General features: G+C 40.2%; 9 protein-coding genes across 21 annotated transcripts; 6 read left to right on the top strand and 3 right to left on the bottom strand.

The window, feature by feature from the left end:
* Positions 1 to 1,226: 1,226 nt before the first annotated feature.
* golph3b (golgi phosphoprotein 3b) lies at positions 1,227 to 6,654 on the bottom strand. Its single transcript, XM_003451474.5, has 5 exons — positions 6,150 to 6,654; positions 5,542 to 5,673; positions 5,169 to 5,283; positions 4,407 to 4,567; positions 1,227 to 3,658 (listed from the first exon to the last, which is right to left on the bottom strand). The coding sequence occupies exons 1-5, from the start codon at positions 6,357 to 6,359 to the stop codon at positions 3,395 to 3,397; spliced, it is 882 nt and encodes a 293-aa protein (XP_003451522.1). The 5' UTR covers positions 6,360 to 6,654; the 3' UTR covers positions 1,227 to 3,394.
* A 22,445-nt stretch (positions 6,655 to 29,099) lies between these two features.
* itga1 (integrin, alpha 1) lies at positions 29,100 to 85,989 on the top strand. The gene is made up of 30 exons (XM_005456230.4): positions 29,100 to 29,593; positions 55,420 to 55,540; positions 59,564 to 59,673; positions 64,146 to 64,234; positions 66,040 to 66,151; positions 67,878 to 68,005; positions 68,731 to 68,879; positions 69,208 to 69,358; positions 69,441 to 69,615; positions 70,303 to 70,376; positions 71,697 to 71,844; positions 73,368 to 73,513; positions 74,566 to 74,706; positions 74,801 to 75,052; positions 75,242 to 75,372; positions 76,096 to 76,271; positions 76,372 to 76,523; positions 78,598 to 78,705; positions 79,751 to 79,830; positions 80,191 to 80,314; positions 80,401 to 80,481; positions 80,587 to 80,663; positions 80,823 to 80,921; positions 82,091 to 82,193; positions 82,322 to 82,435; positions 82,515 to 82,616; positions 82,694 to 82,801; positions 82,984 to 83,082; positions 83,200 to 83,313; positions 83,966 to 85,989. Exons 1-30 carry the CDS (start codon positions 29,542 to 29,544, stop codon positions 84,020 to 84,022), a joined length of 3,573 nt encoding a protein of 1,190 aa, XP_005456287.1. The 5' UTR covers positions 29,100 to 29,541; the 3' UTR covers positions 84,023 to 85,989.
* A 1,561-nt stretch (positions 85,990 to 87,550) lies between these two features.
* On the top strand, positions 87,551 to 94,471 carry kcmf1 (potassium channel modulatory factor 1). 4 transcript variants are annotated; one of them, XM_003451473.5, is made up of 7 exons: positions 87,551 to 87,759; positions 89,338 to 89,505; positions 89,710 to 89,849; positions 90,586 to 90,687; positions 90,822 to 91,005; positions 91,946 to 92,240; positions 93,158 to 94,471. In XM_003451473.5, exons 1-7 carry the CDS (start codon positions 87,744 to 87,746, stop codon positions 93,420 to 93,422), a joined length of 1,170 nt encoding a protein of 389 aa, XP_003451521.1. In that variant the 5' UTR covers positions 87,551 to 87,743; the 3' UTR covers positions 93,423 to 94,471. The 4 variants fall into 4 exon arrangements, with proteins under 4 accessions (XP_003451521.1, XP_025765163.1, XP_025765160.1 ...); XM_025909378.1 differs by lacking the exon at positions 87,551 to 87,759 and adding an exon at positions 88,020 to 88,039; XM_025909375.1 differs by lacking the exon at positions 87,551 to 87,759 and adding an exon at positions 88,490 to 88,571.
* Positions 94,472 to 97,302: 2,831 nt separating this feature from the next.
* Positions 97,303 to 118,227, bottom strand: ntrk2b (neurotrophic tyrosine kinase, receptor, type 2b). 2 transcript variants are annotated; one of them, XM_005456226.3, is made up of 18 exons: positions 117,565 to 118,227; positions 114,595 to 114,669; positions 114,440 to 114,511; positions 114,267 to 114,335; positions 114,033 to 114,184; positions 113,729 to 113,865; positions 112,151 to 112,283; positions 111,392 to 111,700; positions 111,281 to 111,295; positions 111,142 to 111,144; positions 110,953 to 111,026; positions 110,725 to 110,824; positions 107,915 to 108,103; positions 107,276 to 107,406; positions 106,981 to 107,153; positions 104,426 to 104,666; positions 102,494 to 102,652; positions 97,303 to 100,205 (listed from the first exon to the last, which is right to left on the bottom strand). In XM_005456226.3, the coding sequence occupies exons 1-18, from the start codon at positions 117,759 to 117,761 to the stop codon at positions 100,020 to 100,022; spliced, it is 2,415 nt and encodes an 804-aa protein (XP_005456283.1). In that variant the 5' UTR covers positions 117,762 to 118,227; the 3' UTR covers positions 97,303 to 100,019. The 2 variants fall into 2 exon arrangements, with proteins under 2 accessions (XP_005456283.1, XP_003451571.2); XM_003451523.4 differs by having other exon boundaries at positions 110,992 to 111,026.
* Positions 118,228 to 120,725: 2,498 nt separating this feature from the next.
* On the top strand, positions 120,726 to 137,063 carry hnrpkl (heterogeneous nuclear ribonucleoprotein K, like). 6 transcript variants are annotated; one of them, XM_013275217.3, is made up of 16 exons: positions 120,728 to 120,919; positions 122,358 to 122,466; positions 123,131 to 123,228; positions 123,317 to 123,373; positions 124,518 to 124,561; positions 125,893 to 125,965; positions 128,780 to 128,893; positions 129,413 to 129,541; positions 129,661 to 129,965; positions 130,586 to 130,639; positions 130,820 to 130,856; positions 132,870 to 132,885; positions 134,185 to 134,217; positions 134,353 to 134,420; positions 134,505 to 134,674; positions 135,360 to 137,063. In XM_013275217.3, exons 2-16 carry the CDS (start codon positions 122,406 to 122,408, stop codon positions 135,388 to 135,390), a joined length of 1,290 nt encoding a protein of 429 aa, XP_013130671.1. In that variant the 5' UTR covers positions 120,728 to 120,919; positions 122,358 to 122,405; the 3' UTR covers positions 135,391 to 137,063. The 6 variants fall into 6 exon arrangements, 5 of the variants coding, with proteins under 5 accessions (XP_013130671.1, XP_013130672.1, XP_003451520.1 ...); XM_003451472.5 differs by having other exon boundaries at positions 120,731 to 120,919; positions 122,355 to 122,466; XM_013275216.3 differs by lacking the exon at positions 120,728 to 120,919 and adding an exon at positions 120,926 to 121,258 and having other exon boundaries at positions 122,355 to 122,466.
* Positions 137,064 to 137,232: 169 nt separating this feature from the next.
* On the top strand, positions 137,233 to 152,656 carry LOC100706405 (guanine nucleotide-binding protein G(q) subunit alpha). The gene is made up of 8 exons (XM_005456225.4): positions 137,233 to 137,585; positions 137,804 to 137,957; positions 143,152 to 143,336; positions 147,359 to 147,513; positions 147,833 to 147,961; positions 149,678 to 149,807; positions 150,333 to 150,486; positions 150,727 to 152,656. Exons 2-8 carry the CDS (start codon positions 137,822 to 137,824, stop codon positions 150,915 to 150,917), a joined length of 1,080 nt encoding a protein of 359 aa, XP_005456282.1. The 5' UTR covers positions 137,233 to 137,585; positions 137,804 to 137,821; the 3' UTR covers positions 150,918 to 152,656.
* A 3,500-nt stretch (positions 152,657 to 156,156) lies between these two features.
* On the top strand, positions 156,157 to 162,904 carry LOC100706143 (guanine nucleotide-binding protein subunit alpha-14). Its single transcript, XM_003451470.5, has 7 exons — positions 156,157 to 156,531; positions 158,902 to 159,086; positions 160,465 to 160,619; positions 160,787 to 160,915; positions 161,440 to 161,569; positions 161,669 to 161,822; positions 162,616 to 162,904. Exons 1-7 carry the CDS (start codon positions 156,402 to 156,404, stop codon positions 162,804 to 162,806), a joined length of 1,074 nt encoding a protein of 357 aa, XP_003451518.1. The 5' UTR covers positions 156,157 to 156,401; the 3' UTR covers positions 162,807 to 162,904.
* Positions 162,905 to 163,618: 714 nt separating this feature from the next.
* On the top strand, positions 163,619 to 179,189 carry prune2 (prune homolog 2 with BCH domain). Of its 4 annotated transcripts, XM_025909148.1 has the most exons (12): positions 164,169 to 164,327; positions 164,711 to 164,809; positions 167,572 to 167,638; positions 167,721 to 167,921; positions 168,221 to 168,397; positions 170,830 to 170,932; positions 176,634 to 176,765; positions 176,923 to 177,009; positions 177,311 to 177,409; positions 177,519 to 177,557; positions 178,029 to 178,079; positions 178,203 to 179,189. In XM_025909148.1, exons 3-12 carry the CDS (start codon positions 167,584 to 167,586, stop codon positions 178,234 to 178,236), a joined length of 978 nt encoding a protein of 325 aa, XP_025764933.1. In that variant the 5' UTR covers positions 164,169 to 164,327; positions 164,711 to 164,809; positions 167,572 to 167,583; the 3' UTR covers positions 178,237 to 179,189. The 4 variants fall into 4 exon arrangements, with proteins under 4 accessions (XP_003451570.2, XP_025764933.1, XP_025764934.1 ...); XM_003451522.3 differs by lacking the exons at positions 164,169 to 164,327; positions 164,711 to 164,809 and adding an exon at positions 163,619 to 163,700; XM_025909149.1 differs by lacking the exon at positions 164,711 to 164,809 and having other exon boundaries at positions 164,172 to 164,327; positions 178,206 to 179,189.
* Positions 179,190 to 179,822: 633 nt separating this feature from the next.
* Positions 179,823 to 213,981, bottom strand: pcsk5a (proprotein convertase subtilisin/kexin type 5a). Its single transcript, XM_025909304.1, has 35 exons — positions 213,610 to 213,981; positions 212,487 to 212,591; positions 210,397 to 210,567; positions 210,091 to 210,231; positions 209,736 to 209,803; positions 209,401 to 209,489; positions 209,108 to 209,280; positions 208,744 to 208,950; positions 205,687 to 205,787; positions 205,478 to 205,581; positions 204,993 to 205,113; positions 204,558 to 204,746; positions 202,244 to 202,380; positions 201,996 to 202,118; positions 201,674 to 201,776; positions 200,138 to 200,328; positions 199,850 to 199,934; positions 199,375 to 199,478; positions 199,110 to 199,248; positions 198,754 to 198,869; positions 198,404 to 198,506; positions 197,353 to 197,489; positions 196,686 to 196,886; positions 196,525 to 196,593; positions 196,319 to 196,361; positions 195,993 to 196,153; positions 194,544 to 194,744; positions 189,178 to 189,420; positions 186,875 to 187,111; positions 186,559 to 186,736; positions 185,799 to 186,016; positions 183,032 to 183,132; positions 182,445 to 182,643; positions 180,160 to 180,294; positions 179,823 to 180,106 (listed from the first exon to the last, which is right to left on the bottom strand). Exons 1-35 carry the CDS (start codon positions 213,616 to 213,618, stop codon positions 179,823 to 179,825), a joined length of 4,986 nt encoding a protein of 1,661 aa, XP_025765089.1. The 5' UTR covers positions 213,619 to 213,981.
* Between the last annotated feature and the right edge of the window lie 2,688 nt (positions 213,982 to 216,669).

The raw sequence follows: 216,669 nt of genomic DNA, 5'->3' as shown, positions 1-216,669 counted from the left end.
ACTCATAGCCACTGATCGATGGTCAGTGACCAATGGTGACGACAACTTGCATACCAACGATCATGAAACTGACCTCACAGGCCATTGTTAAGCAGTGGTGATAGTTTCGGTCATCATGCAAATGTGCGGTTTGTAAGGCTGGGGAAACCTGCAGTCAGCTGACACTGAAGAAGTCACCTGGATGAGTGAGAAAAACGCTACATCCACGGAGGATGTAGAATTTTCCTCCCTGGATGATCCACCTGGATGTAGACAATCAACTTTGGGATTTACTTGCCTGGATGATTGAGCACCTAGTAACACTATTAGGAACACCGGTGCTTTTCCTATTTTGAGAACACATTTACTGCGAAATACATCAATCTGACAAATTTCACATACACATTGTCAATATAGTACGAAATGGTGAAATTTCTGTTTAAAGCAGTGGTTCACAAACTTCTTCTGGCCTCAAAGCAAGTTGACTACCCACTTACTAAAAAATTTATATTTATTGTTAAAAACATAAATATAAAACGCATCCAAGTTTCATTGTATTTAAAGGTTAAACAGCATCAGGGAACTCATTTTTTTGTTACTTTCCCCCGAAACGATTCACCTTAGTTTCATTTCATGTTTTCACCTGCACATCCAAGAAATAATTTGCTTCCTGATAAGAGTTAGGCAAGAAGCCACTCCCATGTTTGTAATGGAAACTGTGTAGCTGAAGCGAAGAGTTCGCAAAGAATGATAAGGTAACATGATATCCCTGTAATCATTGCAACTGGAAGTTGTAAAAGAAGTTTAGTCTGATGGGAAATGCTGCAGCATCCTATTTCTTGGTTGGGATCACTAAAAAAAAAAAAACTGTTCCACAAAGGTAACAAATTGGTTCATGTTGGTTAATGAATTTCAGAGACTGATGTGTAGGTTTTAAGTTTAAAAAAGGAAAGAAACTGATCAACTTTTTTGGCATAAATATAATTTCTATGACCTATTATCAACTGTTACCTAGTGATTAGGCTAATATAATTAGAAGCACACTTCTAGCACTGGAAACAAGTACCAATTTTTTTTCTTTGATTACTGAACAAGTTGAAAAGGTTTATTTTCTCTGAAGAGATTCATCTACCAACTAGTATTAGAAGAATGCGAATCAGACGATCTACCTAAAGGATCAAAATCTTGATAAGAGCAAGCCTGCTTTTAACCAAACATTCTGAAAGAAAAACAGCAGCAAAACATTATAAATTCAGGCACTTAAAGGATCCTTAGTTTATTTTTTTGTGGTAATACAAAAAGCATACAGAATTATAGAGGATAGGAGAGAAGATCCCTTTCACTGAATTCAATTAGACCGTACACATAAAATGATTAATAATTACATAGAAGCCATTTTCTCCGTAGCTACATCCACAAACATCCCAGCCCTCCACCGATAACAAGCATGGTCTTGTTGCTGTAAACGTGTCTCAACAGTTCTTCATACCCACTGGTACTGTGCAGGTAGAAAAAAGGCAAAATAAAACAGGCGATGTAACTTCATACACAGACCACATTGATCAGACCAGAATGGTGTTTTTATAATCATAATTTCACAATGAAACAAGTTTTTCCCAGACCCGCGCCAAAGCGTGTTTGGAGTTCATTCCCTCTCCATTAGACGTTAAGATGTTTCAGTCATAAACAGGGATTCATCAAGACCCCATGTAACCTCGGCCATCATTTCCATGTATCAAACCATACAACATGCCCACAGGGGCTGATTAAACAGAACAAAAAGAGCATGTAATTATGAAATGACACTTAAGCTGAGATACATGGAAAGTCTTGACTTTCCATAACTGCACAACACATTTTCTCACTTACCTCTAAAAGTAACAACTGGAGTATAAATCACATGATCATGTCAGGACGATTTCTTCAGAGGAAATGCAAACAGGTTATGCCTGTAGATTAGTCATGTGTGGAAACTCCTACACAAGACTTGCCTCTGACTCTGTTTTGTTTTTGGTTTTTTATACTAACTACGATGACAAAAGGAAAGGAAATTCATCTTTGTCAATTTTCAGGGAAATGAAAATATTGTTAAACCTAAATAGTACTTCTATGTCTACATACCACTAGTTTTAAGTGAGAAAATATGTTTTTGTAGTAACTAAAATAGCTAACCACTTTGACTAACAATTCCTTAATATGTATAGGTAAACACTAATGATCACAGTAAGTGTCATGGAGGGTTTTTTTTAAATATCCAAATTCGATCACTACTCTTTTTTACCCCCTGCGTCTTTACATCTTGATTCACATTTAAAAATATAAGTAGCAGGAGCATTTTTTTAATCACCTAAGGAATTATTTTTTGTTTTTATATAATTTATATTTATAGAGCTGGATTGAGATTTTTTGTTGTCGTTTTTTTTCTCCTTTACCATAGTTTCTAAAGTTTATAATGATCAAATCCCTTCGTCACAAGTGGGTTACACAACCCGAGAAGATACCTATAAATACTAACCTACCTGCAGGCCTAGCAGCTGTGCAAAATAGTTAATTAATGGCAGGCTACTCCAAGCATCAACCAGCAACATAAACAGAAACGGAAGACTAGCTGCGTTCTCTAGACACAGAATGGACCCTTGAAAAACCAGCAAACTAATGAGAGCTTTGTTAGATTGCACATTTTAAATCTCTATGAGGGCCGAATGATCTCACACTCACTGATGAAGGAACTGAACTTGTGTTTAGCCCCTCTTTCCCCCTCAAGAGGCATTGAGGGGAAAGGAGGAAAGAAAAATTAAAGCAAGGACAAAATGAATCTGACACAGTCAGGTAGTCTGTAATAATGGTAACCCAGAGATGCGCTCTTAATTCAAGTGGAAACGAACAGGTGGAAGCGGGAGACCTGCGAGAGCAGAAAGAGCGTTGCTCATCCTTTGTCCTCGCATTAGCATGTGGCAGGGTATGGAGATCTTGAAGTGATGAAGAGATGACGTTTCCTCTGCGCTGAAGAGAAACTCGGCCCCAGTCAATATCTTCATATTCACCATGACTACTGTTGCCAGCTACTGCGCTCTCCGATGTCATCTAACGAATAGAAACCCACCTGTATGTAGTGTTGATGTTTGTATAAGTATATCCTTTGCAGTGGCAGATGATGTACCTCACTTGTGTGAAAGCAGCCAGTCGTTTTCCATTTTAGAGACTTAGCCCCATCACACTGTTAGCTTGGTGAAGCCCACCACCAATCAAGACTGTGTGTTAATATGGACTACCACCAAAATATCATCCAGAAGAGATGTCTAAACAAGCTCCCCAACCAAAATAGATTGTCTCATTAGAGTGAAGTCTGTCTCATTAAGTCCTTCAACCAATTAAATAATACAGACCACCTTTCAGTCCAACCACTCAGGTGCTTTCATTTAGTAAAGGCGGCCACCACGGCCCACATTAGTTCATTGACATTGGGCTTAGCGCTCTCTTTCTCGGGCTCCAGCTCTAGCAGAGTGTGAACTCTCTTCATGGCGAGGTCGTACTGTTCGTCTTGGAGCGGGGCGAAGGCATTCTCAAGAACGTCGGACGAGTGAGCCAGCAGAATCAGGGCCAGAACCCGCTTGTCCATGCGGTGGGGATCGTTGACCCACTTCTCCAAAACAGAGTCCTGAACCTTCTTGACAAGGCGCTGCAGGTAGTAACAGTAAATATTATAGAGTTTTATAGGTAGAATTAATGTGAATCAGATTCAATTAGATCGTTACATTATTCAGGCTCTAACTCAGAATCTGTACCACACCATACCTTTATTATACAGCACTTTAACATAAAACCAGAGTTCACACAGTGCTGCACATATACAAATATCATAAACAAACAACAACAACAAAATAAATAATTAAATAACTAAAATAAAAACATGTTTAGCAATACTTTAACCCCTTCAGCAGTCAGGCAGGAAGTTTGCTTTAGCCTCTCGAGGCCGGAAACAACACAGTTGGTTTTTTGCATAGGTTATGCTACAGCTAACTAATAAGCATATACCGCTGCAAGACTTCTTGTTTCTTGTCCTCCTATAGCTGCTTGTTTTAGTGCTAGACCAGAAGCAAGGTTGTTAACTATACAACCATAAAGTGAAAATGATTTGCCATCCAGTTCAAGTATGAAAGATATAAGAGGGGAATATTGCCCCTTTTGCACTGATACTTGTACAGTTTGTCAACTCTACTTCAACTGAATTGAGTGAAGAAAAAAAAAGTGCAAATATAGGTCAAACCTCTATCAAATTAAGTTGAGGGTGTGACTAACATGCTCATAAATAGCTGACAGTCCCTGCATGCAAACTAAAAAACACAAAACCCCCCACTAATGATATGCAAGGATGCGTGAATCAAAATTTTAATCATGATTGCAGAACAAAGTGAACATTTGCATACCTGTTTAATGGTACTGTTGGTAAGCGGATGTGTGGTCATATCAAAAAGCAAGAAGTTCTGCTTCTCTGTGGTGAGGACACCTTTCTCCACCAGGTTTTTGGCCAGACGTTCTCTGACATTTCGCAGCTGATAGTGCAGCTTGAGCGGATTCCAGGTCTCGCCTAGGTGAAAATATTGAGATCGGCTTTCAGACGCAACAAAATAAATGACGTGCGTGCCGAGGTCATTTTTTCCCTTTAAGGTTATTAGCTGAGAACAGGAGCCAAAAGTGCTTCCTGTGCTGCTTTTTTACTATAGGTATTATAAAAAAGGATGCACCCATTGTTACATTTTGCAGATTGTGACAGTGCATAAAATGTAAATGTATTTTAAAAATAAGTGTTTAAAGTGTAATAAATCTTCATTAGTACACAATCTTTTGATATTTATCCAGCTTTGATTTGGGACTACAGATAAACACTGGCTACTGCCATTGGTGAATGTCATCTCACACAACAAACACCAAGACTGACACCTACTGACAAACTGGTGCATCCCTAATTATCTGCTGTATTTCCAACTACTGCCATTTGGGGCACTACAAGGTGTTTTCAAAACAATTTTAAAAATCAATTAATCCTGCTACTGACAAATCTGACATTGCACAAAAGCAAGCAGTACTCCCCCGCCCCAACCTTTTAGTAACTTGTGTGACCTAAAAGGTGAAACAATAAGTAGATCACCACCAGGTTTGTCTAACAAATTCGGCAGCCCTTATCTCACCACTCAGTAGCTCTATCCAGCTCTGGACATTCTCTGGAGGCTGAGTTTCTTTAATGTGTTTCAAGGCCTCATCGAGCAGCACGTCTCCTGTTGGAGCGTCTGACTTGCAGATCACCTTGCCAGAGAAAGAGAAACACATTTTAACAATGAGGGCTACTGTCTGTGGAACTGTGATGTAGAGAGACATCCTGTGTGAGGAGGAATTACATTGGTAACTAGGTGTAAAGCTCCCGACAAAAGAATGCTTCCTTCTTCGTCAGAAGAAAAGCAAACAGTGTCAAGTGTCCACTACGTCAAAGCATTTAACAGGCCAAACTGGTCCTTTATCCACTACACACACTCAAACATCTGATTACACTATAATAGTTCTCACCTTTCTTGCCAGCAGGCTTTTCCTTCGCACACCGGACGCCTCCAGCTGTAACCTCCCTCTGAGAGCCAACTCTACAAGCATACAGCCTCGAAGGCCGGAAGAAATACAGTCGTTCCAGAAAGACGTGTAGCCCTGGGTGGAGAAGAAAAAAACACACTCGCTAACTTAGCTGACGTGTTGGAAGGAGCTGAAGCTCAGCGAGATGAAAAGGAAAGCGGTGACTCGCTGGCGTGTTGTCAAGTCAACGGTTGGAGAAACCCGAGCTAAAAAGCTAAAAAAAAAAAACCCGGATAATTGTTTTCACTCTCCACCACCCCCCATTTTTTCTGTAACCTTACGAGCCAACAACAAAACGCAGCGCAAAACATTTCGACATGACATCTGCTAGCAAGCTTAGCAACGACACACTGTGAATCAATACACTTCCAGATGTGCTACATGAACACAGCATTCCGGGAAACTTTTAACTAGTGCTTTAATAAACCCGAGTTAGTGTTGTTGACAACCACGACTGGTGACGCACAGTAAACTCTTACATTAGCTAATGTCAAGTGTAGCGACTAAGTTACTAGCCAGCCTGCTAAGCTGGACTGCAAAACAGCGCTCACCTCTCGGTCCTTGAGGCCCAAGAGCAAGACTTCCTCCATTAGCGTCAATCTGGTTTCCTTTGAGTCCCCTTTGTCTTCATCTTCCTCCTCCCCGCGGCGCGCTTCTTCCTCCTCACCGCCGGACTCCTTCTCCTTCTCGGCGGCGGCGCTGCGAATGGCCTCGGTCCGCCGCTGGACGAGGCCCGATGTTCTCTGCGTGAGAGTAGTCATAGCTGATGCCGAAAAACGATCAAATCCGAAGAAAGGCGCCGACTTCGACCAGCAAGAGAGCCACGCAGCATGTAACCTGAAGGTTAAAGGTGAAAATCGGAAAGCGGTGGACCGATCGAGCGAAGCCGACGGCTAACGTTCAGCTGGGCTCGAGATTCCTGCAGACTCTGCCCACTTCCGGATCCAACATGGTGGCAGGTGACGTAAAAACGTGGCCTGAAGTGATCCGCGGACGCCTCCGGCCTCGTGCTTTCAACAGAGCGCAGCGGGAAGTATGTGCTACATAACCTCTGAGCTGCCCCATGAACTGATTCCATTTAACGACAAAGTCTTTGAATTATTCAAAGGAAATCCTGTTTTATACAGCCCTAATTTAAACAAAAAGAAAGGATGTTCAGTAAAGCGTTTTAGGGAGAAACTCAAAATACTTTAAAGATGCAAACAATTAAATAAAATTTTTTAAAAAAATGGCTGTCTTAATCATTACATTATTTAATCTCTGTAATGACGAGTAAAGGAAACCAAATAACACATCATAAAGGTGGGCTCAGTCTAGGAAAAAAATGTAAAAAAAATAGCCAGAGCTGGTTATCAATGAACTTTTACTGTATGAATAATTAGCCTACTTCTATATTAGTGTTGTTGGTGAGGTTTAAAAATAAATAAATAAATAATGATAAAAAAATTGGCATTTACGATATATTCTCTTGTTATACACCACACTGTACACTTGATTATTGCACCTTCAATAGATCACTTAAAAAAAAGCTCTGACCTGGGAACAATTATATATGCTTAAATTAAAGTTTAATTTTATATACTTAATTAATTTATCTATTTCTTTACTTATTACCACAGCTGAGGTACTTTGATGAGTTAAATTATTTAAATATTTGATTAAGCAGTGTTGGTTACTGCAGCTTTTAATTGTAGCAAGACCCACGCTGATTTTTAAACTTTAATATGCAACATGTATTGCAATTTTCACTACACATTAGTATTATATTTAGGAAAAAAATGCAAACTATGAATTGGAGAATTTACTTTGCTCAAACGCTATATGATTTAATATAGATTCTCAACACAAGGTGGCAGGCTATGCGTGGGAAACGTGACAATACTGATCATGTCCTTCCTCTGCTGACCTCAACTTCTCTGTGTGTGATGATGAACACTGACTGTTTTTCTTTCACATGAAAACGCACTGATACTAAATTTAGACTATGTGCATGTTAAAAAAAATACCATACCAAAAATACCAAAAAAATACCATAAACTAGGTCAAGTTATTTCCTATTTTCTTACCTATGTTGGCATCTTTAAGCATGAGGGTGCTGAGTGCTGCCCTCAGCAGCTGTATGTTGGTTATTATTGTTGTTACTCATCACTGGGAGAGATGCATCTTGGATTATAACCTTGCTACACTCCCATTTACTGCAGATCACCGCCCTCCGTGATGTAAGAGCGGCTGGACTATCAGCTTTTTATGGCATGTATTGTGCCATATAGTGGGAAAGCCACATATGGAACTAATAATATAAATGAGCCGACATGCCCAAAATGTAAATGGAATGCAGACTTTATTCATGCTAGTTACACATGTGACTTCTCAGCTATGAGGTCAAGAAGATATCATACAAATGACAACAAACAGACATATCTACTAGTCTAACTCCATTAAATAAAAGCATCACATTTATGTACTCTTGTATATTTTTCTACCTCCAGAATCCAGTAAAAAAAAAAAGTGAGTTGGAGGACTTTTTATATGGAAACACAAAAAGTATTAAAAAAAGTCAAAAATCCACAGTGAAGATTTATACTGTAAGCTTAATGCCACTAAATTCACCTTCAGTAGCAATATCCTGAACTTACTCTTTTCTGTAGGATTTTGTCGGTCTCTCACATCACTGTGGAGGAATTTTGGCTGACTTTTCTTTACAAACGTGCTGCAGTTCATTGATGTTTGTGATCATTTGTTTATGGATAGTTCTTTAAGATCCCACCACAACAGTTCAGTCAGGCTGAGGTCTGAGCATTGACTGAACCGTTGCAACATCTTGATATGTTTTTTTCCAACCTTTTTGGTTGTGCATTCGTTGCTGTGCTTGGGATCACTGTCCTGTTGCATCACCCAGTTTCAGCCAAGCTTTAGAAGCCCTCATATTCGACTCGAGAATGCTTTGGTACTTGGTGGAGTTCATGGTTGACTCAATGGCTGCAAGGGGCTCAAGTCCTCTAGATGCAAAACAACCCCAAATCATCGCCACCAAACCACAGTGCTTGATGAGTTCTTCATACTGATAGGCTGTGTTTTGTTTTGACCAAGCCTGATGCTGTACATTATGAGCAAACATCTCCATTTTGGTCCAATCTGTCGAAATGATGTTGTTCAGAAGCAGCCTTTACACCTCAGCTGTGCTGTCAGGTTCTTTTTAGAGAGGCTTTTTCCTGGCAACCCTTGTACATAATCCATGCTAGTCTTTTTCTTTTTACATTGTCACAACTGGTAGCATTTAACATGCTAACTGAGGCCTGCGGAAACTGAGATGTAGCTCTTGTTTTTTTTGTTTTTTTACAGCATTTCTGAGCACTGTATGATCTGATCTTGGGGGGAATTTTACAGGGAAATCAACTACTGCAATAATTGATGGACTGTGTTAATGCATACCTGAATGCCACAGCATTCATTCATTCATGACTGGTACTTACATGATACTTATCTAATGATGATCAATTAATCATCAGTGATCAATTAATCAGGTTCACTGGACTGGATTCCCAACCTCTTTATTCCTATGGAAGGTTTAAGTGTATACTTAGTTTTTCACTGAACTTGTTACAGTCCAATGAAAACCTGCTTTATATGTTGGGAAAAGGTTTTAATTACTTTCCTTAAAATCCCCTGTTTCAGTTAAAAGGCTTTATAAACTGTTTGTACAAGTGCATATTAAGTTAAAAAATGCCTTCATATACTTTGTTGTTCAAAAAGGGTAATTTTGTATTTTTAAAAAGTAGCTTTAGAAGATGGACAAAACATGACTGAAAACATAATTCAAGTTCCTGAAAACAGGAAAGGTGTAAATATTTTTATAAAATTGATTGGGCCTGATTGGGTTAAGATGAGGTCATTTAAAAAAACACTCTTAAAAAGGCTCCCTTGGCTCTTATTTCATTAAGCAACGTGATTATTATCAGCAAGAGTTCCTGAAAGGTAATGAGGAAAGCAAGCAATTCACTGTCTGGGCTGCATATCTCATTAGGTTAGACGATTTATTCAGCCCATGTTGCGTCAAATTCTGGATAGCTCACCTACAATCAGTGACACCCAGGGTTATCAAGAAGTGGTTTGTAAATACAGTACTTGTGAATCACATTCAGCAACAACAACAGGAGACAAAGAACAAAATTATCAGCTGTTGATTACTGTGAGGAAATGAGGCCGCTGAGGAAACAACACTGAGTCAGGGAAGTTAAACCAAACATATAGAAAAAACATGTATTAATTAAAATAAGTAATAGAAGCAATATAAAACAAATCCCCCCCAAAAAAGGAGTCTGTGGTAGAGATAAAACGTGGGGTACATTTTTAAAGAATAGTTTGGAAATGGAAACACTCAAATATAAAAATGATTAATACACTACTGAGTAATGCAAATAATAAAGGAACTGCTTGGCTTGTGGATAGGAAGAGCTGGGCATCTAACATAAGCTACTTTTACATCTAATAAAAGCAAAAATGAATCAATTCCGACCAATAAAAAAAAATGACATGAAAAGCTGCTTCAGTAAAAGCACTAAAAAATAACTGTTTGACAGTAAATTGAAAGTCAGGTTCAGGTGTATACGCACTCACACCTGTTCAGCTATTCATTAAGCCGAATAAGGCAAATATTGAAACAGCCGATCACATTGCAGCCGCTAAATACATTTAGGAATTTAGACATTTTAAGTTACTCTGAATGTGGCATGGTTGTTAGTACCGAATTGGCTGGTCTCAGTATTTCAGAAGCTGTTGATCTTCTGGGATTTCCCCACAAAACCAAGTCTAGATTTTACAAACAAGATCTTCTCTGGTCAAAAATGTCTTGTTGATGCCAGAGATTAGAGGAGAATGGCCAGATTGCTTCAAGCTGATAGGAAAGCAACAACAACTCAAATAACCATTAGTTATAAGCATTCCTTAACACAGAATACTTTAAGCCTTGACGCAGAAGACCACTCCTGTCAGCTAACAACAACAAACCGATGCTACAGTTCACACAAGCTAACCACAATTTGACAACTTAAGATTGGAAAAATGTTGACTGGTCAGACGAGTTTCGACTTACGCTGCAACATTTTTGTGGTAAGGTGAGAATTTGATGCAAACAACATGACAACATGGATCTGACAGCAAAAGCAAATCTAAACCCAGTAGGTGAGGTGTAAGTAGTAGTGTGTCAGGTAGTGTGTAGGTTGCTCTATTTTTAATGCTCTGCTGAACTGTGCAGTGCGAGATTTCTATTTTAAAGTAAGCCAAAGCATTTGTTTCGTTGTTGTGGTATGAATGTGACATGGATATAGCAGCTGTGGACCTAGATAGCAGGATGTTAAAGGTAAACTCCGCTAGCAAATCTTGCTAACATGTGCAAGCTAACCTTTGCATTTTTACATTTTTTTACATTTTTATTTTAGAGTGTTGTTTCTTTTTTTACATTGTTAGCCTTTATTCATGTTTATTTATATCATTTATCTTCATTTATCTCATCAAAGCAATTAAACTTCTTTTAAAGAAAGTATTACAAGGAATGAGTGAAACGGGTGCAGCTTACATTAACTGATAAAAATTCAGGTTTTACATTTGTTTACCTCCAATATTTGAGTTCCATTTCTGTTTTTTTTAATAAATATATTTTGAATAAAGGAATATTATAGGCCAATTAATTAATTTAAGTATTAAGAATTTTACATTAGCAATAGCAGTGGAGGAAGTCAGATCTCTCACTGTAAAAGTGCCAGGCAATGTAAATATTCAAATCAACCCCTGTAGCAGAACGGCTTGTGTGAACAAACATGATTCAAATAAATGGTATATGTGCCTCAGTAATATATATTTTATTTTTTTTTAAAAAGCAGCGTACAGTTTTTGTCAAATGAATACTAGAGCATTCTTCTCTGAACTACAATGTAGTGGAGGAGAAATATAACAAAATGAAAATATACAGGCACAAGCAGCCAAAATACTTAAGTGGAGTGCATAAGCTCTGCGTTTGCATCATCCAACCTGAATAAAACATCTCTGCTTTGTTCACATTTTATTGCGTCTGCTAAGAGAATCATAACATGCCAGAATCAGCCTGCAAGTAACAAACTCTGCCCCCTTTCGTGACGCTGAAGTCTTAAGTATGGCCCTAAATTAGATTTCCCAGATGGTTGGAAATATGCTCTGTGTAAACAGCCACCCCTTCAACCATCACGGCCGAGATAGTCGTCAGATACTCTGACCATCTTAGTAGCATATTTGCACACAGTCCAAGATGACATGATAAACATCTAGCATTAGGTCTGGAAAAAGTCTGAAGTAGAACATATCTTCATGTTCAAGTCTGTGAACAGGTGTTGCTATTGAAAGCTACACATAAATCCACCAGCAGCACAAACACACGTTAAAAGACTCTAACAGAGTGTAATCTGATAGAAAAGATGGCTCCAATGGAAAATATTCTGGTCTTACATGATGACAAGAAGACAAGAAGCTAGCAGAGGTTAGAGGTGTATCTGCCAGGGAGAAAAAGCAGCATTTTTTACACATGTTAACATTAAACTTGACATAAGTTTTTCTTGACATATCAGCTCATTGCGTGCTGCCCCACTGACACTGTTAATAAACCTCTGGCTCTCGGTGAAGCCCACCAGAGATCGACGGTTTCAAATGGCCCAAATGAAACATCTGTATTTTTCACTTTGTACATTTGTGCTCCCTGATCTTGGAGTTCTGGCCCTGACAAGGAGCCTAAATCACTCCCAAAAGCGCTCAAGGAAGCCACACTCGGGCCCATATTGGAGCCATTTCCTGTCTCTGGAGTGGGCACACGGGTGACCCTTAGTGACCCTCATTCCCCCATATAAATGCACATGAGCGCTCTCACATATACACATGCGTGCACTCTTTAACAACAGCACCCCCACAGACTGTTGCAGTGTAGTAAGCGATTCATATAATATCTCAGTTGCCTGTTGTAATAAATACATCTCACTGGAGAGCAATGCCAGAGAAAATATAATTATATTTAATGGCTTGTGATATGCTGAACCCAGCCTGAGAGTGGCTTGAGATAAAACAGAGTCACAATTTTGGGATCTGACGCGAATGGCATGAAAATGAAGCTTCTATCATTTTTCTCACAGTTTGTTTCCATAAAAAAGAAACCAGATCAGACAAGAAGGCCACACTGTATGGAAGTAAATGGAGGGTAAAAGGTCAATTACCAAATTTCTTGCTAATTCTTCCCATTTTTGGGGGGGAGTCTGCTGTGAACTTGAACAGGGGGTGAAACAGAAGCTCGCTGCAAATCATTGCAATTGCAATCGCAGCACATCCCTAGCTCGGAGGCTAAGGTGAGTGAAATAAGGCTAAAGAAAACAAAAAAGAAATAATGAGATGAAAGAATAATGAGGCGCGTGAAAGAAAGCAGCAAAAACAATGTCAGTTTCAACATCTGTTCAAATTCCGCACAATTACAGGAAGCGCTACGCTTTTGCCCCATTCACAGTGACACGAATAATAAACATAACAATGAGGTAATCCATCTACAACTTATTATGCAGTTGACCAAAGAGCAACTTTACTCCAGTACAGAGGCTTGAATACATGTACTGAAAGCCTGTGTTATCACATCCACTCAGCTGAATCAAGTCATTTGTTGCAGAATCAGCCAGATACAGAAAGCGTAGCAGTGGACGGAAGAAACTACAGAAATGACAGCATCTATTTTTAAAGTCACGCAAAAACAAGTGTTTAAGGCGAAAGTGAGAAACCTGCAGAGGAGGATTACTCAGATCTGAAGCTTTATGGACAGTAAGCTCATTGTTTACCCTCAAAGTCCACAAATTTACTGTTTGAGTTCACTTTCTCATCTCTCGGGTAGTTTCTGTATTTAGATCCTGTTCCTGCACTGAGCTGCAGAGACAAGGATCTTGTTAATTTTTGATTAGCTGAATTAGACAAAAGCTGGAGTTAAGAGATACTTGTAAAACTACTACACCAGATCAAGAAGAAAAATCTTGGTGCATCTTACTGCTTGCTAATTTACATTTTCTAGCTGTAAAAAAAAAGTCCTTGTGGATTGTGGTCTGAAAGTGTTCTTTTTCTATTTAACCTCCATATTTTTGTGATCCTCCCTTTCCTCTGCTCGCCCTGCTGGATTTCTGCAGGAAGTCTTTAACAATAGGACCCCTCCAGAGATTCTGAAGCCCAGCTGTAAGAAACTCCACGCACACATACACACAGTGACGAGGCCCATGTGACTACCTTTATGTTTGCACGTATACACACATTTACACACAAAGAGTAACTCACAACCACTCATTTAGTTGAACATTAAATAGGAGCTCCTGCTGTTTGTGTGACGAAACAGCAGACTTTGACAGGAGATCCACATGACTCACTCTCCCACGTAATTAGCAGGAACAGCTGATGAATCAGCAGCACAGCTGACCTCATGCTTGACACTTTCATTTACTCCGCAGACGTGGGGCTAAGTAGTGGGTCAAGGTTGCCTCACCCAGTGGCAGAAAGTAAATATGAATGGCAGTTTCAGTTTTAAAGGAATTATGGTCCATTGGAGCATTTCCACTTTGTATCACTTAGATCGTCCTGTACTTGACTATATTTTAGAGGGACTATAAATGGCCTGTATTTGTATAGCGCTTTACTTAGTCCCTAAGGACCCCAAAGCGCTTTACACTACATTCAGTCATCCACCCATTCACACACTGGTGATGGCAAGCTACATTACAGCCACAGCTGCCCTGGCACTGACAGAGGCGAGGTTGCAGGACACTGGCGCCACCGGGCCCTCTGACCACCACCAGTAGGCAACAGGTGAAGTGTCTTGCCCAAGGACACAACGACCGAGACTGTCGGAGCCGGGGCTCGAACCAGCAACCTTCCAATTATAAGACGAACTGCCAACTCTTGAGCCACGATCGCCCTGACTATGGTCAGTTATGTTTACTTTCACAGCTCCAAATTGCTTTAAAGGTTAAGATTTTTCATGTTTTACATACAGTGCTGTGTAGAAGTCTTGAGGCACGCTGCAGTTCTTCATATTTTCCTAGAAAATGAAAAATAGGTGCTGCGAACATTTGCAGATAGACATGGAAGTACAGTTGTTCTGAAGGCAGGACTGTGATACAGTTTTCTGCCTCGCCACTAGAAGGATAGCCTGTATGTTTTATCGCTCTGGACATCCTCTGTTTGTCTATTTTCTCTAAGCTAAGTTATCGCTAAGCTAAGCTAAGCTAAGCTAAGTTCGCCTAGGCCAAACTGAGTTCGGTTTGAGTGGTGATTTATTATGTGTATTTGCCTTCTTTATTTAGCATCAAAGTGAGTGGGGCACAAGAGTTAAGTGATGGAAAGATGTTTATTTCCTTTGTTGCCAAATATGGTTCAGACTATAAGAAAAGGCCGCCAGCTTAGTAGTAGGGCCTATAAGACAAGTATGTGGCTGTAATATGTTATATAGTGAGTATTGTTGTCTATATTTGATTGTAATTTGTGTTCTGTTTGTTCCATTCTGTTTGTAGAACCACAGACACACACACACATACCCACGCCCACACTAAATCTGCCATTAAAGAGCTGAAGATCATCCCCTGGCCTCGTTATTTTCTGGAGGGTCATAGTGGCACTTGACCCGTGCACACCCTGCGATCACCACCGTAGAACTGAACCTCATATCAGAAATCATCACAACAACAGTATAATGTATAAGGCAAAATCAAAGTTTGTTCTATACTAACAAGCTTAAAAGTCCATATTTTAGCATGACCACCTTTATTCTTCAGCACAGCCTGAGCCCTCTTTGGCAAGCTTTTGTGTAATTTCTCTAAGTAGTCTTCAGGAATAGTTCTCCAAGGTTCTTGAAGGACATTTAAAGCTCCTCTTTATATATTGGCTGATTTTTTCCGATCTCTGTCAAAAAGATCCCACACTGCTTCAGTAATGCTGAGGTCCAGGCTCTGGTCAGGCCAGTCAATGACTGACAGTGTTCCACTCTGTGTTTTTGACACAGTGAAAGCATACCTGGTTTGGGATCATTGTCACACTGAAAATTAAGCTTTCCTGATGGTTTATTTGGTAGACCAAAATGTGAGGGTACATTTCTGTGTTCATAATTACATCAGTGTTGACAAGATCAGCAAATCTGACTGTATTTTAATGTGTTCCACCAATTTTGATGAGATCCTCAACACCACCAGCTGAAATGCAGCCCTAAACTATGACAGTCTCCACCCTGTTTTGGCTGTAGAAACTCACTGTACCAATCCTGAACCAATAATTTCAAATGTGGACTCATCACGCCATCAGACCTGTTGCTGCTGATTTTCAATCCAGTTCTTGTGTAATTTTGCATACTTCAGCCTTTTCTCTCTGTTTCCCTTCCCCGAGAATGGCTTCATGGCAGCCACACTTCCACTCAGACCATTTTTGATGAGGCAAAGAGTAGACTGATCAACTAGGGCCAGATGCATCTCTCAGGTCCTGTTTCAGGTCTTTACTCAATTTTTTTTACCCATTAAGGAGGACAAGACTTTCAGATACTGTTCATCTGCTGTAGATCCCCCCCCCCTTTGTTTAGTTTCCTCAAATTTTTTAATGACACACTACAGACCCAGATATTCCCAGATACATTTTCAACTGATAGCTCTTTAGGAATCACCTTGTTGTTGCAAAAAATAAAATTATGGCTGTCAAAGAGTTATCTTTGAAAGATCTGTGACAGATCAAAGTAAAAAACGAAAACAAATCTGGACGTAGCGTTTTCATTGGGAGAAACGTTTTGTCACCCATCCAAGTGACTTGTTCAGTCTGAGCTGACTGCAGGTTTCCCCAACCTTATAAACAGTACCTTTGCACAATAACTGAAACTAGCCCACTGAATGAACAATGGGCTGTGAGGCCAGTTCCTTGACCATTATTATGCAAATTGTCATGGCCATTGATCAACAACCACTGATCAGAGCTCAATGATCAAAGAGATCAATGGCCACGAGTACTATTTTCCACGTTTCTCCCACTGAAAACGCTACGTCCAGATGAACAGAATCAACCTTTTGGGAATTACTCACCTGGATGATTGAGCATGCATCAAGACAATTCTGTGTTGCTTTGGAAGGCTGCTAGTGACAGAGCGCCTAAAGATATGTAAGATTGGTCGTTTGCTAAGCTGCCTATTATGTTTAGACACTACACTGGTTCGTCCCATGGGTTTGTTTTGTACGCTTGAATGATTCAAAGGCCCGTTTCAGTTGATTAACAAACAGAAAAAAAATCATTCCTCTAAAAATGGTTATGAAGAAGGACAAAGCATAACTTTCAATGTTTTTCCTGGAAGACATCACAGAATGTGGAAAACGAAAATGAAATGAAATACCGCTTTACTTTTTGCACTGATGAGTACAACCTAGAAGTGTCTAAAGAGTTTCAAATGTGCTGGTTGACTGAAGTTTCAGCCAGTACCAGCTGATAATCCTGACCAGATGACTCCTCATGCAGTTTTCTAGTTGTGGTCAGAGACCAACCCCCAAAACATGAGATTTGTGGACGAAAAAGCCAAGCAAAAGTGAACATGATGAGGCGGCGTGGAGACCTTATGATCTTAATCATCATCTGGTTGCACAGTGGGAGGCTGAGTGTAGCAGGGTCAAACACATGAGCATGCCTGCTCGCACACACACACACACACACACACACACACACACACACACACACACACACACACACACACACTCGATTCCCTCTGGGCGCCCAGATTGAACCTGAGAAGATGTGGCTCCCTGAGGCCATGAACTGAAGCATTTGCACCCTTCTCAGCCTCTAAATCAATGTCCACCACAGGAAGCCTGTCAACATGACCAGAGCTGAATCTGTCAAAGTTAAACTTTTTCGTTGTTATGACACGAGCATTCACAAACAAAAAGTTCAACTACCGGTAAAGTTAAATCCAAACGGCTAAGACGACGACTCTTGTCACTTACGGTCGATCTCTTGCTCAGAGAGCAACAGAACATCTGTTTACTGTTTTTCTGTGTTTTATTTGTACTTATGATATCATGTTCCTAATGAGGGTGTGTTACGAATATTTTGCTGACAGAGCATTGAAATCTCTGACTCTAGCTGGAAAGCCTCTGGTTTTCATTGAGAGCAATGCAGTCACAGTGAGGAGCATGAGGTGCGGCAGTAGACCGGCTGGTGGCTTGAGGGTCGTTCTGGCCTGCTGTGAGCAGTCTGAGCAGAGATATTTCAGTAAACAGAAGCGAGGTGATGGGCCTTTCAGAAACTACACATAAGCCAAAACTAACTTGCTCTCATATGTAATGTATGTTCTGGCAACAATGTTCGAGCCAAATGTTTTCATTTGTAATCTTTTATACCAAATGAGCATAGTGGTATCGCTATTTACCAACAATTGATATCATATTTATGTCATGTTAATAACACATAATATGTTGTAGAGAGGCTGTTCTTGTACAGTGAGTTTGTAGAGTGATGAACAGAGACTCCCCCTTTGCCTCGTTTCTTTGGTGTTTTGAAAAAGGCAAAAAAACACAAAATGAATAAAACTGAAAATGAATTAGTCTAATACTGTGGTTAGTAATAGAAGGAGCAATCATTTAATTAAAGTGAATTCCTTCTGTGACAAATATTACTTAGAGAAAATTTTATACTGTGACAGGTGTAATCAGCACATGGGGTTAGGCTGAATAATTAGCAGACTGTTGACATGTGTGTGTGTCTGTGTGTGTGTGTTTGTGTACAGCGCCCTGTGATGGATCAAGTCTCAGACTAAATTGCTGTTTCAGTCCAACCATAATAACAGTCATTATAGTATTACACTGAAACCTAATGCAAATACCATAAACTTACTGCTTAGCAGCTACAACAGAAGAGCACGTTACCTAGCGACAGCGTTATTGCATTTACCGTACTCTGCTCTCCACACACACATCAATGCAACAACTGCAAACAACCAGTTTCAAATATTTATCTTCCTTATAGAGGGTGAAATTTATTCTATGTAAATAACAGTAAGCGTGGAACTAAATGAACATGTTAAAAGGTCATTTTTTATCTAGAGTTTTTCCTTATTTGTTTGCATGCATGTCATTCTATCTGTAAATGCAATAGCTCCAAAAGTTTTAAATGATATTTATTACTAAAAATGTAAACAAATGTATTAAATATACACAAAATTATGTCAACAGGGTAAATAACCTGAAATTTACACTTGTTTTTATTGCACACAGAAAAAAAGGAATATAGTGAGATGGCTTTACAGCTTCTTGTTGTAGAAGGTGTAGTAGCTGGTGTCTGCACCATGTGTTTATTATGTAGGTGCAGTATGATTGAAACTTACATTATACTTAGTTATAACTTACACATTACATTTAAAGGGTTTTAGTTGTTGAAAAGAAATCTTCTACGGTTGGGGTCAATATAACAGACACATTAGTGGTTCTTTGAAGAAATGTGTTCAAAGTTTAACTAAAACTAAAGCTAATTTACACTAACTGGACATTTCATTAGGTACACTTTGCTGGGTTGGACCGGGTTTTGCCCTCAGGGCTGAAAACATTCGTCAGAGGTTTTGGTCTACATTCACATGCTAGCAGTTGCTGCAGACTTGTCAGCTGCACATCCATGAAGCCCATTCCACCGCCTCCCAAAGGGAGCTCATTGGATTGGGATCTGCTGACTGTGGAGGCCATTTGAGAAGAGTGATCTCACTGTTATGTTCGAGAAACCAGTTTGAGATGAAATACTCAGTCTGGTCCATTTGGCACCAACAAATGCCACATTCAAACTCACCTAAACACCTAAAAAACCATGTTGACTGAAACTGAAGTAGCTCAAGTATCTTCCATTTTTGCAAAATGTCCTTTATCTTCTTGTCTTTTCTCTAAAACTTCTGTGGAACTTTTTTAATCATTTCAAGTTCATGAAGGTCTGTTTGTGGGTGGGCTGCACTGGGCTGATGTACAAAGCTGCTTTCTGCTCCTTAAAAATGTGGAGTTCATAGATCAGTCTTAACTCTAAAACACAACTGGATACATGCTGCTTGAATTACAGCCCTTCCACAACATGGTCTTGTGTTAAATTATGAACAGAAGTTTTGCCCCCACCCCCCCACCCTGCACACACACACACACCCCGGTTAGTCTTCTCCGTCTCCTCCCATGATTGCCATCCTGTCATGTCAGATGTAACGCCAAGAAGTGACGGCACTCTAAGCAGAATACGATATCCTCCAAATCACAATAGCTGTGCGACATGCCAGGAATGTGATGTCACATGCTTGAAGCAACTGTGCGTGCACACATGTGTAAATGCAGCCTGTTTGCATTCAGGTCAGTTTGCTGGAACAAAGGGGATTCCTAAACAGCACATCCTCACAGCAACACTGTGTGCTGCAGATTCTTTAAGGGGCCATCAGTGTGAAGCTGTCTTCAGGGACTGACTTTAGTCCTTTTATTTTTTTATTTTGTCTTGGAGCTCATCATCCTATAAACAATCCATTCCAGTGAGCGAAGCTCCCTCAAATTTCCTGTGTACTTACACTAAGGTCTGGGGACAAACTTTGACGGAAATCACATTCCTGTCATTGTTGGGCAGTTGCAGGAATAAAAACACACACAACAATATCACACAATGACTTCTTACTTTTGCCTCTACTTCTATAACAACACTCCAAGGATACGACAAAAAAACAAGGCTGACCCCACAAGCAGGCCAACAGCTCTGTGAGGCCTCCTGCTTTGAGCAAACGTCAGCATGATAGCATGCCAACGAAAGCAAAGTGCTATCACAACAGCAGCTTCAGCTTCAGCTTGTTTAACGTGTTCACAGTGTTGCACATTAAGTTAGTTGATTCTAAATTTGCTTTAGGTGTGATAGTGACTATAGGCCTGTGGGGGAATTCCTACACTAGTTTGCCAATCAGAGCTAGATTATAAGGGGCATCCTTAAGTTCGTCGGGGCTTTTTGAGATTACTGTTGGCACACATTTAGTGTTAGAGTCTGATCTGAGAGGCAGTGGGTAGCACCCCTGAGCACTCCTCAGTGTAGTAGTCCCCAGTTATTTGTACTGATTAGTTAATTTAGTTGGGCTGCCATTTTAACTAATAAACTATTGAAACTAAACTATCACACCTCTGCCTTGGAAGTAACGAGTCTGTTTGCTTTTACAATTAATGTGATTAAAAAACAAATGCTTTTTCCCCTAAATTAACCATTTTCAAAGGTAACACCACTGAGACTCATTTACAAGACAGACCCGTTTCATGAACTATTTTCTGTTTGTTTGCACTCACTAACCACAAACGGGATACCACAGTTCACAAGTCCAAAAAAGGATGCTAATGCATAGATAAGAACCAGACGTGACGCAGCCAGTGATGCATTCAAGAACAGCTGGACAATCCAGCATTTGACTGACTTGAAATATCTCTCAAACCTGTGTCTGAAAACTGTAGCGTATTGAGACGTGTCTGATGCGTAAACCACACATAACACATCACTTTGCCGCTAACCCTCTCAGCTCTGAGGGGGAATACTCAAAGGAAGCATCATCTTCGAGTCATAACGGTTTACACACAATTTTGGTTTTTAATCCATCCAGTTGCTCTTCATATGTGGTCCCAGCTAGCTAACAGTGCGAGTTTTATCACAAACTTTTTGCCAGTAGAAATGTCTTTATTAAAGTTACATGAAGTCAAGTTTAAATGGATTTCTAAAGCCTAACATTTTTTTGCATACAAATATGCTAAGGGATTCTCTGTCATTGTAAAGACGGCAGGGGTGTCCACTGAGCGTGTGTGTGTGTTTATTTGTGTAAGAGAGAGACAAAACCAGCAGTCAGGCGGTAACTGAAACTCCACAGCTCAGTGTTGACAGAGTCAGAAGGTTTTGACCTTGTCTGGACCTTCTGAAGAGTGACAGGAAGCTTCAGAAAATCAGCGAGAGAAGATAAAGCCCCACAACGCCGCAGACTTAAGAGAGATCTAATTGGTGCACACACACACGTCTGATTCTTATCAGGAACGATGCACAGGAAGGATGGCAGGTTTACTTTCAAATTAACACGCTAATTTAAACGTTTGTGAAGTTGTGAAGTCCAATAAGCTTTTAACTACTCTAGTTCATGTTGGCTGGTCACAGTAGAAAGGCAGCACAAACACAGTAAGAAAAAACAAAAGAAATGATAGTGAACAAGAATTCCTGAGGTGAGGTAACCTCTAAACTCAAGAAATTTCTATTTGCTCTCCTTAGTCTGGTTAATGTTAGAGTTCAAAAAGGAGTGAGAAGCTCCTCTCATTACAAAGGAATCAGTGAGGATGGATCTGCTTTCCTTCACGCTGAACTGTAACCAGACTGGCTATGTGCAAAGTCACGCTAAAGAGCAACAGAGCCAAAGGAGCTGTGAAGTCACATTGCAAAACAATGAGAAACTCCTCTTATCGTCCACGTTCAGTGCTTTCACTGTTTGTGGAAGATTAAAAAAAACTACAAGCAAGAAGTCATCGTCTACAGAAGTCAGCATGTCCTTATATAGCTGTGGACTGATGGGGCTGCTTCTGATGAATACGGTGTGTGGCCACAGATGCAAACTTTGAGATAATAGAGTTTTGCTCATTTTTAACATGTTTCTTCTCGTATCTTTCATTTATGTATGTTGTACTTACCCTGCAACAAGTGTCTAAAATGAGCTTTATATGAACTGCAGAGGTGGCAAAGTTACAGACTGTCTTTACTTAAGTAGAAGTACAGATACTTGTGTTAAAAACTCTCCAGTAAAAGCTGAAGTAGTGAAGCAACTTCTTAATTCTACTGAATGTGCTTAGTTTGAATCTGTTATGTAAAACAGATTCAGCAGGAGGGGGAAGCCTAAGCGCTGTGAAGTGGCTCAGCATGGGGAAAAGAATCATAGCTCACAATACTTTCTAATGTGAGCTTCAGCAGGTGTGCTTAGTGTACAGGCTGTGATCAGCTGACCTGCTGCTGTTTCTGGGCTTGTGGACTGTGGAATTCAACAAGATGTGCACAGTTTGACAAGCTCTCTCGGCTGATATCCATCCCCTACTCTGACACTACACTGTTTACTGTCTTCATGCTAGACAGTATACAGTTGGTATGAAGTTGGAATTCAGCAAATGAATCTAAGCATCATCAGCTTTAATGCAAAAGTATCTCTGTTACGCTAGATGTAACCTAAATGTGACCATGAGCACCACAGCCACTGTGCAGCAGTCCAACACAGAGCTTTACTGTGAATTTACCACAGTGATGCAAGTTAACCTGTTTATCTTCAATCCAAGGCTGCCTTGTAATTTCATGCAACATTTGAATAACACAAAGTTAGTGTAGCTTAGTTTGGTTTGCAGGATGTTTCACAAAATGAAAATACCCAATTTATCAAATCAGATCATATAACGATCCAATATGTGATTAAAATGATGACTTTACATGCAAGCTTTAAATCTGTTTCGTTGAAAAATGTGTTTTCATTTTTGCTCTGTTAAGTAGGGAGTAAAAGTAAAAAAATGTCAGAAAAATAAGGATCCGAGTAAAGTACAGATACCTGAAAATTCTACTTAAATGCAATAACAAAGTCTTTTTACTTTGTTACTTCCCACCTTTGGTGAACTGCAGCTTTCTTTTATGTTTTATGCAGGTTCAGGTTGGACTTACACACTGCATGAATACAAGAAAGTGAAGAAAGTTACCGCACTGGTCCGTATTAGTAAAACCTTTTCCGCAGTTCTTACACTAAACACGATGACAGCTTGAGAGAGAGTACATTTTTCAGTTAAATTAAAAAGTCCCGCCAACATACAAATATAACTCAGTAGTGTAGATAGAGTGAGATACCTTTGCTGCTATGTTAGCTTTCCAGCTAACAACAGGTGCACATCGATCAGTCACAGATGAGTTTGTTGTTGCTGATATCGATCCAGCATTCTGTCTTGCTGCTGCTGACCACGAGGAATGAAAGCAGCAAAGGGAATGTGAATGAGAGAGGGAGATGGGGTAACGGTGAAGATGCAAGGAGTAGAGATGGTGAAGGTGGATGAGTTTAAATACCTGGAGCCAACCATTCAAAGCAACGGACAGAAGGAGAGGAGGCGGAGCGGTGTCAGGGCTGATTTGTGACAGAAGGATAGCAGCAAGAGTGAAAGGGATGGTTTACAAGATGGTAGAGAGACCTGCTGTGATCTATGGTTTGGAGATGGTGATACTGACCAAAAGACACACGGCTGAGATGGGAAAGCAGATGTTAAGATGCTTTCATTGGGAGTGATGAAGATGGACAAGATTAGAAATGAAAAGATCTGAAAGACGGCTCAGGTTGAGCACTTTGGAGACGAAGTCAGAGAAGATTGAGATGATCTGGACATGTGCAGAGCAGAGTAAGTGGATATGTTGTGAAATGGAGCGAAAGGATGCTGAGTATGGAGCTGTCCCACCTCTGAGGTGTATGAAGGACATACAGGGAGACGGTGTGACAGGATGCTCAAGGTAGTATGACATGGAGGCAGATGAGATGCTGTGGCGAGGCCTAAAGGAAGCAGTCGAAAGAAAGAGAAGAAGAAGAAGCACGTTTAGTCGTAATCCATTTAACTGTTATTGGTGGTGGAGAATTAGAAGCAGGCAGTACATGGACAGAAACACCATAAAAATCTGAACTGAACTGTGGCTAGATTTTAAGTAAGCCTTTTTCAAAGGCAAAGTTGTTATCAGTTTTAGATTTCTTTATGCTAAAGGGCCAAATCATGGTTTCTTATACCACAAATCTAGTTAATGTTTGATATTTGTTGATGTTTTCAATCAAAAAAGGATTTATTGCACTAATTTTCCTTGTTGATCAGCTGCACTAGCTCGGCATGAAAGCACATGCAGCAAGGAAAATCAAATGTGGTTGCATGCACGAGCGGTTCAGGGGAAAGTCTGCTCCTGTATCTGTGCGCTGTTTCTTGTTGGGTTTATTAGACCCAACAAAAAAAGAACACTGACTTATTTTAAAGTTTAATAAATATGAATACAAATACACAACATTACCATACATAGCTTATGTTTACTGTGAGCTATCATCTGCTGTTACACACAAGCCATTTTCTTTGTATACATTAAAGATTCCTTAGATCCTCACTTTAAATGGCTTTCACTCGATGTAGTATTGCAGGTTCTTGCAGTTGGGATGAGGGGCTGCAGAGAAATATCGCCTGTCACACTTTATGAACCAAGTCAAAGTTTGATAGTTTTTCAGCTTCAGTAGCCGGGAATTACTGTCTGAAATACACAGTTTGTCTTCATTGCCTTCGCCACAAAAAGCATCTCGGACGACTGTCGTTGGAGAATATGAATGAATTTCAGAGTTTTCAGTTCAAAGAAAGTATTTCTCGGAAGTGAATAAAAAAATGCCTTCAATTTATTAGAGAGGCAGACAGCCTTATATCTCATACACGCTAATGCTCTCTTCCTGTCTTTATGTATACAGGCAGTTAAGGAGGGAGCGAGAGAAGCAAAACACATTAGAATAGACTTCCACGGCTAATAGGAGAATATAGTATGTCAGAACGAAAGGCAGGCGATGGAGGAGGGGGGAGGAAACCGCGCAGAGGTCAGAAATGAAAACATACATGCAGTCTATACATTGCTACAAGGAGAAAGAAAGGCATGTGACCAGAACAAGGCATGAAAGAGGATGAGGAAGAGAGGAGATGGGTGGGGAAGGGTCTGCTGTGGTGAGGAAGTGCATGAAAACTAATCAGAGTCTTCCTGGATCTCAGTGCGATGGCTGAAGACAGGAAGGACTTCTGTAAACTCTCTCATTGACTGGGAGCTGCTGAGATCCTGTTTGATGTCTTTCTATGAGAATAGCTGAAGTGTGTTTGCGCTACATTTGATGCTCACACGCGCCATGTAATCCCACATTATTCTCCACCTAGATTGTGTATGGAAGGATGTACTTTATGTTGAATAACTCATCCTGTATGCTGTTTGTGTATGAAAAGATTCAAAATATTTACACAGTGAAATTGAGAAAGATAACCGCGGTTCAGCTACTGAAGAAACTGACAGAAGTGTTAAAGTGTACACAGTCTGTACAGCACTGCAGTGGATTTTGAATTCAATTCAAAGGATAATTCACTAATTTTTAAGGAATTACATTTTTTATACACAGTCCCTCATTTTCAGAGACTTAAAAATAGTTGGATAATAACTGATACGCTGTTTTATGGCCAGATGGAGCCCGATCTCTTGTTGTTTCATGAAAAATAAGCAGATAAAAGATCTGGAGTTGATTCCAAGTGTTTAACTTGAAGATGTTGATGCAAGAGAAGGAGGTCATCATTAGGTTGAAAATTGAAAAATAAACCTATCAGATTGATTAAAATCAACAGTCTGGTTCATTCTGAAAAAGAAAGAAACCACTCTGTCAGCTCAGAAACGCACAAAGGAGAACCACACGAGACAACTGAAGTGCATGATCGCGGAATATTTTTTTCTGGTTAGGAAAAAAAAATCTCTAAATTTCTTGCCTAACCAAGTCAAAAACAGCTGGAAGTTTTCAGGTCTACAATCAAGAGACTTTCTTGAATGTAAATACAGAGGGTTTACAGCAAGTTGCAAACTACTGGTTACACTTAAGAACAGTAAGGTCAGATTAGACTTTGCTAGAAAACATCTCAAAGAGCTTGCATGTTTCTCTGGGCAGATGAAACCGAGATTAACTCGGCAGACTGGAGAAGCAGAGAAGCAGCTCGTGATCGGAGGCATACCAGATCGTCTGTCAAATAGATGCCTGTGCCGTGGTCATTATACTCTCTGCTTCATGGTGAAATGTTTAAGTCTCTTAAACTGTAGTTTGTAGAAGGTGTTATAGTAGATAATTATATTAAATGTGGCTGACTTGGGGGTTAAGTAAAACTGCAGTTCGCACACACTTATTACAAAATAATCAAAGGAAATATAGGAACACCCACGTGAGCCACCTTTGGAACGGTATGTACTTTATCACCATGTCAGTTGTTAGGATACCATGATGACAGCTGCTGAAGTGATCCTGCCGTTTGCTAAATTATCCTCGAATGGTTGGCTGTTGATGAACAGGTACTTATGTGTCAGCAGCAGTTGAAAGGGAAATAACTGTGGCTTATGAGGAATAATGATGTAGAATTTAAGAAGTGTAGAGTAACACGTAAAATTAGAGCGCAGTTGTCAGGAATTGATTCAGAGATTGTCCATCACAGTAGGGCGGCTATTATTTCAGACTTATGGCTCTGTAAGATACTGTGTTGACAGAGGAATTTTGCATTATATGGTAACATGGTAACTGTACACTTGTGTGGTTGGTTGTAGTCCAGGCTCTAACACTCTTCACCAACTGCCCCCTCATTATAATAATCCTTCCGTAACATGGGGATTTTTTCTCTCTCTCCAGCTGTTGACTGCTGGAATTGGCACCACTTTAAGACTGTGTGTGACACTTCTGTTGTTGTAACAAAATCAGTGACAATCAGTACTGAGATATGAGTGCTGAGGAACTGAGATCTAGACCAAACAAATCTGTGTTCTTTGTTTGTTTTTTCTTTGTCAACTAAACTATCCAAGCACTCACATGCGAGCCAAGGCAATGGGAAAATGCTTTTTTTTGTGCCAAGTTCTATCTATCTATCTATCTATCTATCTATCTATCTATCTATCTATCTATCTATCTATCTATCTATCTATCTATCTATCTCTATAGTGTCAGTTGGTTTATCGTGACATGCTTTCTGAGGCATTTTGCCTCTCAGCACTGAGGTCAACTATATATTGATTAGTTCATATCTTATAGCTGCAAGATATCGGAACAATCGCAGGCCTCAGATAAAAGCAGTCCATCTATGCTTTTTATTTGGCTCCATTTCAGGTTTGCAGGGGGGTTTGGAGCCTATCCCAGCTGTTCTAGGTTGAGAGCTGAATACACGAGTAGCCTGTCAAGACACAAATCAACCTAGCATGCCTGCTTTTGGAGGAAACCAGAGTACCCAGAGAGAACCCATGTCGAGGACAGGTGAGCACAGTGCTAACCACAGCCCCATCATGCTGACACATTAGATTAAAATCCCCTTAGATGCTGCTGTTATGTACATAAAAACAAAAGTTGAGCCGTTTAGAGACAACTTTTTATTTTACATAAACAAATCTAACATGTGGGTTGTCACTGATTAACGTTCTGTCAATATGATGTTGTGTAATACAGGCCTAAAATAATATTTACAATTCCATATAATGTGCTTTTTGCATATGCTAAAATTTTGTTTTACTGACATCTTTGGGTATGACTAACACAGATATTGGATGATCGTTTTTAAGCCCTATTTTCATATCTTCAATACAATAACCAAAGCTTCTAAGTCATCTAGGACACCGGCACAGTTCACAAAGGGCTGTGTGGTTGTGTAGTAAAAGTTTTCACTCTGCAATAAATTAGTGTTCATGTTTGCTACTTTTCACAATTTTGAATGTGTTCACAGACAGTTACTCACAAGTGCACTTTAACCCTAAAACCTAAAAAACTTTTTTGTTTAAAATATTTAGAGCCGTGTAAACAGGATACCGCGCCATGGCATCAGTGAACTCTTGTTTATTTCCTCTTCATAAATCATATTCATTCAACTTCGTTTCCATCTAGACTAGCTCTATACCCCACCAATGGCTCCCCACCCACAGTTTGACAACCCCTGATTTAGTGAAACCTGTAAAACGTTCCTTCCTCCACAGACAGACTGGCACAGCTTCATTTTTGTAAATCTTTTTCAATTTTTTCACATTTTAATATGACTTTGCTGTTGAAATCAGAAGGTCGAGCTGCCACACCGACCGAACCCTGTATGTTAAACTGAGTCTATTTTAGTCTTACTGTTGAGCTGTAGTCTCCAGACACCACTGTGCCGCTTTGACTGCTAAGATTTTCCCATGGGCTCCACATAGGTTATAAAGTCTTGTGCATGATTAAACTCCCACACCCACTTTCAGGGACTGAAACAATAATTCAGGCTTTGACTTTAGTCCCAGTAACTTAAGCTTCCCATGTGCGTTATTTAAGGTTTTAATTATGATGTGTCATGTTGAAGAGGAAATTCGTATGTTTTGCTTGTTTTTTGGTACGGGCTGGTGGAGGTTCTATAACAGCTGTACTAAGACAAAGAATCACAAAAAAGGTAGTCTACACTTTTTAAAAGCACAGTGAAGTAGAGAAGGAGCTTCAAATGTTGAAGCACCAAGCTGAAGCACTAAAAGACTTCACACATATTCATCTAAAAGCTCTTAGGCTAAATGCAGGATGGCTTTGTTTTAGCTCTGCTTGTGACTGACCTGCTGCCTGCCTGGCATGTCTATCCCTCATCCTTCTCTCCTCTACCTGTCCATTATTCTCCTCCATGGTTGTGTGTAACAGCGTGTCTTACAGATGGAGGGAGGGGCAGAGAGGGAATGAAACACACACAGTTGCGCTGCTTGTTGTGCGCGTCTCTGGGGAGCGCACCCGTTTGCCGTGGAGGCTCTGTGCACGCCACACTGACAGACTTGCGACTGATGTGCGGATTTTTGCAGATGCCTTCATCCCATCCCTGCTTTTTATGGTGTCGCTGCTCACGTTAACGGCCGAGCGACCCTCAGACCTCAGGAACCCTCACTCCGCTACACTGCCCACTTTTCCTCCCTGTTCGTCCCGCCCAACTCAGAAGTCTAGTTTGATTCAGGACTTTTAAGCTGCTGATGCACAGGAAATGCTTCGAGGACTCTTACAAGTCTGTTACAGTACAGTACAAGGCTGTTAGCGATTTTTTAAAAAAATTCTCTGATAAATCTTCTGTTTAAAAGTCCGTGGACTGAGACTGAGTGAAGCTACAAGGACACAGCTTCACACTAATGGCGCTCAGGATGTGGCAACATTTTATTTTGACAACAGAGGCAATTATTGGTAAGTAATGACCGCAGATAAAAGTAATGATTATTGGATCAAATAACAAGCACTTCTTCTACAGTACCGAAGCTCCCTCGGCGCATCCTTGCGCGCACGCCAGGCGGCACACGCTTGGATCCTCGCAGTATGCGTAATTGACGACCGAGCGACTAAACGCATCCATTAGAAGTGTCACTCACCTTGCCAACACGCCCATTAAAAAGTCGGCGTCCTGTCCTAATACGAACTTTCTGTATGTGCCCAGGTGAGATTTATTCTGAAGGAACAAGGGTGCTTCATAGACAGCCTGGTCTCAGAGGCACGCCACCCATGAGCTTATATAACAGAGACGTTGAACGGTCAGTCAAATTACTGCAGGGCGCTCTAATTAGATGCTGGCCATGCCAGAGTTTACGCTATCAGAAGTAGGCTGTGTTTCTGCAGTGCCATGTGTTTCTGCTGTTTCTGGTGCAGATCTTGTGAAATTGTGTCTCACCCTGTTTTAGAACAAACCCTCATAGGCAGTGATTAGGTCTGAAGTTCTTGCTTAAGTGAAATTGCTGCTGGCTTAGTAACGGAGCTAGGAGGTTGTGGGGTCGCTTTTGGTTCCTCTGGTGATGCTGCGCTCTCAAGTTCACCTCAAGAGCAGCAGAAGTGAATAAACTTCTAGGTCACGTCCAAGAAGTTTGAATATGACGGAAAGTACCGGTGATGTATCAGAGTTTGGAGGAGGGGAGGATAAGTGGGAGAAAGTGGAATAGAGACAACAGTGCATGTATCTGATTAATTCTCAGATTTCTACGCTTACATGTGATGCTGGCTTGTGATGGTCATTAGAGAATTGAGTTAGAGGTGGAGAGAAATGTGTGTGGCTGTGTGAGTGTCAAGGGGTCAGTTCAGTTGAAGCTCATAAGCCCATCCCATAACCATCCCATCATCAAGACTGAAGTCGTTTTTTTCTTTTTAATCCAGCCCTCTCTGTCTCTCTTTAGTGTCTTTAATCGGATTCCTGCAGTTTGTCAAACAGTGCTTTTATTTCTACATGTGCAAATTCAGGGTTATTGTGAATGAGGCTGGACGCTGTTGCTTAACTGATCTTGTTCCATCACGCTCAGCCCTGCTGGCCCAGCACTGTAGTGTGAGCGGCATGCGGTTCACACAGGGGTAAAAGCTGGTTTGAGTCCATAGTGTTGGGTTATGGTAGCTACCACTGCCTGCTTCAGAGGCCCACATGTGCTTGTTGTACTGGCAGCATTTAATCTATGTAAATTCCTAACGGCGATGGAGCTGCAGGTGGTTTGAGTTTGGTATTTCAGAGAAGTGGGGCATCTGGCTTCCATCAGTATGAGTTGACTGGAGTGACACAAACAGCAGGAACACAGTCACCTACTGGGCTGCGACTAATTATCATTTACGTTGTTCATTTTAATTCTTTGTACTTAATAATTTAGTCTTTAGCAAATGGGCTGCCATTTACACAAAGTACAGTTTAGGCAATGCCACAATCTCCAGGGTGACATTAACACATCACACACATTGTTTGTCTGGCCTTCTTACTGTAGCCCAAAAAGTAACAAATTCTCACACTGGAACCACATCGTGTTTATGGTTTCATCTGAATCAATGACTTTAATCATCAGTTACCATAGAAATAGTTTTTGGTTTTGCAATAATATTCACGATCTAAACATTTGACCTCTTCTTGAGGCTTTTTCTCTTTCCTCTTTTTTGTCTGTTGACCTTGTGACTCAAGCCAAAGCTCTTCTTTTTTTTCTTCTTTGAACTGCTCCTTTAATGCAGGGACTGCGGCAGCATCACGGCGCTCACACATGATAGGGTGCTTGTGAGCTGAGAGAAATAGCCAGAGGGTATTTTGGAGTTCATATGGTTGTGCTAAACAAAGTTGCCTTTTATGGCCTGTTATTTGATTACAAAGTAGTAAATTAGATGAACGCTGTTTCGAGACCTCTGTTTCGCTGCCCCGCAGAGATTACAAGGTGTTTTCTGTACGAGTTTATCACATTTCAGTGTCTTTTTACAGTATGTGTGCTGCAGAGATGGAAGGAGGAGCTGAAGGACGAGTCAAACACAAACTGGTTTTCGTGCTTCACAACTCTTTCAAGGAAATTTTTCTTTTCCTGAGCACATGGAATGCCGCAGTAGAACAGAGAGGGCAGTTAATTCATTGATGGCTGGATTGTCAGAGGATATACTGTAAAGTCTTAAGACATTACAACTCTGCAGTGAATTTATTAGCTTGGCGAGCCATAGCGGTGAACCCGGCCATCTCCGTCATTAGCAGTATATTCCCCCCCCCCAATACTGACTGTAATATTTGAATCTGAATTAGTGTGCTCCCTGGAGTCTGCAGCAATCAGCACTAATCTGACATAAACTGTCTGCTGGCATGGGCAGACAGATTTCCTGGAGTGGTGAGTGATTATGTTAGCTTATCGTCTACTTGTCTCTTCTTAGACCCAGTTTGAGCATCCTTATTTGTTGTTTTCACACACATGAATATATCTATAGACTGTGGGAATGCCTCTGCTGAACATGTTGGACGTGCAGCAGAAAATGACAGTTTTCACTTTTCACGTCTGGTGATTTTATTGTGGCAATGTCATAATCAGGCTGTCATGATAAAAATGTCCTCTTCCAGTGAGAAAGCAGAAACTATGTAGTCTGGTGAATTTGCTGTCATCATTTTCTTGGCAATCCAACCACCAAAACGCCACTTGAGGCGTTCAAGAAACTGAGGTTCACCATGGCCAGTACTTTATTTATTAACCATATCTTCAGTGCAAATATAGGATAAAAAACACATGACATGACCATCAGAACCAACAACCCCACCTGGTTGAAAAACTGTGTGGCCTCCTTCTGGCTCTAATTCCCTACACCTGCGCCCCTAATGCCTTCCTTAAATAGGGCCAATCTAAAACCTCTGGCAGCGTCCTATGCATATATAGGTTTTACTTCATTTGGTTTTTTTTCAGAAATTCATGGATGCCAGCAATGACAATATAAGACTCTCTTTTTTGAACTTAACGGTTGCATTTTGGCAATATAAAGACTATATATAAAAGATGGAAGAAGCCAGTGCAAAGGTGCCTTTTAAAAAAAGTTTATTTTGGTATCAAAAACAGTCAGAGAATGTTGCATATAATTAAGTTTTTGCTTGATGCATAAAGTTAAAAGATTTAAAGTTTTAAAAAGAGACGTTTCCATTTGATTACATTTTGTATGATGGATTATGCAGAAAAAGTAGAATTGGGCTGAAAGGTCTATCGCTTTATCACCTATTCAGGTTGTAAATTGTGTTTTTAAAAAGTAACTAAGTAACTAAGTAATTAATTACTTTTGAAAATAAGTAATCAGTAAAGTAACGGGATCACTTTTTGGGGGAAGTAATCAGTAATTAGTAACTGATTACTTTTTTCAAGTAACTTGACCAACACTGATTACAACATAATTAAAGGAAGAAAATCAATATTTTTATAGCTTTTTACTAAATTAGAATCAAAATCTATCGAATCCACCCTTGATGCTAAAAAATGGTTTAATCAGTGCAGCAGAAGAAGATGAAGTTATATCACAAAGTTCATGTGCTTTCTTGCATGAAAACAGCAGCTTCCTTTGTAGTTACAGAAATATGTCAAAGGAGAAGTCTTTGAGAAATGGTCTATTTACTCACATGTTTTTCTGCTAGGTTGTGGTTACACTGCTATAGCCCACATGTGGAGGATTTCACACGAAGATGACAGCATACTAACACCTACCTCATGGCTTCCACCTCTGACCTTGTGACAGTGTGCCTGCTATTCTGCTATTCTGCTACTCTCTGAGCACTGTGTTCTCAGACTAAAGGGCAGTCTTGGTGGTATTTGGTGACCAAAAAAAATTTGTTGTGGTCATTATTCAAGACAAGTTATTTAATATACATTACTCATTAATTTATAATGTTCTTTATTTAACTACTTGCTGGAGAAAGTAAGTACACTAATACACTACTCGTTCTCATCACTATATTAAATTACCTGACATGTACTTTCTCAGAGTTAAAAGTTAAAAATATAAACCTTAGGCTACAATCCCACAACACATAACTTTATCCTGATGAGGACATACATATGATCTTTCTTTCAGTATTTTCTGCAAGCCTGACTGCTCATCACGGCCTTTGTCGAAGTGCAGGCTCTGGCTGCTGGGCTGGGGTCAGCATACACTCAGCTCTGGGTTCTTGGCTAGCTTTGTGCTAGCATGCTGTCTGTGAAGTTGCTTGCAAAGAGCTTAAGTCGTGCTATCAATATGGACACAGTTTGTGCTTTATCATCTTGCTCTTGTCCTTTTGCGCCAGAAAAGTGAAAGCAATATCCATATCTCCACTTTACATCGCTCGACCATTTCCTCCTCCTCCTGCACACAAACTGAAAGTAGATGATCGTAAGATCAGTGCACTGGAAGAAAAAAGCATGTTTTTTTCTCTTTTTGTCTACCTGTCCTGCAAATAACCGAAGAAACTTTGTAACGCAAGTAACGGCAAAATTGTAACTCTGATGTGATTACTCCATTCAGCACAGTCATGCATTACATTACTGTATTACTGAAAAATGAAATGTGATTACAGTATTTTTGTTACTTTGCAATGTTGTTACATTGTAATGTGTTACACCCAACACTGCATAACATATAGGCAAGATTAGACTGCCACTGAAAGGTGACTTATACCGACAGGTAGTAAAAAAATGGACATAGCTACTGTGACATCAAGTCCTGCACTGAAGCCTCAAGTTCAGAGATTCTGCCATTGGCTAACGAGTTCTCAGTCACAAGTCATTATCCAATTATCATGTGGTTTATTAGTCAAACTTGCTTTTTCTTGACAGATGCGTAGGTTTTTTTGGGGGGGGGGGAATTTTTGCAAGATGCCGATGAGCATGTGGTTTTGTACCCCAGATAATCCTTTACACTGCATGACCATAATTTACAAAAAATACTTACTACTTATATTTATTCAATATGACCCAAATTCGTTGACTATAAAATAAAACTGTGAATAAACAGAAGTTAAATTGAATGCATTGTTTTCTGCATTGGCTAAGATACGTTGTTAGCCCTGTGACAGACTGGTGATCTTTCCTCTCGCCCTCTGGTAACTGGGATAGACTCCAGCCACTTCACTCTGATAAGTAAGGATAAGTGGAAGAGGATGGATGGCTTCATTTATATTTTCTAGTTTATACCAATGACACAAAGCACTTGTAATCGTGGGATAAAATAGCCTCAAATCAGTGTTCGCTTTCTGGATATTTTCCAGTGCTTTCAGCTGGATTTCACAGCCTTCATCAACGCTTGCAGTTTGGTAAGGGGGCGAGGTGGAGGCTGTAAACCAGTCTCAGCTCAAGAATAGTTTTCTTTCTCATCTGACGATTTCTTGATAATTCTGACCTTTGTGATGAAACCACCACATGCAGGCCTTTGTTTCCTGTTCTGTGAAAACAAATCTCATGCCAAATAAGGGGACGCCTCAGAGCCAGTTTTTATGACACAAAGCGGCTTTTTCTGTATTGGAACGATAGCTTAAATTTGATAGATTTTTGTTTTCTGTTAGTTGTTATTAAAGACGTCTAACAGAAAACACAGATATGGTGAAACTCTAGCTGGAGCTGAAGTTATGTTTATTCTTCCCAGTGGTTTGAGATTGTTAGTTACCTGCAGCTTCACACGATACAGCTGTGTGTCTCCAAAGTGACAGTGTTGTGTGTATTTACACTTGCAGTTAAGTCGAATTATGTCTAAGTAGCAGCCACTGAATAAGTGTTTTAACACATGTCATGTATAGCTCAAATGAAGCCTCTTTGATCGCAGCCGTTTGTTGTAGTGCTCCTTTTTCTTGTCTCGCGTTTCTTGCCTTGGTCGTTAAACAAAGGGGCCCATCTTCAGAACTACAATACACAAATCCCATGCAACTAGCCTGAATGTAAATCAGTTGCCTTCGGAGCTGGTGCAACAGTGTGTGCAACAGCTGAAATGTTTTCGTGCAACTTGCATTGAAATTAGTTTTCTCATGAGATGCTAACATTTTTTTGCAAACCTTCACACAGTGACATTGGTGCGAGTGACCTCACATGCCACTGCAGCAGCCACCATAGAGGAAGTGAAAACGTGTGGTTTGCCAACAGAAAATGTATGTGGCGTATCTCATGTTCAACAGTCAGATTCACAGTGTGAAAGCTGATTTGTGTGCTGAAAACTCAAATGAGAATGATGCATACGGCACAACATGGCTATATTTAGAGAAGAGGAAATTGTTAGTTAAGGTAGCCTTTAGCTCAAAGTACTGTTGCAACTGTGCTGTAGTATTTCAGCTGTTTACTGCAAACATTTAGAAAAAAAGATGTAATTGTTGCTGTGACAACCACTACTTAAACTTGGGTGAACTGCTAAACAAGTTCTCTTTCATTTGCACAGCTTTCAGTTGATACTCTTGCTGGAAATTTGGTGGATGTAATGCCAAACGTAGCATGCAAGAAATGCTTGGAAGCATGGAAGATCCATCATATGAGTAGAGAAAGACACACCGATCCAACTTCTTATCCGATTCTGATATACGTCCTGATACCTTATCCTTGAGTATTCCGTTACACACAATGCTGATGTGATGTGGTACTTTTGGTTGCTCCCTTATTTCTCAAGTGGTTGCCATGGTGAATGTTCTTCTTAGCACAGTTTTTGCCCTCGCTGACACAATCCTCCTGTTTGTCCTGGGACCAGCATTGCGAGTACACTAGCTTATGACCCCCTGAGGCTGGACTTATGTCTCTATTGGTCTCAAACCAAGGACACAGAGATCTTTTAAATCTGTTAACCATTTCATCACTGAGGCACACAGAGAACTGACATGATGTCTGTGTCAATTTACTAATGAATAAACTGTCTTCCTCTCGCTTGGAATCAAACAAAATTACAACAGATCTGCATCCACCAGAACATTTTCCAGAGAAAATTCTGAAGTAACGTTTTGGGCATTTATTACTTTCTTATCAAGAAGCATATACCCACAGACCTAAGGAATATACCACATTTCAGATTCCACTCAATAGCTCTGTGTGTGTGTTTTAAGTCTTATTTTATGTTTTTCACTGCTTAAGACATCGTGAAACCTACTCTGTGTTAAGCACGTTGAGTTTCCGTATAATCCTATATGAACTAAACTGACATTGCCATTAATTCTCCAAATGCATAGAACAGTAGATATTTGATAATTAAGTATGCCATCATAATCTGAAGTAAAGTCTAAAACAATGATTTATTAAATGGTCTGGTTCTTATATAGCGCTTTTCTACTCATCTGAGCACTCAAAGCGCTTTACACAACTTGTGCATTCACCCATTCGCACAAGCACATCTTTCTAAGTGCTTCATAGCTAACATTCACACACATTCATACTCCGACGGATGCATCGGAGAGCAATTTGGGGTTAGTATCTTGCCCAAGGATATTTGGCATATAGACTAGGGGAAGCCAGGAATCGAACCACCAACCTTCCGATCAGTGGATGACCTGCTCTACCACCTGAGCTACAGCCACCCCATATTAATTGCTTTTGTTTTTGGAATACTCTTCATGGACCTTTGTCTTTTTTCACGTGATTTGAAAGTGTTACGTAAGACTGATTTATAATAGAAAGATTGATTTATATATTATGTATGTGTTCAGGCTTTTTATATCAGTTTGTCAGGGACTGCAGTGACAGGAGCTATTTCCATGCCCTACGCTACAGAAAAAATGAGTCTGGCACAATCAGATTTTTGCATGTTTGCAGTAACCCATTTAAATAAAATAAAGTCAAATATATTAAATCAATACATCCAAGAGTATATATTTGCTAAATTGGTATTTGTTGTAAAACAACTCAGTGTGAGTGTAGTTACCGCACCGCTGATGTCATTTATCGTCAATACATTTTCTTCCTGTTTTGAGTCTCACTCGCAAAATGACAGTAGGGTGAAATAAATGTGCATGCATGCAAACATCTAGTGTGGAGTGGTGCTGACAAGAAACTGGTGAAAGAATAACTTGAGTTCCAAGAAGTTTTGCTACTGTGAGTGCAATGAAAGTACTATCAACTCGCCTCCTCCACACCATGTTAGCTCTCCAGCTAAAACCTGGTGCTGCACAGCTGTTGATGTGTGGTATTGTAAACAAAGAACAACAAAGAACTGAATTTAATAGATGGTGTCACTGTCGCTGATATTGATAGTATAGCATTCTGTAGTACTGTCTTATCCTAATAACAGATTGGTGCATCACTAGACTGCAGGGTAACCACATCTGAACTCAAAAAGGCCTATATGCAGCACAGTCCCTCCTCTGTGTCTCCTTCATCTCCCACATAATATATATGTCTTGCAGGTCTTTGTAGTAGTGATCTATGAATCATATATACAGCTTTTGATACAGATGATCCACTCAGGCATTCATAGTGTTAAGCTGCTTAGTTCTTCTTAAATTTAATGGAAGTAATCATACAGAGAATGGAAAAAAAAGAATAAAAAGGAGGAGGAGGTTTAAATCTTGTACCTCGCTCTGCGTCTGTTTCATAAAGGTGCAAGATCTGTGCGCATTTGACCTTCAGAACAACACAAATATGTGCATGTGGGAAAAAAATAGTCAACACCAACTACTGCATCAAAGATCAGATGAACCTACGCAAGCTTGGATCAATAGTGTCATGCATACGGTATCTGTTTTCCTGATGTATGATAGTCTTCTCTTTCATTTGCCTCACTTCTTGCAGGAAAGCCAGCTGCAGTGATGGGTGACATGTGTTTTGCTTGGAGGGTTTACCTTTTTAGGCTTGAGCATAAGAAGCTAAAAATGTAGGAAAAGAAAGCAAAATCTGACGTTAGTCCTAGAACAAAAAACTTTGATAATTTTGGTAATGGATCATGTAAGTTATTGTTCAAACAAATGCCTCAGGTTCTCACCTTTTAAGCAGATTTTTTTGGATTGACTGTGGAAAAAAAAATTTTTTTATTGCCATCTCCTTGATATTATCCACTATTTTCTGACAATGCAAAGCAACTACTGTATCCCCTCCAAATGCTCCGTAACCAAGTCCACATTAAAAACTAAGGAAGATTAACTTTTAGTGATTAACTGCAATTACTTAGAGTAAACTGTAAATGATTAAAGGTCATCATTTAATTCAGAAGCCTTCTTCTGGCATTTATTGTCAGTAACTCTACCACAGTGTCACATGAAGTTCATTTAGATGATGACAAACTCATGCATCCGGAGTGCGCGCAGAGTTTGCTGATGTCACAAAAAAAAAAAAAAAAAAAAAGCGAAGCTGGCAGGATGCTGCAGTTACTGGATAAACAAGACAAAGAAGCATATTTCTTGAAACACTGTGATGTCAAAGAAAAGTTCAAAGATGCTGCCCCGAGCCTGCAAAAGCACAAAGCCCACCCACATGTCTTAGTTTCATATACTGTTGCCTGAACAAGCGACAGATGTGTAACAGTTTTTCCTGGAACTGACTGCTGTCTGTGCAGCATATGGCACGCATGTGAGGTGGAGGTGGAAGATGCACAGAGTCAGGTAAAGCTGGTGTGTCTTCTAAAAGCAGTAATGGCGTTACTGGTTACTAATCAAAGAAGCATATCAGCTGCTGAAAGATGCATGGTGTGGGCACATCGTGGATAACAGGCATTCACAGAGCCGGTGGGTAGAAACATGAAATATGAAAAATGAAATTGGAAGAAATAAAAAAAAAGAACTATTTTTACCTTCAATGATTCACAGTAAACTAGCAACAGTCCATTTCCCCTAACAAACACTGTCTGACCACGTTGAAGCCACCCACTTTCTGCTTCACACAGAAAAGGACATTCATAGCAAGGGGGACATGTTTAAAGCTGGACTAGTCATTGCTGACACTGAAGGCCAGTGAAGTCCCAATTTTACCAAAATGTGCAAAACCGAAATATTTTTAGCATTTTTCTCATTACAGAAATAAGCTGAAATAACATTTATGAAGAATATTTGACTCATATATGCTCCACTGTCTTTACCAGCTAGCTGCTAATACTAACCACAGCCCTGGTTCGTGGTTCTGCACAGGGACTATGCAGTAGGATTTTAATGCTTTTTCACTGCAGGAACCTCCCTGTTATGTCCAGGAACAGGAGTGTGAGAGCATTTAAAGTGAACAAACGCGAACAATGACTCATAATCACTCAGTTCAAGCAGATTTGCGAATTTGTTAACACTAGATTCTCGATGCTGATAAACTTCGCACAAAACGATAATGAAAGAACTTGATGAAACACCCGGTGATGGGATAGCTCGAAATAAGCATCGTTTTGTTTTTTATTAGATGGATATCATCATGATCGTACTCATCATAATCATACACTGGAAAGCATGGTTGGGGCTTTCCCATCACCATCACCATGCCCGCAGTGAACTTCTTGGAGACGGAGGAAGACTGGGCTGAAACTGAAGCATGTAGCAGCGTCCGTGTTGTGACATACTGTTGCGTTCATATATTTTCATGCCTTTAACACATAGTCTTAATACTATGACTACGTGATAGTAATCTCAATTGTTTATACAGCAAACCTGTGACAGCAAAACGTAGCACTTTCTTTGTGTGCTTCACAATAACCTGTGATTTGTGATTTAACGTGGGCCAGATGAGCTAGCCCATCCCTGATGTTCTGGTTTATTGTTAATGATTAAATGAAAGATAATAATTGTGGTATGTAGGGTATGAACTCTATTTCATTCTGATGTGGGCCATGCCTGAAGCACAGCATGAGACACACTTTTCACTGTAAACGCATCAACCTGATTGCTAAAGCTTTTTAAAGTTTAAGTATTACTTCACGCTGTGACATTCGACAGACTTTCATATTGTTTTTCCTTTTTTCTTGCTGATGTGCGACGCTTTTGTCTAACTTGCAGACATTTTATTGTCAGTATCTTTGTCAATGGCATATTGGACAGATACAGTAGATTTCACACCTAATATTGACAATAGCAGGTGTTATTTTAACTGTCCTCGGGGTCCAAATATACTCAAGTGCAGTGTAGAAGGGATTGAGCACCCTAAAACTGAATCCCTGCTACGTGTGTGTTAATGGTGACTTGTGGTAAAACCCACCAGGGCTGGGTTTTACCACAGAAAATGACTCATTTCTGTCTGAGGTGCTGTGTCTGCCAGAGCTGCAGACGGAGAAGTGAGGAGGGAAATTAAAAAAAGCTTGGTGTCGCCATGGCAGTGCTTGTGCTAAACCTTTTCTGTCGTATGAAGTCATCTCCAGAAGTCAAATTGGTATTTCCTGTCTCGCTCCTGAAAGCTGGATACATATTGTGTCTGTGTTTAATTTTTTTTGCTTAACAGTTACAGTTTTCTGTGAGATGACTGACAGATTGTAGGGGTTATCTCTGTGAAGTGTTTTAAAAGGCTTGTTTTCCTATGAGTGTCCTAAAAGCCCAGAGATAAGAGCTGAAAAATGCCCCAAAGACACACGCGTCATGTCTTTTGGGTTCATAAATGAACGAGATACCCGTGAAGGTGCTACATCACAAATCGTGTCAGTTTACCAAGGTCTTAACCCCCACAGGAGGTCAAGCCACACACATGCATCAGCGGCTAGAAGCATTACGCATGTTTTTTCACACTTCATCATCGGTCCACACTTTTCCTCAGGCTGTTACAATTTTAGCATTCCCAGGAGCTTGCTTTTAACCCCTTTGAGTGGTTGGGGTTGTACTTACATAAAAATACATTCATAAAAAAAACAACTTCTTTCCAACATTTTTGTGAGCCATTCATTATTCCCAGGAATTTATACCTATCTACCTGCAGACAGCTTGTGCACGCCGAGGTATTTTCAGTCATGCGACCTTTGGCACTGCACAGTTGTTGTGAGGCATTAGGAGCAAAGTGGACAGGGGCAGAGGCAACGGGGCGGATTGGGAGGCAAAGGGGAAAGCTGTTGGTGAGACAATGCGGGGTCAGACGGGAGGTCCCGTCTCCGAGCATGTGCTGAAGGAGGACAGCACCTTATCTTCAGTTTGAGTGAAAACAAGCAGACAAGTTAGAAAGTTTAAGTTGGAGCCAAGGCTAAACGATTCCCCCTGTTTCCCACTCTTTATGTTACGCTAACTGTCTTTAGCTTCATATTAGGTGCTATCGGATTTCAGTGGACACCTACCTACACCAGAATCAGTCATTACAGTTAAAAACTCGATAACTTTTGCTAAAAAATGCTAAATCAAGTTGCATCATCAATTTCACTTCTCCTTTCTTTTTCTTGAGAAAATAAGCTGTATGAGTTTGTCTGAAAAATGCAGTCATGCGTGGTTTTCTTGAAATGTGAACTCTAACCGACAGTAAAGAAGAACTCTTTAGAGGCTTAAATGTAAACGTAATGTTTTGTGGAAGTGAATGAAAAATGTTAACACCTTGTTTTTTTTCTTCGTGTGTTATTTCAGTCACATATGAAGTGAGTTTTGCCTTACTGCACTGTGATAAGCAGGGGGTAGTAAGTCAGAATGGCTGTGATTTAATCATTTAGTCTTTTATTTTTGCCATATTTCCTTTTTGTCCTCATTATGTTGCACAAACATCTTCCAGGAGTGGGGCTCCTGGCTGTATGTTGTGCAAGTGAAAACACATACAGCATTCATTTAGGGAGGATCATGCATCTGGAGATAGTGTGAGATAGGTGGTGTGGTACCCTCTGCTTATTTTCCTCTGTCAGCATTATCTTTTGGCACTGAGTGACCACTACAAATGTGTTAGTGATTCAGCTCAAAAGCACAAAATGTTGGCTGTCAGCATTTTTTTTCTTCTCTTTTTTTTAGTCTTTTCCATGACTTTTTCTCTCTGTGTTGTGCCACATGTGACACTCTTACACTTGGACTCTGTTACAGAAACTTCTGTCAATCACCATACATACAGGCTTTTCCCCACTGCATTCTTTTCTTACACGGTTCCCTGACGGCGCCAACCTGTCAGTTGCTTGTTAAACCCATGTTGTTTTGGGTGTAGTTTGTGATATAGTTTTCTTTTTTTTTTTGTTAAACAGGATTTTGGTCTGCCTGTAGTCATTTCCTTGTTTTTGCCCATGTGAACTAATCAGGGGCCCTTAACTTCTTGCCAGAAGAAACACATAAGGAGTGCCCACAAACACACACACACACACACACACACACACACACACACACACACACACGCATACTTGTTGTGCCCCGAGTTTCTTAGTACCTGCTAAGTGCTGATAGCCTCAGATCTCAGCCTCTATATGTGTGTGTGTGTTTGCATCTGTGCACCAGGCCTGTTCAGCCCTTCACCCTCTTGTGTCTCTGCCAGCAGCAGGTTAGAGCTATCCATCATACAGATGGGGAGATGGAGATGGTGTCTGCTTGCAGCAATGTTTCATGTTAACCTCTGCAATAAGAGGCCAAAACAAATAGTCATGCTATCATGATGCTCATCACACACACAAATGTTTAATGGGATCTGACTAATCACATCTCTTCTTTAGAACAGATTGGTACCATATCAGAAGTTTGTGAGGCTCCTCTCAGATACAGTATATATGTGCAAAAAGTCTTAAGTCACTCCATTTCTTTATATTTTTCTTCTGAGCATTCTCAGATACATTTATTAAGCCACTTAACACTGACCTGTGAATCATTCAAGCATAAGAAGGAACATAACTTAAGTGATGAACTAGTGTTGTGTCTTCACATAATAGACAACCTATCGAAGAACCAATTTTAAATGGTATATTTGGGTACTTTTTTACTAGAACTACACGTAATGTGTTCCCATTTCTTTGGTTGAATTTACAAAAATAACACAGTCTGATAGAGTAGTATTTAAAGTACATAAAGTAGTATTTTTGCACCAACAAAGTGATTCCCAAAGAGGTATTAGCCAAAAACTCAGCATGATGTGCAGTTTGTCTTCAAGAAATCTGAGGACACTGCAAGTGGAAGACAAAAAAAACAACAGCAGATAAACTGTATCTGAAAGTCATATCCTTAAAAAAAAAAGAAGAAGAACTTCAGATGATCTATCTACTGTTCGCTATCCTGGCAAAATACAAAGAAATGACAGGAGGCTCAAGACTTTTGCATAGTACTGTAGTGTAAATGTAATAACTAATTTTCATTAGGTTTCACATTCATACTGTTGCATTCAATTCTAAAGATAACTTAAGTATCTGACAAAAAAGAAAAAAATTTAAAAAGCACTTGAGAAAGTTCCACACACGTTTGACCAATCATAGTGTGAAATGGATATATATCAACATTCATCCAGAAGTAATGAAATAATCAAATGGAAGGCTAATATAATTTAAAATGAAGTAAAGTTCTCTCCTGTATACTTCCTATCTGTCCGTATTATCACCAGACTTTTTGTGAGAAATCACTGATGGGGAGACGTTTTGTGACTTTTGTTTTCTTTGTAGTTACATCAAGTTAAACAGAGATGAACAATGATCATATGCGCACACACGCACACACATATATAGGTGTAAATATACATGTGTACATTTTGTACATACTTGCAGTGAATGATACTGTCACTTCTGGATCACTACTAATATAATTACATTACAGTAAAACTCACAATTCTCCTCCTCTTCCCTTCCTTATCTTATCTGCCGGTACCCCCCTCCCATCTGTGCACACTCTCCACCGAGGTTATCAACATCACAGCAAAACAGCATTTCATAGTAACCCTGTCAGTCAACATAACTTTCAATTAAAAGCTCTTTTGACTCAAAACATGATTCAGCAAACATAGACCTTTTAAAAACTGGCGCTGGTATGCTGAAAGTTTTTTGACTCAGCGTCACGTTGTCTGTTTTGGGGTGTATTTTGTGGATTTCTCAGCAAGCAGCAGCAGCAACTAAAAGATTATTATCAAAACCAAGATTTCACAAATTTCTTTTTGCTGACATCGTCTTTGAAGTTCTTTTTTTTTGTGAGCCTTCAAACCACATCTATGCTGATTTCCTGCTTGTTACTCAGAATCTTCATGTATTTATTGGGGAAAACAATAATTCTGGTAATACTGGAGCAATTCTGAGGTATCCTTCAATTTAGTTTGCCTTTCAGTAAGAAATCTGTAGTTTTCAGCACTACAAATGAAACTTATTAGCAAAGCTGGTCATAATTAATTTGAGTAATTTTTGTTTGACTTTATGTTTTTATGTGTGATATTTTATTTTTTTACATTTCATCAGTTTCGGGTTCATGTATTAGTATTCATAGTTTGTGTGTATGTCTTGGGAGGTATTTGTCTTTGCTGTTGAGCAGCCCTGACCATGAAGAAAGAAAAGATCAAGGGGAGATGTGTGACCCTCCATAAACACATCTGTGTGTGTGTGTGTGTGTGTGTGTGTGTGTGTGTGTGTGTGTGTCAGAAAGACAGAGTGTGTTGATAGGACTGGGACGCTCAGCTAAGACCATGGCGGCACTACTTAGATGTGCTAATTAGAGTAAACGCTAATTTCAAAATAATTATCCTGAGCAATAATAAAAATCAAGTAATTTAAAACACAATAACAAAGTTGCAGTGCTGTTTAATTTGTATGTTTATGCCATATTTATTTTTTATAATGTGTACTTTTTCTTTCAATCTTCATTCAGTGAGCCTTTATGTAATACAAAAACAAACTTAAACTAACGATTACGTCTATCTTCTGTTGTGATTCACAATAAACCAGCGTGTCAGCATATTTTTAAAGGACGTGTTTCTGAATTTCAGTGCTGCCTTGAGAATCACACAAACAGTATGTTAGTGGTTCACATTTAAAACCACTCTACGCTTTTCATGAAAATTACACTGCTCTGATGTAAATATGCAGCTAGTGCAGGGTGTGCATTGGCTCATCCCAATTCTGAAAATGGAAAATGTAGCCATTTTCAGGGAAATGTTCCAGTAGCTCATAAAAAGAAAATCTTCCAGTGCACATAGTGGATCAGCTGACAAAATAGTTTTGATATTGCTGCTGCCAGCAGTGGGAGACTTTTGTGAACAATGACACAGACATCCATGGTCACTTCCTACTTGGGTCTTTTCCGTCATTACTTCCTTTCAATCCTCCCAAACAAAGTACTAGCTAGTTCATCACAAATAAGCGACTTGTAACCTTGTTCTGAGCATGTAGGCCAAGGGTGGGCAATTCATTTTCCCAAATGGGTCGTGCCAATAACCTGAACTCAGTTCTGCACAATATTAATTGTCACTTTATAAACTGCAGCTAATAGGAGTAGATGTTACAATTAGGCTATGGCAATGTCCAGCAGGCATAATAGAAGAGAAATCTCCTCCGTCTCAGGTTTGCGAGAAAGGTGAAAATGCAAAGGAGAGTAGAAATGCGATGTAATCATCTCTGAGATGATTTATATCTGGATTTGTAATCTTCATCATGTTTGTTCATGTGAAGTTGGATCCAAAGAGGACCACCAAGCTATAATAATGTTGGTTTGAAAAACTCCAACTTTCTCATAAAAGCCTTCATCATGTTGCAAATAGGCCCTTGCATTGCAGTTTAGTTCATTCATTAGTGCAGTTACATCCCCAGCAAATACAAGACCTGTCTTCCATTCTGCATCTGAGAGCTCTCCTCAAAATTCTCAAATTTCTGTTCTCAGGTTCTTTACTCTTTGTAACACTTTGCCCAGGCTGAGGCACCTGACAGCTGTGTGGTAGCCTATGTCACCATGTTCAGTCTCATGCTCCTTCAAAAATACAACAATCTGTGATTCAGTGCTCCTAGCCTGATGAAGTTAGCTCCTTTAGTTACAACAACTGCACAATAGCTGATCCAAACAGAGTCAAAGGAACGAGTAAATAACCATACAAAACAAAGGTTAGAGAAATCTGTTTGTGTTGTGTGTCTAAAAGTGAAAACAGTATCGGCCAATGTATCAGAATATCAGATTTCTAAATTGTCAAATATCTGTATTGGTCTTAAAAATTCTGAATCTGTTGGGCTTTATATAGGGGAGCGATTAACACCAAAAATTGCAAACAATCTCAATGAAATTCATCAAATTAAAGAAATGAGTTGCACAGTTACTGCTGGTGAAGCAAAGTGGGTTGGTCCAAGATTAAACTATTCTCGACTTTGAGGTGAGCAATTGAAGGGACTTCCAGTGAGTGGGAAGGATGTCAGCTCACATATGACAGCATGGTGAATATGACTGATATTCCCCAAGAGAACTTGTTTTCTGAAAATGTGATAAAACAGCAAGCTTGAAACTACCACTGAATAGATTCTTACTTTTTCACCTATAAATGAAATGCATCAGCCCACTGAAATAGCAAGGCGAGAGCTAAGGGCACTTGATATTCCTGTACTACTGATAAAAAATTAAACATCATAAGTGGCTAATGGAGATCATTGTGTTGGTTTGTGGGTAAGTGGAACTTTAGGATGAATTAATTATTTAAAACACACTAATTATAGTACAAACAAAGAGCACTGAAATATTATAATTACATCTGTATGTTGTTTAAAATACCATGCATGCTATTTAAAATGAGTCTCTGTGTAGTTATTATTATGAATTAATCAGTGCATAAACTCAAAGCACTTTTAAGGAAATTGGTTCCTGCTTTACTACCATAAGTGACGCTCCCTTTTCGTTTTTCAGAGTTTCATTTGTTTTTACTGACTTTGCCAAATAAATCTGCTGTGATGTTGTAGCAGTGGGTGATATGCAATTTACCCCCAAGCTCAGGGGGGGTTATTATTTTCTCTCACCGTTTCCTTCATAACATGCATGATTGTTTTTGCATGTCTCTTACTGATTCTGGGGAGAGGTTGTTCTTTGACCTACGGGTGTGTGTATTTTTAGTTTGATGTAGCCAAGGAGCACTCTCTGTCCAGATGCTCCCTATATGGGAAAACTGTTGTGATCAGCAGATTTTGCAGACATTGTATGCTTATGTGGTCGGAGGGCAGGGGATATGGTTAGGAGAGTGTCAACCACCCCTGCATTACTGAGAGAGAAATTTGGGGAGGGGATGAAAGCTTTGACAACTGTCAGGGGGGATGATGTCATGTGTGGGTCTCAGCTTGTAAGCCTGGATGTTTTCCGCACCGGTGAAAAAAACACTAGCTCCTGGGAGTACATCTGGAAGTCTCACAAAGTGAAAGCTGACACCGTTGAGCTGACAGGTTCAGTCAGTGTTTTAAGGGGTGTAAACAGAGAGATGCTTAGATGGGAAATGGGAGGGGCAGACAGAGATAAATGGATTGAAGAAACAGTAGAGGAATGGATGATGTTTTTGAGGGGCAAAACACAGCAGAATGAATGAATTGAGGGAGAAGAGGAAGCAGATTAAATAGCAGCCAGGGTCGAGGGAGGTGATTTAGCCACGAGTGACTCGAGGAATGACATATGGTTTGTCACTTTGGTCCAGACTGGAATATTTCAACAAGTACTGGTTGAATTGTCATAATATTGTAGAGAGAAGATGAATCCCTGTGACTTCACTGATGTCAGGACTGCCACTTCTTCCACCAGTAGGGTTGTCTTTGTGGTTTTAGTGATATGAAATTTGCCCAGTACTTTTATTATAACCTAACACTTACAAAGCTAAAGACTTCACTTTGTCCTCAGATTTAATTTAGGTAACAGCGCAAACGTCTGGAGCACAATTCACAAATTTCTAACATTCCAGCTGTGTTACCTTTGGCATATTAGCCTGTCAAAGGAAACACCTTATTTATGTACATTAGGACTGCCAACTATGTCTGCTATTTGTGAGTGGCCGGCATATTTGGAAAGTTTGCTAAATATCTGCGATTTTGAGGATTTGGCAAGAAGTATAACTATGTGAAGGTAGTGTTAACCTTAAAAGTGCAGTATTCTCAGAACCAATTTCATGCAGTGTTGCAAGACTAAACAGCAACTGTTGGTTATAAGCTAACATAATGCCAGCAACACAATGTTGGGCTCGAGTGTTCTAAAAATCACGCTCTGATAAACACTTTGGTTACCTTCTCACATTGTATGAGAATTAAATTTCTGCCCAGCAACGTTAGATCCACTTTGAAGGAAGTTTCACTAACATCGACTAACAGCAGCTAACAGCGGCACTCGCTATCATTGTAATTGGACAGAAGTGAGCTTCTCTCACTCACTGCCCCGTATCGATCTCCTTTCACAAAGTTTTACAGCTCTTCCATAGTAAATAGTAGTGATAGACAGCTGAGGTTAGGAGTGGACTGACAGCCTACACTCACTAAAAATGAATGACAGCCAAAGTTGTTTGTCCTACAGTGCCCACCGTAGCTAGATTCTTCAATCTACTGACATCTAGTGGTGAGATTTTACACACTGCACCTTTAAACATTGCTTCACCTGATCCTGACCAAGTCTGTGAACAATAACAGTAATACCTAAGGATATGTACATTTTGGCAGTTTGTTAATACAAAATTAATGGCAGAAACTTGCTCACGTTGTAATCTACATGCAGCTCAAGGTACCTCTCTCTGAGTTTCATAGATTAGATACATTTGAGCCATCTTCTTTTGCTTATGCAGTTCAGGGTAACGGTGAGTCTGGAGCCTATCCCAACTGTCCTAGTGAGTGCTAACCCTCCCAAACTCAATGCCTTTCTGGATAAGCTTCCTAAATGGTTTGGTTGTCTGGTTATAATTTGTCCATGATCAGCCATCTTCTGTCTAAACGCTTGATTCTTGGTGCACTTGTTTGTTAAGCTTAATAAGCAAACATTTCCAAAGGTGCTGTCATATTTTTACACATTTTTTTGGCATAAACCTTGGTAACAAATTATAGGCTTTCATCACATCCATAGTATCTGTTTTTCATTTCTCTTTTATCTGTGTGAGAAAATATATCAGGGGTAAGCAATTGAAGTGATCACCTGTGACAGGGAATAATGGTAGGATGGTAAGTACATTAGAGGGTTGAATTTACTGGAACCGGAACCTGGAATGTCCACTAGTGACCAACCGTCTGCAGCCAGTGAATCACTTGCTGTGAGCTTTATCTCCTGTTTAATATATCTGTCAGTGGTGTGGGTTTTGTGTTTTTAACTATATTTTTAATTATGGTAACTGAGCATGTCCAGTATGCTTCCTGAAGGCCAGCCTGTGTAAACACAGAGAGGGCACCTGAGCTGCTGTTGCTCTGTTTATGCACTGCTCACACTACCTTTTCCCTTTAGCCTTCCACAGCTGCTGACATATCAGCAGCGGATTCGTGTGTCTCTTTTAGCTTGTGTTATTTATCCAGTCCGCCCCTGCCTACAGTCACTAAAACTCAAAGAAAAGCGGCCGCTTGTGTTCTCTTCTGCATGTAAAGCCACAAACACGCCTACATCTATAACCTTTATGTCCACTGCAAGCCCACATGCCGCACATTTGCCAAACCAAAGCAGCGACTGAGCGGGCAGCCAAATGAGAAGATTTTAGTCAAAGTAAGCGGAGCTAAAAGCTGTCAGAAGTTCAGCTCGTGATAACCATTCCTAGAGCGATTAGAGAGGGTAGCGTGGTTACTGCTGGAGTGGCAAAGAAGATGAATTCATAGAAAAAATAGATGGGGGAAAAAATGGGAAAAATGTGCAGTGAAGAAGAAAAATGGACAAAGATAAAAGAACAAAGGAGGAAATCTGGAAATATTTCAGTTTTATAACTTCTTCATGGCTCTAGGCTGCCCACAGACATGCCAGAATTATTTGAAGCTTTTCTCTTGCCAGTGTTGTCTCTTGTTAAATGCCAGCATGTGGTTTTAGAAAAGGTCTGAGTCCCACCCAAAGCCCCTTTTGACATTATTCCTTTGAAGGGTCAACGCCATAAATGATAAATGCACCAGTTCAGTCTTCAGCATGACATGAACTTTTTTCTAGTATCTGCAGATGTTTGCTTGCTTTCTTTTTAGGAGGTTTGTTTTGACTGTCTGTCTTGGATCAGCTTAACAACGTATTTCTCACCGCATCTAATTAAGGTCGAATGTCAGGCCCACTTCATGATTTTGTTTCCCAGAGCTGGTGATTTGCATTAAGCTTTAAAGCTCTTTATAGATGGTTAGATATGTTACAGATGAGCAGGTGGCAGTGGGATGCAGATTTTTAACCATAGCTGAGCCAAGCTTTGAAGCCTACAGGTGCTAAGTTGAGTGATGTCTCACAGGTCAGCGGGTACTGCTTTCTGCACTCGCTGTATCAGCAGCAAAGTCTTTTGGTTTTCCTTTGGTTTTGATAACTGTGGCAGAGAGAGCAGTGGGGTTTTATTGTGTGGCTGACAGACTGCTGGGATCAATCAGGACCACGTGGTGCATGACTGAAAACAGACCCACTGTGATATCACTTCTGCAATATTTAAACCAACTTAGATTAGACATTTCTGGTCAGCATGATTTCCATTTTGATAAATGACATGCAGATTTCTTGGCTTTTTTGGATGTGTTCAGAGACGCTGTGGGCCTCTGCTGTTTTTGTAGTGTGGAGAGCCCAACAGTCAGAATGATTATGAACACAAAACAAAGAGAAATGGACTTAAAGTTAAAACACACTTTGAGTTTCGTCTATGGAAGGACAGCGTGCTGCTTTAAGCTCAGTACTATCTATCTATATACAGTAAAAGATGTTTTGTAACCACTATCACATCATATATTTGTATGTACATTAGGCCTGGACCAGGATAAATGACAGAAAATAGAGGAAAGGTTGGATGGAAGACCATATTTGGACAAAAAAGTAGCTAGTTGGCTAGCTAGCTTAATTAGCAAGGTGCTTCCATTGTTCTCTTGTGATACTTAATGGGATGCTAAATTTAGCCATTGACAAATGGGCTTAAAATGAATGTACTTGCCAGAAAGCAATGCCCAGCTGACTGCTCTTTTAAAGGGGTTGAATGTTCAACAAGATGTAAAAGCAAGCATCCATCACTTGAAGTGGCCACTTTAAATGTTACTGCCTTGAAACTGGTAAGTTGTACAAAAATGCCAAGGAGAAATTAGCTTGTCACCATTTTTTAAACCAACCTATAAACTATTTTAAAGATGGTTTTGCTTTTTGCTGTCACCATATGGTGGCCTTCAGAATAGAATACAAGTCAAAGACACATCTGTAGTGACTTTATTTTTCTTTCCCTTTAAATGTACCAGGAAGCTAAGCCTGTATTTCATACCATCTACGCTGTAAAGATGATCTGCTAGTTGGATATATATATATGTAGGTTACTGTTGGAGAAAGGCTCAAGCAAAGTTTGCTTGAGCTTACTGTTTTTGGCATTGCCAAGTTTTTTGAAACCATATCTGATGAGGTAAGGTTGAGCTTGATAGTGACACTGCTTGCTTATTGGCTCATTAAACCCTTGATAATTCCCATTTCTGGATAATGACCATAATTTACAAAATGAACTTCATGTTTTATTCAGTATGACTTGAAAATAGCGACTGGGCTCATAAAGTAGTCAAGAAAGTGTTTGCTGAGGTCACAGAGCAAGGAAGCCAAGGGCCATTTTCCCATAGACTAATAGACCCACATCCAGAAGTCAGTTTGCAACCGGAGTCACCCGTAATCCCATGAAAAGGAAAGAAGAGTCAGTGCACTTCTGCATTGGCTTTACTTTTACAACTCAAACCTGCATCTTGCTTCATTCTGTCCTTTTTTGCAGTCAGAACATTTCATCCTGAACGGGGTCTAAATGAGTAATTTTTGACACATTTCACTTAAACCACAATGAACAGTGTCATGCTTAAAGAAAAGTCACAGCTTGACCTTAGCAAGTATTTTATTTCCCCTGGGGATCATGACTGTCTGCACAAAATTTCATGGGAGTCCATCGAGGAGTTGTTGAGATATTTCAGTCAGGATTAACCCACACAGGGGTTTATATGCTATACACGCTCATGTGTGACTGAGCACATTATGAACCTTCCAGCAGTGATGGACAGATATATATGCTGATACCTCAGACACTCATGTGGCCATTTCCATCCACAGAGGGACAAGACTGCTTATTGGTTTTCCAGGGCAGATGTTAGCCCATCTCACAAAAATAGACAGTTATATAACTTCACTGGTTCTGATTTGAAGAGAGCAGAGCCAGGAGACACCCAATACAGCAAAATGAGATTGGTATACACAAAGTATGTGCCTGCCAGTGGACAAATGATGTTCCTAAGTGATTTACAACTCAGGCCGGTTTGACTCTGAACTGTACTTGAGCTCAGTCTGTGATGAATGAAAAGGCCTGGTTGGCCTGAAGCCATCTTAAATCAGCTAAATTAGCTGTGTGTCCGTGTGTGCGTGTGTACCTTTGGATTTGTGGGGATGTGTATAATCAGGTTAATAGGAAAAGGAAATTGAGCTTCTCTGAGAGATGGAGAGGGGGTCACAGAGGAAGTACAGAAATGACTGAGGGAGAAACAGAGGGGATAATACTTCTCGGCTGGGATTCCTGTATATGACTCAGCAGGCCTCCTTCGTGGTCTCTGGGAATTTAAAAAGTGTAATCTTATATGAAATCTAAATGATCTACATTTAAACGTGACTAGCAGCAGTGTGTTTTTATAACTGCCCTGTTTACAGAGAGGGATGCTTACATACGCTAATCCCTGCATGTATTGCTCTCTGTGGCTTTCTTGTGTTGTTAATATGCACAAGAGACCACTCTGCATTTTCAGCAGTTTGTGATTTTAGTAAGCCAGTAAGCACATTTGAATGTATGGAGCCAAGAGACAACCTCGGCTGAAAAATTAAGCCAGTGCTGAAGAAAAAAAGTTCCTTGAGTGACCACTAGAGGCTGGCTCCCAAAATAAACCAGCTTCCCAGCGCAGTATATAAAAACTCTTTACTTTACACTACAATTAAATGGTCTCTTGGAGTGGGCTCTGTAGCTACTTTGACCCAACTGTATGGGGAATTATTTTTATATATTGGATATTCCAATGTGTCTTTATAGTGGTGTGAAAAAGTGTTTGCTCCCTTTCTGATTTCACATTTTCATCAGATCATCAAACAAATTTAAATATTAGACAAAGATAACACAAGTAAACGCAAAATGTAGTTTTTAAATGAAGGTGTTTATTGTTAATGAGGAAAAAAGCCAAACCTATATGCCCCTGTGTGAAAAAGTTTAGCTTCTGTCTCTCTAAAAAGAACATGGCAGTAAAGCTACATCTGAACAAAGAATAAGACGTCTGGAACAATGTGCTTTGGACAGACAAGACCAAAGTGAAGATGTTTGGCCATAATGGACAATGCAAAAACCAAACTCAGCATAGCAGCACAAACCAACTGTCTGGCACGGTGGTGGAAGGGTGATGATTTGTGCTTGTTTTGTGGCCATAGGACGGGAACCTTGCAGTCTTTGAGTCAACCATGATCTTCTCTGAAGTATTCTAGAGTCAACAATGAGGACATCTGTCCGACAGATAAAGCTTGACCAAAACTGGGTCGTGCCACAGGACAATGATCCCATCCATAGCAAAAGATTTACAGCAGAATGACTGAAAAAGAAAAGAATCATGATGTTGCAGTGGTTCAGTCCAAGTCCAGACCTCAACCTGACTGAAATGCCGTGGCAGGACCTTAAGATAGTTGTGCATAAACGAATCCCTGCAAACGTCACTGAACTGAAGCAGCGCTGTAAAGAATAGTGGGCCAAAATTCATCTACAACCACAGAAAGGTCCTGATAAAATCATACGAGCTGCTAAATCACGGGGTGTACTTTCACAGGACTCTCTTTTAGACGCTACTGTAATCATTTTAAGCTTTTAATCAGAAGGATTAATTGTGTAGATTCAGGGATGTTTTATTGACTGAGTAAGAACATTCATTCATTTTCTGGAGCTCGTGAATGTCTCTTCTAAATATCAAAGCAATCCGTCTGGGATGTTTCTGTGGACCACACTGAAATATCTGGTGGATAAACCAAACAACATCATCAATTCTTGAGCTTCACCCCGGGTGTTGCTAAAAGATGTAAAATTACTTCAGTCTAGACCTTTTAATGTAGTTCTCAGACACATTAGCTACAAAGCATTACCATCAAAGGATAAATAGCTGCTTTATCCTTGTGTGTCTATGTATGCGGTCTGCCTTTGCACATTCTGTTTTTAATCCCACTGTTCTTCTACTCCTCTACACTCCCTCAAAGGTCCGGGAATTGAATAAATTATATTGAAGGAATTTCCTGGCACAGTAGATATAAAGAGTGTCATTGTGGTGCAGGCACAATGAGACATGGATGGATTTATATAGAGGCTCTGTGATATACTCATCTCAGTGACAGACAGACCCAGACTGGGCAGAGTGCAGAGAAGAAGCCATTGTCCTGCAGGTCAGATTGAACCCTGACCAAAATGGCTCACATTGATGTTCGAAATTCCTCTTCCAGAAAGACTGTGTGTGTCTGTGTGCGTGTCTGTGGTTCACAAAGTTCGGGCCTCATCTGGGTACATCATTTTCATGCACTCGTAAATAATATTGACATAAATAGAATTATTTATATTTGCTGTAGCTAAAATACCTAAATGCTAACTTTTATTTATTACATTTACAAAGTTTTTTAGTAGATCTCTTTTTTTTTTCATTTCCAAGAGGCATCTTGAGGGTTTCGGAAATATTTACTGAGTGTTTATGGCTTCTGCACTTAGAAATAATTGCATACGCACATCTTTTGTTTCAGTATTTGTCCATCAGTTTATGTAAACGCACTCTGAAGAGCAGCACAGCAGACTCAAACAGCAAGTAAAGCGGCGCCGAACTCAACAGTCTTATCATGCGTAACCTTTTCTCTATTATTATCTTTGCAGTGCTGCTGACCTGCGTGTTCTCCTTCAACGTGGACCAGAAGAACAGTTTGTCCTTCTCCGGACCGCTGGAAGACATGTTCGGCTACACTGTCCAGCAGTTTGAGAACAGCGAGGGAAAATGGTGAGTGTCATCAGCAGTGCGTTTTGAGGATCTAAAGTCATCAGGAGGCCGGATGTATGTGATCCCTGCATCTCACAGATGCTCGCTAAAAGTAAAGCCTGTTCCAGCACGAAGCTTGTTGTATAAAATAAAGGTGACTTCATGTGTTAATATTTTACCTAAAAGTCAGACGAGGCGTCTTATCTGGAACATTTTTGCAACACTTTACATGTGATACAGGTCTGCAGCAGCATAAGGTTAAATACACAGAAAGAAAAATGCTCATCTCATGCAGTAACTTCACACCACACTCAGTGTCATTGTATGAATATGTTCAGTAAATTGCATCCATTCATGGATCTGTTCCTAACTGCTTATCTAGTTGGCATATCTCGTCCCACGTCTTTTGTCGTAACGAGACTTTCTCACATCAAATTGATAGCTTTGGTGGTGAGATGACTGTTTTCATACAGTTTTGGTTTGTCACAAATCCGCGTATTAGAACGTTGGACTAATTAACCAACAGTTTAATGGATCACTGTGTCTAAAAGGTTTCATATCTAAATGCAATACTCAGAAGACAAAAGTCGAACATACGGTGTGTATTTAATGCTAAATAAATTAAAATAACAAAGTTCTCAGAAAAGCCGGGGAATACAAGTATCCAAGAAACACTAGGATTACTTATTCAGACAGCACGTGGAAGAAGAGCTACATGGCACACAGATATGGTCATGGACAACACGACAAATGACAAAGGAAGACTGAGATAGTACATACACAAGAGATAATGAAGGTAGAGGAAAAGAAGACAATGAGGGAACCAGTGAGGGCCCAGGACAGGAAGAAATGCTGCGCAAGACATGAAGGGAAACTGAACATTTCAAATTAAAGACGGGAAGTAAGTAAAGAAAACAGACAAGAAGACAGACTGAACGTGAGACATTCAGACAGAGATGAAGAAACATTGAAAGATAAAGACAAACAGACGAGACAGAAGGAGGGACAGAACAGAGACACAAAGGGAGACTCACTAAATGAATCACTAAAGTCAACAGAAACTGAAGGCACAAAAAAGGCTAGAAAGTAAACCATAAAGAACTTATACAGAGCATCAGAAAATTAACAAGATGTATTAAAAACAACCTTGTGAATAGAAAACTAAACACTAACACAACAGAAACCTAAACCAAAGAACCTAAAATTCAAAACTAGAATGAACCCTCAACTCAAAAACTCAAGATTTCCAAACAGACTAATCATATTTACCACCTTATGAGTGTCCCTGTGCCCTTTTTTTCCCAATGAATTTTTTTTTTTCAGAGAATTCTGGCCAAAAATGTGCACATGTATCAAGACAAGTGTTCATTCGGTTAAATTCTACTCCAGAAAATAATAAAAAAAGGAAAAAAACACTGATTCGCTTGTAAAATTAAGCTGAGGCGAGCACACCAGCTGCGGCTGTAATGAAGGTCCTTGTTTTTACGACTAGTTGTTAACCTTAAACTGCCCGCCAGAGTATTCCCATACCCAGCCTGTTAATACAATGAAACCAAGCATCCATGGCTTCTTGCTAAAATAAACATGGAAACATGTTTTTAAAATCTTTTATCTCTTCTGCTTTCTGCAAACTTCTTTAGGTTTAGTCGGACCTGTTGCACTGTAATCGCTGATCCTGTCCTGCATAGCTATACCTGATTGTGCTTTGTACTAATTAACTTATCAAGATCATATGATGATCACTTGTAGTAATTCACTTACTGCTAATCAGTGGAGCCATTTGCAATTGAAACTCCTCAGTGCAGTCAAACATGTGCGCTACATATCATCCAAAAAGCTTGATTTTGTTCTGTTTCACACAGAAGATAAGAGCAAAGCACGCTGCGAGCGGAGGGAGGACATGACAGAGGCTGGATGATTTACAGAGGGGAAAAATTAGAGACGACCTGTAGCTCTCAGTGTTACGCTTGGGAAAATATTTTAATGAGAAAATATAGCAATCACATGGTGATGTAACACGCAGGTTGCTATAAGTGGGAGGTGACTGATTAGTTACAGATGCCTTAACCGTCAGCGAGGGTGGGGAGAGAAAAGCTGCTACATGTGGCACAGGCGGTTCAGCTTTTCGCTGGAGCCTCTTGTAACCTTGGCTAACCCCAAGATTTGTCTTCTCTCTGCAACATTGCTGAGAAAGGTTTCAGAAAAGTGCAATGTTTTCATGTTTAAATCATGTGAAAATGATTTGCTATTATGGTAGAAATTCAACATTTAAAGAGTTTTAAGGTTTAAGAACTTAAGTCTCCTCCTGATGGGACATGTCCCAAACATCTCACCTACAAGGTTTCCAGGTGCCAGCCCAAAACTGTCACAGCTTTCTCTTTTTGTTGTGGAGGTTTAGCAGCTCTTTGAGGTTGTTGCTCTATCTCCAAAGCAGATCCCAGACATGCTTTGGAGGAAGCTCATTTCCTGCCTCTTGCATCCCTGATCTTTTTCTTTCGGAAAAAACTACTTAGTGAAAAAGAGTAATTATCAAATAAACCGGGATTCAGAGTTGTAAGCCGAGCTAGCAGCTTCATTTTCAGTTGCTTAATTCTATATTCAGCATTCTAACATGTTCACATTTACCGTGCAACCTGTTACCATACTGCCATTTTTACCTTTTTATCATACTAACAACAAACCAATGAGAATTTTAATAAGTGGGAGGTTTTTTTTACAGGTGTTTTTTTTTCCTTGTCACAAAAACGTAGATGTTAAGCTGATTTTGAAGTAAATGCAAATCCCAACAAGCAAATAGTATGATAGAATCAATCTTTGTTCATTCAATCTGAAAACAACCCATTTAATTGCCCTTCAGCTAAACAGTGGAATCTGGACACCGTTTCAATTTTCCCTCTCGTAGCTGCTTATTTTCACTTTTCTGCTTTGGTTAGGTCTGTGAGCCAAAATGACTCGGTTACTGTTGGGGGAAAAAGACCATGGTTTGACTTCAAATACACCCTGTTGGAGAAACTTCTGAGTCATCTAGAGTTGAAGACACCAGCACACATTTTACATACAGTTATTCACACGGCTGTTCCTTTAAAACTTAACTTTATGTAATAACAACAGCCTGTACGAGCCTGGTTTTCATGTTAAGAACAGTTTTGAAAATCCGTTGGATCGGGAAAGTCATTCATCCTCTGTGCAACATGAATATTTGGACAAAGTTGCATACCAGTGCTTTGAACCGCTGTTGAAATATTTAAGTGGCTGTCAGTCATCCCCTTGTTAAAGCTGCTCTTTTTTGCAGTGACACGAGCAGGAAGAACACTTAACTTATCATTAATGAAGTAATTATGAAGTGTTTATTTTTTCATTTCTGAGTGAAAAGAGTGCTCATTCAATGCTGTAAATAATTACAATGTTTCTCACAGGCAGCTGGCAGCAGAAAGAGTCGAGTGTGTTGTTGTTCCTCTCTGGGTCTTGCTTCAAATGACACAGGGTCCATTAGAGTTAGGAATGTTAATAAGCTTGAGCGTTTAGAGGAAGGCAGATGACCAAACTTTTTTTTTAGCATCAGTGCACTGATGGAGTGACACGGTGTAATAAACCCACACAAGACGCATATTGAACTTGTCCAGTACATTAAACGTAACACTGAAAGACTATAAAAACAGCTGGGAGTTATCTTCCATTGCTATGTGGTGTTGGTGAGAGCTAAATGAGATTAACTGTTGTTTTTTATTTCCAGCTATTTCTTTGTTATTGTGTCAGAGTGATTATATAATAAAACTACAGCCACAAACTCGTAAGCCAATCACAACAAACTATAACATCTTTACCAGGCAGTGTGAACCATGGTTTACGTTCAATTACTATACAAGTATAATTAAGCCATGTCTAAATAGCTGTGGACCTCAGAAGTGGATCTCAGAGTCGCTGCTTCTAATCGCTGCAATAATATCTGCGGTTGTTATCACAATTGTAAAGCGGTCATGCTGTAGTGTGGATGTTGGCTGGCTTTCCATGTAACCATTCCCAACTCGTCCTTATTTTTTTCAGGGTTCTGATTGGATCTCCGCTGTCAGGACAGCCGAGTAAAAGAACCGGAGACGTCTACAAATGTCCCGTGGGGAGAGATAACAACAACTGCATCAAACTGGAGCTGCCCAGTAAGAAAACCATTTGTGTGCGCATGTGTACAGTTTTAGCTGATCTGGCTGAAGGGGGCAAAGAGTTCATGCCATGCCAAGACAACCACCTGTCCCTCTGTCCAGCTACAGCTCACAAGAAATGCAGCTCCTCCTGCAGTATTGGCCAGATTTTAATCAAACTTACACACAGTGATCACTCAGTGGTCAGTGTCACATTTGTTGTTTTATGGGCACTTTTCCCTTTTCACAGTTATGACCTTCATGCACACTACTTATAATTGTACCAAATTCTTGCTCCTAATGTACTGAAAAATAACAAATTCAAACTGTTTAGTGAAGTTAATAACAAAAGATTCTCATTGTTGATACATTTTGCATGCACAAAATTAAAAATCACCTTGTTAGACATGCAAAAGGCCACTTATTTCCTGATAGATTATGACAATCATGTGATCATATTACTGATTATTATCATGGAGTAAGAGGTTCTGTTGATTGACTCCCAAATAGCACATTTGAGAGCATATTTGTGGCCTACCTACCACCATTATCATCAGTAATACGCTCAGTGCTATGACATACTGATCACAGGTTTACAACTGATCATGTAGTCATAATGCTTCTGAACTCAGACACTTTCATTTAGCGGTGAACAAGACTAATTTGTCATGCATGTGATGAAGTAGAAAACTAAAAACAATGTTTTCCAAGGACGTCCTTACATTTTGGCTGTTATGTTTTACCTTCTCTCCTGTTGTGTTAATACTTTCATATTGACGCAGAGGAATGCACTATAGGATAAATTAAGCCTAAAGGATAGAAACCAATGCTGGCACCTTTTCCTAACAGATCAAAGTCGCCAACGCTCTGCTGATTCAGTAACTGCACCGTTTCAAACCTCCTCTGCCATTAACATCAGCATAAAAACAGGAGCTTCACGGCATGGCTTTCCATGGCCGAGCAACTCCTGTAGGTGTAATATGCAGGTGACCCATTCCTTATTTCCACATCTAACTCCATAATAGATTTAATGTTTTCCAGCACAGATGGGGGAGGCTGAACTGTAATGATCAAATTCGGTGGTTCCTGTGTTGTAAATTTTAATCACACTTCCACCCGACTAGTAAAATTAAGAGGTGGTTATGCCATGACCATAGTGAAATCCTGGCAAGAAAGTACAGCACTCACAGTTATTCCTGCGTCCAACACACGCAATCTGATATCATCATTACCACAACCCTACATTTTAATGTTGCCCCAGGAGCATCATTGCTTCAGGGCCTTTTAACATGATTAATTATACTGATATGATTAATGCTGTGAAAAAGTTAAACAGTTATTCCTGGACTCGACAAGGTGTCTAAGCCGGACCTCAAAGAACTAAAAACTCAATCAATTAAGTAATTAAGACGTGGATATTTAATTAGTGAATCACAGTCTCCTGTATGAAAGCTGTGTGTTTGACCCAACCATCCACTACAACCTCTTCTCTAGACACACTTTGTTACTCGATAAAAGGAAGCAATAATAACATGGGGATCAATCATCATTCAGTTGCTGCATATTATATCTGTTGTCATTGTAACAGATAATCCATGTTATTCGCTTCATCTTTCAGTGGCCGATTGGTTTATATATGCGCATGAACATGTGCATGAGGGGGATTTTAATTGCCGGTGTGCATGGGAAAAGGTCTCAATTAACTGTCTGCACAAATACTCTAAATCCAAGCGCTTCTGGGCATGTGCGTCTGATGTGTGTGCAAGTTAACTTTTATATCTGACTCGGTCTTCTGGGGAGGAAGCTGGAACCATCGGAACAGGAAGACAGCAAATAAACAAGGTTTTAATGTTTCAGCCTTCCAATTTATCTAAATTAAACAGATAAACACAACTTAGCTGCCGGTCAGTAGTCTGCAAAGCCTCTATTAGTGCCTGCCTGTGTGTACGCAATAACCGAGAGCTTGTGTGTGCAGCAGATCTGCAACTTTTCGAGACTGATACGTCACCGCTTTAGCACAGCTGCCTCGGACACCTTAAAATTTAACAGCTTGGCTGCTGTTGGTAAATTATTGGTTTTAAGTGCTGATCAGTTGGAATTCCCTTCTGTGAGGTGGAGAGTGCTGTAGTTGCTTTATCTTGGGCGAATTTAAAAAAAAAATCTCACAGACAGAAGTTTTGTCTGGAAAGGATCCAATGGGAATCTGGAGCCAGACAACTCAGCAACAAACTAGGAGGAGTTTAAATGATGACAACAGTGCTGGTTTATTTTACTTTTTTAACAGAAACTAGACACGATAAGCAACTGCATGACCTGTTTGTTTCTTTAGGATCAGTTGATGGATATATGAAGTATTCTTGGATATTTTTCTATAACAGTAGAAAAACCTCGTGCAGCTCAGCAGGATGTGTTCATGTAAATGTTTTAAATAAGTAAAGGGCTTGTCAGTCATCTGTCACTCTTAATCATTTCAGTCTATGCCCACTGACGACTCCTCGCAATCTCTCATTGCCACATCTGCCTCCATAATGGATTTACATTTTCCCAGCACAGACGAGCGAAGCCAAACCATAATGAGCAAAGTTAGTGGCTGTTGTGTTGTAATTTTTAATCACTCTTCAGTCTGACCAGTAAAACTGGGAGGTGGTCATGCCATGGCCATTATGAAATACTGATGAGGAAGAACTGCACCCACAATTTTGGGGGGGCTGGTTACTAAACACCTCGGCTGTATATTTGCATTCTGTTTAGAAGATTGAAACCAAATGACAAACACGATGTGTCAGTCTGCCTTCTCTCACATATACTAATCCAAAAACAAAACATAAGTTTGGGGTTTCAAATAGATTTTGTAGACCATCGTTGTATATTATATATATGTATGCAGAAGACATTTGAAATGATACAAGCAGTCACCCATCTGTAAACAGACAATACAAGTGTCCGGATCTGTTGTTGAGGAATTGCTCTCCCTTCCTGGATGAGTGCAGGCTGCAGCTGTGCAGTGGTCAGTGGCTGTGGCTGTCTCTGATGAACACGTTGACTCAGCATGTGCCAGGTTTGTTCAATAGGAGACATATCAGGACTAAATGCTGGCCAAGGAAGTGTCCGGATGTGCTTCTTATCCACTGCTCTAGCAGTGTGGGGGTGGGCATTGTCGCCCTGAAACAGCCGCAGGGTGGAGTACTGCTGCAAGAGTGGCACACATACAGGTTGGAGCACCTCATCTTGGTACGTCTGTCACCAGGATTTCCACTGAAAACAATCTGATCAGAAGTGGGCATGCAGGGCTGCAGCACCAGACACACACTGAACTCGGTTAGCTTCAGTCAGTCGCGGCAGCCACTGCACTGATAAAAATGTTGTAGATAAACTACATAAACCAATTCTGAGGTGTATAAGTGAGTTCACTTGTGTTCAGTAAACAAAATACCAGTCCTGCTTTTGACTAAATCAATCAGCCATGACTGAAAACTACTCATGTGAAATGTTTGGGTATTCTAGGAAATTGGGAAATGGATTTAAAACAAAGACTGATTATGAAGCTGATTTGCCATAGTAATAATTAGTTTACTGTTTTTCAGTGTTGTGAAAACTCACTGCAGTTTAGATCCACAATCTAGGAAATCACAGGCAGAGCACCAGAGCAGGAGCAGGGCTCTGATAGGTCCGATTTGTTCTGATTGTTATCAAGCATTACTGAGGAACAAGCTTGTATTTCGGTGTCTGTTGCTCGTTCCAGTCCCACGTGTGCATCATAAGCTGCAGGGTCCTGAACTGTGTCATTGGAGTTAAGGAATAAGGATGGGTCACTTTACAAATCAATTCAGTCCCACGTCACAGTTTAATGTTGTTTTAAATTCAAGTTTGTTTGTGAAAGACAAGGATTTTTTTCATCCTGAGGTCAGCAGGGAGCCCCATTGTGCTGCCTTTATTAGTATACTTTAGTGAGTGTGTGGGAAGAAAATAGAGGGGAAAAACCCACCCGGAAAGGACGTATAGGGCAAAAATCTAACGTACTAACTGCTAACAGATCTGTTGCACATGTGCTAATGGCAATCAGAAATTGTTTCACATCAAAATCACTTCTCAGGGAGCAACATTCAAAATTGAAAAGGCATGTTTCAGAGAATATGTGGATTCTCAGAAGGAAAAACTAATTCCTATCCAAAACATTCCCAAGCTGCTAATTTTAGACACATGTTGGGTTGGTTTAATGATTCCCCTAATTCTTTCCCCTTCACAACAAACAGGTTGTTTACCAACAAAATATTTGTGTTGTGCTCCGTATTCTTAGTTAATAGCCATAAGCTACACACAGAGGGGCCACATGGTAAAGTAATATAGCAGACTATATTTAGTCTCATGTCATTCTTTGGGATAGGCAGCACTTTTCTTGTGGGAAAATGAAAACGAGAAATTTACCCAGCTGTGCTGCTCTCTGTTTGTCTCACTCTGTTATTCATCTAGTTTTTTCTTCTTTTTTTTAGAAAACACAACCATTCCCAACTTGCGTGAAGTGAAGGAAAACATGACCATGGGAAGCACACTGGTAACGAATCCCAAAGGAGGATTTCTGGTAAGCAGGAAGTCCTCTACATTTTCTATAGACAAGAAGAAGAAGGTCTGATCTTTGCATATTTGCTGCAAGACTACTTAGCAGTGAATTTACAGAACGCTCACTAAACCTTTGGCCTCCATGGAAAAGTCAGGCTCCGTGTCCTGGGAATGTAACAGGATGCTGTGAATCAGTTGTGGTAATGTTGAAGTGTTTAAACATGTAGGGTTGTACTTAAGAACTCGAGTAAAACTTTATTTAAACCTGAGGATCAGATCACCAATGTGTCAAAACTACAGCGCCAGTAAATGCATGTTTTTGCAACTTCTTGAATGGTTCGTGTATGAAAATCTAATGTAGAAATGTGAGGTGGAGCTACAGTTTAAACTCTCAATGTAATTTACACAACATGTCAACACCATGTCTGTATTTATAAGGTGGAATCAAACAACCAAAACATTTGATATAAATCAGGCTGCCAGAGGAAACATATGACATGATAATGAGCAAATAATGAGTTTAGTAACACATTTCAACACAATCTAATCACCAGCTGGACTGCATGTGTGTTTAGTCATTTACTGAACATTTACAATACTAATTTATAGCCGTGCCACTCATTATGCCTGCCTGTTGAGCCATGACAGTGGTGCACTGATTTTCCTCAACTATTACATGCACTGTTGTGGAATTTTCTACAAACCTGAATGGTTCCCTGGGGATCAATCATTGGATGAGTCCTAATAAGTATACTGCTCCAACTAATACGTTTTTTAGCCTCAGGTTTTCTATCAGTTTGCTAATTTCACTTTTTGCTAATTAGCAAATGTTAGCATGTTAGCAATAATAACATACTAATAATGCTAAGTAGGCCTTTGTTTCTGGGATTACTCGCATTATCTTTGAATAAGAACGTCAGTACTCACAACTACTTGTATAAAGTCTTTATTATCACAACAACAAGAAAAAAACAGAAGTGTTTCAGCACATGGCTTTCCTCAGAGTTTCTAATACACACGTAGGCACAGCTAGCCATACAACACCACCAGGACTGAGCACAGGTAGCACAGGTAAGCAATTCATCAACATACAAAAGTGACGGTCTGCTCCAACCACATACATAGATCACACGCCATTAACACTAAATGGAACACATTCAAAGACGAAAAATGAACAAACTATATCACATAATACACAACTCAAATCTGTATCTAAATATTAATTGACCATGAAAACATTACATAAATCAATAATATAGACATCTTAGAATCAATACATGAAAAATACAGGCTGAATAAGTCTATGCACCCCATTTATTAATGCTAAAAAAACAAGATAACGAGTGTTCTTCATTTAATCCACCAGGACACAAGTTTGTAAATGATGTAGCCAATAAGCCTTTCTTTGGAGAAGTAGTTGTTCTCTATGAATGAGAAGGAAATGTGTTGATGATGTAAGTGGGGGTATCATCTGGAAGCAAAAATAATATGTAGTCAGTTACTTAGCAGATTTAATTACTTGTAAATTAAAGGTGCCCAGACTGTTTCTATCCACTTTAACCCCTCCCTCTAAGTAAAGGCCTGCTCCCTTATAGCAGTTTTCCTCTGTTCTGTCTCCTTTTCTCATTTAAGAGAAACAGTCTGAATCAACCTCTTGTGGGTTTTGATAGTCTCTCTATGTCATCCTCAGTTTGAGTCGCTCTTTCCTCTTTGTTTCTGTCTTCAGTAGCTCTCCTCTCATCCATGACCTCATAGTAGTGGAAAACTAACTAGTCACAGCCTTTGAGTCTCTGTTTGTTTGTATGCATGTGTGTCCTGTTTCCACAGGCGTGTGGTCCTCAGTATGGCTACAAGTGCGGCCTGCAACATTTCATCTCAGGAGTTTGTGCGAATGTCAGCTCTTCCTTCCAGATCCTCAACTCTTTTACAAAATATCAAGGTACAGTACAGAAAATCTGCTCAAGACAGGACGCTGTCTGTACAAGTTGTCTGTCTGGGTTGAGAGATAGCAATCTCCTCGTCATACTAGTACCACCCAGGACCCTGACTTTAAACTCACACTCCCTCAGCGAACAGAGAGATTAGAGCATTCTTCTTAATGTAAACTTGTCTGTGACGACCCCCCCCCCCATCCCTCTCATGTCCAGCCCAGCCCATCTGCTGCATTGTATGCCCAAGTTAGGAGACAGTTTATTGGGCTTGCATGGCGTTTCCCTGGATGGAAACAGCTTTGAAAGAACCCTAGAGTAAACAGTGTACAGTCATTTTCTCTTTCATTCCCTCAGTTTTTCTGAATCACTGTTACTTTACCACAAATAATCATATACACAGACTTATCGTATACTGCTCATACTCATTTAATCCACTAAATAATGAATGAGGGTAAAAAAAAAGTTTTGAATGAAAAAAAAGACTTTAGAAATACTTTTCCTACATTGTTCCTACACAGACGTCTTGCCTCAAGTAATTGTTATAATTAATATAATCATAGTTATTAGGTTTATAAATTAAGTTTGACAGTTTAAAATGAATATTTACAACAGATTTCCTCCACAGGTAAATAATAAAACCAGGATGACTGCCTTCCACGGCTTTTACACAAATTTTTTGTACCTTTTTGTTTGTATTATCTCTGCTACGTACATAATGGTAATTGTAATTGTTGTCAGCCTTTACCACCCACCAATGCACAGCAGTGAATTGACTACACAGGTCTGCCACCTTTTGAAGTAAAACTGATTTCTAGTTCACTGAGCTGAAAGACCAGTGGGCACATGCGATGGGTCCATTTGTCCCTCCACAATTCACTCCTCCTACTGTTTCGTTACAAGTTATTCAAAATTACACAATAGTCACCCAATAATTCGTCACCCAAATTTTACTCAAGATCAAAGTCATACTTTTGATTTTATGGACACATTTTCACACAAATTTCCACTCTTAAGAGTATTGGTCTGGATGCATAGGTTTGTTTATGACATAGTGAAGTGAGTCATAGTCAGTGAAAAACTAGGAGTGTATGGTAGGCGCGGCAGCCGTTTCGAATGGGCAACAATAACATGGTTCTCCAACACGATCAGTATAACTTCACATTTTTATGAATGAAGTCAATTTACAACATTCAACTCCACCTTCTTCTCCTGTATTCACTATTCCTATTGTGCTAGCAGATTCTCTTCTTGTATAATAATAATGTTTGTAATGTAACAATCTAGTGAAACAATAGTAGAAGCCTTAAAAAAACCCAAAAGTCCATATTTTGTAACAGAAATATTCAATTTGTTCTCCCATTGTGCTACCCTCTATAAACCCCCCGCCCCAACTTATACGTACACAAACCAACGCACGCATGCACGAATGCACACACACACACACACACACACACACACACACTGATCTACGTTATTACATTTTGATTTGGAGCTTGTGTGTTTACCGTGGGCGCAAGCAAACAGGAAAGAGTCTGAATATGTTACATAACCTGATGTCTTACTTAGGACAAAAATCACCAATCAAATATGCTTGTGTAGACTAGCCAAAAGTAAAAAAAAAAGCAAAAGAAAAAAGTCCACTCTCAGCTTTCAGCACCCCTGTTAGTGCTTACAGAGAGAAACTGAAAACTAGACGTACCCTTTAATTAAATGTCATTTTTGGCTCTGTTCCAGAGTGCGGGAAGGAGATGGACCTTGTGATCGTGCTGGATGGATCTAACAGTATCTACCCCTGGTCGAGTATTCAGGAGTTTCTCTATAAGTTCATTGGGAGACTTGAGATCGGACCTAAACAGACACAAGTCAGTTGCACTATTTAAAGAACAACTAAAAAAGCCAATTTTCTTTGCATATAGAGTACTTTTTAAAAGCCTTTACCCACTCCATCCATCTTTTTAAAATATAAAGAAATGAAGAGTGGCTATAGACATTTGCAGAGGGGTTTAGGGGTGCGTCCAGTGCAGGCTGTACAGTCATACATGAATGAATAAATGGAATAGTTATGTAACATCAATCAGATATAGAAAAGGAATGAATGGAGGATTATATTAGTTAGTAATTATGTTTAATGACTTTACTTTGCTCCATTATGGAATTTTTCCACACGTGTTAGATCCCCTTTATAAAGCAGAGTTCATAAACTGAGCACTTTAAAGTAATTTCAGCCTCTTGCTCACTAAGTTTGAACCTGAGTGTATTTCTGTCCACTTGAATTGGATCGCTCTGTGAATGGGTTTTTCTTATGGTTACATTGATCTGGCTCACAGCTTGTGGACTTTTCCACAGGGAGGCACTGGAAAGTCTTCCTTCTGTGGAGTCTAGTGGTTGGAAGTCAAATCTTCCATGGCTGCTGAAGTCCTCTGCAGTCTGTATAAAGAACATTGTGTCATATCAAGCTCACCAGACCTCAGCCACATCCTCTGCAGACTGTCTGGGAGGAGAAGCTGAGGAGAGAAGAACATAGAGAGAAATTTAATGTAGGAGAAAGTTTACATGTTAAATGTGTGAATGTATGCGTGTTTTCTAGGTGGGCATTGTGTCTTATGGCGAGACCGTGAGTCATCAGGTCAACCTGAGCCAGTTTGACAACATGCCTGCTTTGCGGGATTTTGTCCAAGACGTTCCTCAGCACACTGGCACCAAGACGATGACTTTCCTGGGCATTGATACTGCCAGGTACCTAACATTAGCTGTCTCATTTGGGCAAACCCGGCAACGGTTGACCGCAGTTAATAATTGAGTCTTTGTGGTTTGGCAAGGTTTAATGGATATTTGAATAGGAAACTGTCATTTCAAGTCTGCTTGACAATTGTCATGGGCAGATTGTTAGAAAAAAAAATAGCACAAGCCTTCCAATTGGCCTTGCAGATACATTTTCAGACATGATGGAATTCAAATCTTGTGAGGAAATTAAAAAATAGTGTTGCAATTGATGTGTCGTCAGAAAAAAAAACTAGCATAAGTCAGGTTTGTCTGAGTAACTTTGAAGCTGATTGCATTTCAGAGAGGAAGCCTTCATGCCAGAGCGTGGTGCACGACCTGGAGTTAAGAAAGTCATGGTGATTGTGACTGATGGAGAATCACATGACTACTATAATCTACAAAAGGTCATCAAAGCTTGTGAGGATGATGACATTGAGAGATTTGGCATCGCTGTGAGTACAAAATATTTTGTGATGTTTCAGTTTTTGGTCAGAATAATTTATCCGTTAATGTTAAGTACTTTCTTGTTTACAGGTTTTGGGGGACTACGGTCGCCAGAACAAATCTCTATCAGAGGTGCAAAAGTTTATCAAAGAGATCCAGAATATCTCCAGTGAACCTATCCAAGACCACTTCTTCAATGTGTCTGATGAGGCTGCTTTAGTGAACATTGTGGATACACTGGGAAGCAGGATTTTGGCCTTGGAAGGTAAACGCATAGACACACAATATGCATGCTCTCAAAGCTACTTTAGCAATTTCAGCAGGAAGGAGCTAGCCTTGCACCGTAAATAGATCTAGTAGGTATGAATAAAAATTACATGCTGAACATGTTTGACAATTAAGACATTTAAGGCAAAATGATCAATTCAATCAGCTTTATTTATATAGCGCCAATTCACAACAAAAGTGAGTGTTTTATATTGTAATAGGAAAGCCCACAATAATAGAGGAAACTCCAACAATCATATGACCCCTCTATGAGCAAGCACTTGTTGACACAGACCTCTATAAATGACTTTGTGGGCTCAGTTCATCATTTCAGGGTGTGTTGAAAAAGGTATGTTTCCTGGCTAACGACTTCTGATTGATAAGTCGTTAGCATTTCACAGTCCACCCCTCACTGGTCACATTCATTTTAGAAATAATAAAATGGCACACATGGAAATGGTATTAATGCCCATCGTTTTTATTATCTTCCTCTTCATGTTAAGCTAACCTAAGATATTACCTCAGTTCTGTCACAGACAAATATTTCCCTAAATTTCAAACTATACCCATATTTAAGTTTCAGGCCCATATTCTTTATTTTTTTCTAAGTAAAAACAGATTTGACAACATGTGATTATCTGTGGTTTATGTACATGTAGCTAAACTGAAATTTCCCTTTCTTCAGCTACAAGTGGAAATTCCACTTCCCCCATTCAGATGGAGATGTCCCAAACTGGGTTTAGTGCTCACACTTCAAACGTAAGTTTCAGTCCAACTGTTTATGTGTGGTTAATACGCACACACCAAACTGCTACCAAATAGATTGTTTACAGAGTAATAGTTGGGTCCTGCTAAATCACTTACTGTAACCAGACCGCACCAAATGGCTGAAGGATGAATCGTATTTTGAGATCACAGCAGTGATAAGTTGCTCTATCTGTGGATTCAAAGTGAACCGTTTGCACGGACATGGATTCATCAGCAAGGAAGTTAACTGCTTAACTCATCCCGACACAATACCGCATTGTTATCTCTGGTCCATCTACAGCCGTTTGGTGATTCAGCTCTGTGGGTTTATTTTGGGAAACTTGAGACTTGCTCACTGTGATATCCTGATGCTGTCTTGTCTGATTGTATGCGAGTCAGAAAGCAACTGAAAGAAGCAGAAAAGTCTGTAAGGGATGTTGAGTCAGAAGGCTGATTGGATAAATTCAGTATCTATTTCCTGCATATAATCAAAAAAACGCGCCTTTTTTAAGTTCCTCCTCCTGCTCTTATCTCCTCTGACTCGCTCTTCCTCTGAAGTGGCTCCTAAGCTGAGTCATACTACTGAATCCTAAACATGTGACGCCACACTTTAGCAGTCATTAGTGGGAAAGAGCCACTCGACGCATTTTGTTGTGGCTAATGAAAGATGTCATGTCCTGTTGCAACCCCTTCCAAAAAAGAGCGATAGATATATTCAACTGAAATAATATACCGTATATGCTTATTATTTTATTATGGGATCAATAGCTGTACTTTTAAGCTGCACTTAATGTGCACTTAAAGGCCACAGTCCTATGCCAAAGTCAGTGCTCTTTCTTACATTTAAAAATAAAGTAATCTGGATTTGTGCCATAGTATCATTTTTTTATTTTATTTTTTCATTTTTTTATTATTACTTTTGCATAATATTGCTACTAAACAAATTCCAAATAACTATAATAACAGAAAGTTATGAAAAGCACCCATCAGCGGTGCAACTTTGATTGTTTGGGATCTTGAAGGTCTCTGACGAAGGGCGTTTACACAAGTGCAGAACTTAAATACAACTTTGTGACGCTTGTACTCTGCTGCTGCTTAACCCCACTACGTTTGAGGGGGTAAGTAGTGTATATGAAATGCAGAGACTACCTCAAAGTAAGTCTACCTCATCAATTTGGCATATTTTTGTGTTTGTATTTATTAGAAAAATTTTTTTAGGGATAATTTGCTTGTTAGTGTAGATGTGTAAACCACTACACTATGGAGCCACTGTTTTGCTTAAATAAAGGATTGGGTTTTTTCCACCGCATATTTGTCTGTTGTCTCCCTTAGGAAGGTGTGTTACTGGGAGCAGTGGGAGCTTATGAATGGAACGGGACAGTGGTAATGTACACTGCTGGAGGAGGCGTGGTTCCAGGGAAAGATGCTTTCTTTGACCCAATGAAAGAGGCTAGGAATGAAAGGCTGGCCGCGTACCTCGGTGAGTGGAAACTTAATAAAATTTATAGTTCCTTTAAATGTCACTGATATATAAATTTAAAGTAGTATTAAAAAGTAATAAATATATAATAACTGACCTTAAAGTGAGTTCCTCAGCACAACGCTTGCTCTTGTAGTTATTTACTTACATCACCCGTTAGTGCTGTTAGATGCATAATAGCAGCCTTTACTATAAAAGAGACAATGTTTAAATGTTTTTTGGTGAAACGTGTTTAACATATTATACGTATTTAGCCTTTAAAATGAAGGAGTCAGAGTTTGTTAGGTATAAAATATTCTAACAACATTACTAATACAGTGCAAAAAATTAAAATCTACTCAGGAGGCTATTTATAATATGTACCTTTGCCTTCTCATATGCATTTATGTCAATTATGGAATCAAAATTATGGATAGTTTTAATGCTACTGCTACTGCTTTTAATGATGCTTTTATTACCGTCTAAATATCCAGGCCTACTTTGCTATAAAGCACTACAGGCCACTTTAAGTACTAGCTGTGTTTGTTGGATATAATCTAATTTAAAGCAGCCTAAAAGTAAAAAGCCTTACATTCTCTGTTTTCCCTTAATATGGAGAATCAGGACTAGCCGTGTGTATACATCCATTTATTGCATTTGGGGAGTCTAAAGAATTACATAAAGTCATGATAAATAAATAAAATTTAAAAAATGATTTTAGCAGTTATTTAATTTAATGAATAAACTTTGGTTTCATGTATTTCAGTTTACAAAAATATTTTTGCTTCATGTTTATAAGTGCCTGATTAACAGTCTTCCTGTTTTCTCCTCTTCTTTGACTGATGCTTTATTTATTTAGATTACTTATGTTAATAATTTCTTAAAATATATCAATCGAAAGCAAGTTAAAGCTAAAAAAAATTAGCACGTTGAATTAAAATACATGGAATACACACCCTTTTTTTTTGTTCCACCTACATAGATCTGATCTAAGTGTTTCTGACGTAAAATAAAGTTTTTTAAAAAAGAAAGCTGCAGAATAAATATGGAAGTTTCTGCTGCGAGGCGGAAAAAAGGTACGTCATTTGTCTGACTTTGAAAGCAGATTCTGTTCTCTGTGTCACATAAATAATAATACACAGGCTCGTCGCTCCATGCTGATGCCTTTTATGGCTCGTAAAGCAGCCGTGGTATCTTAATATCAAGTTATTTAATCAACATGTCATTAGATGGAGCGCTGGTAGCTCGCATACTATAAACTCAGCTGTTGGCACATGCTCGTTCCGAATGCTCAGGCTACAACATGCAGAGCCACGGTGCGCTTTTCTTAGTGGGTGTGTGTTCCTTTCCAGTGTTTTACAGTTTCCTTCTCACACGCAGAAGTAAACAGCTGCCAGAGGAGGCATTAAAAATATCCCATAAACAGAGCGAGGGTGCATTTCTTTTCTAGAGGAATCGTAAATCGCAGATACTTTTGTGACACACTCCTGAAGGTTCGTACTGTTTGGATTGAAAAAACGTGCTTGTAAATGCACTCTCTGCAGGGTATGATGTTCAGTCAGCATCCACGTCTGAGGGAGAGCTGTACATCACAGGTGCGCCGCGGTACAACCACACCGGCCGCGTCGTTATCTACCGACTCGATGCAAATAACAGAATCGTCATCTCGCAGATACTGAAAGGAGAACAGGTGAGTCTTTGGCAGGTTTGGCTAGCCTCGGTTCCTCAGGGCGCTTTTGCACTGGAGATGTGAGAAGCTTAAAGATGGTAACTCACGATGCTGTTTCTATCTTAAGCTAATTACACATGTGCCTTTAAGGAAAATAATAAAAGAAAGGGAAAGATGCAAAACACAGTAATTAATAGAAAACACGCTTTGTCCGCTGTTGTGTTTTACACCTCAGAGCCACTGTAAAAACACATCATTCACATAAGCCATTATTTATAGAAACAATAGCTTCATTTACGTCTGTGGTGCTCGCAGTAGAGGAAAAAGTCTGAAAAAGTTTTTTTAAAAATCCAGCAACACATCCACATGGATGTCAGCCAATGAGAGAACTCCAAGGACTGGTTGGGCAGATGGTCAGTAAGTGGCTCCAGGCCATTCATTCCTGGCAAAAGGAAGTGCCCAATAACACAAGCGACACTATGTTTAGTCCATAGTGCGCTATAAAGGAGCAGTTTTTAAAATATGGCTACAAAATGTGCATGTATGACAAGTCATCAGCCTGATTCAAACAGAAATAAAATAATTTCCAAAAAAACAAGTGATGTGCAACATATTTAACATAGACACACTAAACAGTAATATAACAACCTCTCATCCGAGAAGCTTCTTCAGTTCTGAACTGAAGAAGCTTCTCGGATTAGAGGTGAAACGTCTTCAAGCAACTTAAAGAAGTCCAGACGCTTTTCTTTCCAAGCTCCTTAGATAGCTTACAATATATCAATAAATAGTAAATTAATACAGAAAAGCACAATAATATAAATATTGATGACTATGACTGTAAATGTGTGCATATTTATGTCTTATATATTCAGGACAAGATGCTGGTGTAATTCATCATTATTTTGGTCAAGATGCACCAAATTCTTTGTGAGCATTCAGCTATATTAGTTTATATTATATTAGTCAGTGGCTTAATGTGGGCTCTGGGTTCACTGCTTACTGCATATAATGTGCAAGTTGAATGTAACGTTCAGTGGAGTAAACACTGAAAGATGGTTTGGGGCTTTGCGCAGATTGGTTCCTACTTCGGCAGCGTCCTTCAGACTGTTGACGTGAATAAGGATTCCTTGACTGACCTGCTGTTGGTCGGAGCTCCAATGTACATGGGCCCAGAAAAAGATGAGCAGGGACGAGTCTACGTCTACAGGCTCAAGGTACAGAAAATCAGATCAGTCGGATAACTTTTGTCAGACGTCTGCTAAAAGTCACGAAACAAAACAGCTTGTTTTTGTCTTTCCTCCGTTACAGAATAACAAATTTGAGCATGAGTATACTTTAAAGCCTATCAATCAGTCCTGCTGTACGCTCCAATCAGCCGGCTGCACCAATAAAAATGAGCCGTGCGGTGCCCGGTTTGGTACAGCCATTGCAGCAGTGACAGATCTTAACCTTGATGGGTATAATGATGTGGCGATTGGTGCGCCTTTTGAAAATGACCACAGAGGGGCTGTCTACATCTATCACGGAGACCAGAAATCACTCAAAGAGAAATTTGTACAGGTGAGAAGATGGAATTTATAATACTAAAAGATCTGTTGTTGTTGTTTTCATTACAGTATAGTTTAGATAAGGCTACAGACGCTTCCACTCTGTGCAAATACTGTTTACCTAAGTTAGCGTCACTATGGATTTAAATTAACTGCAATTTTGCCTCAATATCCTCTGCTTTGTTTGTTGGTGTGTCCTCAGCATATTCCTGCAGGTGGCGATGGCGAAAAGGTGAAATTCTTTGGTCAGTCCATACATGGAGTCATGGATCTAAATGGAGATGGAATCACTGATATCACTATAGGAGGTCTGGGAGGGGCCTCGCTGTTCTGGTGAGTCGTGGCCCATCCTCACATACAAACATTCACTGCAAAAACCACACATTCCACTTCAATCGTTAACAGCAGCAGCAGTGCTGCAGCCCAGAAACAGCATACATGTCCACTTTCCATTGCATTAATCAGGGTTTAGACAGCTGTGCACGTCCCACTGGGGTTGTAGGCTGGTGACCATCAACCTCCTTGTGATTTCTCTTTTAAAAACCCCCGCAACATACTTCACAGTTGGAGAGCAGCATACATCCTCAGCCCACAAAGTTTTGAAGCCAACAGCATGATTTAACTTCCAAGGCAGACTTTCTCCCACAGCTTCTACTGACAGAGCTTCAACTAGGCTGTGTGAAAACTCCATTTCCCAAGTGACTTAGAGTTTCAAAAGGATTTGGCAGCAGGCAGGCTCTTCTCCCTGGACTGCTGGCTCTGTTTTAGAAAGCTTAACATTTGGATGCCGAGAACTGAAGCCAAGTTTTATCCTCAAGATGCATTAGTTCCTTCCTTTGTGAAAGCGGATGCATTTAGTAAAAGTATTTATTTCACTCTGCATCAGTGACATCATCTATTTAACATGCTGCTGTAGCTAGTTGGTAAAGAGCTAGTTTTACTACTTTGTGGTTCGTTGCAGTACTGCGTGCAGGATATGCAGTACTCGAACTGCACACGCACTGTTCCTGCGTGCTTTGTTTTCTAGTAGTTGATGCGTTTCATTTGTGTTACCAGGTCCAGAGATGTTGCAGAGCTGTATGCCAACATGACTTTTAACCCCTCTAAAGTCAACCTCCAGCAGACTGAGCACCAGTGTGAACACGGCAATAGGAAATCTATTTGTGTGAAGACCAAGTTGTGCTTTACCTACAGAGTCAAGTCCGACCAGCCGACTGTAGACACAACTGCAAGTGAGTCATGTAACAAACCAACTTGATTCTGCAATTTTTCTCGCTTATTTTTCTTCTTTATAACCACTTTTTTTTTTTTTAAACTTCGTGTGTCTTGTAGATATGACCTATACTATAACACTGGACAGTCTGCGTGCCACATCCAGGGCCTCATTTATTAGCAAAGATTTAAAAAATGATCGCAGGACTACAGAGAAGTTCACCATCATGGACGGAACGAAAGAATGCATGCAGAAAACCTTCATGATGTCGGCAAGTCTTCAGTTGTGTTTTCTTACCTGTACATAGTCTGACTTTATTTTCAGTCTGCATCTACTAAACACAACATTCAAGTGGATTCCTTCCGTTGCTGCGCTGCTCATTAGTGAAAGTTATATTCAGGGCTTCCTGGAAATGTTAATGGTGTTTTAGGGCTGTTAGCCAGAGAGGAGGGAGGGTAAAGCTGTCCTATGCAGAGCAGGAAGACCTAACATGAAACAGACCCCGTCCCGATCAAAGCATGCTTCGTGCTGCACTGGCCGATAAATTATCTGGAGACACTTGGAGGAAAGGAGTGAGGATGAAACAGTGATTAGAGTGAAGTAGAAGGTGAATTAGGTAGTGATGCATTGACTACTTTTACCTGTAACTGCTAAAAGCTTTTAAACCTTTGCTGTACCACCTACTTTAAAACCAAGCGTCTTCGTGGGCAGCTTCTGCTTCCGGGCATTCGTGCCAGCCATGGATTTCTCTGACTGGCTAACCCTTTAGTGAAGGAAAGAGGAGCTAATCGTTGGAAACAGCTGTTGTTATTATGTGTGTTGAGTATGAATACCTGCTCTGTTCAAGTGGGCAAGTCAGACCAGAGACTTCCCACTTGTCCTCAGGCAGAGGTCTTTCGGGGTCGAGAATTTAACAAGCACGGAAGAAGCGCCGCGTCTATATCCCCTGAATCCGAGACGGATCCAAATCTGAACCCGTCTGACAGAAAATTTCTCTCTGCTAAAGCATCAGTTAAAATCCAAAGTTATATTATCAGTGACTGAAATACTATTATAAACAGTGTGGTTTATAATTGTTTAAGCAACAGGCACGGTCTGTGCAGTTCAGTGTGGCTGATTGTAAACGCGGCGCTTTCATGTTAAAAGCTCTTCATCAGCGTCCTTTGAGTTTTAATCAGCATTTGGAACGGTCTCAAGAAGGACTTCATCATAGGCGGCGCCTCAATGTGACGCATCTCTTTCAAACTGGATCTGCGTGTGTCCATCATATGAAGGCTTTGCACAATCACACAAACACAAATAAATCTCAGTTACTTTAGTAGATTGCTTTTTTCCTCAGTAGCAGAGACTGATCACAAACCTGTGTCTGTCCTGACGCCCGTGGCACTAGCGAGTGTTGCTTTTTTGGCGGTTTTCAGTGAGGTGGATTTGATGAATGACTTTGCTGCCACCATGATGATGCTTTCTTTTAACCAGTGAAAACACTGTCTCAACATCTGCTAAATGGACAGGAGCAAAAGTTTACACCAACTCTTATAAGCCCCAGAGGACCAATCCAAATGCCTGATGGTTCTCTGACCTTTGCTCTACCATCCGTTTGACATTTCTTTTAGCTTAAAGCAGGGGTGAGCGACTCCAGGCCTCAAGGCCCGGTGTCCTGCAGGTTTTAGATGTGTCCTTGATCCCACACAGCTGATTCAAATGGCTAAATGACCTCCTCAACATGTCCTGAAGTTCTCCAGAGGCCTGGTAATGGACTAATCATGTGATTCAGGTGTGTTGACCCAGGGTGAAATCTAAAACCTTCAGGAAGGACACCGGCCCTCGAGGCCTGGAGTGGCCCACCCCTGGCTTAAAGTTAAATGCTGAATGGTTTTCCAGCAATGTGTTGCAAATAGACTCGGCAGTCGGCAAACACTTTATCAGGGACTGCACAGCAACACTGGAGACTTCATTTGCTCTGAAAACGCCTTCAATTCATCCAGAGGATCAAAACAGGGGCATTATCTTGCTGGGAGTAGATGACCTTAAATAGCGGCTAAAAGGGGGTGACAAAGGTCAGGTGCAGTACTCAGATATGCTGTGCTATCTAAGCTGTGATTGACTTGAAGGGAGTGAACTGTGCCAAGAAAGCATTCCTCATATCATAACACAGCTGAGTGTTCAACTGACCATTTTACCACGTTTGTTTTGAAAGAATCAGTTTGCAGTTGATGCAGCGAAGCTTCAGCGTCAGAAAGCAGCCAGTTAATTTTGACCTTAAAGTCCTCCATTGTTCTTAACTTTTTTTTCTCCCTATGCCTTTTATTTTCCTCCCTGCTTTGCGTCATCATCCTCTATCCCAGGAACGGCTAGACTTCCGAGGACCTCTGACTGTGTCTGTGGAGTTCGGAAAAGCTGATGAAGAAGGTCCTGTGCTGGATGAAAGTCTTCCCAAATCCATCAATGCCAATGTAAGACCACTTATATCACTTATGGTTTCTTTTAGTAAAATAATCGACTAGTTACACTAAGCAGAACATTAAAAGTCACAGACAGGAAGAATTTGACCCCAGTCTGTCTTTATAATCCCGTAGCAAGGAGACGGGTTTTCTTTTCTGGCTGCTGATACAGTACATTAGCTTCTGCAACAGCTGACTACCATCCTTCAGTTTCAGCCCGCATTAGTGTTTCAGCACCAGCAGCCAGGACCATCTTCCCACACCCCCACATGCATATTTCCTCTAACAAGAGTGTTCCCAGATAATTGTTGGAGTGCGTGATGTTTCCCGATAAAGCTGGGAAACATCACAGGAGGATTCAGCTTCAGCATGTACTAGAAAATGCATGTAAAGCCCGTACGCATTAGTCGCATCGTTACCTTTGCTCACACCTAAACGCACGACCACATGTGTTATGTTTAAAAGCGTCGGCAGATCCCGTCTCCCCTCATGCTGCGTCACGGGGACCTCTCCTGTTATTGTTATTGACAGGAAGAGAAGAGGACAAACACCCAGAGAAGAGGAAGTTATCAAACGGAAGTGTTTTTCTTTTGACATTGCACTCCAAATGATATTCCAATCCCATCCTTTTTGGGAGATAAGATACTGTTGATCTTATCAGTCCAGTGGGAGACTATTAGGAATGGGAACAAATGCAACTGTGAGCCTGAAACACTCTCAGGGGGGAAAAGCAAAGGAAATGAAGGTCATCTAAAGGAACACTTCTTCTCAGGGGTGCAAACATGCAGCGGCTCATTTTCATTCTTATTGCTAATTTCACAAGTTATCTACTGGACTCAGTATATTCATACTTCAATATGAGGCTATGACAGTTTGAGTCTTTACCATGATTGGCTTGCAAAGTAGTTGTGAAGTCACGCAGTCATCTTGCATGTACAGATCTTAAACTCGGATTTCAATCGGCCTTAAACTCGTACAAGCATCATTCTGCAAGCCCAAGTAAAAATGCAGCTTTTTGAAATGTTTAATTTGTTATTTTCTTGAAAATGTCTTGTAGATTACTTTAATGGACTGTGGAAACAAAACTCAGACGTGCGTTCCTGACCTCTCCCTGAAGGCTGATTATGATAAGCAAAGGTTAGTGGAATTATTATTATTATATTGTTGTTATAAAACCAAAAACAAGCATGACAGATCTTATTTTGAGCATTTGTTTCCGTGTTTGCACTGTTTTCAGTTAGATACAGGAATTTAAATGAATTGCAGCTTTTTCAGAAATGGGTTTGTGTATATTTATACACATATCTATTTTTTCTTGAATGTTATTCTGTACTATTTCTTTCTCACATCAGAGTTGTTACTTGATGTGTTGTAAGTCGTAGTTTTGGAGTCATTCAGCCGAGTCAGACTGTTCCAGAGTATGACTGCACCCTTGTGTTGATGTGTGTGCATCGCATCCAGCCGTTCTGACTTTTTATTTTTTATGTACTTCTCCAGTAAATTGATCAAAGAAAAGGAAATCATTTATTTGAATATCACCGTCAAAAACCTCAAAGACAAAGCTTATAACACCAACGTGAAAATCAGCTTTACACAAAACATCAACTTTGTGAACGTAGAGGTAAGAACCCTTTCCCTCCTCTCTCTGCGCTATTTGACTTTACGGACTGAAGCAATGCGTGTGATTCTGTGACTACAATTCTTCAGCCAGATACAAAGACGACCACTGTAAATGACACCGAAGTGAGCATTGAAGTGGGGTACCCCTTCTTGGGAAACAATGAAGAGGTTAGTTTCAGCTGCCATGTGCAGGATCCGTAAAACATCTTACCTGTACAATATATTTTCTTTACCTCTGCTCACTAAACCTATGGTTTGATGTCAAATCCACAGGAAACAATAACAGTGAAATTTGAGGTGAATCTCAAATATTTTCAGAAGAAAATTCAGTTTAATGTGACAGCTACAAGGTGAGAGGATCCCTCCATTTTTTCTGCACATCATCGGGATAATAATAATTCTGGAAAAAAAGATGAAAATGTTTTGTTTCTGCTTGTTTCTGTGATTAATTGTCCAAAATGGTGGATGGACGTTAATGTTACATATGCATGTAAATTGTATTTTTGTAGTGACAATGAAGAAGATTTCTCTACCATGGGTGACAACAGTTTGTATATCTTCATCCCTGTCAAGTATGAACTTGGACTCACGTTCAAAGTAGATGTAAAGTGAGTAGCTGTGAACTGACACCTTTGCATTAAAGATACATTATTTACTTTTCTTTTTTTTTAGCCAGACAAGTAAAAGTTTCCACTATTACTGATGATGATGATGATAATAATAATAAGAAGAAAAAGAATATTAGCATTTCCTTTTATATTGGAATAAAAAGGTGTTAGTACCACATCAGAGTCAGTCATTGTGCTGTGTTTTCCTCCTTGTTAACCAAGCCAGGAGCTTACGATGCTGCTAACATGCTTGTAATGATAACGTCACCGTCATCTGGATTTGTAGTCTGGGGATTGTGAATGATGTGATTCAATATGGAATTGTATAAACACATAACATTCAACCACTCAAACTAGTTTTCAATTCATGAACGACAACAATTATTATATTTTAGTATTAAAAATGCCATTTTGCTTTAAAAGCTGATCCATACTGCTGGATTAACCACTATAGAAACATGATTTTGGTCATTACCACTGCTGGTAATTTAGGACAGGTGTGGCAGAATCGTGGTCTAATATAGTAGCTTTTATTTACTAAGTAATAAGAAGAATAAACAAAAAAACAAAACATGTATTGATTTGTTGATTAATAAAGTCAGTGGACTTCATTATTTGCTTTTACTTTAAGGTTATTTAGGATTTCTCACACATAGTTTGACCCTTGACCTTTTGATGTCTTGCAGTCCAATAACTTTCTTCTAATAAATATTCACATTATAACACCTAGAGTTGCTGTGATGGCTTTTTGTAGTGTGCCACGCTTTCACTCAGTGGGTATCTACAGATGCATCAGTGGAGCATTTAGACGTACCTTTGAGAAATGTCAGGCTGTAAAACGGGGTTAAAAGAAGAATGAATGTTGTATTAACATTCTTTCAAAATGTTTGGAAGGTGATATTATGTCAGCATTTGTTTGCATCTTGTGCTGCCAGCGAGTGGCCTAAATATGTTAATGCAGGTAAAGTTAATGCACATAGACTGATGGCTTATTCATCATTAGTGAAGTTCGACTGGCCCTGTAAGGAATTAGGAAGAGCTCAAGAGTGTCCTTTTTTTAGTGGCAGCAAGACTTTTGGTTCTATTTCCTATAACTTTATTAGACACATCATTTTGCATCTAAAGCTCTGATTGAGAAGTGAAGAATGTAAAAAGGATGTTTCTTTCAGGTCACCTTTGAACAACCACATTGAAATAACACAGGACGATGAGTATCCCTCGAAATTCAGTAACTTCAGTATGATTGGAAAAGAGGTCAACATCACCTACACGGTAACATCTGCACGCAGTGATCATATTGGATGATTTATTAATACAAGCAGAGAACTTATAGCTCATATGTGGCGCAGGGTGTCGGTAATATGAATTCCACTCCTTTTCTGCGTCTCACATGTCCTCAGGTGGAAAGGTTACGTGACGGGGTGACTCCAACCCTTGGCCTTGAAGTGAAATATCCTTTTGAGTCTCCGAGGAAGAACACGTTACTGTACCTGACGAATGTCACCTCCTCAAATGTAAGTATGCTTCCATGGATATGCAAGCGTATGCGAAGAAACAGACCGACGTTCATGTCGTTTTCTCCCTACTCTGCAGATGATGTGTGACATGTCAAAAGGACAGATCAATCCTTTTAACATTAACCCAGAGGTTAAAGTTGTGAAACCGAAAAAAGAGACGCTCAGTAACTACCTGCTGGTGAGTGATGACATTCGTGTTCTACAGATCGCTGAACTCTTCCTGCACCCATCTTACGTGTTTAATTTGCTCTGCAGCAAGACAGCCACACAAAGTTTGAATCGTTTAGCTGCTTGATCTCTGAAGGCAAAAAGATCGCTCAGCTCAACATGGCGTTCAGATTGTGGAAGCCTACGTTTATCGAGGTACGTTTTGAGATGCGACGTCGCTGGGTGCTTTTGGTTTGTCTGGCTGTCTCTGACCAGCTCTTTCTCATGGGTTGGGATAAATAATAAATACAATATAGTATTGGAAAAAAAAGCAGGCTGACAGCGGTCTGATTGATGGACAGAAAGGAAGGAAAATATTTAAATATTTATCTTTACAGAGCGAGTTTTCCGGTCTATACTTGGTGGTGAACGGGACTTTGGACATCAGGAAGCTGAAGGACGTGTTTGAAGTGAACAGCAACGACATGACCAGAAGTGTAAGTCAGAAAGTTCTGGTATAGTAAGCTTGTAACATCTCATTATCATTAAATGCTTATGTATGTTTACATATATGTGTATATTTAGAGTATGTACTGTATTATTCCTCTAAACAGGTCAGTATCCAGGTTTCCAAAGATACTGTCAGAGGAATCCCGTTCTGGATCATTATCATCAGTATCCTGATAGGACTGCTCATCTTAGCACTCGTTATCTTCATTCTGTGGAAGGTAATATTCTGCAAACTATTTCAAATCATTGTGACCATGTGATATCTTGTCACTGCAGAGCACACTCAAACAAATTGTGGTGGAATAGTGGTTAGCATTGCTACGTCACAGTGGTGGCTTCTCTCCAGAGTACCTGCAAAGTCCGAAAACATGCAATTAGTAGGATTAGGTTAATTGAGGATTATAAATTGCCAATATCTGTGTGAATGGTTCTCTGTGTTAGCCCTGTACCGTCGGATGTACCCCGACTCTCAACCTGGGATAGGCTCCTGTCCCCCCCATGACCCTGAATTGGATAAGTGAAAGAGAATGGATGGATGCCTAAAAAACTTAAGTGTTTCAAATGGTCAACTAACAATTAACATGGCTATATTATGTGTGTTTGGGCTTTATATTGTTGGCTGATAAAACTTTTGTCTCAAGATCATCACTTCTGGCTCCAAAAAGCCAAAACATCTACGGCCATAGCGCTAGCAGGGAAAATCGTGGTAACCGCAAGATGTTTTCTGTAAAGTTTATGCTGTAATCCTGATTTTAAGACAGATGATGACAGAAACTCTCAGCAAGAAAGCTAATAAGCATATGTCCAAAAATGTCAAAGTATCCTTTTCTGTTTTAAATAGTTTTGTGACTCCCTTTTCTGCTCCTCCAGCTTGGCTTTTTCAAGAGAAAATCCAGGGACTACCCAAAGGAGGAAGAGGCAGAGTGAAGTATCTAGACAGCCACCCACCACCAGGACCTACAAACTAACAGACAGACATAGGAAACGCCATAAGACCCACTGATATTAGTGCTGTGACACAATGACTGCCTGGAAAACAAAACAAAACAAACAGCATTATCTTCACTGTTTTCTGCACTGGCATTTATCAGGTAAAGCTTGCAAATACTTCTCAACTCTTTGATTTTCCAAGCGCTAGATTACAACACTGGAGCCGAAATGAAACTGGCTCACACGTGGAGACGAACACACTGACTGTACAGAAGTATTTGCACATGCTATTTGTTCGACATGACCAACAAACAGTAACAGTACGCATCAAGTCCCATCAAGCAGTTCAAGAAGAGGAGCCAGAGGCGGGACGGAGGAGACCATCACTTGCAAGGCACCAAGTTGGCCAAAAAAAGCACCATTTAACCAACTAACTCTGTGACATACAGCAGAAACCCAAAGGCTTCAGAGCTCCTGCAGTTGCACTCCAGCTTTAGAGGCAAAAAAAATACTCAGGTTTTTTCACAATGAGGATCCAAAGTTGCCTAAGCTACTTTTAAGCACGCTTCTGAGACAATATGTGAACTTTCCATGTGTTGGACCAGTCTGTCTGATAGCTTACACCCTTGTGTGAAACTCTTCTGCTTGATTAGGTTTATGAAACACTGTATTAGGTATTAAATAGTTGTTGTTCTTGCTGAATTTAAACAGTATAAAATGGCACATTTTTAATGTCAAAATGTTTGTTAAAGACCAAAACCTGAATGCAATTTTTGTTTTTGTACTTAAGAAAAGTTTCAGTCTGTAATCAACCTGTCATCACCTCGGTTACCATGGAGATACAGACTGCCGCGTCTTCAAAATCCAAATCTTTGATTGTACTGTAAATATATCTGGTCACAAATGTAAAGCTTAACATGTACAGGATCGTGTTTGGATTTAATTTAATGTTTGTTTGTTTTTTGGGGGGTTTTCAGATCGGTGGTCAGAGAAATGATTTCGCTCAGGTGCTACAAATATCATGAATAATGACATAAATATACACAATTTACACTCGAGAAAATTGTATGGTTTTGTCACATTTTCAGTGCTAAGATGTATGCAGATATGTAAATAATGGTATATTTTGATGAAAAGTATTGAAAGTATAATTACTCCGTAGTGAAATATATATATAAAGACGAGGGTTTGTATCCACTATTTCGGTTTCATTTGATTGACAATGATATTTCGAACCTGTTGAATGACTGTGTTCTGAATGCCGAGGCTGAGATATCACAGCAGATACTTTGATTTCCTTTTAACTTGCAAAATAGGAACTTAATAATCATCCAGTTTAGAAATATATGTCCAGCTGTTCACTAGTTTCCTCTATGTTGTAAAGGGATTCTCTGGTGGCTGTAGTGTGCACAAAGCATAGCACACTCTAGGCTTTCTCTTGCTTTAAAGTACCTTATTTGTACCTTTTTGTTTCCAAAGTTTGCACAGCTGTCCGATATTTTAGAAGAGATTATAATCTGAATTGAGGAGAAACATATTCTAGCCTCTTTTTGTAGCTTTTCCCCCTCATAATTATGTCTTAATGCTGAGGGAGATAAGCAAGAATAAGAGGTAGTTCTTCTGTTTCTTAATACTCCTCAGCTCTCACTCCACTGTTGACATTAAAGCACATGTAATAAATTGTATATAGAGAATGTGTAGCTGTTAGTCAATTTTTGGATTGTGTGGCCACGTTGGGTTCACGCACGAGGGTGGAGTTCACCTCTCTTTGTTCGGTCAGAGCTTACTTACAGATAACAACTCAGAGGAACTGTAGGAAGCAAAGTGAGCTCCAGCCCAGCCTTCTACACTGCTGTGAAATCTTCATTGTAATGCACTGGTTTGTCAGAGTGTATGTGTCCTCATTAGCACAGATATATGAACTAAATCTGATGTACAAAAAAATAAATAATTTTTATAAAGAACATCACCATTTCTCTTGCATTTTGTTCAGACAAAACACACAGCAGAACTGTGATCTGTTTAATACACTGCTCCCAATCTGTCATTAACCACATCCCAAAGGTGCTCAACTGATTGAGATCTGGAGAGTATGGATCCGATTTGAGCACTGTGAACTCACTATCATTTTCAAGATGTGGTGTTATCCTGTTGGAAGTAGCCATCAGAAGATGGGTAGCAACAATACTCAGGTAGCTGTGGTGTATTAATGATGATTAGTTGGTACTGAAGGTCCCAAAGTGTGCCAAGAAAATATCCTCCAACACCATCAACTATGCCAACCATGAACTTCAGGTGATTTTAACCATGTCTTCATGCATAAATACATAACCTGTGGGTTAATTTTAGTTCGTACCCTTTGACTGGATGAAGTCTTCAGTAGTCCAGTGGCGGTGTTTCATGGCCCAAGCCTCTTTGTCTTATTCTGACGTGTTAGCAATGGCTTTCTTGCTGCAACTCGTCCTGTCAAACCTGCAGCTTGAAGTCTTGTCTTCACAGGTGGAACTCAGGCTTGCTTACTATGACCACTATTAAGCTGTGCTTGAAGCTGTTGTCCTGTGAGCTGCCTATCACACAAGCTGTTAATTCTCAGAAACTTGTCCTCTGATTCAGTTGTGGCTTTAGGTCTGCCAGACCGCTTCCTGTGACAGTTTGCGCCAGTTTCTGAGTGCCTTTTGATGGTAAAGGAAACTGTGCTCACTTACACTTTTTTGCAAGTTCTCTGTGGGAAAGACCTACATTTTTAAGTGTTATGATGGTCCGTCTCTCTTCCATTGTTAATTGCCTTTTTCTAGCCATTTTTGTAGCAACACACTACTTTCTGCAGTACAATACTGTTCAACTGATGCTCACGAGGGTATAGTACCACAGTGTGTTTCAACACTGATTTTATGCAGACAAAGGGAGTTGTAAGTAACCTGGAAAAGTTGGAACACCTGTAGGAATTAGTAGCATCAGCTTTCGAAGCTTGATCAACCTCCATTGCTGCAGAGCAGCTTTAAATTGTTAACCCATTTTGCGTTCCCTGAAAAAGGCCTTTTTTATGATTCTGAAATGTACATTATTTTTCACTTTTGGGTAACCTTAGCATTTTGTTCACCACTTACCTTTGTACCATTTAAGCTATTCATTGGACTTTAACAACTTGAATTGCAATAAATAACTGAGAAAAAACTGGGATGTTCCAAAACTTTTGTCCTGTAGTGTAGCTATATATTGTTGTTTTCTTTATAATGACAAAATAAGGAGTATGCACTGAAGCAGTTCATCTAAAAGTAATGGACAAATAAAATGCAATGCAAGCAATCTAATATGCTAATAACCTCAGCCATATGTCACGAACAAAAGGATTTATCTGGGACACAGGCCCTTAAAAATGTATTTGTTTTTTATGCTGAGAGAAACTCTTTTGTTTACACATATAACTTGTGCTATGTTTCAGGCAAAATGTGGTTAAAGAATTGGTGCATCACAGCAACACAGTCCGGGTCGAGTGATTTTATAGCAGACAGCGCCGCCTAGTGCTCATTCACAGCACTCAGCCATAAGTGACACTGGGAGGGGAAGCAGTACAAACTGTAAGCTGCTGGGGGATCCATCTTGCCTGAAAAAACAGACCAGGGTGAAGGATTTTTCAGTTTATTGACTCAAAAACTGCATCGTTCCCCATTAGACGTGTTGGGGAGCCCGAGGAGGGGGCTGTGTCGCTGTTTGTAGGATGTCCCGACATGAGGGTGAGTTGATAAACAGGTCCACGGCGCCCCGGTTGAAGGCTACATTACCTGAGCAGCTAGCTTCTGGGGCTAGCTTTGCTAACTGCTTGCTCATGTCTGAGAGGGTTGTTGCGCTTTTCGCCGTGTGTTACTAGGCTTGTCCCTTGTCGTGTGTGTTTACTGTCAGCATTTCTGCTTTACACACCTGTCTCGTGTTTTCTAAATCGAGGCTGGAGCGTTTTTACTTCACTCAACCTGTTCGCAATGATACGGCAGCAGAGCAGCAGTTAGCCGTTGCTAGGTACTGCGTTACCTTACATTAGCCGGGCTAGCGAGCAAGCTAATGTATGCTAATTCAAGGAGTCGTTGGTTTACCTGTGACTTTTTCGTTACTTATACCGGCACTGATTAGTTGTACAGCGTGTTACATCCTGATATTGCTGTCACAACATTTTGCTCATATTCAGAGTATTTGTTCATTAAGAGCTTGGAGGTATTGAATTTGCGCCATACTGTCCCGTCTGGTCACACACTGCTGTTAGCGAATGCACTGTCATCAAGTAGACTGAAAGTCTGAGGCCTCTGACTGTATAACCAGTAACTAAGTTGGCTAACTGGCAGCCTGCTCTTAAGCAGGGTTTAAGTTACGATGAGTGTAACCGAAAACTTCAGTTTTGGTTAATTTCATTCAAACATTTCAAGACCTGCCAGGTGTTGTCCCGTCAAATTGCCTCAGAAGTTTTAAAAGAAGCACTATAATACAGACATGATCGCAGGAGCTTTGTTGACCATTCTTGGACCGAGGGTGAATTATCTGAGGTTATATGTTCAAGGTACAACAGAGGTGTCAATTAATCTGCTTAGTGGTCCTCTGCTGGACCAGTTAGTTTTTCAGCTGAGACTAGGATTATGCAGGTGGTTAAAATTCCTTTTAAGCAAGGTACTCAGTTACTTATCCTGTTGAGCTTGCTTCTGTATAACCAAGCCTCTAAGTAACTCCCAAAGCGGCCTGTTGCAGTTTGATTGGTTTCTTTATGTCAGCATCTGTTTAATAACAGATATCTTTTGTGCATATTGTTCCTTCAGGTCTCTGTTGTTAAATGTGGGATGAGTCAGAGAAAACTCCCTCTGTAATATACTTGTTTATATATTTACTAATACTTGCCAAATAAGGCAGTCTTTAATGTCAGGAAATGTCAGCATGATGTCTCATTGAAAACAGCTTTTTTTTTCTCCTTTCTGCCTATGCCCATTCCCTCCCCCCCCAACCAATTTAGGTGTTGTCGATCGGGGGGGGGGCAAAAAACAAGGAGCAGCCTGCTGCCTGAAAAAGAGTGAACTGTGTTAAAAGTGAGCAATGAAAGCCGCTTTCAGATAAATCTGAGTTGGTTGTGAAGTCTGCTGGAATGTCAGCGTTCTTCATTGCTGGCACTTGTTGGTTGGTGCCACTCCAAAACACATGCTTGTGTAAGTGAGACTGGCCTGCAGATATGGGATCGCCTTCTCAAAGTCAGCCTCTGAGACGCCTTTATAAGGAATTTGTGAAAGTATTGTCAGGTCCACGTGTTTTATTTCCTATTCTCCATTTCTGTTTTGCAGGTGTGAGCTGCGATGCGTGTTTAAAGGGCAACTTTAGAGGAAGACGGTTCAAGTGTTTAATTTGCTACGACTACGACCTGTGCGCGTCGTGCTACGAGAGCGGAGCCACGACAACAAGGCACACCACAGAGCACCCCATGCAGTGTATATTAACCAGGGTAGACTATGGTAAAGACTTAACTCTGTGGGTTTCTGACTATATGCATAATCGCCATGCCTGTTGTACAGGATGCTGATACTGCTAAGGACTCCAAAGTGTGATTACAAGCCATTCGTCACATTTTCAGCGATAAATATTGTTGATTATTGAAAGTAATCATCAATAATCATGAACATCAATAAGAGCTGTTGTGTTTGACCATCTCCTTGCAGATTTGTACTATGGAGGAGACACTTTTTCAGTAGAGCAGCCACAGTCATTCACATGTCCTTACTGTGGCAAGATGGGCTTCACGGAGACATCCCTACAGGAGCATGTCACCTCGGAGCATTCAGAGACTTCCACGGAGGTGGTGAGTGCACTGACTGCACAAACAGAACTGCTCAGTAGACTTTTGTGTACTATTATAAGCTTAGAAATGTCCTCATTTCTCTAAGCATCCTAGTTTACCTCTGCTATCCACTGGCATGCTCTGAATTTAGTCGTCATTGTAATTCTCAGTTACTACACTTCAGCTATCAGTGACATTTTATGAGCATTCTCCACTGCTGAGCAAAGCAAGACAAAGGCTCAGGCTGCTCATACTGCTGACACCTGGCTGCCTAGTAGGTTGTCTGACCAACAGCTACTTGAGAGCGGGGGTGAAAAGATGCCATTGAAGCGCATGACTAGAGCTAACTTATTATTTAACTTAGTATTTGTGTTCCTGATGACTATTACTGCCAGATGAAATGGAAATAAAATGAAGTCAGCATTTTCCACTTTTTGATTGTTTAATTTATCCTGTACAGATTCATTTTCTGTAGCATAAGGGTTTTTTTTTTTTAGATTCATACAAAGTGATTGACCAGTGACCAGAACTGGTCAATTTTCTACTCATTGGCCCTGACTGGTCAAAAAAGGTTAACGGCAATAGTAGTTTAATAAAGTATATTCTTTAGCCTAACAGTTACAGCTTTTACTTATATGTATGTATGTATGTATATTTAAAATATATAAAATACCCTAAACCTTTTGTGAGGTAGAAGAGTTGCTGCCTGGCTGCAGACATGCCAGTTTGTATGATGATCTTTATCTATCTTTTTCAGATCTGTCCAATATGCGCTGCCTTGCCCGGAGGGGATCCCAACCATGTGACAGATGACTTCACAGCTCACCTCACTCTCGAACACAGAGCACCAAGAGATTTAATATCCTTTTCATTCAACCACACAATAGTGTCAAAATAAGCCTTTTTTTTTCTACATGAATTGTTTTAAATAGCAAGATTCTTCTGTGTGTGTACACATTGTTACCGAATTTAACCTTAACAGTCCTCCTTTACGATGAGTCCAGCAGTGTGCGGCATGTACGCAGGATGTTCCACCCCGGGCGAGGACTGGGCGGCCCCAGAGCACGACGGACAAATATGCACTTTACTAGCGGCTCCACAGGGGGACTTTCATCCTCCTCATCACAGAGCTCCACTTACACCCCCAGTAACAGAGAGGCAATGGACCCAATCGCAGGTGAGCGTCAGGAGTTTACCCACACTGTTTGCAAAATGCAGAAATGTTCCCCAAAAATGCAGCAACATTAATTATACAGTCTAAGTGATATCCTGATGTTGGTGGTGTTCCTGGATCATTGTAATTAATGTTGTCATTGCAAGTGATCAGTGACATTGTTATGGTGTCATAGTTTTGTGACGTGGGGGAAAAAAGTGTCCACTCAGGATGATTGTGGTTCAAAACCCAGTAGATCACAATCCAGTCCTGGTGGTTAACAGGAGCATTTTTTTTTAGGCTTGGTGAGAATTTGCATCCAAAGTTAGTGAGATCTTCAACTTTTTCAAATAACTTTTAATTTTGTGTTGCTATCTCGGGCCCTGAAGAAACACAACACACCGAAACCAAAACTCTTCATTCTGTATTCAAAGCTGACTCAAGCTAAATTCAATCACAGATACAAATTTTGGCAATCGTTGTGTACAAGTGACCAGTCATTGAATGTGACGTGTGAAGGATGCGCAAACAGAGAATGTAACATCACATTCACAGGGGGATGATGAAATGAAGATAATACAAAGTTTCAATCAGGTTGGCCCAGATGTGAAAGAGGAGAAGAGTACATGCAGAAATATATCTGCTATGATCATTATAGCATCAAGATTACAGTATTTTTTTTTTTTTAATTTAAAGTCAGACATTAGCAAGAAGAAGCAAAAGTAAAGGGTGTGCCTAATTTATAGATGGTTGTCAAGAAACAGTTTAGACAGTCACATTTTGAAGTACCATATTTTGTTTTTAATCATCATACTGTGTTGCTTGCAAAAAATGCACATGACCGAATCTTTCTTCTTCTTTTTATGCTGTCTTTTAAAAGTCTGTTTTATTTAGAAACAAACAGCCTTTTTTCTTCTTCCTCTTTGTGTTTGTGTGTGTGTGTGCACGTCTCCGTCTCCTGCAGAGTTGTTGTCTCAGCTGTCAGGTGTGCGGCGTGCTGCAGGAGGGCAAATAAACTCGTCGGGACCTTCAGCCTCTCAGCTCCAGCAGCTCCAGATGCAGCTGCAGTTGGAGCGGCAGCAAGCTCAGGCGGCACGACAGCAAGTTGAGACGAGCCGGCACGCGACGCGACGCGGCAACAACCCGGGCAACACCGGCACCGCCGTCCCCCAGCCCAGCACAGCAACTGCCAACACCACCACTGTGGGTGAAAGCAATCCTGCATCCTCGTCCCACAGCTCCCAGTTCCTATTAGCACGGTGAGTGGAGCAGGAGGTGGACTTTAGAGTTTGCCTATAAATCCATGTGTTTCTGCTAACAGACTGTCAGAACACAGATATCCAGCAACAACACATGACTGCTATAATAAAGTATTTTGATGGTAAATAGTAAGTTTGGTGATAACTGATGTTGGGAAGTAACGATTTATATTACAACCACATTCATTTTATAGTTTAGTAAGGTGCAGTGACTGAGGAAAAATATGTAACTGAATTATTTACGATGTAACTATAAAAGGTTACAGCTGGATACTTTTTTTGGCCTATTTCCAGAAAAGCAGGTCAGCAAAGCTCTTGACACAAATTGAGTGCAGCACCATCAGGGGCTGGATGGAAAGGAACCGTCTCTGTCTAGACGGGCTGCTTTCATGTCACAGTGTGTTTCTCAGATTTGATACTCTGAGGAAACGTCAGTCCAAAAGTCCTCACGCCTCACATGTTATTTATGTTTAAACACTTATAGACTAAATTTGCATGTGGATTTTGCTCATTGCCCATTGAGTTGGCTATATATGTATTTATGAATGTACAGCTTTATCGCCCAGTTCAAAATATTTGTCAGAAAAGTATGGAGAAGAGTCACAGGATTTGAGAAGTAACCATCCCCCTTTGCTGTTCTGGCTTGTGATAAACAAACCAAAATAAATTCTAGTAGAAAATAGTTCTCTGACTTGGTGCACGAGATAGTATCGGAAATAATACTTCAGTAGATTGTTGATCATTTTTTTCATTTCATGAACTTTTTAGGCATTAAGAAACAAAAATTGTCACCAAGCTTAAACATGCAAACTGTAACCTCAGCGGAGTCCTTCTTACTGCTTTTAGTTAAAGTACCTCCTAGTACAGTAATACGTTTCTTACCTGTGTGAGTGTTAATGAATATAACTGTTCTTTAGGTTGAATGAACCCAAGATGTCCGAAGCAGAGCGGCAGTTCCTAGAAGGCGAGCGAGCGGACCGCAGCCTGTTTGTCCAGGAGCTGCTTTTGTCCACGCTGATGCACGAAGAGAGCTCCTCTTCAGATGAGGATGACCGCCGAGACTTCGGCGACTTCGGAGCGATGGGCTGCGTGGATATCATGCCTTTAGATGTGGCGTTGGAGAACCTCCAGCTTAAAGAGAGCAGCTCTACGGGGAAGGAGCCTCCGCCGCCGCCTCTTTGATGTCCGAGCATCAAGCAGACTGTGTCCTCCGTGCTGCAACTGTCAGTGATGGGCAGCAAACAGCAGCAGCAGCAGTCCCCCATACCCCAGCCTACCCCACCCCCAGCCTCACCCTTTCTCCCTGCCCCCTGATTTTCTGAGTTTGTTTTTGGTGATTGTAATTTCAGGCCTGTCACCACATTTGTTATATTGTAAACAAAAATAAATGAGAGCAAGTGGGATAAATGTGTGAGTGCGCGACGCGAGCAAGTGAGCGAGAGAAGAGAACTATATAAATCTATATAAAATATATATGAAGTCGATAATCAATCCACATTACTTTTCTTTTATCAGGTAAATGTTACAGGCAGCTGTGGCAGACCTTTGCTTCCTGTGACATGCAAACGGCTCTCCGTATAAATACTCCACATTCAAAAAGTGAAGAGGGCACAGGCTCCTCTGATGAAGCTGCTGTGTGTGTTTATGACTATTAATAAATAAAGTGCTTGGATGGGTTACCATTAACTACCGCATGCAGTTATTTGCAGCGTGCATGACTTAATGACCCTGTCATTAAAACCTTTTCAAAATCCCAAAGCTCACAATTGTTAAATGATCATTTCTAGGGATGCACTGATCGTTTTGTTGTTTAGTTTGTTTTTGCTTTCGTGCTACATAAAATAGGAACTCTCCAGTTTGAAATGCATAATGTCACATGACAGGCGAACAAAGGTCACTGCTGTCTTATTTAGAGATAGTAGTCCAGATACGTCGGTGCATCCCTGGTTATTTCAGACGTGGTTAAGTATTGAAAGTGTAGAAGTTTGACAAAGACGGTGAAATCTGAAAGTGTATTTCGTCAGGTTTTCTTTGAAGTATTTAAAAAGGAGAAACTATTCGATTCTGCTGCAGTGTGTTTCTCAGCCCCGCTCTCGCCTTTTTTGGTGCATCAGAGGGAAACTAGAGACGGAAGAAAGAAGCTCCTCTCTGATTTTGCTTTTTTTTTTCCTAGCTGGTATTGTTCAGCTATAAACTAAAGTCACAGTATACTTCTGAATTTATCGATGAGTGCAAAGTCCCGACTTTCTCCATCATTCCTGTACAGGCTTCACACCGTTCCACATGCTTTTGATGCTGAATATCAGGACCTGGAGACTTTTCACGCAGGTTTTTTTTTGGTTTGGTTTTTGTTTTAATTTAACACCCTTTCTCTCTAAACTAGCACCTTCTATTTATTCATGTTTGTTTCCTGATTCTGGAGCCTTGATGTGGATCATGCCACCTTCATGCCTTTACTTTCATCCTCTATGTAAAAATGCAATGAGATGTATATGAAATTTTGTTAACTTTCATAACGGTTCTAAGACATGGGCAGATTTTTTTTTTTAAAGATGTAAATTTAGAATACAATAAATAACTGCGCACAGCTTTTAATGAAAGCAAGAGACACTATGCCTTTTGCAGCTTGTCTTATTATTTCAGAAAAAACCTAAAGTCCCGGGATGGGAACGTTAGCAGCTCTCCAGTCACTTTTTACTAATGAGATACCCGTCTGATTGAGCTTTAATAAATCCTAAATAACCACTTATTTAACCCTAAAATTAGTCTGGATGTATCTGCCAACTGTAAGTGTGTAATGTGTATAACGCCGTTGTAATGAAATTAATAGTTTTTGATTAGGAAAAGTTCTATTTGACTAAAATTATGTGTATTGACAGTGCAAGTTTTCTAAAAAGGGGCTACCATTAATATACAATACAAAAATGTGGTATGAAAGCTAAAGCAGAGCTTGTCCATAATTCATTAAGCTATAAAAAGTTTTAATCAGCTGATTAGCACTTCGCTTAATTCTGTTAATCAGGTGATTGAGGAATTTTATATATAGTCTTCCTTGAAGAGGGTGTCATTGGATTTGATGGATGTAGGGACCTAAAGGTGTGGACCACATCCACAGTGTGCCAAGGTAGGCTTCTAATACAACCACATGACATTATAAAAAAAAACAGTGCTGTTCTTGTGCATGTGTGTGAGGCCCTTCACGGCCAGCTGTCCTCGTCACTCCTCGGCAGTTATTGTTAGAAACAAATGGTGCCCATGGGATACTTTTCACGACACATGTTGCACTGCTGCTTCTTTTTAAAGTATCACGCCACCAAAAGCGACAGGTTAAATGTCACACTTCGGGAGGCAGTGTTAGGTTTATCCTGATGGGTCAGCGATTAGGGAAGATACCTGGAATATTAAGTAGTGACTGACTGGGGAGGTGCCTTGAAGGGCATGATGAATCTCTTTGAAGTCGGCTCTTTAGTTGGATGTTCTGCCAAACGGTGCTGTGGGAGTTACATAAGTACGGCCTGAGTCCAAAGAAGCCTCCACTCACCTACAAAAATACAGACGTCTAAACCAATCTAAACAGCTTTGCACACTCTTTAGTCTCTCAGTCAGGTGGTGACAGTTCCTACGTCCGCTGTGCGCTTATTTGCTGCTTTTCCTTCATTCTGCATCCCAAACTAACTATGGGGTTTAGGTCATATGATGCAGATCTCCATCACTCCACTTCTTGATCAAAGATCCCTGGCAGAGCTTGGAGGTTTGCAGTTTTTCTCCAATGCTCTGGCACATTACTTGCAACATTTTTTGAAGTTATTACCACCGGAGATGCATTTCCCAAAACGGCTTATGCATGCAGCAAAAGGCTGTAACTCGCTCACAGCCTTTAATTCATGTTTCAAAAGGAATGAATGAATCTTTTAGAATAAAAATATGAAGTTCCCGTTTCGTTGCGTAAACAAAGGTGGTCAAAAAAGAGAAAGATTTTCAATTTTTTTTTACTTTTCAGCGCTCACTGACTGTTATTTTCTGATGATAACCTCTGTTTTGTTATTGTGCATCAGAGTGTACATCAGCATCTTCTGTGGTCATAAAGGGATGGACGTGGTCAGCAACAGGTAGGCTGTGACATTTAAACAATGCTCAGTTGGTACTAAGAGTCCCAAAGTCTCCCAAGAAAATATTACACCACTGCCACCAACTGTCAAATATTGATACAAGTCAACATAAAACCAAGCTTTCATTTTGTTTACACCAGCTTCTGGCCCTACCACCCAAATGTTACAGCAGAAATCGAGACTCATCAGATCAACGTTTTTCTCTTATTGTCCAATTTTGGTGAGTCTGTCTTAATTTAAACTTGTTTTCCTGTTGATAGGTGACAGGAGTAGCACTCGGTGTGATCTTCTGTTGCTGTAGTCTATCACCTTCAAGGGTTGACGTGTTGTGTTTTCACACATGCTCTTCTGCAAACCTTGGTTATAACAAGTGCTCATTTGTGTTACTTCTGCCTTCCTATCAGCTCAAAGCATTCACCTCAGACCTCTGACATAGCAAGTTATTTTTCTCCCTGCTGCTCACTACACATTTTCTGTGTAAACCATAGAAATGTTTGTGTGGAAAAACCAAGCAGATCAGCAGTTTCTGAACCATGCCAACCGCACCACCTTCAGCTGTATTTCTTACTCTTTCTGATGCTCATTTTGAACTTTCATTCATTCAACAATTCATTTCCACTATGTTTACATACCTAAATACGTTGAGTTGCTGCCTTGTGATTGGGTGATTAGATATTTGAGTTAAACAGATATACATAACAAGGTTGCCAGTAAATATGAGTATCCACTAACAACAGTATATTTCTGACAGAATACAAAGAAAAGCAGAAGAGTAACTGTTCTCACTTCTAATCACTGAAAGATAAGCTAGCTGGGTGCTGACAGATGTCTCATAAGTAGCACACAGATGTGATCTTGTTTTCCCAAAATGTGTATTAATGTGTAACTGTGTACATCCATAGTGCCTTAAAAACATTTCCAGACTTTATAAGAACCCTGAAGGGCAGAGACTGTACTGTAAGACATACCACCTTTATTAAATGCACAGTATCACAAGGAACATTTCCATTAATTGTGGATAAGCTACTCACATGATGCACAAAGCATTGGATTGATTCATAGAACTGTCTGATTAAAGCAGGATTAAATCTGCTAGGAGAATACGCACGCACACACACACACACTCAGATCCATACAAGCTTAGATGCATACACACACGCACACCCACACAGGCATACATCCTCTAGCAATCTGATGCATGTGCAAATACGCACACACACACACACACAAATACATATACACTCTCTTAAGTTCACACAGTAAGTAAAATTTTGTTATCTGCACAGGAATGAAAACTGTCATTTTTTTTTCTTCTTTTACTGTATATTTACAAAAAAATCATTAACACCCCCCTCGATATAGATTACATTCAAAAAAGGTCCCCACCCTTCTAGATTACATTCAAAATAATATACTATTCATGATGCAAAGTCACAGTTATTCATCTGAAAGAGGATCAAAATAGGCTACAGTCAGTCAGAGGGAGAGTGGTGGGGTTAGCCAGGAGGTAACTCTGACCTCCTCGCCACTGGCCACACATCTGCTGGGACACCTGTCGGGCCAGGAGAGTTCCTGATGTTTAGAGTCTGTGGTCGCTCCTGCGAGACAGGCAGCGTCTCAGACAGCCTCTGTGTGAGCTCCCCATCACAGTGGAGAGGAAACAGGAGATCATCTTCCTTCTTTTTTTTTTCTTCTTCTTCAGAGAAAAACTTTTTTTTTCAATTTCTTTTTTCAATTAAAGTCCTCTGTAGATCAAAAATTGCCAAAAAAGAAAACACAAAACAAAAGAAAAACAAAGGAAAAAAAAGGAGAAGATTGTATTCTCACCGGTATTATGAACAAGCACAAAGAAATTATACAATGTAGCACAAATCAAATTGTATTTACATATAGTATGTATTGCCAGTGGCCCATAACACGTTGTCTTCAATAGCTGTCACACAGTTTTGACATGATACCTGCTTAAAACGGATTATACTATTAAACATAGCCTACTATTCATATAGACAAATATCAGAACTGTACAGAATGGAGAGCTGCTTATGTACAGCGGACAGGTGACTTATTATTGAAGAACGCTGTGAGAAAAAACATAGGGACACACACACACACACACACAAACTGGGGTTTTTCTGTGCAATCATGGATTTTCTTTTCTTTCTCCTACAGCTGACAGCTGAGACTGAGGAGGGAGCTCAGTGCTAAGGTTGTGCATTGGAGTGTTTAAGTAATGCTACAAATTGCACTTAACAAAAAGAACTTATTGTCTCACTGCCTTTATACCTCTGCATGAAAGATTCCTGCTGATTTTTTGTTGATTTTTTTTTAGGTTTTTTGCAAATATTAGGATGAAACTTGCACTGGACACTTGCACCATGGTTGCTCTTTTAGCCTCTTTTTTAATATCAGGACAACAAAACAATTGAATATAATACAAGAGTGCAATCTGAAACCATTTGCTGCCTGTACAAATCACCACCGTCCTGGATGAAGAGCTGTCAGCCAGTCACCACATGGCTGGCTGGGGCCATGAGGAGAGATGAAAGCACCCCTGGGACATTTTAAGGGCAATCAGACTCCTAATTAATGCTTTTACTGCAGTCTCATAGCCGACTACATGGAATTGAAAATGACGATCTTCAAAGTGCACTCTTAATCCATACAAAGCCCCGGTACATAACCTAAATAAAAAAAAGAGCACCCCTGACATCTGAAAACCTCCCATGATGGAAACCAAACCACGTCACGCACCAGAGATTTCAGAAATGGCATTGCTGGTTGACGAAAAAACAACCTATGCCGCTGGGTCCCCCATCCTCTGTGATTTAGGTAAATGAATGAACGAAAAGGAATATTTGGCAAACAGAGCTTCACCCTTTAAAATGTCCCACTGAACACTGATGGCCTTCTTTCAAGAGGAAAAGGTATTTACAGAAAAGACGTGAAGTCGGGAAGCGCCTCAGAGGACCAGGATTGAAATCCGTGAGCCATGGATTTCAGTCAGCTTGCAAATTCTCGACATATTAAAATAGTCTGTGGCGTACGACACATTTAGCTTCAGCTGTGAACTAACAGGTTATTTTGTGTTATAGCGGAATAGGTGAGACACTGCTGAGAGAAGAAAATGATCTATCTACAGGCATGTATCCATAAACTGTCCATCACAAAGAGACACATTGCACGTCCCTTTGTTCATTTCCAGCTTATGGAATACAAGAGGGAAGTGATTTGATGCGGTGAGTGCAGACAGGGTGAGCTGTCTATTGGTCTCTTTTTATGCCTTTTACATACACTACGCCACATGTTTTGGAGCACTAATAATACGGGATCCTCTCTGCATTTTGGTTTCCACTTTGTGAAGCATGCCTCAACAACATCTGCAAATTTAAAAGAAAAGCAAAAAACAGCTAAAAAAAAAAACAAAGAAAAAAACAACAACCCAAAAATCACTCAAAAACCGTAAGGCTTTTTTCTCCGTGTGATGAAGACGCGGACAGGAGCATTTACAGTTACATTTACAGCCGGGGTTTCTGTACAAAGATGCGCTCGCGCAGCCTCCGCTTCCTCCTCCCCTTCCCCCCAGTTCCCGTCGTGTGCAAACACACAAACACTTGTCCACATTATGAAGCACACATGCACACGCAGTACATCACACGGACGCAGTGGCGCGTCAGCCCAGTATGTCCAGGTATACGGGCGAGGCTTTGGCCAGGCTCTGGAGCGTGCTGTGGATCTCCTTGATGTTCAGCCTCATGTAGGGCTCCCTCTGCCAGCAGCCCAGCATCAGGTCGTATACCTCCTTAGGACAGGTGCGGGGCCGCTGCAGCACTCGGCCCTGAGTGATGCACTCGATCACCTGGGGGAAAACATTGGTTGGTTTGTCAAAAAGAAGCTGATTTATCTACTGTCACATAATAATGTGGTTTGATAGCAAAAAATCTCTGCAGCTGGGAAGCGTGCAGGAACCAAATTGCACGTCCAGTTTATTAAAGGACGGCCTTGACATTTGGATAGCACAGAGTGCACACAGAGGTTTAAGCCCTAAGCTCACCCTTTCCAGGAACATTTTCAAAAAGATTTAGGTTTAAAAAAAGAATGCTGTTCATGAGCAAATAGTCTTTGTAATTCCAAAGACTTACATTTTAGGAGAGCTCCCACAATATGTGCCGGAAAAGGAAGATGCTTTTACATTTTCTCATTCAGTGTAGTGTATGTCATCTCAAGGGCAGGCCATTCATCAAGATTTTTCTTTGGTTTTATTTCTTAACACATGATATTAATTTCCCCCATCTGAAAGGAAACTATTCTGTTTACCGGAATAGCGCACAGTATCTTAAGCATCTTTGTTCTGCACTTCCATGAAGTTCTGAGGATTTTAAAACCAAAATGTTCAACAGTAAAGGGTTGCCATACTTGGATAGAAAAGCACACAATGGAGCACTATCAGTCATGGATTGGCCTCCACAGTGCCGGACCTCAACGTTATTTAAGCAGTGTGGGGTCAGCTTGACAGAGAACAGAACAAAAGGTAGCCAACATCCAAAGAAGAGCTCTGAATTTTGAATTTGGTTCTCACATCACATGCTTTGATACAACTCCTCTAGAGGCAGGACTGTTTTCAGTCATACTGTCATCAGTGTTATTCATCATGACCTGTAAACTGTGTTAAAGCAAGGTTATATCAGTTAAGGGTTATCAAAGTGTGCCCCAAGGGCCACTGTGGCCCTCAGCAATGTTTTTAGCAATGTGCAGCCCGACTGAATAAAGTAAAAGAAACTGTGCTGTATATTTCAGTCAAACACAGTTCAAATCATGCTAAATTACAGCTGTGCAGAGTTGTTATTTGCGCCTCACTGATGATTCAAAATAAACCACCATCGCTTAAACGCACTTATATCAATCTGTCTCTTTGTCCCAATATTTTGACTTTTGTTCTGGACTCCATATTTATTTCTTTTAAAGTATAAGATAATTTATGTTCTAGTTCCCGAGTATGTTATTTTCTAGTGCCTCTGAGTTTTAAAATCTAGTTTTAGGATGTTAATTACCCTTTTGTGTCCAGTCTGTGTCTCTTGTCTCGTTGTTTGTTTACCTTCGCTCTCCCCAGTCACGTCCTCATGTCTTTTTGGTCTCTCTGTGTTCCGTCTTCATGGCTGTCTGTGTTCCCTGTCTTGTCTAGTTAATACATTTGTTGTCCTGGTCCCTCTGTTTTTCCCCTTTCTGTTCTCGTGTCCATCTCTCTGTGTTTTTTGTCCTTTTGTCTCGCACGTCTGTCATGTCTCCTTGTCTGTTTATCCCAGTGTCAAGTCTCAGTGTATGTGTTACTTCCTGTTTTATTTTGAATCCACTATCTCATGTGCCTGATGTTAAATTTTGCTACCTTTGTCTTGTTTATTTTGATTATGTTAAACTGTGTTCTATCTACTCCCTCTACTCTACTTCCTTTAATCACCCTCCTGTGTATATATTGTCTACCCTCTCCCTCTGTTCTTCATCATGTCCTCTCTCATGGTGTTTGCAGCCTCTGTCTGTGTGTTCCTGGTCAGCTTAGTTTTTGTATATGGCCTCTGTTTTTCGTTGCCTTTTTTACCAGCAATAAAGCTGTGATATTGAGTTTTATATCTGTCTGCTGAGTCCTGCATTCTGGTTCCACACCCTGCCTGCCAGCAGCAAAAGCAAGCAAACTCCAGACAGACCATTTAGTCCACCAGAGGGATGATGGGAATTAAGGTGCACGACTACAGCCTACATTCATTAAATTACTAGACCATAATGTCAGTCTGGGCTTCTAAGACGTGTGGGTCAGGAATTTAATGCTTTGCTTGTGGTGCTAAAGACGCTTTCAGTCAGCTTACTGTTTAATAAATAAATTACTAGTTTTGGAATGATTTTGTTTATTGGTCTTCACCACTATACAGGCTCCGCACTGGCACTCTGCCATCAAAACTTATGAGAAGCATGCTATGAATGAATTCTTACATTACAAGTATTGAAATAATAGATTAAGTAGGCATTGTGCTAGAATAGGAATAAAAAATATGCTGACACTAAGATTTATTCACAGTCTCTGACTTTTTCTGCCGCAGTGCTTATATGGAGGCCAATGTATGTGAAGTGTAGGGTTAGGTTGAAACGCTGTCTGACCTCATTGTTAGAGAGCTGGTACCATGGCTGCTTGCCGTAGGTGAAGATCTCCCACAGCACCACGCCGAGGCTCCACACGTCACTCTCTGTGGTGAACCGCCGGTACATGATGCTCTCCGGGGGCATCCAGCGGATGGGCAGCATCGTATGACCGCCCACCTGCAGAAAGAACGACACAACAGCATTCATGAGAAACCAACACTGCAAGATCTGCTAAAGAGTTCAAAGCTGCTGAATATACTGACTTTATTGTTGTTTACTGTTGTTATTATAATGGGGGACTGTCAATAGATGTCAGTGATCGTGAAAAAAATACATCATTGTAGACTTTGTAGTCTTGCTATGGTACAATAGTTTGTTGTAATCCATTTATAATACATTATCATGTTTAATAGAAACACCAAGCTGCAACCAATCAGTCTGCAAGAACAGCCCTGCAATAAATGCTAAATTCAGGAAGGTTAAAATGTTCACAATATATATGCAAATCATAAAAAGTGCTTAATAACACTGATGTCTGATAGCTTAAAAAGACAACACTGGTCTTAAACCCCTTTAAAGCCTGAACCATGAAACCAGAACATGTTTAATGTTTATTGAACCTTCTAACAACTTTATTAGAAAATGAATTAAATACTAATCTACATATATGAGTTTAATTTTTAATCATCACACTGATGATATACAAGTCTGAAAAGCTCCCCAAAACTCATGCATCACATATGATGCACTAGACATCACGGGGTTAAGGTTAATGTGTATGATTTTTTTCTTGTATGCTATTTATGACGATGAAAACAATTCTTTGTGTCAAATTAACAAAGATTATCCAGCAAATCCTAACTGCAATATTAATTTACACAAACCTTAAATAACCCAAAATAAATATTTGAACCCTAAATTAAACAGCACCACTTTCAAGACATGCCGTTCATTCACCCATTTTCTGGTGCACATCCAGGTCTAGCTTGCTCAAGTGAAAACAAATGGAGAACCACTATATTCATAATTTAGTGTTGCATATAATAAGCTTACTGATTAGCACTAAACACAATAAGTAATAATAATGGTAGTAGTACTAGAAATAATACTAAATTCATAGAAGAAGGACGGCAGTTCTAAAGGTAAAAGGACATACTACCCAGTACTAGAAATATGTATTGCTGGGTTAAGTGTCTGGTTACATGTGACAATTTGATGACCTGTTTCTGTTAGCTTATTTGGCTCATTTATGTGGCATTGGGAGATGAATTTGGTCAACCACGCAGACATCCTCTTCCATTGTTTTTAATCTGTTTTAATGCAGTCTGTCAACCACCAATCCAACTATGGGGCACAAATATAAAATTCTAGTAAACTATCAAAGGTTTTACTCATGTCTTTGTCTTCACTCATGTGAAAATAATTCGTGTGATTGAAGGTAACACTTGCTCTAAGTGCATGTGTGGACTGACTTCTGACTTCCAAAGTAAGCAAGTGAAACAGGATCCTGGTGCCGTTCGCTTTGCTAATGTGTTTGATAACGGGATTTGGTGGGAACCCCTCTTAAAGGTGATCTTATTAGATGCAGGAAAATGCATCTTGGAATTGATTTACAGTAAGAGTCTTCACATTTCTGACTTCACTTTGGGCAGCAGAGGGCACTGTGGGATTCACGCTGGCATGTGAGACACAATGAAGGAATGAAATATATGTATCAACTCAGTGTTACTATTAACATGATAGTTTTGTTTCTTTGACCTGCATTGTTTTTTATACAGATTAGAGAATTTGCATTTAAACTGCAATAAAAAAAAAGAAACAATGATCATCATTCTTGCAGCTGCACAGTTGTTTAAGCCTGGAATTAAATTTGATCAGTTCCATATTTTTTGTGTATAATGAGGTGAAGTGAAGTAAGGGAAGAAAGGGGAAAATATCTAAAATACTTACTCTGTAGTAGTCTGAGCTGTAAACATCTCTGGACATGCCAAAGTCTCCTATCTTGACCAGCAGGTTTTCTCCTACCAGGCAGTTCCTTGTTGCCAAGTCTCTGTGGACAAAGTGCTGGGAGGCCAGGTAGACCATGCCAGCAGCAATCTGTTGGGCAATGTGCAGCATCTGGGACTGAGTGAGCTCCACCAGGATGCTGTGTTGACCGTCTGCCATGAGCACTGCATCGGGACCGTGGGACCTGCACCCAGAAACCGTTGCATAGTTTAGAAAATAATGCAGCAGCATGAACCATTCTGTCACTACTGTAATACATGAATGTGATATTAGCAATCAACTAACTAATTAACGAAACATTAACCTGAAATTATTTAACATTTTTCTCACCAAGTAAAAGAATACAAAAAAATTTGTTCTAGCCTCCCAGTCTTGATCATAATGTGATGTTTCTATTAGCTGTATTTTTCTTTGGGTTCTAGACTGTAGACTGCAAATAGCACAAGTAGTGCATTAATTTGATCTTTGAAAATATACTGTAATAGAGAGTCTCAGTATTTTCTTGCATTTTGGGAAAAAAATAATCAAGAAAGTGATTTTTTTATTGATTACTGATATGGTGATTAGTCTCATACTCGTACTCAGTATATTCAGTACAATCACACAGAGTGTGTTATAATATTGACCAGACTAGATAATGAAGATGTAAAATTGACTTTAACATGTTGAGCTTTTTTTGTTACATTTGATTTAAAAAAAAAACATATTTATCAAAGTTAGAAGCTACAAAATAAACATACAGGTAAGAGAGAATTATTTGAAACTGTTACAATAAGCCTAGGCTGCTGATGGCATCCCATGATGCACTATACGCCAATTTGGATTTGACCATTAGTTTTTATCAATCTCTGACTCTCTGTCTGACTCAATGTCATTTTTTATCCTGTCTTCATCCCCTCACCCCCAACCGGTCACAGCAGATGGCTGCCTTTCCCTGAGCCTGGTTCTGGCGGAACCTGTTAAAAGGGAGTTTTTCCTTCCCACTGTCGCCAAGTGCTTCCTCAAAGGGGGTCAATTAATTGTTGGGGATTTTTTCTGTATTATTTTATGGTCTCAGAATTACAATATAAAGTGCCTTGAAGCGACTCCTGTTGTGATTTGGTGCTATATAAATACATTTTAATTGGATTGTTTCTTGTTACAAACTCTTCCCTTCGTTTTCATGTTACTTTATTCCTTTTGATTTCTAGTCACCATCACTTTATTATTTCCATACAGCATATACAGCCGCTTGTTAATGTAAATACTTAATCAGCCAATCACATGGCAATAACTTTACTTTACATTTAGGCATAGAGACGTAGATGTTATAACCAAAGTACACAGAAGAGCATCTCAATAAGTGTAATTCTGAAGTAGATGGACTGCAGCAGCAGAAGACCACACTGGGTGCCACTCCTGTCAGATAAGAACAGGAAACTAATGCTTCATGTGGGCTCACCCAAAATTGGATAATAGAAAATTGGAAAAGCGTTGCCTGGTCTGATGAATCCAATTCCAAATGGTAGGGTCTGAATTTGGTGTAAACAACATGTAAAGCATGGATTCATCCTGCTTTTATACCAGCAGTTCCAGCCACCGATGGCGATGGAGTGCTGTCGTGAATGTTTTCTAGACACACATGGACTCTTCGGTATCAATTTATTTATAATTTAAATGCCACAGCCTACCTCCATCCCTTTATGACCACAGTGTACCCATCTTCTGTTGGCTGCATTTAGCAGGTTAATGTGCCATATCATAAAGCTCAAATCATCTCAAACTGACTTCTTGTACAGAACAAAGAGTTCATGTAAGCCTACTCAAATGGCCTTCACAGTCACAGTCACTGATTCCGTCATGCATCACACAGCAACTGTGTGATGCTATCATGTCAATATGGACAGAAATCCCTGAGAAATGTTTCCAGCACCTTGTTGAACCTGTGCCATGAAGGATTAAGGCAGTTGTGAAGGTAAATGACCTGTTCTTACACAGCACTTTCTACTCTAACTCAGCACTCAAAGCAATTGTTGCTACAAGCTTCATTCACCCAATCACACACATTCAAACAAGCACCTTGTCTGACATTTTCATACACAAATGCATAGAGGAAAACTCGGGGACCACTATCTTGCCCAAGGAAATTTTCAGATGCAGATTGGAGTAGCTGGGGATTAAACCTGTGACTTTCACATTGGTATATACCCGGCTCTACCTCCTCCATAGCCAAGGCTGACACTCAACGGTGCGAAACAACAGAAAGGGGATCTAACCCAGTCCTAGCAATGTGCACTTTATTGATTTGCTTTTATTCTTTTTGTTTTATACAACATTTTGGATTATTATTTTTTTAGCACACTTGTTATTTTTAGTTATTTCTTTTCACAAAATGTATTTTATGTTGTTATCGCCTGCCAGTCCTTACACAAACCATTTGACATTCACTGATCTGCATCAGAGGTACAACAAGTAACTGATTAGTAACAGATACCAGTAGAAGATCTAAAGAAGCTTACCTGAGGAACTTGTTGAGGTCCCCGTGTTTCATATATTCAAACACCATGATTAGCGGGTCGCTCTCTACGCACACTCCATAGAAGGTGACGATGTGCTCGTGCTGCAGGTTGGTGAGGAGCTCAGCCTCTCTGTAGAAGTCTGCTCTGCCGCTCTCGCTGGCCTCTTTCAGTGTCTGAAACAAGACAGGGTCAAAGATGAGAGGCAAACGGTGAGAAGCATTATCTGCAGGAACGTACATCTAATGACTAGGATTTACTGAGTGACTGTCAAGCTCATTGATCGTTTGATCTGTACCTTGACTGCCACGTGGATCTTCTCCTGGTCTGGTGTCAGGTTGTAGCATTCAGCGAGAAAGACCTTCCCAAAGGCTCCTTCTCCCAGCTCCCGCTTCAGCACAATGTTGTGTCGCTTGATGTGCTGGACAACTTTAATGCAGAAGAAGTCAAATCACCCTCAAGGTTATGTGTACATTGGGATTTTAAGTGGGCATTTTTGGTGCATACAGAACATTTGTCTTCACTAATCTCACAACAGACAAGCACGTGTCTTCTAGATTGCATAATTTATGTGATGACAATTCAAAAACTGAAAGATATTTAAATTAATATGACAGAAAATATATATATTTAGCAAATTGCATAATTTACAAAAGGACTTAAATACTTATCTAAACTATCTGTTTTTACAATTCAATACTTTGTGTAGATTCATAAAGTATAAAATAAAAAACTGCTGAGTTAAGCCCTTTGTCCGAGCTGGTGTTCCTGCACATCTCCTGTGGTCCAACTATCCAGCCGGTCTAAGGAACTGGAGTCACTATCACAGTGCAGCAGGATGCCAAAAATAAATATGGCGCCTAGCAGCGATCCCTGCATGGATTTATCAGAAAAGGCCCAGGTTACCCGGCGTTTGTCGAACGAGGCAGTAACTCACACGTGTTGGATTTCAGCATGCTGCCGGAGTTACGGAAGTACTGGGGGTTCTCGATGACAGGAATCTTTGTCATTCCAATGATCACTGCGTCTGGACCCATCTCTGAGGATGACGGGGTGTTGTTGCCATTGGAGACGTGATGGAGAGGGCTGGCAGAATCATCGTCATTACTGATAACTGAGGAGGAGCCTAGAGAGCCACAGAGGAGGTGGAGAAGGAGGAGAAGAGAAAGACAGCGCAGAGAAGAAGACGAAGAAGTGTAAAGCTGTTAGTCATAAAGGAAGGGGAGTAAAAGCAGAGTGAAAAGAGATTGACAGAGGGACTACAGGTTACATGAAGTATGTCAGATTACAGATTATAGGCAGGTTTACTGAACAATGTAAAAGGATGAGCTCAGGCCAAAGCAGAGCTCACTAATTCCTGTAGTAATTTCCATATTCACACAGTAGGAACAGCACAGGGCCAACACTACTGCTTACTTTCAAACCCCTGAGATGCCATTTATAAAAGGTACATAATAACTAGAGATATTAGGACATTCTAATGTTTCATTAACATTAAGTGAGAACAAATGCTTAATAACACACTGAATGGTTTCTGTGTATGTGTTATACACTGTTATTGAAGGTTCACGAGCTGTTTATGCGTCAGTTATGAATATTAACAAGATGTTGAAATTGCTGAAAAAAGTCATACTAAATAGTTAGAATTTTTTTAAAGTGTTTTAGCTGAGGACAAAGACTGGAAACTGTGGCTGCATGACACCAGATTTTACTGGATAGTTAGCTGCCAGCTGTAACATCATTTTAGTGGTGATAAGCACAAAAAATAATAAACAAGGAAAAGGAAATTCAACAAATGTAAAAGCAAAAAAACAAAACAAAGTGTACTAGAACAAACACATGAAATCTGATAAATTATTCAAATCTGAAATCTGGTATAGCAAATCTGTTTGATTATGATGAGAGAAAACTGAATACATGAAAGAATATTATCATGAGATGATCAGAGCCAATGGTAGTAAGAAAATGATATAAATAAATACATACATGAAAAAAGAGCTTGCAGTCAGTATATGGAGGGAGCCTGGGAGGGTTAGGATGATTACAGTTAAGACATGCAAGCTTTTTATTGCATGTCTTAACTGGCATTAGGTGACAGAATTGAATTAAAATGTTTTTCTTGCCTGCATAATCGTTTATTTGGTTATGTCATTTGGTCCACAAGTAGTCGGATGATGACACTTTTTAAAATAATCTTGCCTCTGTACAGCACCAAAGTGGAAATCAAATAATTGCTAAGTGATTAAAGTGCAGACTTTCAGCTTTAATTCGATGGGTTTTTAAAAAAAAGCATCGCTTTAACTGTTTAGCTAAAGTCTATTTCAGGAATTACAGAATTACAGATAGTCCTCCCAGTTTCAGTGGCTCAAAAGAAATTGGACAATTGAGTTATAAGCAGTTTCATAGGCATTTGATGTCTGTTCCCTTATTATTATTTTGTGATAAATGAAGGAGATAACACATCTGGAGTGGATGCATTTAGTAGCTGTTCACTAGAACTCTGAATATGAAGTCCCAAGAGATGTCTATTCAAGCGCAAGAGGCTATCATTAGCCATCTCAACAATCTGGTGCTTCTTAAAAGGAAGGAATTGACTGGCCAGCAACACCAAAAAGCCCTGAAGACCACAGAAGATGACTAAAGTGGATTGTTTCAAAGTTATTTCCTTTGTTAAAAAACTCCTTCGCAATATCTAACAAGTCAAAAACACTCTTGGGGAGGTTTGGAAAAAAATTACCATCAAGAGAAGGCTTCATGAATGGAAATGCGATGGTTTCACAACACGGTGCAAACCACTGGTTACATTCAAGAACAGGAAGGGCAAATTAAACTTTGCCAGAAAACATCTAAAATAAAAACTTCTGGAAAAAAAGTTTTGGATACAGAATTATACCAGAATTATGAGTCAAAGCGTACTGCTTTTTCTATCAAACGTAGTACAGATAATGCTATAGCATGGCAAGTATGACCACCAGTACAACTAACTCACTGGTGTTTAGTCATGATGAGACTGCTGATAGAGGCAGCAGGATGAATTGTGATGTTTACAGGGCTGCACTCTCTGCTCAGATTCAGACAAATGCTGCAAAACTGATAAAGTGCAAAGTGCAAATGGATAATGACCTAAAGGATAGCGCGAAAGAAACCTAAGAGTTTCTCAAGGCAAAGAAATCAGATATCCTATAATGGCTGAGTGAGTCATCTGATCTCAACCCAATAGAGCACGCTTTCTAGTTACTGAAGACAAATCTGAACGCAGAGAGACCCTCAAACAAGCAGCAACTGAAAAAAACTACCATTGTCCAAGTAGTTATGGACCTAACTGCATTTCAGAGGAAAGCACGTGATGTTAAAACTTGTGTTCTAGTATCTATTATATGTTTTAAAGGGACCTTTAAGGCATCTTTCTATACACATATATTCGGATAAAAGATGTATTGTGCCACTGACATATTGAAAAGTTGTTTCTGTGTTTTAGCAAATGTCAGGGTGACCAATATGGGGTTTCTTGTATTTCAGGGATAGTTCAACTCCAAGCAGCCTGGAGTGGACTGTCTGCGACCTGGAGCTGAGGATAACGTTTGCGTGATATTTATTTGCAGTGATGGCCAGAGTTTCCAGGATAAACTGCCGGTTGTAGCCTCACTTCTAGCAAACACATGTGATATTGTTTAACTCAGGGTAAGGAAGCACAAATGTATATCTTGAATTATCAGCTTAGTTGTTTTTTTTAGAAAATGTTTGCACCTTTAATGCCAAACTTGGAGTTTCTTCCGTATTTCAGTATGATCACCATCAGAACACAACCGATCAGGGCAACGCCAGCAATTCCCACAACTACATACACCTAGGAAGGAAAAAACTAAGATGGAGTCATGAGGCGATAACAGGAGCTGCTTTTTTAAAAAAAAGAATTGAAATAAACAAGAAAATATATATTGTGTATTTTAAGGGTTTACAACAAGAGGTAGGTACCACTGCTTTAGATGGAGCGGGCTGATTAGGGTCACTTACAGCAACACTGTCATCCGGTGGAGTGTCTGTAGGATCTGAAAAAAAAATGGGTCTGAACATTTTAAACCAATAACATCTAGTGAGGTGAGTGAAAGCATGCCAAAATGCTGACTGTTAGGTTCATGCAAACTTGAGAGTTGAAACACCCACCGTCTGGGCAGAAGACGAAGGCACAGGCAACGGCAGGAAAGAGACGGGGACATTATCAGAGTTCATTTTAAATTTGCACTCAATCATCATCATGCTAACAAGTACAACATTTGTCCGGATAAGCCAAATCAGTACTTACAATACTCGATGTCATCTGTAGAAAGGAAAAGAAATGAAAAAAAAAAAAGCATGTCAGCAGCCAGCAGCTGACTTCAATAAACGGACTCGTGTGAAAAGACAGAATACTGACCCGTATGGTTGATGTTAGGCGGGTGGAGAAACTGGGCAGAGATGTTCTTCTCATCCCTGCCATACTTATTCTCTGCGACCAGCTTGTACTCTCCGTTGTGAATGTGGGTGGGGTTGACCAGCTGCAGGCAGCCGTGTTGCTGGTTCTCTGTGGTCACGTGGATCATGGTGCGGATGTAGTCCTGCTCCTGGAGAGGCTTGTTATTGTGGTACCACCTTAGCTCCGGCTTGGGGTTCCCCGTTACTGTGAAGGGGATGCACCAGTGGTGGTCCCGCTCTGGAGACAGGAGTGTCAGGATGGTGGGGGCAACTGACACAGAGGCAACAGTAGAGGAAGAGTAATCACAAGATGATAGGAAATAAACACAAGGAGGGAAGCCAATAGGTAAAACAACATCTGAGGGATTTTGAGTAAGTGACAAAAAGTATGGGAAGGGAAGGGGGACTGATCACACAACATCTGACCACTGACAAGATGAAAACACGGAGAAAGAGGAGGAGGGTGGAACTAAACAAGCAGAAGTGTATGGCAAGGCATGAGGAGCTTCACAGGAGGAAGAGTTATGGACAGGAAACATGGAGAGTCAATAAGGTTTGCCAAGAGACACTAATGATAACAAAATGAGGAGCCTTCTGCTTCCAGTGGAAAAACAACGTCTCGAAGAAGGCATTTAAAAGTTCATCACATTAAATTACACAAATTAAACTTAGCAACGCAAATATAATTTCTAGAGATGTGCGCCATGGTTAAAGTCCTTACAAAGAATATTGAGCTGAAGGCTGGCCTCGGTCTGACCGACCATGTTCTCGGCACTGCATACGATCGCCCTGCCATTATCATCAGGAGACAGGCCTGACAGGGTGAGGATGCTCTCTGTATCCACAGATTTAACCTGTAAACACATTATTATTTTTTTCATTATGTTTCCTGTATACAGAAAATTGTCTTGATCTTATGAAACCGACTACTATTAGCTGACTGTACAATACAGGCTCAAACGGCTATGACACACAGACACCAGAGTAGTTAGCAAAGTAGCCAGGGAGTTTTAAAGAGTTACTTAAAAGTTCAAGTACCTAAAAGGAATGAAGACACTTATACTGGCTAAAGATAAACATTTGAAATTCTATAAACAAATGCTGAAAAATATTATGGACCAGTACTTAGCAAACTAAAATCAATGTGAGATGATAATTGAACTAGTAGCTAGAAGTGGCTAACAGCTAGCTAAAAGAAGCACAGAGAACATATGAACGGCAAAGAAAGTAAAAGCAGTTGATACACATTTTAAATAGCACAAGGTAGAAAAGCAGTGTAAATGAGCTAAAAGTGGCTAATAAATTCAAATAAAAAAGACAACTTTTCTAATTGTTATTAGAAAAAGCTGACATAAGAATAGCAAAACAATTAGCTAAAAGCATCAGCTAAAATAGTTACAAGTACTCAGTACAGACTTAACCAGAAACAAGCCAGTTCAACAGTATTAATGTCCAATTTTATATATTTAAAATTATTAATTCAAAGCTTGAAATCTTATGTTGACAACTTCACAACTCAGAATTTATCTAAAGATGCCCTTTAAAGGTCTACAAACACAGTCACAAACTTTTAAGCACTTAAAAGTAAATTTCAGCGTTTGAAACCCCTGAATGCTTGTAAATCACCCAGAATATATATATATATATATATATATGTATATACATATATGTATTTTTTTTCCAACATTAGTGATATGTTTCGCATTGCTTACAGTAAGCTGTTTCAAATTAGAAACTAGTCTCAGACCAGTCTAGTCCATGTCCTCATAGTCGTTTAAAAATACTAGTTGTTAAAATCGTCCCGTCTGTTGGAAATACTATTCACGAGGATAAAGATAAATTAAATATATACATTTAAAAACAGCAGGTCACTTAAAATTTTCAGTGCCCATGTTTGTAATAATCAAGGAATACGATGTGTTTTGAAACACTGAAGCACTAAAGAACATAAGCTAATTAAGTTTGGCAACAGAGGCTTTTTAGTTAGTTAGAAAGTGGCATTTAATTAACTTGTTTTAATAAATAAATAAATAAAAGAATTTCCCAAATTAGGGACAATTAAATTATTTCTTCTTCTTATCTATATATTTGATTTTCCCATGAAAACAACTAAATTAAATGTGATTCTTTTATATTAATTTTAATAATAATAATAATGATAACAATAACAATTTACATGTTATTTTAAATAACTTTTTAAAAGTATAAAATATCACCAAGGTAAAGCTCTTCGAGACTTCGTAAAGGTGGAGCCATGCCAAAGGTTTAAAAATGAAAACAGAAAGGTAGATCACCTTACCTCTTTGTGGGTCGAGAGCTCTTCAGTGTTCCACACAATCTCGGGAGCAGGGGAGCCTGAGGCAGTGCAAATAGCTTTGACATTACTCCCCTCCATCTGAGTCACATTTCTGGGGGTGACCTCTACCGTGGGAACCACTGTGAGAAAACATGCAAACCATAAAAGTAAAAGGAAACTCGATCAGATTGTTTCCCTTTAAACTTTCTTTCTTTGTTTCAGTCCCTTACTGTGCATCCACTCATTCAAACATTCGATATCAGTCAGTCTACTCAGATTTGCTTATTGTGGGATGGTTTCACTTTACCACAGTCTGGCGGCTGGAAGGTAGCAAAGTCCTGCGCCACTCCTCTGTCATCTGTGCATGTCAGCTCTGGACTGTCTGTTTCTTCCTGGAGTCTTAGCTTGATCCACAAGTTCTCACAAACACAATCCAGAGGATTCCCAAACAGAAGAAGCCTAGAAAGACAATAGAGTACATGAGACACTACATAGAAAAGACGTAGATACACTGATAGGTTTGTGCGTATGCGTCACTTACGGAAATGTAATGTTAAAGTTCTGAAATGTTCTCCATGACAGTGTTGACAAGTTATTGTCTCTGAGATTTCTGAAAGGAGAGGAAAAAAACAAACAAACAGAAAATATTCAACTACGCATTCTTACATGTTTAATAATGAAATAACTGGAGAGGCTGTGTAAAATTCTTCTTACACATATTGAAGTCTTGTATTGTTAAAAAACGCGTCCGGTGATATAGATGTCAGTCTTGTCTTTGTGACCGTTCTGTTGGAAGTTAAATTGTAGTTACTTGAACTTTAACTCCACTTTCAACCATAAAAAAACACAACACTGAATGTTCTACTTACAGGTTTCTTAGGTTTATGTAGTGCCTCAGACTGCTGTCACTCAAGTCAAACAGCCTGTTTTGATTAGCAATGTATCTGTGGAAAAACAAGGTAAAAGGGAAAGCTTGGTATGGTGCAGGGTTTTAGTCAAACTATTCACACAAAAAATGTCAAATATTGAGTCGAAAGTGTGATTTAAACTGGAATTGAGATACAGGTCCTAATAAACTCTCAAAAAACTCAAGTGTTGAATGGGAAATATGTGTATTTTATAAAACTAATAACTTTTTTTGAATAAAACTCATTTTGTTGTTTTGCAAGTCAGCAATGTAAAATTGTACGGCTCCCAAGTTAGGCTAGCTATTTTACTCAAGGAGTCTTGTCTCTAGTGCATTTGTGAGTATAACATTACTACAACAGCATGTACTGACGATGTGAAGTGACATGTTTACCTTGTTTACCAAAAACAATGTTTTTCTTTTGTTTTTTTAAACAACTTTGTGGACTAATAACTGTAATAAACTGTTTTTGTTTTCATAAAACTTAACGTGGGGGATATGGCTGGGTATGCCACCAATAATAATGATAATAATGATAATAATAATAATAATAATAATAATACTAATTTGTAGGGAAATTAGCTCGATCAGAATGAATGAATTGGAGTTATTAACTCTAACCAGGTAAAACACTGTCCAGGGACAGTCTAACAGCTTAATCTGGGTCCTGAGCCATGATCAGACTGGGTGTGTCAGTATTTGGCTGGAGGTTGATAAGCAGGAGACCTTTCAGCTGCTGATATATAAGGAAACTCAAAGTTGCAGACAGAACGATGGTGCCTTTATATGTGAAGTTTTGGAATCAAATTCAAAGTTGCAACTGAGCAATCGCAGATGTGTCTACGTGCACAATGAAAAGTTATTTTTATTTATGCTGAAGCATGTAATTGTATTTTGGACTAAGGAGGTTTCTGTTTGGAAAGGAGGCATGTCTGTGAGATAGTTAGTGCCGAGAAAGAGAAACACTATTATGTTTCTTTGCTCTGCAGCGAGATTTAACTAAGTTTTGTGATTTGAGGAAAGTTTTTTTTAAAGGTTTGTGTTTTTTCCTTTGTCTAGTCCTTTGCGAACGTAAAGCTTCATCACATGAACATGCTGTTAAATTAATTATCATGCCAGAAGATGGCTTTTTTCCAGCGTTTGGGAGGTTTAGTTATCCGGACAGTGCCTATGCTGAGAGGTTTCAGTTTAGGTGAGAAGGTGCTTTCAGACATTGATATCCTTAGGAGTGGGATTTTTTTCCATATCTAAATTTTTGGTAATTTTTTTTTTTTTTTTAACTAAGGTCCATGTTGGGAACTGTAGGTCCCAGTGGTGAAACCGTGAACTTGACACAGATGAAGCTTTACCCATCTCACTGTTCCTAAATCTGCTTCTGGTAAGAGGCACTACTACGGTCCACCTCTTGTCTCTCTATGGTGATAAAATGCCTACTTTCATGTCTTCTGCGTTTTGTGCTCTGCTTCAACAGCGTAATTTGGGGAGACTGAGAAAGTGGTGGTATTTTTGTTTTATAGATTTTCTTCAGGACGCTGCTTGTGAATTCCTACACAGCACTAACGCGAGATTTAAAATATCTAACAAATGAGACTTTTGGAGAACACAGTCAAAACTTGAAATAGCTTTTCTGAATTTGTAGCAAGTAACTACATATTTTATAGAGTTTTTAAAGGCTTGATTGTAGAATGAAAAACATTTATGAATTATTTTGAGGTGGAATGATTGTCCTGTTTTAACTGGTATTTCATTAAAGCTTCAAATGATCTGAAAAAACAAATAAACAACATCAACAACTTGTGAGTGTTGCTAACTACTGATGGGTTTGAGACTGACTGCTCCTCATGTAGATGTTTACGTCCTGAAGATTGGAGGATGCCCTAAAACTACAAAATGAATCTAAAGAGCCAGTGCTGCCTTTGAAGTGACGCCTTATAGTATCACTAACAGGAATTTTTAAATTCATGGTTGATTTTCAGAAGGTGCCCGGCCTGATGTCCTTCACTGATGTTGTACACACTGCCTTAAAAAAATCTGGAACAACTGCATTATTTACAAAGTGAAGAACATAAAAAAAAAACATATAGGCACCTGAAAGACTTTTATTTTTATTTGCAAAGTAAAAATAAACACGTTGACCCCAAGTAAACTACATTCACGGTGAGCTGATGTGACGCCTATTCAGCCTGCCTGCCTCCGAAAACTCACTCAGTCTCCCCTTTGCTCCGCTGGGTGCCATGCAGTGGTGTACTTGTGCGGGGTTGTAGCAGGTAAGCTTCAACACAGACCTACACACTGACGCAGATGAGGCTCTACACAACTGTGGGTAGCCTATTGGCAGCTGTATACAACTGATGCGATCTCATGTGTAATGTGCCAACAACATGAAGTATTCAGGCTGCTTCACACCGCCGCCCAAAAACCGAGTGAGCACCTCGGAGGCTCCGTTAGGCCTGAAAATTTACTCCATCACTACCATTGGAGCTGTTTTGTAAAGGAAAACACCGACTAATCCAAATAAGCCTGACGCACAACCTCGCCACCATAACGCGCTCGCGCACGCGAGCAACTGCCTCTGTCTCACACACACACATGCGCGCGCGTAAAAGCACACGCACGCACACATATACGAGGCTACATGATCTGACATTGGTTATAAGAATAAAATAAATTCTGTGTCGGGAAAAGCGCTAAACATGGATCTCTACTGATGTTTAATCCACAAGGAGATTCCAGACCTCCATTAATAAGGCTGCTGATCTTATTCTCACCCTTATTGTTATTATAATTATTGTTATTATTAGTAATATTATTATTAAAATACCAGCCCCAACTATTTGATATTCCAGCGACCTACAGATTCCAGGGGAGCTCTTTACGCATTGCTTCCTAATGAGTTAATAAGCTGTCGGTGCGATCGTTTTCATACACTTACATCTCAGTGATGTTTTCCATGTCATCTAACGTGAGGACAGGGAAATCCTCGATCCCTGGTGCAGAATCAATACAAACAATTCTTGAGATGCTGCAAGTGCAGGATGCGGGGCAAGCATCGCTAAATCTCCACAGCCCCATCAAAACCAAAAACAATCCGACACGAGCCATGCCATATTCCCCCGCGCTGGAGTCCATCGCAGGTCCAATGGTATCCCACGAATCCCCCAAACAGAATCAGCTCAAATTGAATTATTAAGATTTCCTCCCTCGCCGCCTTTTTTTTCGGCCAAGTTAATCCTTTCGACTCCGCAGGGAGAGAAAAAAAAGACTACGCTGTCGGCGAGGAATGCGCAGAGCTCACGGTTTAATATCAAGATGCCATGGACTGGCCTTCTCGTCTCCGCAGAGCTGGTATCACACTACTGCATATCGATGCCGTGAAGCAAGGTGTCAAGTGGTCCGTCCTGGTGCTGCTGCCGCTGCTGCCTCACTCCCCTATCGGGGGCCACAGGACTGCTCGCCACTGCCTTGTAAAACAAATATGAGGTGTTCCAGATGTTTAGAGATCAATAGGCAGGGCCCCCACGAGCGGTTTGTCGTGTGTGTATGTATGTGTGTGTGTGTATGTGTGTGTGGTGATGTGGGGGGGTGGGGGGTGGGGGAGACTGCACAGTGGAGTAAGGATGCGTGGTGATGCTGCGTGTGTAGGGAGGAAGGCTACCTGCATCCGTCTATCGATTATCGCCGAGGACGAGCGCATCTCACCCTGCCATCACTGGGACGGGACTTATAGGAGTGGGGGGGTGGGAAACGTGATTGCGATTGTGCCCTGAAAATGTTATTTTTGTCATTTTTTAAAAAATAGGATCGTGAGGAATTCGTATTTAAATGGTGCAACAAACACCTGAAACGTCAGCTTCTGCTCATTTCGAGTCAAGTGCCCAGCTGTGGGGCAAATCACCCCGTCTGCGATGGCCACAACAACAATATGGATGTAAACTCTTGTGTTGTGGTTACTCTGAAGCCATGCATTGGATGAAAGCTTTTTTTTTTTCACACCAACACTGTTGTAGGCTACGGTTGGCCATTAGGCCTGGTGTGACGTAAGGTTGACGCACAAGACGGGGTGCATCTATGAAAAATAATTACCTATACTATGTCCGCAAGCTTCAAATAGGTCTCACTCCAATCACTGATCAGTGCACGATATAGGCGTCTAGAACTCCATCTATTTATTTCTTGCCCAGTAAACTTTGTTTGGCAATAAATAAACTAAATAACAATAATAGTAGTAATGATAATAATAATAATAATAATGATACAACAAACTTTCAGCAGACTGTTGCATGTTTTAGTAGGAGTTTAAGACATTTTGTGGGTGGGTGTTAAAGTATTTGTCAATAGGCATTTCAGGGCTGCAAATATGTTGCTCTGACGCTGATGCACGAATGTGTGATCATTTTTCTTTACAGATTAATTATAACATATTGCTTTTCCCCCGTTGTCCCAAAGTGCGCCAGTTCCTTGCCAGATGTGGTCTCTGTTCAATATTTATTTATTTATTGTTTGGTTTTTCGGTCATTGCTGTGCAGTGCCAAAACATCAAGCTGGTCATATGTTTTCAAAATGAACAAATAGATCCTGTTTACCACCGGATTCCTGTATTTCCACTCACGACGAGGAGGCAGCCAGGACACATGATCTGTGACACAGCCTGGATGGTTAGTGTCGCTATGGTGACTTGCTCTTTACAAATAGCGCGGACAATGTCAAGTGTCGCTATGGTTGCAGATGAAAATATGTACGCAGGCTTTTTTTTTTTTTAAGAGAAACATCAAGAACTGAATTATATCTGTCTCCATGGCAACCTCAGAGTATAGGAGAGAGAAGAGAGAGCTCTTTATTTTGCAATAGATCCTTGCATATATATCTGAAGAAGCATAACAACACTGAGAAAAGGTGTGGGGGGTGATTGATGGAGGAAATATGGGCATGATTCAGGGCTTCTGATTTGCAATACATGGGAAGCCAGCTGGTGGCTCTGGATTAATAATATCTGATCGTGATCTTGTCGGGGGGGGGTGGATCACTTTAACATGCAATAGAATACAGATTGTGGAATGTGCCATTTCTTTTATTATTATATCAGTTTCCCCAACTCTGCTTGTTGGTGTTCTTAGCTGGAAGTATCCCTTCTGGAATATGAGCGTGAACAAGCAGAAAAGGAGAAGCTCATCCGCAAACGAGTCCTTGTTCATATGGTGTCAGTTCTGAAATATCCAAGTCCACGATAAGAGCAAGTCACTTTGAACCAATAATTAGAATCAATCTCCAACCCATCTTTCATTCACGTCATGTACATAATCACTAGTCAAAACCACTTAAAAAGTTTGCCCTAAAATATGATACCAAAAAAACCCCAATCCAAAACCAAAACTTTTTCCTCTTGGAGTTTTTACTGCTACCCCCAGCTTTGCCGTTGAATAATGTTCCCATAGGTTTAAATTCAGGAACCTCTGAGTGACATGTGTCACTCTCTCTCTAATAGTGCCTCTGTTCGAAGCCTGTTGCACTAATGCAGCTGTGGCACTGCTGATATAAATCCTGGAATATCCACTTGCTCTCAGTATATAGGCCTCACTCGCACAATCGTTTGATTTCAAACACAACAAATGGGATTTCTTTCAGGTGGCTTCTTACATCTTCCACCAGAAAATGCTAACAAATATTTTTACAGTCCATAATACTCCCTCTCACTTATGTTTCTTTGCCAGCATTGTAACGTGTAATTACATCTTCTAAATTCAAGGTGTAGTTTAACATGCAACATAAATGTAGATACAGCAGAGCAAAGGAAATGCAAAACAAATGTTTTTTAAGGAGTGGTTACTAACATGATGTTTTCAAATTTCTTTTCTTTTTTTTTTTTTTGAATTAACCACACAGCATGTGCTGTTTGTCCGACCTTTTTAAAGAATGGTTAAGCTACTCACACTGTTTAAAATAAATATGTAAATGTTTAATCGCACTAAATTTCCACCTTTCCAATCTTGTTTCTTATTAAAGTTCATATGAAGCAAGTTTAATTAGCCAGGCAGTCTGAATTCAGGACCAGAAATTCCCAAAATATTTAGAGGAGGGTGTCTGATACATTGTCCCATTACGGGTACAAAGTTTCCTTTCGGCGAATCTAACGTGCCTTAGCCCCGCCCGCCGGTGTTGACTTGGACCCACCGGGAGAGGGTCGACGAATCGAGCTCATCCACAGCGTGTGTTTCCGTGCTGAAAACGTTTCAAGGCGAGGCGACCGCTGAACGCCGAGGACCGCAGTGAACGTAGTTTTTTAGCCCCAGGTTTGTTTTTGTGTTTGTTGTACATTTCATAGCTCGGCTTGTAACGTGGCGTCATTCGACCTGTTCGCAAGCTGTCGGCGATTAAACAAGACTTGACGGCTGACATTAGCAGGATATCCGCGTAGCTCTGCTTTTATTTGCGGTTTTGTACAGTCGCAACGTGGACAGTGGAGCTGATAGGCACGCCTCGTAAAACACACCAACTGGCTAGCTTTGCAGCGCTGTTAGCTTGGGAGCGCAATGTCAGTACCGTTAACAGATAGCTAACTTATTCGCAGGCATCAGGTGATAAACACATTTTCCTTCGGGAGCAGTTTCCCTGATGTCCAGTCACCTCGGGTAGCTGTTTTGAATTTTATTTTTTATGAAAACAAAGGGGAGAAAAGAAAGACTCGATATTAGCCATTTGTTGGACCTTTCTCAAACGGCTAATGTGCTCTGGATGACATTAGCGCACATACGTATTTGTGTTTTCTGGACTCCCCTCTTTAACCGTTAGGTGTCTGTGGCGGCTCTTGGTGGTTAAAACGGGTGCTGTTAATTCCTGAGCTATGTGGGCGTTGACTGGCACTCCTTTTAAGTTTAGCAAGGCCTCCGTTGATGCCTGCGGAGGTCCAGACAGCATGTACAGTACTTGGCTAGCAACAGTAGGCAGCGCATGTAGGTGGGCTGCGTTTGTACAGTACAGTGCATGCAGGCCAGCAACACTCAGGAGCTACGACACTTTAACATGTCCAATCCTAGATTATTATCTCTGTGATGAAGTAGTGCGGGATGCTGCCTGAGCAAATACATTTCGTGTGCTGCACGTAGCTTAGTCATGTCTTGTTGCAGACAACTATTAAGAATAAATTCCCCCAATTCTTTGGTGGCAGCATCTATTTTGCGAGGATTTTTTGCGTCATCTCATCTTTTGATTGTGGTAGTATAATTCCACAGCTCAGTTTGTAGGCACACTGGGCTGTGGGTACATTCAGTGGTCACTTTATATTGCAGGCTACACAGTTAATTAATCGTATCTGCAATTGGCTAATTCACGTACTTAGAAAAATACATGCTATAGTTGTAGTGGCTGACTGATACTTTTTAAGCAATAACTAGTTATGTTTACATATAGATCAGCTGTGATGCTCCTTTGCTGCATGTGAATAGAATAGAATAGAATGCCTTTTATTGTCACTATACAGTTGTACAATGAGATACAGATGCCATAGACAGCAGTGATTGTAGTAAAAAAAAATCAGTCAGGATCATCAGTATAGTCTTTAAAACAACAACAAAAAAATTGATGCAGACAACAAATTCAGATTTAGCTGTGATAGGTCAATGTCTGCTGATAATATTGGCCAACTCCTTCAGATTATTTGATCAGGTGTGTCCCTGCATGTACTGTATGTCGTTTGACTGATTGTATCATTTGATCCCCTCCGTTTAGCAGATCCAGGGAGAGGAACCTGTTTGTTTTTCCCGCTGCAGGTGAAAGACAATGGAGGTGAAAGGCAAACAGCAGGACGAAGACATCTCATTCAGCAACACTGACACTAATGGTAAGGTCCCACACAGGTTTTTATTGATGAGTTAAGCAATTCATTAGAGTAATGTAAAGATGTAAATGAGGTCCTGATTTTAAAAATAAGCTAAGCCTGTCTGTCATGTCATCCGGCATGAAGTACAGTCTGCAGATACAAATGGTAATTAGTTTGTTTAAGGAAAGGAAAGGAAGAAAAACTGGCTTATGCTTCATAGCATGTGCACATGTCAGATGGTTGAGGGATTCTCCTGTCCAGCATACTGCTGTTCTGTGGGCCCTGAGCAGATCTGTCCCATGTTTTAATCCAGGAAGGGTACACGGTGGTGCTGGACTTCTTCCAGGATACAGTTGGCCGCTAAATGAAACCTGTTCTTTTGGTGGAACATGGCGTAGACCTAGCTCCTGACGTGTAGTTATATTTTTATCACTTTTTCTAAGCTTTCAGTGGCTTTAGTCGGTAATGTTAATTTGGTTGTTTCCCTAACGGTAAGGCAACTCAGTCCTAAATTGTTTGTGTTGTTTGGTGTTATAGAATACTATGGTAACAACGTCTTTGAAGAACGACAACAGTGTGTTTTTTATGTTTATATATATATTATTACAATTACCCAGAACTTGTTTGAGTACTGCGTTCAGAGTTACTGCCAGTCTCCGTTTGACCAAATCACCTGTCTCTTTAGGTAAGCGCCCAGCTGAGGACATGGATGAGGAGCAGGCCTTCAAACGTTCACGCAACACAGATGAGATGGTGGAGCTGCGAGTGCTGCTTCAGAGCAAAGTAAAAAGACTCAGTTCACACATCAGCTGTTGGGACTGCATTGCTGTTTTCTTCACCTTTTCATCAAACCTTTTTTTTTTCTTCACAGAATGCCGGTGCTGTTATTGGAAAGGGTGGCAAGAACATAAAAGCCCTGCGCACAGATGTGAGTACACGGATAAAAATCTGCAAATATGTCTGCGATTGAGGCAACAGTTTTGTCAGCTAATGCCTGCCCCCTCTTTTGCAGAACCTGCATAGCTCTTTTCTTTTAAATTTATCTGCCTTGTTGACTGCCACTGGCCTGCTCACCAACGCCTTGCGCCAATGTTTAGCTATTGTGTCCCATCACTTGTGTTGTCCTTATATCTGGGATTCAGTCTAATGAAGTTCTATGATTACATTTGTGCTCTTTAAACATGAAGATGATGAAGGATTGAAGGTTTTCCTGACACAAGAGGAGGAATAATTTGTTAAAAAAAAACCCTAAAAAACTCAAAGTGTCAAAACAAATTACCAAATGATTTCTGCATTCCTGCAGAATTGGATTTCCACAGAATTAATCCCAGATTTTTTGGCGGCATGCTTTTAGTATTGTATCCAGAATTGACATGCACTGTTACTATGATGAAACCACCTTGGCTCGTGTGGACAGACCAGGAAGGTCCTGTTAGACAGCTGTGTTTTGGGGGTTTTTGTTTGTTAGGTTTTTTTTGTCCCCCCACCCCCTTTTTTTTCCCCAGCCCTGTTTTTGTGAGTTTCAACCTAATTACATTTCCCCAAACAGTGTTGAAGCTATGTTTGACCTTGAAGTGACAACAGGTGCCTGAAAGCCTTGACTGGAAAGTCTTTTCAGGGACATAAATCTGTCTAGTGCTCCAAACTGCTTATTAAACATATCTTTGTCCAGGTCACACTTCCTGTTCTTCTTCACTCACCACAGTTTCACTTTTGGGACAACGTGTAGCGTGTATTCAATTAAAAATGTATTCCTTCTCCCCCTCTTCCCTTCTCCTTTTATTTATTTTTTTGTCTTTACTTTTGGCCACCTTCCTCCGTTGCCCATGTACTGGATCGACATGCCCCTCCTGCGTTGCCCACCTTGACGTTGGCCCAACCTCCGCCCGCCCCGAACGCCCGCCCGCCCGCCCACCTGACACTCCCGGTTGGCCCTGCCCATAAACTGTGCCCCTCCTTAATCGGGCACCTAACTTGACATCTTGTGATTGAATGCCCCCGCCCAATGCCAACCTCCTCCACCACAACCACCACCACAACCACCACCACCACCACCTCCTCGGCCCATGCAGTACAATGCCAGTGTATCAGTCCCAGACAGCAGTGGCCCAGAGCGGTATGTCCCACCAGTTATTGCCTCACTGCCTGATTAGAACAGTGAAACACATGTCTTTGATAATCTGCCTTCTGTTTGACTTTTAACATTTTGATATACATGACAGTATACTCCCCCTCCCCCTCCCCCAAACACCCCACCCCCCTCCACTTGTAAGAGACGTGTTTGTTCCTTTTTTTCCTCCTTTTTTTCCTGTCCATTTTCAGCCTCTCCATTGAGTTGGACTTTTTGTCATTACAGTTTATTGTCCATGCAGAGAATCACTGACAGCCCACTACCAAGTAGTTGGTGTTTTACATAGTTAGCAACGCAGTGGTCAGATGCTGTTTATTTATGTTTGTTTTTTTTTTTAAATTTCCTTGTTGTGATGTTTAATTTTACCATAAATCTTGTGGAAACCAGACATCTTTATCTCACTCTGTCCTCCTCCTCTGTGGCTCACCTGGCCCTCTCGCTTCCCACCCCCACTCTCAGCATCACTGTCCATGAGAGAGCGCACTGGCTCTTGTCCGGAGGCTCCGTCTTCGTGTCTGTCACTCATTAATGTTGTTTCTTTTTATTTCATGGTGCTGCATCCCCTTGTGTTAAATTCCTCTCAGGCCACATCAGATCAGCGCTGCCTGCCCAAACCTTTCATAACCCTCCCACCCCCGTTCCTGTTCCTGTTCTGTGCCACAGAGTAGTTGGCAACCACTCACATTTCTTTTCCCAGTCTAAACCCCTCTGCTCTGTTGCTGTTCTCTACTACCCACCTCGTCTCCTCCTCACCTCAGCCCCAAGCCCCTCTCCTCCCCACCTGTTCCCCACCCTCTTTCCTAACCCCTGGTCACAAAGAGAAGGTGTGCTGGTGGCGCAGTTGTCATGACAAGATAATGTGTTAAGTTATTACCTTCCTTTTCCCCAACTTGGTGGTGGGATGGTTATAGAAGATCTCTCTCTCTCTTTTTACACCCCTCTCTCCCAACTCTGTGTGGCCGCAATCACATTAATTTGAGCCGCTCTGAAACCGCCCATCCTCCCCAAGCTTGTCTTTAAAAATAATATTATAATCAGTGCATGTCAGCTGCTTATTTAGTCAGTGTAGTGTTGGGGAAAAGTTATGAAGAATTATTATTATTATTATTTATTTTTTTTGTGTAGCATTTAGCAGTCTTAATTTTTCCTTTTTTAGTTTTTAAACCTTTCGTGTGTTCATAAATGTTTGCTGGACTGCTTCTTCTTTATTTGTTTATTTATTTATTTATTTTTTTTATCAGGTTTTGCTTTCTGTCCTTCTCTTTTGTCCTTCTTGTAACGCCTTGCTTCCTTTTGGCTAAAATGGTTCCTGACAGGATCCTGAGTGTGAATGCCAGTATCGACACTATTGGAGAGATTCTGTTGAAAATCATACCGACTCTTGAAGAGGTGAGCTGTCATAATAATTGTGCGTATAAACAAAGAGCAGTCCAGAAAAGTCGATGGTATCTGTTTATGAAATATGTTTATATGTTGCAAAAAAAGAAAAATCACAACTGAATCTGACTGGAAGATCTCTATTTCTTTTATTACTGACCTTTCGTGCTTTAAGTTAATATAACACAGAGCTGGTACATTGTATCCAGCTGCACCCAGCATGCATTGATAAAATGATAATAATAATAGTAAGCTACTTTTAGCTGCTTCCATATTCACAAGGGGTCGCCACAGCAGGTAGCTCCTGATATTTAATTTTTGCAGCCCTAAAGGGATTTGTGTCCTACACGCAGCCATATGTCCCACCGGTGATGCTGTGCAATAGCAGCAGTTATGTGCTTAAACAACAAAATTTTCATTAGCTTTACTGAGACTCACTGGGTCTTTGTCATAACCACTTCCTGGTTGTCATTCCAGTCATTTGACCATGCTTAATTAGCTTATTGCTAGACTACTCACAGATATAATGGTTCTAGTTTCTTTTTTGTTGAATTATGCTTATTAATGATTTTAGTCTGTGTCACTGTAGTTTTTTGTCTTTGGTAAATGTTATCATGATTTATTGAGAGTTCCTCTTGCCCTGTCTTTAAGTCTTTATGTGAGCTGCTTTAAATCTTCTCTAAATATCTTCTCTAAAAGCAGTTGGTAACAGTTATTATCATACTTGTTAATACTGACGGGGAGAGAATTTACAAAACCAAATTGGATTGATTCAAATGACTGTTTATGCATAAGTAACAGATAGTCGGTTTAAAATGAAACAATCACGATGCAATTGAAGTGCACGCTTATATTTCTTTATAAATTAAGCAGGTTAAAAAGTCTGGAGGTGATCGCATTTGAAAGCTTTGTGAGCCTAAAGCAGACGGTCAAAGGAGAAGTTAATACAAATACAGGCCACGGGTTTGCTTTGCACCCAAACAAAGCAAATACATCAGAAAAACAGGAAGATTAGGGGTAGACTGATTGTTTGTGTACATTCTAATGAATGTACCAAAACTGATGAAAGGCATATTCAGTTTCAGAACAATACTATATTTCTCTGAAAGTCTACAGAGCAATACTAAGATTCAGCGAAATGCAACAAAGTTGACAAGACAGTACGTTGCAGTACAAGTGGACAATGACCCAAAGCTTAATGTATGAGCACTCTGAACAGTTTGAAGATCAGGAAGAAGAATCTGCTGCAGTGACTAAAACGCTCACCTGATTTCACCGACTGAGCTGCTGTAAAGGCAAACATCACAAACGAGGCATCGTTCTAGCCAGTCGTTGCTTTCAAATCATTTTTGACAATAAAAAAAATTATCATTATATTTGGGATTATAAAATGCTGTGCGTAGAAGTGGTTGCTATTGCTTAACAGATAATTAACCCCTTAAAATAATTTTCTTTGACTCCTTAAGTTATTTTTGTTAAAAAAGCTGAAAGTCTCCACTAGAGCAGGGCGATATGACCAAAAATATTTATCACGATATACATTTGAAAATTTGCGATAACGATATCACTGACGATATAATTGACACTAGACAAAATACTTTACAACTCCACAACTTTGATGAGGTTTTTTGCACTAATAATGTATTTTCACTTAAACAAGCAGCTGTTTTTTATGTGCATTAAAGTTATATAAAAATTTAACAGTGCAAATGGAAATTCCTTGCTGACAGTTTAACCAAAAGGCATTTCCAGTGGAAATTGGCCGACATATCCTCAGCATAACCATGTATAATATCCACAAAACTTAAAAATAGGTTATACACACACAATACGGTAATATTATGTTGAAGCACAGTACGTATCACTCCGCGAGGCTCCTGCCTTAACCGTAATGCTCCGACAATCCATCAAGCGGTGCGAGTTCGTAGCCTAGCAAAGTCGTACTGAAACATCTGACAGATTTTCGAGCGCCATGTACCACATTAAATCGTTTCGAGGTCAGTAAACACAACCAGAATTCATACATAAGGCACACAGGATTATAAGGGGCACTGTCGATTTTCAGAAAAATCAAAGGATTGATTTTAAGTGTGCCGTATTTTCCAAACAACACGGTAATAACGACGGCCCGCTAGCATGCGCTACCAAAAATAGTGCTTTGTTGTGTATCTGACGGACGAAAGCTAAACCAGTTCCACACCACTGAAGTTGCAGCATTTTTACAAACCAGTTCTGGTTCATCCGTTTCATTTAACGATCCACTTTCGCTCTTCTCATTCTGCGTCGCCGCCATGTGCGTATGTAAACATAGGCACTGCGCATGCGCGTTTTACCCATATTCTATCGCGATATTTCATTTTTCTATCATTGCCCAAAATTACACCGGTATTACCGTGAACGGTATGACATAGCCCAGCCCTAGTCTCCACTGCAACTGTATGTGCCATTTCAGACTGATGTGGTAGCATAGAGGGACAAAAACGATGAAAAAGATATGAATGTACACTGCACTGATGTGAATTTTGAAATCCATTAAACATATTAATCATTGGTTTGTTCAATAATGTTCCACAATGAAATGGAAATTTAACATGACATTTTCTAATCTTGAAATGACTTGCCAAATGCCAGATTGTGACCCATGCAGATGTGTGCATGGATCATTTAAAGCTGCTAGTAACTGCATGTTTAGCAGTTATTAGCAGGTTTAGCAGTTTTTTGCCACATTGGCAGCATATAAGTAACTGCTCAAAGAGTTTAATAATAAACTATAGGCAGATATTCTGACCCTGCTGACATTGTTGATCTTGTGCTGTGTTTCTTTAGTACCAACATTACAGTGGGATTGATTTTGACTGTGAGCTTCGGCTGCTGATCCATCAGAGCTTGGCAGGGGGCATCATCGGAGTGAAAGGTGCCAAGATAAAGGAGCTAAGAGAGGTAAGAGAGTCCAGATTAGCAGGATCCTCACCATGATGCTCTGCCTCAAAAGTTGGACTGTAGAATAATTATTAAGGTTGTAATTGTTAATGCATATTGTATCTGAAATATATTAGGATTTATTAGGACTTATTTGTGCCACCTTATTGTGTTATCTGTAGTTCCCAAATGTTCTATAACTTGTTTATACTTTGAGTATTACAGATATAATCTATTTGCAGCTGTAATCAGATAATGTGGAATATGTGATCAAAATTTGGCTCTTAAAAAAAAAAATCATACCTCAATTAAATTCACCTGATCTGCCCATCGAGATCATCATCTTGCATATGTCCGAACAGCTGTCAGTGTACACGTTTTGATTGAGATGGGCAATTATCTGAGCCCAGATACGCAGCTCATATGTGTATTTAAGGACCAGTTTTGCTAGTGTCATAGACCAGCTTTAATGGCAAATTGGTCACAGATGAAATTGATAGACTGGAAAAAAGACTAACACTTTTTGCTCTTGTGGATCAGAACACCCAGACCACCATCAAGTTGTTCCAGGAGTGCTGTCCACACTCGACAGACAGAGTCGTCTTAGTTGGAGGAAAGCCAGAGCGCGTCGTTGAATGTATAAAAGTTATATTGGAGCTGGTGTCAGAGGTGCGATTACATCATTGAGATCTGTTAAAGGGGTTAACATGCTTTATAATTATGCTGTTCATGTCTCACAGTAAGAATAATAAATTATCCATTTAATTTTCTTTTCCTTCCCCTTGCAGGCACCGATCAAAGGTCGCGCCCAGCCTTATGACCCTAACTTCTATGATGAGACGTACGACTACGGTGGCTTTACTATGTTATTTGAAGAGAGGGGCAGACGACCCATTGGTGGCTTCCCCATTCGTGTTCGTGGCGGTTTTGAGCGCATGCCTCCCGTTCGTGGCAGCAGGCCCATGCCTCCCTCCAGAAGGGATTATGATGACATGAGTCCCAGACGAGGGCCTCCGCCACCACTGAGCAGAGGACGAGGGGGAAGTCGTGCTCGTAATCTGCCTCTGCCCCCGCCACCACCACCAAGAGGAGGGTAATTGCAGTGCTTTCACATCTGAACTATTTTTATACTTTATATAAAAGATGGGGATAGATAATGCCCATTACCCATTGGTGTTTTAACTCCCATTTTAAAGCCTCTGGTTGGCCGTTGCCATATGGTTAGCATAACCAAGCCAAAAGTGAATGTATTTGGACTAGAGGGAGGTGTGCTAAATTGTCAGGTAGGGCTATTGTTGATAGGTTGCATCCATCCATCTGGGTGCACATACATAAAACTTAAAAACTATAAAAACTGGAGCACTCACTTCTTGCACTACTTGCACAGCAGCCCATATTATGTCAGTGCTGCAAATGGCTCCAACACCACAAATGCAGCCAAAGTTCAGTCCAAATTCAAATTAGCAGAGGTGATGAGCCTAGTCAGCATTCACCCACCCTAAGTGTTATTAAAATGAATCCACAGTCATGAAGGTGAAAATTAGCTATAGGCATTTTTTTGTACTCTTTGTAAAACGATCTTATTTCTCCATTAAAGTTTGGATCAAAAAAGCATTATTAGATTCCTGTTAATTTATGCGTATTATGTGTATGTTTGTGTATAGGCATATATGTTTCCCCAACCTCTTTTTCCTTGTCTGTTATTATCCACAGAGGTGACAGGTTTTCGCATGGCAGCTATCATGGTAGCATGGATGACAGACCAAGGTGAGTAGGATTGTCAATACAAAATAATTTGTCTTAAAAGCAGAAGACACTGAAAGTTCATCAGGAGGTGAAGCCATAGTTCAGACCTGATCAGAGGTCATCAGTGGAGTCTGCTTGCCCTGTCACACGTGTCCCCTATGTTGGAGGAACTATGTTAACATTTACCTTTTTTGTCTGTAGTGACAGAAGAGGCAGAGGAGACCGTTATGACAGCATGGTGAGTGTGTTTACTAATGCTTCTGTAATACTAATCCGTATGTGTCGCTTCCTGCTTCTGTGTAGTTTGTGTTTGTGAATCCTGCTTTAGATCATATGATTGGAATTTCTTTTTCTCACTTTCGTACAAGCGCAGTGGCTTCAACACCAAGCTGCTTTTTTTTTTCTCCCCCCACTATGTATGCACACTGATGTAGGCCTGTTGTTGCCAGGCAACTGTTGTCTCCGTGGTTACCACAGAGCAGCTGAGTACGTAGTCCGGAGATCCGCCAGGCTAGCAAATGAGCAGAAGCCAAAGCGAGTCCTGAACCGTTTCCCTATAGGTTTAAAGCTGCAAAAAAATGTTTTAATAGTAATACAGAAGCATTAATTTCATCACATAGGCATCAAGAGATGTCAGTTAATCATTTAAAGTGATTTTAAAGTGTCTAAGAAAAGAGCAAAAACTGACGTTTATCATGTAAAGTATAATATAATTTATTTTTCTTTGCGAAACACAAGAATTTCAGGAGTGAAAGCATCAACTGATTATTTTTTTTCATCAAAGCTTATCACTGCTCTACTCATCTGAGTTAACAAGTAAACATCGTCACATATAAATTAAATGCAATCAGTGTAATAGATGTGGGACTTGCAGCCAATTTGCTACTTGACAGATCTTACCCATAGCTAAGCTTTTAAGGTGCACTTTAATACAAAGAAAGAGGTTTACAGTAAAAGAGCTACAGACAAATGCTGGAAAAAGTCATCAAAACTACAGTGACAGCTTCCAGTTGACATTGAAGTGTTCAGATGTTCAAAAGGCTTTTTTTCCTCCCTTTTTTTAGGGCTGTATGCAAGCAGATAGTTTGTGTACTTCTTGAAGACAGCCATATTACTGTAAAATAGGCTTTACTGGAACTTACTGGAGAGGCAGCTGATTATCCCTCACAGTGCATCACTGTATATGAGCTATATTTACATTTTCCTTTAAAAGGATCGGTACAACTAATTTTGAATGTTAATGGTAATGCTCATTTCTTTGGAAGAAGTAAATGGAGGATGAAATAATTATTGCCTCAACTATATATTCACAGATGTGCTCCCACCTTAAATTGAATTGGTTTCCTTGTTTCTGAGCCATTTAAATGGTTTATTTAAAATAAATAAATTAATACAGAAAAGGCCTAAATTGTCTACAGGGAAGTTGTAGCGTGATCAGCAATGCAACATTTGTGTTTAGCAGCACAAGTCACTGACAACTTCCAGCCGAGTCACTGCACAAACCAGCAGAACAGAATCCTGGAAAGTGTAAATGTGTTTTGGGGCACGTATAGAGTCTACGAGGACTCATACAGGCTGATTAAAATAGAAGCATATCTGTTCTATCAGACGTGTGTGAGCTGAGCAGCTGAAACGCCTCCTGTGTAAGAGGCAGCATAGTCAAAATTGAGTTTTTCTTGAACTTCCCCATAAAAGCTGTAGCTGTTCTTGGCAGTATTGTGAACTCAAACTGATGATGCTTTATGTGCTTCAAATATATGAACAAATGAAAAACTCTGTGGTGATCTAGGAAGGTAAAGCTGAGTGGGTTTTTTTGTTTGTTTGTTTGTTTGTTTTTTTATTGATGACTTTAAAGGTCTTCAACATGTGCCTTTCTGTTGGTCAACTTTATTCAAATGAATAATTTCAGAAAGACAAATCATCACATGAAGGGTCCCAGAGTTATTTCACACTCAGATCAAATTTCTAGCCAACAACATGGTGTTCTTATAAAGTTCAGTGTGATTTTTTTTTTTTTTTTTTTTAAAGCTTTGAAATGGATGTGCTTAATACTGTGGGATGAGTACTCCCCTCCACCTTGGTGAACATCAGATTGTTCTTAGTCTGCATGAGTGTACACGAGTTGTTTGTAGTTTAATGTAGAATGGATAGTGAGCACTTAGTTTACTCCAGGTTCTGAAAGCTTCGTCTGTACTGTGACATTCAAACTTATATCATATTTTTTTTCCCATCAATTGATCCTGAAATGCAGAGTGGAGGTGGATATGGTGAGTGTTTTTCTTTATTAATCTCCTGGAAAAATTCAAGTTCAGCAAAGGAAAATCAGGGCTTCTTGGACTTTATTCTCATAATTTCATCTTTTATTTTTGAGAGGTTTTATAGGAACACCACAATGCTGCTAGGCATGGGGCAACTACACCGATCAGGCATAACATTATGACCACCCGCCACCTTTTGCTGTCAAAACATCTCTGACCCGTCAAGGCATGGACTCCACTAAACCCATGTGCTGTGGTATCTGGCACCAAGATGTCAGCAAAAGATCCTTTAGGTCCTGTAAGTTGTGGGGTGTGGCCTCCATGGATCGGGCCTGTTTGTCCAACACATCCCACAGATGCTCAAGTGGGTTGAGATGTGGGTAATTGGGAGGAAACAATGCTGAGGTAGGTGATACGTGTCAAAGTGACATTGGTTAGACCAGGTCACCTTCTTCCATTGCTCCGTTCACCCTGACTGGTCTGTAGCTATGCAGCCCCATATGCAACAAACTGCATGCACTGTGTATTCTGACACCTTTCTATCAGAACCAGCATTGACCTTGTTGTCAATTTGAGCTACAGTAGCTCGTCTGTTAAATCAGACTACACGTGTCAGCCTTCGCTCCTCACGTGCATCAGTGAGCCTTGGCCTCCCATGACCCTGTCACTGGTTCACTGCTGTTCTTTCCTTGGACCACTTTTGGCAGATACTGACCGCTGCAGACCGGGAACACCCCACAAGAGCTGCAGTTTTGGAGATGCTCTGACCCAGTTGTCTTGCATTCACAGTTTAGCATTTGTAAAACTTGCTCAAATCCTTGTGCTTGTCCATGACTTTTATCTCATCAACTTTGAGGATAAAATCTTCACTTACTCCCTAAGAGATCCCATCCACTAACAGGTGCCATGGTGAAAAGATGATCAGTGTTATCTACGCCACCCCAGTGGCCATAATGTTATGCCTGATCAGTGAGTATAGACTAGGTCACAGGTTTTCTAACACACTGCTATTATCAGTTCAGCTTTGACTTAATGTGTTTAACAGTTAAGTTCATTATTTATTGAATGTACTACTATGTAAGGAAAAGATGAAACCATGCAATGCTTACCAGTTTAAAAACAGTGAGTTTCATTTAAATGATTCATTTATTTTTACTGAAAAATGAATCCGTTGATTAAATAATTGAACTGCAGCTCAAGTCTCGAACATTCTGGCTACATTCTTTACTATCACTTTTCTCTTTTCTTTGTTCTGGGGTGCGTTTTCATTTTTTTCCTTTCTTTGTTTTCTTTCTGATGTTTTCAAAGACAACAGTTCTTCCTGGGATCACTTTCAGTCTGGTGAGTTGGGATTGATTGTTACTGTCCCAGCGTTTTGTTTCCTAACCTATAGGGATTGCTGCATCTTCTGGCATGCTTTAGTTAAAGATGGATTTTTCCCTCTTCCACCTTATATGTGGTTTTAACTCCTCCTAGGTGGCAGAGGCTCGTACAGTGATATCGGAGGTCCAGTCATCACAACACAAGTTACCATCCCAAAAGATGTAAGCTAAAGTGAGCAATGACAAGAAAAGAGATGTCACTCCTTCATGTGTGTTTTTTAACTCTCCTTTACGGTTGTTGTGCAGCTGGCAGGCTCCATCATCGGTAAAGGCGGTCAGAGGATCAAGCAGATCCGCCACGAGTCTGGGGCATCCATCAAGATTGATGAACCACTAGAGGGCTCTGAGGACCGCATCATCACCATCACAGGGACACAGGACCAGATCCAGAATGCCCAGTACTTGCTGCAGAACAGGCACGCACTCCTCTGATTTTCCCCAAGACAGTATCCACACCACAGAGCAGTGAGGCCTTTCTGTGCTGGCCTGTGTGCTCATGCTCACCCACATCCAAATGGAAATAATTTTATTTATTTATTTTTTTACTTTTAATCTGTTAACTTTGACTCACAGTTTGTCCAGGAAAATCTGAAATGAAAGCTAGTAAGATCACTAGATTAAGCAGTTTATTAACGGAAATTGTGCAACTGTTTTGGGTAATTGATGATGAAATAATTTTGCAGTGTAATTTCGATGGAAACTGGCTTTGGGTGGGGGGAAGCTTTAAAGACGACCTTGGATCTGGACTATTTTACACTATTTTGTAACTTTTTACAGTCAGCGTTAAGATCGTCTGGCAGATTAATCAACGATGAAAATAGTGTTTGATCTTGTGGAGCTTTTAATTTCACTGTGCTCCCTCTCACCACTAAATGGCTAAGCTGGTCTCAGCAGTTGGTCGGGTCGCTTCTTGCAGACAGAATTTATTTCCAGCCTTGACCTTGTGTTACTTTTTTTTTAACTTACAAATGTGCTTCATGTGGAAAATGCTTAACAATTTTTCCACATCTGGATTTACAACTTCTTAACCCGTGCCATGTTTCTGTTAACATAAATATTCCTAATGTTTCGTCCTTACCTTTTATCTGTCTCTTATTTCAGCGTGAGGCAGTACTCAGGTCGGTTCTTCTAGGAAGAAAAGAGAAGAAGCAGAAGAGTGAAGCCATGCTGCCATACTGTTTGTTCCTGCTATTCAGAGCCTACATTCCTCTGCTTTGGGTAGACATGCCCCACACACACACACACACACACACACACACACACTCACACACACACACACACACACACACACTACACCGCCTAGCTGTGTTGCAGTTTTTATTTTGACAAATCTTAAGCTGTCAAACAGCAGTCAACAAGTTTTTCTGTGCTAGTGTGATTACTTTTAAGAGATTCTTGTGCCGTCACTGGAGTAAACCCATCTGTGTGATGACTTTCGGTGTTGTGAGAGCCAACCTCTGGCCCTTATTTCTTTGATTTCAGTACAGCATGCAGAATGTAATGGTTTTGTTTGAATCATTATGTTTGTTTGATTTTTTTATCTTTCCCTTAAAGTTTTAAGCACACTTTCCAAATGAAGATGCATGGTGTTGGAATGGTTCAAAGCCTTTTGAATAAACTTGTTTTTACACGACCTCCAACACCTTTTTTCTCACTGTTAAATGAAGTAATGAAGTGCTTTCTTTCTTTTTCTTTTTTGAATGATGGGGTTCAGTGAGATTGTTTGGGAAATGAATTTATTTATGTCTATTACGCTAAACTAGAAAGCAGAGAAGAATTGAGATGCCAGCCTCATGTCTGGAGGGTCAGTATGAAGCTAGCACCACAGCCTGTTGGCTTACTCTAGCACAAAAGTGAATGCATGCAGCAGAAATTCCACCCATCAGTCCACAGATGAACATGCTGTATGTTGTTGTTGTTGTTTATTTTGTACAGAAAGAAGCTAAAATGTACTTTTGGCCTTCCTCTCAGCACAAATAATATCTGCTTGTAACCCATCGGTGCCTATTTCAGAAACCTTTCAGTTTATAATTCTCTCATAAAACAGTTTTTTTTTTTTTTGTTGTTGTTTTTGTTTTTTTAAATGGATCAAACAGAAGATTTGTGAAAATTATGAACTTTTGAGGTGTTTGTACTGTGGGTGTACTTTCTTAACCGTGATGGTGCTAGCTTCATATTTTAACAGGCATCACAGGCAGGAAATGAATAAACCTATTTCTCCAAATATCTTTTTTTTTTTTTTTTTTTTTTTTTTTTTTTTGCTTTAAGTCGGGATACTTGTGCCAGTGCGGTATGCATAAAGAAAGTTTTAAGATTTTTTTTTGTGTGTGTGTGTAATTGTCTTTCTTTGAAAGGCAAAAAGCTGTATAAAGTGTGTATATATTTACATAAAAAAGCAGTAATTTTATGAGTGTTTAGAACGGCCCAGATTACTTAATACTTTCTTGCAAGAAGATGGGGCCAAAAAACAACAAGAACAACAAAAAAAGACAGATTTGGTAATCTTTAGTTGTCTTTCCATTATTTCTTTTCTACCACTCACAGGGATGGACTCGCTGAAATCTTCCAACCTTAAGAGCTGATCAGTTGGATCCATTTTATTCTTGCATTTTTTTTTTTAATTATTTTAATTTTTGGAGAAGGATTTTTAGAGTTCTGTGAATTGATCTCTTAAGATACTTCTTTTTTTTTCTCTCTCTTTTCTTTGCAGTTTGATGTCAAGAGATTTGTGAGTCCACGAGTGGTGATTTTTCTGTGTAGTACTTGCAGGTGTTTAGTAAATAAAGTCTGTGTCACAGCCCACAAGTGTGTGTCTATTTGTTTTTATTTCAGCGGAGCTATACTGCGCTGCTGTCTTTGTAGTACATGTAATTGGTTTACGGACATGGTGAAGTGTGTCAGCCAGTTGCTCTATCACATGCATCCGTAGTTTGCTGGTTAACACCGGAAATCTGCTCCTATAATGTAATAGTGAAAGCCCACACGGCTTCCCATCACAGCACAGCCCTCTGTCACATGGCGCACTGTTGGTTTTCACTGTGGATAGAGTTGGTGGGGGGGTGGGAGACGGGATAAAGGAGTCTGCAGGCAGAGGAGGATAACGCGATAGAAGGTTGCAGGATCTTATTTACCGAGTAGATCTTTTTAACCACTTTAAAAAAAAAAAAAAAATTGATATAATCTTTGTGTCATTTTGTTGCGCTTTGAAGTCAAAACTCCGCCATATTCAGTCCACCACGCCCGGAGCGTCAGCTATCACAGTCGCCGTTACAGTCTGCTCAACTTATTGCACAAAGTTAATTTCCCCTTTTACTGGAGAGGAAGAAGGTAACAGCCTCGAGAACAGCTGCTTTACTTCCTTAAATTTGCTAAAGCTTCTGTTTCCAGCTCCGGGAGGGGGGGAGGAGTAGTTGCTGGAGCTTGTAGTAAAGAGTTACCGTGGGCTATAATCACTGTGTGTTGTGACCCGAGGATACACTGAGGAAGGGAAGGGGGGAGTGCTCGCTATATGAACAAACAGTATGTATGTGTGTTTACCTTGGAAGGTGAAGTTGTAACCAGGAATGATTTTGAGCTCCGTGGGGGCATGCTGCCTCAGCCCGGAGGCCAAAGAGGCTCGGAGGATCAACGATGAGATTGAGAGGCAGCTCCGCCGGGACAAGAGGGAATCCCGACGGGAATATAAGCTCCTTTTGCTGGGTAAGAGACGGATCAAACGGTCTCTGTGACACGTCTATGAGAGGTCAGAGGTGGAACAAGTTTTCAGGTCTTCCACTTAAGAAGCAGCATCCCAAAAAACGTTAGGTGGCCTCCTCAAGAGGGTCTTTGCATCTCGCCTGTTATATCAAATTGATTATTAAATTTGATGCATCAAATGTTTTAACGATTCAAAAAAAAAATCTTGCATAAATATAACAGCCTTATATGTTGATTATTTGTATTTACGGTTTTGACATATGAGGCAGCAAGTGCAGCTCTTATATTCATGCAGTGCAGTGGAGAAAAAAAACTGTGTCTCAGAAGACTACTTGAATAAACGCAGCCTACTTAGCATCTGTCTGCTCTTTGAATCGGGCCTCTCAAAACATAGATGTAAACATGATTCAGTGCACTTGAGTGTGTTATGATGCCTTTGTGGCTGAGCGGAAGCAGATTATAAACAGTGGAGTAAGAGGTGTACAGTGCAAGCATGTAAAAAATATATATATTCAAAAAGTAATCTTGAGTTACGGTAAAGAATTGACTTCACCGCGTGTTACAATGTTAGACTTATATATATATATATATTTAGACTTTTCTCACTATTATTTATTTATTTAAAATAATTTACAGGTGCTTTATTGATCCTGAAGGAATGTAGACATTCAAGCCTGTAAAATATACGATATATATAAAAATACAATGTAAACAGAAAAAACCCCAAAGTAAAATAAAAAAGCACGGAGGTGACATGAATAGTTCCTTATACCACACAATTTACATGTTCAAAAGTTTACATGCACGTCATTTACTAGTGAACACTGTTCCTGTCATAGGGCGTGTGCATAGTTTGCTGTGTGAGGTGAGTTACAGTGTAAAGACAATGCAAAATGTGGTTACAGTACGGGCAACCATGCAAAACGTACTCACAGTGAGAGAGTTTTAACTACTTTTAGCTACTACTGTGTCTTAAATGGGGAAAAAAAGGGATTAACTACACAGATTTGTAGGATTGAAATATGTGTACCAAATGAAGTGTATATACTTCATTTGGCCATATGTTGATAAGACATCAACATATGGCCTGACTGTAGTAGTTTTTCATGGACCAAAGTCTATGTACATTAGTGGTTTGTGGTGACATTGATCAGTGGTTGCTGTACGTGTCTCATGAGACGATAACATTCTTGTATTTAAAAAAAAGAACTGGTATTACAACAAAACTCATCACAGTTTAATCTTTATTTGGCATCTTACGTAGAACTTCAAGGAGAGCAGCGAGACAAGAGAAAACAGTTGACTGTTAACAGAGCCAACTGCCTCCAGTTCTTCAGAACTGCCCGTCAACAGACCTGTGCAGTGTATCTGATAACAGCATTTTTCTTCTACACAACAGTAAGCAGTCCTCTGGTATGCATTGCTGGTTCAGACAGGCATAGATGACACAAAGAAGCTCGAATACTCACTCATTAGGTTTTTTTCCTTTTAAGAAATAATATGCGACTAGCCTTGGGTCAGCTACTTTTGTAGCATTTTTGTGGTAAGCCACGAGCATGTTAGACTGTAGCTTCCTGACCCTAGTTTGCATTTATAATCTCTGCATGATTTGGAGACTTTATGAGGTATAAAGATATGACAAATCTACATGTGTTAGTAACGTTATTACTAACAGTTATACCTGGAAGTGTGATGAGTCCTCCCTCATCAACCTCACTTTAGTTGATGGTATACATTTTTTTTCAACTTCCTTTAGAATTGGCCCCATAAAATCCAGTATGGCCTGGGCTCCACTGTGACTTGTGATGACTTCTGGTTTTGGCCTAGCAAACCAACCCAGTGTGTCTCTTTGTGTTTTGGTAATTTTATGCACAAAACATGAAATGAGAAAACACTGCCATCATTTAATCTGTACAGAAAAGAAATACTAGTTGCAGTCCTCATCTGTATACTACAAGGCACTGGGTGCTTCATTAGTTACTCCTTGCTACTACTGGGTTGGACTCCTTTCTACTTTCAGAGCTGCTTTAATTCGTTGTGTCACAGATTCATTGAGGTGCTGGAAAAATTCAACATTTAACAGCAGAGATTTGTTCCGTATTGACGTGTCAGCATCACACAGCTGCTGAAGATTTGTTGGCTGCGCGTCCCAAATGCAAATCCTCCTGTTTCACCATATCCCAAAGGGCCGTGTTGGATTGACATCTGGTGACTGTGAGGTGTCATGTTCAGGAAACCAGAGCTTTGTGACACAGTGTGTTACTGTTCTGGAAGCAGGCATCAGAAGATGGTTACACTGTGGTCATGAAAGGATGGACATGGTCAGCAACAATATGGCTTCATGTTGTGTCCACCTACCATCCGAATGTTGCGGCAGGAATTGAGACTCGTAAATGTGGGAAACATTTTTCGGATTTTCTGTCTAATTTTGGTAAGTTCGTGGAAATGATATCCTCGGTTGCCTGTTCTTAGCTGACCGAAGCAGTTCTGGGTGTGGTCTTTGTGCGCTCTTCTGCGTGCCAAGTGGTTCTTCGACTTGCCTTTGTAACAGCTCGAAGCGGTGTGGCCATTTTTCTCTGGCGTCTGACGTCATCAAAATATTTTCTTCCAGACGACTGCCGCACACTGGATATTTTCTCTTGTTTGGGCCATCCTCTGTAAACCTTTGAGATGGCAGTGTGGGAAAATCCCAGCAGATCAACAGTTTCTGAAATACTTAGCCCGTTTGTCACCAACAACCACGCTACATTCAAAGTCACTTCAATAACCCTTCTTCCCCAGTCGGCTGCTCAGTTTAAACTTAACTATTTTCTCTTGACTATGTTCTAAATGCTGTTCCTGCAACATGATTGGCTGATCAGATGTTTGCATAAATAAGTAGTTGAACAGGTGTACCTAATAAGGTGCCACATTTAATTTGACTATTTGGCAAAGGATGCGTCATCAGTGATTAAGTTGAAGGTCTAAAGCAGTCAAGCATGTGTAATCTGTTTTTAAAAAGCAGCTGAGTCATGTTGAACGTGTCACCAACCTTTTAGCTTCAGTAGAGAGCACTCTGTATTTTTGCCCACAACCAGTTTCAGCCTGAGATTAGAACAGTGCACATCGCTTTAAGTACTCTCTAATAACATTTTAAAAGAAATACTGTTGCTTTCATTTGTGCACGGGGTTGTCTCACTGGGGCCAAAGAGCGCTGTCATTTCTGCATTGTCAGCTACACGGGGAAATGTCGCAACTTCTAATAAATCTACCAGCCACCCATGAGATGACAAAACGTAACATTTGACGCAAGTTATGTCCAAGTTTACATAAGAGGACATCAGGTTAATATATTACATGATCATAACTAAATAAATAAATGAAGCAATAAAATCAATCCTCTGTATACCATCTGTTTAGTGATAACCTGACATAGTTTATTTCTCTGAGCTATAAAACCCCATCCAATGTTGCTAAACAGGACAGTCTGCATTCGTGCTGCTGGTGAGACCTCAGGCATAGTTGCTCCTTAAGCTAAATGCTAACATCAGCATGCTTTGATGCTCACAGCTATAAAGTTTGCAGTCCATTAGGTGATGTAATGATTATTATGCTGACTGCGTTAGCATGCTAACACTAAACTCAGAATACTGGGGAATGAACACCTGATGTTAGGACCTTAAAGAAAAGACTGAAAGTGTTGACATTTTGATCTGGTGTCAAAAAGTCAAGAGCTTATCAGTGTGACGCAAAGTGAGCCAGAAAGGAATTTCAATGTCAACAGACAGATAGAGTGGGGGTTTTACAGTAAAAACCAGCTGATCGCTTACACACCGCACGAATATATATAAAATATGTGATCCTCGACTGTTTCAGTTGAACGTTTTAGAGAAACAATATAATTGTGAAATGGATGGATGTGTCAGCAGGATCAGCAGGAAAATGTAAAACAAGTTCTGACGGACCTGTATTAGTTAAATATTTCTGTCATTATTTTTTTGTGACAAATGTTATTTTATCTATATATATATATTTGTTTTATAGCCTTAAATCGATCAATAAATTATACATTATTATTTTACATTAAGCCAAAGGTCAGTGCATGAATTATAATTACAAGTAATGTACTCATTAAAAACTGAACATTTTTTTTAATTATTTCCTTTCAGAGTTTTTGTGATTTCTAATTTGTTTTTCATTTTAATTCATTTTGACTTTTTGTTTTCAGTCCAGTTTAGTTTCACTTACTTTCTACTGTTTCAAACGGTTTAGTTTCGGTTTAGTTTTTGTTAGTTTCAGTGTTAGATTTAGGCTTTTTAATTATTATTGTATGGAGGGCATATGTCGGAGGCATGATTTAGGAAAACTAAATAAAAACACAGAATATTTTGAAAGCAGTTGACTCACAATCTTGTGGACATCCAGAGTCTCAATAAGCACGTACATCGATGCCTCATCAGCCAAGCTGAAATAGCACAGACACTATACTTTTTACTAAATCTTATTTTATATAGTTTACATTTTTGCACAAGTCTAGTTTTAATTTAACTAAAATGTTTTCTTCAAATCTGCTTTAGTTTTTAGCTTTAGTTAACTATAATCACCTGGATCCTATAATATACTTAAAAGGGGAATTCTGTATAATGAATAGTTATAGTTGAGGCACTTTTAGTTTAGTAGGACTTTAATTAAAAGCATTTTCCTTATATATGTTTAAAGATGTTTTTATTTAAGTAAATAATCTAGATGCTTCTTCTACCACTATAAAAACAAGTTAGACCAGAAATCTCAAACTTTAAGTTTTTTCTACCTGCTGTTGTGGTAAATAACATAATTGTGTCTCTTTGTGCTTAAATTGTAAGAAATAAAAAAAGTAAAATTACAGGAAATGCTCAGGTAGCTTATTGATCGTCCTGTAATTATAAAAAATCTTTTTGTAAAAACAGAAACAACAACAAAAAAAACCAAAACAAAAAATGTCTGTAATAGATTTTTTCTGTAATAAATATTTCATATATATATATATATATATTTTTAAAAATCTGATTTTCCATGTGTTCTTATTGGATCAAGAATCACTTGAGGGGATGAAAATGACCCTTGGATTTACACAGTATCTGGATGTGATAAGGTATAGAGGGGAGGACAGGTGCATTGTATTGATGGTATTTTGATGGGAATAAAGAATAAAACTACATTTATGTCTCCTGTTGGCTAGGAACTGGTGAAAGTGGCAAGAGCACGTTCATTAAACAGATGAGGATCATCCATGGCCGTGGATACTCTGATGAAGACAAGAGAGGCTTCAAACAGCTGGTGTACCAGAACATCTTCACAGCCATGCAGGCCATGATCCAGGCCATGAACACACTGCAGATCCCCTACAAGAATGAGCACAACAAGGTAGGCCTGTGTCCTTTCTTCGCTGCTTTGCTCAGACAAATTGAGAAAGCGGTTTTTATCAGACACAGTCCCACAGAAGCATGCGGAAGGTTTACTGACAGAGCCTGCAGTGTGTATTACTGTGTATTTAGGGTGAAGCACTTCTGGTAATTTGCAACAGTGTTTAGTTTTGCAATCCTGCTGCCAGAGAGTTTTGTCTACTTACGGAGTGAGCTGTCGTTTTGAAGTATACAGAGTGTCACACTGCAAGCATGTAAAAACTGGTAGTCCTGAGCCAAAAACAAGTAAGAGATCAGGAATTCCCCATTATTCATACAGGAATCTGTTCCTGTCTTACAAACACCAGGTGCGTATTAATCACAAAAACTTGCTAGCTCACACACAGAGACTACATTAGGTAAAGCTCCAGGTTAGGATGCAATCCAGGAGAGCCTATGTCAGTGATCATCTGAGTCAGCATGTGCGTTATATTTTTTCTTTCCTGTAGTGTTGGTGGTGTTCTGTAAAAGCTCACAGGATGGCACTGTTTGTATGCAGTGAGTTTGCATAAATCAGCAGTGAAACACAGAGAGACTGCAGGTCAGTGAGGTCAGGACATCAGTCGCTGTGTCTGCAATAAGTGCGTGCATTTATCAAATCAACTACACTGTTCACAAACTATGCCGAACACAAAAAAGTGCATTGGACTCCTGTCTGGAAACCAAATTTATCGCTCATTATTGAATAAACTATTGACTGTCTGTTTGAATAATTTAGCGAGCGGTGATATCAGGCACTCAGTATATCAGTTCACTAAACCTCTTCCCTGAATGGTGAAATGGTAGCTTAGAATCTATAGTAATGCACAGAAGGCCCATCCAAAGATTTGAGTCCTTGTATAACCTCTCTGAAACAAAAAGAAAACAAACCAAAAACAAAACCAAAAGAACAATGGAACGAGTTGGATTAAATGTATATGCTCACATAAAAGCCTGCCTCGGTAACTAGCTTTTTGCTTGCTTTCACCTGAAGGAGAACATCTTAACTTAGTGAAGCTTGCTCCCACTGTTTGGTTCACTAAACGCACAGGTTAGACTTTTATTGTGAAAGCATTTTCTCATATAAAGTCCAAAGTGATAGTGTCAGCTTACTTTTTATGTAAGAGGTTTACACAAAAAGTCACACCTCCTTGTGTTTACTGTGGTCACTAGCACGGTGTAATGGTTGCTTGTGGCTGTTATGGATGACACTGACTTGTCTGCAAACACTTGCTAATTAAACACTGAACTGTAGCGAAACTTGAAAAAGTGAGACACAAACCGCAAAGCCGTTTTCCTTTAAACTAAAGGTTTTACAATACAGTAGAAAGTAGCTTGTTTCAAAAGACACAGCTTTATTTTGTGGGTGCCAATCTGCCAGTGAGCAAAGCAACCACAGGAATGATTTCTCTGTAACCTGTTTCAGCCAATGAAAAACAAGCAACCAGTGCCAACCAATGGAGTAATTCTTACTGATCGGCGGTCAGCATGGCGTCACTGACTGTTCTTTAGGTTTATGTGGAGCTTAAGCAGTTTCACAGTAAATGCCAGTGACCTCCATCGACTACTTGTAACCAGTCTAGGAATACTCATTTTTTGCTGGCAATCAGTAAGGTGGACACAAGGCAGTTGCCAACTTCTCTCTAGAGTCATATGACTGCCTTAATGATACTTTCATAACTGCAGTTAGCTAGCTCTATACTGGAATATACTGTAAGAAGAATACTCAGTGGTATTTCTATGGTGTTTTTGAGTCTTAAATAAGAAACTGAGTAACTCTATAAAAAATGAAGTAGACACTGGAAGTGATTATTTGAGGCATAAAACAGTGGCAGCTGTTGAGTGATGGAGGCGAGTAAGTTACATTGTATTAGTGGTGTGGAATTAAAAGCAGGAACAATCTTTTAGTAAAATACTAAGATTTTTTGATAGCTGTCAGTTGGTCAGTGACTGCAGGGGGAAGAAAATGTAAAAAAAAAAGACAAACAGGACCATCAAAGAGAAGAATGAGAGTGTATTTTGAAGCAGGAGCATTTTAATTAGCATGAAAAAACAAAAAGTCAAACAAACTGGAAAATCCCTTCCAAAAACTTCTGCGTTATGAAAAATATATGACTCAACAAACAGATATCTGTTCTTGAGTGTTACCTTGAAGTGTAATCAGCCGGTTCGATTCATATATTTCATAACACTGGAATTTCATTAATGATGGGTTTTGATTCTCATGTTTACCAGTGTAGGAAAAAAACGACAGATCATCAAACACAGCTGCCCGTAAGCAAAAATGTCTGAAAGAGCGCCTTGTATAGTAAGGCTTCGAGGCAGAGATGCAGTCACTGAGGGTAAACTAAACAGGATATACAAGTTCACCCATCAGTTATCATTAGGACTCCAGGTTGAGGATAAGTGTCTTATAGTTAAATGGGTGCATGTGAATTCCCAGTGGAGGGATGGAGTGTATGCATTGTGGGAAATGTTTATGTGTAATCTGAAACAAATTAGGACGGTAAGAGCAATTAGAGATTAAGAATTCTGAGAAGACATGAGTCATTCAGTTTCAAACCCAGGAATCAGCATGATATAAAAGCATTCGACAAAAGTGCTAAGTTTGAATGATGACATGACTTTAGTTTTAGTAACATAGCTGGTAGTCCCACACTATCTTTTGCACCATTTAGCTTGTTGTATAATTAACTTAACTGTGTATTTATCCAGTTATAAATGAAATGGAAGCTACAACTAATTTAGCTTTAGCATCATTGTAGGTGGGCCATGTGATCTTGAAGCCAGCTCTCATTAGCCGATTGCTGAACTGCTGCCCTTCTGTGCTTCCTGTTGGAAAAATCTGATATGGGGGCATGCAAATTCAGCTGCTTTAGCCTTCCCGTGGCTAGTACTGCCTCTGCAAGCTGCTTTGCAACCCAGCTCCTTTCACGTTGTGTCTGATTTCTTCAGTGTCGTTTTCACTTATGGCTGCCGTATAACATACTCGTACCGCTGCTCTCCCACAACAATGCCATGCAAACCAATGCACGAAATTCCCGCAGATGGGGTTAACACGCTTGACTGCTAGGTTGAGAATCACGATTTATAAACAACAGCTGTTGATAACATACTCAGGAAAAACCACTACACAGATACCTTTAAATCAGATTTATTGTTTTATGTTTGGAAGCTCAGAGATAGGACTTATTGGTTTTTAAAGACCCCCTGTGACAGTAGTTTAAACAGGGCCTAATTTCATCATGTCTGTTGCAGACTATCAAAAAGTTCTCTTTTACAGTGGGGGAAATAATTATTTGACTGCCTGCTGAATTTGAAAGTTTGCTCACATCACCAGGCATGTACACACCTCAGGGGGGAGTTTGGCCCACTCCTCTTTGCCGAAACTCTCTAAACCCTTTAGGTTTCTTATTTTTATTCTTGGCTCTTTGATTTTGCCCAAAGTCGTAAAATGGAGGGAACTGATTCTCTGGAAAGTTGTGCTTTATACACATAACGAGTTCAAAAAGGACGATCCGCAATCGATTGATTGACCGTACGTGGCACACATTCCTGCTGCGTTGTAGGGGATCAAATACTTATTTCACTCAATGACAAGAAAATCAACGTATAGCTTTTATGTAATATGGTTTGGTTGATATTCTGCCTCTATTAAAATTAAATTACCATAAAAATATAAACCGTTCGTTTCTTTCGAACAATGATTTCCCCTACTGTATCGAAATGATGTGCTTATATGTTGAACAGTTAGTTTCAGTAAATGATTGGTAGCATGAATCAGAATCTTAATTCCATCTTGTTTGGTATTTGAAAAAAACACATAGCTGTTATCTTGGTAAACCGGATGACATCACTCCTTCCTTCCAGCACTCGGACTGATTCGTCACCTATAATGCTGCGGTGACAGTTGCGCAAGAGATGCTTCCTATAAATAACACGATATTAAAATAATTATTCTTTCTGAAGTTGTTGTTAATTTCAATGTGTTATTGTGATGCTCAGGCCAACGCCACAACTGTCAATAAGGTTGATGTGGAAAAGGTGGTAACATTAACCAACCCATACATTGATGCCTTGAAGAGCTTGTGGAGCGACCCGGGAATTCAGGAATGTTACAATCGGAAGCGGGAATACCAGCTCTCAGACTCAGCCAAATAGTGAGTGTACACAGAAGAATAACTCCTCAGACACTGTCTAATAATTTCCTGTGTTTCATCTGCCAGCCGTCTTTTTAATGCACCAAGGACACAGAGGCTTAGTAGTTTTTCCATTTAAGGTTGTTAAAAAAGAAACACATTTAAATTCTAAATAATTCATTACAGCTACGTGGCTGAAACAGATACAGCCATGACTTAAATAATTCAAAATAAATGTCTTCCTTCTCTCCCTCTCTGTTCTGCTTCTTCATCAGTCTTTCTGTCAGCAGCTTTCATTTTCATTTCTTAACGCTGCATTATCCTCCTCCTGTGCTATTAGCTATCTGGATGACTTGGATCGAATCTCCGATACTGGGTATCTGCCAACTCAGCAAGATGTGCTGAGGGTGAGGGTGCCCACAACCGGTATCATAGAGTACCCTTTTGACCTGGAGGGCGTGGTATTCAGGTGAGTGTTTTTTTTCCTTTCTTCTGTTGGTGTCACCCACAAATACTATTAAAATAATGCAACATTCCTTACAAGCAGGTAACATAATTCGAGGTATTATAGGGATTGATACATATATATCTTATATATATATAAAGATCCAGTAACCTGTTTTAAAATCTTCTACCCTTCTACCTCCCTAGTACAATGTCTATTGTGTGTATACATCATTATGGTGCATTCACTGCTAGCGAATGGCCATCCTGCTTTTTTTTTCTTTTTAATTGTAACCTCATTGGTAACCAGATACCTGCAAAAACAATGACACTGTCCCTGATGATACCTAGTGTTATCAGGTAACATGTTAAAGCAGGATGTTTCTCCTCACATTAGTAACACTTTCACCCCTTGGACTCCAGTTATCATTGCGTCCCTAAATATAATTTGTTCATCAAGTCTGCCATCCTGGGCGGCTACGCAAGAGCAGACAGATCACACAGAGCAGTTCTGCATGAAGAGTGCCCCCAGTGTCCTTATTTCATAGTAAAAGTCTGTTAAATTGATTTCATAGTTATATAGCAAACAAGTAAGTGAATTTCCCTAAAAGAAAATGTTTGTTAATTAGAAAAATAAATATAATTTTAATGCTGAAAATAGTGACGTTTAACTGTGTCGATAATTAGTCAAACTTTGTGAGAAGCCCAGTCCAACTTCATGTTAGGTAACTGGACACTGAGATGTTAATTTTCAGGAAGCCCATTAAAATGTAACGCACATTAGAGTTCACACTAGAATTAGAAAGAAACGTCCTGTTTGAACTGACCAGTCTTAGGCTACGTTCACACTGCAGGTCTTAATGCTCAATTCCGATTTTTTGATCAAATCCGATTTTTTTGTCTGCTTGTTCGCACTACAAGTAAAATGCGACAGCAAACGCGCTCTAGTGTGAACGCTCAAAGCGGCCCGCATGCGCAAAAGAAGACGTCACACACAACTCGCTCTGTTTAGACCCAGAGCAAACAGTATTGTTTGACTGATGGCCCTTAATATAAAGACTTCGGACTTTACGTTTCCCAATTTTTTCTTTAAGTTATTTTGTTATTTACATAATAATGTAAATAACCTAATAATGATCCTTATTGCTGTTTTAGAGAGGAGCGGTGCTTCAAAGGATAGTTGCAGATTTCTGTCAGAATCTGCAGATTATACAGTACAATTAAAATGTTCACGTTGTCTTCCCAACAGTTTCACTAACATCTACACTGGATGGCCAGGAAGCGTTTGCGATGTCTTCTCGAGTGCTGATAATTGGCGTCTGTCTTGTGTCAGTGACGTAAAAGACGGATTTAATGCGACCTGGCCGTTCAAACAGCAGTCGCTTTCTAAAACATCGGATATGTATCGGATTCAGTACCACATACGAAAGTGACCCAGATCGGATTTGTGCCGTTCACACTGTCATACCATGATCGGATATGGGTCGCATAGGGTCAAAAAAATTGGATTTGATGCGCTTTCGTCTGCAGTGTGAACGTAGCCTTTGACTATGTCACTGTGACAGCTGGCCACTGATTATATTAGCTGTTGTTTGATTGGTTCCCTCCAAACTCTGCTTTTACCACATTAATATAACAGTTTATGTACTTTACATTGCTGTCTGCGGTCCTGTTGTCATTTTTAAGAAACATCATTCATGTTACGTTAATATTTTTCACCGGTTCAAACCTGCGACTGTAGGATGGTGGATGTGGGTGGCCAGCGTTCAGAGAGGAGGAAATGGATCCACTGTTTTGAAAATGTCACTTCCATCATGTTCCTGGTGGCACTTAGCGAGTATGATCAGGTCCTCGCTGAGTCTTCCAATGAGGTAAAAATCAGACTTAAAAATAATAATCTAATGTGTATATATATATATATACATATGAGTGTTTCTTACATGGGAAAAGAAAGGATCTTACTTTGGGATAAAAAAAATCAACTCACTGGGTAGGACACAAAGGGACTTTGTTTCCTTTGTTTAAGGCCAAACCTGTTAGGTGGAAATGATGACCTAGATTTCTGCAGAGTCCAGCTCCTCTCTCTCTCTCTCTCTCTCTCTCACTCTCTCTCTTTGTCTGTCTGTTTCTCTCTCTCTCACTTTCTGGCCACATTGATAAACCTCATCTCAGCCCTTTTTTGTGGCAGTGCTCATAGTTCAACTGCAGGGGGAGCTCTAAAGTCACTTTAGTCCAACAAAGGGCACCTTTTAGTGAGGCCTGTTCACTTGATGAGATTACAGCCAATTGAATTTGCTCACACAGACAATCACTGGTGAAGTACTGCTGTTCTTCAGCAGTGATTCACGTCTGTTGTGCTTGCTCCCGTTCATTCTTTCTTTCTTTATATTTCACAGAACCGAATGGAAGAAAGCATGGCCTTGTTCAAGACAATCATAAGCTACAAGTGGTTCGAAGAATCCTCGATCATCTTGTTCCTCAACAAGATAGATTTACTCGAGGAAAAAATCATGTATTCACATTTGGTTGACTACTTCCCGGAGTACGACGGTAAGGGGAACTAGCGCACTCACTGCAAAGAACATTTGAATAGAACATGATAATATGAGCATCTTGGTCCATTCATTTATGCTGATTCACCGTGTCTGTCAAATAGCACAGTCTTTCTCTTACAATCACCAACAACACACTCACTCCTTTTTACAGTGCATGCAAATGCATGATTCTAACTTACAATTTTTCACTTTTACACAACTACTAAAATATTCCTGTGCTGTTTCCTTCTTCTAGGTCCTCCACAGGACGTCAACGCAGGAAAAGCATTCATATTAGACATGTTTGTCAGTCTTAACCCAGATGAGAAAAAAATCATCTACTCCCATTTCACGTGCGCCACAGACACAGACAACGTCCGGTTTGTCTTCTGCGCGGTGAAGGACCACATCTTGCAGGGCCACCTGGATGCCTACAACTTGGTCTAAAAGTGTGACGGTCTTTTTCTTCTTCTTCTTCTTTTTGCTGTAATTCAATCGGCTCTGTACAGCTGGCAGTCGGGAGAGCTCCTCTGTGGTTCTGTTTGCTTCACGCTGCTGTTGAACTCTTAAATCCCAAAACAGGAAACGGAGAAGTAACGCGGCTTGTCGTCAAATGGCTCCACTACTTATGTATTTCAAATTTTCTAGTTACACTCTTATTATGAAGTGTGACGTGACAATTAAAGCTCTGCCTTAGCAAGGAGTCTATTATAGTATGCACTGAATTTTATGGAGTGCTTTGTGTAGCAGTGTAAAATATTTCAGCGGCCTCAAGAGCCTCAGAGGACTTGTAATGTACTGGGTCTCTGCTTCAGGGAATCTGTGGAAGTGAATGCAGACTAACTGCAATGCAGCACCTCACATCACTAATCCAAGGTTGTCATGGTTTGTTTTTCAAGCTAAAAAGTGTTCGAAGCATCTGAATGCCGAGGTTGTGTCTTGACTTAAAGGGAAGGAGTCGTAATCAACACTAATGACACACTGACCTTATTACGACTGTTACTTGCACATTGTATATTTTGTAGCAGTGGTTGTGTCTTACTTGCTCCAGTTTTCAAATTTCAATTCACTCAATGCGCCTCACATTTGTACGGTGTCCCAGAGAGGTCAAACGCAACTTCAGAAGTGCGCTGCGACTTAAAAACACCAACAAACAGATAATTTCTCCAAATGCATACAAAACACATTGGAAATGAAAAAACAAAGCAAAACACAGAAGCCGAATAAAACACAGTGGAAGTTAAATCAAAGCAAAAAAAACAAGTGTTTTTGGGGGAGACATTAATTCGACGGACCAGCTGCGAAACACTGCACTGAGACACTCTTAAAAGGAGCATACGACTCATCCATGTTGTGAGGGAGAAAAACATGCAATGTTTTCATATGATTCGTGTAATACTGCAGATAGATGTTTGCTGTTAGCCATTTAGCACTAGATCGTTGCCACTTCTTCAGGTGTTTGGTCACATACCTCACCAATAACACTCTGTTTTGGTTTTTTTTTTTAGTGTTTGTGTTTTTCTACTACCATTGTGTTTTATTTCAGTTCTGTTGTGCTTTGTGTGCTTCTTCAACATTGGTTTGCTGGTATTGCTGGTATTTCTTTTGGTTGCAGTTCCTTTGACCTCTCAGGGCCACCGTACAATTGTCTCCATTGACCATATTAAGCCACTTTTTTTGAGCACGGCATACTTTTTGTTTTATAATTCTAAACATTTCAAAGGGATATTCACATTTATTTCTTGTGTCAGTTGTACGCTTGAATAGCGCGTTTCTTCAGTTCAAAGACTGTTTCATTGGATTTTTAAGTATATTTCTTGCTTTTGCTCAAAAGGCTTTACAACTTCCCCTTTTATTTATCTAAAGGCATAGTGTACATATTGCATGGTTGGGTAATCTCCCACTGTGGTTATTTTTCTGTCTTTTTACTCACATCACGGTCAGTGTTGAAACTGCTAAAGGGTAAACTTTTAAATGTTAAATCATCTCTGACGCTTTAGAGATGGTCTATTCGCAGGCATGAAGAAAAAGCTCATGAGAGTGTATCCATAGCACTATTGTTCACAGAACCCTCTTCACAGGCTAATGTGTACCATTTTATTTATTGGTATATTTCACTATGACTGTAATATGTGAATGCAATCTTTTTAAATGCGATTGGATAAATAATCAATCTGTTCATTTCAGGTTTTCAGTGTTTGTCTGTGTTTGCAAATCAGCTCCGGCACACTGATGGTTTGCCATTCAAGTGTTTGTCTTCTTGGCTGCTTGAAGAGCTCATCTGGAGCAGTCTAAGTCCTAAAATCCTCCTCTGTGATACATCCATCTGGCTGGAAGCTACAGTATTAGGTCCATATTTTTAGTCTTGTATGCAGGGATATAGAGTGTGGCAAAGAACCATTATTTTTGGAGGACACTGAAAGTAATGTGGCAGTTGTACGTGACACAAGGATAGATTAAAAGTGGAGGTGGCTGCTGGGCACCGAATCCTTAGTGGTCTGTTCTACATGCAGTCAATTCAACCCCACATCGACCCTGAATTAAAAACCGTTATCCTACATTTCACCTAAAAACATCATCCAGTCAAAATAATGAGCCCAAGGGCTGTAGCTAAGTAAAGATTTGAAAGATTTCCAAGTAAAAATCTCCACATTTAAAAATGTGAATGATTCACAGCTGATTTCCACTAATTTTACTTTTTTGTTTACCTGTTTTAACATTAATAATAAATAAGTCACAGCATCATTAAGCCAATCATGGCTGTGTGACCTTAATAAAAGACATACATGTAGAGTTAGGTGTCCATTGTATATTATGCTGAGGTAGAAATTGACAGTTGTATTTATTTATTTATTATCGCCAGGCAATATTTCAACCACCACTTTAGATTTGAAACCAAACAGTGAAGATGTGACTGGGGCGCAGACTTCCAGCTATAATTTAAGGGGCTTGTCTGTTTAGGAATTAAAGCCATTTTTACACTGTTTCCCCATTTTCAGAGGGTCAAAAGGATTTAGCCAATTGGCTGATAATATATTTAATAATATAGAGCTTTTCTACTCTAGTTGAGCATTCAAAGCACTTTATACATGTCAATCACCCATTCATGCAAGCAAGTGCTTTCTATCTAACATTCATATACCGAAGGATACTTTGGCGTGCAGAAAGGAGCAGCCAGGCCTCATATCAGCAACTGATTACTCCCTGAGCCACAGTCACCCCAAATATAATATATTTTTTCAAATATTATATTATTCTATAACGAGATAACATCTACAGCTTCATAATCGTGGAGGCCTGTGTCCTTGCTATTTCATGACAAATTAAGCAGATGAAATATCAAGAGCTGATTTCCTTTGTTGGGCTTGCAATATGGGATTCAGAGAGATGTGAAAAGATTTGTTAGGGTGGAAGTAAAAAATAAAAACAACTGACAAAATGGCAAAATCTATGGCCAAATCCACAATCAACTACATAAAATGAAGGAATGCACTGGCTCAGCAACACCAAAAAGTTGGAAGATGATGGAAGACCACTGAAGCGCATAATAACAGCATTATTTCCATAGTTATGGAAAAAACAACTTCATAATATCTAGCCAAGGTAAGAGAAGGAGGTAGGTGTATCGTTGGTAAATAGACTGGTACTTACATAGCACCCTTCCACTCAAGTTGAGCACTGAGTGCACTTTTTACTGTAAATGTCATTCACCTAGTTATTTATACAGTGCTTTTATCTATGCCTGAGCACTTTGTCTAACATTTGAAAACTCACTAACACTCTGTATGCAACTCGGGGTTCAGTATCTTGCCAAGCATGCTTCACCATACAGACTAGAGAAGCCAGGGATTCAGCCACTGAACGTCCAGTTCATAGGTCACCCCTGTTGTCAGCAACCGAAAGATGCCTTCATGAATGTAAATGAACAGGGTTTACGAGATGGTGCAGATTACCCTTTTACACTGAGTAAAAGGAAAAGCCAGATTAGACTTCGGCAGAAAACGTTTAAAAGAACCTTCACAGTGCAAATGGATAATGAGCGAAAAGGAACCCATGAGTTTCTCAAGGTAAAGAAATGGGATAATTTTATGAATCATTACAGCACCAAGAGACAAGTTCATTTATTTATTTATTTAAGGCCAAATAGAGAAATAAAGAGAAGGCCATTGTAGAAAGGCACTACTTTAGTGTATCCTCCACCAATGCTGAGCTCAGATTAATGTGAACATTTTGACCTGTTCTTCTTGGCTCATGCTCCGCAGCAAGTTTCATGAAATTCTGCCTTTTGTAAATTAATCAAATTGCATTAAGCCTCAACATGAAGCACTAGTTCTCAGAAGTAAACTATTCATTAATAATAGTTTCATTATTTATCATGTTGAATAAAGTAATGCCAATCCCCAAACTTTAAATATTTTATTATGAAATAAAATCACTCACTCCAAATATCCTACAACCATGTGTTGTGGATAGTCCCTGCAGAAGCTAAGCCTACACTTTAACCCACTGAGGTGTTGGTTGACGGGGGTGATGCGATGCCACGGTTATGAATGAAATCTGTTACAGTCCAATAACTCCAGCCGTACTTATCTTGTCCATTTAACATATTTATTCTTCCTCCTTCAGTTGTATTTGTTATTCCACAGTTCTCTTTATCCAGCCGGTCACAAATTGTTTGCGCCTCCCGAACAACAACACCTGGTGCTGATTACGTGTGTCTACCTTAACTACATTCACATAAACACACCATACCGTAAAGCACAAAAGGTGACCCCTAGCGGCACACATAAGGTAACAACTCAAAAAATGGCTCCTACGGTCCCTTTTTCATATCGCAGTCATGTTTTAGGAGGAAAGCCAAAAAGAAAAAAAAGAGAAAAGGTCTGATTGTCTGATTCCACTTTGGGAAAGTCCTGCTATTGTATGTGCAGGTTCACTGCCTTGTGTTTACTCATTGTCTTACGCAGACCTGTGCTTTTTTTAGTCTCATCCATGGAAAAAAAAAAGTCTTTTTCACATTTTTATCTCATTGTGGTCCCTGTATGCTGCGAGGTCCAAGTGAAGCCCACGCCAGCCATAAGGCACTGAGCTTACACGTGTATTTGTTTTGTGACCTGGCCCTTAAAGGTCGAGGGCCTCGCTCCTGTCACCCAGTGGCCCCTGGCTGGTGAACCCTTTGACTTGGTCAGTAAGCAAGTTTGGTGATCTCATTGAAAGCACAGCATGAATCAGCCTCAACACCGTTAAACCTACAGTATCATATTTGATACTTACAGTATTTTGGGAGTTTTTGAGACTTATCATCATTTCATCAAAATGCACAATATATTTATAAGCAATTAAAAAATATAGAACTAATCTTTTATAGTTATGAACTGTTTTTTGAACAAATTTGTCAGATGGCTCAATGTGGCTCAAAAAACTAGAATTTCCTGGCAAGTATTTCATATTCCAGGCTTTAACGGGTTAAATCATTGTTATGATAAACACTTTAACGTGTGTGTGAGACAAAGCATCACAAAGTTTACCTGTGACCCTTGATCTTGTTGGATTTAATGCCTTCATGTACTTTACCGTCACTCTGGCACAAAGTTGCCGTATTTTCCTCTCTTGCCTCCCAGTTGGACTTTCCAACTTTTCAGCGGGCTCCTGAGAGTATGGACGTGTACTGTAAGTAGGTGCACAGGGGCAGAGTGGATAAACTTGCCTTTCAGTCAGTGCCCGCCTCTCCTGCACGGCAGGAATGTGAAATGCACCTGAACTGGATCCCCCAGTAGGACGAATGACAGCAGAAAGTCGTCATTTCACCTGTTCCGAGACGTAGCTTTCCTTGGCAAGCCTGACAAGAACAAGAAAGAAAGAAAGAAAGAAAAATCAGTATAATTTCACAAAGTCGCTGTCTGTAGCTGAACCGGGAGCAGCAGGTAAACTATGATAACAATGGGTGAGTGCTGCCTGTCTCCAGAGGAAGAGGAGAAACTGAGGATACACAAAGAAATAGAGAGACAGCTTCGACGGGACAAGTTAGCGTCTAAACGGGAGCTGAAGCTGCTGCTTTTAGGTGAGAGCTCAGTGTTTAACTAACACACGTCCACGCAGTGGAACGTCTTGGAACATAATGAACAGATACGCCTTCAATAACAAAGAAACTTTAAATAAGTTTAGTTAGTTTGATTGTGTTTTTTACGGTGTACACTTGTTACATTTGTGGCTAACTGGAATTGGGGCTGCTGATCATAGCAGTGAACGTTTAAGTTATATTTCTGAGGCTTATGCGATTTAACAGCTCAACAGAAACAACCTTTAGCGTCAAAGGAATTCCCTGTGATGATTCATTCATCCACCCAGAAACTCTCATACAACCTGCTGAGATTACGCAAGGACATTGTGTGCTATATAAAACAATAATAACGTTCACATTCCAGTTTAACTGTTTATATCTGTATAGAAGGGAGTGAAATGCTGAATTAGACTAACCAGAACCGGTTTTTCTTAATGTGGAGTGTAACTATATGTATCTCGTTTTTCCTTCTTTTTAAAAAAAACACTTTTAAGGTCTCTCTTGAAACTAGAGATCTCGAGCTCAATGAGACCTGTTTAAATAAAGAATTTCACAATAATAATAATGTACAGGAAAATAGCCTTCCATTTACAGCTCCACAGTGAGTAGAGTTTGGTTTCTGCTCATGTTCTGGCGTGGATATCCTCAGATGTAGTTTGAAACAGTGTGAATTTTGTGTGTAGGATCGTTTCAAAGCCTTATTTGATTCGCATCATGTGATGGGCAAGTATTTGAACTGTAAACTATCTTAGTTTATCGTAGTAGGCTACTATGCTAGCATGTGATAGTTAGTAAAACAAAGTCCTTAGGCTGAGAATAATACAGCCTATAATAGAGAATAAAATGTTATCTGATGACGATCCTCTATATTTACAGTATCTGTATTTATAAAGCACTTTTCAAAGTAAAGTTTCAAAGTGCTGAATATTAATAAAACCAACAAATAAAAAATAGAAGTTAAAAATAAATACAGTGGAAATGAAAACGATTTAAAATGATCTGAATATGATTATAAAATAATTATATAAATTATATTACATGTCTGTCAAAGCACTTCCCTGAAAACATCAGAAACAAAATGACCAAAGTCACAGAATTCCTCCACTATGGAGCAGGAATGTTTGGATCATATTCCATGTCATTCCATCTGATTATTGTGGAAATCACCACAAAAACCAAAAGCTTGGCTTGTAGTGTAGTTTTGCCCTCGTAAATCGACGGGAAACTGACAGCTGAGGTATGGAAGTAGCTGAATCATGTGCAAATACCAAAATGATCTGGATCAATAGATAACAAGGCTTTGGTATGTGTTTTACGCTGTGCTGTCACCTCAGCCCAGTTACAGCTTACTCCTTGCATTCTTCACATAGTAATGTTCTGATGAATCTCTCAGATAGCCTCAATCATTTGCGGTCTCCTCTTAAAAATGAAACCATACTGTTGCTTCATTAGTACAAAGTATTCAGGTTTCATATTTTCACAGCCACGGTGATCTCATTAAATGACATGTGGTCTGTTTTCTCCAGAACCAAAATGGCCAAGCAGGCCACTTTTTAAAGCTTGACTGTTGATTATGTTGGAAACAATACATTAGACATTAGGGACTTGTTTAAAGGTCAGCGCTACTTTAAACTTCAACTTGAGTTGTTTGGAGAACAATATCCCCCTGTAAAGGTCAGACTAATGGTTAACATTTCTAGGCGTTTTGGGCCCTAAGCTGACACCCTTATCAAGAGTAATTTACAACTAGAATGCAGGAAGCAGATCACTGTTTCAGTCAAGGACACATCACTGTTGATAGGCACGTTGAGTTGCAGGAATCTGGCACAAACTTTCTCAGTCCCAAAATAGTATTCAGCACATTGTTATGTGCAGAATAAAAAGTAAGTGCATATTTAATTCATAATGTTTATAGCCTTTTTGTTTTCTTTTCAATTTAGTTTTTTTTTAAATTCTCCATCTGGTGCCATGCTTTTTTGTAGTGCAAAAGCACTGAGATGAAAATAAAACCGAGCATATGGCCATAATGTTCAACTCCTATATGCTGTGCTAAATCAGAGTAATCATATTGGTGATGGGGGGATACAAATGAATGAAGAAACGCACAATACACCCAAACACAGACACCCTGGTTTGATTTTTTTTTTAAAGGTATTCTAACCTGGAAACCTCACCTTCTGGAAATATTATAACGCTTCAGAGATTGCAATTTTTTGTTGTTGTTTTGTTGCCAAAATCCTGTTGAGCTGCAGCTGATTGATGTTGAGATGATTTTTTTTTTGAGCGCATGCCACAGATGTCCTATTTCTGGCATTGCTTTGATCTTATTCCATTTTTCATCCTTCGGTTTCATTCATCTCATTTGCCTAGGGACTGGTGAAAGTGGGAAGAGTACTTTCATCAAACAGATGAGGATCATCCATGGCAAAGGATACAATGACACTGACAGGAAAGGCTTCACTCGTGTGGTGTATCAGAACATCATAGCGGGCATCCAGACGATGATCAAGGCCATGGAGACTCTTCACATTGACTACGTTGATGATCAGAACATTGTGAGAAACCATGCATTTAAAATTTTATGTGGTGTTTGAGAAAGCTCACCGTACCAGTAACATTGAGCGAAACAAATTAGAAATAATACTAGCATTGTAACATGCAGGCTATATAAATAGGCAGTTTTCCACTGCAGGAACTTGTGAGTTGCTTTTGGGGCCTGCGCCTTTGTGTGTGCATTCTGACCACAGGACGAACCTCCTGTAAGGCCTCATTCGGGGTTGTAAGCGGCCACTCTAGGATAGGTCCTTCAAAGTGGTCCAAAAAAATTTCTGATTGTGTTATTTTTGAAAAACTAAATGTCACTATAAGTGATTTAAAATCCACACAGCAAACAGCAGTGCACCAGCTATGTCACTGTTGACTTTGTTTTAGTCTCATAAATCCACAGTTATATTACGTTATTAGTTTGAGTGCTTCCCCCACCTCCAACCCACTCAAGAACTGTGCTAATTATTTTAGGGATTGTAACATTTAGCCCTATTGAGCAATCTGTTACATTGGCTTTTGGAGCCCTAGTTTCAGACATTGAAATCAAACCTTATATGACTTCATGTGTTCATTGGATCCTACACTGCAGTGGAAACATAATGACTAAATGGACTGATCTGGGGGGTTGTTTCTGTAAATGTGCCCGATTTGCCGCAGTGGACAGACAACAAATTCTGACCCGCTGAGCTATTTTCGATATTAAATTGTGTTTGTTCAGTGGCACATCACAACACGTGGGAGTTTTTTGGGGAGGGCGAGGTGGGGGTCTTCTGTTAAACCTCAAGAATCAGACTCAGGGTGGGTGGCCGTCTGGTGTGAAAAAAAACAAAACAAGATATGAGCAATGAAGAACAAAAACACTCAGTGACTGTGTGGCCCATAATAGAAACATCTGGAGGACCAGATACCAGTAAATATATGGATCCAAAAAGGGGGGAAAAGGAGAGAATAAGACAGGAGAGGTGCTCAGTATACCATATACATTTGAAACCTGGAGCTATAAAGGCATAACTAAGGGATATTAAGATGGTGCAATCTTTTATCCTGCAAAATAATTGGAAAAATGTTAAGGGGTCACAGAAGTTATTACAGTTTAAACTTTAGGGGACATGAAAGTGTGCACCAAATTTAATTTAACAAAAGCTAATTCAAGCTTGTTACTTTTTAGTATTCAAAAACTTCTACAGACAATTAATCTTTCTACATCATGTCATTGCAGTAGATCTGGTTCTTCTTGAGAACTATGGTAAAAAAAAGGAAACATTGCCTAAAAACGATCTCTTGCAAATCACAAAACCCATCTAGTGGGATTTCTTTTACAGTGGTCATTGTATTGAACGTGTACTGAAGAAGTAAAATGACCTGTGGAATGTATCTGTCTGTCAGGGGTATGCAGAGAAGCTGAGCCAAGTGGACTTGACCTATTTGTCAAGTTTGGAGTCCTGGCAAGTGGACGCCATTAAGAGAGTGTGGAATGATCACGGTGTTCAAAGATGCTATGAGCGCAGAAGGGAATTCCAGATATCAGACTCTGCGAAATAGTGAGACTTTTATATTTCACATCTTTATCTTGCATTAATTTTCTCAGTTTATTGTATTCCTGTAATAGCGTGGATTCATTCTGCTAAAATAAATGCATGTAAAAAGCATAGATTTCTGTTTAATATTTCAGAATATTAACCTTAATGTGTTGTTGTAAACATTTCAGTTACCTCACTGACTTGGACAGAATCACAGCCCCGTCGTACATCCCCACCCTGCAGGACATCTTGAGGGTCAGGGTGCCCACCACAGGCATCATAGAGTATCCCTTTGAATTTTCCAAAAACATCTTCAGGTTTGATATCATACTTTATTAACACATCATCTAGACAGATATAAAGCCCTGTGAAAAAGAAAGTTCTCGCATGAATCACAGTCCAGTGAAAAACTGAGCCTTCTTAATGTGTATGGAAACAGTTACGGTGTACTCACAGTCCACACACACACATTATTACTGCGGTGACAAAACAGACTAATTACTGAAGTGACTAAAGATAGTTAATTTGAACTAAGTGGGCGGTAATAAGTTTGCCTTCAAGTCGTGTTTAGAATAAGCTGCAGACAACAAAAGAGCTGCATTCACAGCTTCTGCAGGTCCCAGTGCACATGTGAAATTCAATCATCTGTGTCGCTATGTGGAACTGCTGACTGTTGAAACCTGTATTGGCTAAAGACCATTTATATAGAGAGTGAACTTAGCAGTGTCAGTCCCCTTAGAAAACTCTCTGCGAGAAAGTAGAGAAATATAGTTCCTTCTTCAGTAATTCTTCAGTCTTCAGTAATGAATGAACCTTTAGTGCTTTCATTGTCTTTCTGTAGGATGGTTGATGTTGGTGGGCAGCGTTGTGAGAGGAAGAAATGGATCCACTGTTTTGAGAATGTCACCTCTATCATATTCCTTGCAGCCCTCAACGAGTACGATCAGGTCCTCTACGAGAGTGAAAACGATGTACGGTCATTATAGATACCTTGTTTGATCCTTTCTTTAATTCTTGTCCAACCCTGTCCAAATACAGTTCATCGTCTAAGACTGTCACCCCTCTTTCAGAATCGACTCTGCGAGAGCCTCGCCTTGTTTAGGACCATCACCTCGTGGCAGTGGTTTCAAGAGTCCTCCATCATCCTCTTTCTGAACAAAACAGACCTGCTAGAGGAGAAAATCCAGCATTCGCATTTAGCTACCTACTTTCCAGAATACACAGGTAAAGCATGCCCCCAGTTTGCTCTGCATTTCTTCAGAACAACCATAACTGTGTTCAAAACTATATTTGAGTTTAACTGGCATGAAGTGAATCAGCCATGAATCATATCATTTACAAGTGTTTTAAGGCCAACTTTCACTTGCTCGTGCCATTAGATGCTTTACTGCATCTGTAAGGTGTACACGATTGTAAACTGAATATCCTGTCGTGGCTCCCACCCCTCAGCCACAATTGGTAACACAACCAGGCTCAGGGACAAGAAGATAGCTGACCCTTCCTGAGCCTGGTTCTGCCAGAGGTTTCTTCCTGTTAAAAGGGAGTTTTTCCTTCCCACTTTCACCAAGTGCTTACTCATAGGGGGTTTTCTGATTGCTGAGGTTTTCTCTATATTATTGTAGGGTCTTTACCTTACAATATCAAGTGATTGAGGCGACTTTTATTCTGATTTATTTGCATAAAGTAAAATTGCATTCAATATTTATGTATTTAAACTGTTAGACTACAGAAACAATGACAAGCTGTGTTAAACACCCTGTCAAATATTTGATAATTAAAGACATTAAAGATTTGTGACGATGACAAGTGATCGATTTCTGAAAGTCCACAATAGAGCACTGTGGGTATTGTGACTGATGTTAATGATAAGCACAATTACTAAGAATGAGTTAGTTCTTAAGTCTCAACTAAGACAAACTAAGTATAAAACTGTATTAAACAGTAACTGTGAAAGAGTGAGCAAGTCCGTGTTTTTCTCAGGAGACTTTTCTTATTTTGACCACTTTCTCCCACGCAGGGCCTCGACAGGATGCTGAAACAGCTAAGAAGTTCATCTTAAATATGTATGTGGAGCGGCATGTTGGTCGTCATAAAGCCCTTTACACGCACTACACCTGCGCTACAGACACGGAGAACATCAGGATTGTCTTCAAATCAGTCAAAGACACACTCCTCCAAGAAAACCTGGAACAGTTCAACCTCGAATGACAGAGGCTATTGGACCAAGTGATGGCTTCACTGTGGAGAGCAAGAACACTGGTCGTAATCATGTTGTAACACTTTTAAAAAGACAAAAAAAAAAAAAATCTTTAATGTGCTGTCAGCTGCTTGTTCAAAAACATCAAAGAGAGGCATTTAGGCAGCAGTGTCAGGTAAGGTGCATTTATTTCATGACTATAACGGGGAGCAATTGTCGTTCTTTGCGACACCACTTTATTATAACTGGTAAAGTAAGCCCATTTCCTTCTGCTATAGGAGAGAAATGTTATCTTGAATTGTTACACAGGGTTCCTTTTATTCTGTTACTGTTTGATGGAGAATCAGCACATGGCATCAGATTAGTTTTACAAAGTCTGGCAGGAATGTGGCCCATCCTGCCTTACAGCTCCTCAGAGCTGTAAGGCAGGATGGGCCACATTGTAGCTCCTCACTGTGGGGGGAAACTACAATGGCTTTAATTTGTTTTTTCATCATTGTATTTGGATACTTTTAACAAACGCTTTGCCTCTAAAATGATTTTTCCCCCAGCTAATTTCCACAAAATATAGATGTTAAAACCACAATCATGTAATATGTATTTCTATAAACTGATTCATGCTGCTCCCCCATTTTTGTCACTTTACAGAGAATTTTATTTTGACAAAAGTAATTAAAAATATATATAAAGAACAAAGTGTCTGTTCAGAAATCTATGACTGATCTCGCCGTATAGGATAGCAGCTGCCGGCAGTGATTAACTAAAGGCAGTTTTCCCAGACACCTTCACGTCAGGCGTGGTTACACTGAGTGTGATCATAACCTTTGTACCAAACAATGGTCAACAATGAGGTCTGACAGGCTGATCTCCGTCTTCCTGTCCTAATTACTTGGGATTAAACTTTGGTAAGTGAAACAGGCTTTCAACGGGGTTTAGAGAAATGCGTGTTTGGGCATGGATATGTAGGAACCGGTTGATTTTACCTGTGTTGTGTTTTAAGGGTTGAACGGTTCATAGCTAACGTAGAAGGAAACATTAGAAGTAGCCTAAAAATCAGTGGATTGTCAAGCATCAGCTGTTTGCTTCTGGTTAGACAATATTTTCAAGCATGTGGTGAAGCTTATGAATATTATCTGCACACAGAGATGGCAACAACAGCTCCTTTTGTCACCCTAAAGGCAAACGGCTCTCTGGGGCTCACAAATCAACTGTCAGACATTAAACGCAGTCCCGCACATGTCGTGGTTAGTAGTAGTTCAGCAACCTCAGAGCGCACCCCCTTCATAATGACAGGCAAATACACTCCTCCTATATGTCTGTATAAGCTGGTGTGCAAAGAGCTGTTGCAGCAGGTGATCGCCCTTATTTGGTAGTGGCCCAGATCATGTGACCACAAAATGGTGGAAGCTGTGAGCTGTTTGTAAGCTGAGCATCTCCATCGAGAGGCTGGAAGCAGGAAGCAGGCAGGGAACTTGGAAGTACATTCATGCTCTGAGACGCAGGAGGACAGAGATTCCCGAGCCCCAGAAGCGGTGAGTAGATGGCTTTTATTTGGGGGAGGGGGGTGATAAAAAGAAGAGAAAGAAGGGATATGCTCTATTTTTTTTTTTCACAGCCAGCAGACAGGAAGCGAGGGAGAGGGAGGGGCTGCTGGCATCAGCACTGTGGTCCTACGATGTGCTGGGGAAGTGGATCTTAAGCAAATCAGCATCCTCAGCGGAAGATATATGATGCTGGGTTTTGTTATTCTGCATTATAGGGCTGTGTATCAATGTGTATTTATTTCCTTGTGGGCACAGATACAGTGTACAAACAGTGAATCATCAGCATGGCACTCATCTCCACTGTACAGGAACAAACCATTCAGCATTTTTCTGTTGCAGCTGCTAATGCAATCGTATTTTTCTTGCTCCAGATAAAATCCTGCCGAGGAGGAACAAGGACTTTCCCTTTTCATGCGAAAGAGCGCACGTGACTCTCGGTGAATTTGCATCCGTGCCCAATCTGTGCTCAGGCAAGCGTGCCGTCGTTTGATTTGAATGAGCACTAGGAGGAGGAAAAAAAGGAGAGGAATGAAGTTGTGATGTAACGAGCGTCGCCGTTTCCTCGACTCCACCTTCCACTTGTCACCCTGCCTCCCTCCACTTTAATCACAGAGGGAGAAGACCTTTAACCTCAGGATGCCCCCACCCCATCCCTTGCCCCACTTTCTCCCTCTCCCGTCTTACCACTCCTCTTAAACCCCCCTCTCCATTCCCTTATAGCTTTGGAGAACTATTGATCAGAAAAGTGTAATCAATACACTTTTTTAGATATGAGGGTGTTAGTACACTTATGGATGTGCTTGGATTGTTTTTTTTTTCTTACGCTCGCACTGATATTGATAAAGCCAAACTGTAATTTTTCACTCTATAAAACAGCGTTGATATAGATCCCAGAGATAAGATTTTTTGTTGTGTCCTCTGGCTGACAAACATAGATAAAGACATGATATTGATCAAGAATGTTGTTGGTTAAATTTTATCACTCAAATCAAATTGGATTTTCTGCTCTGCAGCCCTATATTGAAAAGTGCTTGGGGATTTCTGAGATGTAACTGGAATGCTTCCATTAAAATGGATCACACTTTAGTTTTTGTCAATCCACAGAGAGCGGTTAGCTCAGTAGAGAATTATAAGATTATGTCTATTAAACATAAGATTTCTTATGGAGTGCAACAATCAGATTCATATGTAAAAACATATATATATTCATATTTACTATTTAATGAGTAATACTGGACTATACGTAATCTCTATTATAATGAAAACATTTTATTAAGATGCCTCTTGAGGAGACGTGGGGGAGTATTATCAGCAAAAACTAACTTTGCTGGCTCAGAATGAGCCCTTCTGGGGTTCAGTCCAAGTACAGTAAAGGCACTGAGTCTGCATTATAATATTTGGCAGAAATGAGTGTATTTTCCTGTTATATCTGACTATCCCACCCCCTCAGCACCCCCAAAATACTTTTTATTCTTTAGTAAATTTACCCCAATTAACTTGAAAAAATGCTTAATTTGGATCTGGATAAAATCCGCATGAGAGGCTGCCAGAAATCCTCTTTTTAGGAAAAACGCTTGCAAAATAGTTTGATCTGATTAAACATCAAAAGTAAGTACGCTATTGCAATTTATATTGAATTATAGAAGAATTATAATATTAGAATTGTATTATTGATGCGTTAATGTGTGCAGCATCTTTGGCTGAATGCTGGACTTCTGATGCTTCAAAGAAACTTTATTAAAGATGTAGTTCACTCAAATTTTCAGCGAAGACATGGTAAGAGCTAGGAAGAAAAAACAAAATATTGACACCCTAAACTTGATAAACTGCACAACATCGAATTTGAGCTTTATCTCACATATCTGGTGGATGTCTCATTTTGCATCTAAACTTCTATATAACACATCAAAACGAGGCTACAAATCTTTTCACTGATTCACTACATTAGATTGATAGCTTATAGCTACACTTATCAAACGACATTATGGTTAGACATAACTTATTACATAAAAAGAAATAGGGTCAAACCTTGTGTCACTGTCAGCCAGGTGCTTATTAACACAGGTAACGCTCATTGTCTCTCTGCTTAAACCACACTTCAACTCTGTCGTTAATCACGCCTTCTTAGTGAACCGCTTTCCTGTTTTATCTTTCTTTCAAAATAAAAGCATAGACTTAAAAACAAAACTACCAGGTTAACCAACAGATTGAACTTAAAAAATATTTATGAAACAAATATATGTAAAAATACTGCTCAAATATGTCCGATCATCTAAAGGTGATTTGTAATATGTAAGTAGCACTTTGCTGTTGTTACTGTTGGTACTAATTGTTGATCCAATGTGAACAATTTTATCAGTTTAAAATAATCCATTGCATTTTACCATATCCACTCTCTGGTAACATTAGTGGTTAAACATTGCTAGCACCAGGTTGGATTCTTTTTGCCTTCAGAGCTGCCGAAATCCTTCGCTGATTCGAAAAAGTGATTTTACTACATGTTGAAATGACAGCATCACAAAGTTGTTGCAGATTTGTTAGCTGCGCGTCCATGCTGTGAATCCCCTGTTCCACCAAATCTCAAAGGTGCTCTATTGGATAGAGATCTGCTGACTGTGGAGGCCATTTGAGTACAGCGAATTCACAGTTATGTTCAGGAAATGAGTTTGAGATTATTATAATTTTGTGAGATTGTATGTCATCCTGCTGGTACCATCATCAGAAGACGAGCACACCATGTCACTTAAATAATTTTTCTTGCCTATTCTGATGCTTGGTTTGAACTAAAGCAGGTCATCTTGACCATGTCTACATGCCTAAATGGACTGAGTTGCTGCTATGTGATTGGCTGATTAGATATTTATGTAAATAGGCATTTGACCACTCACAAAGTGGTCACTGAGTGTATTTTGCATATGTTATGCAACCAAAGCTGTCAATGTGGTGTAAAATTAAGTTTAAAGAAAAAGTAAACATTTCACCCTGAACTTTAGTGGATTAGACGTATAACAGAGCATGAAATGAAAAAACTCAACTTTCCACTCACTGGTAGCTTTTAAACTTGCCATTTATCTCAGCATTACCAAGACTCTAACAACCGGTCTGTCTAACTCAGTCATTACATAAAGAGGTATCACAGGCAGGAGATAGCACACACAGTAGTCTGGGTGCTCTCCAGGTGTGTTTTTCTATCATAAGAGTCCATTTAATAACTGTAATTACCTTCTCGCAGGTCCTCCTGGGGATGGACCTGGCATCAGAGAGTAAAATGAACTCTGAGGGGGGTGATGGCAGACCAGGTGAGCGCGAATCAACAAATACCCTTAATAGCTAAAAGAACACTGTGGCATTGCATAACTGTTTCTGTTTTTCTTTTCTTAGTCCCTCCTACCTCTCTACCTCTGCAAGGAGGAGGCTCACAGAGAAAAAAACTATCTGCGCCTCGTATCAGCCTGTCACTAGACCAGAGCGAGGATGACTTCGGGGAGACGCCAGATGATCTAGACATTAATGTCGACGACCTCGACACTCCAGATGAGGGGGATTACCTCGACTACACAGACCATGAAATGGACTGGGAAGGTGGGTGACTGTGAATGCTAGAATGCTAACACTGTGAGTTTGATGACCTGAAAGATCGCAATGAAGGCGCGACACGCAGAATTACAAAGTGATACAAGCATTTTATTCTCCTCCTTCTGGACAATCAGAGCAAGACTTTTATTTTGTAACACTAACAGCTGATGTTAATGTGCTTCATTACTTTACCGAGAATTTAATTGACGTGTTAAAGTGGAAAACCACAGTTACTGATCTATTGATCCTTTTAAAATTAGTCTACAAATTACCCACAATGCATCATTTGGTCTTTTTCTTATCAGATCCCAATGCTGCCAACAGGAGTGCTACCAGTGAAGTCTACAATACAATCCCAACATACAGTGCTGAGGAGGAACGCCAAGATGGAAAACTGTGGAGGACCGTCATCATTGGGGAGCAGGAACACCGTATCAACATGAAACTCATTGAGCCCTACATGAAAGTCATCTCTCATGGAGGTGACTCAAGTTTTGTCTCACAGTCTGAGCAGATCCTCCTCCTTAGCTCAGGCTGCTGGGGTCATTTGAGCCCTGCAGACACTACTCTCAACTCATTTCACTTTTTAAAATCAATTTACAAGTGTAGTTTTTCTTTTTTGGTGCAAAGTAGTTACCACATTTAGAGTAAAGTATAGTAAAGGTGTTACCATTAGGATTCATCAAATGGTGCACACTCCCCCAACCCCCAACCACTAGAACTGAATACCAGTCCAAGCCAATCAGGTAAAAGCCATTGCTTTTTATAGCGAAGATTAAAATACAAGCTGAGTCTGCACACAAAGCAGGTACAAAGTGTCCCCAGTCACTTTGTACCTGAAAGGTTTGTTGTCACTTGACGCTCTTGGCACCTTTTTGCGTAAGCAGACCTCTTGTGTCTTGCATCATCCCATCATATGTTAGTCAACAGTTATCTTTGCTCCCATTGGTTGTCACTTCAGACACTCGCCTCATTGTCGAGATTAGTTAAATTCTGTACTATCTGCCTTTCCCTCTGGGTGTTTTGCTTGCAGATTTCATTTACATGCCATGGTTTCTTCTCATCCATTATGACGCTTTAGTTAATGTAACATAAGAAGAGGAAGACAAAATCCATATTCAGTGGTCAGTGTTCAAAATTCATCTCATCGGCATCTTGCTAACACGTGACACTTGAACAGAATTCAGTTTGATTCAATTCAATATATTTATTTATTCATATAGCATACAGTCAGAACAGTCACCTTAAGGCACTTAAGGCACAGAGAAAACCCCAACAATCAAACGATCCCCTGTGCACAAACTCTTGGTGATATTGGGAAGGAAAATCTCCCTTTTAACAGGAAGAAACTTCTGGCAGAACAAGATTTAGGTAAGGGCAGCCATCTAATGTGATCGGTTAGGAGTGAGGGGAGGGAGACAGAGCAGAGGAGAGTAGAAGAGACCCAAAGGTTGATAATAACTAATGATTAAATGCAAAGTTGGATCTAAAAAAACCCCCCATAGATTTAAAAGAGTCCCTGTGAGTACTCTTGCTGCAGCATTTTTGATCAACTAATTGAACTAGTTTTTCAGTATCAGTCTGAGACAGGATTTAAGGAACTTGGAAAGATGTTGCACAAATGCACAACAGTCCTACATATTTATATAATATGCAAATTGAAGAACATTCTAATAAAAAATGACTCCAGGACTCCTCATGGTGTTAGAAGAAAGAAAAGAAAGAATTAGATTGAGGAACCTTAGTTTCATGAACCCTAGAGGTAACTATGTGAAGAGTATGGCTTTTTAAGATGAATAGCCCTCTTGAGGGCCATTGTGAATAGATGAGATGAACAAAAATAATGGGAAAGTGTGACCACAAGCCTCCCGCCACACAGAAAAACAGAAATAAATCAACAAATTTATAATCATCTAACACACAGTATTTTTCAATTTTAAGTATGCTTTGCTTTTGGATTACAGAAGAAAGTCAGGTTTAAAAAGTATTTATATTAGGCTTACTGCATTACAACCTTGTCATGTTAATGAGCTGCCAGTTCTCATCTAACTAGACCATGGAAGGACGTAGCATTTTGGAAATACCTCATCCCATCTTGGCAGTAGACCAAGTACAAATGAGGAAATGCAGGCTGTAGATGAAGACAACTGATGACCTTTTTAGCACGAATTTTTAAGTCATGTTTCCCTGTGTCACCTGCATGTTACAGTAACGTGATTCATGTGGGCAAAGTGGCTATTTGACTGCTGTGCTCCAGATCGACTCACTATGAGCATACATGCATGATAAATCAAAGTAACAACTGCTCTTTCAGTGGGCATAAGGGGTCAGTGAATGGTTCAAAAATAAAAATGATGTGAACTGTGCAGTGCTGTGTAATCGTATACTTGTACACAAACCGTGTGTGAGTATAATGTATGAAAACTGCAGGGGGACCTGGATCTTAAATTGAGACCAGTCACTAAGTCACACATTATTGGTTTCACAGGCAGGGGCCCCATGTCTATCTCTTCCCCCTCTGTGGTGCCTTTCATAGCCACGAGCTCTGGTTAGTCTGTGGGTGGATTGACCATGAGGGTGGAAATATGCAGGTCATGCATATCCCACTGTGCTCTACGTTGCAGGTTTAGTGAAACGCAGCTGTCTCATGGAAACAGAGACGTCTGTCACTGAAAATTCAATCTCACCAGCTCTGTCATTTTGATAAAAGACCTGCTGTCTGAGTGACACCAAATCTGGTAATGAATGGCTTTGTGAATAGACGGAAATTACATTAATCAGAAAAGTAGTGAGAGGAAACAGGGCAGAGAGACAGATGGACAAAAGATAAATAGAACAAAAAATAAAAGAGCAATCAAGTTCTCGCCAAAGGAACTCTTACTACTTTTATTTTTGTGTGTGCTTTTTTATCAAGGCTACTATGGCAACGGAGTGAACGCCATCATCGTGTTTGCTGCTTGTTTTCTGCCAGACAGCGACCGAGAGGACTACCATGAAATAATGGAGAACCTCTTCCTGTGAGTATCAAAAAGCGGTGACTAACACGCACTTTAAATTTTTTCCAGTGTTTTGCTTTGGCCCGTATATTTCAGCCACATCATTCGGTGCATATCTTGTTTATGTAGTAGTGTTATTCATTTTCCTTTTCATTTTTGCAAGCAATGATCTGCCATCGGATCATGACTGAGCTATACATACATGTATAAAAACATAAAAATATAAACATATTAGTTTATGGGTAAAACTTAAAAAATGTGGGAATAAACTACCATCCTTGATGTCACCAAGATGGATAAGGCTGTACCACAGAGGCTGTATATTAACATTGGGCATAGCCACTATGACATCACTCATTGGTTTGTTATTCATTTAAACATTTAGGTCTTTGCTATCGCATTACCATATTTGGGTGTAAGTTTGCTATTATGCTTGATTAGCAAACTGGATCTATTGATTTTATGTGCGCATCCCAAATATACTGATTTCTTTTAATTAGTACAAAGTAACGGTTTACCAATTCCCTGACACTGGAGTTCAGGACTTCTTGTTTACTTTTTACCTACAAAACAAGCCATATTTTTTCAGTTACTTTTATTAAAAATGTTTCCAAAGGCACTAATCAATCATTAGTTGATGAATGAAGCCAGGATTGTGTTAATTTGTGGTGTAAATTAGTTTTACTTTGGGAGAGCAAGGATATTAACTTGGTTTTGGAGTCAGCCAGCTGGCACTGGCAACAACATGAGCAAAAAAACTGCAATTAAAAAAATTTGTTTAATGTATTTTTCACCTTAAGTGGGGTTTTAGATTGTCACTAATATCAACATACTTGCAGTGATAATTTTAACATCCTGAAGGTCAGATAACGCTACAGTCACACTCAGGAAAAAGTGGTTTGACACTTAAAATTAAAGCGAATGTTTGCAGTGATCTTATGATGTGATTGCATTTGAACTCTCCAGCCACTTGTCGTCACTTGCCATCTTCAAAGTGATGTATCAAGATGGCAATAAAACAGCAATAAGAGGGAATCAGTTTGCTATCAAGTAAACAGGGTCAAGTTGGGAATTACATGAACCTTAAAACTTCATTAGAACTGAAGAAGCCTCTTGGATGAGACGTAAAACGTCTTCCTGCTGAAACCTCCTCGATTTGATGCAGAAGTTCATAAATTCCTTCACAAATTGCTGCAGGAAGGTGATTTAACTGCAAAATGAGAGGTGCTTGGCAAACCTTCCTTTTATACAAGAATATAATCAGCATAAAACTAGTTGGCAACCAGATAAAAAACAATTTGCAAACCTTGGTCTATCTCCCTAAGAGTGATTGCAGTCATTCTAAGTCAGAGCTTTTTTTTGAAGACAGATTGCCTCCTACCAGGTGACCTGTGCAATTGCCTTGCAATTTAATCTCGCCCTGAGATTAAAGGCATTGGTCGTCTCTACTTGCAGAAAAAAACTGAATGTAATCACTGCGCAACCACTGAATTTTCTGAGTTGCAACGAGGTTGCTATCCTTTTTTTATTCTATTGTGACTGAACTGTTGCTCACATTAGATTCATTTTGCACAATGAATCTCAATGGAAAATTATCCAGTATTTCTCAAACAACTAAATGTGTAAAAACCACAAGTATGTACCTCATTGTGGCTATACAAAAAGTCAAACGATCACACAGCCTTGTCCATATTAAAGTACTAATATGTACTAATTTGTGCAGTTGGCATTCAGATACAGGAGTGGCACTGGACAAAGAGTCGAAATCACGGATTGTTCCTTACAGTCTAATACTGCATGTGTAAATACGTTTGGATAGACTGACTCAGCACTCAGTACAGGCATCAGTGGCAACATTTACAGTACACATTTTGTAAACAAGTTCTTGTAGATTTTAGTGTTATGTTACAAGCATAGACCTGCGCCTTTTCTAACAGTCAGCAGAGGGGGGCACTCTGATTGCAACAAGAAGTCCAACTGAACAGAATGCTATTAGAAAATGAACCTTCTTCTCATGTGATCATTCATTTATGACCTCAGTTCTAATGTAATATGGTTGAATTAATAGTTTGGAGTCTTCTTTATTATATAAGGATGTTAACTGTACTATTAATTTTATAGTAAAATGTGCAATAAAGCACTTAGGGATGGTCTACTGTCTTATCGAGAAATCAATAAAAACGCATGAGTGTGCAGAGCTTTCAGCTTCTCTGTCACAAGCCGGTTTCCAAAAAACAGTAGGATAACAACCTATTACTGACCTCGAGGCTTCAAGACGGGGGTCCACAAAAACGGATGATGTATTTAAAGTCCAAAAAATTGCAAAACATTAAATGCATCACAGTGGAACAGGATCATTAAACTCTTGTCTTGCTTGGATGATGAACTGAGAGTTAATTTGAAGGATTCTTGTGATTGACAGTCAATGGAACGGCTGTAACATGTAACGTCCAACCCACAGTAGTCATAGTGTCACGCCAGCCTGTGGGAAACACACAGCTGCGTTTGTGCTCTTCCAGTCAAGAGTGGTTCATGGCAATGGAGCATCGAAATGCACATGGCAAAAGCAAACTGAAACAAAAGCAATGTGTGTGTGCATGTAATTATCAAATTAAGGACGCTGTTGCTGTTTCAATCAGCCATGACACTCCTGCACAAACACAACTTTCTAAATGAAGTGATTAAAATTCAGTGTGAGTCTAGCTTGTTTGCTAGGACCTCCCGTGTCGATATCTCCACTGTTGTGTCTCGTGCTTGGACAGTGTGCTTGGGATCCCACAGGCTGTTCTGTGGAAGATATTGAGTGAGCTGGCATATCCGAGAGTTTTGGAAAGAACTGAAAGGAGGTAAACCGTACTGTCTGCAGTTTCTGATGCCAGATGGCTTGAGGTCTGAATCTGTGCGAGGAGGAGTAACTGTAGCTGGGTGCTGAACGGTATTCAGTTTGATGTCAGTGGGAGATGATCAGAATATTCAGGAAACAGAGTGGATCAGCAGTGCTGGTCTGTAAGCAAGCTGGGGAATGACATTTGATCAGGAGGAGAGGAGAGCCAGTGAAGTTAGAGGAGTTATTGAGGAAACTAGCTGAGGAGATTGTCAAGTTATTTTCAAAGGAGGCGACAAAGTTCCCTGCTGACTGCGAAGACAGAGAGGAGGTGGTGGAGGGACTGCGGAAAAAAACGAGAAAGCGATAACAGTTTCTTATGGTTTGAATTAGAGAATTGGATTTTGGGAAAAGTAGAAGTCTGATCGAGCTTGTGAGATTGATGCAAAGAAGGAAAGAGGAAGCAACATTTTTGCCAATTTCTCATCGCTGACTTCAGAGGGGAGAAATGTTTAAAATGCTGTTAGTTAGGTTTTTCAAATTGAGGGTAAGACTTGTGTCCTATTTCCTCATATCTTTTGCATTGAGCTTTCAAATAAAAGTTGCTCCTGTATTTCACCATTTTAACACACATAATGCTAGACTTTCAAACTCAGCTTGCTTTTGATATTTTGAAGTTTTTGATTGAATTACAGTTTAGCCCAGGTGAGTTTCTGCAAGGCATGATGCTGTTTCACATTAATGTCATTACAGTTCTGTTTGTCTAAGTCAGCCATTCCCAAAGTCAAGAGTGCTGAGATCCCCTGAAAAACCAAAAACTCATGAGGACAACCATAATACAAGAGAAAAAGAAACTTCAATATAGAGTCAGAGTAATGAGTAATATCACAATCTAACCTAAAATAAATACATTTATAGCTAAATATGCAGCTTAACATACTTTTGAGTAATCTCAATTTGAATTTCTGTTATTATTGTGTCTCATCTGCAAGACCTTCGCAGCAGCACACCAGGGGGCCCCAGCTTACACTTTGGGACTCACTGATCTGCATTTATTGAGAGTTAAAATTCTTAAACTGTCAGGGGCACAAACCACGAAGTAACCTGTGGGGGGCAACAATGACACCAGTGTCAAGGTGTAAAAAGGGTAGTTTCTGCAGTGGCAGGCTGAAAAAGCAAGTCCACGCTAACTTCAGGGGTGTAACCAACATGTTTAATGCCAGGTACAAAACACAGTTTTGCTTCTCATAGCAAATTCCCCCTTGGTCGATGATTTTCAGAACTCATTTGTTTGGTCTTTGTGTAGACTTAAATTTTGAGGCGTGTATCCCAACATGCACTTTATTTCCACTAATTGAAATTAACCTCTTGATAAAGTTTTGATGCCTGATGGCTAATATTGCTTGGGGTACAGTCCCTCAAAAAAACTGTGCTGCTCTTTTAGTCTGTAAAGGCTTGCAACTAATGAAGTTTGTTAGCATTAGCTGAAAGCTTAGCGCTTCTCGCTCTCATCCAACTTAAAGCTTCAAAAACCAACATGGCTCAAAACACACTCAGTATATGGTAAATGGTAAATGGCCTGTATTTATATAGCGCCTTTCTGGTCCCTAAGGACCCCAAAGCGCTTTACATATCCAGTCATTCACCCATTCACGCACACATTCACACACTGGTGATGGCAAGCTACGATGTAGCCACAGCCACCCTAGCTGTATAACAAGGAAGTATACCCTTCCTTGTTATACAGTCTACACAGCCTGCATTTAGTATTTCTAGCTAAATGGCAAGTAGGCTAAACTACAACATGGCGAACATGTTAAATATTACTAGTACATGCTCCGGTATTGTTTGGTCTGTGATTTTAGCCTGTTGTTAGGTGGTTGGTAGGCGACAATATGACTTATATCCTCCTGAGAACCTAGGAAAAAAGAATCTTCCAATTGAACTTTTTTTGTGATTTCCTGCCTCCTGCCTTTACGGTTCTACAGGAGTCCACCCAAACACATGAGATATCAGTGGAAAGCCCAGGATGTCCTCTATTTAGTACATCGGGACTTAGTAAGGTAGCTCAAATAGGTCAAAAGATATAGACCAAAAACAAATGTTCATTACAGAGGACATGAATGAATTGGTTGATTTTCAGGAGGATATCCTTCTATATTCAATTCCACTTGATATATTAGATGTTATTGTCATTAAGATAATACTGCTAATACTATAGATGCATAAATGCTACAAATGGGTCATTGTTTGGTGGGTTCTCAGCAATATTGATAATGATATTATAATATGCCATATATATATATATAAGAGCCTTTAGGGGTCTTAGATGTACCTGTATGCCAAGCTTGGTTGCTCCACTCCTCATGGTGTGGGCGGGGTTTGAGGATAGACAGAAATAGAGTTTTCGTCTTACAGTAAGATTTGTAAGTACATAAAATGTATTTATATACTGTAGCACCTTTCTAAGATAAGATAAGATAACCTTTATTAGTCCCACACGTGGGAAATTTGTTTATTTGTTTATTTGTTCTAAATAAGGATCGCAAAGTGCTTCACAATAGCAGTCAATTCAAATATTAACACAGTAATAATATCTACTAGTCAAAACCAAGCCTATACAAATACGTCTTGAGCTGCTGTTTAAAAGTGTGCGCAGGTTGGCATGCTGGTGCTTAGCTAAAAGCACTGTTCTTTAGGGAGTGTAGAAATCAGCAGTGGGTCCAAATACAACGTTTTACTCTTTTCTATAACCCTATATGGTATTCCAGAAACAAAAATGGTATGAACCCTTGGCTTAAAGTCAGAATACGGGTCATGGTTATGTAAGCAGAACTTACAGGAAGGGTGAGGCTTCAGAAAATTAATTTGTGTGTGTTCATGTGTGCGTGTTTCCAGTTATGTGATCAGCACACTGGAGCTGATGGTGGCAGAGGACTACATGATTGTATACCTGAATGGAGCCACACCCCACAGAAGAATGCCTGGACTTGGTTGGCTAAAGAAGTGCTATCAGATGATTGACAGAAGGTCTGTCCTGTTCAGTGGGATCACTGCTATGCGATACGACATTGGTTTTGCGAGAGAAGCACTGAATGACTAAGAACATTTGCAGCTTTGCAGAATGAAAGTGAAAACTGACGCACCAACATTTGCATAATACTTTGGCATGTGATGTTGTCCTCAGGCTCAGGAAGAACTTGAAATCCTTCATTATTCTCCATCCATCGTGGTTTATCAGGACCATTCTAGCTATTACCAAACCATTCATCAGGTAAAGAATACTTCACTTTTAACTGGCACGCTATCAGTATTTGTTGTGGTCTGGTGGTTGGTCCACTGTCTTGTTCTAAAGATTGCTGCTGGATCTTGACATGTATGAAGGAAAACAATTAAGGCTGCTTAAAATTAACACATTGAGAATTAGCTGCTAACGTGACTCCAGACCTTTTAATGTAGTGTAACGGAGTAATGCACGTTTATTGCTTTTATCGTGTTTCTGTGATGTAGATCTTTAATTGTGTGTGCGCCTATGCAAAAATGGTCATTTTGTGCACATGCTTGTGATGCCTCAGCACCAAGTTCAGCAGTAAGATAAAGTATGTAAACAGTCTGGACGAGCTGCAGGAACTCATCCCGATGGACTGCATCCAGATCCCAGAGTGCATCATTAGGTGAGTCCCTTTAAACCTTTAAACACAACACTGCCTCCACCTCCTCTGAGCCCGGATGGTCTTTTAAATAAGTCTATTTTCATCTTGTCATTTAAACTCTAACCTCTAGACTTGACAAGCAGCTGAAGGAAGCGGCAGAGAACTCGAGGTAAGCATCGACCCTCCTGCCTGTCATTACTTACTCTGCTTTTTTCCTTCTCTCTCGGATCTCTCTCTTTTTTTTCCCATCCGCAGTTGAAGCGCTCTCTTATCAGGCAACTCACTTTTTAGATCACAGGGATTCTTCTGCTGGATCAGGGCCCAATTGGATTTGGCTATAGTTGCAATTACAGGAGAGAGACGAGAAAGAATTTGCTAAAGAGGCTAAATGCATTGCTTTCATCTCATTTATCATTACAGCAAAAATAAATGAGCCAGTCCTTATAGCACAGTGATCTATTGCACTGATAATAAATGTAGAAAAGAAGCAGTAGAATTCCCACACTAATCACCGGCTGACTAACTGTGCTCTGAAGCGTAAGTTGCATGCACCTGCAAATTCAGCGCATGCTCGTGTATTACAACAGTAAATTCTGCTTTAACAACCTTTCAATCCCCGCCCTCCCCCGGCCCGATCAAGAGTGAACAGTTTTCTGCAGGGATCCGAGCCAACTGCAGCAAGCAGAACAGAGTAAGTCCTCGAAGATGTTTAAGTTCACACATAGAAGACAAACGGCCTTGTGTCAGCAGTCTGTCACCACTACATAAACACACCCATCTCTAATGTCTCTGCTTTGTACTTTCATCTTCCCAGCAGACCAGACGCAGCTGGTGCCAGCGGCTCTTAAATCCAAACATCCTGAATAGATGGGTCACCTCGATGCTCAGAAGTCACTGTTGTATTGAATGGGCGAATCTGGAAATTGTGTAGCTACTGTGTGTGCGTGTGTCAGTGTTTTGTCAATTACACACTGGAGTTTAATACGAGAATACAACTTACAATAGCACCTGATCACGATAAGATCTTTAACGACTGCTGTAGCACCTGCTGTACCTTACACCTGCAGTCCTGACATACATGTAGTCTTAAGTGTGATTTTTTGTTTTGGGAGCATCAGCAGACTAGTGCCATCGCTCACTTTAGGGTAGGGACACTAGACAGCGCACTGCGCAAATCCATTTGTAGAGTCTATGATGTTGTAGTTGTGTGCATGAGAAGCAGTGAAGCAATAATATCACCCTTTACTGGTTACTCAGTCTCAGTATTTCTGATAAAGAGACGACTTGTGTGTACGCAGTAAAAGCGCAGGGTGCCTTGTGCCATGGAAGATGACCAACTGGCTTTTGACCAATCCAAACCTCTTTCTGGAAAATGAAGCATAAAACTAGATATTTTACATTTATAGAGTTAATCTAAACCTAAGAAGGAATAACTTAAATTATTATATGAAGCTGTCAGTGCTATGTGACAGCATGTCTTTTTAGTCGTGTGTGCGTGCGTGTGTGTGCGCGCGCATGCGTCTTTCTGTCTATACACCTCGAAACTCATCCTCAGTTTCTGCTTGACGACCAGGAAGAATCTCGGGTGAGAGTAGCGATGGGATCTTTGATAAGCACATCTTTATCTGTGTGTGTCCACACGCATGCGTGTGTGTGTGCGTATCTGTGCATCAGTGCATGTCCCCCTCATTAGATAACCGATGGTCCTCTTGCACGTAAGTCTTTAATGGTGTACTGAGGGGGTGCAAAGAAATTGTTGATCACTGGCTAGTAATTCAATAAAAATAAATCGATTCAAGTCTGAATGTATTTAATCATTTCTCTGTTGGCTGGAATTTGCTGCCAAATTACAAATCAGCCACTTTCAACCTGGTGAAGTCACGAGTTGCTCTTTTTTCCTAATGGATTTGTTTGCAAAACTTTATTTGAACAGAATAACCAGGATAACACATACTCAAATTAAATATCAACAACAATAAGCACATGGGAAAAAGAGAAAAACAAAAATAAACAGGGTGATTAATCACATTTTAAACCCCAATCCAACACAATTACACATGGTAATATGATTAATGAAACCATCACAACAAGTAAACTGCCACGATGAAATGTTAAAGATACGCAGAAATCATCGTGCTACAAACAGAGTGTAGTGAATAAAGCTTAATTTTGTTAATTTTATTTTTAAAAAAAGGAAGTTTGGGAGTGTTAAATACCTTTTACTGTTTTTAAACGCAGCACATTTCATTGTGTGAATGCAGTTCTAAAAACAGAGCTCATTATGAACACATCTCATGTTTCATTTGGTCAGGCTCATTCAGTAAAGGATAAATGACTCTGTCCCTTGGGGGAAGGGGGAGACAAACAGCACTGGGGAAGAAACGAAGAAGGAAAGAATTGCAAAAGAAATATTATGAGATGGAAAGCATCACGTTCACCGGAACGTGTAGCTTTCATCGTCGTACTCCAGCTCGTCCTCGTTGTCCTCTCCCAGCTGTCCGTATCGGAACTTCCTGTACACTGTGCCGTCCTGGCCCATGTAAACAATGTCCTCATCTTCATCATCGTCGTCATCATTGTCATCATCCTTGTTCCCTGAGCGACGTTCACTGAGGTCGACCAGCTGGGACTCCTGAAATCGGCCGCCAGAGGAGCCGGCTCTGCCGCCGTAAGAAGAAGCAGAGCTGTAGCCGCCTCCGTATCCCCACCGGAGCCCAGCTTTTCATAGCCGCGGGGAGGGATGTCTGAGCGCACGTTTTTCGAGCGGGAACGTCTGATGAGGATGACGACGGCGACCAGAACCAGCACCAGCAGGACGCAGGCTATAATGAAGACTGTCAGGTTACCTCTGGCATCCTCTTCCTCCTCATTCCTGAATGCCAAGTTGGTGCTGAGAATGCACTCACCTGGAAAGAAAGCAGAAGCTTAGACACTGATGCAAAAAGTAACTGTGGTGCCTGAACAGGAGCTTTAATGATAATAAAACTGAAAGGGCAGTCAACAGATTTTGTGCAGGAAGTGAAATTTCCTTGGAATGAAAAGTACCATGAATGTCTTTAGTGGCTTTTCAAAATCTGAAACAAAATGTGAAGTATGAAAGCTTTTGAAGGTGCTCCTGGTTTCCAAAAGTTAAAAAATGTGATATTCACTATGAACTTTTCTACAGTTTGAATCAAAGTGAAGCTCTGTTGGTTGACAACACTGGTGGAAAAAGGTTAACAAGCCCATCAGAAAATACCCTTCTCTGTAAAGAAAAGCCAAGGGAGAAGCTTGTATTTGTAAAACTTGGTTTCATGGGAAGAAAAAACAATACTAGAGGGGAAAAAATGCAGTTTTAAGTGAGTTAAATAATATTTTAGGCCACATTTGGAGTAAATTATGCCCCACTCTTTTGCTTATAACTGCAGCAACAAAGGATTGAATTTACTACCAATCTGTCTCACTCAGAGTCTTGGCTACATTCATATTTGGAGCTACCTGCCATGCCAGAATTACAGAAAATATAATGTTACTGAAATAACTTCATAAGACTCATAGTCATAGCTGGTCTACTAAATTATCAGCAGAAAATACTATTTCTGTTTCAGCAGGGTTAAAGGTAATGGTTCAATTAAATGCAGGTTTTACAGTTAAATCCACAATTATTTCCAAGAAAATCATGTTCACAACATCTAAGCTAATCAAGAACACTCTGGGAGGTAGGCATAACAGAGGTTTTACAACAAGGTGGAAACAACTGGTTACACTCAAGAACAAAAAGGCCAGTTTAGACATCTAAAAGAGGCAACAAAATCTGGAGAAGGAGAGAAACAGCTTATGATCCAAAGCATATGACATTACCTGTCAACGGAAAAATTATGGCATGGGCATGTTTGGCTGCCAGTGGGAACGGGCCACTAGTGTTTATAAGTGATCAGGCAATCAGGATGAATTGTGAAGTGTACAGGGCTGTAGTCTCTGATTCAGGCAAGTGCTACAAAACTGATCGGGCAGTGCTTCTCAGCGCAACTAGATAATGAACCAAAGCATATTGCAAAAGCAACCCAAGAGTTTCTCAAAGCAACAAAATGGGATATTCTTCAATGAGCAAAACACTGATCTGATCTCAGTCCAAGCTTTTCAGTTATTAAACACACAACTGAAGGCAGAGAGACACACAATTAAGAAGCAAATGCAGTGAAGGTCTGGTAGAGCATTTCAAGGGAGGAAATGCAGTATTTGGTGACGTCCACAGGTTCTAGACTTCAGGTAGCCAGCAACTATGAAGGATTTCCATCCAAGTATTAAAAATAAAATGTAAAATTATATTCTCTCATTTAAGTAATTTTGAACCTCTTAAAATCTGAACACAAAGACTTTGTACAAAAATTACACAGTTAGTGCAAACTTTTTCTTTTTAACCTTGAATTAAAGCTAAAAAAGCAGCTGAAAGTCTGAACTCTGACCACACTGAGCTTTTTTTGTGAAATTACAAATAAATGTGTCTTTTATTGACCTAATAGGAATATAAGCAGAGGAAAAAACAACTCTACAACCAACAGCTCCTCTTACTTCCCAACTAAATAAAATAGCAACTCAGTTGCATTATGGGAAAGGTGTCCAACCTTTAACTGATCATTTCAAACCTGAGGATCTGAGGTTGTTATTTTAGGATCTCTCTTTTCTTGGGGGACATTTTTTAGACCGAGACATCAATCAACTGCTGTAATTTCAAAAAAAATAATTAAAAGATTGATCACTAATGAAAAATATAATTAACCACAACCTTTACTCGACAAGTGATGTGATAAGTTTAATCTAAAGATCATCCCTCCCTACCTGTAAGACTTTATTAGTTTAACTCTTTCCCTCAAGATGACCCCCAAATATATATCAATAATGACCATTAGAATAGTAGAATAGGGTTTTTCCTCAGTAGGCTGTGTAGGAAGAGATCATCCTCACTAACTTGCAAGGGAGGAAAGAGTTACGGAAGAAACTTACAACCTGGAAACAATAATAACTCTCAAGATTCTCTGCCACGTCTTTTCAGCATTAAGACAGAAGTTCAGCTTACCCCGTGTCTCTGTGCAGTTACAACAGTCTTGCTGCTGTGTTTTGGTGTCTTCCTCCTCATCTTCGTGGTGGCAACAAAGTAGACAGCGCCCTCCAGCCTCTAAAATAGCCTGAGCAGGACACACGGTGCAGTTGGACGGACCGGGTCCCCGACACTCCAGACAGGAACTATCGCAGTCTTCACACGAGTGGCTTGAACCCTGATGAAGGACAGGGGTGACTCAGAGCTACAGCATTTTTGCATCATAACTACTGATTCTTTGCTTCCAAAAGTTTTTTTAAAATGCTGAATAAAAGTGCAACCAGCCTCTCAGCACAGTCAATTAACATTCATCTACCTGTCCAACAATTTCAATCAGCAGCCTCACAGCACGAGCTGCGAGGTTTATTTAGAAATTGTGACACAGTAATAATTTTCGCTGTGATGTTTGAGATTTCTCCTGGTGCAGTAATAAACCAGTCTGAATTACATTATGTGATACCTGGGGCCAAAACATTCAAAGTAATTATTTTGCTGAACGACATGTACTCGTATTTTTTAATTTTTTAATGAAAAGTTAATATTTGTGAAATTAAAAATGCTGGTACCTTTATTATGGGATGCTGGCCTTTATCGCATATGGACTCACACCTGCCATATGACAGCAGGTAACCAGGGTAGCATGAGTCACAGGACTCGGGAAGTTTTCCTGTAGGTACATGACAATGTAAAGGGTTAGTCTGATGATTTTCTGTGTTTTTATTACTGTCAAAAAATCCTTAAAATGCTGTAAATGCTGTGTCAAAATGCAAACTTTTAATATCACCAGCCACCTTCTTTAATTTCACTTAAAGACAAACAGTTCAAATGTTTGCATTATTCTTTTAAAGACAATTTAATCAAGGTATTTAAGGTTGAAGCAGCAGAAACTGCACTCACAGTGGTGTAAAAAGGGTTTGCCCCCTTCCCCCAGGAAGGGGAAAGAAAATCCAGACCCAACCAAACAAGGAGTTCAATTTCAATTTCTCTAGCCACACCCAGGCCTGATTACTGCCACACCTGTTTTCATCAAGAAATCACTAAAATAGGACCTGCCTGACAAAGTGGAGTAGCTCAAAAGATTCTCAAAAGCCAGACATCATGCTGCGATCCAAGGGGGATGATGTTTGGCTGGCCCACCAAAATCACTCCAAGAGCACAGCAACAAGTCATTCAAGAGGTCACAAAAGATCCCAGAACAACATCTACAGAACTGCAGGCCTCACATGACTAAGATCAGGGTTCATGGCTCCATCATTAGAAAGAGACTGGGCAAAAATGGCGTGCACTGCACAGTTCATAGACAAAAACCACTACTGAGCAAAAGGAATATAAGGGATTGTCTCTGTTGTGCCAGAAAACATCTTGATGATCCCCAAGACTTTTGGGAAAATACTCTGTGGACCGACAAGATAAAAGTTGAACTTTTTGGAAGGTGTGTGTCCCATTCAAGTGGGGACTTGCTATGGCATGACTTTAAAAAACCCTGCTCGAAAACCCTCCAGTGTGGCTGAATTACGACAATTCTGCAAAGATGAGTGCACAAAAATGCCCGCACATTGCTGTAAAACACTCAGTTATTGCAAACGCTTGATTGTAGTTGTTGCTGCTAAGGGTGGCGCAACCAGTTATTAGGAGTTATTAGGTTTAAGGTTAGTCACTTTTCTCACAGGTCTATGTAGGTTTGGAATGTTTCCCTTAATAATAAACACCTTATTTGTTAACTGCATTTTGTGTGTCTTTGTCTAATATTTACATTTTTTTGATCTTAACAAACATTAAAACAATCAGGAAGGGGGCAGACACTTTTTCACACCACTGTAACTGAATGGCTGCTGATGGCTGGCTTCTTCAAAAATGAGAGAGATTCTCATGGACGCTCCTGTTAAGAAGCCCTTTTAGTACTTTACAGTGTTAAAAAGCATGTTTACAAATTGGTACAAAAATGTTTTTGGCCTCTGTCTTTCACAGCTGTGAGGTGTGTGAGCAGAGTGTGATTTGCATGGTGGGAGTATAAAAAAAATATAAAAATTCCTCCCCCCCCTTCTGATTTTAGTGCTGCATCTTGAAACTGCCTACAGCGCAAAAAACAATCAAATCAGAAACTGACTTTCACTCTCAGCAGTCGTGTTCCTGTGACAGAAAAGATGACACAGCGTAGGGGGAACGATTGGAGCCATTTCTGAGCCAAGCAACTTTTCAGTAAGCTGCCAAGCACTGAGTGAAAACTACCATTAACAAAATAAAAAAGAAATGATTCGGAGTGTCATGTTTTACAGGAGACTCACCCCCCCCCAAAGAAAAAAAAACCCTACTACAGCTTCTTATTGAAAATGCTACACTGCAGCTATGCACCAAGGCTGGATGATTCATTCATTAAAAGTTAAAACTTTGGTCCATGACGTTGTGAGAATTTTTCACCCTCAAACTCACGAGGGTTAATTATGGCACTTTAAACTGTTTATAACAGGGATGTCAAAATAGTTTTTCATTGTCGGCCACATACAGCCCACTCTGATGTTAAGGAGACTGGACCAGTGAAGCTCTCCTTTCTGTCAGTGTAAAGAAGAAGTATATATTTAATCCCTGAGAGAGCATCATTTAAACTGTGTAGTCATTTAATTGCAATCAAAGCTGCTAAGCCTATGACAATACAGTTAAAAGTCCAAAATTTATACCTTCCGTTACATTTTCCAAAGCCAGTCAGTGGCTGGATTAGAGTCTTTGCCTGGCTGATTCTGCCACCTGGGCCTTATTTTTGACACACGTACACTAACTGCAGTAGTAAATAATTCATAGTTTAACAGGCTTCATAGTATATATGGCAACACTGGTTTCTTTACATCTTTTTACTTTATTTTTTCACATCTCACTCATTAAAAGTGATATATGATATCTAACATTTTTAGACCGCTAATTACTCCTCACCTTTGCTTATTGAAGTAGAGCTCTCAACTTTTTTTTTCCTGGGGCTGGTGTCCTCTGTTGCATTTTAATGAAATTAAGTGACAAATACCATCACTTCCTGTGTAGTTAATTGTACTATTAACAGGAAGTCTGTACTTTAGTTGTGGTGAAGGAAATTCTAACATTTTATTTGTAGTCAGATTAAAAAGCAGGTGTCTGTGTCTGTGGTGGCTTTACATCTTTAATGTACAGTCTGTGATCTACAGTACTATACATCTGTCTGTAACATTTTTAATGTTACTGTCATCAGAGCTCAAGGTCTCCAATGATTATACAGCTATAGACATGGAGAAAAAAATAGTATAATCAAAATATTATAATGTGTGTGAGTGTGTATGCAATACATGAAGCTTTTCCTGACTCTTGTACCTGAGCAGGTTCTGCAGCTGGCGTGGCAGTGCTCGCAGGTCCTGTGCACAGTGTCGTGGTAGTATCCTTGAGGGCATGAGGGGAGACAACGGCCTTCTTTCCGCAAGTAAATGAGGCCCGGAGCGCAGCTCAGGCAGCCGTTCTCCTCATCGCTAATACACTCACCACAACTGGGGTCACACTTTTCACACATTCTTGAGGCAGTGTTTCCATAGTGACTAGCAGATGGACAGATGGTCAAAAGTTATCACAGACTGCATTCAATTAAAAGAAATGAGATTAGAGCTTTGTTATTCCTCAAAGGAAATATCTTTACTCAGATTCACATTTAGCCATAGACATCTATAAATACTAACGTAATAGAGAAGAAAAAGAAAACAAATATTACTCTTGTATTGCTAGGCAATGCTGCGTTGTCTGTATGCTGGTCTGTACAGTCTTTATATCCTGTTTGTGTTTTCTGAGTGAGTATTTAGCTGCATATCAGTTTAACGGTACATTAATTTGACTCCTAATCACCGCCTACCCCCTCAAAAATAAAGTATTATTAGCCTTTTATAGGCTATTTAAATGTCTGACCAAATTAGCTTGTACCTCCATATTGCACCCTGTCCATGTAATTAAAGAGCAACGGTTCAGTGTCTATAACCTATTTGTGCGAATATGCTGATCTTTTCGTTAACGGCTACACTGTCTAACCGCATTTAATGTGATAATATGATGGATGAGCAGCAGAAGGACGGGGGGCAGGTTAAACTACCTGTGCTGGCAGGTCTCCACGCATTCTTTGCCCTCCCGAAATAGGTGGGCTTTGCATGTGAGGCACTCGTGGTTGTGCTTTCCAACACAGGACTGACAGGAAGCGTGGCAGGGTTCGCATTTCTGCCCAGACTGCTGCTCGTAGTAGCCTGTTGGGCATTGATCCACACAGGTGCCATCTGTACCAACAAACACACATGATCACGGGGGCTAAGCAAACATCACAGATGCCTGACAAGCTTTCCAGGACACACAGCCTTGAGAGAAGTCCCTAGCTCTACCGAAAAAAGACGGAAAAAAAAAAGAGCTTGACTCACTGAGCAGGAGATGTCTTGGGTTGCAGCTCAGGCAGTGGGTTTTGCCAGGACCTGAACACCTGTAGCAGTATTTGTGACACGGATGGCATTCCCCGTGCTGGTCTATGTACTGGTGAGGCGAGCACTTATTGGCTGATGGAACGCACTGGCTGTTGCCATCCAGCATCTGACCCTCTCTACAGCTGGTGCAGGAGCTAGCATGAGGTCCAAAGCACGTGAGACATGACGCATCGCAGTCTGGAAACAGAATTAGGAAGTAATTCAGTAGGATAGTATCAACGTTTCATCTCGACTTGATATCTATATAATATTTAATATAGTTTAAAAAAAAAACATGCCTGGACTAAGTGCCAACATACGTTTTACGAGTAAAAGTCCTGCAGTGACAATGTTATATAATGTTTTACTTAAGCGTGTCTTTCCAGACTGAGACAAATCTGAAAAGGTTCCCCACCTCAGAATCAGATTATTTTTTTGTACAATAACCTTATTTTAACCTTATTTAAAATTATATCATACATACATTAGGCCATGTATAGTGCTATATACATATATACACACACACACACACACATATATATACTGTATATATGTACATATATATACATATACACAATACTGTAAATATTTTCTAAAATACAAGACCTTAGGAACTGAGGCTGGGACGGAATATGTGGATTTTTATGTCTTTTTTTCAATACTTCTGAGACCTCATAACATCTTAAGCACAAGAGACAGCAATATGAAATTTTGTAATTTCCTTATTACTATGTTGTTCTATTAGGTTGTTTTAATACCTCTCTAAGAAGCCTTGAGTTGATTAAAAAAGGCTACACTGAGAGTGCTAACAGGAACTAGAATATTTCTTTCATATTAAACACCTCAAATTTTCCCAGCGGAGCAGTTTGCTCTCAAAGTGCAGTCTTACTTGGGGTCATGGAGTCTCCAAAAAAACAAGAGCCATCAGCTCTCAAACCCTTCTGCAAATCACTAAATCACAACAGCAATCACCTCCAGGAGCTTTATGTTATGAGGTAAAGACCTTATAATAACAGAGAGAAAACCCCAACAATCAGATGACCTCCTATGAACAAGGAGTTAGTGGTGACAGTGGGAAAGATAAACTCCCTTTTAACAGGAAGAAACCTCAGAACCAGGCTCAGGGAGGGGCAGCCATCTGCAGAGGCAGAAGAAGCTTGAAGCTTGGGTTTGGGAGACAAATACGCTCTCTCTCTTTTTAAATTATGACTAAAACGTTGCTTTTTTGGTTATTTATCTTTTGATAAAGCTTATAGTTATAGATCAGGTGACCCTGAACCATCCTTGAGTCTTCTCTCCTCATCTATTTGCATGCCACTGTTCTTTGTTTTTATCTCTTGTGAAGTTCTGCTTCAGTCTGTTTGTTGTTTATCATCTCTCTGTGCTTTTCTCTCCTCTCTTCCCTTTCCCCTTACCCCCCTCCCCCTCCAGCCGGTCACAGCAGATGGCCACCCTCCCACCCTGAGCCTGGTTCTGCTGGAGGTTTCTTCCCTTTAAAGGGACTTTTTTTTTGGTTTTGTTTTTCGCCCGTCTGCCACCAATTGCTTGCTGAAGGGGGGATTATTGGATCATTGGGTTTCTATCTATAACGTTGTTATCTCTATACTTAAAATACAGAGTGCCTTCAGATGACTAATGTCATTTAAGCTGATCTGGTGCTCTGTACATTTAATTAAATTGAATGGTTTCCACCGATTTGCTTCTCAAGCTACAGGATGACCCTTGAAAACATTTTCTGCAACAAAATTAAACTCTGTCCATTTCACTACACAGCAGACATAGGTACATGCAAGTGGATGCATTTCCGTTGGCAGCTACTTTAAGTAGCAACAAAAGAGGGCATCGCCTACAACATTTTTGCACTTCTGTGTTTTTGAATAGCAAAATCAGAGCGGTGTGTCTTTCTCGAGGGAACTGTCTTTGGCATCTCTCTGCTGTTTTCAAGGTTTGACAGCTGCCTGTTAACCATCTCAGAAGCGCTGCTATTTCAGTCGGGAAACACGCTCAGGCATAGTAGAGAATATAATTGAGAAAATGTATGAAGGGCGCTCTACAGGACAGAAAACACAGCATCAACTTCAGGAGCGATGGGGCTGTCTTTGTCATGCTGTGAACGACTGACAGTCACAGTGTACAAGAAGAAATAAATACATAAAGGGGCACGACTTTATGCTGCTGAGGGGAGTCGATCAAATCAAATCAGTCCTGCTCACAAAAAACAAGACAGATGATTTGTGTTTTCTGCTGTGTGATAAATGTCGTACCTTTACAGTCTCCTGTTATACCATCCAAATAGGTATGGGAGGGACACGCTCCAAGACACGCCCCGTTGTGCAGGGTGGCCTCTGCGTCCGTGCAGGCGTCACAGTCGTTGCTGTTTGGACCGTCGCACAAAGCGCAGTCCGGGTGGCACTGCAAACACCTGCCTTGCTCTTTGTCCTCAAAGAACCTCTCCGGACAGTCTAGCACGCACAGGCCCTCGTGGAGAAAGTGATACTCCTCACAGCCTGTGCCAAGAACACCTCATAAATGCAGGAAGGATTTACTGCATGTATAAGAATCAGAGCCTTGTCGTCAGTGCTGGATGTACTTCAAGTTAAAATTTAACAGATTTTTTTTCCAACGTGAAGACAAGCAAATCGGCGGCTGTTATTCATCAGACAAAGATCAGTGTTATCAGCCATGGTTTTGACTTCTTTGGCTTATTTGTTGAGGTTTGGTCCGTATTCAACTGATTCTCCCGTTTCTAAGTGTTCATGTTTTGCCCGTGTTTCCTTATCTTTGTCTAGTTTAGCTTTGTTTATGTGCGTTTTGTGTATCAAGGCTCAGGTTGGTTACACCTGTGTTCATTATTTGTACCTATTCTCTGGGTATTTATAGCCCCGCCTCTCCCTCGGTCTCATCAGTCTGTTGGCTGCTTCTATTTTTGCACATGAGGCGTGGCACAGCTGGAATACACAAACCAGGGTCTGATGAGGACACTGCACCCACTAGTCCTTTGTGTTCACAACTCGTTTTAGCCTTTCAGGGTGATCAAATGTGCGATCCAATGTCTGCCCTTCAACATTTGAGTGTTTTATGATGAAATAATTTTAAAAAGGTACATCTTGTGACATTGTGCTGTGCTGTAAATTCCATTTAAAGTAGAACTGTGTTGTCATGAACCCTGTTCATTAAGCAGGAGGCTTTAACAAAACAATAGAAAGATGATGCAGCTGTGTCACGTGTCAAGATTAATTGATCACTTTAAAATGATGGCTCTGACGCAAGGATGTCTCTCCTCGTGTCTCTTCCTCTCCTCCCAAATCTCTGTGAGGAGCACGAGGAGAGGAGGTGAGGAAACTGAGAAACGAGAAGAAGGCATCCACAAACACACAGAGCCTAAACCTTGTACACGTTGGCCTTAGAAAATTTGTTTGAAAGGGTTCAAGTAAGCTTATTGTGTGCTTGAATTATTATTTTCATATTTATTTCTGACACGAGTTTAACACATCTGGGAGCAAGTCTAATTCTATCAGCCTTATTCTGTCAGGGTTGCCGCTGATGGGGTTACAGCTTTTAAGTGACACAGTCGGCATTGTTTGCCACCTTTCTTTCCTGGCATTTAATTGGCATTATAGAGCGAGATTCCTGCCTCGCTTACTGACAGCAGCACACGAAAAAGACACACATTCATAGAGCTCTTAAAAAAAGAGAGAGAAAAAAAAATCAAACATACCGTACAGTGCTATTCCTCACTCACATACTGCTGCTTTGGCTGCAGCCAGTGTGTGGCTTTTAATTTAGGTCTTTTGCTTACTGCCAACAGACTTTGTCCGTGGTTTGCGACTGGTCGTGCTAGCGACACTGCCTTCTTCATGCGCACGAGCTGTGCATGAGCTCACAGCCAGACTGGTGCAATGGCTGAGCTGGATTGCTGGTGTTAGGGTAAGTGACACTCTGAGTTTGCTAATTTTTTTGATACAAACCATTATTCATTTGGAGTCATATTTCTGATCATCAGCTGATTAAAAGTGCAATGTACCCACATTTTTACCTCTGTTTTTGGTCTCCACCATCTACTGAGTTCAGTTCTGAACAGATAACTAAGCTACTTTGTTATTTAGTCAACTTTGGGGGGACTTGGTGAAATCGAAACAGCTGAACAACAGCTATAAAACTCTATAAAGTTGCATTTGAAAAAAAGACAATGTTGATGTATTTAATGAAGGAATTGAATTAAGTAATGATTGTTTGTCTGAGAGGTGACACAAAAACTACCTTCTATCTTCTATAAAATCAAAGGTTTTGGCAGTTGGTCTGGAGCACTCAGATGTGTGTTAACACATGACAAGCAGGAAAGTCTACAGCAACAAAAATGACCTTAGAGAAGCAATTGTTGCTGCCCATCATTCAGGGAAGGGTTGTAAAGCCCTTTCCAAATAACTTCAAGTGCATCACTCTGCAGCGAGAAGGATCATTCACAAATGGAAAAAAAAACATTCAACACAGTTGCCAATCCTCCCAGGAGTGGATGCTGCAGCAAATTCACCCCAAGGTCAGACTGTGCAACACTCAGACAAAATACAAAAGAACTTGATAGGCCATGCAACAGGACAATGATCCCAAGCACAGCGTCACATCTACAAAAAGTGACTGAAAAGGATGAGAATATAAAGCACCTTGAGCTATATAAGTAAAACTGAATTGGATCCCGGCGTTGCAATAGTTCAGCCAAAAACCACATCTCAACTGAAATTGTGAGACAGAAACATAAACAAACCGTAATGAATGAAAGCAACAATGTAATGTAAATTTCTCCACAACAATGTGAGAGACTGATACAGTTATACGGAAAATTATTTACTGTTTATTATGAAGTTTTTAAAAATTATGCCCCGATAAATAAAGCATTAAAACTTAAAGGTGGTGCACTTTCTTTTTCATGTGATTGTACAACTCAACCTGGGGGAAACATGACGATGTGTTTGAAATTGTACTGCTGTCCAATAGTTATTTTAAGTATTTAACTAAAAATCCGAAATGGCAACCCCACAGTAATGCTTTAGGAAAAAATAAATGCTTATAGTTATAAAGAATATGCTGTACAGGAAGCATGCATAATGCTTGCTGTGTTGTAATGCTGCTGGTAATCATATGGAGTCAGTCATGCATGCAGACTAAAGAATACTAAAAGCACAGAAAGAGCTAAAAGTGGAAGACTGAAAAAGCTCTTACAGCTGAATTTGTCATAGTTTGCATTGCATTTCTGTACCTGTGCAAACGCCGAGTGGGTCGCACTCCTGGCAGGCTGAGGGGCAGGGTTGGCATTCTCTTTCCTGGACAGTGTGTGCTGGAGGACACTTGTCTACACATTGGTGCTTGTGTAGGAGAAGAGGTTCTTCACAGCTGAGGCAGTGGGTAGCATTCCTCGCACAGGATGCACAGCCAGGTGCACAGCTATGACAAACCTGGCCTGCAGGAAAGCCCCTATTGGAAGCAACAAAGAGCTTGATGGACAGGTAGAAAACGCAGGGCAGCACACTTAAAATATACTTTCCTTTAGGTTTGTATTTATTCTGTTATTCTTTGTTCTTGCTGCAAACCATGTATGAATAACATATACTGGTAAAGGAGGCCACTTAGCAAATAGTAAAAAAAGGTCACATGGTCAGAAAGTTTAAATGAAGCTCGATAGCTTGGAGCTTCAGCAAGATCAATATATGCTTCTGGCTTTAAGGACATAAAAAAATTAATAGAACATCAAGTATGAAATGTCAGAATCACAGGCATCTTCTGACATTTATTTTTGGCTCGCCAGAAGACGTGCCTCAAACATCTTGTGTGACATTTAGAAGATAGCAGCAATAGGATCGACCTCCTGACCTCACACACTCTTGAACACACTGCCCATCCTGCAGGAACAACTGAGCTTTGCGAGCGCTCTGGCAGCGGATGCAGTGCTGAGCGTCCACACACTGCAAACAACCTGCAGGGCACGCCTCGCACACACCGCTCAGCTGACTGGCAACGAAGCCCCCCGGACACTTTAACACACATGTTTGCTGCGTGGTCAAAAATCGCCCTGAAGGACAGATGACAAAAGATGAACGTCATCATTGTTAGCTCAGAGCTCAGACAGCAAGCTGCTGAGGTCTGAAACAGCATACAAACACTAAACCAGTGACAAACCTTTTGCACATTTTGTACACTGGTTCTTCTCCGGTCCAGAGCAGGACTCACAGGAAGGGTGGCAGTCCTCGCACTCCCCATCTGGAGGGCGACAACACTACGATCATCATAAAGTGTCATGTAACAACACAACACATAACAGACGCAAACTGACCCAGAACCAGGTGTATTTTGCTATTGTGACTGATAAACTTCATTCATGTACTGAAAGCATTTGTTAAAAAAATTACGTTTTAATCATTTGAAACCTCAGAGAATCGTTGCCAATCTTCTTATACCGGACACTTTATTATTTATTAGGGACACTCGCTAGTACTGGGCTGGACCCTTGACCAGCAACAATGCTCAAGCAGGCTATAGCATTTCTCAGTAATGAAGGTGAACTCAGTCTGGGACCAACAAGCATGACACATTCAAAGTGACTTAAATCAGCTTTCTTCCCCATTCTGATGCTCAGTTTGACCTTAAGCAGGTCATCTTGACCGTCTATATATGCCTAAATCCACCAAGTTGCAGATTTGATATCTGCTTTAATAAGCAGTTACAGATATCTAAACATGCACATATGTGTACAGCTACCAGTCTTGAGGCTGGTGAGGCTAACACTGTCCAAACTCTTAAAACATCTACAAAGAAGTTTTTATTCAATTCAACTGATTTTTTTGTAATGTCTGAACACTAAAAATGTCAAAATATTACCATTTACAGTCAGTGACTTCTACGATTCTCCTCACCACATTTGACGGAAACTTTTGTACCTTTTGACCGAGCCAGCAAATCTGTGTTCTGTGGTCAGTTTGTATGTTTAGTAATCTTTCATAGCTTCTACTTTTGACTGAAATGGCTCGATCACGACATGAATACTGAAACACGCTGAGGTGATAACAGTGAGGTTTGTTTGCAAAACATGCAGCTACAGTTCACACAAAGTGGGAAAAAACTAATTCCAACATAATCATGGCAAAACAGATTCAACAGATGATACATTACTCATCTGTCTAACTTATCTAAGCTATGGAAGACTTGTACCTAAAACGAGTACTCATTTGAAACTTAAATTGAGCTTTGTCACTGCTCAGATTTAAAGTTTCAGAATAACTTTATTCCCCGTGCTCGTTTTCAATCTTTGTATTAACCTATGCACTTTTCTCAGAGTTATTTAAGTTTCTAATAATTAAGATGTCTTGCCTCAAACTAATTACCATACATTGTTTAAGGTCTGTCAAACTAATTTGCGTAGGGAACAAAATGTTCAACGCACACAATCAATTATTTCTAATTCTGTGTCTGGCTGACATGCATTCTGTTTTGGGTACTTAAGTTGGCACAGAGTTCAGGGACAGTGGCACACAGACCAATTACCCTCCAAGATTTCTTTTCTGCTCCTGTGAAAGTGCCCAAATCCCCGATTCATTATGGGCAGACAGATGGATTAGTGGAATACAAGTATTAGTCTCACCGCTGAGAAAGGTCTTAATGGGACAGACCTCATGGTCAGACACACACTCTCCGTTTTCTAGCGCCTTTCCCTCCTCACACGACAGACAGTCCTCGTCCTCGGGGCCGCTACATGTCACACAGTCCGAGTGACACTCCTCGCAGTTATTGGAGTCTTCATCGCCGTAGAAACCATCCGGACATTCTGAAACGCACTTCCCCTCTGAGGAAAAAAAAAACGTAGCCTCTGATAAGTGCTTCATGTGATCCAGGTGGGCAGGCTCCACTTTACATTAAAGCAGCCTTCACCAGTTTCACACATCAGTTTAAAACGTTTAGAATTACTAAAATACTAAATTACCCAAACACAGTATTACTGTCTATTAACATATGAAAAAATAAGTCATTTGCATTGGTTTTTAATGATTGCTCTAATAAATGACTAACCATACTAACCATCTGTGAGTGTTTTTTCTAAGTACGAGAGAGAAAATATATTTTTACTGAAGACTGGGAGGACTGGGAGGACTGGTGAGGTCCAACTGGTCCTGGATTTTACATGTTGTCTCAAAGCTTTTCTTTCTTTTCTAGCTTCCAAAAAAATCTGGCCATAGGTGAGAATGGTTGTGTGTGTTTCTTTGTCAGCCCTGCAACAGATTGGTGACTTGTCCAGGGTGCACCCTGATCCTTGCCCTATGTCAGCTGGGATAGTCACCCTCCATCACACCCTTCATGGGCCTGAGCTGGATAAGTGGAAGAAAATGGATCTTCTTCATCTTCCAGCTGCTCCCTTTAGGAGTCACAGCAGATCATCTGCCTCCATGTTACACTCTCTCTGTCAGACCAACCATCTGCATATCCTCCATCACTATATCTATGAAATGGATGGATATGCCACTTTTATAAAATAATATTTCAGTTTTTGTTTGCTTATGCACTAACTGACCTATTCAGTTACTTGCCTATTGTATTTTCTATCTACATCTGCATTTATTTTCAGTTATAATGTATTTAATGGCACGCATCACAAAAATCCATCTACTCTCATGCTTTACTCTTAAAAAATGATTTCATGTGTCATTGCAAATAAAATGATGGCAGGGCCTCTATCCATGCTGATAACTTATAGCACTTCAATAACAAGATGTAAATAATCCTTTATAAACTTCAAAAATATTTATCCCCAAAATGCTGATGTAAGTAATTTCATTACATGAAGATTTTCCATATAATTCTGTTACATACTTACAATGTAAAAATGTTAAATTTAATGGAATCTGGTCTAATGAAATGTAAATGTAAATTGATTTGTATGCATTCAGTTTATACTGAGCATATTTTCCTGTATGATTAATTATTTGAATGAATAATGAATTTGATTTTATAGATTTTAGTTGCATTTTGTGCAAAATGATTGTTTCAGTGTGTATATGGGCGGAAAATATTCTTTGAGTGTAGCTTCACGTCTTACCCGACGGGGGCAAATTACCTAATAAGAAGAGGTCGCTCTCACACCAGTAGCACTCGTGTTCATCGCAGCTCACGCAGTTGTCGTCACACGGAACGCAGGTCATTTCTTCTTCTACGCTGTACGTCTTAGCCGGGCAGTTTTTGTAGCAGCCATCCTGGAAACTGACGACAAAAAGCAGCGGTTGATGTTTCCATCACACACAAGCATGAGCTCTACTCTCACTGCAAGCGGAGGTCTTTTGCATTAGCTCAGAGATTAAATGAAAGAGAAAAGTGAGCCCAGAGTGGCGAGATCACACACGGCGAGAGCGAGGCACACAGCCTTACTTGTAAAAGCCCTCAATGCAGGACAGACAATGCCTGGGGTTATCTGTCGAAAGCAGACCAAAAAAAAAAAAAATTCAGCTGCCTTTGTTTTTTTAAGAGGACCTACAGGGGCGGGGACACCTTCAACGTGGTCTGGGAGGAAAATTTGTTCTACTGTGGGCGGCATTCATTTGGGAAAACTTTACGGCTACTGGGTCGTGACTTACACAGGACACACTTCTTGCAGCCTTCCTCGCAGGTCATGCAGTCGTCATAATCTGGGTCTTCCACCTCACCTGAGAAAGGAGATAGAGGGCGGCGGGTGAGAGCACGAGGTCAGTGTGGACAGGTGTGAAACAACGCTACATCAACGTGCTACCTTGCTTACCTTCCCCACACTCCAGCTTAACACAGCGTCCATCAGAGACATAGTAGGAGGAGTTACACTTCAGGCAGTGGTTGGGGCCTGTGCAGAGTCGGCAGTGGTCTACACAGGGCTCGCAGGTCCTCTGCTTGGTGTGGTAGAAAGCCTCAGGACAGGCGTCCAGACACACGCCTTTATAGAGGTAACGCTCCACCTTAAACTTATCTGGAGAATAAACAGCAATTTCACTAGAAAACCACGTCTGTAGTTAGATTTGAGGCCATTTCTTTAAGAGAATGGTGAATGAACTAAGCGTTAATCGGTGGCTGGGGTTTGGGGAAGGCCTCAGTGAGGACTGCCTGCGGCTCACGGGGCCTCCACATGGATTCATGAAGAGTGTGAGAAACAATAAAGACACAGTCAGGGAGGGTGGGGCATGAAAATGAGGACGAACCCGTTTGTACACCTGTACATGGTGTGCACCATGCCTCTCATTTTATCACAGCTGGGATAGGCTCCAGCCTAAATGTCAAAGTTTTAGTGTAGCCCTTGGGGAATTTGTGGCTTTATTTTGACTAAATATCATTTTTCCTTCCTTTTCTTCTTTTTAATGTCTCAGCCAGGTTTCCATTCACATACTGCACACACCACGTCACACTTACCGAGCGCGACCTACTCATTTCGTACTCACCGGTGTCACAGCTAGTACAGTTGGCAGGCCCCGCGTCCACACACGCGGCGCAGGTGTGGTCGCACAGGTGACACCGGCCACCCGACTGGTACTTCCCACTGGCGCATCCCACCACACAGCGGCCCTCATCCAGAGCCCTGTAGCAGGCAACATCAACATCACAAAATCAACACATATGAATTATAAGTATGTAAATGAGCTGAACTCATTTAAATCCCAGCGTGTACCATATGGCGCATTTACACAGATGTAGCTGGATGTGCCGACAAAGGGAGGAGGAGAAGAAAGGGTGGGAATGTTGGCTGAAATGTGGGTAATGTGGGAGTCTTTTTTTTTTTACATTTTATCCATGAGGAGTATCAGGGAGACATCTGGTCAGCAGGATGACAACAATAGCCATGAGCTGTATGCTTCATTCATGACAAGAAGTGGAGTCCTGTCACAGATGCTATCTCCCTCACAGAGCTCTCTCCAATCATGGAGTCAGAACTTGGATTACAGGAACAGAAAGGGCGATAGGATGACGCTTATCATCCTAATTAAATGTTTAGGTACAGTTTCCTTGAGGCAACTTGTAAAAAACTAACAGACCATAAATGGCACATTTTGTGCTTTATTTATATTTTGCTCCAAGTGGGCAGCTTGGGTGGAGTACATCTGTAGTTTGTGAGGGCTGCCTGAACCCAGAGTTAGTCAGTTTGCAGTGGCACATGACAAAGAAAAGCAGCAGATAATCCTCTCAGGTCGAAGCTTTGAAACAGACATTCTTTTTTGTGCCATTTTTATGTAAAATAAAAGAAATAATTATTTATCCAGAGGTTTGATGGGTATATATATATTTTTAAATCACCTTGTCGTAATTGTTTCAGCTGTATACCAAGGCTTATTTCATCATATTACATAGAAAGGATCGATGTCTTACTAGCTTGCAAAAAATAGCAATAACAATTCATCTGGGAAATATTATTTCAGGCTCACACACAGCGAAATATCTCGTATTATAGAGAAACAGTGGCATGCACTCAATCTAAAACAGTCAAGTCCAGCTCACTGTGAAGAAATACAGCTGATGCAGTCTTCACTTTGCGGCCCTGTGCACTTCAGGCACGTTGCGTGGCACGCGTGGCACTCCCCGTTACTGTCCTGGTACTCTCCTGTTAGACAGAGAGCAGGAGAAGCACACTGACTCAGAAATGAATAACCATCTGAGGTGCAGAGGTGGCTTTCACGTGCCACAGCTGAATGACTTCTGGTTAAAAAAAATCTGAATGACTCAGAGATGAGAATGCATATTTCATGCTAAACTGACACATATTAATGGATTTTGCTTCTGCGTTAAATATCATTTAAATTTATGAACCAAACGTGTCAAGAATAAAACGTGGATGACGGCCGACCGACCGTCCGTGCACTCGGTGTTAACAACACACGCTCCCCTCTGCAGGCTGTGACCGCTGGAACAGCTGCTGCAGTTCCATCGGCTCGGCCCCACACAGGTGAGACAGCTGGCGTCACACCTGAAGAGAGGAGCACAGAGAGTGAACAAGTGAACCCTTCACACAAAAATCCTGACCACACACACTCAAAACACACACACAGAAAAAATAACTAAACCCCACTCCATACAGGCGCACAGCAACAACAAACACGAGTGCCAAAACAAGCACAAACACACATGGAAGCCAACCACCAGAATAAGGCCTGCCACCAGCAGATAAACAAACCTCCCACACCTGAACACACACCAGTGAGCTCACCTCCTACATATCCTGTGCCCATCAGCTATCTCTGGGTTTGGTTCTGTGGCGTAGAAGCCAGCACTGCAGGAGGACACGCACCTCCACTCCTCCATCAAGTAGCCTTCTGCACAAGTGTTGCACGCCTCAACACCTGCACCTGGTGCAGCATGAGGCAGACACACACACACTTAACTGGATTACTGGATAAAGGACATAAAGGAGCAATGCAAACAGCAGCAGTAAAAACCAAAACCAAAATGTGACTTTTGACCCCCGCTCTCACCTGCACAGGTAGCGCAGGCCTGGTGACAAGGCCTGCACGCGACTTCCTGCGGGTCGTGGTAGAATCCGGCCGCGCAGCTTCGCTGGCACCGGTTCCCCTGTAGACTAGAGAGGATGGAGCGAGCATGTGGCACCGTGACACACACAGTCAATCATGTGACACCAAAACGGATGAGTCACTGCTTTCATCCCACAGCAACACCACCACAAACACTCAGTGAACTGAGTCAGTGAACGCTTTATTCCGGAAACTTCGAACTCTTTGTCTGAGATGTTTTGTCCTTTCACGTAGCGATACAGCAAAGTGTCGATTAAGACAAACTTGTCTTTCTCGAAATGTTATGATTCTGCTGAGGGTTTGTGTGTGTGTGTTTGCTCGCGTGTGTGGGGAGGATCAGTATTCTCAGAGGCTTAGGGGAGAAGGAGTGGTGTTTACCGAGCAGTTAATTCGAGCATCATCAGAGAGTTTGTTTCACCTTGTGTGTGGTTTGCATTCTGTGCAGATGCTGTAGGAGGTGCACTTCAAGCAGTTTTCGCTGCACTTTCTGCACATGTTTGCATCTGTGGGGAAATCAAACAATACGCATGGAGTATACACATCAGAGCCATTAATCAATCTTACTCACATACCTTCAACTGCAGTTACGTCAACTGACTATTCATTAGTGCAGCTGCATTCAAACCGCTCCTCTGTAACCCAGTCAAGGATTTTTCCTTCTGTCGCATTAATTTAATCACAAAAAATGTCACAAAACAGAACCAACCGTGGTCGAGGTAGAAGTTTTCCCCACAGATCGCTGTGCAGGTATTGGTCCCCTCAGTCAGGTGATGGCCAGGCTGACAGGAAGTGCACTGGTCATTTCGACTTCCAGTGCAGCTCTCACAGGAGGCGTAGCACCTCTTACAACGCCGACGGTCACCCCAGAATCCCGTGGGACATCCTGATACACACAACCTATCAGACAGCCATGAACCAGAGGACACAGAGGATGAGAGGTGTTGCTATGGAAAAAATTACATTGTGGGTCAATTTTTGCTACCATAAAGATGAGGACACACTCAAATAAAAAAACTATTTTTCACCCTCAATAAGCATGAAGCAGTAAATTTGACTGAAATGAAACTGAAATATGTATGAAATGTGCCTTCTATAAACTGAATGTATACAAATGGAGTTATCTTAATTTGACCAGATTCCATTTTGAGTCATTGTCATGTTAAAAACAAAGCAATGACCCAGACCCAGTTTTGCTGCTGACTACTTGAGGTTTTCTTTCAAGATGTTTAAACATCCTTCTCTCTTTTTGATTTCTTCCACCTTGATGAGATTCCCAGTTCCAGACACACGGTAGCATCCCCACAGCTTAATACTCCCACCACCGTGTTTTAACTGTCGGGATGGTATTCTTTGGGTTGTTTGCCTCTCTTGTCTTTCTCCAAACATAAGCAACATCTATGTGGCCAAAGAGCTCAAGTGTCAACTTATCTGACCAAAGGATGCCCTTCCAGTATGCATAGTCTTTCTCCAGGTTGTCCTTAGCATACTTCAGTCTCGAAGGTTTCTCTACTGCAGCAGTGAAGTTATTCTTGGTCTGCAACCTCATGGCCGATTCCTGTGCCTAGTTCTAGTGATTATTTCTTTTGAGATTATAGTTTCCAATTCTGCTATTAGTTATTCATTAGTGTCTTTGCAGTTATTCTGAAGGCTTTAAACATCTCTCACTAGTTTTCTCTTTCTTTCCAGGATCTTTGAAATATTTTGTTTCCTACATCTGCCAGATGTGTGGCTCTCTTTGAATGTCTTGATGATGCTTCTCACTCCACTCACTCCTTGACACTCTAGAAACTCTGTGATAACTTTGTATATCCATCTCCTGCTTTGTGAGGATCAGCGATTCTTTTTCTCAAAACTAAACAGATTTCATTTGTTTTTGTCACGCTGCTTTCTCAAGTTACAGCTTTAACCATTGCTGAAGTTTTTATATTGTGTGTAAATTGAAAGATAACCCCCCGTTTCAACTTGATTTTACAAACTCTGAGCACTATAAAGTTAAACCACATCATTGCACAGCAGTGGTTTGTGCTAATAATAAGCAAGTAGAAAGAATTTATGCTTTTAAAGAAAACCAGTATGTTTAGAAAATGCTCTGTTTAAAAAAAGCTGAGAAAATTTTGACAAAAACTTTCATACGGGGGAGGGGCTAATAATAATTTGGTCCTCATGTGTAAATTATAAGCATATTGTGTGAGCCACATACTGTGGATCTGCCAATAGCTCTGTGCTGTGTAGTCATGCTAACCTTGTGTTGTTCTTGAACTTGAGAAAAAAGTGCAAGCATGTGACACACTGCTGCGGGCCTGGCCCCTCACAGCCGTCATCACCGCATTCTGGGTCGCAGGGTCCTGCAAGGGTGAACACTCGCAAAGTCACAGCAGCATCACGTCACATCACAAGAGAGAAGTTATTCGGACCGCTGATTTTATTCTGTATTTATGTAAGAGCCTGCCACATTAAGCATACACCGTAAATCTGCATTCCAGTTCGTTAAGCTGCTGACTGAGAGGCCGGAGACAGAACAAGGGAAAGCTTAGTACTATCAAGATGCAGGGTGTATGACTCACCGTTGTATTCTTCGCTGAGATCGCTATCCGTCGGAATCTCAGCTGATCTGGCTCGCTCGCGGTGCGCAGGATACGGGCGCTCCGCTGTGCCATAAATCACCAGGGACCACTTCTCCAGCACCCCTGTGAAACAGCAGAGAGATAAGAGGCTTTGTCCCGCGAGGCCCAGCGCTGTATTTTAACTGCAGCGAGCCGAGGTTCAGTGCATGTTTCATAATATTGAGACGTTACAAAGAGGAAAAGCAGACCTAGTTTGGAGCCGTCTCTCTTCTGAGAGGGAGTATCCTGGATTTTCAAAGTCCATTCCCCCGCTGCCTGCTCCCCCCAGCAGTGAGCTGTCATGAATTCCCAGTTCTGAAATCCCTCGGTGGAGTTGTCAAGAGGCCTAAACGAAAACATTACATAATCGTGCTCATGCTGCTGCTTCGTCTACTACTCGTTATATGACGATTTAAGGGATGTGTTTGCTAAAGACACAAAAGCAAAATGACCTTGATTTTTTTCAGCTTTATCGGAATCAAAGATAAGAAACGTGGGTCGTTTCAGGAGGGCAAACCGGGTACGTGACAAATCCCTTTGTGTTCTTATTCATGGCTCATAAATACATTACAGCTTCAGCTTTTTGTACATTCGTATGAAAAAGCAAGCTCGTCCCCTAGAAAATGTTATAGAGTAAAATAGAAGCGATAAACATACAGTCCTATATGAAAGGGCAAATATGAAAGATGCAGTCCTGTTTTCTAGTCATTTTCATATTTTAAAAAAATCAGTCAATCAATCACATGGAAAAAAATCTAATCGTCACAGTCCGTTTTGTCCTCCTGTGCTGACCTGTAATCTATCTTTTCTGCTTCCTGTGTGTTTTTTTTAATCTCTCCTCCCTCTCTCTGTGTATGAGTGTGGCCTTGCCTGAAAAAGACTTTCAGAGCATATGTTGCTCTAAAAACCTGTATATACCTCTCAGCACTGATGCTACCTATCCAGATGTGCAACCTGCCAATTCCATAGGCGCTGATGCTCATCCCCTAAACATCAGAGATGCAGGCTTTTGAACTGAGCGCTGATAACAAGCCGGACGGTCTCTCGCCTCTTTAGTCCAGGGGACGCCGTGTTCATGTTTTTCAAAAGGAATTTCAATTCATCTGACCACAGAGCAGTTTTCCACTTTGCCTCAGTCCATTTTAAATGAGCTTTGGCTCAGAGAAGACGGGCAGCATTTCTGGATCATCTTCACATATGGCTTCTTTAACGGGCATTTGTGGATGGCACAGCAAACTGTGTTCACAGACATCAATTTCTCCAAGTCTTCCTGAGCCCATGCAGACATTTCCATGACAGAATGATGCCTGTTTTTAATGCCGTGCAGGCATCCAATATGGATTTTGGTCCTTCTCCAGATCCCTGGGAACTTTTGATGATGTCTTCATAATTTTATGTTGAAAATGTTATGTTTATTATCCAATTGTTCCACAATTTGCCTACTAAACCACTCATCTTTACTTCTGAGAGACTGCCTCTGCCACTCTAAAATGACCTTTTTATACTCAATCATGTTACTGACCATTTAACCTAATTAGCTGTTTTTAGTACAACTTGCTGTTACTTCATCTGCATTAGAGATTTCTTCTTAAACCTTAATAGATACCAATGGTCTGGTATACGCCAAGCTCTAAAACTGTTCTTTAACACTTGGAGGAAAAAAACCGTTGAAGCCTATCCCAGCTACCATAGGGCGGGAGGCAGGGTACACCCTGGACAGGTCGCCAGTCTGTCGCAGGGCTAACACATAGAGACAGACAACCATTCACACTCACATTCAATTTAGAATGACCCTTTAACTTAACCCCACTAACTGAGTGTCTAAAACATGGCTACTGTGATCATTAAATGCCATCTTATATGCTGATTGGTCGATATCAGCCAATACCTTGATGCCGCACTAATTATTACCTTTTAGAAAACAAAGATCAAAAGCGTCATGAAAGTAGAACTTATGGCAGAGCTGTGAGCGTTTAAAAATCATCCCTTTTTTTGTATTTTTTTAACTGGTCGGTGAAGACTTATAGCTTAACACCTCTAGTGGTTGCACAGCAACTGGCTAAATATGCCAGTCTCCTTACCATCCAGTCACGAACTCTCTCTGTCTGTTGTTTGGTGCTTCACAGGCGGTGTACTTCAGTTTTTTTGTTTTTTAACCTTTTCACTGAAAACAACAGCCCACTCCTGCTTGTAACTTTGCTGGTGAGAGCAGTTAATAGGAAACCAAAACAGTAAGGTTGCAAGTGGAAACCAAAAGGATGAGCTCAAAGACATCAAAATGATCAAGGGGCTGTAGATACAGGGAAGTGACCACTCAAGTACTGATTACAGCAGCTTTAAATAGTATCTCAGCAAAGGTGAAGTTGATACTTTTAACAGGCATGTTTTACATTTCGGTGTTATGTATTTCAAAAAGTACCGTTATTCCCTTAATTTAACAAATGTGTCAAACTCAAACATTTGGCTATTGTTGGATTTGATGTTTATCAGTTACTATCTGCAGAAACCATTGCTCTCAGTTACCTGTTTGCCAGCAGCTGCGACGTGGTGCCCGAAGGTGACGTGAGGGTGATGGAGAGATCACCACGGCGACCGTGGCTTATGGTAACCCGGACCACGACGTGCTCCACATAAGCGACGTGCTGCAGGGCCTTGCCGGAGCAGCCTGTAGCCTCATGCACAGACGTTAGCGCCGAGCCCAGATGAATAAGTCTGTCATGAGAGAAAAGAGAAAAAAGAGACGCAGGGAGTAGTGGAGATAAAAGAACAGACGGGAAAACAAGAAGCGCAAGAGAAAGTTACGAGGAGAGCCGCGGTAAGGAAAATGACACCCATTAAAGTACGACCGCGAATCAGTGTGAGAGAAATCAATTCGAGAAGAGAGACAGAAATAGATAACGTGCGATAAAAGGGGAGGAATCAAGGGAAGCCCTGAGTCAAAGCAGAGATCTCTGATACCTGCTCAGCTGGATGGCAGCCTCCTCCGCACATTCATGCTGTGAGGGGACTTGTTTCCAGCGCTCTGCCTCCTTCACCATGCTCTCAGCATCCAGCAGGCCAAAGCCGTACAGGTGGCTCACTAACAGACACCAGCACATCCCCAAACACACACACTGCACATTAGCTGGGGCATAGAGAAGGCACTGTAGCTTATAAATGACTTCACACACTCCTGAGACTTTGTAGGCGTTTATCGCTCTTCTGCTCACAGTACCTCATTAGTTTGTATGCTCGCTGCTTTATAGTTCCCCAAAAAAGAGCTGAGAGGAACATTTACTAAAATATGCTTATCAAGCTTAACTTATTGTTAGCCATGACTTTATTATAAGTTTTGGGAAAATGTCAGGGGATTTTTCTTTTTTATTTATTTTTTATTTTTGGCTGGCAAATATTAAAATAAACAATGTGGAATTAGAAAATCAGCAGAGATCCGATGGGAGTACCTTTGTATCCGGCTCCATTTACACGCCAGTCAGGAGCACTGAGGTGATGAGCTTTTGATGTTCGGACAATAATGTGCTGCAAATCCCTCCAGGTTAGCGAGGGGCTGAACGTTCAAGAGAAGGAAACCACATGTTCTCGTCACCCGATTGCACAAATTGATCTGAACGTGAGCTGCATGTATGGATGCTGTTATTAGAGGGCTGCTTACTTGGCTTCCAAGGTGAGAGCAATGACACCGGCAGCTACAGAGGCGGCGAGGGAAGTCCCTGACTGGGCCGTGCTACAGCTCTGCTGTGGACCCACGGTCACCTGTGGAGAAAACCCACATATATTTATATATTTATTTTTTTAATATTCACCCACTATTCACATGTTTTTGCACAGAACTGCTCTTTTTTGAGGACTCTGCTTGACTGTATGTGTATTTTTGTGCATCAAATCATTTTGGCAAAGCATTCAAACCACTTGCAAAAATTAACTAGGAGGATTTATGTCATCAATATTTAGGATTTAGGTTATGGATTTGCTATTAATTAGATAATTAATCCTGTCTGGTTTCTTACTCTGCTTACTTCTAGAAGGGAGAGAGCGAGTCATCTAGACACAAAATTTCTTTAAAGAGCTTAACTTGGTTTTCCCGTTCATAATTTTGATCCCTGTTGTTATGGAATTGTATCCGTACCCACATTTGTTTTTTAGAAGAATACCATTAAGGTACTGTGCAAAAGTCTTCAGTCACCCTTCATTTCTTTATATTTTCTTGGGAAAATGGGAAATAGTGATTTATTGAAACGTGCAAAACATACAAGCCTGAACTGTCCATTTGGACAGTTTCCTCAACTTTTTTAAGGACATGCTGCAAACCATGCTGTCATATGACATGTTTTCCCATAATAGCGCTCTGAGAATCACTTCACTGGTGCATATATTCATATCTTTTATTATATTTTTATTTGAAACTCTATTATCTTTGGATTTTTTGTACTCAATTAAAGAAATGGCAACAAATTATGTGCTTAAAGACGTAAGCTTAAATTTGGTTTTTGCTAAGTTGCCTGTTATATAAAGACTACTTGAAAAATATTCAAAAATTCAAAAAAAAATTGTGCTCCTTGGAAATGAATAGCAGCTCAGGACTTACACAGTGCTGTATATTGTAGAATATGGGACTGGTTAACCAGCAACTGGAACACACTCACCTTTTCCAAAGACCAGTTAGGTAACTTTTGTCATAAACTAGCTTAATTTTTAAGTTTGCACACACAAGATCACTCACAGAGACAAATGCAACAATATAACAAAATTGCCAGAGTGACAAAAATCAATCAAGATAATGTATTTTGTAGAAAAAAAATAGAAATACTGGCAAACATAGTACACATTTTCTTAATGTTTTGTGTGTCGGTTGAGAAAACAAAAATGGAAAACATGTAAGCCTGAGGCCAGAGAAGCAGCTCTCAGTCAAATTACTCTAATCAGCTACCCAACTCTGTTTACCCACAGTGTCTGAAAATCACATGACATGATAGAAGTATTTGGCACTTTCTACACTCAGACAGTGATTTCATTCTAATTTTATTCCAATTTAATGCCTTCTGGATTTTCCTTTACTACCTTTACGTGCAAAATCTGTATGTTTTCCTAATAATTTTCACTTACTCTGATTTGTGATAGTATAGAGTAACTACTATCCTTTGTCCCTGGTGATGTGCCATAAACAGGGGGGGGGGGAACCCTTCCAGTAAGACAGACAAAACAAAGGAGTGAAATCTGGTATTTCACAAAACATATTTCACACAACATTAGGAAATTTTCCTCGGGCCGTTCTAGTATGTTAATATTATACTGCTGACTGAGTTCTGACGACATACACCGCAGTTCTTGTAATGGCTTTTAATTAATGAAAATTAAAGCTCTAAGAATATCCTAAATGTGCTGAAATAAACATGAAAACAAAATCATTTGTTGCTGCGGGTTTGAACGAGCTGCTCCTTCCTGTGACTTCACAAGTTCAGTTTTGTTCTGAAGAGACAAAAGTTCACAGAGCCTCCATCTTGGGCATATTTAGTTGATTGACAGGTGTCTCAGACTATCACACTCAGCAGACGTTGCATGCTCCCCCTCCCCCCCAACAAAACTGCCCAAAGCCAATGTTTAATATCCCAAATGTGTATTTTCTGGCTTTGAGCAGCTGGCAAGATGCCGGTGAATGTTAAATCTAACTACAGACTCTAAGACATCCAGTGTCATCATTAGAAATAGTGCAAAAATGACTTTTAAATTAGCAGTTAATATAATTTTATTATCTAAATAACTTCATGCCCTCATGCAGTGCAAACATGAATGTCATAACACGACAAATGTCTCGTAATCTGCCTTGCATCGCTTCACTTCTTCCTTTTATTGTAAAAAAATAATTGCTTTTGGACATTTATGTTTAAAATATTAAATATTTAAAGAAATTATGTAACTTGCTACAGATAGTAGACCATTGTTTTTCTTGTTTTCTTTCTTGTCTGTAAAAAACTGCATATGTTGCATGATTTAGTAGCTTGTAGATCACAAGTTATCAAGTTGTCTCCACAACACTGTGAGACACGTTACCAGTAGCTCATGTTTCTGTGAAGGAATTCTGGCCCACAACATTGTTTCATTTCATTTTTGAGGCATTTGTTCATGCACAGCTCTTTTGAAGTCCCACCACAGCTTTTCAATCCGGTTAAGGTCTGGACTTCGACTGGGCCACTGCAACACCGCCATTCTTTTCTCTCTGAGCCTTTCTATTGTAGATTTGCTGCTGTGCTTAGGATCATTGTCCTGACCCAGGAGGCCAACAGACTGGACTCTAGAATACTTCGTAATAAAGGAGAGTTCACGGTTGGCTCAAGGACAGCAAGGTGCCCAGAGGTCTTGTGGTTCAGTGAGTTGCAACTTTTGCAAACTTCAGCCTCAGATTCCACAGTGCAAGTCCCACAACCTGAAATGTAGATTTGTTTTCTATCACTATTAAACTACTAATAGTTAACAGAAATGTTGCCATTCGCAAGATATTTTTGAGATTCAGCAACTTGTGTTTGTGTCTATATAAAGTCTTTTTGCAATGTTGCTTTGGATTGAGGCGAGAAAATGTTTTTCCAGCATTTGGGTAAAGCTATCTTCAACAGACTGATGGCAGGAGAGCGTGGCTGCTCACTACGGTGGAAGAAAAGAAGCTATTTTGTGAATCATGCGCATCTTAATTAAGTTCTCTGTTAGCAACACTCACCATCTCCTCTCTTTCCCATCCGCCGTACGCCGTTGCCAGAGTGGAGGGGCACGGCTCCAGGTAATCTGGCTGGCTTCCACGCTGAGTGCTGCTGCTGATAGAGACAGTGTAGATACTGTTGCTGTAGCCGTCGCAGGAGCAGTAGTCACCTCTTTCCCCTCCGTTTCCTGACGGCCAAACAAAGATGGAGCCCCTCCCTTGCCGGCCCTGAGATTAATTGGGTAAAGCAGACAGAGGCGATTAATTTATTTATGATATTTACATATTGATGTTGAGGGAAAAAACAGAACAGCCCTTGCAGTAAATATACAGCCGCAGGTGGGACACAGACATAAACAAACACAGCCACACTTTTTTTCCTCACTGTTTGAACGCCGTTCTGTAAAACAAGACGAGTCAGAGGTCCAGGTCCATCTAAAGTGGCCCCGTCATCTTTTGGGCCCCAGCCGGCTAAGTAAACATCAATATACCGTGGACTGTAGCTCAGCGACTGGGCCTCCACGATGTCTGTTACATCTCCATCCAGCATTCGGATGCCTGAGGGAAAAGGATAGCACCAAAGCCATGATAAAGTTTGAATCCCCTACTGTATCTACAAAACTTTGCCTTTCAAGAAGTCCTTCGGCGTGCGAGTTTCATGGCGTCACACGGACTCACCGCCTATGCGTGCGTGGAAAGAAACTCCGACCGTGCACCGAGAGCTATTTGCAGCCGCAGCAACCACCCCTGCGCACTGAGTCCCATGGCTTCGAAGAAAGGAGGAGAACATCAGAACACGAGGTTAAATGCATATGCATGAGGAGAAGACGGGCTATTTCCGTTACATCAAGCTATGCGAAGACAGAATTTAGACTGGGGACTTTGCATATCCATACATGCATGTAATTACGGGAAAACGGAAAGGAAAAGCATGCATTAATTAGAGTTCTGGATTATGACGGGGAAGCTGCAAAGCAGGTGCAAAGAAAATTCCAGAGATACAAAGTACTCACTAGTTAACAGCACTGTTAGAAGAACGATCTTGGTCTTGTCCGTTCACATCAAAGCTGGCAAAAGGATCCTAAATCAGATAGATACTAAGTAGCGGGCACATAACACCATGCCAGCAGCTATCTGACTGTATTTCATCAGACAAATCACAAAGAGCATTATTCACCAGCCCACTCAACAGCTAAGTGGATCAGACGTTTAATGTTCATTCCAATACTCTTAGCTGGCCTTTCCAAACCTTTGGCCCAAAAACCCTGCTTGCAATATCTGCCTGAGCTCTTACACTAAGAGCTCTGCCAAACTGCTTATGATTAATGTCCCCTTCCCAAGAAGAGTGTCCCATCCCAGGGCACTTACATAATTTGGCTTCAGATCCGGATGCTCTCTCTCGATGCCATCATCTAGGACAGACACCACCACACCCTTCCCAGTGTACCCTCTCCTCCAGGCCGCTGCAATGTTCATGTGAGACTGGCAGGCTTTGGAGTCACTGCACTGCTGTGGAGCGAAATAGTGGGACATTCAGCTTCACCCTCAGGAGTAAAGAATAAATGTGGGTCTATTTTAGGCTCTGTCTGTCTGTCTGGGTTTGTGTGTGCTTGTGTGTCTGTGTTTCAGACTTGAGCATGGCAAAGGAAAAAAAAACAAAACAATCTGACTCACAATATACCACAGGCGGTTCCACACTGGGTTGCTGAAGTCCTGCGTGTGGTTGCTGGACTGATGGTGCGTAGCAGGGAGGAGCTTTCTCCTCATGGGGATGGGAGAGATATGACCAGCTCTGGAGATCCTCTTCACTCTTCTCTGGAGCACCTGCTGCTGGAGCCATTCCACCTTAAATGGAACATTTGTACAGATGTTTATGTCTACTTTTAGACATTCCACTGGAACGTTTGGATCCACTGTGAAATATTTCAGCAGCTATAACGCATTTACTGCGCTGGCAAAAAACAATTATGTTCTCAAGAGGAGGGGCCCTGACACTGTACCTCTGGTTGATACTCTGACTTACCACAGACAAAGGGCACGAACGTAATCAGTGCAAGCTAATGACTTGCACCCTCTTCGTTCAACAACAACAACAAAAAACGCAATCCCAAATTGCTGCAACACATGGCTGTCTCACTGAAATATAAAGACATGCTGATCATTCTGTAGATTGCTCATATAACACTGTTTTAAGGTCAAAATGGTAACTTTGATCAGTGAAGTATCACAAAATATGGACACTAAACTTTTCCGCTAGTGCCTTTATGAGGCTAATATCTGCTCTTAGTTGTTAAAAGGTTTTAAATTTGGTGCAAATTCAGAATTATTTATTTGAAAAAATGCACTTCCCCATTAAGTTTTTAATTGTTTTTATTCCTGCAAAACTAATCACATTTCTTGGTTCTGTTAATGGCTGTTAGCGTCTCTGAGTTCATTTATCAAATACATGCTAATGTGCTCATCTGCAATAGCAAACATGACCAATGTTAAAACTCCTGAACAGCTCCATGTTACAGCTGCCATTATAGTCCTGTTAGTGCATTGACGTTAGAATTCAGTTTAAAAAAAATTACTGTGCTTAGTAAAGCTGCAAACATGGCTCCACCAAAGAAGTAGTTTCCTGTTCCTGAAGCCGTTACAGGGCACTTATTGAAATTCCTGAAAATTCACAATAATAGTGTTAGTGTTGGACACTTTTTTTTTAACTTCTGTGACTTTTTCTTAGGAATTTTCACTGTTATGTAGCAAATCATGTTACGGTTAAAGGCTGAATTTAGCTTTACTTTTGTTGGCCAGCAGGGGGAGCCTCCTCTGTTTTGCAATAGTCCAGTTGTATAGAAGTCAACATAAAAATTACCCTATGTCTCATACACTCTTGCAGTTGAGTTTCTGTGTTGTGCTTTTTGTTTTATGAAGTTTCACTGAATACAAGATGATGTTCCCTTGTATATTGTGATCTCCATTGGAATCAAAACAGATAACAAACACAGAAGGTTATGATTGTGGGCCTTTCCTCAGCGTGCCACGTTGATATAGGAGAAGTGAGTGGTCCCTTGAATTCTTAGTCAGATTCATCCTCCATTTAAAAAAAACTCAGCTCGAGGCTTCACTAAGGACTTGACTGGCTAATGGGCTATGTCATAGTAGCAACATCGATCTTCAATATACAGTCCATAGGTCATACAATCTGAATTATATTATGTTAGTGTGTTGTGATTTCAGACACTACTCAATTATACATGAACAAAAATGTTGGTACAAAGTGACATTAATGCAAAAAAGTCTGACGTACGCTAAATGCTGGGAAAAAGATAAATCCCTAGCTGTTTACTAAATGTAAAATCAAAAGCTCCTTGGATGGTTCCCTTTCCCTAGTTGGAAAAAAGTCCTCCTGGCTAACACTGACACTACTATCGACTATGTTCTTTAACTTCTGAAGGTGGAAGACAAAGAAAGTGGGATTTTGTGTGTAACCAGATAACACTGGGAGTTGCTTAGAACCTGTACTATATGTACTATATGCCCAAGCTGCTTATTGATACTATAAGAATTTGATGCAACCCTGAACACCTTGTTGATCTTTAAGGACTTCTAGCATCTTTAGGTGCTGTTAGTGTTCGTGCACACAAAGCTGTAATGTGAGGGGAGGGACCAGGACAATGAACATGTGTCCCTATGTGTATGTGGAGTGTACGGAGGGGACATGATGCTGGTGATTAATAATCCAGTAGCCTCCCAGTCCTACTCATATCTCATTACTATACCTTGGTCTCCTTGGCGACGCGATCAGTCACTTCTTTGTTGCCTACTTTGGATTGATTCGCCGTCTCGTGATGGCGAAAACTGTAATGCCTCTTCAGGTCTCCAATCTGGTGAAAACACACATCAAATCCTCAAAATGATTTTGTTTTCAGGTGGAGGCGTGCTGCTCGTTCTGCTCTGCTACTGTGCAAAGCAGCTTTTTAATTATTAAACTGCTCATGGTGTCTTTTATTAACACGGCTACCTTATACCTCTGATAGTTTTACAGCCGAGGGCAACCTGAGCCAAAAGGTTTCAGCCACACTGCTGCTCATCTGTGTACTCGTGTAGTTGCACATACCACGTCACTGTGTGCATTCTATAATGTATGTCAGCTAATATTTTTATACAAGCGCAGACCACTGAGTAATGACTAGTTAATAAAACACATGACAGCTCACACTATTGCACTATTATGCCCTTAAATATTTAATTAATATCTTTTCAGTGAAATAATTACCTTTTGATTTTCAACCTCAGCAATATAAGATTACTGTATAGCAGTCTTTTTAGTTTGAATGGGTCTCTCTGGTTCCTATCACCTGCTGTGAAAACTGAACATCTATCCCATGTGCAATAAAGTACAGCATGCTATTTCTTTGATGTTTAACTGTTACTTTATGAAATGAGTCTAAAATGAGTGCAAAATGAGTGCAACTAATGCAGCAGTGGCTCATAGAGAAGCAACTTTGGATTATGGTTGCTGGTTAAGTTCCCAGCACTAGCACTGCCTGTAGTGTGTCTTTGAGTGTGTGTGTGCTCACTGCTCATTTCTGGGCTAAATGCAGAGGTCAAATTCTTGTTGAAAAACATGCTGGTGGTCATGATTTATTTATTTATGAATGTATCTGTTCATTTGCTGCTTCTTTAAATCTTGAGCAGTTTCTACCTGGACGGCTGACCATAAAGTACAGACAGACATCAACAGCTTTTGATGCAATCCTAAAAAAAATATTAGTAAAGCCATAAGAGTCTCCACAGTTAGATTTGTCCAATATTTTCAGTTTTCCAATAAATGACACTGCGCCAAATGCAAGTCTGGTAATTGTGTAAATAACTGCCCTCTTCATGTTTGAGGGCACTCACCTGTCCCATGTTGGTAAATCCATATTTCTCTGCTATCCTGTTCACAGATTCGAGGTCCCCTCTTATTTTTTATCGCCCAGTCGTTTGTATAAATCGTTGCGTGGCAAAGCTGGATGAGAGTTCCTATCCACAGCGCGATAAAACGCGCCATTGCTGCTTATTTCTCTCGGTAAATAGCCGGTGCCCAGGTGTTTCACGAGCTGTCCCCGCACTCTGTTCTGCTGCAGATGCTTGTCATTGCGGGAAATCCGCTGTCTCAAAGACGCAGGATGCACCCGATGTTCTGCCGGCTGAAGTTGTGAAGACTTGACTCCTTCACTGACTACAAGCTTCTATCAAATTACTTCAATATGGAGGCCGGGGGATCAGCTACAGTCTGTCCTTTATTGGGATCTGATCTGTGGGTTACACTTTACTTATATAGATCTTTTCTTTACTTTACTCTTTGCAAATACTGTAAAATGAATGAGCTGCCTGTATTTAAAAAAATTTTTTTTTAGAAAGCTCAAGGAATCAGACATGTGATAAATATTAGAGGGAAAACACCCCGTTGGCATAAGTTTTACCTGTACTTTCATTATTTATTTATTTTTTTAGATGTTTTCCTACTGATAAAGACTTCCCCTATTCATACTCATAAAGCAATAGATAGAACCACATAGAAACAACAACATCAACATTTCCACTTTATAATTGCAGGACCATCTGGGCAATGAACAATGAACTACTGGAAGTTTTTTCTGTAATTTTACACATTTATGCCTTACAATTTAAGCCCGAAGACTCCTGACAGGTGGCCAGTGATGTAAAATGACATCCTCCCTGCTCCCTGCATCCTCCCTGCTCTAGGTTGTATATGCTACCCTTGGGCTCCATATTTGAAAAATACAATATTTCCTATCACTTTTACGCTGATGACATTCAAATCTACTGTCAACTGACTGATGATTTGTCAGCATCACTGAACTCTCTGTATGATTGCCTGAGTGAGGTTAAAGATTGGCTGTCAGAAAATTCTCTTGTTTTAAATGAGAAAAAAACTGAAGTTATGGTGTTCGACAGCCATATTCCTCGAGACCAGCTTGTTGCCCTGCTGGGGCCCCTAGCTAACTCTCTCTCTGACTCTATGCGTAACCTGGGTGTTTATTTGGACAGCTCCTTTAAGCTCGATAAGCAAGTATCATCTGTAGTTAAATCTGGTTTTTTTCAACTGCGCCAGATTTCTAAAGCTAAGCATTATATACCACATAGGGACCTGGAAAAACTTATCCACGCTTTTGTGACCTCCAGGTTAGATTATTGTAATTCCCTCTACTGTGGTCTCCCAGCCTTCTCTCTTCGAAGGCTGCAACTCGTTCAGAATGCTGCGGCTCGCCTTCTTACTGGAACTAGGAAGTTTGACCCCATTACCCCAGCTCTTGTCGATCTACACTGGTTACCAATCAAATATCGTATTGAGTTTAAAATCTTGTTACTCACGTTTAAAATCCTGAATAACACTGCACCCAGCTACCTCACTGATCTCCTTAATTTGCACACCCCTTGTCGTGCATTAAGATCATCAGATCAATTACTTCTGGCCCAACCTAAGCTTAGACTGAAGACCAGAGGCGATCGTGCCTTTGCTTCAGCTGCACCCAAACTTTGGAATAGCCTCCCTGCTTCTATTCGAGCCTTGGATTCTGTCCAATCCTTTAAATCAAGATTAAAAGCATATCTGTTTGACTTGGCTTTCCTGACCAGTTAACACCCTTTTAATCTTTTAAATTTTAATCTGTTAAATCTTTTATTAGATTTTATTAAATTTATTATTATTTTTTATTAATTTTACTGCTGTTTTTGTCTCATCAGATTTTGTATTTACCTAAATCTCCTGGTCTGTTAGTGCCTCTATCCTGTCTGTGCTAGTGCCTGATTTGTACCCTGTTATTGATTTATGTTGACTCTACATGTTACTGTGAAGCACTTTGGTGTGCCTTCGGGTTTTTAAATGTGCTATATAAATAAAATTGTATTGTATTGTAATTGTATTGTATATTTAAGTTGAATTCTTTTGTGACTCACCTGTTTGGATGATTGAGTTAGAGAGCAGGTATCAAGGCATAGGCAGCTCTAGCCAGCAGGTGCTGCTAGGCCTCAACTCCATTAATCCGAGCAACTGAAGTGGACCTCTCTGCTGTGTTTGTGCCATTGTGAGACTTTTTACTGAATTATCTTACTAATATTATAAATTGTTGATTATTTGTTTATATTTTATTAGCCAAATTATTAGGTCTGTGTGTTGCATGCATACAATTTGTGGAGATAGCTTGCTAACCAAGCTAATTAGCATTACCTGAAGAATTAGCATTAACAACAGCCAAAATGTTAGTGTTGAGGGTGCAAAACAAAAAGTCCAAAACTAATAGGTGATGTCAGAGTGGCTATGTACATATTGTATACTGTCTATGGCTGAGAAACAAAAGATGCATGCTGAAGAATAGGAAGGATGGGCTTTATACAGGAAGTACTGGAGCAGGTGTCTCCATCTACCTGCTGCAGCATAGAAATACAAGGATTAGAAGGGCATGCAGACTATCACAATATACAGAATATAATATATAAGTTATTTATTCTACCTAAAATTCAGTATAAGTTTACCACTCGTGTGTTCTAAATATTTAATACAGAAAAGCAGTCAGCAAGGAAAAAAAAACATTCCAGCTACCACCAATAACAAACTTCCAGTCCATCGACCCAGCCAACCACTTTGTTTATGGTGGCTGGTGCTTATCCCAGCCTTCAATGGGCGAGAGGTCATCAAAAGTGGCTGAGGGCTGGCTTTAGCTCAGGAGACCAGGTCATCTACTAATTGGAAGGCTGGTCGTTTGATCTCTGGCTGCTCCTTTGGCAAGATATTAACCTCAAGTTACTCTCCGATGCATCCATCAGAGAGTGAATGTGTGTGAACGTTAGTTAGAAAGCACTTCACCATAGAAGCAGTGGCTGTACGAATGGGGGAGTGAGGCATGTTGTATAAAGTTCTTAGTGGTCAGGTAGAGTAGATTAGATTCGATTAGA

This window comes from Oreochromis niloticus, linkage group LG7 (assembly GCF_001858045.2).
Source record: "Oreochromis niloticus isolate F11D_XX linkage group LG7, O_niloticus_UMD_NMBU, whole genome shotgun sequence".
NCBI classification, from domain to species: Eukaryota; Metazoa; Chordata; class Actinopteri; order Cichliformes; family Cichlidae; genus Oreochromis; species Oreochromis niloticus.
This window is presented reverse-complemented; position numbering and strand designations above follow the sequence as displayed.

Coding starts and splice junctions, on each gene's coding strand:
- golph3b (XM_003451474.5), bottom strand. CDS start 6,359: ATGACTACTCTCACGCAGAGAACATCGGGCCTCGTCCAGCGGCGGACC. Junction 5,284..5,541: donor AAAGCCTGCTGGCAAGAAAG/GTGAGAACTATT, acceptor TTCTCTGGCAAG/GTGATCTGCAAGTCAGACGC. Junction 4,568..5,168: donor CTGGATAGAGCTACTGAGTG/GTGAGATAAGGG, acceptor ATTTTCACCTAG/GCGAGACCTGGAATCCGCTC.
- itga1 (XM_005456230.4), top strand. CDS start 29,542: ATGGCGCTCAGGATGTGGCAACATTTTATTTTGACAACAGAGGCAATT. Junction 69,616..70,302: donor CAGGATTTTGGCCTTGGAAG/GTAAACGCATAG, acceptor CCCTTTCTTCAG/CTACAAGTGGAAATTCCACT. Junction 78,706..79,750: donor CCAAATCCATCAATGCCAAT/GTAAGACCACTT, acceptor AATGTCTTGTAG/ATTACTTTAATGGACTGTGG.
- kcmf1 (XM_025909375.1), top strand. CDS start 88,505: ATGATCGCAGGAGCTTTGTTGACCATTCTTGGACCGAGGGTGAATTAT. Junction 89,506..89,709: donor ATTAACCAGGGTAGACTATG/GTAAAGACTTAA, acceptor ATCTCCTTGCAG/ATTTGTACTATGGAGGAGAC. Junction 91,006..91,945: donor GGCAATGGACCCAATCGCAG/GTGAGCGTCAGG, acceptor CGTCTCCTGCAG/AGTTGTTGTCTCAGCTGTCA.
- ntrk2b (XM_005456226.3), bottom strand. CDS start 117,761: ATGGACTCCAGCGCGGGGGAATATGGCATGGCTCGTGTCGGATTGTTT. Junction 114,670..117,564: donor ATGGAAAACATCACTGAGAT/GTAAGTGTATGA, acceptor GTTTTTCCACAG/ATACATTGCTAATCAAAACA. Junction 114,185..114,266: donor AACTTTAACATTACATTTCC/GTAAGTGACGCA, acceptor TTGTCTTTCTAG/GCTTCTTCTGTTTGGGAATC.
- hnrpkl (XM_013275217.3), top strand. CDS start 122,406: ATGGAGGTGAAAGGCAAACAGCAGGACGAAGACATCTCATTCAGCAAC. Junction 122,467..123,130: donor CAGCAACACTGACACTAATG/GTAAGGTCCCAC, acceptor CTGTCTCTTTAG/GTAAGCGCCCAGCTGAGGAC. Junction 128,894..129,412: donor AGATAAAGGAGCTAAGAGAG/GTAAGAGAGTCC, acceptor CTTGTGGATCAG/AACACCCAGACCACCATCAA.
- LOC100706405 (XM_005456225.4), top strand. CDS start 137,822: ATGATTTTGAGCTCCGTGGGGGCATGCTGCCTCAGCCCGGAGGCCAAA. Junction 143,337..147,358: donor ACAAGAATGAGCACAACAAG/GTAGGCCTGTGT, acceptor TGTGATGCTCAG/GCCAACGCCACAACTGTCAA. Junction 147,514..147,832: donor CTCTCAGACTCAGCCAAATA/GTGAGTGTACAC, acceptor CTGTGCTATTAG/CTATCTGGATGACTTGGATC.
- LOC100706143 (XM_003451470.5), top strand. CDS start 156,402: ATGATAACAATGGGTGAGTGCTGCCTGTCTCCAGAGGAAGAGGAGAAA. Junction 159,087..160,464: donor ACGTTGATGATCAGAACATT/GTGAGAAACCAT, acceptor TCTGTCTGTCAG/GGGTATGCAGAGAAGCTGAG. Junction 161,570..161,668: donor TCTACGAGAGTGAAAACGAT/GTACGGTCATTA, acceptor CCCCTCTTTCAG/AATCGACTCTGCGAGAGCCT.
- prune2 (XM_003451522.3), top strand. CDS start 167,584: ATGGACCTGGCATCAGAGAGTAAAATGAACTCTGAGGGGGGTGATGGC. Junction 176,766..176,922: donor TATCAGATGATTGACAGAAG/GTCTGTCCTGTT, acceptor TGTTGTCCTCAG/GCTCAGGAAGAACTTGAAAT. Junction 177,558..178,028: donor GAAGCGGCAGAGAACTCGAG/GTAAGCATCGAC, acceptor GGCCCGATCAAG/AGTGAACAGTTTTCTGCAGG.
- pcsk5a (XM_025909304.1), bottom strand. Junction 198,870..199,109: donor GGGCACAGGATATGTAGGAG/GTGAGCTCACTG, acceptor TCCTCTCTTCAG/GTGTGACGCCAGCTGTCTCA. Junction 196,362..196,524: donor CTGCAAGAAGTGTGTCCTGT/GTAAGTCACGAC, acceptor TGCTTTCGACAG/ATAACCCCAGGCATTGTCTG.